The sequence below is a fragment of the Lepidochelys olivacea genome, assembly GCF_965140295.1.
Source record: "Lepidochelys olivacea isolate rLepOli2 genome assembly, chromosome: 13".
NCBI lineage: Eukaryota > Metazoa > Chordata > Testudines > Cheloniidae > Lepidochelys > Lepidochelys olivacea.
The window spans coordinates 38,133,715-38,404,076 of record NC_140423.1 but is presented as its reverse complement, the minus strand read 5'-3'; the positions used below and the strand labels follow the sequence as shown (position 1 = coordinate 38,404,076).

The window sequence follows — 270,362 nt, the reverse complement described above, 5'->3', positions numbered from 1 at the left end:
GGGGAGGGGCTGGGGAAGGGGATCGGGGGGAGCGGGGCTGGGGAAGGGGATCGTGGGGCGCACGGGGGGGCGGGGCTGGGGAAGGGGTCGGGGGGCGCACGGGGGGGCGGGGCTGGGGAAGGGGATCGGGGGGCGCACGGGGGGCGGGGCTGGGGAAGGGGATCGGGGGGCGCACGGGGGAGCGGGGATGGGGAAGGGGATCGGGGGGCGCACGGGGGGGCGGGGCTGGGGAAGGGGATCGGGGGGCGCACGGGGGGCGGGGCTGGGGAAGGGGATCGGGGGGCGCACGGGGGGGCGGGGCTGGGGAAGGGGATCGGGGGGCGCACGGGGGGGCGGGGCTGGGGAAGGGGATCGGGGGGCGCACGGGGGGCGGGGCTGGGGAAGGGGATCGGGGGGCGCACGGGGGGGCGGGGCTGGGGAAGGGGATCGGGGGGCGCACGGGGGGCGGGGCTGGGGAAGGGGATCGGGGGGAGCGGGGCTGGGGAAGGGGATCGGGGGGCGCACGGGGGGCGGGGCTGGGGAAGGGGATCGGGGGGCGCACGGGGGAGGGGCTGGGGAAGGGGATCGGGGGGGCGGGGCTGGGGAAGGGGTCGGGGGGCGCACGGGGGGGCGGGGCTGGGGAAGGGGATCCGGGGGAGCGGGGCTGGGGAAGGGGATCGGGGGGCGCACGGGGGGCGGGGCTGGGGAAGGGGATCGGGGGGCGCACGGGGGAGCGGGGATGGGGAAGGGGATCGGGGGGCGCACGGGGGGGCGGGGCTGGGGAAGGGGATCGGGGGGCGCACGGGGGGCGGGGCTGGGGAAGGGGATCGGGGGGTGCACGGGGGGCGGGGCTGGGGAAGGGGATCTGGGCCGGACGCTGGTGGGAGGGGGCCTGGCAGGAGGCATGGGGGGTGGCTCGGTTTAAAGTCTCCCCACCCTGCAGGAGCAGCTGGTGTCCGACCTGCCCCCCGCACTGGCCTTGCTGGGATCGCTCCAGGAGCAGGTGAGACCCCGACCCCCCAGATCGGGGCCGCCCCCCAGGGGAAAGGCCCTGGCTCACCCCCTTTCTTCCCCCCACAGGTTGTTGGGGTCACGGCCCATGTCCAGGGGCTGCTGCAGAGGGTCCGGGCCGGCACCTTCCCCACGGAGAAGGTAAGAACGGGTCCTCTTCCGCCCCCCGGTGTCCCCCCCCATCCTGCCCCTGTCCCCTGGGTCCACCCCCATCCTGCCCCTCTCCCGCTTCCCTGCCCCGGGCGTCTCCCCCATCCTGCTCCTGTCCCCTGGGTCCACCCCCATCCTGCCCCTCTCCTGCTTCCCTGGCCTGGGTGTCCCCCCGATCCTGTCCCTGTCCCCGTCCCCCCCTTGATGCCTCTGCCCCCTTCCGCAGGGGCTGAGTTTCCTGGAGCTGAAGGCCCAGCTGCTGCTGTTCTATCTCCAGGACCTGGCCCAGCTGCTGCTGGAGAAGAGCTCGGGCCGCTCCCTGGCCGCCCAGCCGGGTGTCCTGCGCCTGGCTGAGCTGCGCACGGTGCGTGGGGCCGATGGAGCCCATGGGGGCCATGCCGGGGCGGGGGCAGACCGCTGGAGGCAAGGTTCCGGCTCTGTAGGGTACCTCCGGGAGGGGAGTGGGGTCCAGTGGTTAGAGTGGGGGGAAGGGCTGGGAGCCGGACTCCTGGGTTCTATCCCCAGCTCTGGGAGGGGAGGTGGGCTAGTGGTTAGAGCGGGGGGGGGTACAGGGAGCCTGAACTCCTGGGTGTGGTGGGTGGTTCTTGGGGGGGCAGGGTCTCCCCACGTCTGACTCCCCCACACTCCTGACCCCCCCCCCAGGTGTTGGAGAAGATGCGCCCCATTGAGCAGAAGCTCCGGTACCAGGTTGACAAGCTGGTGAAGGCAGCTGTGACGGGTGCCGTGGGTGAGTTGGGGGCACCGAGGGGGGTGGGCGCGAGGTGACCAGGGCCCCCGCTGACCACGCCTCGCCCCCCCGGGGTGCTCTCATTGCAGGAGACGACAATCCGCTGAGATTCAAACCGGACCCTGGGAACATGATGAGCAAGGTGAAGGGGAAGGGCAGGACTCCTGGGTTCCATCCCCAGCTCTGGGAAGGGAGGGGGGGTCTAGTGGTTAGAGCAGGGGAGGGGTTGGGAGCCAGGCTGGGCTCTGTCTATGGGGAGGAATGGGGTTACTCATTGGCCCGCGCTGGGGGGAGGAGGGCAGGGCCAGCTCTTGATTGACAGGCTGTTTTCTCTCGGGCAGCTGAGTGATGAGGAAGAGGACGGGACAGGAGGCAAAGCTGCCGGGAAGAAGCCCCTGGCCAAAGGAGGAGTCCGGAAATACGTCCCACCCCGGCTGGTACCGGTGCATTATGGTGCGAGCTGGGAGCCCGCCCAGCTTCTAGCCCCCGCCTTAGAAAGAGCGGGGTTTGTATAACCACCCCGCGCCCCACCCCAGAGCCAGCTGCCTCTCAGCACCAGGGGAGGGGTCCCGTATGTTCAACTCCACGCCACATCCCAGAGGGGACCACCTCTCAGCTCTAGGGGAGGGGTCCCCGTATAGCCAGCCCCCGCCCCACCCCAGAGGGGGCCACCTCTCCGCGCCGGGGGAGGGGTCCCCGTACACTCAGCCCCCGCGCCCCAGCCCAGAGGTGACCACATCCCCATCCGTCCCCCCTCAGATGAGACGGAGGCCGAGCGGGAGAAGAAGGCCCTCGACCAGGCGAAGAAGCGGGCGCTGAGCAGCTCCGTCATCCGGGAGCTGAAAGAGCAGTTCTCAGACGCGCCGGAGGAGATCCGCGAAGGGCGCTACCTGCATGCGACCAGGCAGAGCCAGGAGGATGAGCACCGGTGAGTGCGGGCTAGTGGTTAGAGGCGGGGGGGCTGGGAGCTGGGACTCCTGGGTTCTGTCCCTGGCTCTGGGAGGGGAGGGGGGTCCCCGGGCGATGCTCCGGGACTGCTCCCGACGAAGCCAGGCAGGACTCTGGGGGAGCCTCCTCTCTGGGCGCAGCCCGTCTGCAGGACACACAGCTTACCCGGCTCCACCTTCCTGGGTCTGACCCCAGAGCATTCAGCCTCCCCTGCCCCTCCGGGTGCTTCCCACAGTGAGGTGGGGTCCTGGGGGAGCCAGGGGGTCCTGCCCCCCAACTCCGCAGTCAGCCGGGACTCTCAGCCAGCCGGTAACACAGGAGGTTTATTCGCCGACAGGAACACAGCGTAGGGCACAGCTCGTTAGCACAGAAATCCGTGACTTTCAGCCAAGTCCATCTTGGGGGTCGGGGAGCCCAGAGCCAGGGCTCTGGCCCTCCCCCTGCACCCCAAGCCAGCCCAGACCGACTCGCTGCCAGCAGCCTGGCCCCTACCCTGCCCGTTGCTCCTCCTCCGGCCTTCATCTTGCTTCCCAGGCCAACCATCCCCTTCCTGGGTCTCAGGTTACGAAGGGGCGGCCAGAGCATCCCTGCAGGCAGCTGGAGCAGCCCCCGCAAAAGTCACACACCCTTATTCCCACCACCTAGACATTGGTGCAATACACAGGGAAACTGAGGCACGCACCGCATCCATGCAAAACAGTAAGACTTACATAGGGTCACATACAACATAACAAGGGAAAATCCCCACGACATCACAGGGTCTAGTGGTTAAAGCGTGGGGCTGGGGGTTGGGAGCCAGGACTCCTGGGTTCTATCCTGGCTCGGGGAGGCAGAGGGGAATGGGGTCTAGTGATCAGAGCAGGACCCAGGCTCCCCGTTCTGGTCATTGCAGGAGGAGCTACGAGGAGGCCATGCTGGTGAGGCTGAACTTGAGCCGGCAGGACAAGGCCCGGCGTCGCCGGGTGGCTGCGCTGGGGGCCCAGCTCCACTCCCTGACCCACTTCGGCGACATCAGCGCCCTGACTGGGGCAGCGCCCCCCACTGGAGAGGTGAGGCAGCGCAGAGTGATGGGCAGGGGCAGGGGAGCAAGCTGGGGCTGAGCCTCACCCAGCTAATTGTCTCCATTCCTCTCCCAGGATCTGAGCCCCCAGAAGAAAAGGAGGAAGAAGACTAATGCAAAGAGGGGAAGGAAAAAGGGTGAGTGTGAAGGGCAGTCCCCTCTGGCCCAGCAGTCCCAACTTCAGTCCCCACCTCCACCTTTTAGAGCCCCTCAAAATCCAGTGGCAGGGGGTTCCACAGGTGAACAGCAGCCCGAGGAGGTTCTAGAACTAGCTGAGAGTCCGGTCACCGGGGTCCTGGCTCTGGAAGGAGAGTGGGCTGTAATGGGTTAGACCGGGTCGGAGGGGAGCCAGGACGCCTGGGTTTTCTCCCAGCTCTGGGAGGGGAGCCGGGGCTGTGATCTGTCACTTGTCCGCTCGCTCTCCTTCCACACTCCCCTATTCTCTTCCTTTTGTAGGTTTCCGGAGGCGATAACGGACCCACATTGTCCCCACTGCACCCGCTGGAGTGATGCCCCCCGCCCCCACCACGGAGTGACTCTCACACGGGGCAGAATGTTTAGACAATAAAATTGAGCCCCTGAACATGTGTCTTGGTGTAAACGTCCAGTAGGGGGAGCTGTGCTGCTGGGGCCCGTCGCCCAGCCCGTCACTAGGGGGCGCTGTGCGGCAGCGTTGCCTGCTCGGCTTAGGCCAAGGGTCCCCGGCAAGGGAGCTGATGCACGCTGGGGCCCTGTCCTATCCCCTTGCTCGGCCAGAGGGCAACCGGACCCCAGCATGCCCCCCAGCTCTTTGCCAGCCCCGCTCCATATCTTTGCCAGATCTCAGCTTCCCTCCCCCTAGGTCCTAGCGTAACTGAGCTAAATGTATTAGTGGGGGGGCGGGGACCAGCTGTCCCCATTCTCCCTCTCGGGGGATCAAACGGGGGCGGGTGCCCCTTGCAGCTTTCCTCGGTTTCCGCCCTCGGGACGGGGACCAAGCCAGGCGCCTGCTGGCGTGTGACCGCGGGTCATGCCGCAGTTAGTGACCGAGGCCAATTGCGCAGGGAGCCACCCTGCCTCGGTTGCTCGGCTGTGGGCTGGCCCCATAGGGCGGGGCCTCCAGAGCTCTGGGGTGAAAGCCATGTTCTGTGATCCTTCGATAGGCTGCAGCTGGGGGGGCGTTGGGCTGCGGAGGGGGCCGGTCCGTGCCCAGTCTCCCCCCAGCGCTAGGGGGCGCTGGGCTGCCTCTCCCCAGCACTAGGCCCCATTTCAACCTCCGCCGCCCCTGCCAGCCCCATCACTTTTGAGGGGCCACATGGCGCCGGCGTGTCAGGCCCGGAAGCGTTGTCGTCATGGGGGGGCGGTTGGGGGTCCCCGGCCAGCACCCCCGCCCGGAGCAGCTCCTGGTAGTGCCGGGGGCGATGCCGCTGGAGGTAGACGCTCAGCTTGCCGGGCACGTGGGTGGCACCGTCCCACCCTGGGAGGGGAGAGAAGACCCGGTCAGTGGGGGCGTCCCGGCGCCTCCCGCCCCCCCCCCCGGTGTCCCAGACGCCACTCACCCAGTGCCCGCTGAAGCTGCATCACCCCCTCCAGCGCTGCCGGCACCTCCTGCTGGGCCCCCACCACGGCCTCCACCTCGGCCACGGTGTAGCCGAAATCCGCCTGGTCCAGGTCCACCCGCAGGCCCCCCAGCCTGTAGCTGCGGCGCCAGGTCACAAAGCTGGCAAACTCTTGCAGGCCCAGCCCGGCCACGGCCCCGGGCACCTGGTCCCAGCCGGGCACGGGGGCCACGCCCAGCACCCCGCACAGCCGGCCCACAATGGCGCGGGGGCTCGTCAGCTCCTGGTAGGTGGTGGCCACGGTGGGCGGCTCCGGGGACGGGGCACCCGGGACGTGGCTGGAGCCTCCGGCGCCCTCTGCTGGCGGCTCTGGGGACGGGGCACCTGGGACGTGGCTGGAGCCTCCGGCTCCTCTGCGTGGCACCGGGGGGCACTTGAGCTCCCAGCCGGCCCCCTGGCGGAGCCGCAGCCAGTGGTCAGCCCGCGTGAGCCGCAGGTCGGGGGTGTCGTAATAGCGGTCGCGGAAGGACGAGCTCCCGGCCAGGGCCGCCCCCAGTGCCACCAACCTGGCCTCCGTGCCCGGCCCGGCAGTGAACTTCACCTCCACCTCGATGCTGCCCGACGGCATCACGGCCTCTCTGGGGGCAGGAGAGGGGGAGTGAGCCATGGAGCAACCCCCTGGTCGCAGCCCACTGACCCCCACCCCACGGCACCCCCTACCCCACTCCCCATAGCACAGTGCACTTCACACAGGCCTGCCCCATGGTGACCCCCACCCAGCCCAGCTCCCTGCCCCAGAGCAACCCCCACCCTGCCCCACAGTGCCCCAGCCCAGCTCCCTGCCCCACTCCCCAAGCACAGTGCACTTCACACAGGCCTGCCCCACGGCAACCCCCACCTAGCCCCATTCCTTACCCCACAGCAATCCCCACCCAGCCCAGCTCCCTGCCCCATGGCGCCCTTCGCCTGGCCCACTCCCGACAGCACGTGCACCCCGCTCAGCCCCACCCCACTCCCTGCTCAAGGGGTCTCCTGGCGGGGTCCCGGAGCCAGCACCGACCTCGCCCCGGTCCCAGCTCCCTGCTTGGTCCCAGCTGTCGGCGCCTCCTGGGCGGGGCTGCGAGGAAGGAGCTGGGAGGGGGCGGGGCTGTGAGTGGGCGGGGCCGTGGGGGTGGGGGCTGGAGTTTTCTTTTCGGAGAATTAATTTGCTTCCTCGTGCTAGAGTGGTGGGGAGAGGGGCATGCTGGGAGCTGTAGTTCCAGGGGGTGGGGCATGCTGGGAGCTGTAGTTCTGAGGGGAGCAGGGAATGCTGGGAGCTGTAGTGCCAAAGGGAGTGGGGCATTTTGGGCGAAGTAGTTCCAAGAGGGCAGGGCATTCTGGGAGCTGTAGTTCTGTAGGGAGCAGAGCATTCTGGGAGCTGTAGTTCCAGACGACTAAGGGATTGGGAAAACCGATGTCTTTGGCCTCTCTCTCTCTGTCTCACTCCCCGGCCCGCCAACTGCGTCTGTCTCGCTTCTTTGCTCCCAGTTGCTATGGTGACCGGAAAGCTGCAATTAGGAGCTGCAGGATGGGGGGTCCTTAATGAGGAGATGGGGTTAACCCCTTGTGGACCTGGAGGCAGGGACTTCTGAGTGCTATTCCGGGCTCTGAAAGTGGAGTAGGGTCCAGTGGTTAAGGGTGGGAGGGGGGCTGGGAGCCAGGACTCCTGGGTTCTCTCCCTGAGTCTGGGAGGAGAGTGGGGGCTAGTGGTTAGAGCGGGGGGTTGGGCACAGCTGATTATTGCTGTTCTCTCTCTGCCTGACAGAACCACCGGCCAGGGAAGGGAGCCCAGAGGCAGCCGGGGAGGAGACGCGGGCTGAAGAGCAGGGGCGGGGGGGTGATTATGAGGGAAAGACCATGGGGCAGAGGGGAGATGGGGAGGTTGTAGGGGGCGTGAGCGAAGGGCTCTGGGGTCAGGGGTGGATGGGGAGGGGGTCAGGGGATGAGGTGTGGGGGAGAATTAGGGGGAAGGGATGTGCGTCTAGGGGTGTGTGGAAGGTGGGGGGAGGGGCATTGGAGCAATGGGGGCTGGGGGAATGGGTGGGGGTGGGGGTTAGCAGGGGCTGGAGGACTGGGGTTGGGAAAGGGCTGGAGGGTCAGGGGTGGGGTGAGGTGGGGGAGAAGGGTTGGGGGTCGGGTGAACCCCCTGAACTGCTCCGTGCCTCAGTTTCCCCAGTGTAACATGCAGAGAATAGTCCTGCCCTCCCTCGCAAGGGGGTCGGGAGGGGAAAGCTTGTGGGGGGCTGTGATTCTGTAGGAATAGGTTGGAGGCCTGGCTGGCTCAGAGGGGCGAGGATCGGGATCTTTTGCCTCTAGGGGGCGCTGCTGAGGGGAGGCACGAGGCCTTTCCCCTCTAGGGTCACCAGCTCCAGCCCCAGGGGGGACTCAGGGACCTTCCCCTATAGGGGCCGCTGTGGGGCAGTGGGGGGGGGGCAGTGCACCTGCTCTGGAGGGGGGTCAGACACGCCCATCTCATCCCCCCCGGCTCCCCCTCACACACACTTTTGTCCATCCCAGGGTGCAGAGGCGAGGGGGGGCAGAGCCTGCGGGGGGGGCGAGAGACTACATTTCCCATCATGCTCAGCTGCACCTGCTCCCTGCCGCCCCCCCCCCCCCCCCGCCGGGGTGCTGGAGGGCGGGGGGGGGAGGGAAATTGATTATTCCATTGTGTGGCGCGGCTGCCGGCAGCTCCGGAGCGAGGGAGCGGAGCAGGGCGGGCGCGGACGAGTGTAAATCAATGGGGAAGCCCCGGCGGCGCCCCGATCGATCCGCGGGCCGGGCCTGAGCCAGGGGGAGGCGCTGGAGGAGGGGAGCGGCCGGAGCCGAGCTCCCCCCCCCATCCCCACCCCCGGCGGAGCCCCCTCTTCCAGCGAGCAGAGTAAGTGGGATCGATTTCCCATCGCTTCACTCCGGCTGGCAGCGTGTGAACGGGAGGGGGGAGGGAAGGAGACAGAGGAGAGAGGGAGGGGGATGGAGAGAGGGAAGGAGACAGAAAGGGATGGAGGGAGGAATGGAGAGGGGGAAGGAGACAGAGAGGGATGGAGGGGAGAATGGAGAGGGGGATGGGGACAGAGAGGGACGGAGGAGGGATGGACGGGGGAAGGAGAGAGAGGGGGATGGAGAGGGGGAAGGAGACAGAGGGAGGGAGGGAGGGCGATGGAGAGGGGAAGGAGACAGAGGGGGGATGGACATGGGGAAGGAGAGAGAGAGGGAGGGCGATGGAGAGGGAGAAGGAGACAAGGAGGAATGGAGGGGAATGGAGACAGGGAAGGAGACAGAGGGGGATGGATGGGGGGTGAAGAGGGGGAAGGGGAGATAGAATGATGGAGGGGAGAATGAAGAGGGAGAAGGAGAAAGAGAGGGAAGGAGAGGAGGGGAGGGGAGAGGAAGGAGCTAGGGAAGGGGATGGGGTGAGTGGAGGGGAAGGGAGGGGAAGGAGAGAGGGGAGGGGAGGGGATGGGGCGAGTGGAGGGGAAGGGAAGGAGCAAGGGGAGGAAATGGGGGAGGGGAGGGGACAGGGCGAGTGGAGGGGAGGGGATGGGGAGTGGAGGGGAAGGAGTGAGGGGAGGGGATGGGGCAAGTGGAGGGGAGGGGAAGGAGACAGATGAGAGGGGGAAAGGGAGAGGGTGCATGGCGGGGAGCCCGCAGAACAGGGGAGGGAGGCGAGAAGGAAGGAGGGAAGAGGGCAGGGGAAGGAGATGAGAGAGGAAGGGGGGATGGAGGAGGAGAGAGGACTGAGACAGGACAATGGAGGGGTGTGTGGGGATGAAGCGAAGGAAGGCTGGAGAGGAGAATGTAGGGATGGGAGGTTGGATAGAGGATGGGGCATGGAGGGACGGAAGGGAGGATGGAAGGAGGGGTGGAGGGGATGTGGAGATGGTGGATGGAAGGGTGGATGGAAGGAGGGGTGTGCGGGGATGGAAGGAGGGGTGGAGGGGATGGAAGGAGGGATGGAGGGGATGTGGAGATGGAGGGATGGATGGAAGGAGGGTTGGAGGGGATGTGGAGATGGAGGGATGGGTGGAAGGGTGGATGGAAGGAGGGGTGGAGGGGATGTGGAGATGGAGGGATGGAGGATGGATGGAAGGAGGGATGGAAGGAGGGGTGTGTGGGGATGGAAGGAGGGATGGAGGGGATGTGGAGATGGAGGAGTGTGGGGATGGAGGGATAGGGGACGGAGGAAGGTTTGGATGAGGGATGCATGGAGGGAAGGATGGATGGAAGGGAGGATGGAAGGAGGGGTGTGCGGGGATGGAAAGAGGGATGGATGGAAGGAAGGGTGGAGGGGATGTGGAGATGGAGGGATGGGGGATGGATGGAAGGAGGGGTGGAGGTGATGTGGAGATGGAGGGATGGATGGAAGGAGGGATGGAAGGGTGCATGGAAGGAGGGGTGTGCAGGGATGGAAGGAGGGGTGGAGGGGATGTGGAGATGGAGGGAGGGGTCGATGGGGCATGGAGGGATGGATGGAAGGAGGGATGGGACAAGGAGTGTGTGGGGGGGGGTGAGGGCCAGGCCCAGACGCGGGGGTTGTCTGCTGGGGGTCCCAGTATTGGGTTCCCCCCCTCCAGCTAGGCCCCCTTGTTTGGCTCCAGACACCCACTCCTGTCCCGGCTACAGCCAGAGGTGGGGGTTGGGGGAGTAGCAATGTCGGGAAGTGGGGGGGACAAAGGGGAGATGGGGTGGGGGATGTGGACAGTGGGGGAGGGGAAAGGAGCAATAGCGGTTTTGCGAGAGCCACCCTCCATGCCCCCCCGTGCCCTCCATGGGTGGGGGGAACAATGTGGGGGGAAGAGCGGCCCCCCCAAACACACTGCCCCAGAGACTGTCCCCCCTCCTTTCTCTCCTTCCCTCCATCTCGGCTGGAGAACAGGGGGTGGGGTGGGCGGAGGGATGGAGCGAAGGAGAGAACCAGGCCGGCGGACGTGTGGAGGGAAGCAGACAGGGATGGAGGGAAACTGGCTGGTGGAGGGATGGAGGGAAGCCACAGGGATGGAGGGAAAGAAGAAGCCGGGCCGGCGGAGGGCTGGAGGGAAGGAAGGAGTCAGGCTGGCACAGGGAAGGAGGGAACCGGGCCGGAGGAGGAATGGAGGGAGGGAAGGAACCAGGCCGGCAGAGGGATGGAGGGAAGGAAGAAGCCAGGCTGGCGGAGGGATGGAGGTAAGGAGGGAACCGGGCCAGCAGAGGGATGGAGGGAGGAAGGGAAGGAGGGAACCTGGCTGGCAGAGGGATGGAGGGAAGGATGGAGCCGGGTTGGTGGAGGGATGGAGGGAAGGAAGAAGCAGGCTGGCGGAGGGATGGAGGGAAGGAAGAAGCAGGCTGGCGGAGGGATGGAGGGAAGGAAGAAGCCAGGCTGGTGGAGGGAAGGAGGGAACCAGGCTGGCAGAGGGATGGAGGGAAGAAGGGAACCGGGCCAGCGGAGGGATGGAGGGAAGGAAGAAGCCAGGCTGGCGGAGGGATGGAGGTAAGGAGGGAACCGGGCCAGCAGAGGGATGGAGGGATGAAGGGAAGGAGGGAACCTGGCTGGCAGAGGGATGGAGGGAAGGATGGAGCCGGGTTGGTGGAGGGATGGAGGGAAGGAAGAAGCAGGCTGGCGGAGGGATGGAGGGAAGGAAGAAGCCAGGCTGGTGGAGGGAAGGAGGGAACCAGGCTGGCAGAGGGATGGAGGGAAGAAGGGAACCGGGCCAGCAGAGGGATGGAGGGAAGGAAGAAGCCAGGCTGGCGGAGGGATGGAGGGAAGGAAGAAGCCAGGCTGGCGGAGGGATGGAGGGAAGGAAGGAGCAGGCTGGTGGAGGAATGGAGGGAAGGAAGAAGCCAGGCCGGCGGAGGGATGGAGAGAAGGAGGGAACCGGGCTGATGGAGGTAAGGAGGGAACCAGGCCAGCAGAGGGATGGAAGGAAGGAAGGAGCCGGGCCGGCAGAGGGATGAAGGGAAGGAGGGAACCTGGCCGGCAGAGGGATGGAGGGAAGGAGGGAACCGGGCTGGCGGAGGGGTGGAGGGAAGGAAGAAGCAGGCTGGCGGAGGGAAGGAGGGAAAAGGGCCGGCAGAGGGATGGAGGGAAGGAAGAAGCCGGGCCGGCGGAGGGATGGAGGGAAGGAAGAAGCAGGCCGGCGGAGGGATGGAGGGAAGGAAGAAGCCGGGCCGGCGGAGGGGTGGAGGGAAGGAAGAAGCTAGGCCGGCGGAGGGATGGAGGGAAGGAAGAAGCAGGCCGGCAGAGGGATGGAGCGAAGGAAGAAGCCGGGCCGGCAGAGGGGTGGAGGGAAGGAAGAAGCCAGGTTGGCGGAGGGGTGGAGGGAAGGAAGAAGCCGGGCCGGCGGAGGGGTGGAGGGAAGGAAGAAGCCGGGCCGGCGGAGGGGTGGAGGGAAGGAAGAAGCTAGGCCGGCGGAGGGATGGAGGGAAGGAAGAAGCAGGCCGGCAGAGGGGTGGAGGGAAGGAAGAAGCCGGGCCGGCAGAGGGGTGGAGGGAAGGAAGAAGCCGGGCCGGCGGAGGGGTGGAGGGAAGGAAGAAGCCGGGCCGGCGGAGGGGTGGAGGGAAGGAAGAAGCTGGGCCGGCGGAGGGATGGAGGGAAGGAAGAAGCCGGGCCGGCAGAGGGGTGGAGGGAAGGAAGAAGCCAGGTTGGCGGAGGGGTGGAGGGAAGGAAGAAGCCGGGCCGGCGGAGGGGTGGAAGTCGGAGTGTATCAAGGAAGCTCATATATTCCAGTGGGCGACAGCTCCGTGCCCTGGCTGGCTCAGCCCATCGATTTTACAATCCTTCTTCCTCCGTCACCTGCTTCTTCGCTCCCTCGCTCCCCCCTCCCCCCGCACAGGATAGAACCCATAGCACGGGAGGGGGGTGGTTACAGCGGGGGCTGGGAGACAGGACTCCTGGGTTCTCTCCCTGTCTCTGGGAGGGGAGTGGGGTGTGGTGGTTAGAGCGGGGGGCTGGGAGCCAGGACTCCTGGGTTCTCTCTCTGATTTTATGGGACTCCCCCCATCTGGGCAGTATGGGGTGTTTGAATCACTTGTTCTCTCTGGCTGAGGCCTAAAGGAGGTTGTTGCCGTGTTGCCGTTCTGTGCGTATTGAGTTGTGTAGCAGCCCCAACGGGCTCGTGATGGGACACAGCAGAGGAGACAGCAAAACAAACACACCAAACACAACCCAGCAGCAGGACACAACACACACAGAACAGAACCAGGCAGGGGTACCCAGCGCACAACCGCACACGAGAGAATCACAATACAGACCCACAACACAACTGCTAGCCCCTCACCTCCGAAGTCCCACACAACAGAAAGATAAAACACAACCAACCAACACTCCACACAAAAACACACCCTCGCAAAACACAACCAGCCAGCAGGACGCTGCACACAACCACACAACCAGGCCACACAACAGGCAAATGAAGAAGCAAATGTAAACACCACAAAAGCCCAGCACAAACACATCTCCCAGAATGAGGCCAAACACAACATGACAAATGTAACACACAATCATACAAACCCCGCCAAGGTTTCACAAAGCACCCCCCGCAAATGGTGACACAACCCCCCAGAAATCAAACACCAAAAAGCACAACCAAGCAACAACACACAAAATACAAATCACATAACCGCAGAGAACCCACAATAAAACCAGAAACATACAATAAAACCAGAATCCACAATAAACCCCTCCCAACGCAAACCCACAAAACAACAACGCACAAAGCCCCAATCCCAACCCCACAAAAACTCCACCACCAAGACACAAAATACTAAATCCACAACACCCCCCACCAAAAACGCAACCAACTGACACAAAATCCAACCAATAACACACAATATACAAAACCCACAACAACCAGAAAGGACAACCAGCCAACAATATGCAAAATGCAAAACCCACAAGAAACACAGACCACAACCAACAACACACACAAAACCTAACCCTCACAAAAAGTACACAACAGACACCCAGAAAACCAGTCACAACAAACAAAGTAGAAACATCGTCTAATACAACCCAACAAACATATGACTCCAACACAAACCCTAAAGACACCCACACACCCTAACTGCACACTACACCACAACAGAAACCCACAACACACTACCAGAGAACAAATACAACAACACAAAACCCACCTGACATAATCTCCAAATGGAAAACAACATCACAGCACATACTTCAATAACACAACCCCCCCACAACAACACAACCACCACCACATCCCCCTCCCATTCCTTGCCACAGTAACACAACCCCCCCCACCAACACTCCACCATCTTTCTCTCTCACACACACACAATCCACTCCCACAGCCAGATACAACCACACAATCCCCAGTAACACAACACGTGCTGTCAGCCACACACACACCCCGCACCCTGACACTGAATAATGTACACACAACCACTCCCACCCAGACACACACAACTCACATGTAGACACCTCTATACCCCCCCCATCACACACGCCATATACATATAGGTGCTAACCAAAACCTCCACCCTCACCCCACTACACACCACCACACCATATACACAAGCATCTCACAGTCATACACAGCACCCCCAGAGAGAGACAGGAACACACACAACATCTCACACAAATACACAACATACCCGTCAACACACATGCAACCCCCTACCCTCAAAAAAGACGGGTCATTCAAGTGCGACTACACAAACACAACACACTGAGCCACACAAGCCAGCACACACAGAGACAGGGCTCCCTGGACTGCCGCATTCTGTAACACCCCCCAAACATCCCCCCAGAGTCGCACAATGACACACTCGGCACAGACAGGACAGGGGCACGCGTGTGCAGTCGACGCACACAGCAAGTGCACCAGTGCACAGCTGGCATACAATTGACACACCCACAATGGATACACACAACACACCCCCAGGCGACACGCCCAATCAATGTGGAGAACACGCGCGCGTGATCAGTATACATAACGCATCCAAGCCACACAGCTGGTCGATATACACCACCCCTCCAGTTCCCACACCCCATTGACACACACAAGACACACACAGAGTCGATGCACTGATGGATGCACGTAACACACACCCAGTCAATATACACCACACACATGCACAGTCGACACAGCCGATGGAGCTACACAACACACACCTGATGGATATACACCACACACACGTGCACAGCTGATACACCTGATAGATACACACGACACGCACACACACACACAGTCAACACACCCTATCGAGATACACGACACACACCCAATCGGTGCACACACACACAGTCGACACACCCGATCAGTGCACACACGTACACAGACACACACTGCCGACCCACCCAATCGGTACACACAGACACACACACACACACACAAGCACAGCGAACACACCCGATCAGTACACATACACGTGCGCACACACAACCAACACACCTGGTCGATACACACACACACAGCTGACACACCCGATTGATACACACACACATGCACACACAGAGCTGACACACCTGATCGGTACACACACCTGTGCACACACAGACACACACACACACTGCCTACACACCCAATCAGTGCGCGCACACACACACACACACACCGCCGACACACCCAATCGGTACACACACACACACACACAGACACACGCACACTGCCAACACATCCAATCGGTACACACACGCTCACACACACACATGCACACACAGAGCTGACACACCTGATCGGTACACACACCCGTGCACACACAGACACACACACACTGCCGACACACCCAATCGGTACACACACACACACAAGCACAGTGAACACACCCGATCGGTACACATACACGTGCGCACACACGACCAACACACCTGGTCGATACACACACACAGCTGACACACCCGATTGATACACACACACACACACATGCACACACAGAGCTGACACACCTGATCGGTACACACACCTGTGCACACACAGACACACACACACACCACCGACACACCCAATCGGTACACACACACTCTCACACACACACACACTGCCGACACACCTAATCAGTACACACACACTCACACACACACACACACAGAGTCGACACACCCAATCAGTGCACACACGTACACAGACACACACAGACACACACAGCTGACCCACGCAATCGATACACACGCACACACACACAAGCACAGCGAACACACCCGATCGGTACACATACACGTGCGCACACACAACCAACACACCTGGTTGATACACACACACACAGCTGACACACCCGATTGATACACACACACACACACACATGCACACACAGAGCTGACACACCTGATTGGTACACACACCTGTGCACACACACACACACACACACACACACTGCCGACACACCCAATCGGTACACACAGACACACACACACACAAGCACAGCGAACACACCCGATCGGTACACATACACGTGTGCACACACAACCAACACACCTGGTCGATGCACACACACACACAGCTGACACACCCGATTGATACATACACACACACACAGACACACACACAGAGCTGACACACCCAATTGGTACACACACCTGTGCACACACACACACACACTGCCGACACACCCAATCGGTGCACACACACACACACACACCCCGCCGACACACCCGATCGGCGCGCACACACACACACACACACCCCGCTGACACACCCGATCGGCGCACACACACACACACACACACACACCGCCGACACACCCAATCGGTACACACAGACGTGCACACACACAGACACACACACCCTGCCGACACACCCGATCGGTACACACAGACGTGCACACACACAGACACACACACACCCCGCTGACACACCCGATCGGCGCACACACAAGAGAGCCAGAGGATGTTGTGGCTTTTCCAGTCTCTCTGCCCTGCGCCCTCTGGTGGGGTTTGCATATTTGCATATGCAGATGAGTGGGTGGAGCCTCCAGTCCACACCTCCCCCACCCCTCAGCACACACAACAAGAGCAGAGAAGCCTCTGGGACACCCCGGGCTCAGGGTTGTATGCAAATTCGATGCAAACGAGTGCCCTAGTGCATTGTGGGATGTCAGGCCTAGGAGAAAGGCCAACCACCGCAGGCATCCCTCCCCCCCAACCCCCAGCCAGGCCCTGCCCTCCTGCCCCCCCAGCGCCCCCTGCTGGAACGGGGCTCGAGGAGCCGGGAGCTCCCCTCTCCGGGGCTCCCCGAGCTGGTACCGAGCGTTTCTCCTCTCCCACCAATTAGTGCCACAAGCCAGCCCTGCCCCCCAGGTGAGAGCGAAGGGAGCAGGGGGGCAGGGCTGGGCTATCAGGGCTGCGGGGTCCGGAGTGAGGGGCACCAGCGGGGCTTGGGGGGGGCAGGGCTGGGCTGGCAGGGGGCTGCGGGTCGGGAGTGAGGGGCACCAACGGGGCTCGGGGGGGGGCAGAGCATCTCCCCTTCCCCACAGGCTGGTTTCTCGACATCTCGCTCGTTTTATTGACAGTTGCTGCGGCCCCGTCGCCCCCCCAACATGAATCTCCCCAAATCGGCCTGCACCGACCCCGCCCCTCCCCCACCGCCTGCGGCATGGACCCCTGGGTCACCCCCCCATCACTGCCTTGCTCTGTCCCCTCCGCTGTCTCCTTCCCCCCTTCCTCCTCCTCTCCCTGCTTCATTCCCTCCATCCTCCTCCTCTGTCTCCTTCCCTCCTTCCTCCTCCTCTCCCTGCTTCGTTCCCTCCATCCTCCTCCTCTCCCTGCTTCGTTCCCTCCTTCCTCCTCCGTTCCCTCCTTCCTTCTCCTCTCCCTGCTTCCTTCCCTCCTTTCTCCTCCTGTCTCCTTCCCCCCTTCCTCCTCCTCTCCCTGCTTCGTTCCCTCCATCCTCCTCCTCTGTCTCCTTCCCTCCTTCCTCCTCCTCTCCCTGCTTCGTTCCCTCCATCCTCCTCCTCTCCCTGCTTCGTTCCCTCCATCCTCCTCCTCTGTCTCCTTCCACCCTTCCTCCTCCTCTCCCTGCTTCCTTCCCTCCTTCCTCCTCCTCTGTCTCCTTCCCTCCTTCCTCCTCCTCTCCCTGCTTCGTTCCCTCCATCCTCCTCCTCTCCCTGCTTCGTTCCCTCCTTCCTCCTCCGTTCCCTCCTTCCTTCTCCTCTCCCTGCTTCCTTCCCTCCTTTCTCCTCCTGTCTCCTTCCCCCCTTCCTCCTCCTCTCCCTGCTTCGTTCCCTCCATCCTCCTCCTCTGTCTCCTTCCCTCCTTCCTCCTCCTCTCCCTGCTTCGTTCCCTCCATCCTCCTCCTCTCCCTGCTTCGTTCCCTCCATCCTCCTCCTCTGTCTCCTTCCACCCTTCCTCCTCCTCTCCCTGCTTCCTTCCCTCCTTCCTCCTCCTCTGTCTCCTTCCCTCCTTCCTCCTCCTCTCCCTGCTTCGTTCCCTCCATCCTCCTCCTCTCCCTGCTTCGTTCCCTCCTTCCTCCTCCGTTCCCTCCTTCCTTCTCCTCTCCCTGCTTCCTTCCCTCCTTTCTCCTCCTGTCTCCTTCCCCCCTTCCTCCTCCTCTCCCTGCTTCGTTCCCTCCATCCTCCTCCTCTGTCTCCTTCCCTCCTTCCTCCTCCTCTCCCTGCTTCGTTCCCTCCATCCTCTTCCTCTCCCTGCTTCGTTCCCTCCATCCTCCTCCTCTGTCTCCTTCCACCCTTCCTCCTCCTTCCCTGCTTCGTTCCCTCCTTCCTCCTCCTCTCCCTGCTTCGTTCCCTCCATCCTCCTCCTCTGTCTCCTTCCCCCCTTCCTCCTCCTTCCCTGCTTCGTTCCCTCCATCCTCCTTCCCTGCTTCGTTCCCTCCTTCCTCCTCCTCTGTCTCCTTCCCTCCTTCCTCCTCCTCTCCCTGCTTCATTCCCTCCATCCTCCTCCTCTGTCTCCTTCCCTCCTTCCTCCTCCTCTCCCTGCTTCATTCCCTCCATCCTCCTCCTCTGTCTCCTTCCCTCCTTCCTCCTCCTCTCCCTGCTTCGTTCCCTCCTTCCTCCTCCGTTCCCTCCTTCCTTCTCCTCTCCCTGCTTCCTTCCCTCCTTTCTCCTCCTGTCTCCTTCCCCCCTTCCTCCTCCTTCCCTGCTTCGTTCCCTCCATCCTCCTCCTCTGTCTCCTTCCCTCCTTCCTCCTCCTCTCCCTGCTTCGTTCCCTCCATCCTCCTCCTCTCCCTGCTTCGTTCCCTCCATCCTCCTCCTCTGTCTCCTTCCACCCTTCCTCCTCCTCTCCCTGCTTCCTTCCCTCCTTCCTCCTCCTCTGTCTCCTTCCCTCCTTCCTCCTCCTCTCCCTGCTTCGTTCCCTCCATCCTCCTCCTCTCCCTGCTTCGTTCCCTCCTTCCTCCTCCGTTCCCTCCTTCCTTCTCCTCTCCCTGCTTCCTTCCCTCCTTTCTCCTCCTGTCTCCTTCCCCCCTTCCTCCTCCTCTCCCTGCTTCGTTCCCTCCATCCTCCTCCTCTGTCTCCTTCCCTCCTTCCTCCTCCTCTCCCTGCTTCGTTCCCTCCATCCTCCTCCTCTGTCTCCTTCCACCCTTCCTCCTCCTTCCCTGCTTCGTTCCCTCCTTCCTCCTCCTCTCCCTGCTTCGTTCCCTCCATCCTCCTCCTCTGTCTCCTTCCCCCCTTCCTCCTCCTTCCCTGCTTCGTTCCCTCCATCCTCCTTCCCTGCTTCGTTCCCTCCTTCCTCCTCCTCTGTCTCCTTCCCTCCTTCCTCCTCCTCTCCCTGCTTCGTTCCCTCCATCCTCCTCCTCTCCCTGCTTCGTTCCCTCCATCCTCCTCCTCTGTCTCCTTCCCTCCATCCTCCTCCTTCCCTGCTTCGTTCCCTCCATCCTCCTCCTCTGTCTCCTTCCCTCCTTCCTCCTCCTCTCCCTGCTTCGTTCCCTCCATCCTTCTCCTCTGTCTCCTTCCCTCCATCCTCCTCTTCCCTGCTTCGTTCCCTCCATCCTCCTCCTCTCCCTGCTTCGTTCCCTCCTTCCTCCTCCTCTGTCTCCTTCCCTCCTTCCTCCTCCTCTCCCTGCTTCGTTCCCTCCATCCTCCTCCTCTGTCTCCTTCCCCCCTTCCTCCTCCTTCCCTGCTTCGTTTCCTCCATCCTCCTTCCCTGCTTCGTTCCCTCCATCCTCCTCCTCTGTCTCCTTCCCCCCTTCCTCCTCCTCTCCCTGCTTCGTTCCCTCCATCCTCCTCCTTCCCTGCTTCGTTCCCTCCTTCCTCCTCCTCTCCCTGCTTCGTTCCCTCCTTCCTCCTCCTCTGTCTCCTTCCCTCCTTCCTCCTCCTCTCCCTGCTTCGTTCCCTCCATCCTCCTCCTCTGTCTCCTTCCCTCCATCCTCCTCCTCTCCCTGCTTCATTCCCTCCTTCCTCCTCCTCTGTCTCCTTCCCTCCTTCCTCCTCCATTTCCTCCGTTCTCTTCTTTCCTGTCTGTTGCATCGTCGTCCCCCCTTCTCCTCTGTCTGTTTCGTTCCCTCCCTCCATCCCTCCTTCTGTCTCATTCCTTGCGTCAGTCCCTCTGGCCTCTGCCTCCAACCCTCTTTTCCAGCCTTTCGCTCTCCCGAGCTCTCTCTCGTTTTCTTTCCCTGTCTCCCGCTGCCTCGCTCCCTCCATCCTTCCCTTTCCCTCCCTCCAGCCCCTGTTTTCTTCCCTCCATCTCTCTCCCCTCCCCCACCCCGCTGCCTTTGTGTCGCTGATAAGAAATACAAGGCCCAGGCTAATTACCCTGCCCGCCGCTGGTTCCTTAATGAGGTGATTTGCATCCACAAGACTCCCCTCGGAGGGGGGAGTCCGCCCCCCCCCGCCTGGAACTCCCCCTCCCCTCGCCCCAGCGGAGACATGGGAAACGGAGTGAGATGGGAACGGGGGGGGGGGTGAAAAGGGGGAGAGAGACCGGGGGATGGATGGGGAAAGGGGGGCCGAATGACGGCAAATGGAGGGGTCTACGGCAAGGGACGAGTAGGAAGGAATATCAGACTATGGCCTCCCCCCACCTGCATCCATCCACCCCCTGCACCCCCCCATCCACCCATCCATCCACCCCCTGCACCCCCCCATCCACCCTTCCATCCCCACCCACCCCCTGCACCCTCCACCCCCCTATCCATTCATCCATCCCCACCCACCCCCTGCACCCACTCCCCATCCATTCATCTCCTGCACCCACCCACCCCCCTATCCATCCATCCATCCATCCATCCACCTGTCCCCATCCACCCCCTGCACCCCCCGATCCATCCACCCACCTGCACCCCCTGCATCTAGCTATCCGGGAGGTGGAGGTGCATTTCGCCGCTCTTAGGCCTGGTTCCCCCGAGCAGGCTGGTCTCAGGGGTCCCATGCCCTGGCGATTCTGTCTCTCAGCCCAAGCTCCCCAAGTGCCCCCTGTGGTTCTCAGCCCCTCCCCTGTGTCCTCCCCCCCCACTCCCAGCCTGTGTCCAGCTGCATTTGCAATGGAAATTCCTCCTCCAGCCTGGATTTGCCAGTTAAATAAACTCCTCTTATTTGCAAGTTAAACAATCTCCCCCTCCCCCACCAGTTCCTCCCCAACCGGCACCCCAATCCTCCAGCCAGCGCCCCATGGAGGGGACAGGCCCTGCGCCCCACTCCCAGCCCCCCTGAGCCGGCCAGTCCCCGCCCAGGGGCCACAGGGGATGGGAGGAGTGGGGCCCTGGTCGCCGGTGTGGGGGGATGCAGTACTAGGCCCTGCCCCGTAGGGGGCTCTGCTCGCCCAGTCTCGATGGGTCCTGGCTGCGTGGAGGGGGCGGGGGGGTGCGGGGGGGTGTGCGGGGGCTCCCGTGCTCTCCTTTTTTCTCACCCTCCTTCTTTCACTCTGTTCTCCCCCCTGCCCCCCGTAGGGTCTCGGCTCCTGCGCTGAGATGACCCCTCCACGCTCCTCCTGCCTCCACCGCCATGGACGCTCCCTCTAACTTTGCCTCCTCCTCCTCCGCCCCCCTGGCCGACGGGCAGGATGCCAGGGCTGCGGGCTGGCCACCTCAGGACCCCTCCGCCCCTCCAGCCACCAAAGAACCCTCCCTGCCGGACCCCCCCTCCGCCTCCCCTTCCCCCGCTGAGACCATGAGGCCCAGCCCCATCCCGCGGCTGGAACCAGGCCCCGCCAGTCTCCCAGCGGCCATCTTGTCCACCCCACAACTCCAGGCAGGCTTCAGCCTAGTAGCACCAAGCCCATCCCTCCTCCAACCCTCGGCCCCCAGGGAAGATGGCCAGGAGGAGGAGGAAGAAGGAGGCAATGATGATGATGAAGAGGATGTGGAAGATGATGGCAGCACAGCCCATCTGCTCTTCTTCCCTGATGGCTCAGCCTATCTCCTCAGCGGCAGCCATGTTCTCTTACCAAAGGGCTACCCTGGCGCCACGGCAACCCTGCCGGTGTCCACCCTCCACGTCCAAGATGGCGGCCCCAACCAAGGCTTTATGTCTACTGACCAAATGTCCCAGAATACCTCAGCGCCGGGCGAGCAGCCCCCATCCGGCGCCTTCCGCAGCTACCGACTAGCCAGGGCCTCTGCTCCCACCACCTCTGCCAAAAACTCTCCCACCGAACCCAAAGATCCCGTCACCGACGGGGAGGGGGAAGCCAAAGTTGGCCAAGAGGAAGAACCATCATGGCCACCCTGGCTGTGCTTGGCCTGCCGTCTCTCCTTCCGACAGGGCCGCTCCTTGGCATCCCATGCCCTCTCGGCCCATGGGGTGCAGTTCAGCCCCGGGGAGCGCCGGGCCCTGTCCCGAGGGGTTCCCGCCGTTCTCCAGGGCACTGCCCTCAGCTTCCTAGAACCAAATAACCCCACCAGCAGGGTGGACCTCAGCGCCGGAATGTGTAGTGGATGGGTGAATGTAATGAAGGAGGAGGAGGAGGAGAGAAGCCCCCAAGAAGGACGCAAGCCACCCGATGCCAAAGATTCAAGGGCCGGCAGCGTGGACTGGGCCAACGGGGGACAGGAGGAGGAGCAAGAGGAGGAGAAGGCTGAAGGCAGGAAGGAAGAAGAGGATGGGCTGAGGCTTCCGCCAGACCAAAGCTCACACGGCCAAAGCCCACCAAGAGGCACCAACGTCCCAGATGACCCACCACCAGAGAAGGCCAACACCGAGGTCAACGTTGGGTTGGCCAACACCGAGCTCAACAATGAGGCCAATGATGGGTTGGCCAACAGCGGGGTCAACCCCAACACTGGAGGGGTCCCTATTGGCTTTGGGGACGATTACACGGCCATGGCCTATCCTGGGCTCAGTCTCTCTGGCCACATGTCCCTGCTGCATTCCCGCAACTCCTGCAAAACCCTCAAGTGCCCCAAATGCAACTGGCACTACAAGTACCAGCAGACCTTGGATGTCCACATGAAGGAGAAGCATCCTGAAAGCAACAGCCACTGCGCCTTCTGCAGTGCCGGAGGCCCCCACCCACGCCTCGCCCGCGGCGAGAGTTACAACTGTGGCTATAAGCCATACCGCTGTGAGGCCTGCAACTACTCCACCACCACCAAGGGGAACCTCAGCATCCACATGCAGTCGGACAAGCATCTAGCCAACCTTCAGGGTTTCCAAGCCAACACGAGCGGCGGGGCCCATCCGGTGCCACCAGCCACCCCCACAGCCCCGACCCCTGTGGCCCCTGAGGAGAAAGAGACCAAGAGCAAGACGTCCTGGCAGTGCAAAGTCTGCAGCTATGAGACCGGCATCTCCCGCAACCTACGCATCCACATGACATCAGAAAAGCACATGCAGAATGTGCTTCTCCTCCACCAAGGGCTGCCACTGGCCTTGCCTGGACTCCTGGGACAGCCGGGGGGCAGCAGTGGGGGGAAACAGCAGCCACAGACTGAGCTCTTCCAGTTCTATGGGGTGCAGGCTCTGGGTCACCACCATGGCCACCACCATGCAGGAGCCACCAGCGCCGTCCAGGGACTGCGGGTGGAGAAGCCCATGGAACCAGCCCAGCTGCTGCTCAATGGCTTCCACCCACTGGGTCCCGCTGGGAGGAAGGGGGCGGTTTCAGCACCAGGTAAGGGGCTGTGGCCCTTTGCCTCACTGTGACACTCACACCATGCCTTCACATCTCCCCCTGTCAACACCATCACCACCAGTGACCTTCTGCCCACACTGTGCCCCCCATTCCCCTCAGTAGTTAATTTTGGGTGGGTTGGCCAACAGTGGGGTCAATGTTGGGTTGGCCAACAATGGGGTCCAACTTTGGGATGGCCATCAATAGGGGGATCCCTGTTCACGTCCTCCCATGTCGCTCCTTCCTCACCATGTATCCCCGTGTCCACCCCACCAGTGAGCTTCTCGCCGCCTTCCCAACCCTACTGCCACCTCTGAAATTCCCATCCCTTCTCTCCTGCTCCATCCCATCATTCCTCTTCCTCCTTCCAGGGGGCAGGACACTGAGAATCTGGAGGGGGCTGGAAAGGCTGGGATCCCCCAAGAGAGTTTGTGGGGGCAGTAGGGAAAATATCTTTTCAGGTCAATATTAACAGATTTCATCCATTCTCTTCTGTCCATCTTCTCTCTACATTTCGCCCTATCTTTCTTTTCATTCGTTTCTTCCTTCCTTCTTTCTGACTCGCAATCATTCTTTCTCTCATTCCTTCCACTTCCATTTTTTATTCATTCCTTTTTTCTTTTGTTCTTTCCTTTTCTCTCTCTCATCCATCCATCCATTCATCCTTTCCTTCTTTACTTTCATTGTTTTTTCTTTACCCATTCTTTCTTATACATTAATTTGTTCTTTCATTCCTCTTTTTTCTTGTTCATGCGTTCCTCCTTTCTTGCTCACACACATTCATTCTTTCTCTCTTTCCTCTCATTCATTCTTTCAATTGTTTCCCCGTTCTGGCTGCCTTTCTTGCTCATTTATTCATTCCTCATTTCTTCCTGTTTCATTCGTTCATTCTTTTTGTCTTCTCTCTCCCTCATTTGTTCGTTCATTCATTCTTTCTTTCTCTCTTTTATTCGTTCTCTCTTGTTCATTTTCTTTCAATTTCCTGTTCATTCTTTATTCCTTTCTTTCCTATTCATTCTTCCCTTTTCTCTCATTCTTTCTTCCTTTTCCTCTTTCTCTTTCCCCTTCTCTCTCTCTCTCCCTGCCCCAGTCCCAGCGGCTCCGGTGTCACTTTCCCCCTCCCCATGTCCTCTGCCCCCGCCGGCCCCTGCCTCCCCCCCACTGGCTGTGCCAGTGGCATCGGAGCGGCTCTTCGGCTGCCTGGTGTGCCAGCGGTTCGGCACGGACAGTGTGGAGGAGCTGCTGCGGCACTCCACCGCTCCGCGCCGGCTGCCCGAGGCCGAGTGGAAGGAGGTGGCGGGGGATCTCCACCGCTGTCGGCTCTGCGCCTACGGCACCCAGCTCAAGGCCAACTTCCAGCTGCACCTCAAGACTGACAAGCACGCCCACAAGTACCAGCTGGCTGCCCACCTGCGCGAGGGGGGCGGGGCCTTGCCCACCGCCGCCCCCGGAGGGGCCGAGCTGCAGCCTGGCCCTGCCCCTGCCCCGGCCCCCCTCCACCTGCGCTGCAACCTCTGCGACTACGAGACCAACAGCAAGGAGAAGATGCGGCTGCACGTGCGGGGGGCGGGGCACGAGGAGGGCGAGCGAAGCTACAAGGTGAGGGGGCAGGGCTCTGGGGAAGGGGGGGGCTTCCAGGTAAGGATGAGGCAGGGCTGCGGGAGAGGGTGGAGTTGGGGGAGAGGGGACGGGAGGGGACCAGAGGAGGGCAAGCCAAGATACAAGGTGAGGAGGGGCTGGGCTAGCAGGGGAGGGTGGGGCTACAGCAGAAGGGGTGGGGCATGAGGAGTGTGCCCGGGCTATGAGAGGGCGGGTCTGCCATGCACTGGAGGCGGGGAATGAAAGGGGAGGGCGTGGCAACCGGGCATGGGGGTGAGGCAACCAACAGAGGGGGGGACGCATTGGTTCTGGGGGGGTGGGAAGCCAGGAGGGGAGTGTTGGGGGCAGGGTTGGGGGGGGCTCCCCCACCAACACCTCTGATCTCTCTCTCCCCACCCCAGTTCCTGCTGGAGTTGGAGGCGTCGGCGCCGGGTCCCGACCCCCCGCACTTCCACTGCCTGCTCTGCAACACCACCGCTCCTTCCTGCCTCGCCATTCTGTCCCACCTGCGGGCCCCCCGGCACCGCGATGCCCAGGGCCAGCACCGCCTCCACCTGCTGCAGGGCGGGCGACCCACAGACGAGGGCACCAAGGCCCTGGAGAGATGCATCCGCCTGGCCGAGCCCGTGCCCCGGAGCACCGGTACCCAGGGGCTATGGGTCGGGGGGGGCACCGGCAGAGCTGGGAAAGGGGGGGAGCCCAGGGTGGGCAGACCATGGGGCTGCGGATCGGGAGTGAGGGGCGCCGTCACGGCCGCTGCTCCCCACCCCCCGGGGTGTTTCAGGCTCATGCCGCCCTGGGACACATTCAAGCGCGAAGCGGCTGCGGGGAAACTCGCCCCCCCCGCATGGATTCTGACAGACACCGGGACTCGTTGCCTAGCAACCAGCGGGGCGAATGAAGGAACGGGGAAAATGAGCCAGAGAAAGAGAGAAATTATCTCTGTGCGACTGACAGCCGCACGGGGGACCCCAGGCCTGGAATCTGCCCCCCCTTCCCCACCCCCTGAACCTGGGGAGCTGTGGGTCGGGAGTGAGGGGCACTGGCCGAGCAGGGGGGCAGAGCTGGGCTAGCAGGGGGCTGCGGGTCGGGAGTGAGGGGCACCGGCAGGGTGGCAGGGGGGAGGGGCGCTGGGCTGGCAGGGGGCTGCGGGTCGGGAGTGAGGGGCACCGCAGGGCCTGGGGTGGGGGCTGGGCTGGCAGGGGGCTGCGGGTCAGGAGTGAGGGGCACCAGCAGGGCCCGGGGGGGGGCGGACAGGGCCGGCAGGGGCTGCGGGTCGGGAGTGAGGAGCACCAGCAAAGCTGAGTGGGGGGCAGGGTAGGGCCGGCAGGGGCTGCGGGTCAGGAGTGAGGGGCACTGGCAGGGTGGGGGGGCAGGGCCGGCAGGGGCTGCGGGTCGGGAGTGAGGAGCACCAGCAAAGCTGAGTGGGGGGCAGGGTAGGGCCGGCAGGGGCTGCGGGTCAGGAGTGAGGGGCACTGGCAGGGTGGGGGGGCAGGGCCGGCAGGGGCTGCAGGTTAGGAGTGAGGGGCACCGGCAGGGCCCGGGGTGGGGGCTGGGCTGGCAGGGAGCTGCGGGTCGGGAGTGAGGGGCACGGTCTGGTTCTGGGGCCAGTCGAACAAAACTGACACAGGGATGGGGGGAACGAAGCAGGGGCGGGGGAGCATTTCCCCACCCCCGGCCCCACCCGACTGCTCCCACTCCCATAACCCATCCCGTCTGCCCCCCACCAGGGAAGGAGTCGGCATCTGAGCCCACGACCCCCGAGAAAGAGACTCTGAACAAAGCCCCGCCCCCAGGTGAGTGGCCCCTCCGCCGCAGGACGCCTGGGTTCTGCCCTCTCCCCCCCCCTCGCAGGACACCTGGGTTCCTGCAACCCGCTGGGAGATTCCAGCTTTGCCCTCCCTGCTTGACCCTCCTGCAGCCGGGTGGCCTGGTGGCCCTGACCCCGCGCATGCATGCCCGCTCCCCAAGGCTGTGCCCAAGGGGGAGGCCAGCGGGCTGGTGCTGGGCATGGCTGGCGGCCCAGGGCAGTTTGGCGGGGGGCAGAGGGGGAGGGGCTCCCGCGGAGGGGGAGAGGGGCAGGGTCGAAGGCAGACGGGGTGGGCCGCGGGGCGAGCCGCTCCAAAGGGGGGCTCATGCCGCCCATTCATCATGCCCCCAGCCCCACCCGACTGCTCCCACTTCCATAGCCCATCCCGTCTGCCCCGGGGGGGCTCAAGGGGGTGCAGGTTGGGTGGGGGGGGAAGCAGAGCCAGTCACTAACACACACCCCCACACACACTGCAGGACTGGACGAGACAGAGACGAAGAGCCACGCATCGGGGGAAACCCAGACCGTGGTGAGCACCCCAACTGGGAGAGGGCGACTTCCCATCCCGGACACCTGGGTCCAATCCTGGTCCCTCCACCATGCCCCAAGGGCTGACAGCTGCAGGGCTGCTGTCCCAGATGCCTGGGTTCCTTTCCCCGGTCCCGGACTCCTGGGTCCCTTTTTGCCCAGCCCTGTCTCTCCCTGCCCCACCTCCTGGGACTGGGAGCTGCAGGACAGCTGTCCCAGATTCCTGGATCCCCTCTCTGGTCTTCGATGCCGGGGTCCCTTTCCCCCATCCCGGAGGCCTGGGTCCTTTTCACCTGTCCCAAATGCTTCGCCCCCCATATGATCTGACAACCCCTCTCTCGGCCCCCCTGCCCCCCCAGGTGTTCTGCTGCCCATACTGCAGCTACGTGAGCCGGGCGCTGGCGGGGGTGCGCAGCCATGCCGTCTCCCAGCATGCCCTGCAGCCGACCTACCGGTGCCCGCTGTGCCAGGAGGAGCAGCTGGTGGGCAGGGGCAGCCTGCGGGTCCATCTCAGTCACGTCCACAACGTGGTGCCCGAATGTGTGGAGAAACTGCTCCTTGTGGTGAGCGCCCCCCCGTGCCAGCCTGGGACCCCCAAAACACAGTGCCCCCCAGTGCCAGGCTGGGACTCCCCCGACACAGCGCCCCCCAGTGCCAGGCTGGGACCCCCCGAAACACAGCTCCCCCTGTGCCAGGCTGGGACCCCCCCGACACAGCGCCCCCCAGTGCCAGGCTGGGACCCCCCGAAACACAGCACCCCCTGTGCCAGGCTGCGACCCCCCCGACACAGCGCCCCCCAGTGCCAGGCTGGGACCCCCCGAAACACAGCACCCCCTGTGCCAGGCTGGGACCCCCCCGACACAGCGCCCCCCAGTGCCAGGCTGGGACCCCCCGAAACACAGTGCCCCCAGTGCCAGGCTCGGACCCCCCCGACACACAGCACCCCCCAGTGCCAGGTTGGGACCCCCCAGCAGTGCTCCCCCAGTGCCAGGTTGGGACCCCCAGCACAGCGCCCCCCAGTGCCAGGCTGGGACCCCCCCAGCACTGTGCCCCCTTGTGCCAGGCTGGGACCCCCCCGACACAGCACCCCCCAGTGCCAGGCTGGGACCCCCCCGACACAGCACCCCCCAGTGCCAGGCTGGGACTCCCCCGACACAGCGCCCCCCAGTGCCAGGCTGGGACCCCCCCGAAACACAGCGCCCCTTGTGCCAGGCTGGGACCCCCCCGACACAGCGCCCCCCAGTGCCAGGCTGGGCCCCCCTGAAACACAGCGCCCCCTGTGCCAGTCTGGGACCCCCCAACACAGCACCCCCCAGTGCCAGGCTGGGACCCCCCGACACAGCACCCCCCAGTGCCAGGCTGGGACCCCCCGACACACAGCACCCCCTGTGCCAGGCTGGGACCCCCCCAGCACAGCGCCCCCCAGTGCCAGGCTGGGACCCCCAGCACAGCGCCCCCCAGTGCCAGGCTGGGACCCCCCCAACACAGCGCCCCCCAGTGCCAGGCTGGGACCCCCCCAGCAGCGTGCCCCCGAGTGCCAGGCTGGGAGACGGGGTCCGGGCCTGGTATAACTCATTTAATTCTCCTGTTTCGTTCTCTGCCCAGGCCACCACAGTGGAGATGAACTTTGCCACCAAAGTCCTACCCAGCCCTGCCCCCGAACCTCCCGAGACAGGAGCAGCCCCCAACCCTGAGTGCAGGGGGGAGTGTGAATTCGCACCCACAGGTGAGCGCCCCCTGGGGCCGGGATGGGAGATGGGGAATGGCTGGGACCCCTGGCACAGCGCCCCCTGGGGCCGGTCTGGGAGATGGGGCAGGACCGGGACCACCGGCACAGCGCCCCTTGGGGCCGGTCTGGGAGATGGGGCAGGACCGGGACCACCGGCACAGCGCCCCCTGGGGCCGGCATGGGAGATGGGGAATGGCTGGGACCCCTGGCACAGCGCCCCCTGGGGCCGGGATGGGAGATGGGGCAGGACCGGGACCACCGGCACAGCGCCCCCTGGGGCTGGGATGGGAGCTGGAGGATGGCAAGGGATTCACGAAGGGTTCACCCCTGGGGAGACTGGAGTGGGGGGTATATGGGGGGACTCCTCCCCAGAACCACCGCCGCCTTTATTGATCCCCCCACAACTTTCTCTTGCTCCTCCCCCCTTGCTGCAGCGCCCCCTGCTGGAGACGCCACCACCTCAGCCCCACTCGCCCCTGCCCCCTCGCCTCCTCCTCCAGCAGCCGACCTGCCCCCCCAGCCCTGCCCGGCCTCCCCCCCGGCTCCGAAGGCCAACGACATGGAGGAGGAAGCCCCTGTCCAGCTTCCCGCCCCCTCTGAGGAGCAGCAGCGCCCCCCCGAGACCTTGCCGGCCCTCCAGGACCCACGGCACCCCCTGTCCTACCGGAAAGCCACCAACTTCGCCCTGGACAAGTTCTTGGATCCGTCGCGGCCCTACAAGTGCACGGTGTGCAAAGAGTCCTTCACCCAGAAGAACATCCTCCTGGTCCACTACAACTCCGTCTCCCACCTCCACAAGATGAAGAAGGCTTCGGCCGACCCCAGCGCCCCGTCCAGGGGTGACTCGGGGGCTCCCGGTGCCCCCCCGCCCTCCTCCGACAAGCCCTACAAATGCACCACGTGCCGGGTGTCGTACAACCAGAGCTCCACCCTGGAGATCCACATGCGCTCGGTGCTCCACCAGACCCGCTCCCGGGTGGCCAAGGCGGAGGCCGCCAGCAAAGGAGAGGCAGGGGAGGCAGGGGAGGCGGGGGAGGCAGCCCCGGTGCCCCCCACTGAAGCCGAGCCCCCCAAGATCCTGGAGGTGCCAGGGGCGCTGCCCTTCCCGGCACCGCTCTTCTCCCCCCCGCTGCTGCCGCCATTCCCGGTCGTGCCGGAATCTCTCCTCAAGCTGCAACAGCAGCAGCTCCTCCTGCCCTTCTACCTGCACGACCTCAAGGGGGCGCCCAAGCTCGCGCTGGCTGCGCCGGCCCTGGCCCTGCCGGCCCCGTCCGCCCCGCTGATCCTGGCTCCACCCAAAGAGCCGCCCCCGCCCCCGCCGCCCCCGCCGCCTGCCCCGGCCAAGACGGAGACGGAGGAGGACACTGGCGGAGAGGAAGCCAACGTGGCCTCCCACCCGGCGGCCAAGGCTCTGCTGGAGAACTTCGGCTTCGAGCTGGTGATTCAGTACAATGAGGGAAAGCAGGGGCCGGGGGGCACAGCCCCCCCTCCAGTGGCCCCGCTGCCCCGCCCGCCGGCCGAGAAGCTGCGGTGTGGCACCTGTGGGAAGGTCTTCTCCAACATGCTCATCCTGAAGACGCACGAGGAGCACGTTCACCGGCGCTTCCTGCCCTTCGAGGCCCTCAGCCGCTACGCCGCCCAGTTCCGGAAGACCTACGACAGCATGTACCCGCCGTCCGAGGGCCCTGCCCCCACGGAGATCCCCCCAGCGCCCCCCGGCATCCCCCCTCTCTGCCCACCCTTCCTGATGCAGCCGGTGCCGGTGGTGGTGCCCCCAGGGCTGGCCGAAGCCGAAGGGCGGTGGGTCCAGGGTGAGGAAGAGGAAGCAGGGATGGACCCATCCCGGGATGGTCAGTCGAGCCGGCGGTTCTCCCGCACCAAATTCACCGAGTTCCAGTCGCAGGCTCTCCAGTCCTTCTTTGAAGCCAGCGCCTACCCCAAGGACGGCGAGGTGGAGCGTCTCTCCATCCTCCTGGGCTTGGCCAACCGGGTCATCGTGGTGTGGTTCCAGAATGCCCGGCAGAAGGCCCGGAAGAACGGCGCTGAGGCAGGGGGTGCTGGAGGGGGCATTGTCACCAGCCAACCCAGCTGTAAGAAATGCCAAGCCGCCTTCCGGTGCATCTTTGACCTGGTACGGCATCTCAAGAAATGCTATGATGACCGTCCCTCAGTGGAAGGCAATGAGGAGGAGGAGGAAGAAGGAGAGGAAGAGCCAGAGGAAGAGGAACCGGAGGAAGAGCCTGAGCCACCAGCTGAGGAAGAGGAGGCGGAAGAGGAGGAAGAGGCACCAAGGGGCGATGGAGACCCCAAGGAAGATCAGCCAGTGAACGATGGAGCCATGGAGCCCCTGGAGAGCAACGCCCCCGCATTCTCTTCAGATGCACCAGGAGCCCATGGCTCAGCACTCCTGGCCCCTCATGACCCACTGCCGGAGCTGCCCCGCAGCCAGGGGGTGCCCATGAAGAGGAAGCATGAGGATGGGAGCCAGTCGCCGGGTGGCGGGAGCAGTGGCGAAGGGGAGCCTCCGCGAGACAAGCGTCTCCGAACCACCATCCTCCCAGAGCAGCTGGACGTCCTCTACCGCTGGTACGTGCAGGACTCGAACCCCACCCGCAAGATGCTGGACTGTATCTCAGAGGAGGTGGGGCTCAAGAAACGGGTGGTGCAGGTGTGGTTCCAAAACACCCGTGCCAGGGAACGCAAGGGACAGTTCCGGTGCGCTGCCAGCGCCGGGATCCCCCCCATCAAGACCTCCCCATCCTCTTCCTTGGCCAAGTTGAGTCCTGGGGGCGGGACAGCCAACGTCTCCGTTGCTGGGATCTCCAACATCTCCAGTGGCGGGATGGCCAACGTCACCATCGGCGGGACGGCCAACATCTCCGTTGGCGGGACCTCCAATGTCTCCGGTGGAGGGACGGCCAACATCTCCGTTGGCGGGACCTCCAATGTCTCCGGTGGGGGGACGGCCAACATCTCCGTTGGTGGGACCTCCAATGTCTCCGGTGGGGGGATGGCCAACACCTCTGATGGCGTCTCTGATAGTGGGACAGCCAAAGTCCCCTACAGCATCAACCAGGCCGAGCCAGAGCCATCAGAGTTTAACGAAGCCCGGAGCCCATCTGGTGGTGATCTGAGCGACTCTTCTTCCTCCTCTTCCTCTTCCTCCTCCTTGGCCGACCCAGAGTCGCCGGGCGGGCACGGGCGGGCGTCGGAGGGGGTGGCTGGGCTGGATCTGCTGGGCCAGCGCCGCTACCGGACCCAGATGTCCAGCCTGCAGCTGAAGATCATGAAGGCGTGTTATGAGGCCTACCGAACGCCCACCATGCAGGAGTGCGAGGTGCTGGGCGAGGAGATCGGCCTGCCCAAGAGGGTCATCCAGGTCTGGTTCCAGAACGCACGGGCCAAAGAGAAGAAGGCTAAGGTAGCCTTGGGTGAGGGGGGCCCTGGGGCTCCCTCTGAGGGCCCCCCTGAGCCTCGGGCTGAGTGCCCCGTCTGCCAGGTCAAGTACGACTTCTACGTCTCCTGCCGTGGCCACCTGTTCTCCCGTGGCCACCTGGCCCGGCTCAAGGAGGCCGTGCAGGCCCAGCTGCGCAGCGAGGGCCACGAAGGGGTGCCAGGGCCCCCGCTCCTGCCCGTCCCCCCTGGAGCCTCCCCGGCAGCCAGCGCCACAGGTGAGTGGAAGGGCATGGAGAGGTGAGTGGTGTCAGTGGGGGGAGGGGAAAGGGGGCTTCCCTGCCCCTGCTTCCAGCATCCTCCTACCGACCCCATGCCTCTACATTGCTCCTCCCTCTCCCGCCCCGGGCCCACCCACCTTCCCCCTGCCCTGTCCCCCTTCTGCATGCGCCCCACTCCCTCTCCTCTAGCGGTGCCCCCTGCTTCCCACCCTTCTTCCCCTCTCCTCCCGTATTTCCCTTCCCACTCCCAGCTTCCTACACCCCGGCTCCCCTCCCCCTTCCCAACTTCCTTCCCTCTCTGGGTTGGGGTGGAGTTCCCATGGTTATGCCGGGGAGGGGGGGGCACGGATAGAGTGGGACCAGGTGGGCAGGGAGGGGCAGGGACTCTCAGCCCACCATGCTGACCTCCCCGCAATGCTTTTCCCCTTCCCCTCCCCCTCCTCTGAGCAGGCCCCTCCGCCGCCCCCAGCACCGGACTCCTGGGTTCCACGCCGCCAGGACGTCCCTTACCTCAGAGCCAGCTCGGCTCAGCTCTGGAGCCCGCCGGGGAGACCCAGCCAGAGCCGGGAGCCGCCGGAGCGTCCGTCGCCGGAGCCACCAGACTTCCCAGCACCGTGGCCAACCCCACCTCGCCCACCCTAAAGACCCTGAAGAGTTTGAAGCCGACGGTGCCCGCCCTCCTGGGCACCCAGTTCCTGCCCTTCTCCGTGCCAGCGGGTGCCCCGGCCTCTCTGTTCAGTGCCCCGCTGCCCGGCGGCTACTTCCAGCAGCTGTACGGCATGAAGAAGGGGCTGTTCCCCATGAATCCCGTCATACCTCAGACCCTCATCAGCCTGCTGCCCGGCAGCCTGCTGCCCGCCCCCGAGGCCCCCGAGCCGGCCGGGGTCTCCACGGTGGACGTGGCCCACCACTACCTATGCTGCCAGTGCAAGGCGGCGTTCGAGGGGGAGGCGGCGGCCGCGGCCCACCAGACCGGCTTCTGCTACTACGGCCAGCCGGCGCCCGCTCCGCTGCGGGTGCCCGTCTGCACCTACCACTGCCTGGCGTGCGAGGTGCTGGTGAGCGGGCGGGAGGCGCTGGGGGCCCACCTCCGCTCCAGCGCCCACCGCCGCAAGGCCGGCCCCGCCCCCGGCCCCGCCCCCGGCCCCACCCCGGCCTTTGCCAAAGAGGAAGCAAAGTTACCTCACTCGGACCCCAGCCCAAAAAGCAACTCTACCTCGACCACGCTTCTAGCTTTATGAACCGCGCGGGGTGCAGCTGGAGACGGGGGGCACCTGGACCCTCCCCCCCCCGCCTCCCGGAACCCTCCCGCCCTGGGTGACCCCCAGCCTGGAACCCCCAATACCAGCCCCCAAGCCCCCTCACTCTGGGGAACCCCAACCCAGGACTGCCCCGGTCCTGAGGGACCCCCCACCCGGAACACCCACTGCCAGCTTCCAACATATCCACATACCCCCCAGTCTGCCTCCCCAGCTCCCAATGTGCCCCCTTGCCCCTCCCCCATACTCCCAACCCAGCTCTAGGGAGTTGGCACAGCTGGGTGCGTGGGGGGGGCGTGAATTGAACGCACACACCCGGCCTTCTTGGTTGGCGAGGTGGCCCCACGTGTGCTAGGCGTGTTCCCAACACAGCTGGCCCCACACACCCCCACCTCTCCACACACGTGTCAGGCATGTTCCCGCCACGCAGGCTCCCTAAATGCCCCCAGCCTTCAGCCCCACATATGCTCCCTGTGCACCCCAGAGACGTCTCAGACTCTGCCCCCCCACACACATGAGACAGGGCTTCCACATGACCCACCCCACCACCTCCCTCTCCTCCCCCAGCCTCCCTTCCCCTCATGCCAACTCCCAGGTGCCCCCCAGGCTGCCCCCCCCAGCACATGCCCCGTACTGTTACCGATCAAGACAGGCCAAAACCAAAACTCAACTCAAAGGACAGCACGAGAGACAAACTCAAGGAAATGAAAAACGGGGGGGGGCAACCCCTGGACCCCCCATCCGTCCCCCCCCGAAATCCCGCCTCTTCTCCTCCCCTCGAGCATGCTCCGCCCATTGTGTATAGAACTCGTCGGGACGGACGGACGGACAGACAGACACTGGCTCCAGCCCCAACCAAACAGGGGACCGGGGGCCCATCGCCCCGCCGGTCTCTCGGCCGAGGGCTTTGCAGGCTCAGCCCTCGCTCCCCAGTGTTTCCGGGGCGACCCGGGGCGGGGAGGAGGGCGTGGATCGATGGACGTGCCCCCCCGACCCCCAATCCTTGAAAGGCTTTAAAAGATCCCCACGTGCCCGGTTCCCCCGACCCAAAAACTTCCTCCCCATCCACCCAGGCCGCCGGACGAGGGAACGAATTCACCCCCCACCTGCCGCCCCGCGAAGCCAAAGCTTCTCCTACCGCAACCAAAAACCCACCAACCACGCAACCACCCGAGCGAGGACCTGACAGACGCCTCCGCCCCCCCAAAAGAGAACTCAGCCCGAGGCCGCACCTCAACGTCCGACGGCAAAGGGCTGGGTCTGCCCCCCTTCCCCGCCTCATCCCGTCGAAATGATTTTATTTCCATCACCCGGTCGGGTAGTTTTAAACTCCCCCCCCCGTGTCCCCTGCACCCCAGGATCGAGTCATTTCTACGACGGGAAGGGGCCGTTTTGTGAGCCCGCTCGTCGCTGTGAACCAAACGTACTACAAACCATGGGGGGGGGAAGGGGGGGAAATAAAACTTGGGCTTGTGCTCCCCCCCGCCTCCAACCCGCCCTCCCCACCGGAGCACCAAAAAACCCGGCATTTGTTGTGTATTTAAAGAAAAGGGGGGACAAGGGAAAAGATCCCCCCCAAAAGGAAATAAAAGGAATTGAAAATAAATGCTATGAAAGAAAAGAGCGGTCGCGGGGGCGCATCGGGTCACGGAGCGGATGGGCAAAGTGGGGGGAAGAATCAGAAGGAGAAAGTGGACGGAGATGGTGGAAATTCCCATTGCTTTAGGGGATTTGTCCTGTGTGTTCCCGTCCCTGGCTCCGCCTCCTGTGGAAGGAGCCCCGCCCCCTGCAAGGCTCCTCCCCCTCTGGGCTGACTCCACCCCTTCTTTCCTAGCTCTGCCCCTCCACCTCAGCCCCTTTCCCTGCTCTCCCCACTCCTGCAGAGATGCCCCTGTTCTCCCATTGACCTCACCTCTTTTGCCATAAGCCCCACCCCTCCTCAATTAGACCCGCCCCTTCTGCCATTGGTCCTTCCCACCTCCCTTGTCCTGTTCTTCCCACCCCTTTCCCCATGAGCTCCCCCAACCCCTCTCTTCACCCTGGTCCCACCCTTTTCCCCATCGGGCCCTACCTCTTCCTCCTTAGCCCCTCCCCTTCTTCCTTAATTGAACTCCTCCCCTTATTGGCCCCTCCCGCTTCCTAGGAGCTACTCCTTTCGCCCAACCTCTTCCTCCACCGATCCCCATTGGCCCCACCTCTTCCTCCATTAGCCCCACCCCTTCCTCCATTAGTCCCTCCCAGTTCCCTGGTTTCCCCTCCCCCCCTTAGTTCTGCTTTTTTTTTGTGACTAAAATTGACCCCGCCCCTTTCTCTTTGACCCGCCTCTCATGGGAGGAGGGGGAGCACAAGAAGACTCCACATCCTTCTCCAGACCCGCCTCCTCCCCTGCAGAGAAGAGGTGGGGCTAAGGAGGTGGGAGGGGTCAATGGAGGAAGGGGTGGGGTTAAGGAGGTGGGTGGGGCAAGTGGAGTTGGCGGTCATGGGTTATGAGGCAAAAATGAGGTGGGGTGAACAAGGAGGTGGGCCTGTGGGGATTGGCATATGGCGAGGAACCAGTTGGGTGCCATTTTGGTATGACCCACCAAAATGAGCCCTGGCTCTATTTTCCTCTCTCCCCCCCAAAATCTAGCCTCATCCACCCCGGGCAGTCAGGAAATAGTCTTGGGAATACCGGGGGGGGGAGGTCCCCCCAATTCCCCATCATGCAGCCCCCATATGGGCCCCAAGCTCCCCCTGCCCCTCCCATCCCTCCTGCCCTACAACTTCACCCTCCCACCACTGGCCCCCTCATCCCGCTTCATCCCAGCCTATCGCCCCACCCCCTCCCTTCCTCCCACCCATCATCTCAACCCCTTCCCCAAAGCGCTCACCTGGCATTTTCTAACCCGAGGGCAAGAGAAGACGAAAGAGACAGGAGGAGTACAGTGTGGGGGAGAGGTTCCCCCATCCACCCCACATTTCCCTCCCCACCAACACCAAAGAGCTGAAGAACCCGGATGTGCAGATCTCAAAGCACTTTCCCAAGGGGGCCGGGTCATCCTCTCCCACTTCACAGATGGGGAAACTGAGCTACGGCGCAAGGTCACCCAATGGTAGAGCTCGGAATTGAACCCAGGAGTCCTGGCCTCTAGTCCAGTGCTCTACCCCTTAGGACTCACCCCCACAACACAGCCTGGACCCAGCCACCTCGGCCCCCGTTGGCGCCTCTCGCCAGTTGTTCTGCTTTGATAAGTGAAAAACCATCCCCTGTCGACCGGGGTGATTCCGTTCAACCGGACTTTCCGATTCAGGCCCAGAAATAAATAGCCGATATCGGATTATACAGTATGACAGGTGATGGATGGAGCAGGGTGGTGAATTCCCCCCCCCCCCCCCAGAACTGGTGGTTGGCCAAAAATGCCGCGTTTGTTGAAATGAAAAGATTTCGACTGACCTGTCCATTTCGATAACACTTCATGGAGGGAAGAAACCACGACGCGGTTTTGAGACGGCGGGAAAACGTTCCAAAACAAAATCCATGGGGTGCCTTTAAACCCGCTCAAAAAGCTCGCCCGCCAAGCAGGGTATTTTGATTTTATCGGGGAAAAGCCCCCAACATTTCAATCCACCCAAAGTGATTTTTTTTCACAATTTCGTTCAGTGGGAAATTGTGAACATTGTGGTTTTCCTGCCGTTTTTTCACATTTGTTTTTTAATTAAGCAATTTCCCATAAACGGAAAATCCAATTCCCATCCATTGCTCTGTATGATTGAATATAGCATAGAATATTAAAAGGTTTAATCTATTTCTGTATGTATACATACACTAAGTACTAGATTATTTAAGATTATTGCTCTATCAGGTAATTTTTCCACCAGATCTAGCACCAGGCTGGCACTCAGGAAACTTGGGTTCAAACCCCTTATCCACCCCAGACTCCCTGTATGACCGTGGTCAACTCACTTAACCGCTCCGTGTCTCAGTTTCCCTTCTTGCTAATAATCACAGTTCACTACCTGATAGGGGTATTGCGAGAGTAAATGTGGGAAAGGTTGTGAGGTGCTCAGGTCTCACAGTAATAGCTGTTTCGGTATGTACCATTGGTCGACCCGGATACCCCACCGTTGATGGGAATTGTGATACCCAAGAATCTCCTGAGAGCTCAATCAATTTTACACCCCAGGTGAAATATCTTGAAGCCCAACTGGTGCCATGGCTGGGCAGAAAGGATTCACCTTTATGGGGCCTGGGGTTATTAACCACGAAACGACCCCAATGTGAGAAGAACATAAGATACTGGGTCAGAGCAAAGGTCCATCTAGCCCAGTGTCCTGTCTACCGGCAGCGGCCGGTGCCAGGTGCCCCAGAAACAGACAGATCATAGAATCATAGAATATCAGGGTTGGAAGGGACCCCAGAAGGTCATCTAGTCCAACCCCCTGCTCAAAGCAGGACCAATTCCCAGTTAAATCATCCCAGCCAGGGCTTTGTCAAGCCTGACCTTAAAAACCTCTAAGGAAGGAGATTCTACCACCTCCCTAGGTAACGCATTCCAGTGTTTCACCACCCTCTTAGTGAAAAAGTTTTTCCTAATATCCAATCTAAACCTCCCCCACTGCAACTTGAGACCATTACTCCTCGTTCTGTCATCTGCTACCATTGAGAACAGTCTAGAGCCATCCTCTTTGGAACCCCCTTTCAGGTAGTTGAAAGCAGCTATCAAATCCCCCCTCATTCTTCTCTTCTGCAGGCTAAACAATCCCAGCTCCCTCAGCCTCTCCTCATAACTCATGTGTTCCAGTCCCCTAATCATTTTTGTTGCCCTTCGCTGGACTCTCTCCAATTTATCCACATCCTTCTTGAAGTGTGGGGCCCAAAACTGGACACAGTACTCCAGATGAGGCCTCACCAATGATCATGATGCTCATTCTCTTGCCCTGCCTTTCTTGTTCTCCTCTTCGCTGGAATTCCCACCCGAAACAATTGGATCTTTTGCCAAAGGAGGGGAAGAAGGACCTGTCTTTGGGGAGGAGGAGAAAAGAGATGGGGAGAGGTTCAAAGAAGGGAAAATTATGGAAAAAATAGAGATGATGGAAGTGGAAACTCTCAGGGTGAAGGGAAGGGGCAGGATTTGGGGCACGAAGGGAAAGACGGGTGGAAAACACATCGTCCAGGTGGCAATTTGGAAAAATTGAAGAAAATCTTCATTTTGGGTGGACGTGAAAATGAATTGTTTCAAACCTTTCGATGAGTCGAAAAGTCAAAAGAAGTTGAGTTCGGGTGGCACAAGACGGTGCGGTTTTTGGACACAATTGAAAGGTTTGGCATCAGTTGTGACCATTTGCATCCAATCGGGCCTGTTCATTGGTGATTGGAATGGAACTAAGGGGACAGGGAGAGAAAAAGTCGTTCAAAACCGAAACGCCAAAATGCTGGGACCCGGTGGGAGAAAATGCCACGATTTCCCTTGGATTGTTTTTGAGGTGGGAGGTTGACAAAAGGTATCTGGAGACTTTGCCACAAATTCGCAGATTGGTTTTGTGTCCGTGGTTTTCATAGCGCACCAGCTCTGTGCAGACTGGACCAGTGGCTCTATCCCGGGTCAGGGGAAAGACGGGGGAAGGCGGGATGGGACAAGGACCTGGCTTGGGCTGGAAACCGGTCAATATCCATGCTGGGCGTGACGTGATACATGGGAGAATTATGGATGAATACCCGAGATTGTGAGGCAGCAGGGAGCGGGGCGGATTGACCTGGGGGTGTCGCAGGGCGTTCTACTGGGACTGTCAGCACTGGAGATGGGAGAGCAGGGGGTGACATGAGGGATGATACATGAGCCCGTAATCTGAGCCAGGAGGGGCTGGGGCCAGGTGACACCTTTGCCTGGGAAATTGGACAAAGGCTGGAGGAGGACCCGGGGGGAGACGGCTGGAAGGGGTTTCAGTTTGGAGCAGTCTGGGGAAATGGACGGAGCCCCAGGGCTGGGGTCTAAGCTCCCTGCCCCCCAGAGGGACCTGACTGAGGGGTCCTGGTTGTACCTACAAGCTCTGTTTGGGACTGTGTTCCTGTCGGCTAATAAACCCATTTTACTGGCTGGCTGAGAGTCACAGGGAATAGCAGGAAGAGGGGGGTGCAGGGCCCTGACTCCCCCCCACAACTGGTGGCAGTGGTGGGATCGACTGCACCCTGTGGGCAGCGCTTCCTGCAGTAAGTGACTGGGGAGCAGTAAAACGAAGGGGGATTGACGGGGACCAGGGGTGCTGAAGATTCAGAGAGGAGCAGTTTTGGGGGGCAGAGGAGCTGTGCTTAACCCCTGGGAGTATGAGACCAGCAAGAAGGACTGTCGCAGTAACGGGGTCCCCCTCGGGACTGCAGCGAGTGGTCCCAGGGGTGGAGGAGTCTGCGGCTCGATCCTGGGAGAGAGGTGGTGACCTGGAGAAGGGCTGGCACACTAGGGGTTCTCCCTGGAGACCGTGGGGAGCTGCGAGCGCACAGGCCTGTGAGTGACCAGATGGAAGATGTATAATAAGTGCCTTAAGAGTGACCTGGTGGAGCTGTGCAGGCAGAGGGGGCCGCGCATTGGGTGGCTCACCAAAGAACAGCTGATTGCCCAGCTGGAGGAGGAGGATCGCTCGGATGAACCGATCCCTGCCTCTGAGGGAAGCAGCCCGGCAGATGCAGCGCGGGCACCAGGATCTGTCCCAGCTGGGAGCGGTCAGAAGGCTGCAGAGGGCATCCTATGCCTAGGGGAGGGGCTGGGAGGAACCCCGTGAATATGGAGGGTACTGTGACCCCTGCAACCACCCCTGGAGCTGAGGCAGCTGGAATGGGAGAGAGAGCTATAACTGAAAGAGTTGGAAGATCAGGAGAAGGTGCGGGAGGATGGCGAGGAACAGGGTCAGCATGAGCTGGAGTTGGCCAGGCTGAGGAGCAGCGGGGCCCCGGCTGCGGTGAGTGAGGGGGGACCCAGGACTGCGTGGAGATTTGATAAGTGCTTCCTGGCCCAGCGTGAGGAAGGGGAGGACATAGATGACTTCCTGAATGCCTTTGAGAAGGTCTGCGATCTGCACAGGGTTGACCCGGCAGACAGACTCCGGTTTCTCACCCCCTTACTGGACCCCAAAGCCGTGGCGATGTACAGACGAATGGAAGGGGCGGAGGCAGAGGCCTACGAACTATTCAAAAAGGCCCTGCTCCACGAGTTTGGGCTGACTCCCAAGATGTACTGGGAAAGGTTCCAGAGTCAACGTAAAACCCCTGAGGTCACATATCTAGAACCGATCCTCCGAATGCAGGGATATGCCCACAAGTGGTCAGATGAGGCCCAGATGAAGAGGGACCTGCTTAACCTGATCGTACTGGAGCAACTGTATGAATAGTGCCCATCCGACCTGAGGCTATGGTTGGTGGACAAAAGCCAGAGAACCCGCAATGCGCAGGGCAGCTTGCCGACGAGTTTGTGAAGAGCTGGTCAGGGGGTGGCAGGGAGGAGTCCCAAAGGAACAGGCCCACCACTGCCACGATGCCAAGAGAGAGTCATCCTGGGACCTTCCAATGGGGAATATGGAAAACTCCCTCCCAAGGGGAACATCCGGCGTCAGGACCAACCGACCGGCTTGAGGGGACCAACGAGACATGAGCTGCTATTACTGTGGCCAGAGAGGCCACATACAGACCCAGTGCCCCAAGCTCAAGGACAGACTGAGCAGACCAAACCCACACAGGGTTAACTGGGCAGGGACCCAGCTGGAGGAGGGGCAGGCTTCCCAGGCAAGGGGGGCTGACAGCTTACCACCTGCTCAAGAGGGAGGAGTTTCCCAGACCAGCTCCTCTTGGGGGCTGGATGCTCCGGACTCAGGGTGCTCGGTTTAAGGGGGGGGCGGCGGCGCAGGGTTGTCCGTCCAGAGAGAGTGCCTTGTTCCCCTGGCAGTGGATGGGAGGAAGGTCAATGGATACTGGGATACAGGCACGGAGGTGACGCTGGCCCAGCCCGAGGTGGTGGCCCCAGATCGGGTGGTGCCCAACACCTACCTGACCCTGACAGGGGTGGGCGGGACCCCATTTAAGGTGCCCGTGGCAAGGGTACATCTGAAATGGGGGGCCAAGGAGGGCCCCAAGGATGTGGGGGTGCACGACCCTTTGCCCACTGAGGTTTTCATGGGGGGGACCTAGAGAACTGGCCAAGCAACCCCCAGACTGCCCTGGTTGTGATCAGTAGCCAGAGCCGGCGAGGGGCACTGCGCCCTGACCTTGCGGAGGGTACCACACCGGAGGCGCAGGACCCCCCTGGCGGGGAGGGAGGGCCGAGGGGCACGGCTCAGAGAGGCTGTGGCCTCAGACCCGGCCACTGAGGGGGAACCGGGCCCCATCCCTTCCCCAGCCGCTGAGTTCCAGGCCAAGTTGAGGAAAGATCCCTCCTTGCGGAAGCTCAGGGACCTGGCCGACCTCAGTGTGGTACGGACCATGAGGAGAGGCTGCCAGGAGAGGTTCCTGTGGGAGAAGGGGTTCCTGTACCGAGAATGGGCTCCCCCAGGGGAAGTAGAGTCCTGTGAGATCAGGAGGCAGCTGGTGGTCCCCCAGAAGTATCGCCGCAAGCTCCTGTCCCTGGCCCGTGACATCCCCCTCGCAGGGCACCAGGGAATCCGGCGCACCCGGCAGAGGTTGCTACAGGACTTTTACTGGCCCGGGGTCTTTGCCACGGTCCGGCAGTATTGCCGATCCTGTGACCCCTGTCAGAGGGTGGGGAAGGCCCCGGGACAAGGGGAAAGCAACTTTGAGACCTTTGCCCATGTAAGCAGTGTCAGGATGAGCTCCACCCTGACACCTGGTGATGAGGTGTGGCAAGTTGTGGAAAAGAACTTCAGGGGCTGATCTCATTTGCATAGGCACACCCACCCCGCCTAGAATGAGGCCATAGCTGCCCAAATGGTCACTTTGGCTGCTGTGGGATCCCCAGTGTCTCTGTTATTGGGGCAGGAAGAATAAATTGTCATTACCCTGATTACGGGAACTGTGCTGGGAACTGAACGTGGCCTTTTGTTATGATGGAGGGACTCACCATCAACTAAGGAGCACTCGCTAGGCAAGGGTCATGGGTTCCAAAACTCTGTGAATGGAGAGAGGCTGAGAACAAGCATTAATACTTGGTGGCATGGGCCTCTGGGTGAGGGCCTTACATGCTAATTGCACGTCCTCCTCGCTCCACTGTGGAATCTCAGAACTAATTTTGATTCCATTCGGAGTCTAGTTACAGGCTGCTGAGCTCACTTTGGACTAATGGGGTACCAGCACTGAGTCTCCCCTACTACAAGCTGAATTCACCAAAGAGCTGAACTGACTGAGAGCTGAAATCGCGGAGCGTTGTGTTGAGCAGTGGGGGAGCCTGAGGGTCTATTGTGGAGCAGTTTGCAGAGGGCTGGGGTGCCTTGTGGACAGGCCGGTAGAGCAGTTCATAGGACAGTGGGAGCTGCTGGTGGGCTGCGGAGCTGAGTGAAGGAGTTCGTGGGGCGGCTGGCGGAGCGAAGGTGATTTGGGGTTGCTGGACTCAAGAACCCAAGGGAAAGGACACGCCCCAATTTGCTTGGGGTGGGTCTTTTGCTCATGGGTTGTGTTATGAATCCTGTTGCGGGTGTTTCCCCAACATAATGTCACATTGTTTCTCTCTGTTATTAAAATGCTTTTTGCTACACTCAGACTCTGTGCTTGCGAGAGGGGAAGTATTGCCTCTTGGAGGCGCCCAGCGGGGGTGGTATATATTTGTCCCAGGTCACTCGGTGGAGGCTCGAGCCGGTTTGCATTGTGTTATTGGAATGGATCCCCTAGATATTGAACCTGGCCCTTGTTGCTGCCAACTCTTTTGAGGGGCAGAAGGGTTACACCCATCATAGAGGAGCCTTTCCAGAAGGTGGCCGTGGACACCGTGGGGCCTCTGAGCAAGACGACCCGGTCGGGGAAGAAATACATTCTGGTGGTGGTAGATTTTGCCACCCGCTACCCCGAGGCAGTGCCCTTAGCTTCCATTGAAGCAGACACCGTGGCCGATGCGCTCCTGACCATTTTCAGCCGAGTGGGGTTCCCCAAGGAAGTCTTGACAGACCAAGGCTCCAACTTCATGTCGGCCCTGCTCCGGTGCTTGTGGGAGAAATGTGGGGTCCGGCACGACTGGGCCTCAGCTTATCACCCCCAGTCCAATGGGCTGGTGGAGAGGTTCAACGGGACGCTAAAGATGATGCTGAAAACCTTTATGAACCAGCACCCGCAGGACTGGGACAAGTACTTACCGCACCTGCTGTTCGCATACAGGGAGGTGCCCCAGGAGTCTACCGGATTTTCGCCTTTCGAACTGTTATATGGAAGGAGGGTGAGGGGACCCCTGGACCTGATGAGAGACGAGTGGGAGGGGAAGGCCACTCCCGATGGAGAGTCAGTGGTGGAGTATGTCCTGATCTTCCGAGAGAGACTGGCTGAACTCATGGGCCTGGCCAGGGAGAATCTGGCCAGAGCCCAGAGGAAGCAGAAGGTCTGGTATGACCGCACGGCGCGGGCCCGCGCCTATGCCACCGGGAATCCGGTGATGGTTCTCATCCCAGTGAGAAAGAACAAACTACAGGCCACCTGGGAGGGCCCTTTCAAGGTCGTCAAGCAGCTCAATGAGGTAAACTATGTGGTGGAGCTGTCGAACCGGGCACACCACCGCCGGGTGTACCATGTGAATATGATGAAGCCATATTATGGCAGGGGGAATGTGGTGTTGGCTGTCTGTGGACAGTGGGAAGAGCAGGGAGATGACCCTTTAGTAGATCTATTCCCTGGGACCAGAGCTGGTTCCCCCCTGGAAACAATTCCCCTCTCGGATCAGCTAACCCCTGCCCAGCATGCTGAGGTCAGGGAGGTGCTGCATCCGTACCGACAGCTGTTTTCCAACCAGCCTGGACGCACTAATCTGACTGTCCACCGGGTGCAGACAGGGTCGCACCCGCCGATAAGATGCTCCCCCTTCCGAGTCACAGGGAAAACTGCTCAGGACCTGGAAAGAGAGGTCCGGGACATGCTGGCTTTGGGGGTGATCCAGCCATCTGCCAGCCCTTGGGCCTCGCCGGTGGTGCTGGTCCCCAAAAAGGATGGGTTGGTCCGGTTCTGTTTGGACTATCGGAAGCTCAATGCCATCACTGTATCTGATGCCTTCCCCATGCCCAGGCCGGACGAGCTCCTAGACAAGCTGGGAGGAGCTCGGTACCTTACCACCATGGACCTTACAAAGGGCTACTGGCAAGTGCCGCTGGATGCAGATGCCCGACTGAAATCAGCCTTTATCACCCCTCTGGGGCTCTATGAGTTCCTGACCCTGCCTTTTGGCCTCAAGGGAGCACCGGCCACCTTCCAGCGCCTGGTGGACCAGCTACTGAGGGGGATGGAGAGTTTTGCCGTGGTGTATATTGACGACATCTGTGTCTTTAGCCAGACCTGGGAGGACCACGTTTCCCAGGTTAGACAAGTGCTGGACCGACTCCAGGGGGCTGGGCTGACTGTAAAAGCAGAGAAGTGGAAGGTGGGGATGGCTGAAGTATCTTACCTGGGCCATCGGGTGGGGAGCGGCCGCCTAAAGCCGGAACCAGCCAAGGTGGAGGTGATCAGAGACTGGCCCGCTCCCCACACCAAAAAGCAGGTCCAAGCCTTTATTGGGTTGGCAGGATATTATCGAAGGTTCGTGCCCCACTTTAGCTTCATCGCCACCCCCATCGCTGAGCTATGCAAGAAGGGGAAGCCAGACAAGGTGGTCTGGACCGAGCAGTGCCAGGAGGCTTTCCAGGCGCTGAAGGAGGCTCTGGTCAGTGGCCCAGTTCTGGCAAACCCAGACTTTGACAAGCCCTTTGTGGTGTTCACCGACGCCTCAGACACGGGACTGGGGGCGGTGTTAATGCAGGAGGATGAAAAGGGGGAGAGACACCCCATCGTGTACCCGAGCAAGAAGTTGCTACCCCGGGAGCAACACTACGCGGCCATCGAGAAGGAGTGCCTGGCCATGGTGTGGGCCCTCAAGAAACTAGAGCCCTATCTCTTCGGGCGACACTTCACCATCTACACCGACCACTCTCCCCTGACCTGGCTGCACCAGATGAAAGGAGCCAACGCCAAACTCCTGAGATGGAGCCTGCTCCTGCAGGATTACGACATGGACGTGGTCCACGTGAAGGGAAGGGCCAACCTGATAGCGGACGCGCTGTCCCGGAGAGGGGGCCCCGAACTTCCCCAGGTCACGGGTCAGCGTGACCCCGCTCAGTTCAGTCTCGAAGGGGGGAGAGATGTGACGCAGCAGGGAGGGGGAGTGTTGACCTGGGGGTGTCACAGGGGAGTTTTACCGGGACTGTCGGCATTGGGGATGGGAGAGCAGGGGTGACTTGACTCGAGGGACGATACCTGAGCCAGGAGGGGCTGGGACCAGGTGACACCTTTGCCTGGGAAACTGGACAAAGGCTGGAGGAGGAATGAGGGGGAGGTGGGGGGGAGACGGCTGGAGGGGGGTTCAGTTTGGAGCAGTCTGGGGAAATGGAGGGAGCCCCAGGGCTGGGGTCTAAGCTCCCTGCCCCCCAGAGGGACCTGACTGAGGTTGTACCTACAAGCTCTGTTTGGGCCTGTGTTCCTGTCGGCCAATAAACCCATTTTACTGGCTGGCTGAGAGTCCCGGGGAATCCCAGGAAGAGGGGGGCAGGGCCCTGACTCCCCCACGCTCTGTGACAGAGAGGAACAGACACAAACGCAGACATGGCTACTTGTCCCAGGCTATATCCCAGCGCCTGGGACCCCCAGCATCAATACACAGCCCTGTTCCCTCCCCGCCATTATATCCCAGCCCCTGGGACCCCCAGCACCGAGATACGGCCCCGGCACCCTGCTATATCCCAGCGCCTGGGACCCCCAGCATCAATACACAGCCCTGTTCCCTCCCCGCCATTATATCCCAGCCCCTGGGACCCCCAGCACCGAGATACGGCCCCGGCACCCTGCTATATCCCAGCCCCTGGGACCCCCAGCACTGCGATACGGCCCCGGCACCCTGCTATATCCCAGCCCCTGGGACCCCCAGCACCGAGATACGGCCCCAGCCCCCCTCTATATCCCAGCCCCTGGGACCCCCAGCACCGAGATACGGCCCCGGCACCCTGCTATATCCCAGCCCCTGGGACCCCCAGCACCGAGATACGGCCCCAGCCCCCCTCTATATCCCAGCCCCTGGGACCCCCAGCCCCCCTCTATATCCCAGCCCCTGGGACCCCCAGCACCGAGATACGGCCCCGGCACCCTGCTATATCCCAGCCCCTGGGACCCCCAGCACCGAGATACGGCCCCGGCACCCTGCTATATCCCAGCGCCTGGGAACCCCAGCATCAATACACAGCCCTGTTCCCTCCCCGCCATTATATCCCAGCCCCTGGGACCCCCAGCACCGAGATACGGCCCCGGCACCCTGCTATATCCCAGCCCCTGGGACCCCCAGCACCGAGATACGGCCCCAGCCCCCCTCTATATCCCAGCCCCTGGGACCCCCAGCACCGAGATACGGCCCCGGCACCCTGCTATATCCCAGCGCCTGGGACCCCCAGCATCAATACACAGCCCTGTTCCCTCCCCGCCATTATATCCCAGCCCCTGGGACCCCCAGCACCGAGATACGGCCCCGGCACCCTGCTATATCCCAGCCCCTGGGACCCCCAGCACCGAGATACGGCCCCGGCACCCTGCTATATCCCAGCCCCTGGGACCCCCAGCACCGAGATACGGCCCCAGCACCCTGCTATATCCCAGCCCCTGGGACCCCCAGCACCGAGATACAGCCCCGGCACCCTGCTATATCCCAGCCCCTGGGACCCCCAGCACCGAGATACGGCCCCGGCACCCTGCTATATCCCAGCCCCTGGGACCCCCAGCACCGAGATACGGCCCCGGCACCCTGCTATATCCCAGCCCCTGGGACCCCCAGCACCGAGATACGGCCCCGGCACCCTGCTATATCCCAGCCCCTGGGACCCCCAGCACCGAGATACGGCCCCGGCACCCTGCTATATCCCAGCCCCTGGGACCCCCAGCACCGAGATATGGCCCCGGCACCCTGCTATATCCCAGCCCCTGGGACCCCCAGCACCGAGATACGGCCCCGGCACCCTGCTATATCCCAGCACCTGGGAACCCCAGCATCAATACACAGCCCTGTTCCCTCCCCGCCATTATATCCCAGCCCCTGGGACCCCCAGCACCGAGATACGGCCCCGGCACCCTGCTATATCCCAGCCCCTGGGACCCCCAGCACCGAGATACAGCCCCGGCACCCTGCTATATCCCAGCGCCTGGGACCCCCAGCATCAATACACAGCCCTGTTCCCTCCCCGCCATTATATCCCAGCCCCTGGGACCCCCAGCACCGAGATACGGCCCCGGCACCCTGCTATATCCCAGCCCCTGGGACCCCCAGCACTGCGATACGGCCCCAGCCCCCCTCTATATCCCAGCCCCTGGGACCCCCAGCACCGAGATACGGCCCCAGCCCCCCTCTATATCCCAGCCCCTGGGACCCCCAGCACCGAGATACGGCCCCGGCACCCTGCTATATCCCAGCCCCTGGGACCCCCAGCACCGAGATACGGCCCCAGCCCCCCTCTATATCCCAGCCCCTGGGACCCCCAGCACCGAGATACGGCCCCGGCACCCTGCTATATCCCAGCCCCTGGGACCCCCAGCACCGAGATACGGCCCCGGCACCCTGCTATATCCCAGCCCCTGGGACCCCCAGCACCGAGATACGGCCCCGGCACCCTGCTATATCCCAGCCCCTGGGACCCCCAGCACCGAGATATGGCCCCGGCACCCTGCTATATCCCAGCCCCTGGGACCCCCAGCACTGCGATACGGCCCCAGCCCCCCTCTATATCCCAGCCCCTGGGACCCCCAGCACCGCGATACGGCCCCGGCACCCTGCTATATCCCAGCCCCTGGGACCCCCAGCACCGAGATACGGCCCCGGCACCCTGCTATATCCCAGCCCCTGGGACCCCCAGCACCGAGATACGGCCCCGGCACCCTGCTATATCCCAGCCCCTGGGACCCCCAGCACCGAGATACGGCCCCGGCACCCTGCTATATCCCAGCGCCTGGGAACCCCAGCATCAATACACAGCCCTGTTCCCTCCCCGCCATTATATCCCAGCCCCTGGGACCCCCAGCACCGAGATACAGCCCCGGCACCCTGCTATATCCCAGCCCCTGGGACCCCCAGCACCGAGATACGGCCCCAGCCCCCCTCTATATCCCAGCCCCTGGGACCCACAGCACCGAGATACGGCCCCGGCACCCTGCTATATCCCAGCCCCTGGGACCCCCAGCACCGAGATACGGCCCCGGCACCCTGCTATATCCCAGCCCCTGGGACCCCCAGCACTGCGATACGGCCCCGGCACCCTGCTATATCCCAGCCCCTGGGACCCCCAGCACCGAGATATGGCCCCGGCACCCTGCTATATCCCAGCCCCTGGGACCCCCAGCACTGCGATACGGCCCCAGCCCCCCTCTATATCCCAGCCCCTGGGACCCCCAGCACCGAGATACGGCCCCAGCCCCCCTCTATATCCCAGCCCCTGGGAACCCCCAGCTCCGAGATACAACCCTGGGCCACAGTTATATCCTAGCCCCCGGGAACCCCCAGCACCAAGACATGGCCCCTCCACCCCCATTATATCCCAGCCCCTAGCAACCTCCAGCACCGAGACACAGCCCCTTCCCCCCGCCCACTATATCCCAGCCCCCGGGAACCCCTAACACAGAGCCATGCCCCCCATTATATCCCAGCCCCCGGGAACCCCCACCCCCGAGACACATCCCCATACCCACCCCCGCTATATCCCATCCCCCCAGAAACCCCCAGCACCAAGACACGACGCTCCCCCTGCTATATCCCATCCCCCGGGAACGCCTGGCACCAAGACATGACCCGTCCCGTCCCCCCCAGCTATATCCCAGCCCCTGGGAACCTCCAGCACTGAGACACATCCTTGCTCCCCCCAATCCCCTGCTATATCCCAGCCCCCAGGAATGCCCGGCACCAAGCCATGGCCCATCCCATAGTTTTCGCTTATTCTCTTTCAGAACCAATGTGCGCGAAGGGACATTTTCCACTCACCTCTGGCTGGGATCTTTTTGCTCTTTGGATCCTTCCACTGTCCTCAGCCTGCAGGAGATTCCCAGATTTCCATTGACTGCAAAGTGGCTTGCCTTTGTCCCATTGCATTTATAAATCATTTACATGCACTCGAAGGTCTCCCAAATCTGATACCCCGAAAGGAGCTGGTGGAATCTCATGTTTTCCCTTCCAAGGAGAATCCCGGCTTTTCCCAATTTCCTCTGGTCCCGGACCGGGATGCGAAGTGAAGGATGGAGTCTGCCCGAGAGAAGAAAATCCCTGAAAATTTGTGTGTCCAAAGCATTGAAAAAACCTCATGGAAACACTTCTCTGGAATAAATTTGTTTTGACTTTAATATATAAGGAATTACATTAGATATCTTTCTAAAAGATAGACTATATATATATATATATATAAAAATACACACTCATCTATTGATCTATCCATCCATTCCCATACATCTCCACCTAATCTAAACTCTCTATTTAGCCATCTCCATACCATCCATACATCTAATCTATCCATCCATTGAGCCCCATCCTCAGCTATCTATGTAATCCTTCCATCTACACCCATCTATCTACCCAGCCAGCCAGCCAACCATTCCCATACACACATCTATTTACACATCCATCCATCCTTCCAGACACATGTCTAGTTATCTATCCATCCGTCCATCCATCCCCATCTACACCCATCTCATCTAGCCATCCATCCCCTTACATATCTATCTAATCTATCTATCTATCTATCCCCATGCATCCCCTCTATCTAATCTATCCTTTCTATCTCAATATAATATAATATAATCCAAAGGATAATGTCTAATGGAAATGTTTCACCAAGACCCAATGGAAATATTTCTGCCTAATCCAAATGACAATCCAAATTTTTATCCCATCCTTTTGGTATTCCAGACAGAAAATCCTTGGGAAATTCTGCTTCCCAGGAAATCCCAGCTGCCCCATCCCATTCCAAGGCCACTGTGCCCCGCAGGAGGGGAATCCCATGGAGTGGCTGCCTGGAACTGGTGTTTGGGGGATGCCATGACTTTGTCCGGCTGGGAAACATCGGAAAGTTCTGAGCCCATTTGGCTTGTTCTAGTGGCCAAAGGTGGACGAAAGGATGGGAAGGGCCCTTCAAGAGTAGTACAGACAAGACACCCTTTGTCATCTCATCCCCTCAGCCAATCCAAACACGGTATTCACTTTTCACAGGTGTGGACATCACTCCCTTGGCCAATCAGGAAGCACGGCTGCGAAGATGCCCGACCTCCCCTTTTCTTGAACACCTCCATTGGTTTTCCCACCTCTGCTATTGCCGACGCGTCCCTTCCCTCCACCACACGCTCACCGTGAGAAACGAAGAGACTCTTTGTGTCCAGGTGGCAGGACCAATAGGGGGGTTGAGATCTTCGTCCGGTGACTTCTCCTCCTCTTCCTCAGCCAGTCTCTGTGGGAGATGAGAGAGAGAGAGAGAGGCGGATGGGGATAGAGAGAGAGAGAGAGAGGCGGATGGGGATAGAGAGAGAGAGGGGTGGGTGGGGATGGACAGATAGATAGACAGACAGACAGAGAGGGTGAATGGTGATAGATCGATCGCTCTTTCTCTTCTCTCTGGGCTGTCCCCATCTCTCTGTTCCAGCCCTGGTTCTCTATCCAGCTGTTGTCCATGGTGCCCCACTGTGGCTGGCTGGGCCTTGGTGGGCCTGGCCGGCCTTCTTTCTCTCTTCGCTGCCTCTGCGGCAGCACTGGGTCAGGCAGGTGGCTCACTCGCCGGGCAATGGCAGCTCCACTTGGAGGGTGCCAAGGGCAGTGGTACCCAGGGGTGGGCGACGCGGAGGAGAGAGAAAAGCGGAAATATTAAAAGTGCTGAAAATTCTCAATGGCTGGTTCTGAGCCTCTTTCTCCCTCCCGGCCTGGAGACGGAAAGACTCACTCCCCCGCCATTTCTCCATCCCTCCTTCCCCACCCCACTAACCCTGCACCTCTGCAGTTCTCTCTGTCCTGCCCTCCATAGGTATCCATCCATCCCTCCCTCCGTCCCTCCCCACTCCCTCTCCCCCAGCTACCTGCCTAACCTAGCCGTCCATCCCTGTACGCCCCTCTGTCTATCGCTCTACCCATCCCTGTACATCCCTTTTTCTGTCTAGCCAGCCAGCCCTGTGCACACCCATCTCTCCACCCCCATGCACTCCCTGTTTCTCTCCATCGCCCCCTCCATCCCCATGCTATTGATCCGGCCCTGTGCACACCCATCTCTCCACCCCCATGCACTCCCTGTTTCTCTCCATCGCCCCCTCCATCCCCATGCTATTGATCCGGCCCTGTACACACCCATCTCTTTCTCTGACAATGCCAGTGCTCCATGCCAGTCGCTTTCCGTGCCTGTGTTGGGGGCTGTGTGCCAGCCGCTCCCCGCCCCCCGCGCGCCCACCAGCCGGCACCTTTGACTCAATGCCAGCTGGCTGAGGGCTGGCACGTGGAGGGGGGGCTGTATCCCCATGGGCACAAGGCTGGCACCTCCCCCCGCGAGGGTGCCCGCCGGGCTGTCCCCCTCCCCCTCCCTGGGTGGCACCAAGCCATGCCGCAGCGTGGGGGGAGGGGGCATCTCCCTGGCAGCTGGTGCCCCTCCCCCCGCACAGCGTCACTCTGGGCATCAGGGCTGGCAGATGCTGAGCCCCTCCTCTCCGCCTGCCTTGTTCTTTCGCTCTGGCCAGCCCGCCCACTTCCTCTGCTCTCCCTCCCTCCCGTTTCCACTCTCATGCCATCTCACCACCCTCTCGCTCCCTCTTTCCCTGCCTGGCCTGGCGGGTGCCCATCTCTGGACCTGGAGGGGGCGGGGAGACAGCCACCCCATCACTCCTCCGCCCGCTGCCCTTCTTCATTCTGTCCATTCCCCTCCCCCACTCCAGCCCATTCTCCCAGACAGTGGTGGCATCATGCCAAGCCCGCTGGGCCCATCCGCCCCCCTCCCCCCCAATCTGGGCCCTCCACCCACCCCCGCCGCCTCGTTAATTAGCATCTGAATTAATTAAACCTGAGACACTAATTAAAATTCTTCTGGAGGGGGGGGGTGAGGGAGGGGATACAAGGGGAAGAAAGAAGGAGAAAACGGCACACAGGAAGACAAACAAAACTCCCAGGCTGGTGCTGGGGGCCAGGATACCTGGGTTCCATTCCCCAGATCTGGGAGGGGAGTGTGGTGGTTAGAGCGGGGAGGGAGCCAGTGGTTAGAGCGGGGAGGGAGGCGCTGGGAGCCCGGACTCCTGGGTTCTCTCACTGCCTGGCGGGGCCCATGTTAGTAAGCTGTGCAGTACAGGCAACCCTTTGCTGAGTCTCACTCAGCCTCCTGTTGCCAGGTGAAGACCCCCCCCATTTCCCCGAAGCCGCGGGCTTCTCCCTGAGCCCTTCTTCCTTCCTCGTTCCCGCTTGCCCCTCCCTGGCTCCTTTCCTTCCACCTTGGTCTGCAGCCCTCACCCCTCCTTCACGACTTCAGCCTTTTCTCTTGTTTTAAGGACCCCCGGCACGAGGCCCCCCAAATACCCTGCCCCCCACCCCCTAATCACCAGGAACAGAAATCCAATTAACTGAGGAGCGAATTCACGTGGGTGGTGAGGGCAAGGAGAGGACAGAGGGGGCTGGCACGGCCCCCCCATCACATGGGCACAGACAGACGGAAACAACAGAGAAAATCCAGTGCCAGGCGAACCACAGGAGGTTGAGGGAATGAGGGGCATCAGCAGGGCCAGGAGGGGCCCAGGGCTGGGCTAGGGGGGGCTGCAGGTCGGCAGTGAGGGGCACCAGCAGGGCGGGGGGGCGGGGGGGCTGCGGTTCGGGAGTGAGGGGCACCGGTGGGGCGGGGGGGGCAGGGGGCTGTGGGGTGGTAATGAGGGGCACCGGCGGGGCGGGGGGTTGGGGGGGGTGCAGGTCGGGACTGAGGGGCGGGTCGGGAGTGAGGGGCACTGGCTGGGCGGGGAGGGACAGGGGGCTGCGGGGTGGTAGTGAGGGGCACCGGGGAGGTGGGGGGGCTGCGGGTCAGGAGTGAGGGGCACCGGCGGGGCAGGGGGGTGGGGGGGCTGCGGGTCGGGAGTGAGGGGCACCGGCAAGGCAGGGGGGAGCAGGGGGCTGCGGGGTGGTAGTGAGGGGCACCGGCGGGGCGGGGGGCTGCAGGTCAGGAGTGAGGGGCGGGGCGGGAGTGAGGGGCACCAGCGGGGCGCGGGGGTGGGGGGGCTGCGGGGTGGTAGTGAGGGGCGCGGAGGGGGTGGGGGGCTGCGGGTCAGGAGTGAGGGGCACCGGCGGGGCGCGGGGGTGGGGGGGCTGCGGGTCGGGAGTGAGGGGCACCGGCAAGGCAGGGGGGAGAAGGGGGCTGCGGGGTGGTAGTGAGGGGCACCGGCGGGGCAGGGGGGCTGCGGGTTGGGAGTGAGGGGCACCGGCAAGGCAGGGGGGAGAAGGGGGCTGCGGGGTGGTAGTGAGGGGCACCGGCGGGGCGGGGGGCTGCGGGTCGGGAGTGAGGGGCGGGTCAGGAGTGAGGGGCACCGGCGGGGTAGGGGGTGGGGGGGCTGCGGGTCGGGAGTGAGGGGCACCAGCGGGGCGGGGGCTGCGGGGTGGTAGTGAGGGGCACCGGCGGGGCAGGGGGGGTGGGGGGGGGCTGCGGGTTGGGAGTGAGGGGCACCGGCAAGGCAGGGGGGAGAAGGGGGCTGCGGGGTGGTAGTGAGGGGCACCGGCGGGGCGGGGGAGTGAGGGGCGGGTCGGGAGTGAGGGGCACCAGCGGGGCGGGGGGGCGGGGGCTGCGGGGTGGTAGTGAGGGGCACTGGCGGGGGTGGGGGGCTGCGGGTCGGGAGTGAGGGGCAATCCCAGGCCCCCGGCCATTACGGCTCCTTCGCTCCGCCGCTTCCCCCCCGCCCGGCGCGGCGGGGGCGGGCGCGGGGGGGGGACGCTGCAGTGAGGCACCAAGTTAATTGGAGGCGGGGGGCGGCGCCCCGGCTGGAATATGAATGAAGCGGGGGAGGGGCAGCAGCGCCACCTGCTGGCGGGACCCGGCTCCGCCCCGCGCCGCCGCCGCCCGATGCGGATTCCAGCCGCCGGAGAAACCCGCTCGATGGCATCGATCCTGGGTGGGGGGAGGGAATCGCCCTGCCCTGGGCTTCCCCAGCGCTTCCGAGCCGCCCTCCCCCCAACCAGCCCCCCCAGGCCTGGGATCCCCCCTCCCTCTGTCTGCCCCCCCCGCATCCCTTCCCTCCAGGCCTAGGATCCACCTCCCCCCCACCAGGGATCCCCCCTCCCTCTGCTTCCCCCCCAGCCTCTCCTCCCCCCAACCCCTCCCCCAGGCCTGGGATCCCCCCTCCCTCTGCTTCCCCCCCAGCCTCTCCTCCCCCCAACCCCTCCCCCAGGCCTGGGATCCCCCCTCCCTGTGCCTGCCCCCCAACCAGCCCCTCCTGGCGTGGGATCCCCCCCCTGCTTCCTCCCCAACCTGCCCCCCCAGGCCTGGGATCCCCCTCCCCCCACCTGGGATGCCCCCTGGGTCTGCCTGCCCCCCAACCAGCCCCCCCCCGGCCTGGGATCCCCCCTCCCTCTCCCTGCCCCCACTCCTAGTCCCCACCCCATGCTTGACGTCCAGACCCCTCCCTTTCTCACCAGCCCCAAACCCCAACCCAGGCAGTGCCCCCCCGCCCCGCTCCCCCCCAATGTACACACACTGGACACAGACTCTGTCTCTCCGGGTGGGGGGGGCTGTTTTTATTTACGCAGCCCTCCCCCATCCCCCCCATCTCTGTCCAGATCAACAGCGCCCCCTGGTGGCGGCTGGCAGGAACCATGGCCCGGGGGCGGGGCCCTCTCGGATCTGGGGGGTCGGTCACTGCCAGGCAGCTGCAGGGAAGTCGTTGATCTCCAGGGTCTCCTGCACCGGGACCCCCGCGGGGGGCGTATAGGCCAGTCGCAGGCGCATCCGCAGGGGAGCCTGGGTGGAGAAGGGGGAGTCAGGGGGGGGCTGTGAGGAGAGAGATGGGGGAGGGGATCCCCGGGCTGATGCCCCCCCTCACCTGGCCGGGGTTCCGCACACGCAGCTGCTGGCTCAGGGGGGCCCCATCGGGGCCCGGCACCGACGTCCCGCTGGGGGCCTCCAACTGCACCTGCAGAGCCTGAGGGGTGGGGGGGTCAGTGGGGGGCAACCCAGCCCCGAAATGCCCCCTGTCCCCGTGCTCTGCCCCTTCCTCTCCCCTCCCCCACCCCGCCCTATGGCTCCAGTTCCCCCTCCCCCATGCCAGAGATCGTCCCTGTCCCTAAGGCGGGACTCCAGTCCCCCCAGAGGGGGGCGGGGCACCAGGAAGGGGGGCTCACCTTGGGCACGGCCGCCTGGAGCAGGAACCCCAAGGTGGTGCCGGGCTGGGTGCGGCTGGCGCTGGCCGTGATGAGGAGCAGGTGGGGGTCGGCTGGGGGGCGCTGGAAGGCAAAGTCCAGCCGCAGCCCGTCCCCCTCCCACACCCTCAGCGGGGGGATGGGGGGTGCTGGGGGGTGAGAGATTGACACCAAGGACTCACGGGTGCCCCCACTCCCCACTCCACAAAATGCCCCCACTGATTCCCAGCCCTCCCTTCATTCCTCACTGCCCCCACACTTGACCCCAGCCCCCCCATTCCTCAACCCAGCCCCTTTCCAGCCCCCCACTGCTCACCACCCCACCTGATCCCAGGCCCCCATTCCTCACTGCCCCCACACTTGACCCCAGCCCCCACATTCCTCAACCCAGCCTCTTTCCAGCCCCCCACTCCTCACCACCCCCACACCTGACCCCAGCCCCCCTCATTTCTAACCCCCCACCAGTTCCCAGCCCCCCATTCCTCACTGCCCCACCGCTTGACCCCAGCCTCCCCCCGATTTATCACCAGTTGTCACGTCTTCCAGCAAGTCCAGCAGAGATTCGGCCACAGGAGTGTCTGAGCCTGCGGGGACCAGGGGGTCAGCTGGGGGCCCCCCAAGGAGATCCAAGAGGTCAGCGACCTACAGGAGGAGAGAGAAGGTGGGATGGGGGTTGGGGGGGACAGGGAGTGTCTAGGAGCCCCCCAGACCAGCGCCCCCCCAGACCAGGCTGGGAGAAGGGGCACGGCCGGGACGCCCCCCTCCAGCCCAGCGCCCCACCAGACCAGGCTGGGAGAAGGGGCACGGAAAGGACGCCCCCCCCTCCAGCCCAGCGCCCCCCCAGACCAGGCTGGGAGAAGGGGCACGGCCAGGACGCCCCCCCCCAGCCCAGCGCCCCCCCAGACCAAGCTGGGAGAAGGGGCACGGCCGGGACGCCCCCCCCTCCAGCCCAGCGCCCCCCCAGACCAAGCTGGGAGAAGGGGCACGGCCGGGACGCCCCCCCCTCCAGCCCAGCACCCCCCCAGACCAGGCTGGGAGAAGGGGCACGGCCGGGACGCCCCCCCCAGACCAGCGCCCCCCCAGACCAGGCTGGGAGAAGGGGCACGGCCGGGACGCCCCCCCCTCCAGCCCAGCGCCCCCCCAGACCAGGCTGGGAGAAGGGGCACGGCCGGGACGCCCACCCCTCCAGCCCAGCACCCCCCCAGACCAGCGCCCCCCCAGCCCCGGGACACGTTCCACACCTGGCTGGGCTCCTCCTGAGCGGTGGAGAACGGCGCCCTCTTCTGGCCTCCTGGTGCAACAACCTCAGCTCCTTCCTCTTCCTCAGCCCTCACCAGCGGCATCTTCTCCAGCACAGACGCCCTGTGGGAATGAGCCTGAGAACCCAGGAGTCCTGGCTCCCAGCCCGCCCCCCACTACACCCCACTCCCCTCCCAGACCTGGGGAGAGAACCCAGGAGTCCTGGCTCCCAGCCCGCCCCCCACTACACCCCACTCCCCTCCCAGACCTGGGGAGAGAACCCAGGAGACCTGGCTCCCAGCCCGCCCCCCACTACACCCCACTCCCCTCCCAGACCCGGGGAGAGAACCCAGGAGACCTGGCTCCCAGCCCGCCCCCCACTACACCCCACTCCCCTCCCAGACCCGGGGAGAGAACCCAGGAGACCTGGCTCCCAGCCCGCCCCCCACTACACCCCTCTCCCCTCCCAGACCTGGGGAGAGAACCCAGGAGACCTGGCTCCCAGCCCGCCCCCCACTACACCCCTCTCCCCTCCCAGACCCAGAGAGAGAACCCAGGAGACCTGGCTCCCAGCCCGCCCCCCACTACACCCCACTCCCCTCCCAGACCTGGGGAGAGAACCCAGGAGACCTGGCTCCCAGCCCGCCCCCCACTACACCCCACTCCCCTCCCAGACCCAGAGAGAGAACCCAGGAGACCTGGCTCCCAGCCCGCCCCCCACTACACCCCTCTCCCCTCCCAGACCCAGGGAGAGAACCCAGGAGACCTGGCTCCCAGCCCGCCCCCCACTACACCCCTCTCCCCTCCCAGACCCAGGGAGAGAACCCAGGAGACCTGGCTCCCAGCCCGCCCCCCACTACACCCCTCTCCCCTCCCAGACCCAGGGAGAGAACCCAGGAGTCCTGGCTCCCAGCCCCCCTGGCTCCAATCACCAGCCCCCACTCTCCACCCAGAGCCAGGGATGGGACCCAGGAGTCCTGGCTCCCCGCCCTCCCGCTACCTGAGGTGGTCATATTTCCTGAAGAGGGCGTTGTACTCCACCGCCCTCTGCTGGAGCTCGATGTCATGGCAGCTGCCGAACACCGAGACAATCCGCCGGATGCGGCTGGGTGGAGACAAATTGGGGGCCCATCAACTTCCAGCGGTAAAGGGGGGCTAGGGGGTGAAGGGAAAGGCGGGGGGAAGAAAGGTGCCTGGAAATGGGGGGCAGGAAGGATTTCCGGGTGCATGGGGGAGCTGGTGGGGGTTCCAAGGAGATTTTGGGTGCATGCACAACATTGGGGTGCTGCTGGGTTTGGAGCCACAGTGGGGACATGGGGTGCAGGGAGAGTTCTGGGAGGATTCATAAAAATCAGGGAGGGAAGAGAGGATTTTGGGGGTGCAGGGAGCATGCACAGGGATTCTGGGGTGTAGAGGGGATCTGGGGTACAGGGAATGTGCATGGGGATGTTGAGGGTGCAGGGAGCATACACAGAGATATGGGGTGCAGGGAGCATGCATGTGACATTGGGGTGGAGAAGGCATTCTGGGGGTGCAAGGAGCATGCACAGGGATTATGGGGGTGCAGTGGGGATTTGGGGGTGCAGGGAGCATGCAAAGGGATTCTGGAGGTCAATGGAGATTTGGGGTGTAGGGAGCATGCATGGAGATTCTGGGGGTGCTGAGGGGGATTTGGGGTGCAGGGAGCATGCACGGGGATTCTGGGGTGCTGAGGGGGATTTGGGGTGCAGGGAGCATGCACGGGGATTCTGGGGTGCTGAGGGGGATTTGGGGTGCATGGAGCATGCACGGGGATTCTGGGGTGCTGAGGGGGATTGGGGGTGCAGGGAGCATGCACGGGGATTCTGGGGTGCTGAGGGGGATTTGGGGTGCAGGGAGCATGCACGGAGACTCTGGGGTGCTGAGGGGGATTTGGGGTGCAGGGAGCATGCACGGGGATTCTGGGGTGCTGAGGGGGATTTGGGGTGCAGGGAGCATGCACGGGGATTCTGGGGTGCTGAGGGGGATTTGGGGTGCAGGGAGCATGCACGGAGATTCTGGGGGTGCTGAGGGGGATTTGGGGTGCAGGGAGCATGCACGGGGATTCTGGGGTGCTGAGGGGGATTTGGGGTGCAGGGAGCATGCACGGGGATCCTGGGGGTGCCTCACTCGATGTCCCCCGGCAGGCGGGTGCTGAGTTTCATGAGGGCCGTCAGGGCGAGGGCTCGTGTGGGGGGCAGCGAGAGGTGAGACTGCAGCACCCGCTCCAGCAGCGCCGGCACCTGCCCCTCCTCCACCTGCGGGGGGCGACACGGGGCAAGGGGTGAGCCGTGCCATTCCCCTGCTGCGCCACAGCCAGGCACCCCAATGGCCCTGACCCCGCCGCTCCAGCTTGCAGCCCCGCCCCCTGACCTGCACAGGCTCCGCCTCCTCGCAGCTGTCGGCTAAGAGAAGGTCGCCGTACTCGCCGATGCACCAGGTGGCCACCTGCACCAGGGGTTGCTGGGGGAAAAGCAGGGTGGGGGACGACCCCCAAATGAGACAGTGGGGCTTAGCCACCCCCAAAACTGCCTGGCCCCGCCCCCCACCAGGACTCCACCGCCCCCCACCCATCTCCTCCGTCCTCCCTTCTCCCCCTCCCCCACCGAGACCCCCCCTCACCTGGGAGATGTCGCAGGCCAGTGCCCCATAGAGACGTCTCATGATGTAGGGGTGCAGCTCCCCAGCCCCCACAATCAGCTGGATCAGGCGGGAGACAGCATTGTCCGGCACCAAGGAGCCGGCCTGGGGCAGGGGAGACCTGGTTACCCGCTGCCCCCCACCCACCGGGGCCCCCCATCCCTCCTTCCCCCTCCCCCAGCTCCTTCACCCCCCACAGAACCCTATCCACCCCTCCCCCCGTCCCCCATCTGCCCCTCCTCCCTGCCACTTACCCCAGTGCCCCTCCCTCCCCTCTCCCATCTATTCCTAGCCAGCCACTAATGAGTTAAAGAGCCCAAAGGGTCTAAAAGGGACCCTCTGTCAGTTTCCAGGGTGGGGCGCAGAGCCTGGAAACAGACATGGGAGGATGGCAGTGCCTCATGGGAGCCCCTAGAAACAGACATTGTCACAACTCATGTTCTATATGACACCTGCACCGTGACGGGAGAATACAAGCTCTTTCCCCCATCTCCCCCCGCCAACTATCCCCTCCAGCCCAGTCTCACCCCCACCCACAACCACGCTGCCCCCCCCAGCTCTCTCCACATGCTCCCTGCACCCCGATCTCCCCGTGCCCCCAGGTCCCTCTGCATGCCTCCTGCACCCCGATCTCCCCGCTGCCCCCCCAGACCCCTCTGTGCTCCCTGCATCCCGAGATCCCCGCCTCTCACCATGGTCAGCACTTGCAGCATGGTATCTATGTGCCAGCGTTTGTTTGGGGCAAATCTGGGGGTGACAAGAGATAAAAGGGGTGAGGGGGGGCCACACTGTGACCCCCTGGCCCCACTCCCCATCATGCCCCCTGCCAGCCAGACTTACCTCTCGGCGGCGAAGAGCAGCCCAGAGGCACAGGGGGGCTTCATGGCCGGGGGGCAGGTCTCCAGGAACCCCAGCAGCTCCTGGGTCATGGTCCGGACATTGGCGCCCGTCATCAGGGCCAGGCTGAGATCCAGGGCACGTCTGGGGGCAGGGAGGGAGGGGTCAGTTACTGGGGGCAGGGGGAACTGACGCTGGGCGGGGAGAGGGGGTCAGTCACCGGGGGGGGATCGGTCACGGGGGGGGGGTCGGTCACAGGGGGGAAGAGGGGGAGGTCGCCCCCCCCGTGTCTCACCGGTGGATGGAGGGGTCCGGGTCGCGCAGACAGGCCAGCACGGTGGCCCGGTGCCTCTGGAGGGCGCTCTGGTCCACACGCACCAGCCGCAGCAGGGACATCAGGGCCACGGACCTGGGGGACAGCCCCCGCCCTGGGGTGAGTGCCCCACGTGGCCTCCCGGACGCTCTCCAGCCCCCCCAGCCCCTCCCTGCCCTGGCCCCCAAACTCAGATCCCCCGATCCAGCCACTGCCCCCCGCACCCCCAAACACAGATCCCCTGACCCAGCCCTTCCCCACCCTGTACTCCCAAACTCAGGTCTCCCAACCCAGCCCCTCCCTGCCCTGGCCCCCAAACTCAGATCCCCCGATCCAGCCACTGCCTCCCGCACCCCCAAACACAGATCCCCTGACCCAGCCCTTCCCCACCCTGTACTCCCAAACTCAGGTCTCCCAACCCAGCCCCTCCCTGCCCTGAACCCCAAACTCAGATCCCCCCACTCAGCCCCTCCTCACCCCCCCAAACTCAGGTCCCCCAACCCAGCCCCTCTCCCGATCCTCCCAACTGCTCAAAACAGCTTCTCTCCACCCTCTTGGACCCCCACCAATCTAGCCCCACCCCCTCTCCCTTTCTCACCCAAAACCCAGCCCTTGCCCCTCATCCTCCCTGACCGCCCCACCCCCAAACCGAGCCCCACCCCCTGCTCCCTCCGTTCCCCCCCAACCCACTCCATCTCCACAGGGGGCTAATATCCCGGACACCTGGGGACCTTTCCCAGTCCTGGTCTCTTCCTGCCCCCTTTCTTACTAGGGGCCACAGGGAGCATACCAGACGCCTGGGTCCTTTTACCTGATGTTTCGATCCCTGCTGAGGAGGAATCGTCCCAGAATATTGACAGCCAGAACCTGGTGGGGGGAGAGGGGAGAACAGGGGGAAGAGGCTGAAACTGGAGACAACTTACCCCATTGATACCAGTCCCAGACTGGGGGAGGGAAGCTGGGAAGGAGGGGATGGGGCAGAGCAGCCAGGGAATGAGCAGGGAATCAGATCCCAGGGTTAGAATACACCTAGGAGTGGGTTGGGTGGTGTTAACCTGCAGAACTACCCGCTACTGGATTTTAGCCCAAATGTTGAAGGGAGGGGGCTGGGAATGAGGGAAAGGGAGAGAGAATTGGAGGAGGAGTGGTGGGGCGTCGGGGAGGAATGGGGCAGAGAAGCCAAAGAATGAGTGGGGAAACGGGTCTCATGATTAGATTGCTTCTGGGGGCAGTTTGGGTGCATTGACCTGCGGAACTACCTGCTACTGGATTCAGGTCCGACTGGGGGAGGGAACGGGGAGCAGGGCAAAGAGAACGAATGAGTGGGGAGGAAGGAGGGGATGGGGCAGAGCAGGCAGAGAGGGAGTGGGGAATCAGGCCCCAGGGTTAAATGATGCCTGGGAGGCAGTTGGGGGGGCGTTAACCTGTGGAACTACCTGCTGCTGGATTCTCAACTGATTGGGGGAAGGGGGGAGCAAGCCAGAGTCACGGGTGGAGGAGTGCTTCCCCCAATGGGTGGGCTCAGCTTTGTGCCCCCCGTACCCGCAGGCCGGGTGCCGAGTGCACCGCCGTGATGGTCAGGACCGTCTCGTACAGCACCGCGCTGCCCACGTTGTGCGAGGTCTCCGTGTTCATGGCCACCTGGCAGGGGGGACATGGAGGGGATCAGTGCCGGCTCGGTGCTTGCTCCCCCCGCCCCCACCCCATGCCCCACCCACCTGGGCCAGGGTGTCGTTCATGGCCTCGCTGGCCTCCTCGCTGCCCTGTCCAAGGACTCTCAGCAGCCGCAGGGCGCGCACCTGGGGGAGGAAATTGGGGGGGTCAGAGAGGGAGGTGTCGGGGGAGGGTGGTGAGAGGGACCCCAAGGGGCAGGGGCGGTGGGGGGCCTTGGGGGATGGTAGAGGCCTGGGAAGGAGTTGGGGGGGAAGTGTGTTTGAGGGGATGGGGAAGGGCAAGGTGGGGAGCGCGAGGCTGGGGGGCAGGGAAGGGGGTACCTGCAGGAAGGGGTTGCTGACCCCCATGATGCTGTGCTCCAGCGAGTACCCTGACACCTCCAAGTTGTGCAGAATCTCCACCACTCGGGGCACGGCCTGCAGGGGAAAGGGGGGTGAATACATTGCCCCCCATATCACTCCCATCACCCCCTCCCTTCTCTCCCCACCCCCCCATATCCCCTACCACCCTCTGGGAACACCTATTCCCAGCTCTGGGAGGGGAGTGGGGTCTGGGTTCTCTCCCAGCTGCGTGAGGGGAGTGGGGCATAGTGGTTAGAGCAGGGGGTCCTGGGAGCCAGGACTCCTGGGTTCTCTCCCAGCTGTGTGAGGGGAGTGGGGTGTAGTGGTTAGAGCAGGGGGTGCTGGGAGCCAGGACTCCTGGGTTCTCTCCCAGCTGCGTGAGGGGAGTGGGGCATAGTGGTTAGAGCTGGGGGGTGCTGGGAGCCAGGACTCCTGGGTTCTCTCACCTTGCGGAAGTGATTCAAGACATCGGGCCTTCGCTCGCACATTTCCGTGATCAACAGCAGGGTGCCGTGAAGGAGGCCTGACATGAGGCCGACAGGTGTCAGTCAAGTCCCGGGGCTCAGGGCAAGGACTGTAACCCCCTGCCCCTTCTCTCTGGGCTGAAGTCCCTCACCAGGGCATCAGTTAACATTTGGGGCTGCAGGACAATCTTTGGCAGGGGCCAGCTCCTCTGCGGTTGGGGGTCATGGGCCTACGAGGGTTTTTTGCTGAGAGGGGTATGACCCCTAGGTGTGCCTCAGTTTCCCGACGGTCTCCCTAGCCGCTGGAGGAGGGGGTGTTTGAGTCCATCTGGGTTGGAGTCTAAGGGACCAGGGAGGCCTGGGCAGACTCACTGCAGGTGGCGAGACCCAACTGCTGGACCCCGGGGGGGCGACACCCCCCGTCTGCAGCACCCACAGACCGATTTCCATGGCTGCTGCCAGGCAGCAGAGGGTCAGAGGAGGGGCTGGAGGCAGAAGGTCCCTCTAGGGGTCCATCCCTCCATTCCCACGTCTGCTCCCCCCCCCCACCCTAGAAAGGTTGGGGTGGAAGGCCCTCCGGGGTCCCTCGCGCTGAGGCAGGATCACAGCGCAGGATGGGGGGGTTCTCCAGCGGGTTGCGGCGTTTCAGGGGGGCAGAAGTTCCCGGCGGCCGGGGGGGCACTCAGGATGGGGGGGCATTTCAGGGGGAAGAGGTTCCTGGCAGACAGGGGGGTGGGGCACTGAGGATTGGGGGGACTGGGCGTTCCAGGGGGCAGAGGTTCCCAGCGGCTGGGGGGGGCACTGAGGATGTGGAAGGGGCATCTCATGGGACAGAGGTTCCTGGCAGATGGGGGGGTGGGGCACTGAGGATTGGGGGGATGGGGTGTTTCAGGGGGCAGAGGTTCCCAGCTGCTGCGGGGGGGTAGGTCCCTGGGGCGGGGCTGCACTGAGGATGGGGGGGACAGTGCATTTTGGGGTCCCTCACCTTGGCTGCACTCCTTGAGGAGCCGGTTGGGGGGTGGGGCACAGAGGATCGGGGGGACGGGGCGTTTCAGGGGGCAGAGGTTCCCGGTGGCCACGGGGTGGGGCACTGAGGATTGGGGGGACTGGGCGTTCCAGGGGGCAAAGGTTTCCAGCAGTTGAGGGGGGGCACTGAGGATGTGGAAGGGGCATCTCATGGGACAGAGGTTCCTGGCAGATGGGGGGGTGGGGCACTGAGGATTGGGGGGATGGGGTGTTTCAGGGGGCAGAGGTTCCCAGCTGCCGGGGGGGGTAGGTCTCCGGGGGGGGCTGCACTGAGGATGGGGGGGACAGTGCATTTTGGGGTCCCTCACCTTGGCTGCACTCCTTGAGGAGCCGGTTGGGGGGTGGGGCACTGAGGATCGGGGGGATGGGGCTTTTCAGGGGGCAGAGGTTCCCGGTGGCCAGGGGGGTAGGTCCGGGGGGGGCACTGAGGATCGGGGGCACTGGGCGTTTCAGGGGGCAGAGGTTCCCGGCGGCTGGGAGGGGCACTGAGGATCGGGGGGATGGGGCTTTTCAGGGGGCAGAGGTTCCCGGTGGCCAGGGGGGTAGGTCCGGGGGGGGCACTGAGGATCGGGGGCACTGGGCGTTTCAGGGGGCAGAGGTTCCCGGCGGCCGGGGGGGCAGGTTCCTGGGGGGGCGGCACCGAGGATGGGGGGACGGTGTGTTTCGTGGTCCCTCACCTTGGCTGTGCTCCTTGAGGAGCCGGTCGCAGATGGGGACGAAGATGTCGGAGAGCTCCGGGACTTTGCGGACCATGTGGACAGCGCAGGCCACAGCCTGGGGGGCAGAGGCGGGGGTTAGGACTTGCAGGGGGGCAGGGATCTGGGTTATAGGGAGCAGAAGGGAGTGGGGGAAGGGGGAACAAGGGAGGCTCCGAGGGCAGAGGGATCGTAGGGGATGGGGGTCCCGGCGAGGAGGGGTTGGGGGGCAGGGAGGTTGGGGGGTCCCCACTCACCTTCCTGCGCATGGGGGCCAGGGCGTCTCCCGCCAGTCGCTGCACCTCCCCCACCAGGTCGCGGCACATCCCGGCCGAGCCCAGGCAGCCCAGACAGGCCAGCGCCAGGCCCTGCACGCAGGGCGAGGGGTGCGCTAGGTCACTGCGGGGAGACAGGGGGTGAACCCTGAGGGCTGGGCCAGGGACCTGGATCCCAAACCAGCATAGCCGAGCTCTCAGCCCCCCAAACCCCGGCCTGGACACCGCAACCCCTCCAACCTCATCCTCTGAACCCCAAATTCCTGTCTTCACTGCCCAGATTCAACCCTAGCCCCCCAAACCTCTAGTGCCCCATAGCCAGAAGCTCCCCTGACTTCCTGAACCCCCATATCTCAGCCAGAGACCCTCAGAATCATGAGCCCCCTTGGGGTCCCCCCAAATCTCCAATCCTCAGCCCCCCCAAACACCAGCCCTCTTGAGCTCCCCCCTCACTTCTTGATGCTATTGGTCAGGAGCAAGTGGGCATCCTGCCTCTCGTCCAATAGGAGCGCAGCACCCAGGTAGCCTATCCGCTTCTGGTGGAATTGGGGTGAGGCCAAGAGCTTCAGACACTCCATCTGGGGGGACAAGGGGGCACATGGGGTAGAGGGGATCAGTGGGGGGATGGGCAACAGGGAAGGGGAGAGGATGCTGGAGGAAAGGGACACAGAGGGGTGCAACTGGGAGATGGGGATACAGGGTGGGAGGATTGGGGGTGCAGGCAGTTCAGGAGCGACAGATGGAAGAGAAATTAACAATAATCTTAGTACCCATCTTGCCCTGCTGGGGTCCCTCCCGGGGGGAGCAGATGGGGGTTAGGGGTGCAGTGGGGTGATATTGGGGTCCCACCAGGCCTTGGGGCACAGCAGGGCAGGGTTTGGGGGTCCCTGGGGGCATGAAGGGAAGATATAGAGATCTTGGGGGGACTAGAGGTGCAAAGGGGGTTATTGTGGTGTGGGGGTGGCAATGAGGAGCCTTGGGGTGTGGAGGTGCAATGGGGGGCCTGGGTGTGCAGTTGGGGATATCAAGGTCTGAGGGTGAAGTGGGGGATATTGGGGCATGGAGGTCTGGGGGTGCAGTGGGGAATATCAGGGCCTGGGTGTGCAGTGAGGGTCTCAGGGTGCAGTGGGGGATATTGGGGTGTGGAGAGGCAGTAGGAGGTTGGGGTGCATTGGGGGATATCTGTGTGTGGGTGTCCAGTGGGGGGCCTGGGGGTACAGTGGGGGAATATCAGGGTCTGGGGGTACAGTGGGGGATATCGGGGTGCAGAGGGGCAGTAGGAGGTCAGGGGTGCAGTGGGAAATATAAGGGTCTGGGGTGCATTGGGGGAGCTGGGGGTGCAGTGGGGCAGTAGGAGCTCTGGGGGTGCAGTGGGGGATATTGAGGTGTGGGGGTGCAGTGGGGGCGTGGGGGATATCAGGGTGCGGTTCCCATACCTGGCCAAAGTGGGCAGGGTACCCCAGCAGGTGGATGTAGAGCAGTTTGGTGAGGTTGGTGGTGCCGGCCTGGGGGTCCCCGGTCCGAATGGCCCCCCGGATCCGGGCACACTCCCGCTGCACCAACTCCTGAGTCCGCGCCCCCCGCACTCCCCGGATCAGCTCCGGGAGCGTCATGAGGGGGTCCCCCATCCTGGGAGGAGGGGGAAGGGGTTACTGCCCAGACACAGCGGCCCCTAACTGAACCCCGTATCCCAGTCCCCCCGCTCCCCATCCCCTCTCCCTCCCCCCCACACCTGGGCCCTGCCTCCACCCCAGTGCCCTTCCCCCACTCCCCACGTCTCTCCCCCCACGGGTCCCCCGGGGCCCATTTCCCCCTCCATGACCCCACCCCCCCACTCCCCTCACCCCTCCCTTCCCGCCCGCCACGTGCACCTGGGCCCCCTCCCTCTTTGCCCCCCACATTTCCTTTCCCCCCGTACCCCACACCAGACCCCCTCCTGGCACATCCCTGGGCCGCCGCCTCCCCGTCACCTGCCTGCTCTCCTAAATCAGCCCCTCCCCCTCCATCTCTCCAGGACGGGGGGAGCTCCGCTCCCCGCCCCCCCTTACCTGCCTGTCTCCGGACTTCCGCAGAAGACCTCACCTGTGCGCTGCGCTCACCTGGCGGCCGGCGCCCCCTACTGGCCGCGGGACGGAACTTCACCCATTGAGGCCGCCGGGAGCCGGAGCGGGATTGGGGAAGCAAAAACAGGGGGGATAAGAGGCAACTGGGGAGTTGGGGGAGCAAAATTGGGGGTTGGGGGGCCTGGGGGTTCTGGGAAAACAGGGGGAACAGGGGACGCACTGTTTGGGGGTTCGGCTGGAAGCAGGGAGTGGGGCAATAACTGAGGGATTGGGGCTTCTGGGGGCAAAAACTGTGGGGGTTCTGGGGAAAATGGGGGAGTCTTTGGGGGGAACCGGGGGGTTCTGGGAGCTACTCGGTTTTCGGGGGGGGTTCTGAGGAAGCGGGAGGGGCTTTAGGGGGAACTGGGATGTGTCGTTCCATCGGGACCCCCCCCCCTTGGGGGCACTGAGCTCAGTGCGCGTGGGACCGGGGCAGAGCAGCAGCCGCGGACGCCTGGGTCCCACCCAGGGAGAAGGAGCCTGGCCCATCCCCCTTCGACCCCAGCCTCGGAGGGCGTGTGGGGCTAGGGGCAACCCCCAGGCTCTGCAGACACTACAATCAGGGACACTAGGTAATGAGGGGCTGGGAGCCTGCCCGGACTCCTGGGTTCTCTCCCTGGCTCTGGGAGGGGAGTGGGGCCCAGTGGGTTGGTGGGGGCTGTGGGCCCGGATTTCTGGGTTCTCTCCCAGACTCCTCTGTGTTGGTGCTGAGTGATGATGCCCTTGACAGGCTGGGGGTGCTATTGGTGGGGGCCATGGCCTCTCTCTGGTTGTGGGAAATAAGAGCCCCCCCAAAGAGCCCACAGTCCAGTCCCCCAGCCCTGAAGTCCCTCTCCTCACCCCTGGGCTGGAGTGGAGCGGGGGGGGGGGCTGGAGTTGAGGGGGGCAGAGCTTATAAAGTAGGGGGAACCCACGGTCTGTACAGAGTCAGGGTCCCTGGGTGATGCGGGGTCCCCTATGCCCAGGTCATTACAACATCTTCCTCCCCCCCCCGTAGTATCCAACCCCTCAGATTGAACCCCCTGAGCCCCCGTTACAGATGCAAGTCCCCAGCTCCAACCTTGATTAGTCCCCCAGCCCCTGGGGGAATCCAGACTGACCCCCACCCCTGCCGAATGCTTGAGCTGTCCGGTCCCCACTCCTCAGGGTCTCCCTCCTCAGACCTGCTCTCCCGGTTCTGTCAACAGGTGCCATGTACAGGACCCCCACCCCGTGGAGAGGCGCTGAGATGGAGGGTCCCCAGGGGGGCATCATCAGGGGGTGTTTCTCACACCCCTGCCAGGGCTGAGATGAGGACTCCCAAGTGCGTCGGTCAGAGGAGGGTCCAGGAGCACCCCCAGGACCCTGGAGGTGGGGCGAGGCCCAGGCTGGGCCATGGGAAGAGCAAGACAGATCATCTGCCAGAGACCTGCACCTGCAGAGACGCTGGAGGGGCATGGGGTGGCCTGGTGGGGGCACCAAGGGGCCCTTTCCCATAATCCTCCAGGGCTGGGAAGAACTTCACGGGGTATCCCTGAAGAGATGTCAAGGGGACCCTTCCCAAAATCCCCAGGGGCTGGGTAAGAACATGGGACAGCATTGTGGGGAGCAGACTGGGCCACATCTAGGGCCGCCAAAGTCATGGAGATGGTTGGAGACCCCAGCATGTTGCTGGAGAGATGCCGGGGAGGGGGGACCCTTCCCAGAATCCCTTAGGGCTGGAGACCCCAGACCCCCTGCCCAGAATCCTCAGTGTGGTAACAGCCAGGGCAGTTTGGGGACCCCGACAGGGGACCATCCTCTGGAGGGGGTGCCCCAAGCGGACATCCCCACCCAGGCAGCCCCAGACACGACAGGGGCCCTGATCTCGGCTGGAGTCTGTGCAGCGCCCGGCACAATGGGGCCCTGTTTTCAAGCTGGAAATAAAACCCATTGTTAACTAGGAGAGAATTCCTGACGGGAACTGCTTCATTCGCCAATGTCTAGATGCTTTATACCAGGGGTCTCAAACTCAAATCACCACGAGGGCCACATGAGGACGAGAACATTGGCCCGAGGGCTGCACCACTGACACCCCTCCCCCTGCTTGCCCCGGCCCCACCCTTTCCATAAGACCCCGCCCGTGTCCCATCTCTTCCCAAAGTCCCCACCCCAACTCCGCCCCCTCCCTGCCCCCATTCCAACCCCTTCCCCAAATCCCCACCCCGGCCCCGCCTCTTCCCCTGAGTGCATGCATCCCTGCTCCCTCCTGGAAAGTCCTGAGCGCCACCAAACAGCTGTTTGGTGGCAGGAAGTACTGGGAGGTAAGCGGAGGAGCGGGGACGCGGCGCGCTCGGGAGGAGGGAGGAGCAGGGGCTGGGGCTGAGGCTGAGCTTGGCTGCTGGTGGAGTCGGCGCCTACGTCCGCCTATGGCAGGCCACAGGAAATAACTCTGCCGGCCACATGTGGCTGCGTTTTTGAGACCCCTGATTTATACCTAGACCGGGCGGCTCTGTCCACGTTCCTCTCCAGCTCGCCCATCAGATATGGGCTGGATGAATCACGCCGGTCTGTATCAGATGGACTACGACCCCCCCTAGCCTCCGTACCCAACTGGCTAACAACCACGCTCCCAACTCTGCTAAGTTACCTCCAGCCCTTCCCCTTAAATTGCTAGCTTCAGGAATCCTGTCATTTCACCTTCCCTCTAGGCCATTCCCAGCCCCGGGAAAGGGAGCCCATGAACCACAGAGGGGGTGAAAAGCCCCAGAAATGGAACATTTTTTGCTTTCGTGGTTTGCTCGAGGTCCTGATGGCTGATTTCTCTGCCCTCGGGGGCCACGTGGTTGTAATTATAGTGGGTGGGTTAGAGTTGGAGGGTTGGGAGCCAGGACTCCTGGGTTCTCTCCCCGGCTCTGGGGGGGGCGGGGGGATGTTTCTTTAAGACGATAGAGACACTAAGGAGTCCTCCAGCCTCCTCCCAGAGCGTCCTTCTCCTGCGCCCGCTCTATCTTGCACTGGATGGTCGGAGCCTCTCTGGGAAGCGCCGTCTCTATGGTGAGCGGCGGCCGCTCTCGGATGCGACACCATAGAGCGCGCGGAGCCGGGGGCGGAGTCTTCCCCGCCCAGCGGCCGCGATCGGGGAGCCCGGACTCCTGGGTTCTCGGCCCGGCCCCGGCGGGGGTTAGAGCCCGGACTCCTGGGTTCTCGGCCTGGCCCTGGGCGGGGGGCGGGGGTTAGAGCCCGGACTCCTGGGTTTTCGGGCGGGTGGCGGGGGGTAGAGCCCGGACTCCTGGGTTCTCGGGCGGGGGGCGGGGGTTAGAGCCCGGACTCCTGGGTTCTCGGCCTGGCCGTGGGCGGGGGCCGGGGGTTAGAGCCCGGACTCCTGGGTTCTCGGGCGGGGGGTAGAGCCCGGACTCCTGGGTTCTCGGGCGGGGGTTAGAGCCCGGACTCCTGGGTTCTCGGCCTGGCCCTGGGCGGGGGCCGGGGGTTAGAGCCCGGACTCCTGGGTTCTCGGGCGGGGGGCGGGGGTTAGAGCCCGGACTCCTGGGTTCTCGGGCCGGCTCTGGGCAGCAGTTAGAGCCCCGGGGAGCCCGGACTCCTGGGTTCCCAACATGAAAGAAGACGATGTCAGTCCATTTCCCCTTTTTTTTATTAATATATTTTTATTAAATTTCTCATTTTTTAAATCTGCAAGACTGTTTGTGTTTTCAATCCCAAAGACACGCTATAAGAAATATCCCGTGGAAAAGGCAATCCGGGGAAGTGACATCGGATCAAGGCCGGAGCAAGGGAGGAGACAGCCAGCAGGGAGGGAGGTAGAAAACTGCAGGGCCATGGGGATTGGAGTTGATTATACACATTCCCAATACACTGAGCATCCTCATGCATTTTCTGGGGACCGAGAGGGAGATTCCTGCCAGGGGGTGCTCCCCAAAGGGCCTCCCAACTTCCTAGCCCTGCCCTGGGTGATTGGAAGGGATGTATCCTCCACAGCTATACTGCACCCCTCTAAGTCAACAAGTACCCTGGGGTATCGTTGCATTCCCCTCCCATGGTCAGGCAGGCTCATTGGCCCAAATCGTGTCTCCCTGCCTTCCAGAAGGTGGGACTTCTTGTTTTGCACCCACCAATCTCTGCAAAAAGGCAAGACTTCCTGCTTTGCCCCCTTTAGGAGTATTTTCCACCCTCCGGAAGGCAGAAATTCCTGTATTGCACATCACGTCCCTTTAAAAAGGTGGGACTTCCTGTTCCACCGCTCAGCTGAGTATTCTCTACCCTGCCGAGGGTGGAACTTCCTGTATTGCACTGTCACATCCCTACAAAAGGCAGGACTTCCCGTTTCTCCCCTTCGGGGGGTGTTCCCGACCCATTTCCTTTATTGCACCATCACATCCCTGCAAAAGGCAGGATTTTCTGTGTTGAACGCTTGGGGTGGCTCTCCTGTAGGAGGAACTTCCCCACCCTCCAGGAAATGGTGTTCTACACTACGAGTTCCCCACTAAGCCCACTAGGAGGCAGGATTTCCTGTCTGACCCCTTTAGAACCATCCTTCCAAAGGTGGGACTTCCTCTTTTGCCCCACTAGGTGTAGCAGCTGCCCTCGACAGTCTCGCACCAGGATAGAGCTCCCCAGTCACCCCCAATGGCAGAATCGCCCCCTTCACCCCCTTTTTAAATTTAACTAGTTATTTCATTCAGACGCAGCAAGAAAAGTCATTAAAAAAGCAGAAATAAAAGTTTGCCATTTTTGTTTGTTTTTGGAGGGGTGGGGAGAGCACGCCCCCTGCTGGGATTCCCCTCCACTCCCAGGCGTGGGGTCCCCCATCCCCAATTTACTGAACTCCAAAAGAAGGAGTGCATTAAGGGGAAAGGAACCTCAAATTTCAAACGGGGGGGGGTGTTTTTTTGTCATGGTCTCAGACAGAGAAAGAGAAATCTACTAGAAAGAGCCCTTCATATGTAAACAATCTAGAGAGAGACAGAGAGAGAGAGGGAGAGAGAGGGAAGGGGGCAGAGCAGGAACGGAGGAATGAAAGACACAGACCACAAAGAATGGGAGAGAGAAAGAGAGAATAAAATAGGAGAGAAGAACAAGTGAAAGAGAGAGAGAGAGGGAACAAGAGAGGAGAGAAGAGAGAGAGGGAATGAGACAGAGTGGCAGAGAACGAGCGACAGGTAGGGTGGGGGAAGGGGCAGAGGGAGGGGTCCGGTGGGGAGCTGCCCCCCACCCCCGTCTCAGGTGAGAAGCAGAGAGAACAGGTGAGCCAGGCAGATGTCAATCAACACGACAGCCAGAACCACCAATGGGTGAGCTCCCTGCAAGGGAAAAGGGAGGGGTGAGACACGCCCCTCTGACACCCCGACCTTACCCTCTCCTCAAACACCCCCTTCCCACATAACCCCACCCCAGCTGACACTGCAGCCCCCCATACACCTCCCAACTCCCCAGCCTCAACCCCCCCTCCCCAAGCACACCCACAACTTTCCACCCCACATCCCCCACCCTCCACGTGACTCCCAGCCTCTCACTCCGCTCTAACCCCCTATACCCCTGTCCCCTCCCAAAGCCAGGGATACAACCCAGGTGTCCTGGCTCCAAGCCCACTCTAACCCACCAGACCCGCAGCCCCCCTCCCCACGGCCAGTTCCTCCCAGCACCCCCCACTGCAGCTCTGCTGGGCGGGGCTGAGATGCTGCAGTGGGGCGGGAGGGATGCTGGACGGAGGATGCAGTTGCTATGAGACAGGAGCCAGGACATCAGCCAATCCGTGGAGCTTCACCAGCTGGGCCACGCCCACAACCCCCCCTCCCATCCTGACAGACTCCTGGGTTCTCTCCCAGCTTGGGGACGGGAGTGGGGGCTAGTGGCTGGGGGGGAGGGGCTGGGAGCCAGGACTCCTGGGTTCTCTCCCAGTTCTGGGAGAGGGGGAGATGGGGGTGTCCCTTTGCCCCTCTTACCTGTCTCACGGCTGCGCCTGTCTCCTTCACACCCTGAGCCGCAGCCCCCCTCCCTGAAGGCAGCTTGTCAGCCCCCAGTCCAGAGTGCCCCGGGGGTCCTGCCACCTCTGACCCCGCCTGGGGCTCCCCAATATCCAGCTGGTGGAGCTCTTCCTCGTAGTCCTCTTCCTCGTCTTCCTCCCGGAGGCTTCCAGAGCTGCCGCTGGGAGGGGTGCCCACCAGGGGGCGCCCCGGATCCCCCTCCTCCTCGTCCCCCTCCCACAGTTCCTCGGGTGGGAACCCCGGTGTCCGGGCAGGGAACCTCCGGCACCCCCACTCATCCTCAGGGTCTGATGCATCCGCAGGGGGCACTCGAGGGAGTCCCCCATTCTCCAGAGGGTGCCAAGTCCGATGGGGGTCTCCCCTCCAGGGCTGCAGTGGGGTGGGCGGGTAGCTGGGGTCTGGGGTCATGTCTGATGGGGTGACCCCATTTTCATAGACCTCCGGGCTGTCGTATTCTAAGAGGTCCGTGTCGGTGCCTTCGGAGTCCAGGCGGGTCCGTGGCTCTGGGTTTTTTTGGGGAGAGATAAAAGGGGAGTCAAGAGTGGGTTTCTGTTGATAGACTCCCACAGGGTTCAATGCCCCCCCAAATTCAGCCCTCCCTCCGACACTGTCAGGAGAATCCAGGTTTGGGGGTGCAGGGAGAAAAGGGATGTGGGGGTCAAGAATTGGGAGGCAGAGACTAAATGGGTGCCATGGGGTAAGAAAGGGTGTTCAGGTCAAAATCACCCCCATACAATCATGGGGAGGGGTGGATGCCCCTTCTGCAATATGGGGGAGCCCACAGGCACACTTGAACAGAGAGGGGGCTGGGGGGCTTCCCGGCAGACCCAGGATTAGAAATATGTATGTATACATATTTCTTCTTACTCTATGTTCCATTCTATGCCACCGATGAAGTGGGTTTAGCCCACGAAAGCTTAGGCTCAAATAAATTGGTTAGTCTCTAAGGTGCCACAAGTCCTCCTGTTCTTTCTGCGGATACAGACTAACACGGCTGCTACTCTGAAACCAGGATTAGGGGCTCCCTCTTCCCTGCCCTGCTCCCCAAACTCACCAGGGTCATCCAAGATGGGCTGAAGATCCTGGGCCAGGATCTTGGCCACTCGAGCCGCCTCCACGGCCTTCTCGGCGGAGGCCAGCGCGGCCGTGGCCTTCAGCCGGGCGTCGGCTGCCCTGGGGAGAGGGTCAGGGTGGGTCTCTGTGGGGTGGAGCCTCCCTGGGGTCAGCGCTGCCCCAACCCCGCCCACCCATCCTGCACCCATCCCCAGTGCAACCCAACCAAACCCTCACCCTAACCCTCAGCATCCACCACCCATCCCCATCCATCCTACCCCACAGCCACCATCCCTTGCCGTCACCCCACCCCCCCAACCCCCACCCTGAGCCCCAGCACCCATCCAGACCCACCCTGGGCCCCAGCACCTGTTCCCACCCATAGTTACTGATCACACACCCTGGCCCCAAGGATCACCCACCCACCCATCCCTATACAGCCCCCAGCCCCCAACTTGCCCCTTCACTTCACCCAGTCCCCAATGCCCTCCCTTTAATTCCCAGCCCCCTCCCCGCTCCATGCCAGGGGAAGTGCCCTTCCCCCACCAGCAGCCCCCCCTCCCCTGGTCCATGCCCAGTGGATGCTGCTGCTCCACTGTTTCCACAGCAACCACCAGCCAATCGCTGTTGCCATCACCCGGTTGTCTAGGAGACCAGGCAGCCTCTGCCAGGCCCTTGCATACACTCCATGTAACCTGTCTTCCGCACCCCCAGCCCCCAACCATGCCCTCGCTGGGGATGGCAACATGGCGGGGGGGGAGAGCAGGGAATGGGGGGGGGGGAAAGAAGAAAGAAAGAAAAGAAAGCAAGACAAAATGAGACAGAAAACGAGCCAGCCAGCAAAAGAAATAATTAACGAAAAGCAACAAGAGAGGAGAGTGCCAGAGGAAAGGAGAGAAAAGCAAACTCCAGCCAGACAGAGAGGAGCCATCGTCGCTGTTTGTTGGCAGAGCCAATGTCTCAATTTCAGTGCTGGGCAAGGACACAAGTTCTGACAGCCAAGTCCATCCACCCACCTGCCTTCCCCATGCCAGCAAGAAACCCAGTAGTCTCCAAGAAAGCACCTCAGTATGGTCAAATTTGGGCAGTAGGGCCTTCCCCTCCAACACCTCAGTCTCAGCAAGGCCTCCACACCATTCACACAACCCCCCAGCCTGTCCTCCATCCGGACCAACTGGACAACTTTCAAGATGGCTGCCCCAACTGGGATCATTAGAACCAACTTTCAAGATGGCTACTCTTGACCTCCCTCTTGACCTCACCCTAATGCAGGGTGAATTCCCCCTTCCTGGTAGGGATGAGACTTCTCCTGCAGCCCCTCAGCTGGCCACTGGGACCTCCCGGTTCATTTGCCTACTGGGACTCCATTGTTAATTAGTTCCCATCCAGCCCCCGTCCCACCCAGGCATGCCCGCAGGGCGGGCGGCTCACAGAATAACCCATGTGCCTCTGGGAGAATGGACACGCTGGCGTTCCATGGTCATTTCAACCAGCTTTCAAGATGGCTGCTCAGTTGGGGAGGTCACTTGAGTCAACTTTAAAATGGCTGCTCAGCTGAGGCGGGTTTGAACCTGATTTCAAGATGGCTACCCCAGTTGAGGACCACTTGATCCAACTTTCAAGATGGCTACTCAGTTGGGTTGGCTTGAGCCAACTTTCAGGATGGCTACCACTTGGCGGTGTCACTTAACCCAGGTTTCAAGATGTCTACCCGCTCGGGGGATCCCTTGAGCCAACTTTCAAGATGGCTGCCAGTGCCCCGCTCACGAGCTCTCCCCATCGTGGACTGAGGTCCCCCTTCCCAGGCAGGAAGGGAAGGTTCAGGCAGGAGGGAAAATGGCAGCTGGGGAGGTGGTTGTGGGACAAGATGGCGTGGATGGAGGAATTATGGCTTTGGGCCTACTGAGGCCTACAAGGCCTAGCTGAAGCCTGGGCCTTGTCTAGATTTGTGGCCAGGAGAAAAGGCAGAGTTCTGGGGTGTTTTTGAGGGGTGAATCCCAGGACCCCCAGAGGGCTCCCTGCCCAAACCCCTGAAGCCCCACTCAAACCCCAGTCCCACTGCAAGCCCCAGAGCGTAACAGGGTGTGTTATTGAGACACACACCCACTGCCCCCCACCCCCAGCCATTCCTCTACATCTCCCCTCCCCTCCCTCAGCCTCCTACATCCCCAATCCCCTACCCCCCTTACCCCCCAAAACTCACCCCATGCTCCGCCTCCACATCCCCCACTCGTCCATGTCCCCCATTCTCCTGCATCCCCTATGTCCCCCACCCCATGCTCCCCTCCATAGTCCCCCTCCCCCGATGCCCCCTGCACTCCCCCACCCACACCTGACCGCTCCCAATACTCCAGCTCTCCAGCACCCCACGGCCCGCCAGTGCCCCCCGTCTGCCAGCTGACCTGGTGGCCGCCATCTCCTGCTTCTGCCTGGCCAGGCTGACGGCCCTGCGGGCCATCTCCACCGCCCGGTCCACCTTCTCCTTCACCTTGCTGCGCCGGAGCGGGATGAGGTTCTTGACCTTGCCGCTCACCAGCCGGTTGAGCTTGTACTTGCCCTCTTCCTTGGTGCCGTCGGGGTAGGTGGTGCGCCCGTAGCCATGCCGCCGGTTCCCCAGCCACTCGCCTTCGTAGCGCAGCCCATTAGAGCGCCGGCTGACCCCGTAGCCGCTGCGCCGATCAGCGCGCCACTCCCCGGCATACACCTCGGTGGAGGAGCCCTCGATGGCCAACCGTGAAGGCATCTCGGGGGGTTCGGTCTCGGCGTAGCTCAGGGTGGTGGCTTCGCTCCCAGTCGAGCTCACCCCAGCTTCGCTCTTCAGCGAGCCCCGCTTGCTGCCCAGGGAGGCTTTGGACTCGGCTCGGCGCACCCGCAGGCCACTCAGCAGCAGGGAGCGCCGGAAGAAGAAGCTCCCCGTCTTCTTCTTGGCCCCCTTGGGGAAGCCCGGGTCGCCGGGGAAGGCCAGCACAAAGCCGCCGCGGGAGCCCGAGGCTGGGCTGTCCCCCGGGAGCAGCGGAGGTGGCAGGGGAGGGGGCGGGAGCGGAGGAGGGGGCACGCCGGGGTCGGGGTCGCTGCGGAGGGAGTCCAGCGAGGTGCGGCGCAGGGAGCACACCAAGGCAGCCTGACGGTAGGGGGCGCTCTGGCGAACACCGTAGCCGTGCCGCTTCCCGGCTTGCCACTGGCCCTGGTAGGTGCCTGCAAAGGAGGCACGGAGCGGGGCAGGGTTAGAGGAGGGGAGAACAAATCGGCAGGGGGATGGAAACCGGGCAGACAGAAGGAGGAAGTGAATGTGGAAGTGGAGGGCGGGAGGAAAGTTGGAACTGCAGGGATAGAGGGGTGGGTGATGGACCTGGCTGGATGGATGGAGAGAGAGAGAGAGGGAGGGAGGGTGGAACCGCAGGGATAGAGGGGTGGGTGATGGACCTGGGTGGATGGATGGAGGGAGGGAGGGTGGAGCCGTAGGGATAGAGGGGTAGGTGATGGACCTGGATGGATGGATGGAGGGAGGGAGGGTGAAGCCGCAAGTATAGAGGGGTGGGTGATGGACCTGGGTGGATGGACGGAGGGAGGGAGTGTGAAGTCGCAGGGATAGAGGGGTGGGTGATGGACCTGGCTGGATGGATGGATGGAGGGAGTGTGAAGCCGCAGGGATGGAGGGGTGAGTGATGGACCTGGCTGGATGGACGGAGGGAGGGAGTGTGAAGCCGCAGGGATGGAGGGGTGGGTGATGGACCTGGCTGGATGGATGGATGGATGGAGGGAGGGTGGAGCCGTAGGGATAGAGGGGTGGGTGATGGACCTGGCTGGATGGATGGAGGGAGGGTGGAGCCGTAGGGATAGAGGGGTGGGTGATGGACCTGGGTGGATGGACGGAGGGAGGGAGGGTGGAGCCGCAGGGATAGAGGGGTGGGTGATGGACCTGGGTGGATGGACGGATGGAGGGAGGGTGGAGCCGCAGGGATAGAGGGGTGGGTGATGGACCTGGCTGGCTGGATGGATGGAGGGAGTGTGAAGCCGCAGGGATGGAGGGGTGGGTGATGGACCTGGCTGAATGGACGGAGGGAGGGAGTGTGAAGCCGCAGGGATGGAGGGGTGGGTGATGGACCTGGCTGGATGGACGGAGGGAGGGAGTGTGAAGCCGCAGGGATGGAGGGGTGGGTGATGGACCTGAGTGGATGGACGGAGGGAGGGAGGGAGGGTGGAGCCACAGGGATGGAGGGGTGGGTGATGGACCTGGCTGGCTGGATGGATGGATGGATGGATGGAGGGAGGGAGGGAGGGTGGAGCCGTAGGGATAGAGGGGTGGGTGATGGACCTGGATGGATGGATGGACGGATGGAGGGAGGGTGGAGCCGTAGGGATAGAGGGGTGGGTGATGGACCTGGGTGGATGGACGGAGGGAGGGAGGGAGGGTGGAGCCGCAGGGATGGAGGGGTGGGTGATGGACCTGGCTGGATGGATGGATGGAGGGAGGGTGGAGCCGCAGGGATAGAGGGGTGGGTGATGGACCTGGGTGGATGGACGGATGGAGGGAGGGTGGAGCCGCAGGGATAGAGGGGTGGGTGATGGACCTGGGTGGATGGATGGATGGAGGGAGGGTGGAGCCGTAGGGATGGAGGGGTGGGTGATGGACCTGGCTGGATGGACGGAGGGAGGGAGTGTGAAGCCGCAGGGATGGAGGGGTGGGTGATGGACCTGAGTGGATGGACGGAGGGAGGGAGGGAGGGTGGAGCCACAGGGATGGAGGGGTGGGTGATGGACCTGGCTGGATGGATGGATGGATGGATGGAGGGAGGGAGGGAGGGTGGAGACGTAGGGATAGAGGGGTGGGTGATGGACCTGGATGGATGGATGGACGGATGGAGGGAGGGTGGAGCCGTAGGGATAGAGGGGTGGGTGATGGACCTGGGTGGATGGACGGAGGGAGGGAGGGAGGGTGGAGCCGCAGGGATGGAGGGGTGGGTGATGGACCTGGCTGGATGGATGGATGGAGGGAGGGTGGAGCCGCAGGGATAGAGGGGTGGGTGATGGACCTGGGTGGATGGACGGATGGAGGGAGGGTGGAGCCGCAGGGATAGAGGGGTGGGTGATGGACCTGGGTGGATGGATGGATGGAGGGAGGGTGGAGCCGTAGGGATAGAGGGGTGGGTGATGGACCTGGCTGGCTGGGCGGATGGAGGGAGGGAGGGTGGAGCCACAGGGATAGAGGGGTGGGTGATGGACCTGGGTGGATGGACGGAGGGAGGGAGGGTGGAGCTGCAGGGATAGAGGGGTGGGTGATGGACCTGGCTGGATGGACGGAGGGAGGGAGGGTGGAGCCGTAGGCATAGAGGGGTGGGTGATGGACCTGGGTGGATGGACGGAGGGAGGGAGGGTGGAGCCGCAGGGATAGAGGGGTGGGTGATGGACCTGGATGGATGGATGGAGAGAGAGAGGGAGGGAGGGAGGGTGGAACCGCAGGGATAGAGGGGTGGGTGATGGACCTGGGTGGATGGACGGAGGGAGGGAGGGTGGAGCCGCAGGGATGGAGGGATGGGTGATGGACCTTGCTGGCTGGCTGGATGGAGGGAGGGTGGAGCCGCAGGGATGGAGGGGTGGGTGATGGACCTGGCTGGCTGGATGGATGGATGGAGGGAGGGTGGAGCCGTAGGGAGAGAGGGGTGGGTGATGGACCTGGGTGGATGGACGGATGGAGGGAGGGTGGAGCTGTAGGGATAGAGGGGTGGGTGATGGACCTGGATGGATGGACGGAGGGAGGGAGGGTGGAGCCGCAGGGATGGAGGGGTGGGTGATGGACCTGGATGGATGGACGGAGGGAGGGAGGGTGGAGCCGCAGGGATAGAGGGGTGGGTGATGGACCTGGATGGATGGATGGAGAGAGAGAGGGAGGGAGGGAGGGTGGAACCGCAGGGATAGAGGGGTGGGTGATGGACCTGGGTGGATGGACGGAGGGAGGGAGGGTGGAGCCGCAGGGATGGAGGGATGGGTGATGGACCTTGCTGGCTGGATGGATGGATGGAGGGAGGGTGGAGCCGTAGGGAGAGAGGGGTGGGTGATGGACCTGGGTGGATGGACGGATGGAGGGAGGGTGGAGCTGTAGGGATAGAGGGGTGGGTGATGGACCTGGATGGATGGACGGAGGGAGGGAGGGTGGAGCCGCAGGGATGGAGGGGTGGGTGATGGACCTGGATGGATGGACGGAGGGAGGGAGGGTGGAGCCGTAGGGAGAGAGGGGCGGGTGATGGACCTGGGTGGATGGACGGAGGGAGGGAGGGTAGAGCCGTGGGGAGAGAGGGGTGGGTGATGGACCTGGGTGGATGGATGGATGGAGGGAGGGTGGAGCCGCAGGGATAGAGGGGTGGGTGATGGACCTGGGTGGATGGACGGAGGGAGGGAGGGTGGAGCCGCAGGGATAGAGGGGTGGGTGATGGACCTGGGTGGATGGACGGAGGGAGGGAGGGTGGAGCTGTAGGGATAGAGGGGTGGGTGATGGACCTGGGTGGATGGATGGAGGGAGGGAGGGTGGAGCCGTAGGGATAGAGGGGTGGGTGATGGACCTGGGTGGATGGACGGAGGGAGGGAGGGTGGAGCCGCAGGGATAGAGGGGTGGGTGATGGACCTGGGTGGATGGACGGAGGGAGGGAGGGTGGAGCCGTAGGGATAGAGGGGTGGGTGATGGACCTGGGTGGATGGAGGGAGGGAGGGAGGGTGGAGCCGTAGGGATAGAGGGGTGGGTGATGGACCTGGCTGGATGGACGGAGGGAGGGAGGGTGGAGCCACAGGGATGGAGGGGTGGCTGGCGGATGGATGGAGGGATGAATGTGAATGCAGCAATGGAGCGCAGAACGGAGCAGGAGAGCGGATGGAGCATGGGCCTGTGCATGGACGTGGTTGGATGGAGGGAGCGCGCAGCTGAATAGATAGATCCCCCCTTTCCCTCCCTCCCCCCCCCGAGCTGGCACCCGTCTGCCCTCACCTCCGTCAGCGTAGGTCTCGGTGCCGTAGCCATCCTGGAGCCCGTCCCTCCACATGCCCTCGTAGGTGACCCCGGAGTGGCTCTCCCAGACGCCAGCCCGGCCCTTCAGCCCATGGCTCCACTCCCCCTTGTAACACCACTTGCTCTTGCGCTCCACGCCCAGCCCTTCCCGCTTGCCCTGGCTCCAATGGCCCTGGTAGGTGTTGCCGCTGGGCCAGGTGTAGACACCCAGAGACTCGAACCCACGGCGCCACTGCCCGCTGTACTCGCCCTGTGCCCCAGGGCCGGTGCAGACCCCGTACCCATGTGCCCGGCCCTCCTGCCAGTCACCCACGTAGCAGCCGCCATCGTCAAAGTCGAACCTGCCCCCGTGGGACATGCATGTAACGAGGCCCCGCCTCTCCCGGCGCCGGCTACCCACAGGACCCTGCGCTCATAGCCAGGGCCAGCCCCACCATGCGGGGCTGGCTGTAGGTGGCAGGGTCAGGGTGGCATCTGTAGTGGGAACTTCCACTCCTCCGACAGGCAGGCAATGGGACTAACAGCCGTACGTCAGTCCTGGAGTTCTTCCCCTACAGGCGGGCTGACAGTCGCACGCCACTCCTGGCTTCCTGCCCCTTACAGTCGTAGGCAGATCCCCAGCTTCTCTGTCTATGGGCAAGTAGTGTAGCTACAGGTGAATGAAGAACCAGGAGTTCTCCTCCTACAGGTGGACAGTGGAGCTACAGCGCATGCCAGTCCTGGAGTTCTCCACCTACAGGCACATGGTGGTAGTGGTGGGGGGCGGGGGGAGGGGTTTACAGTCGGAGAGCGACCTCTGAGTTCTCTGGCTACAGGTGTGCACTTCAGCTGCAGTCATACACAAATGCCAGACATCTCCACCTACAACCATTCAATGGAGATACGGTCATACAGACATCCTGGAGTTGTCCCCTACAGGCGTACGGCAGTGTTACAGTGGTACAGAAGTCCCAGACTTCTCCGCCTACATGTGTATAGTGGGGGTCAGTCATACAGCAGTCCCAGACATCTTTGGCTACAGGCGTATGGTTGCTTCAACACCTACAGTAATCTGGCTTTGGCTATGGCTGTATGGTGCCCTACAGTAAGACTACAGCCCATAATTCTGCAGCTATGGGGGTATGGAGGCTGTCTGATTACACCTGTACGTGGCTGCTGGAGTTCTCTGGTCAGAGATGTAGTATGGTCCTGGAGTCCATGTGTTACAAGCAGACAGTGGCCTCCAAATCTGCAATGACTTGGTTCTGGCTCTGTGCTGCCATGCTGTGACCTGGGAGTCTCTGTATCTTACAGGCAGATGGGGGCTGGAAGTTCTCTGGCTACAGGTGTGCAACAGTCCTTGATTTCTCCAGCTATAGGCATACAATAAGTCCAGGGGTCTTCTGTGACAGGCAATCCCTATGTTCTGTAACTACAGGTGTAAAGTGCTCCTGGAAGTCTTGGCTACAGGTCTACAGCCATCCCAGAGTTCTCCGGCTACAGGCGTACAGCGGTCCTGGAGTTCTCCAGCTACAGGCGTACAGCGGTCCTGGAGTTCTCTGGTGACAGGTGTCTAGCAGGGAGTGTATTTCTCCAGCTACAGGCCGAGAGTGGTCGGTTCTCTGGCTACAGGCAGACAGAGCCCTCTAGACTTGCAGCCACTGGTTACGACGGTGCACTGCCAGGCTGTAACTTGGAATTCTTGGTGTTCTACAGCCCAGGAGTTCCCCAGCTACAGGTATAGTGTCCAACAGGCATAGAGCAGGCCTTGGGAATCTCTGCCTACAGGCGTCAGGATGTGCTCCCGGTCCCCTGACTCAGAGAGGCTCCGGGTGTTCCCAGGAAGCAAACGAGCTGCTGGGGGTGTGGAATGGAGCCGGGGGGCCAGGGAGGGCTCCCAACAGTGGCCTCATGATGTGGGGTACCTACAACGAAAGAAGGTGAGAGAGTGGCTGGCCGAGGGTGGGAGGGAGGAACAACCAGACCCCCAACTTAGAGAAACAGCCTGAAAAATACCCCCAACGCAAACACACACAAGGGGCAGGTCCCATCCCCTCCAGCAGAGGGCAGCAGGGAGATAGATAGATAGATGAGATAGATGGGGTGGATGGGGATAGATAGATTGACGGGGTGGATGGGGATAGATAGGTAGATGGGGTGGATGGATGGATGGATGGATGGATGGATGGGGTGGATGGATAGATAGAAGGGGTAAATGGGGATAGATAGATAGATAGATAGATAGATAGATAGATAGAAGGGGTGAATGGGGATAGATAGATAGATAGATAGATAGATAGATAGATAGATAGATAGATAGATAGATAGATAGATACTCACTCCGTATTTATTTCCTGAGAGGCAGAGGAGAAGCAGGAAGCGAATCCATGCGGCCAGGAAAGAGGGAGCGGAGAAAAGCCCAGAGGGCTAGAGGGCTAGACACACCCAAGGCGGCAGTGAGCGGGGACGAATCTCGCCCATGCTCTGGAGGGGAAAGAAGGGAGCGTGGAAATGCAGGAAAGGAAGGCGGGTTGGAGCGGGGCTGAGAGGGGGGCTGAAGGGGGGCCGGGGGCAGTGCCGGAGGAATGGGGAGAGGGAGCTGAACCAGCTCGGGGAGGGAGTGAGTTGGAGGAAATTTCCAAATGGAGAGAGAAGATCTCGGGGGTGGAAAGAGACAGAAGGGGGGAAATTCAGGAATGGAGAGATGGGGGGGGCTAGGGACTGTCAGGAACGGAGGGAGGGAAATCTCAGAGGGGGAAGGAGCCACTCCCCGGGGGGGCCGGGGATGGAGGGGAGGTAGAAACCCCCCGGCGGAGAGAGAAGCCGGCCGGAGCGGGGCAAGGAGCCAGGGCTGGGATGGAGGGAGACGCTCCCGGGAGGCTGAGCCGGGCGAGGGATGGAGGGAAGGTGGAAGGCAGCGGCGGCGGAGGAGGAGTGGGGGGGGCTGCCGACAACACAGCCCCCCCTTGCGGGAGCGGGGGGGACGTAACGTGGGGGGCGGGATTCTAGTTAGGCCCCGCCCCTTTTCAACCCGTTATAGAGCCCGGCCCCTCCCCTTTCACAGACCCCCTGCCCCTCCCCTCTTTACAGACCCCCTCCCACTCTGTCCCCTCCCCTGCCCCCCTTTACAGACCCCCTGTCCTCCTTCTTCCCCTCCCCCATTATAGACCACCTGCCCCTCCCCCCGCCCCCCCGCCCCCCTCTTATAGACCTCCCCCAAAAGAGGCAGACCAAGGACGCAGAAACAATCTACCAAGTCTTTGGCAGGTGGCTGGTCTCCGGAGAGATCGGGAAGGGGGGTGAAGGGCAGGGGTCCCCATTCCCCAACACTCAGCCCCCCTCCCCAAATGGCCATGTGTCCCCCAAATCCACCCTCCCAGACCCCCAGAATCTCCCCCTTCTCCTCCTTGCCCCACCACTGTGCCCCAAAACTTCCCCCACCTCTCCTCCCTGATGTGTACCCCAATAATACCCTCATGCCCACTTCCTGCCCCCATCTACCCCTTGTCCATCCCCCTTCCTGCCCGTAGCCTCAAAACTACCCTGCTTTTCTCTCCCCAAAGGAGACCCCCCATACAGGTCACCCCAGCTCCCTACCCCCCAAAAGCTGATCCACTGGCTCACTCCAGCCCCCCCCCCATGGACCTCAAATTCCAACCCCCACCCAAAATCTTGCTCCCCTACTTCCCTCTAGCCCTTCCCCACAATTCCTACCATCCAAACCTGCTTCTCTTCCAGACCCCCAAGAGGGGACCCAAAGACTCCCCTTCCCTGAGGAGTGTACCCCAAGAGCCATCAGACCCCGCAGGCTCCCCATTTGGGGTCAGGCCAACTAGGGCCAGCCCATCCATCTGTCAGGCCATCTGTGTTCTGGGGGCTCAGAGGCGGGAGGGGGCGCCCCCGCTCACCACCACCGTTGCCCCGCTGATTTAGCTGGTGTCGGAGAAGCACAGGAAAGAGAAGATCCCAACGCAGTCAGACGGGACCCCCAACCTGGGGAGAAGAGACAGGGTTAGCCCGGGGGGAACGGATGGATGGATAGGTGTGTAAGGCGGTCGGTGGATGGATGGATAGAGGGGTGTGTATAGGGGTGGATGGAAGGGTGGGTGGATGACTTATGAGGAGAGGCTGAGGGAACTGGGATTGTTTAGTCTGCGGAAGAGAAGAGTGAGGGGGGATTTGATAGCTGCTTTCAACTACCTGAGAGGTGGTTCCAGAGAGGATGGTTCTAGACTATTCTCAGTGGTAGAAGAGGACAGGACAAGGAGTAGTGGTCTCAAGTTGCAGTGGGGGAGGTCTAGGTGGGATATTAGGAAACCCTATTTCACTAGGAGGGTGGTGAAGCACTGGACTGGGTTCCCTAGGGAGGGGGTGGAATCTCCTTCCTTAGAGGTTTTTAAGGCCCAGCTTGACAGAGCCCTGGCTGGGATGATTTCGTTGGGGATCGGTCCTGCTTTGAGCAGGGATTGGACTAGAACTTCCTGAGGTCGCTTCCCACCCCGAGATTCTAGGATTCTGTGGGTGGCTGGATGGAGGGAGGGAGGGGTGTGTACAGGGATGGAGGGATGGATGGAGGCATGGATAGAGGGATGGATGGAGGGGGGAATGGAGGGAGGGGTGCGTGGGGGGAGGGAGGGAGGGGTGTGCAGGGAGAGGGAGGGATGGAGGGAAGGGTGTGCAGGGGGATGGATGGAGAGGAGGAAGGTGTGTGAGGGGATGGATGGACGGGGGAGGGATGGATGGAGGGGGGAGGGAGGGAGGAAGGGGTGTGTAGGGGGATGGATGGATGGGGGAAGGGGGGGGCTGGGGAACTCTCAGGTTCTTCAACATTTTCTCCTTTATGGCCTCGTCCTTCCACAACTGGAAGAAAAATCAGAGTTGGGGGTCACTGCCCTGCCCCCCAGGTGCGGCCCCGCCCCCAGGTGCGGCCCCGCCCCCAGCAGTGCCCCCCCAGCTTTGGCCCCGCCCTGCACTGACGGCCGAGCTGAACTTGGTCTGGACGATCCCCGGTGCCAGGCAGTTGGTGCGGATGTTGCGGGCGCCGAGCTCGGGCGCCAGGGCCTTGGGGAGCCTCAGCAGGGCCGTTTTACTGACGCTGTACGGGCCCAGAGCCTGGGGGGGGGGGTCAGCACAGCCAGCCCTACCCCCCGTGCCCGCCCTGGCCCACCCCTCCGCCCACCTACCCCCCGCCAGCCCCCCTTGCCACCTCTGACCACCCACTGCCACCTCTCCACTCCGCCTACCCACCCCACCAGCCCCCTCCATCTGCCCACCAGCCAACCATCCCCCCAGACACTCCCCTCCCTCCCTCCCTTGCTCCTTCCGTGGGCGGGCCGGGGCATCTCACCGGGAAGGGGGAGAACCCGGCGATGGAGGAGACGAGGATGATGGAGCCGCCCCTGAGCGGAGAGAGGGAATGAGCCAGAGACGAGAGACCTGCTGCCCCCTCATGTCGTCCCCCCCCACTCAAGCCTGTTTCTCTGCGTGGGGGGCAAGACCAGGCTGACTAGCAGTGCCAGTGATGTCCCATTCACCTGCAGGATCTGAAAGGGGAGTCGGGGTTCAGGAAGGGTCCTGCTTCTCCCCACACACCCCCAGACTCCCTCAAGCCCCACACTCTGCCCCCCAGTTGCATTTCCCCCTCTCCTCCCCGGGACTCCCTGTACCCCATGGTCACCACTTTTATAGGGCTATGATAAATCCTCTACGAAGTATGCCTTGGGAGGTTACCCTCTGAAAAATCATAATTTGCTGAGTATCAGTGTCCTGTTGAACGACGTGTAGCAAAATGGTGCAGGAAGTTCTACGAGTCTGCTGTCCCGTTGTTACTGCATCACGCTGCGGTTCTGGGGGGAACGGTCCTCACCTGGAAATTTCCCGAGTGCTGAAAGCATTTGGCTGAGAGAAACCGTTCCGCTTTCAGCCTGCTGGCGTTGCTCACGTCGAGGAACTAGCCTGCGAATTTAACTTTTATTTCAAGTCTAGCCAGCTCCAACCTTGGTGCTTAAAATTCGCTTAAAAATCTTCTGTTCTCTAGTGAATGGGCTGGTTTAACTGTTTGACTTTAAGCAGTTCGTGAAAACCCTGGGAGCAGGGGGGGGCGGGCATGGCTGTCCCATGGTCCAGATGGTCCCCCGGGGAATGGCACGCTCCCCCTCTGCCCCCCTCCCCCCACCCCTCTGACCCCCACGTCCTCTCCGCAAACCCCCATTTCTACTCCCACCTCCTCGTCCCTCCACCCACTCCCACAGAGCCCACCTCACCCCACCTCCTCCTCCGATCCCAGCCCCCCTCCGTCCCGCAACTCCCCCTTCCCCACCAACCCCTGCTCTCTGCTCTGCCCCTACCCCCACCTCCACCCCCACCTTGTTCCACACGTCCTCGCTGGCATCGAGCATGCTGCCGAAGAACGGCTTCACGGCCGCATTGGAGACCAGGGCCTGGAGAGACGAGACGTGAGGGGGCTGGTTACCGACCGCGATTGGCGCCCCACTGTGCTGGGCGCTGCCCTCCCAGGGCCGGGGAGAGAACCCAGGAGTCCTGGCTCCCAGCCCCCTGTTCTAACCACTAGCCCCCACTTCCCTCCCAGAGCCTGGCAGAGAACCCAGGAGTCCTGGCTCCCAGGCCCTACCCCCACTCTAACTACTACCCACTCCCCACCCAGGATAGAACCCAGGAGTCCTGGCTCCCAACCCCCCTGTGCTAAGCACTAGCCCCTACTCCCCTCCCAGCACTGGGGATGGGACCCAGGCATCTGGGCTCACTGTGGCGATCAGGGGGGTCGGGAGTGAGGGGCACCGGCAGAGCTGGAGGGGCAGGGCTGGTCTAGGAAGGGGCTGCTGGTCGCGAGTGAGGGGCACCAGTTGGCTTGGGGGGGTCACTCACCCCTCGGTAGGTGCCATCACAAAAACCACCTTGTCGGCCAGGAGCCCCCAGCGCGCTCCGGCCGTGCCCATCACCTGCAGCGACCCCCACACGGGACGGCAGATCCTGGCCCCCGCCCGCCTGCCCCACACGCCGCCTCCGGCCTCTGCCAGGGATACACGGGCCTCAGTAGTCAAGTGTCCCCCCCCCCCTTTTTGGGTTATGTCCCACCCCTGGGCTCATAGTTGGACCTGCTTTGGCCAGTGGGGAAAAACCTATTTTAAATGTTCATGGGGAACCTGAGGGCTGTTTGTGTGTCTGTGTGTGTCTCTGTGTGTGTGCGTGTCTGTGTCTTTGTGTCTGTGTGCGTCTGTGCGTCTTTGTGTGTCTGCGCGTCTCTGTGTGTGTGCGTGTCTGTGCGTTTGTGCGTCTGTCTTTGTGTCTTGTGTGTGTGTCTTTGTGCGTGTGCCTGTCTGTGTGTGTCTTTGTGCGTCTTTGTGTGTGTCTTTGTGTCTGTGTGTGTGTCTTTGTGCATGTGCATGTGTCTGTGCGTGCCTGTCTGTGTGTGTCTTTGTGTGCGTCTGTGTGTGTCTGTGCGTGCCTGTCTGTGCGTGTCTTTGTGTGCGTCTGTGTGTGTCTGTGCGTGCCTGTCTGTGCGTGTCTTTGTGTGTCTGTGTGTCCTGGTGTGTCTGTGCGTGTCTTTGTGAGTGTGTCTTTGTGTCTGTGAGTGTGTCCTGGTGTGTCTGTGCGTGCCTGTCTGTGTGTCCTGGTGTGTCTGTGAGTGTGTCCTGGTGTGTCTGTGTGTGTCCGTGCGTGTGTCGTCGTGTTCACACACGAAGGCTTAAAGAAAAGGGTTTCAGAGAAAAGAGGCTTGGGGGCATTTTTGGATCGTGCGGAGAATAAGGCAGATCAAGACTGGAACGTACCAGAAGAGAGGGTTTTAAAAGTGCTGTTGTGACAACAAATGTGCGCTTGCTTCTTTCTAAACCAAAGGATTAAACGTCCGGTGTTTTTAGGGAACTACGGGGGAAGCCCGTTTCGAAATAAGGGTGTTAAGATGAGAGTTTAGAATAACGCCAGCCCTGGGCATGTTTCGACATAAAAGGATTCAATATTAGGGTTCAGAAACAAGAAGCGTTCTGCTTTTCAGCGTTCGGTTTTAGAGAAAACGGGGGTCGTCCATTTCGGATATTTTGAAGCCTGAGGGCCAGACTCGCGTCTTTCTTTTCGAGAAAACCGAGATGCAGCGTGAGAGGGAGCAGCCGAGGCGAGAGAAACCCTGCTCTGGGAAGGGAGCGGACGTTTAAGCGAACAAACCAACTTTTAACCCACAAACCGAAAGGCCCATGGGTGTACGTGTATGTGCCACGTTTACGTAAATTTAGCAAACATCCGTATTTCTTTTTTGGTTTGGGCCAGAGTGAAATTACTCTGAGGCATGGCCGTGAACCATGGTAGCCGGGAAAGTCCCGTTTAATCTCTATACCCCTCTCCTTAAAGGAAAGTATTCTTAGAGCCGTGTACGGCTCCTGGAAACTCGCAACTCTTGACTTTTGCTGTAAGGAGACCTTTGAATTGAAACTCTGTGCCACCGGTGAACTGGACCCCCTTCGGACAGCACGGAGATTTGGGGAGGAATGCAGCCCTCCCAGCGCTTACCCGGGTTATCCGAAGCGGTGACCTGGTGCAGCGAAAACAATTGTTTGGTTAGAAATAACGCACACTCATACCGGAGCTAAATACGCCACAAGGAACCAGCGCTGGGCAACCGAGGTCTCTCTCTGCCCTGACGGGATCCTTTTCTAACCCCACGAAGCAGCAGATCCCCACCACTCCACACGGTCACCTGAAGAAATAGCCCCCAGACCGCCCGACCCCAACTCCTCCCTGTTAATTTCAAACCCTCGCGGGCCGTCGCTGCCAGGCGGTTTCTACTCATCCCAACGGTGCACGCAGAAGAGCAGCGCTGACCATTGGCGGCCGGCGGCGGGACGGCAAGGCCTGTCCTGGGGCGCGTGGCGGAGGTTGGGTGAAATAACCATGTCGAAGCGGCACCGCTGTGGCCTTTCCAAACGTCTGAAGGAACCAGACAAAAGCCGGCGACGCAGCAGGGAGCGGGGTGGGTTGGCCTGGGGATGTTGCAGGGGAGTTTTACTGGGACTGTCTGCGTTGGTGGTGGGATATCAGGGTGCGAGCACGTAACCCAAGTCCAGGAGGGGGTTGGGGAAACGGAGGGAGACCCGGGGCCAGGGTCCAAGCTTCCTGGCCCCCAAGATGGACCTGACTGAGGGCTCCTGTTTTCTGTACCTACAAGCTCCAGTTTGGACCGTGTTCCTGTCGGCTAATACACCTTCGTGTTGCTGGCTGGCTGAGAGTCCCGCTGGATCGCAGGAAGTGGGGGTGCGGGGCCCGGACTCCCCCACTCTCCGGGACGAAGCTGTTCCACGTGTGGCCTGCAAGGAATGCGGGGCGTAACATGAAACTCTTCCACTGAGGGGACTTGCAGGGGGGATGTCACTGGAGATACAAACAGGTTTCAACAAACAAATTCAAGTTCAAGCCGCCTGGAGGAGCCACTGCTTTGCCGAAACGAATTGCCCAGAACACAAAAGCAAAACACCCAAAACCCGGCTCCACTTGTCAATTGCAAAGAAAGCTGCGAAAGCCGGGGGACGGTATAAACCCCGCAACCGGGGCTGGTTTTACAGTGACAGGATTACAAGCTTGGCTTTGCCACCGCGTGAAGTTCAGAGATCAGGGCACAGCCGCAGACGCGGTTATCTGAAGAAACAGCCCCAAGCAGACGCCGAGTTTTTGTCACTGGTAAAACGGTCATCTTCTCCGTGGTCTTTTTGCTAAACACGCCGCCTTGGCTGGTAGCCAACCAAGCGGGTTTTTCATTTTGTAAGGCCAGAGGGGAAAGTGAGCTGGCGCGGAGATATTCTCGCCCAGTTTACGAGGCATCGTCTCCCCCCACCCGACAAGACAATCAGAAATCATCAGTAAACAACATTAACCAAAGCGTGGGGGATTGAACGCTTGGCGAGATTTGCTGGCAACACCTGGAAAGCAACAAGGGCGTTTGTGTGTTTGTTTATTCTTACATTGTCTGGACACACGAGAGAATTCTGTGCTGTTGTTTTTCTACCCTTTTATCCAACCGGGTTTTGAAGCGTTGGCCCTAAACTATTCGCTCAGAAAGTATTGTGCAACCGTGGAATAGAAGAGGACACGTGGTTGGAACAGGCCTGTTGATTAAAGACGGACGTGCCGAATGTCACCCCTCACTGAGACCAAGACGCCGTCAGTCTGCGAGCGCAGCGTTACAACGAGCCGAGAAAAACGTATCTGAGGAGAAACGGCGGCTGGCTGCACCGACTTCATTTGGCTGCATTTTCGACCCGACGCTGGCGTGGAGACCAGCGAGCTTGGTGGCTATCGACGAGCCTCTGGAAAACAATCACAAATCTCACAACATTTTTTAACGGGTAACCTCGCTCGGCGGTCGGCCAACTGGAAGAGTCTCCAAAGTCAACATTCGCACGCCTGGAAAGAAAACGCTGAGCCGGGCCGAGGCCAGCGGGTTTCTGAGGGAAGGCGGCATGTTCGCTGCCATATGGCTTCCACGTTTAGTTGGTTGACCAAAGCCAGGGAGCAGTAGTTGCCAGTGATTAAAAGGAGATCTCCTGATACAGATGAAACATATGGGGTCTTCCTTCCTATCGGCAGACGCTGGCCTATTTTGATTTTCCCAGGCCTCAGCTGTAGCTGGAGGAAGAATTTTGCTACGTGGGCCCAACCGAGGCGAAAGGAAACCCGTTGCATTTCCCATTTGGCCCGAGCGTTGGTGCTGAAATTCGGCGCCGAATGAATAACCACTAAGGCAATGAACCAGCCCGCCTTGGGTCAAACGGCCGCTCCCGTCCTCTGCCGGCTACGTGCGGCCCTCAGCCGTGCCCGGGAGCTGCTGGAGCGAGTCGGCGTCACGCCGGCACGTGCCCCAGGCTCTCCCGGAGCGCCCCAGCGGGACCCCCACAGAAGGGTCACGAAAACGCCCGCGGGAACGCCAGCGTCGTTCCTGGGCCCCGGAGGCGACATGGTGGCACCGTTGGCTTGAGTTGGCAACACGACAATTCAAGAGCTTTGTGCAGGCGGAGAGAGAAGGTGGAAGGAGGGGGAGGAGGAGTGTGTGTGGCAGGGGGGGCGCACTCTGCAAAACAGCCCCCCTTTGCGGGAACAGGGTGGGGACGTAACCTGGGAGGGCGGGACTCCAGTTAGCCCCCGCCCCTTCTATACACCTATTATAGCCCCCTGCCCCCTCCACCCCCTTAAAGGCCCCCCCCGCCTTTTCCCCTTCCATCCCTTCCCCCTGCAGCCCTGATAGAGACCCCCTGCGTTAGAGACCCCTGCCCCTCCCCACAAAAGAAGGATGCAGACAGAGGATGCACTGATAATTTATCAAGTCTTTGGCAGGTGGCTAGAAGCCAGAAAGATGGGGAAGGGGGGAAATGGCACGGGGTCCCCGTGCCCCCCAATACTCAGCCCCCCTCCCCAAATGGGGGGGCCAACCCCAAAATCCACCACCACAGCCTGCCTAAATCTCCCCTTCTCCTCCCTGCCCCACCCCTCCTCCCAGATGTGTACCTCAATAATTCCCTCATGCTCACTCCCTGCACCCCATTTACCCCTTGGGCCCCCCTTCCTGCCTCCATCCCCAAAACTGCCCTGCTTCTCTCTCCCCAAAGGAGACCCCCCCATACAGGTCACCCCAGCGCCCTGCCCCCCAAAAGCTGATCCACTGGCTGTCTCCAGCCCCCCCAAATCTTGCTCCCCCACTTCCCTATAGTGCCACCAACAATTCCTGCCACTCAAACCTGCTTCTCTCCCAGACCCCCCTCCCCTGAGGAGTGCACCTCAATAGCCATCAGCCCACACCAGTCTCCCAATTTGGGGTCAAGCCAATCAGGGCCCACCCGTCCATCCATCAGGTCATCTGGGTTCTGGGGGCTCAGAGGCGGGAGGGGGCGCCCCCGCCCACCACCACGGTCTCCCCGCTGATGTAGCTGGCGTCGGGGGAGCACAGGAAGGAGACGATCCCGGCGCAGTCAGACGGGACCCCCAACCTGGGGAGAAGAGACAGGGTTAGCCCGGGGCGGGGGTGGGGACTGAGGGGGGGGTGGATGGATGGATAGAGGCGTGTGTAAGGGGGTGGGGGGGATGGATGGGGGGGATGAGGGGAGGGGTGCGCAGGGGGCTGGAGGACATTGGTACCTTTGCACTCTCAGGTTCTCCATCATTTTCTCCTTTACGGACTCGTCCTTCCACAGCTGGAAGAAAAACCAGAGTTAGGGGTCACTGCCCTGCCCCCCAGCGGAGGCCCCGCCCCCAGCAGTGCCCCCCCCAGCGGAGGCCCCGCCCCGCACTCACGGCCGAGCTGAACTTGGTCTGGACGATCCCCGGTGCCAGGCAGTTGATGCGGATGTTGCGGGCGCCGAGCTCGGGGGCCAGGGCCTTGGTGAGCCCCAGCAGGGCCGTTTTACTGACGCTGTACGGGCCCAGAGCCTGGGGGCGGGGGGGGGGGGTTAGCATAGCCAGCCCTACCCCCCGTGCCCCCCCACCGGCCACCCCCTGCCTCTCTTACCCAATAGCCAGCCCCTCTCCCACCTGCCACCCGCCCCGGCCCCACCAGCTACCCCCTGCCCAGCCCCAGAGCAACCGCCCCTGCTCCCCGCCTTGCCCTCCCCCCGGCCAGCCACCCCCCCTCCACCCCCTTTCCCCCGCTCCAGGGCCGGGGGCATCTCACCGGGAAGGGGGAGAAGCCGGCGATGGAGGAGACGAGGACGATGGAGCCGCCCCTGCGCGGAGAGAGGGAATGAGCCAGAGACGAGAGACCTGCTGCCCCCTGGGCTCCCCACCTCCTCGTCCCCCCTCATCGCCCCTCCCCCATGTGTCCCCCTCTCCCTGGGCTCCCTTCTTCCTTGTCCCCCCTCCCCCTCTCATCCCCTCGCCCCTCATCCATTCCCCCTTCCCCCGGGCTCCCCCCTCCCCCATCTCCCCATGTGTCCCCCCAGGGTCCCCTCCCCTTCGTCTCCCCTCTCTCCATTTCCCCCCCTCCCCCCAGCCTTCCCCACTCACCCCCGTTTCTCCATGTGGGGCGCGACCAGGCCGACCAGCAGGGCTGTTGCCGTCACATTGATCTGCAAGATCTGAAGGGTGGGGTCAGGGGGGTCTGGGGTCTGTCCCCCACCATGCCCCAGATGCCCTCCCCCCCGCCCCCCAGCTACACCCAGGGCCCTTTCCCCTCTCCACCCCGTCTGCCCCCCAAGCTGCCCCCTCTCATCCAGTGCCACTCCCCCACCCCTCTGCCCCCCATCTTCTCTCCCCCTCCCCCCTCTGCCCCCCAGCTACACCCAGGGCCCCTTCCCCTCTCCACCCCATCTGCCCCCCAGCTGCCTCCTCTCATCCAGTGCCCCTCCCCTCTGACCCCCACCTTCCCTCCCACCCCTCTGACCCCCAGCTGTCCCCAGCTCCCACTACATCCCCTAGTCTCTCTGCCCCCCAACCCCTGCTCTCCCCCCACCCCCACCTTGTTCCACACGTCCTCGCTGGCATCGAGCGTGCTGCCGAAGAACGGGTTCACGGCTGCATTGGAGACCAGGATGTCGATACCCCCGTGACGCTCCAGGGCCTGGAGAGATGAGACGGGGAGGGCGGCGGGGCTGGTTACTGACCGCGATCGGCGCCCCACTGTGCCGGGCGCTGCCTTCCCAGGGCCCGGGAGAGAACCCAGGAGTCCTGGCTACCAGCCCTGCCCCCCCGCTCTAACCACTAGCCCCCACTCCCATTCCTAGAGCTGGGGACAGAACCCAGGCGTCCGGGCTCACCGTGGCTACCAGGCGGTCCCGATCCTCGGCGATGCCCACATGACACACGGTGCCGGACACGCTGAGGTTCTGGGCTTGGAGCTCGGCCACGGCTTGATCCACATTACTCTGCTTCCTGCTGCTTAGCACCACGTGGGCCCCATCCTGTGCCAGGCGCCGGGCGACAGCGAACCCGATCCTGGGGGGAGAGCGGGGTCGGGAGTGAGGGGCACTGATGGGGCTGGGGGGGATCCCAGGGGGCTGCGGGGCGGGAGTGAGGGACACCAGCAGGATGTGGGGGGATCCCAGGGGGTGCGGGATGGGAGTGAGGGGCGCGGGGGGGGATCCCAGGGGGCTGCGGGTTGGGAGTGAGGGGCACCGGTGGGGCTGGGGAGGATCCCAGGGGGCTGTGGGGCGTGAGTGAGGGACACCAGCAGGATGTGGGGGGATCCCAGGGGGTGCGGGACGGGAGTGAGGGGCGCTGGGGGGGATCCCAGGGGGCTGCGGGTCAGGAGTGAGGGGCACCGGTGGGGCTGGGGAGGATCCCAGGGGGCTGCGGGGCATGAGTGAGGGACACCAGCAGGATGTGGGGGGATCCCAGGGGGTGCGGGTCGGGAGTGAGGGGCTCCGGTGGGGCTGGGCAGGATCCCAGGGGGCTGCGGGTCGGGAGTGAGGGGCACCGGTGGGGCTGGGGGGGATCCCAGGGGGCTGCGGGGCGGGAGTGAGGGACACCAGCAGGATGTGGGGGGATCCCAGGGGGTGCGGGAGGGGAGTGAGGGGCGCTGGGCAGGATCCCAGGGGGCTGGGGGCGGGAGTGAGGGGCACCGGTGGGGCTGGGGGGGGTCACTCACCCCTCGGTAGAAGCCGTCACAAGAGCCACCTTGTCGCCCAGGAGCCCCCGGCGCGCCCCGGCGGTGCCCATCGCCCGCCGCGACTCCCACACGGGACGGCAGATCCTGGCCCCCGCCCGCCTCCCCCACATGCCGCCTCCGGCCTCTGCCCCACGGCCGGCCTCTGCCCCCTGGGAAAGGAGAGCGAGCGTCAGAGGGGGCCGGGGCGGGCGGGGCTGTGCTCACCCCACCCCACGGGGACTGTGTTCCGCTCCTCCCAGCTCCCGGCAGGCCCCCCCGCCTCTTCCCCCGCCCCATGGAGCCCCCCCTCGCCCCGCCCCCACAAAATGTCGCTTTCAGAAAACTTTTCCCCTTCGCTGCCAGGCGGGCCTGAGCCCCTGGGTCGCTTCCTGCAGCGCCCCCGCCCGGGGGCTGCCCCCCACTCCCCTCGCCCCCCAGCACCCTTCTCCCCCACATACCCCGAACAGCCCCTTCGCCCCCCGGGGGCTGCCCCCCACTCCCCTCGCCCCCCAGCACCCTTCCCCCCCACATACCCCGGACAGCCCCTTCGCCCCCCGGGGGCTCCCCACACTTCTCCGCCGCCCCAGCACCCTTCCCCCCCACATACCCCGAACAGCCCCTTCGCCCCCCGGGGGCTCCCCCCACTTCTCCGCCGCCCCAGCACCCTTCCCCCCCACATACCCCGAACAGCCCCTTCGCCCCCCGGGGGCTCCCCCCACTTCCCCCGCCCCCCGCGGGCTGCGCGCGGCCCCCCGGCCCGGCGGGGTCCCGGGGCGGACGGACAGACTGACTGACGGGCGCCGAAAGCGAAAGCGGATCGAGCAGAGCCCAGGGCGGGACCGGGGCGCCCCCTGGCGGGGAAACGGGCCCGGCCGAGGCCACATGGGGCGGCCTTGAACAGGGGAGCGGGGGGCGGACTGGGGTCACTGGTGGGGTCTGAGCGCCCAGGAGGGCTGAGGTGTCAGACAGACACTTAGATACCGGGGGGTGGGGGTAGATTCATAGACACTAAGGTCAGACGGGACCATCATGATGGTCTAGTCCGGCCTCCTGCAGGACACAGGCCACAGAACCTCACCCACCCGCTCCTGCGATAAACCTCTCACCTGTGTCTGAGCTACTGAAGTCCTCAAATCCTGGTTCAAAGAGTTCAAGGAGCAGAGACTCCTCCAGCAAGTGACCCGTGCCCCACGCTGCAGAGGAAGGCGAAAACCCCCAGGGCCTCTTCCAATCTGCCCTGGAGGAAAATTCCTTCCCGACCCCAAATATGATAGAGGGGGTGGGTGGGGATGGATAGATAGATAGTGTGTGTGGGAATAGATAGATAGAGGGGGTGGATGGGGGTAGATACATAGCTAGATAGAGAGGGTGGATGGGGATGGATAAATAGATAGATTAGATAGAGGGGGTGGGTGGGGAGAGATAGATGAGGATGGATAAATAGATAGAGGGGGTGGATGGGGATGGATAGACAGAGAAGGTGGATGGGGGTAGATACATAGATAGATAGAGGGGGTGGGTGGGGATGGATAAATAGAGGGGGTGGATGAGGATAGATAGACGGGGGTGGATGAGGATGGATAGATAGAGGGGGTGGGTGGGGATGGATAAATAGAGGGGGTGGATGAGGATAGATAGAGGGGGTGGATGAGGATGGATAGATGGGGTGGATGGGGATGGACAGATAGAGGGGGTGGGTGGGGATAGATAGATGGGGGTGGATGAGGATGGATAGACAGAGAAGGTGGATGGGGGTAGATACGTAGATAGATGGGTGTGGTTGAAATGTGTCATTTTAAATTGTTGGATGCTGAGGAATTGTATTTGATAAATGACGAACAATCTTTCTTTTCGGCCTGGGGAAGCCGACATGGTTTTCCGGCTGTGACTGTTTGTTTCTCTGCCTGCCAAGTCCAAGGCGTCTCTTCCTTCTCTTCGGGGGCACCCCTGCTCATGGCCCCATCAACTCCCCCCAGTTCGAAACCCCAGCTCTTTTATTACTAAAGGAAGAAGAAGAAACCAAAGACGAGTGGCCGGGCCCAAAGGGATGGGTTGGGTGAGCTCGGTCACGGTCTCTTCCGGTTGACTTGTGGTGGGGTGCATCGAGCAGAGCTTGTGCCTGGCTGGGCGGGTGACGCTTTTTCTCTTGGGACGCTGAGACCAAAGTCTGTTATTTCCACAAATTCTTGTGACTCCATTCGGAGCCTCTCGCCCGCCGGCCTGGCAGGATCAGATTTGATCGGTCGGTAAACGTCCATTTCGCCACACACCCCAAGCCCCGGACAAAGCTCTCCACCTGTGATCAGCCACACTCACGGGCGGGCAAGGTAAGACACAGCTGCTTGCGAACTGAGCCATGCTGGATTTCACGCCGTGCACTTGTGGGCCTGTGACGGGGAGACCGTTTGTGCTTTAATGGCTCTACAGGTTTCACTTTTTGAATCTCAGCATCAATAATTATCGTCTGGTCGCCCGTTCGTTTGCACAACTGTGAACGTTAACATTGATAAACATTGAAAACAAGGCTTAAAGCCCCATCGTTTCCTGCAACTGTGAAAATGTAACGTGAGAAAACTCAAATAAACAGCGATATTGTCTGTCAGCATGAACTGAATTCTGCCAAGACTGCTTCTTAGATACCTAAAAACTGTTTCCGATTGAGCAAATGAATGTTGTTTACCAAATTCTGGAGCCTGCAGGTTATTACTGAATAACCCAGACAGTTAATAATTGGGCACAGTGAGAAGCCATTTAAGGAGGTGTTTTGAGACAGGCCAATTACAAATATTAAGAATTGTAAATCCAATTAAACCCACTATTTCTCTGTGAACCAGTTTTTAGCCCCTGCCCTCTTTCCAGGTTCTAACCATCTGATGATTAACAGGTCAACGGCTTAGTCATTTCAGATACAACCGTGTTTTCATCTCCCAATATGCAGAAACAGAAAACAACACAATAAAAATTCACTGTACACAAAAAGCTAAACACACAGAAAATAACACAATACATGCACAAACACACAACATGCACACACAACAACTAAACAAAATGACACCAAACATCTACAATATGCACAAAACATTCACAGTACACAAAAAGCTAAACACACAGAAAATAACACAATACACGCACAAGGCATACACAGTACATGCACACACACACAGAACAACAGGCATGTGTCGCCCAAGCTAACAGAGCATGGCACAAAATCGGCTGCAACGGCAGTGAACTTCCTCTCTCCAATGCTAAAGTCTTGGGGGAGAAGGGTTGTTCCTTGTGTTGGCTTCTTCTTGACTCTTTTGTGTTCTTCTTACCTGTCGGTTGTAGTTTGCTTGTAAACAGGACCTGCCGATGAGCGCATACAGTTTGAGCAGACGACGGGCGTGCGTGGCTTGCACACTTCAGAGTTCTTAAGTGCTCTTTTCCTTCCTATTTCCATGAGATCAGGAGCACAAACTTGTAAATGTATGCTCCCATCTCGGGACAAAGCATGTCGGCCGCACTTACAGGATGGGGGCTCTATCCTGGGGGGCAGGGACTCTGAAAAAGGTTTGGGGATCATGGTGGAAAATCAGCTGAACACAAGCTCCCAGTGCGATGCTGTGGCCAAAAGGCCAATGAGATCTTGGGCTGTATCAACAGGGGAATCTGGAGTAGGGGTAGAGAGGTTATTTTACTTCTATATTGGGCACTGGTGTAACCACTGCAGGAATCCTGTGTCCAGTTCTGGTGCCCACCATTCAGGAAGGATGGTGATAAATTGGAGAGGGGTCAGAGAAGAGCCACGAGAATGATTCAAGGATTAGAAACCTGCCGTATAGTGAGATACTCAAGGAGCTCCGTCTATTCAGCTTAACAGAGAGAAGTTTCAGGGGTGACCTGATCCCAGTCTGTAAGTACCTAAATGGGGAACAAATATTTAACAATGGGTTCTTCAGTCTAGCAGAGAAAGGTGTAACCCCATCCAATGGTTGGACAAATTCAGGTTGGAAATACTGTGTAAATTTTTAATGGAGAGGGTAACTAACCATTGAACCACTGGCCAAGGGTCACGGTGGATTCTCCAACACTGATAATGTTTAACTCAAGATTGGATTTTCTTCTCAGAGATCCGCTGTAGGAATTATTGCGGGGCAGGTCTCTGGCCTGTCCTCTGCAGGAGGTCAGACTACGTGATTGCAGGGTTTTCTTCTGGCCTTAGAGTCTAGGGAGCTGGGAATTTCAGGCTTGTTGAGATTCAGAGTTGTTGGTTGTCACTTTTACCTCGTGCTAGCGAGGTTGACACCTTCAGCTCCTGAATAATACAGTTTGTTCACCAAGGGCACAGCACACATTCGTTGCTCTTTGTGCAGCAGAAAGATCCCAGATAACCTTTTCAAGCTGGAGTTCACCTTCTTTTTGTTTGGTTCCTTGCCTGAGTGGTTCCTTCTGTCTCAACGGGAAATGAAATCCAGCTTTCAGAGAGCCCAAGTGCCCTGTCCTTTTCAATTCTCACAACAGTCTTTTCACATTCAATCCCTCTCCCGAAGCCATGAGCTTAAACAACTAAAACATTCTTGATTTTTATACCAGGTTTTGGAGACAAGTTCGTATTCCGGGGTTTGCTTGCGCGCTGTCTGTAGTTAGTTAATTCCCAGTTAATATAGCTCTTTGGTACTTAAATGGCTTCTTACGAGGGAAATTTGGGTTACATAATAGCAACAACTTTCTGACTATCAGGGTAGTTGAGCTCCAGAGTTGGCTTCCAAGGGAGGTTTTTAAAAACAGGTTGGACAAACACCCATCTGGGATGGTCTCGGTTTACTTGGCTTGCTCGGTGACCTCTTGAAGGTTCCTTCTAGCCCCACATTTCTATGATTCTGTGGTTAGTAATTTGTTTTATAGCACTGAAAAAAACCTTCCTATATTTGTATCCAGAACATTATCCTTTTCATATAACAACAATAATGGACATTTATGATACAAGGGCTTGCATTTGGATACAACATATACCACTATACAAAATAAACAAATCTACATTTTAAGGTGCTGACTCTGTGGGTGCTCTGGGGCTGGAGCACCCATGGAGGAAAATTAGTACCCCGCCCCACCTCACCTCCTCCCCTGAGTATGCTGCATTCCCGCTTCTCCGCCTACCTCCCAGCACTTGTCGCCGCAAAACAGCTGTTTCGCAGCATAACAAGCTCCAGGAGGGAGGGGGGAGAAGTGGGAACGCGGCGCACTCAGGGGAGGAGGCGGGGGCAGGGTGGGGATTTGGGGAAGGGATTGGAATGGGGGCAGAGCAGGGGTGGTGTCAGGGTGGGGCCGGGGGGTAGAGGGGTTGAGTACCCCCCTGCGCCAGCAGAAGTCGGCGCCTATGATTTGGTGCCACCTTAAAGCATTTGAGAAAGACAACCAAAATGTGAGCTGAAAGTAACCAATGTGTTCTGAGAGACTTTTCCCACCATAAATGTTTGCTGCCTTTAAAGAATGAAGACTTGAGTGCGGTTGCAAAGGAAATCAGTTTCAATCGGGAGATTTCTAGAATTGAAATGGGTTTGAATAAGATTTTTCTTTGCAAAGAGGTGGGCCCACATTTATTACTTGTGTGACAAAGCTTTGTCCTTGCCTCCGTGGGTCCCGCGTTTCCTGGCGGATTTCACTAGCCTCAGAGGCTCACTGTGACCCTCCCCGTAACCCTTCTCTCTCTAGAGACAAGGGTCACAGTCTACTGAGCCATTTTCATCATAAGCCAGTGAGGGAGGTGAGGAGAAGTTATCCTTCCTTGCACAGTCCCTGTTGTCTCCCAGTCTCAGTGATTAATCAGGGGGCAAAGGTGCGGGGGGAGCCCGGGCCCACTGTCTTCTCCGGGCTCCAGCCCAGGGACCCTAATAGTAACAGCTATGGTAGCTGACCTTTTAGAAACATGACATGTACTGGGCTACTTCCCTGGGCTACTTCCCCCACAGCAGCCCTCACTTCCTCAAGCTCCACTTCACCCTTACCTCAGGGCCTCCTTCCTTGTGCCTGATATGGTGTGTACTACTCAGCCTCTCCAACAGCGCAGCTTCCTCCCACAGCTCCTGACATGCACCCCCACCTGACTAACCGGCAGGCTTTGAACTAGTTTCATCCAGCCCCTGATTGGCTTCAGGTGTCCCAATCAACCTAGCCTTCTCCCTGCCTTCTGGAAAGTTCTTAATTGGCCCCAGGTGTCTTAACTGACCTGGAGCAACTGCCATTTCACTTATCCTGGTACCAGGGATTTGTTTGGCCTGGAGCTAATATATCTATCTCCCACTACTTTTCCATAGCCATCTGGCCTTGCCCCGTCACACTTGGTTGATAGCTCTGAGAACTCAGCGCAAACATTCCTAGTTTTTGAAATGTTCTGAATCACATTCTTTTACAAAACCAGGACTGTTTAGCAAACATCAGTGTCTTAGAACATAAGAACGGCCAGACTGGGTCAGACCAAAGGTCCATCTAGCCCAGCCTCCCATCTTCTGACCATGGCCAGTGCCAGGTGCCCCAGAGGGAATGAACAGAACAGGTAGTCATCCAGTGATCCATCCCCTGTCAAGGTTCCTTCCCCACTCTGAACTCTGGGGTACAGATGTGGGGACCTGCATGAAAACCTCCTAAGCTTATTTTTACCAGCTGAGGTTAAAACTTCTCCAAGGTACAAACTATTTTACTTTTTGCCCCTGGACTTTATTGCTGCCACCACCAAGTGTCTAACAAAAATAACAGGGAAAGAGCCCACCTGGAAACGTCTTTCCCCCCAAAATCCCCCCAAGCCCTACACTCCCTTCTGCTTCTGGCAAAATCTGTCTTCTTAAAATAAAGCGAATATCCTTACCATCTTATACCTGTGGAATGTGTCCTATTATTTGATAAGACCCTCCGATTGAGTGGCTTGCTTTTTGACCCAGTGTGTTTTAGATTTGCAACTGACCCTTTGCAGGAGAGAAGAAGAACAAAGGAGAAAATGGGTGGAACGTTTTTTGGCTGTTTGAAATAGACCAAGACCAAGGAAACCAACAGAAACACAAAACGAAGACCTACCGTGAGAGGTTGATACTGATCTAGGAGATATTACAATAAATGGAAGAAGTTAGAAAAGCCATCAGTACGCTTGGCAATGGGAGAGCAGCGGGAAATGGTAACATCTCTGGAGAGAGGCATGTGACAAAACAGCCCTCCAGATTGTCCTTAGTGGTTAGTGGTTGGGTAGAAGATTCATAGATTCTCGGGCCAGAAAGTGCCATTACGAGAGGGCGGCTTCCCCACCCCCGAATGAAGAACCCAACCCAGCACAAGAGAGGCCTTCTTGTAAAATTGTCGAAGAACTTACCCAGAGCCATGGTTGGAGAGGGGCGACGTTATCATCAGCACCCGGGGAAACTGCGTACAACAGTATCCTGGGCCATGTCAGCAAACGGACAGACCTGCACCGCAGAGGACCACGCGGGTTTCAGACCTCTGAGGTCTGATTCAGGCTGTATTGCTGTTCTCAGAGATGGTGCAGAACGAAGTGGGGGAGGGAAGCCCCTCCTGATATGTTTTATAGCTTTCCAGAAGACTTTTGACAGCGTACACAGAGACAGTGTCTGGAAACTTATAGAGACACGCTGTGGGAGGTGAGTTCTTTTAGTGGGCCAACTTCTGTTGGTGAGAGAGACAAGCTTCCGAGCTTACACAGAGCTCTTCAGGTCAGCTAAATACAAGGTGGAACAGACTGCTTAGGGTAAGTAGTTAACACATATTTCAAGGGACCGTTTAAGGGAAGTGACCAGTTAACACCCCTCCAGTTGTAGCGGGAAGGGGGTGAAAGAAGAGGCATTTAGTGGGTTACAGATCATTGTAATAAGCCATAAAGCCAGTGTCTCTGGTCAGTCCATGATTTCCGTGTCCAGCAGAGTTCTGGATTTAAGCTCCCAGGCTCGTCTTTTGAAAGTTTTCTGCAAGTTTCCTTTGAGGCTGAGGACTGAGAGGTCAGGTATGGAGTGATCGCTTAGTGAAACGTGTTCACCCACTGGTGTTGGCGTGTTTTTGTCTTTTAGCATTTTCCCGTGTGAGTTCATTCAAGAGTGGAGTGATTGTCAGGATTCACCCACATAGTTGTTGTTGGGTGTCATGGACTCACAGGACGCTGGGATGATTTAACTGGGAATTGGTCCTGCTTCGAGCAGGGGGTTGGACTAGATGACCTTCTGGGGTCCCTTCCAACCCTGATATTCTATGATTCTATGATTCATGCTCTCTCGGCTCTGTACAGTCCCTGGGGGAAACCCCCTTCAGTGCCACAGCCCTTCTCGGGGGTCCACTCTCTTGGGGGTTAAGCTGTAGGCCCTTCACCTCCTGAAACCGCACCTCTCTGAGCCTTCAGCACACCTGTCGAGCACCGTGGGCCCCCTCAGGGAGTCCACTTGCTCTGGCCCCCCAGGGCCTCCATGCCCAGAGGGAACAATGCCTTTCCCCCCCACACCCGATCTCTAGACTGGAGCGACTCTCAGCCGGCATAAAACAAGAGGGTTTATTGAGCGTCTGAACCCAGCATAGGAAGCTCTCTGGGCCCTCGGGCCTAGTAACCCTCAGTACAGCACATCTAGGTCCCTCCTGCATCCAGGGGGGCTCTGGCTTCTCTCTCTCCCCAGCCCAGAGACCCTGATATCACTGGCCTCAACAGCTCCTCCCCTGTCCTTTGTCCTCCATCCCAGGTAAACAGGTCACTGGGGGCCCTCCCTTCCATCCTTTGTTCCCCTCTGGCTGGAACTGGCTGGTTGGGTCACCGGGGTCCTCCATCCTCAGCCCTTTGTCCTCCCACTGAACCAGCTGTGATGTCCGAGCTGAGCCTCCCAGTCTCCAGGTCATCGGTTGTTAGGGATCCCCATCTCCAGGCCGTTGTCTGGGGGCCCCAGCTGCCAGGCAAGGTCACACCTGGCCCTCTGCAACAACAAAGCCTCTCCCACCACCTTGTTAAACATGCGGCACGCAGGGAAACGGAGGCGTGCACGAGGTATTCATGTAAAATACGACAGAAATCCCCAACTTCGTCACATTGGGGCATTTAGTGCACTGGCTGAGAAACACCACATATTGTGATAGGCGTGTGTAGGACCCATGGACCTTGAAAGGGTGGATCTTTGTAGCAGTGGAGATCTGTCTGCAGATTTTGCATCTGCTGTTCTGGCAGGGTCTGGTGCCACTTTGACTTGGTGGGTCCTGGTCTGTGGGGAGCTTCTGATGATGGGCTTGGAGAGGTTGGGGCCAGAAGATAGGGTCTGGGAAAGATTTCTTTCAGGTTGGGGTCCCCACTGAATATGGGTTGTAATTGGGTGATGAAACCTTGGATGGGTTACAGTGTGGGGGGGTATGTTTTATTTCTGTATTGAAGCAGATTCTCTTGGGACATTTGGGTGACCTGTTCCATGATGTGATCTACTTCTCTGGTGGAGTGTCCTTTGGTTTGGTGAAGGTGGTTTTGAATCTGTTAGAGCAGGGATCAGCAACCTTTGTCACGTGGCCCATCAGGGATATCCGCTGGCAGGCCGGGACGGTTTGTTTACCTGCAGCATCTCCAGATTCAGCCGATCGTGGCTCCCACTGGCTGCGGTTTGCCGTCCCAGGCCAATGGGGGCTGTGGGAAGTGGCGGCCAGTACATCCCTTGGCCCACGCCGCTTCCCGCAGCCCCCATTGGCCTGGGATGGCGAACCGCAGCCAGTGGGAGCTGTGATCTGCCGAACCTGCAGACGCTGCAGGTAAACAAACCATCCTGGCCCGCCAGGGGCTTTCCCTGATGGGCTGCGTGCCAAAGGTTGCCGATTCCTGCATTAGAGTGTGCATCCGGTTCTCCTTGGAGTGCATTCTGTGGTATCTGAGTGCCTGCCTGTAGATAACAGATGTCTTGGTGTGTTTGTGGTGGTTACTAGATCTATGACAGTAGGTGTGGTGATCCATGGGTCTCTTGTGTATTGTTGTCCACGGGGTCCCATTGTTGAACCTGATTGTGGTGTCCATGAAGCCGATGCCAGTGCAGGAGTGTTTTAGAAAGAGTTTACTGGAGGGATGGTGGTTGTTGAAGTTGTGGTGGAAACCAATGAGGGAGTTTAGGTCATCTGCCCGGAGGATGAAAATATCGCCAAGGTATCTCAGGTATATCATTGGGTTTGTGGGGCATTTGGAAAATTATGGCATTCCCTGGAATACCAGGGATCTGTATGACCATGCTGAGCGTGCAGCCAGAGATGGTGGTGACATCAGGCAATGGTTTGCCTTGACAACAGGCATCAGACAAGTGTGTGTTGTTCACATTGGTCACTGATTCCATCATGAATGAAGGAACCGCGGGATGCAACAGAGGAATTTTACGGACAAATGAGAAAGCACAGTTGGACGACCGCATTTTTGCAGATGACATTGTGCTGCTTAGTTCAACACACCGACCACATAATGGAAGGAAAGAGCCAACTCTTGGCAGACCCAGCAAAACGAATTAGTTTGTTTATCAACAAATGGAAGACAAAATATACGGCCATCAATCTCCCACAACCATCAGAGTAGACGGAGAAACACTCACAGAAGAAAGAACTTTTAATGATGGTGAAACCGTGCTAGACGTTGGCAAGGAACTTTCATTCACTTGCAAAGATCTGAAAATGGAGCATGATTGGCCCTGGCACTGAAATATGATTTTTTTTAACACTGCCGTTACGTCTGTCCTCCTTTATGGAGCAGAGTCATGGAAATCTACACCAAATTAATAAGATTAACTCATTCCAAAGTAAAGGTCTGTGGGAGACCTTCAGAGTCCATGGGAAAGAGTTTCTTGCAACATCCAAAACTCTAAGTACAACAACCCAACCTGAAGCCTGGCCTGAAGACAATGGACATGTGTTAAGGACACCACCAAAATGACTTCTCCATCATGTGAAGATAATGTGATAATGTGGATACCACCTGGGAAAAGGAAAACGCAAACGATAAACAAGCCAAATCCATCAACACGACACTGAGAAGCCTGAACAGACCACCCCAAGGGTGCAGGAGGAGACAGAAAAGCATCAGTGGTAGATTATCCCAATAATTTGACCTGTCCAGACAGTTTTCAAAGCCCCGCATGAGGGAAAACAGGACAGAAAGTTACCATGGAATAGAAGTCGTAAAGCTGCATTGCAGGGTTTGTGTAAACACACCAGAAGGCAATAAACGTCTCCTTCAGCAGTCAGAGACTCAAAGGTCGACAGAAGCACTGAGATCATCTAGCTCAGTGCTTCTCAAGCTCTCTGATGTGGGGGACCGGCAAATTTGTTTTCCAATGTGCGCGCAGACCAGCAGCTGATGGCTCGTGGACCGACACCAGTTCATGGACCACCACTTTGAGTAGCACTGATCTAGATGATCTAGGCCAGGGATTTCAACCTTTCTTCATTTGCAGACCCCTAAAAAATTTCATATGGAGGTGCGGCCGCCTTTGGAAAACTCAGACATAGTCTGCAGAGCACAGGATGAAAACCACCAATCTAGTCTGACGTGCTGGAGAAGTTCCCCCCAATGATCCCTCAAGCAGATCTTGTAGGACTGGTCGACACTAGGAAAGGGTCACCAGCTGGGTCCCATGGTGGTGTGAACAATCCACACCTTTAAGCGACATTGTTCAGCCGACCTGAGCCCTTGTGTAGGCATCTACTGCCTCTCATGGAGGTGGATTAACTACAGTGACAGGAGAATTCCACCTGTCGATGTAGGCCGGGTGTACACAAGAACATTGCAAGGCTAAGCAAATATCATTTGACTAGATAGATAGAGGAGGTGGATGGGGATAGATAGATAGATAGATGGATGGATGGGGGAATAGGGGAATAGGAGGATGGGGATAGAACAGCCAGGCCTACCCAGAAGCTATTGATTGTTCTGGAGCTCTGTATGTTAGGGGTGACTTTGCTCTGAATCCCGGCTCCTTCGTGCTCTCCCTGCCCTGGAGTGGGACATGACCCCAACGCCTGCCCTGCAGGGTGACCCCAGTGTGTGTGGGGGGGGGCGAGCAGCCAGGATCCTGGACTGGAGGGAGGAGCCCTGGGATCCCACCCCAAGAAATGGGAAGGATGGGAGCTCAAGACCTATCTGTGCCTCTCCCTCCCACTACCACAGACTGGGGAGGGGACCCCAAAACTACCATAGAGGGGCCCAGGTTCCCCCAGCTCTGGGACAGGCCTCAGGGGCTGCCTGCCTGCTGGAGGGCTCCCCCCTTCTGAGAGAGACCCGCACCCCCCCGGCCTGGGACAGGAAGGGGCAAGGCAGGCTCTGAGGGTGAAATTCCCCAGCTCCGAGAGACATGGATGTTTTGCTGCCAACAGCCACTAGAGAGCAGCAAACCACAACAAACAGAAGCTACTCCCACATACCCCCCACCTACCCCTATGGACACCCCCCACCCACCCCTATGGACATCCCCTGTTCACCCCCTACCCACCGTGATAGACAACCCCATTTACCCTACAGACACTCCCATTTACTCCTATGGACTCCCCCGTCTACCCTTATAGACACCCCCTTCTACTCCCAGATACCCCCCACCTACCCCTATGGACACCCCCCACCCACCCCTATGGACATCCCCTGTTCACCCCCTACCCACTGCGATAGACAACCCCATCTACCCTACAGACACTCCCATTTACTCCTATGGACTCCCCTGTCTACCCTTATAGACACCCCCGTCTACTCCCAGATACCCCCCATCTTCCCCTATAAACACCACCTGTCTTCCCCTATAGACACCACATCTACTCTTATGGACACCCCCTTTCGACCCCTGTAGACACTCCCATTTACTCCTATGGACTCCCCCTATCCACCCCTATAGACACCCCGCTCTACTGCCATAGAAACCACAATGTATCCCTACAGACAGCCCTGTCTACCCCTCTAGGCACCCCCAACTCCCCCTAAAGACATCCCTATCAATGCCTATAGACACTCCCAATCTACCCCCATAGACACCCCCATCTACCCCTACAGCCACCCCCTATAAACTCCTATAGACATCCCCGTCTACGCTATAGACCCCGGGGAGCTCCCAAGGGGAGGGTGCCCAGGAAGGGGGGGACGCGAGGGGGGAGAAGGAAGGTGCCGGTGGGGGGAAGTTCAGAGCGGGAGGGGGACGCGCGGGGGGCGGGGAGGAAGATGCCGGAACGGGGGGAGGAGGAAGATGCGGGGGGGTGCTCGGGGCGGGGGAGGAGGAAGATGCTCGGGGCGGGGGGGGAAGCTCAGCGCCTGCCCAGCTGGTACCGGGGGGGGGTTGCGCAGACTCCGCTGCTGTCTGCGCCCGGCCCCGGCATGTGGCTCCGGCCCCGCAGCTGCCATGGCCCGGCCGGCGGGAGACCTCGCCCGGGACCTGCAAGGTACCGCGGGGGGGGCTCCCCCTGCCCCCTCCAGCCCCCGCCCCATCTCTCCCCATTCCCCAGCCCCCTCCAGCCCCCCACCCCCGCCCCATCTCCCCCATTCCCCAGCCCCCCACCCCTGTCCGTCCGCCACCCCAGCCCCCCCGTTCCCCAGCCCCCTGCCCCATCTCCCCCATTCCCCACCCCCCACTCCTCCGTCCTCCCAGCCCCCCCATTCCCCAGACCCATCTCCCCCATTCCCCAGACCCCCACCCCTGTCTGTCTGCCACCCCAGCCCCCCCCCATTCCCCAGCCCCCCAGCCACCTGCCCCCTGCCCCATCTCCCCCATTCCCCACCCCCCCACCCCTGTCAGTCTCCCACCCCCCACTCCTCCGTCCTCCCAGCCCCCCCATTCCCCAGCCCCATCTCCCCCATTCCCCAGACCCCCACCCCTGTCTGTCTGCCACCCCAGCCCCCCCATTCCCCAGCCCCCCAGCCACCTGCCCCATCTCCCCCATTCCCCACCCCCCCACCCCTGTCAGTTCCCCACCCCTCGGTCCTCCCAGCCCACCCATTCCCCAGCCCCCAGCCCCATCTCCCCCATTCCCCAGCCCCCCACCCCTGTCCGTCCGCCACCCCAGCCCCCCCATTCCCCAGCCCCCCAGCCACCTGCCCCCTGCCCCATCTCCCCCATTCCCCACCCCCCCACCCCTATCAGTCCCCCACCCCTCCGTCCTCCCAGCCCACCCATTCCCCAGCCCCCCAGCCCCATCTCCCCCATTCCCCAGCCCCCCACCCCTGTCCGTCCGCCACCCCAGCCCCCCCATTCCCCGGCCACCTGCCCCATCTCCCCCATTCCCCAGCTCCCCACCCCTGTCCATCCCCCACCCCCCCAACTCCTCCGTCCTCCCAGCCCCCCCATTCCCCCGCCCCCTGCCCCATCTCTCCCCATCCCCATCCCCCACCCACAACCGCTGTCCGACCCCATCCTCTGGCCATCCCAGCAACCCACCTGGCCCCTCCCATTCCCCCACCCCGTCCATCTTCTGGCCATTGCCACAGACCCCCCCCACGCCCGCATCCCTCCCTCCATCCTCCCCCCACCAATCCTCCAGTCCTCTGTGCATCCCCCCTTCCCAGGTGAATGATCCCCTGGACTCTGGGGAGTGGGGTCTAGTGGGTAGAGTGGGGGAAGGGGCTGGGAGCCAGGACTCCTGGGTTCTATCCTAGCTCGGAGAGGGGAGGGGAGTCTAGTGGTTAGAGCAGGGAGGGCTGGCAGCCAGGACTCCTGGGTCCTCTTGTGGGTGCGGATCTGGCAGCGCAGCATCCTGTGGCCTGGGTCCGTGCGACGGTTGGTTCCTCTCTGCCCCCTGCGGCCCCCGCTCCCCGCCCACCCTGCTGGATTCGGGCCTTCGCTGTGGGTTTGGCGGAAGGGTTGTGACATGTAAGGTTGTGACAGGCAGAGCGTGGGGGATGTCAAGCTGCCTGCCGGCAACCCGAAGACAGCTAGAAACACACGGACATGGGCATGGCACACAGACACACGGACACGCCTGCACCCAGAGGCCAGCTGGGCCGGCTCTGTGGCCATAATTCAGCCTAGCTCGAGTGCAAACGTACACCCGCATCCCAGCTCCGTCTCCCCCCCACGCTGACACCCACAGGCGGCAACACGACTGACAAACAAACCCCACACTGAGGGCCTGGCGGCAAAATAAACCAGACGCTCCCAGAGTTTGATCCATCTAACCCCATCCACCCATCTCGCTCTCTCTCTCCATCCACCCCCTTTCTCGATCTATCTCTCGATCTATCCCCACACCCCTCCTCTCTCTCTCCCCTCACATGCCCACACAGCCCCTGCCGTGCACACACCTGTCATAGACACTGTTACAAACTAGGGTGCCCAGACACCCCGATATCAGGGGCTTTGTCTCATCTCCCCCGCCCGTGATTCACACTTCCTGTCCGGTCCCCTGTTCCGAACACACCGAGACATTTCACCCCCCACCCCGGGGCCGTCTCTCGGCTCCAGCCGCAGTGGGATTGGAATGACCCCGGGAATCCCTCTTCCCACTCGGGGTCTCCATGTCCTCCGAAAGGGGGCCCCAAAACCTGTACCCGGAATCCTAACACGGGCTGGGCTCGCAGGGGCTGCGTGGCAGGAGTGAGGGACACCGGGGGGGGGTGCAGGGCTGTTCCATCCACCGCCTGGTGGGCCCCATCCTGTTTTCCGGTGTCTCTGGGCTTCCTTTTTCAACTGCTCTGGGTAGTGGCGCCCAGCAGAAGTGTCTGAGTCGTGGTTTCGCTTCCTCTCCCAGCCCCATGTTGGCTTCTCCCAGGCTGGGCGAGATGCCAGGGTCAGGGCATCTGAGGGCCCGGGGCCCCCTGCTGCCCCCGCTCCCTGCAGCCCAGGACCCCCTGCTGCCCCCGCTCCCTGCAGCCCAGGACCCCCTGCTGCCCCCCCTCCCCGCAGCCCAGGACCCCCTGCTGCCCCCCCTCCCCGCAGCCCAGGACCCCCTGCTGCCCCCGCTCCCCGCAGCCCAGGACCCCCTGCTGGCCCCCCTCCCCGCAGCCCAGGACCCCCTGCTGGCCCCGCTCCCCGCAGCCCAGTGCCCTCGGCTGCCCCCACTCCCTGCAGCCCAGGACCCCCTGCTGGCCCCCCCTCCCCGCAGCCTGGACCCCCTGCTGCCCCCGCTCCCCGCAGCCCAGTGCCCTCGGCTGCCCCCACTCCCCGCAGCCCAGGACCCCCTGCTGGCCCCCCCTCCCCGCAGCCTGGACCCCCTGCTGCCCCCGCTCCCCGCAGCCCAGTGCCCTTGGCTGCCCCCCCTCCCCGCAGCCTGGACCCCCTGCTGCCCCCGATCCCCATAGCCCAGTGCCCCCTGCTGCCCCCGATCCCCATAGCCCAGGACCCCCTGCTGCCCCCCCTCCCCGCAGCCCAGGACCCCCTGCTGCCCCCCCTCCCCGCAGCCTGGACCCCCTGCTGCCCCCGCTCCCCGCAGCCCAGTGCCCTCGGCTGCCCCCCCTCCCCGCAGCCTGGACCCCCTGCTGCCCCCGATCCCCATAGCCCAGTGCCCCCTGCTGCTCCCGATCCCCATAGCCCAGGACCCCCTGCTGCCCCCGCTCTCCACAGCCAGGACCCCCTGCTGCCCCCCCTCCCCGCAGCCTGGACCCCCTGCTGCCCCCGCTCCCCGCAGCCCAGTACCCTCGGCTGCCCCCCCTCCCCGCAGCCTGGACCCCCTGCTGCTCCCGATCCCCATAGCCCAGGACCCCCTGCTGCCCCCCCTCCCCGCAGCCAGGACCCCCTGCTGCCCCCCCTCCCCGCAGCCTGGACCCCCTGCTGCCCCCGCTCCCCGCAGCCCAGTACCCTCGGCTGCCCCCCCTCCCCGCAGCCTGGACCCCCTGCTGCCCCCGATCCCCATAGCCCAGTGCCCCCTGCTGCCCCCGATCCCCATAGCCCAGGACCCCCTGCTGCCCCCACTCCCCGCAGCCCAGGACCCCCTGCTGCCCCCGCTCTCCACAGCCAGGACCCCCTGCTGCCCCCCCTCCCCGCAGCCCAGGACCCCCTGCTGCCCCCGCTCCCCGCAGCCCAGTACCCTCGGCTGCCCCCCCTCCCCGCAGCCTGGACCCCCTGCTGCCCCCGATCCCCATAGCCCAGTGCCCCCTGCTGCCCCCGATCCCCATAGCCCAGGACCCCCTGCTGCCCCCACTCCCCGCAGCCCAGGACCCCCTGCTGCCCCCGCTCTCCACAGCCAGGACCCCATGCTGCCCCCCCTCCCCGCAGCCCAGGACCCCCTGCTGCCCCCGCTCCCCGCAGCCCAGTACCCTCGGCTGCCCCCCCTCCCCGCAGCCTGGACCCCCTGCTGCCCCCGATCCCCATAGCCCAGTGCCCCCTGCTGCCCCCGATCCCCATAGCCCAGGACCCCCTGCTGCCCCCACTCCCCGCAGCCCAGGACCCCCTGCTGCCCCCGCTCTCCACAGCCAGGACCCCGTGCTGCCCCCCTCCCCGCAGCCCAGGACCCCCTGCTGCCCCCCTCCCCGCAGCCCAGGGCCCCTGGCTGCAGACCTTGTTGGGGGGGCTGGGAGGTGACTCGTGGGGCGCTGACCCGGAGCTGACCCCGTCCCCCCTTTGCAGACAGCATTCGCAAGGTCCTGAGCCGCCCGCCCAACCCTCTGCTGCTGAAGGTGAAGCTTGAAACCAAGCCCAAGAAGTTTGAGGATCGTGTGTTGGTGAGTTTCCAGGGGGGGGGGGGTCTGTCCCTCCTTCCCCCTCCCTCAGCCCTGCTGGTGCCCCCCCCGGACCCTCCTTCCAGGAGTCACCCCAGAAGCTTTGACGTCGCCATCCCCAGGGCTGAGCCCAGCCCCCCGGGAATCGCGGCGTCTCCCCACACTCGTCTCACGGGGGCTGCTTGTCCCCCACAGGTGCTGACGGCCTGGCGGCTCCACCTCTTCGGGCTGAAAGTGCCGGCCAAGGTGAGTGTGAGACGCACCCGGGCTGGCCAGCAGGGGGCGCAGGGGGACACACACACGGGGACACACTCACACATAGACACACAGACACACACTCACACACGGGGACACACTCCCATGCGGACACCCACACGCTCACACACAGACACACTCACACTCGTATGGACAGACACAGACACACTCACGGAGACACACTCACACACGGACACACTCACACTGACACATAGACACAGTCACGCATGGATGGACGGACACACACTCACACACAGGGACACACACTCCCATGCGGACACACACATGCTCACACACAAACACACACTCACACATAGACACACTCACACGGACAGACACAGACACACTCACGGACACACGCTCACACACGGACACACTCACACATAGACACAGTCACGCACGGACGGACAGACACACACTCACACATGGGGACACACTCACACATAGACACACAGACAGACGCACACTCACACACAGGGACACACACTCCCATGCGGACACACACATGCTCACACACAAACACACACTCACACATAGACACACTCACACGGACAGACACAGACACACTCACGGACACACGCTCACACACGGACACACTCACACATAGACACAGTCACGCACGGACGGACAGACACACACTCACACATGGGGACACACTCACACATAGACACACAGACAGACGCACACTCACACACCGGGACACACACTCCCATGCGGACACACACACGCTCACACACAAACACACACTCACACATAGACACAGTCACGCATGGATGGACGGACACACACTCACACATGGGGACACACTCACACATAGACACACACACAGACACACACACTCACACACGGACACACTCACACTCACATACAAACACACACACTCACACACGGACACACTCACATGGACACACACACACACTCACGCGCGGGGACACACACTCATGGACACACACACACACCCATTTCTCCTATCTCTCCCCAGGTCGAAAGCTCCTTCAATGTCTTGGAAATTCGAACGTTAAACACAATAAACCACAGCCAGGTAAGTGTCCCCCGGCCCAGGGACAGCACCCCCTGCTGGCCCCCTGCCCTCGGTCCCCCCCATGCTGTCACTGCCCCCCCGGCCCAGGGACAACGCCCCCTGCTGGCCCCCTGCCCTCGGTCCCCCCCCCATGCTGTCACTGCCCCCCCGGCCCAGGGACAGCGCCCCCTGCTGGCCCCCTGCCCTCGGTCCCCCCCATGCTGTCACTGCCCCCCCGGCCCAGGGACAACGCCCCCTGCTGGCCCCCTGCCCTCGGTCCCCCCCCATGCTGTCACTGCCCCCCCGGCCCAGGGACAGCGCCCCCTGCTGGCCCCCTGCCCTCGGTCCCCCCCATGCTGTCACTGCCCCCCCGGCCCAGGGACAGCGCCCCCTGCTGGCCCCCTGCCCTCGGTCCCCCCCATGCTGTCACTGCGCCCCCGGCCCAGGGACAACGCCCCCTGCTGGCCCCCTGCCCTCGGTCCCCCCCATGCTGTCACTGCCCCCCCGGCCCAGGGACAGCGCCCCCTGCTGGCCCCCTGCCCTCGGTCCCCCCCATGCTGTCACTGCCCCCCCGGCCCAGGGACAGCGCCCCCTGCTGGCCCCCTGCCCTCGGTCCCCCCCATGCTGTCACTGCCCCCCCGGCCCAGGGACAACGCCCCCTGCTGGCCCCCTGTCACGGAGTGGGGGGGCATCAGGGCCCTGCACCCCACTTCCTGCAATTCCCCGTGACTCTCAGCCAGCCAGTAACACAGAGGGTTTATTAGCCGACAGGAACACAGGCCCAAAGCAAGCTTGTCGGTACAACCAGGACCCCTCAGCCAGGTCACTCGGGGGGCCAGGGGCGCAGGGAGCTTAGACCCCAGCCCTGGGGCTCCCTCCATTTCCCCAGCCCGCTCCAAACTGAACCCCCCTCCAGCCGTCTCCCCCCGGCTCCTCCTGCAGCCTTTGTCCAGTTTCCCGGGCAAAGGTGTCACCTGGCCCCAGCCCCTCCTGGCTCAGGTATTGCCCCCCCCGTGAAGCCCCCCCAAATCCCATCCCCCACGCAGACAGTCCCAGAAAACACCCCTGCGACATCCCCAGGTCGGTCCGCCCCACTCCCTGCTGTGTCACCCCCCCACCCGGGGTCCCCCCGTCCCTCCCCCCTACATACACACACACACACACACACACACACACACACTCTCTCAGGTGGTGGGGGACAGTTAATTAGTTAATTGGCTTAATCAGGGTCACAGCTCTTGGTAGTGGGAATAATTTGTGTTTGGTGAGGAATGTTCCCACTCTCTTCCCTCCCCCCCATGCCCCCCTGGCTCCCCGCCCCCCCTTCCCCCCTGATTGCCCCCACCCCTCCCCCCTGCCTCCCCCCTCCCCGTCTCTCAGATTCTGGTGGACACGGAGAAAGCCACCTACAGCTTCAAATTCCCCAGCGCGGCCAGCGCCGACCAGCTCACCCGGCACGTCAACGCAGCTCTCAGCAAGATCTTCCCCAGCCCCACGGCGGGGTGAGTGCGGCCCCGGGGCGCCGGGCTGCAGGGAGAGGGGGGTCACTAGCGGACTCTGGGCTGCAGGGAGTGGGGGGGTCACTAGCGGACTCTGGGCTGCAGGGAACAGGGGGGGTCACTAGGGGGCATTGGGCTGCAGGGAGCGGGGGGTCACTAGCGGACTCCGGGCTGCAGGGAGTGGGGGGTCACTAGGGGCACCGGGCTGCAGGGAGCGGGGGTCACTAGCGGACTCTGGGCTGCAGGGAGTGGGGGGGTCACTAGCGGACTCTGGGCTGCAGGGAGCAGGGGGGGTCACTAGGGGGCATTGGGCTGCAGGGAGCAGGGGGGGTCACTAGCGGACTCTGGGCTGCAGGGAGTGGGGGGTCACTAGGGGTGCCGGGCTGCAGGGAGCGGGGGTCACTAGGGGGCATTGGGCTGCAGGGAGAGGGGGGTCACTAGCGGACTCTGGGCTGCAGGGAGTGGGGGGTCACTAGGGGTGCCGGGCTGCAGGGAGCGGGGGTCACTAGGGGGCATTGGGCTGCAGGGAGAGGGGGGTCACTAGCGGACTCTGGGCTGCAGGGAGCAGGGGGGGTCACTAGCGGACTCTGGGCTGCAGGGAGTGGGGGGGTCACTAGGGGTGCCGGGCTGCAGGGAGCAGGGGAGGTCACTAGGGGGCGCCGGGCTGCAGGGAGTGGGGGGTTCACTAGGGGGCGCCGGGCTCCAGGGAGCGGGGTGGGGTCACTAGGAGGCGTTGGGCTGCAGGGAGCAGGGGGGGTCACTAGGGGGCTCTGGGCTGCAGGGAGCGGGGGGTTCACTGGGGGGGCTGGGCTGCAGAGAGCTGGGGTGGGGATAGAACCCAGGCATCCTAACACTGTGGCCCCCCCCAGCTGTCTGAGGACCCCTGAGACCCCCCGGGACACGTCCCCCAACTCCGAGAGTTCAACCTCCACCAGTCACAGCATCTGCGGTGAGTGGCGGGGGGGAGTGAATGGGAGGGAAGGGGACGGGGGGGGGACGGGGGAGCCCCCCCCCGCTGACCTCCGTGGCTCTGTCTGTCTCCCTGGCAGGGGGGTTCTCCGATACCTACGCCGCCCTCTGCGACTACAACGGGCTCTTCTGCCGGGAGGAGGTGCAGTGGGTAGGTGGGGGGTGGGGGGGCAGGGGAGGGGGAGGGGAAGGCAGAGGGGGTGCAGTGGGGGGTGGGGGGAGGGCAAGGCAGAGGGGGTGCAGTGGGGAGAGGAGGGGGAGGGGGCAGTTGGGGGTATGGGGCAGGGCTCTTTGGGGGGGACCCGTGGGGTTAGTGGGGGGGGTGGGGGGAGGGGAGAGGAAGGCGGAGGAGGTGCAGTGGGTAGGTGGGGACCCCTCACCATGGGGTCCCCCCATTTCTCTCACCCTCCCTCCCTCCCTTACCAGGATGTCGACACCATCTACCACTCAGCCGACAATCATGAATTCAACCTGCTGGACTTCAGCCACCTGGAAAGCAGGTGAGGGACCCCTGATACCGCCTGTACCCCCCAAACTGGTACCCAATCTGCCTGAACCTCCATACCCCCTTCTTTGAGACCCCTATTTCCCCTGTACCCCGATCCCCCAAAATGGTACCCCAACCCACCTTTACCTCAATACCCCCAGGCCTGCCTGCACCCCTTGCCATCACCCCAATACCCCTCTACCACCAGTATCTCCTGTGTGCCCAGTACCCCTGTACCCCCCAACCCCAGCCCAGCATCCCAAGACTCCCTGAACCTCTGAAACCCACCTATACCCCCAAACCCACCTGGCGGAATCCCGATACCCTGCATCCCCACAGACACCCCAGCCCCTCTTCTCCACATCGGACCCTCTTGGGGCACCCCTGCCCCCGTCAGCACAGTGGGGGTGCTGGCAGATGTGGGGGCGCTCACCCCCTTCTCCGTGACTCTCCCCGCAGGGACCTGGCTTTGATCGTCGCCGCCCTTGCCTACAACCCTTGGTTCACGCGACTGCACTGCAAGGACCTGAGGCTGGTAGGTACCCCCCAAAACCCACGCTGGGCCCCAAAAACTTCCCCTGGGCCCTAAAACCCACTCCTGGACCCCCCAAATCCACCCCTGTGCCCAAAACCCAGCCCTGGACCCCCAACCCATCCCATAGCCCCAAAACCCAGCCCTGGACCCCCAAACCCACCCCTGGATTCAAAGTTCCCTGGACATAATCTCCACTGAACCCTCAAATTTCTCTGAACCCCAAATTCTGCCCCTCTGCTCCCAAAATCCTCTCTATGCCCTGAAACATTCCCCTGCACCCCAAAACAACTCCTGGTCCCCAATCCCCTCCTCCTCTGTGCCCCACATCCCACCCTGGCACCCCAAAACCCTGCCCCAAAATCTCATGCCCCAAACCCCCTGCATCCCAAAACCCTTGTCTGTGCCCCAAAAGCCACACCATTCCCAGAAACTCCCCCAAACTCCATCTGTACCCCAAAATTCCCTTCAGCACCCCCAAATCCCATCCCTCTGTAGCCCAAACCCTCCTCTATACCCTGACACTTTCCTGTGTCATAGCTCTGTACCCCAAAATCCCCCGCACTCCCCAACACTTGTCTGGGCCCTGAAACATTCCCCTGCAGCCCACTACTCACCGTCAATCCCAAACCCCTCCTTTACCCATGCAAATGCTCTGTACCCCCATATCCCTCCTCCTCTATGCCCACAAACTGCCCTGTACCCCAAAGCTGTCCCAGCCCCCCAATTCATCCCCTGCAGCCCCCAAACCACCAGAACTCCCAAACCACCCTCTGTGCCCCCTAATCACCCTGCCACCCAAACCATCCCCTGCACTCCCAGAATGCCCCCAGGGGGATCTGCCTCCCCAGCACCCCCGTTCCTCGGCCGGGGGGGGCCCCGCATCTCTCCCCTGCGCTCTCTGTCTCCTTCCCTCTCCCCAGGGCTCTGAGGTATCTGAGCAAGTTCTGCACACACTCAGCAAGTCCCATCACCTGGAGGAGCTGGTGCTGGACAACACGGGGTTAAAAACGTGAGTGAGCCCCCCCCAGAACCCCCACTCCCCTCTCAGCGGCTCCGGCTCCCACCCGGCCCTAAGGCAGGGACCGGCTGGCTCGGGGGGCAGGGATGGGACACGGGGCCTGTCCCCCCTCGGGGGCACCGGCTCTGATCCGACCCCAGGGCAGGGACTGGCTGGGCTGGGGAGGAGGGGCCGGGGTTCGGGGTTCAGGGCGTCACCCCCCGTCTCTCTCTGGTGCAGAGACTTCGCGCTCAAACTGACCTGCGCTCTGGGAGACAACCCCGGCTCGGCCCTGCACAGCCTGGTGCTGTCACACAACCAGATCGAGGACAAAGGTGGGGACCCCCCAGCTGCCCCCCCAGCACCACCAGTGTCCCCCAGTAGCCTCCAGTCTCCCCCCGTGCCATCCAATGTCCCCGCAGTGTCCTGCCCGCCTGACGCCCCTCAGCGCCTCTCAACTGCCCCCCAGCACCCCCCAGTGTCCCCCAGCACCCAATGTCCCCCAGCTGCAGGGAGCGGGGGGTCACTAGGGGTCACTGGGCTGCAGGGAGCAGGGGGGTCACTGTCCAGCCCGCTGTCCAGCACCTGACACCCCCCCAGAACCCCCCAGTGTCCCCCAGCACCTCCAATGTCCCCATCACCTAAGACCCCCAGCAGCCCCCAGTGTCATCCCAACACTACCCAGTGTCCCCCCCAGTATCCCCGAGCCCTCCCCATGTCCCCCAGCTCTTCACAACTTTCAGCACCCCCAATATCCCCCCAGCACCTCCCATATCCTCCCCCCCTGCCCTGCCCCCATCTCTGCTCTCGCCCCCCCCCCCGGGTCCCCCTAATCTCTTCCCCCTCCCTCCCCCTCACAGGTCTCATCTCCCTGAGCCAGCAATTCCTTTACTTCCCCAAGGGGCTGCAGCAGCTCGGGCTCTGCAAGACGGGGGTCACCCCGAAAGGTACGGGGGGGCTGGGGGGAGGGGTGGGGAAGGTGAGCAGGGGAGGGGGAGGGAGCTGGGGAAGGGCAGGTGGTTGGGGCTGGGGGAGCTTTGTGGGCACAGTGGGGGAGGGAGAAGCTCTCGGGCCTGGGGGGCAGGGTGGGGGAAGGGCAGGGGGTCCCAGCCCCCCACCACTCACCCCTTCTCCCCTCCCAGGGCTGGCCGGGCTCTGTCAGACCCTGGGGGCCAACCCGGCCTTCAGCAGCTCCCTGCAACACCTGGACCTCAGCAAGAACCCCGGGCTGCTGGGCGGCGAGGAGGCCAACGTGAGTGACAGCCGGGGGCGCCGGGGGGCAGGGAGGTGGGGACTAGGTAGGGAGTGCCGGGGGCAGGGGGCGCCGTGGGGCAGAGAGGTGGGGGCTGGGCAGTGGGTGCCGTGGGGCAGGGAGCGGGGGTTCTGTGGGGCAGGAAGGCAGCGGCTGGGCAGCGGGTGCCATGGGGCAGGGAGCAGGTGCTGTGGGGCAGGGAGGCAGGAGCTGGGCAGTGGGTGCTGTGGGGCAGGGAGCGGGGGCTCTGTGGGGCAGGGAGGCTGGAGCTGGGCAGCGGGCGCCATGGGGCAGGGAGTTGGGGGCTCTGTGGGGCAGGGAGGCGGGAGCTGGGCAGTGGGTGCCGTGGGGCAGGGAGGTGGGGGCTGGGCAGTGGGTGCCATGGGGCAGGGAGGCGGGGGCTCTGTGGGGCAGGGAGGCAGGAGCTGGGCAGCGGGTGCCATGGGGCAGGGAGGTGGGAGCTCTGTGGGGCAGGGAGATGGGAGCTGGGCAGTGGGTGCTGTGGGGCAGGGAGCGGGGGCTCTGTGGGGCAGGGAGGCAGGAGCTGGGCAGCGGGCGCCATGGGGCAGGGAGGTGGGGGCTCTGTGGGGCAGGGAGATGGGAGCTGGGCAGTGGGTGCCATGGGGCAAGGAGCGGGGGCTCTGTGGGGCAGGGAGGCAGGAGCTGGGCAGCGGGTGCCATGGGGCAGGGAGTTGGGGGCTCTGTGGGGCAGGGAGGCGGGAGCTGGGCAGCGGGTGCCGTGGGGCAGGGAGGTGGGGGCTGGGCAGTGGGTGCCATGGGGCAGGGAGCGGGGGCTCTGTGGGGCAGGGAGGCGGGAGCTGGGCAGCGGGCGCCATGGGGCAGGGAGTTGGGGGCTCTGTGGGGCAGGGAGGCGGGAGCTGGGCAGTGGGTGCCGTGGGACAGGGAGGCGGGGGCTGGGCAGCGGGTGCCATGGGGCAGGGAGGCAGGGGCTCTGTGGGGCAGGGAGGCGGGAGCTGGGCAGCGGGTGCCGTGGGGCAGGGAGCAGGGGCTCTGTGGGGCACAGACAGCCCCCCAGCTCCGTCCATCGCTCGGTTTCGTCCCCTCTCCCCCCGCAGGGTTTTTATTCCTTCCTGGCCCAGCCCAACGCCCTCCTGCACCTCGAGCTGGCCGGCACGGACTGCGCCGTCGACGTGGTGAGGGGCGACCAGCCGGGGGCGCCGGGGGGAGCGGGGCAACAGCCCTGGCTGGGGGAGGGGCCTCCCGGAGGCCGCGGCCTCGCCCTGCAGAGGGCATCGTGGGGAGCCGGGGGTTCGATCCCTTTCTCTCTCTGCCCCCCCAGTTATTCGGGGCGCTGCTGCATGGATGTTGCACTCGGCTTCGCTACCTCAACCTCTCCCGGAACTCCTTCTCGCACAGGTAAGTGTCGGGGTCCCCCCGCCCCCCGATTGCCTCGCTCCGGCATCCCCGTCAGGTGAACTCCCCCCCTGCACCCCAGCTTCCCAGTGAGGGGGATCCCAATTAGACTGAGCCCCCTCCATGCCTCCTTGGGCACCCTTTCCGCGGGGATCAGGGTCCCTCTGGGGCAGGCCCCCCTTAATTTTGGGGGCTCCTGCCCTGTCTCTGTCTCTAGGAAAGCCAAGGACTCCCAGCCGGCCTTCAGGCAATTCTTCTCGAGTGCCTACGCGCTGAACTACGTGAGCCTGTCGGGCACGAAAATGCCCCTGGATGCCTTGAGGTGAGTGTGTGTGTGTGTGTGTGTGTGTGTGTGTCCCTGGGCCCCCTGCTGGAGGGGACGGGCCCTGCCGTGTGTGTGTGTGTGTCCCTGGGCCCCCTGCTGAAGGGGACGGGCCCTGCCGTGTGTGTGTGTGTGTCCCTGGGCCCCCTGCTGGAGGGGACGGGCCCTGCCGCGTGTGTGTCCCTGGGCCCCCTGCTGGAGAGGACGGGCCCTGCCGTGTGTGTGTGTGTGTGTGTGTCCCCCTGGGCCCCCTGCTGGAGGGGACAGGCCCTGCCGCGTGTGTGTGTGTGTGTGTCCCTGGGCCCCCTGCTGGAGGGGACGGGCCCTGCCGCGTGTGTGTGTGTGTGTGTCCCTGGGCCCCCTGCTGGAGGGGACGGGCCCTGCCGCGTGTGTGTGTGTGTCCCTGGGCCTCCTGCTGGAGGGGACGGGCCCTGCCGTGTGTGTGTGTGTGTGTCCCTGGGCCCCCTGCTGGAGGGGACGGGCCCTGCCGCGTGTGTGTGTGTGTCCCTGGGCCCCCTGCTGGAGAGGACGGGCCCTGCCGTGTGTGTGTCCCTGGGCCTCCTGCTGGAGGGGACGGGCCCTGCCGCGTGTGTGTGTGTGTGTGTCCCTGGGCCCCCTGCTGGAGGGGACGGGCCCTGCCGCGTGTGTGTGTGTGTGTCCCTGGGCCCCCTGCTGGAGAGGACGGGCCCTGCCGCATGTGTGTGTGTGTCCCTGGGCCCCCTGCTGGAGGGGACGGGCCCTGCCGCGTGTGTGTGTGTGTGTCCCTGGGCCCCCTGCTGGAGGGGACGGGCCCTGCCGCGTGTGTGTGTGTGTGTGTCCCTGGGCCCCCTGCTGGAGGGGACGGGCCCTGCCGCGTGTGTGTGTGTGTGTCCCTGGGCCCCCTGCTGGAGGGGACGGGCCCTGCCATGTGTGTGTGTGTGTGTCCCTGGGCCCCCTGCTGGAGGGGACGGGCCCTGCTGTGTGTGTGTGTGTGTCCCTGGGCCCCCTGCTGGAGGGGACGGGCCCTGCTGTGTGTGTGTGTGTGTCCCTGGGCCCCCTGCTGGAGGGGACGGGCCCTGCCGCGTGTGTGTGTGTGTGTGTCCCTGGGTCCCCTGCTGGAGAGTGCGGGCCCTGCCGTGTGTGTGTGTGTGTGTGTGTGTCCCTGGGCCCCCTGCTGGAGGGGACGGGCCCTGCCGTGTGTGTGTGTGTGTGTCCCTGGGCCCCCTGCTGGAGAGTGCGGGCCCTGCCGTGTGTGTGTGTGTGTGTGTGTCCCTGGGCCCCCTGCTGGAGGGGACGGGCCCTGCCGTGTGTGTGTCCCTGGGCCCCCTGCTGGAGAGGACGGGCCCTGCTCGCTGTGTGTTGGGGAGGCAAATGGGGGAGGTGGGCAGGGCTAGTGGGAGTCACCCCCTCTGCCCCCATTAACCCCACGGTCGCCAGGTCTCTGTTCCAGGGTCTCTCGGCCAACACCCACCTGAGTGATGTTCACCTGGACTTGAGCGGCTGCGAGGTGAGGGGGGGCTGGGAGGGGGCTGTGCATTGTGCGGGGGGAGGCTGGCGAGGGGCTTGTTATGGTTGGTCGGGGAGGGGACCATCTGTTAATTCTTTCTTTACTTCCCCTTCTCGTTGTCTCGTCATTTCTCGTTCCCTCGTTCTTTCCCCCATCTTGTTCTCATTCCCTCGTTCTTTTCCTCCCATCTCATTCCCTTGTTCCCTCTTTCTTTCCCTCCCCATCTTGTTCTCTTGTTCTTTCCCTCCCGTTTCATTCCTTCGTCCTTTCTCTCCCGTCTTGTTCTCTCATTCTGTCATTCCCCTGTTCTTTCCCTCCCATTTCGTTCTCTCATTCTCTCGTTGTTTCCTTTCCAATGTTGTTCTCTTGTTCTTTCAATTGTTCCTTCTTTCTCTCCTCCACTATCGCATTCACTCATTCTCTCTCTCCCAGCTGCGCTCACCGGGGGCTCAGGTCCTACAGGAGCAGCTCCCAGGGGTCACTGCCGTGGGGAGCCTAGACATCTCCGACAACGGTGAGTCTGTCTACCTGCCCTTGAGCCCCTACATCCCTGCCCTGGGGGCGGGGGCAGTATCTCAACTCCCCCTGACGCTCCTCTTCTCCCACCGCTCGCTCCAGGTTTCGACTCCGATTTGCTGACGCTGGTCCCTGCTTTGGGCAAGAACAAATCCCTCAAACACCTCTGGCTGGGCAAGAACTTCAGCATCAAGTCCCGGTGGGTGAACACTTTTGTCATCCACCTTCTGTCCCGTCTTATTGCCTCCCTCTTCCCCGGGAGAGAGAGGTCCTTGAGGAGCCTCTTCTAAACCTATTTTCCTCCAAGCTCACCTTCTCTAGTGAGGAGGTTGTGCTCCATGGGACCCAGTCTAGACTCATTAGATGGGTGCTGGGCTCCATGGGACCCTTTCTAGACCCACTGGATAGGCACTGGCTCCATGAGAACAGTTTGAGACCCATTGGATGGGCATTGGACCCATGGGACCCATTCTACACCCTTTAAATGGCATTGGGCTCCATGGGACCCATTCTAGACTCATTGGATGGGTGCTGGGCTCCGTTAGAAACTTCTAGACCCACTGGATGGGTATTGGTGCCTAGTGGGGACCATTCTAGACCAATTAGACTATGCTGCAAACATCCAGAAAGAAATGGAGAATAGTGGAAGTAGAAAAGCCATCTAGAACCTCCCCAGGTGGGTGACCTAGAAAGATGGCCAAGAGGTTTTGCATCTCTGATTAGGTTGACATTATGAAGTCCAGTTACACAGAACCCACCAAGCGTCGAGCATGGAAGGAAGTGATACAGCATGGATGACCTAGAAGACTAGCCAAGCAATGTGATGAGTCTACTGAGTTTGAATCTATAGAGCCCAATTATCCAGAACGTGTCCAGTCTAGAACATGGGGAAAGGGTCTAGAACGGGTCACCTAGAACACTAGCCAAGCAATGTTGCAAATCTGCTGAGGTGGATGCTGTTGAGTTCAGCAATCCAGAACCCACCCAACTTAGAACATGAAGGGAAGGGGTCTAGAATAAGTGTCCTAGAACAATTAGCATGTTCCTGTTTAGCTTACAGCCGGTCAGTGGCTGGGCTGGTGAATTTAGCTCTCAGCCTCGTCCCACCCCTCTGGGTGCTCATGCCCGGCCTCTGTGTTCTCTCTCCCCAGGACGCTGGAGGAGATACTTCACAAGATTGTACAGCTGATTCAGGAAGAAGATTGTGTGAGTCTGTCCCTCATGAAAAGTGAAAATTGCTCTGAGGCGGGAGGCTGTGGATCGGGATTGAGGGGAACCAGCAGAGTTGTGGGGGGCAGGGGATCCCAGGGCTGACTCCCCTCTCTCCTGCCAGTCCCTGCAATCTCTCTCTGTGGCCGACTCACGGCTGAAGTCCCGGACCAGCATCCTCATCAACGCCCTTGGCAGTAATACCTGCTTGAGCAAGGTGGACCTGAGCGGGAATGGCATGGAGGACCTGGGGGCCAAGATGCTGTCCAAGGCTCTGCAGATCAACAGCAGCCTTCGGTGGGGGCTCCTGGAGGAAGGGGACACCGGGGTGCAGAAGGAAGTCCCATCAGGGGGACTGGGTGCGGGAGGCGGTCTCATGGGGGGGATTGGGGTTGAGGGTAGGAAGTAAGGTCCGATTCAGGGCCATGGGTGCAGACTGAGGGGGTGGGGTAGCTGGGGTCTCAATGGCAGGAGAGTGGGGGGATTGGGGCTGGGGCGGGGGGGGGGGTCTCACTGGGTGGGCCAAGGGAGGGTGTCCCATTGGGGGATTTGCAGGGGGATTGAGACTTGTGGGGTCTTGTCAGGGGAAGTGGGGGGAATTTGGGGGTTGGGAGAGGGGCTACCATTGGGCAGGAGCAGGGATTGGGGTTGGGAGAGGAGAACCGAGGGGAAGGATCCCAGGGGACTAGGAAGCATGGGAGGGGATACAGAAGGGGGGCCTTGTTGGAGGGAGGAGGGGAGGAGAGAGCCATTGATGGGGACAGCAGAAGAGGGAGTCCCTATTGGAGAATGTGGGGAAGGGGGTTCCACTGGAGAGGAGGCGGGTGGACGCTTTGTATTAGCCAAGGCAGGGAACAGGGTCTCATCTGGGGTGTCATCACAGTGGAGGGGCAAGAAGGACCCCAGTGTTGGGTGACCCAGCCTGGATCTCCCCTTTGCAGGAGCATCGCCTGGGACCGGAACAACACAACAGCACTCGGCTTCCATGATGTTGCCCGAGCCCTGGAGAAGTGAGTCTGGAAGGGGACTTCCTGGGATGTCAGGGGCTGACACTCAACCAGGGGTGCCCCCCAACATGCACCTCACCCTCAGTCTGCATGCTTCGTGTTAGCATTGATAACAGATATCATTACTCAGGTTTTTAATGCCTGCTTGCTGCTTAATTGTTTGTAATTCATTTTTATTGGGGACGTGTGTGGACTGGCAGAGCGGTCTGGATAGTTTTGAGCTGAGTTGGGGGTTGGATTGGTTGTGTTGAGTTGAGGCAGTTAGGTTGTTGAGTAGGTGGTTGGGTTGTTGGAGTTGATTACTGGTGCATTTGTTGGGTTGGTTGGTATTATTGGATAAGGTGATTGGGTTACTGAATGGGGCTGGTTTGGGTTGGGTTATTGGTTTGGTTCAGTTAGCTTGGGTTATTGGTTGAATAGAGTCAGGTTAGCTTGAGTTGGATTGGATTATTACTAGCATAGAGTTGGGTTAGGTTGGGTTGAGTTGGTTTGGGTTCTTGGTTGGGTTACGTTGGTTGAGTTGGATTGAATAAGTGGTTAAGTAGAGTTGGGTTGGATTGGTTGGGTAGAGTTGGGCTGGGTTGAATTTGATTGGGTTGTTGGGTAGAGTTGGGATGGGTTCTTAGTTGGGTTGGGTTGAGTTGGGTTGAATTTGATTGGGTTGTTGGGTAGAGTTGGGATGGGTTCTTGGTTGGGTGGAGTTGGGTTGGGTTATTGGAAGGGTCATTGGGGTGATGAGTTGTTTGGGTTGGGTTGTTGCGATGGCTGGATGATAAGAGGGAGGTGGACAATGCCTGGGATTATGGGCAGACAAGAAGTTGGTTGGGGGTGACTGGAGGAGGAACAGGGGGTGATAATGGGGAGATGGGGGAGGTTAGATAACTGGGAGGAAGTGAGACCATAACTCTGACAGATCTGAGCGGAAGGTCCCTGAGTATCTGGGGGGCCCTTTCCCAACACCCTCTCCCGTTTAACCTCACACCCCTCTCTACAGCAACTACACCCTGAAGTACATGTCCTTCCCCATGAGCGACATCACAGCCGCTTACCGCAGTGCCCCGGAGAGGACGGACGAGGTGTGGCAGAAGGTGGGTAGAGCCTGGAGGCCCCGGGGCTCGGTTGGAGGGGGTGGGGGGAAACCAAGGGGTCTCTCATCTGCTTCTCTCCCTTCCCTCCCCCCCAGATCCAATGGTGCCTCCTCCGAAACGGCCATTCCCAGAAGTTCTCCCAGGAGCAGGCGTTCCGACTCCAGCAGGGGATCGGCACCAGCAGCGCCGAGCAAGTAAACGTTCCCATCTCCCCATACCACCCCCATGGGCAAGGGAGCTGGCTGGCTCAGGGGGGTGGAGAATGGGACACGGGGCCTTTCCCCTCTAGGGGGCGCCAGCTCCCATCAGGCTCCAGGATGGGACTGGCTGGCTCAAGGAGGCTGGGAATGGGACATGGAGCCTTTCTCCCTAGGGGGTGCTGGTTCTGATCTGGCCCCAGGGCGGGGGTCCCGGCTGGCTCCAGGGATTTTGCTAACAGCTCCGTCCCCCAGCAGATGATCAGACGGCTGTGCCTGCGGGTCCAGGAGGAGGTGAGGGCTCTGCACAGCTGCCCTGCTGATACTGTCCAGGAGGAGGTGCTCTATGCACGGGAGCTCATGAAGGAGGCCAAGAACTCGCGGGCGGTGAGACAGATCCCTCCGTCCGGGCCCTGCCCCATTCTTGCCATCCCCACCCCTCTCAGTTCCTGCCTGTTCCTCCCTCCCATTTGATCCCATCCCCTTCCCCTCGGTCTCACCTTTCGCCTGCCTTTCTTCTCTCTGTCTCCTCTCCCCAGATGTTCTCCACATCTGTACACAGCAGCCCTGGCTGAACACTGGGTCCACTAGCTGAGGTCACATCCAGTCTTGCTGGCCCAGACAGTAGCTCTCCAGATGTTACCATGGCTCTTCTATCACCAGATACAAACTGTCTCCCCAGATGTTGCTGCACCTCTGCACAGCTGGGTCCTCCATCTCTGGCCAAGTCACTAAGTCCCCATATGTTGCCACAGCTGTATTCCATATCCCTGGCTAAACACTGCTTCTGCAGATGTTGACACATCTGGACCTTCTATCCCCAGCCAGAAACTAGACCCCCCCAGATGTTGCCACAGCTGTAGCCTCTATCCCTGGCGGGACACCGTCTCCCCCAATGTAGCCTGTAGCCTCTATCCCACAGCGGTACACAGCTGGATCCTCCATCTCTGGCCCAGGAACAAACTCCCCAGATGTTACCACAGCTGCACACTGTAGCCCCGCCCCAGTTGCTGTTGCCCCTCCCCCCGCGCACATCTGTCCCTGTTCACCCTGTCCCTCTCTGCTCGTGCTTTCTCTCCCCAGCTGTTCCCCAGCCTCTATGAACTGGGACACATCTTGGCGAGCGACGGGCCCGTCCGGCAGCGACTGGAGTCCGTGGCCAATGAGGTCTCCAAGGCCGTTGACAAGGAGCTGCAGGTGATGAGCTGGGGACGTCTCCCTGGGGGGGTTTGGGGGACTCAGTGTAGGGGGACCCCAGGTCTTACTGGGGGCGTTGGGGGGTGTAGGGGGGCACCCCAGATGTCACTAGTGGGGTTGGGGGACCCCAGGTCTCACTGGGGAGGTCTGGGGGACCCTGAATTTCATTAGGGGGACCCCAGGTCTCACTGAGGGTTTGGGGACTCAGTTTGGGGAACCACAGGTCCCACCAAGGGGTGGGGGACACAGCTTAGGGGGACCCTGGGTCTCACTAGCTTGGTCAGGGGACCCCAGGTCTCACTGGGAGGTTTCAGGGGCTCAGTATGGGGGGACCCCAGGTCTTACTGGAGTCTTGGGGGACTCAGTTTGGGGGGACCCTGGGTCTGCTGTGTTACTAAGGGAGCTCAGTGTGGGGGGCCCAGTTCTGGGGCACTTGGGGGTGACTCAGTGTTTCGGGAGCCCCCCTCTCTGACTGGTGGGGTTGCTCCCAGGTGATCCTGGAGTCCATGGTGACACTGACCCAGGAGCTCTGCCCCAGGGCCATGCAGGCCGCCGAGGGCCACAACAAGATGCTGGGAGCCGTGTCAGAGCGGGTGACTGTCCCCCGCAACTTCATCCGGGGGGCGCTGCTGGAGCAGGCCGGGCAGGACATCCAGAACAAGCTGAAGTAAGACAGGAGCTGGGGAGGGGACAGGTGTGTGTATGGGGGGTCCCCAAGGAGGGCTGGGTGGGGCGTTTTAGGGGGATGGGGAGCACTGTGGGATGGCCAGGTTGGGGTGCTCGGGGGGCTTTAGGGGGGCTGTCCAGTCTCTGACCCCCCTCCCCCGTTTGACCCCAGCGAGGTGAAGTTGTCTGTGGTGACGTATCTCACCAACTCCATTGTGGAGGAGCTCCTGGAGGAGTTGTACAGCACCCACAAGAGCCTGGTGAGCCCCCCCCCAATGACCCCCAGCCCCCCACAGTCACCCCCAACCCCCCACAGTGACCCCGGCCCCCCACAGTGACCCTAGCCCCTCACAATAAGCCCAGCCCCCCACAGTCACCCCCAGCCCCCACAGAGAACTCTAAACTCCCCACCGTCGTCCCCAGCCCGCCACACTGACCCTCAGCCCCTCACCGTGACCCCAGCCCCCCACAGAGATCCCCACCCCCACAGAGACTCCCAGCCTCCCTCAATCACCCCCAGCCCCCCACACTGACCCTCAGCCCCTCACTGTGACCCCCACCTCCCACAGAGACTTTAAGCTCCCCACAGTGACCCCCAGCCCTCTGTACTGCCCCTCCCCACCCCCTGACACCCCACCACCACCCCTCATACACCCCACAGCCCCACCCCCTTTTCCCACTGCATTACCCCTAGACCTCTATCTCCCCAACCCCACATGTCCCCAGAACCCCCACTTCCCCCTTTCTCCCACCAAATGCAGCTGTACCCCACCCCTATCTTTTCCCTCAGTCCCCTGTACTTTGCCCCCCAAACCCTCCTCAGTCCCCTCTAACCCCTGGGTCGCCCCAATAATCTCTCTCATCTTCCCCCTCACATAGACCCAGCACATCGCCCACCTCCAGCAGCTCTCCGAGGGGCAGGGCGGTGCTGGGAGCTCCGGGGGGACCCCACTGGACCAGCCCCCCAGGAACCAGCTGAGAGATCATGAGGAGACCACAGACGATGAGCTGGGAACCAGCATTGTAAGCAGTGGGGATGGGGCACAGCCCTGCAGGCCCCTCTCCCAGCCACCCACGCCCCAGGGCAGGGAGGGGACCCCCCATACCTGGCTCTAGGGTCACCCTGCTCTCCTCTCTGCAGGACACCATCGCTATCAAGAGGCAGAAACATGGCAGGAAAATCCGACCTGTCTCAGCTTTTATCAGTGAGTAATGGTCACACATCAGATCTCCTCTTTCTCCATCCACCCCTTTTCCATCCATCCATCCATCCTCCTGTCCATCCATCCACCCCTTATCCATCCATCCATCCTCCTGCCCAGCCATCCACCCCTTATCCATCCATCCACCCTTTATCCACCGTTTAATCCATCCATCTCCATACACACCCCTCCATCCATCCACCCCTTATCCATCCATCCATCCATCCATCCATCCACCTCCTGTCCATCCATCCATCCATCCATCCACCTCCTGTCCATCCATCCATCCATCCATCCACCTCCTGTCCATCCATCCACCCTTTATCCATCGTTTAATCCATCCATCTCCATACACACCCCTCCATCCATCCACCGCTTACCCATCCATCCACCCCTTATCCATCCATCCATCCATCCACCCACCCATCCGTCCATCCACCCCTTATCCATAAATCCTCCTGCCCATCTATCCACCCCTTATCCACCTGTCCATCCATCCACCCATCAATCCATCCATCCATCCTCCTCTCCATCCGTCCACCCATCCGTCCGTCCATCCATCCATCCACCTGTCCATCCATCCACCCACCCTTTATCCACCATTTAATCCATCCATCTCCATACATACCCCTCTATCCATCCACCCATCCACCCACCCCTCCCTCTATCCATTCACTCCTTCATCCATCTCTCCATCCCTGTCCGCTCTCCCTCCATCCATCCACCCCTCAGTCCATCCACACAACCCTTCCTCTGTCACTCACCCTCTCCTCTGCCCCACTCTCTCTCTCTCTCTGCCTCCCCCCACAGGCGGGGCTGACCCAGACACTGATGCCACACACTCCTGGGGCACCAACTCGCCGTCAGGCTGGCTCTCCTCATCAGCCAGCAGCCAGTACTCGCATTCCCGCAGCCCCTCCTTCGAGGGACTGGCTGAGCTCCCCACTGAGGGGTCCCGGCTGGAGCACCGCACCCGCGGCCGGCCCCGGCCCCCCCGGTGTGTCCCCCCGGGGCCCCGCCAGAACGTGAGTCACGCTGATCCCATCTGCCCCCTCGCTCAGCCACACCTTCCATTTCTCCTTCACTCCTCCCTCCATTTTCTCATCTCTCTGTTCCTTTTCCTAGTCCTTCACTTTCTCATCCATTCCCTCGTTTTCTCCTTTCCACAGTCAGTTTTGCCTTAAGTCATTCATTTGCTCATTCCTTTGTTTTCTCGATCCTTTCTCGTTCTTTTGTTTTGTCCTTTGTTTTTCATTTGCTTATTTGCTTGTGTAGTAGGAAGAGAGACTGTGGGATACAAGTACCGTGCTTCATCGACAATAAACCTGGCTAGGTGCCTTCGTCCCTTAACGGATCTTGTGGTCATTGGGTGGTTTGCTCGAGTTCTGCCGTGCCAGCTGTCTGCGCAGAGCTGGGGTGGCACACAGAGGGAAAACACACACACAGCCAAACGTCTATCAACATCTAACCACAGCTTATTCATTTATTCTCTCCACTTTGTGTTCCTTCTTTCATTCATTGATTTTCTCATTCATTAATTCCTTCTCTCATTCGTTTTCTCATTCATTTGTTCCTTCTTCTGTTCTTTCACTCATTTATTTCTTCATTCCATTGTTCCTTCCCTCATTCATTTGTTTGTTCATCTTCCCCTCTGTTCTCTTATTAGTTCCTTTGTTCAGTCTGTCGTCCATCCTCTCCTTTGTTCATTCATTCTTTTCCCTTTTTCTCTCTCTGTCTTTCCTCAAGAAAGTATTTTTTCATGCAATGCACTGTCAACCTCTGGAACTCCTTGCCAGAAGGTGTTGTGAAAGCCAATACTATAACGGGGTTCAAAAGGGAGCTAGATAGATTCATGGAGGATAGGCCCATCAATGGCTATTAGCCAGGATGGGCAGAAATGGTGTCCACAGCCTCTGTTTGCCAGAAGCTGGGGTGGGGTGACAGGGGATGGATCACTTGATGATTCCCTGTTCTGTCCATTCCCTCTGGGGCACCATTGGCCACTGTCTGAGGACAGGATACTGGGCTTGATGGACCTTTGGTCTGACCCAGTCTGGCCGTTCTTATGTTCTTATGTAATTGCATCCTTTTGGACTGACCCTTACCCCAGCCCCAGAGCCTGATGGGTAATGAGCAGAAACAGACACATGCAGGTAGAAATTATCCCTTACCAAAACAGGAAGTCCTGGTTGCCAAGAGATGGGACTTACCACTTCAACTGTGAAAGGGGGATGAGCCAGTCTTAAAGTAAGAACGGCCAGCTGAACATTAATCTTTCTAATACTCCAAAATGGGAAGTCCTGCCCACTGGAGGCGGTACTTCCTGTTTCCCCATAGAAAGAAGGAAGAGCCATTCCTAAAGTGGGAGGAGTTAAAAGCTGTATCTCAAGACTCTGAAGCAGGAAGTCCAAGTCACTGGAGGCGAGACTTCCCATTTTGCCTGAGGGGGCAGGGGAAGGGGCAAGCCTTAAAGTGACAGCAGCTAATTCCTTGCTTCTTACACGTCTCCTCAGCAGGCTCGGACACCTAGGTCTATTGAGCCCCAGCGGCAGGAGAATGGGACAGTGCCGCGACTGGATGAGGGGCTGGAGGAATTTTTTAGCAGGCGGGTCCTCACAGATAACACCAGGTGGGACCATATACCCTAGGGGTGCGGGAAAGGGTGGGGATCACCCCAGTCTGATTCTCTGACCACCCCCACTTCTCTCCTCTGCCCCCCTACAGCTATCCACGGACCCCCAGAGGCTGTGGGGTGAGACCAGGCCCCTCAGACGCGCTGCCCCCTGTGCAGAAGAAGAGGCGAAAGGGGCTTTTCCATTTTCGGAGGCATCGGAGCCTCAAGGGGGAGAGGGAGGTTGAAGACACCCTGTGGGGGGCCCCCCACAGCTCCCCCAGCACCCCCCAGGGGACAGCAGATGAGCCCAAGGCTTCAATGTGGAGTTCAGCCAGCCTGGATGAGGGGGAGGGGCAGGAACCCCAGGGAATGGGGATTCCCCTCCCCGGGATGGGGGGCAGCGGAGGAAGTGGGGTGAAGGGGCTGCCCCCCAGAGGTAAGCAGGTAAGAAGGCGCCGGGCTGCAGGGAGCCGGGCAGGAAGGGCCAGCAGGGGTCGCTGCTTTCAACTGCCTCTGTTTTTGTAGGGTCACACCGCTGATCGTTCCCCCAACCCCATGAGGGAGGAGTCAGATTCTTCGGAGGCGGAGCTACTGCAGCCCTCCAGAGTCCACGGAATCGCCCTGCCCGGAATGGGGCGGAGCCTGGATGGGAAGAAAGAGGTACGTGGGCTGAGAGAGGAGGTGCACACCTGCAGGGGCGGGGCCTGAGGACAGGCCACGCCCACTCAATGCCTCAAGGTCTGCAGCTGTTAGCGGAAGGAGGGGGGATTCTCGGGGACGGGGCCAGAGGATGGAGGCCACAACCTCCGAACCCCTTATGGTCTGGACTGAGGCTGGGGAGGGAGAGGCTCTGGGGGCATGGGCTGAGGGTGGAGGCCACACCCACTTAACCCCTGATGGTCTGGTCCAAACTCCCCTGTTCCCTCATTCTTGTTTCAGGGGGCAGAGCTGCAAAGGGTGGGCAGCCTACAGGATCGAGAGAGGAGGAGGTCCTCGGACGGCTCAGGTAGGGGGGCACACCCCAAATTCTGCCCCTCCCCCTCGCCTAGCTCCCCCCAACCTGATACCCCCCTTTATCTCTTCCCCACAGAGAAAGGGGGCTGGAGACCCCAGCCTCCCCCTCAGAGCTCCAAGCCAGCGTTTGCCACCATTCGAAGGGCTGAGGCTAGCTGGGATATTGGTAAGGGCTGCGAGCTTCCCTGCAGCAGTGCCCCCAGGGCTGTGAGCTTCCCAAGAGCAGTGTCCCCACCTGGGGAGGAGCTCTGGGGTTGCGAGCTTCTCCACAACAGTGCTCCCATTGCTCATGTGGTTTCTCCCTCTCCCCCAACCCCATCAGCGGAGGAGAGCTCCCAGCTGGACCTGGAGGGGACGGACATCTTCAGTGCGGCCCCCAGAGTGGAGGCGGGGGAGAAGCCCCCAAACCCCAGCTTCCTGGCATCTGGAAAGGTGAGGGGGGCCCTGCAGGGGTGGGAGGCTGGGGTGGTGAAGCTGGGGGGCAGAGAGGGGGTATAAGCTGTGAGCTTCCCCACAGCAGTGCCCCCAGGAGCCCAGGATGGAGTTTGCGGTGCTCTGTGGTATTACCAGGGAGGGCTAATTGCTCTGATTATCTCTCCCCCCCAATCCCATTCCCTAACAGGCCAGGGAGCCGCCATCCGGCCCCCGCCCCCCCAAGCCAGTAGCCATCCCCCGTGGCCGAAAGCCCCCGACTCAGCCGGAGAGGAGTCAGAGTAGCGAGGAGCAGGCAGGTGGGGCCGGCCCCACCGAGACTCGGACCTCCCCCCCCGTCGCCCGCCCCCGACCGGACCACTTGGAAACAGAAGGTATCAGGAGCGGAGATTGGGGCACGGGGCCTTTCCCCTCCAGGACCAGCTGGACCCGTTCAAGGGGACGGGTAATGGGATGTGGGGCTTGTCCCCTCTAGGGGGCACCGGCTCCCATCCAGCCCCAGGGCAGGGGAGCTGGCTGGCTCAGGAGGGTGGGGGTTGAGACACGGGGCCTTTCACCCTCTCTCTCTTTCCAGGGGGGTCCGAGGTGGGGCGGAAGGCGGCCCCTCTGAAACCTCAGCGAACGCGCCGGGCGCAGTCCTGTGACAAACTGGAGTCAGATCAGGGTCGAGACCCCGGAGCCAGAGGTGAGACCCTGAACTGAGGCGGGCGGCGAGAGCCCGGGGCTGCGAGCTTCCCCCCTGCAGTGCCCCCAGCCGGGCTGTCTCTCTCTCAGGATCTAACCCCTTCCCCTCTCCCGGCCCCAATAGGTGCTGCTAACGCCCCCCTGCCAGACCCCCCTCCGCCCCCGCCCTCGGAGCAGCATCAGCCCCCTCGGAAACCTCGTCTCCCCATCTCCCGGCCTTTCCTCTCTGTGGACCAGGCTGTGGGTGAGTAAAACGGCCCCTCTGGGCCACAGAGGGTTAACAACCCCCCACCCGGCCGTCCCCCCTCCACCCTGACACCTTGTCTGTCTCTCCTCAGGAACCCAGGAGTCCGGGACAGACTGACAGACCTGCTATTGAGTATCAGCTGTGCCCCCAGCTGGGAGAAGAGGGGGAACGTGGAAGCCTGAGAACAGAGAGAAAGAAGGGACGACTGGGCCTTCCCCAAGATCCAGCCATGAACCCCCCAAAACAAGGATCAACACCCCCCACACATGGCCTTGGGGCTGCAGACCCTGCCCTGCCCCCCCACCCTTCCCTCCCGCCTCACTTCCACTCCTCCATTCAGGCCTGTTTTGTTCCCCCGCTTCTGCCCCCCCCAATCCCTTGAGGGACGGACCCCTGTTTTCACAGCGTGCCCCCCTGGCGGGAGGAGGTATTGCTGCCCCAGGAGGAAACAGCGGGGGGGACTCTGAATGCGGCTCATCCCCCCTGCACCTCCCACCGCCCCCCAGCTGCCCACCCCCCATTTTCCACCCCTCCAGGGTCCCTGTCTATTTTCGGCTTGTACAGAAGGAAGAGAGAAATAAATTCTATATGGCGACCGGAGCGGGCGCGAGGGCGTCTCCTTTGTTCCTCTGGGGCAGCGGGGGACAGGAGCACCCCCTCTCCTGGGGGCTCCCCCAGGCCGCAAGCACCAGGAGTCACCGTCCCAATCTCGGGGTACTGGGTTGTAGTTCTCAGATGTGGCCAGCAGGGGGCGCGGACACACACACACACGCGCGGCAGTTCTCAGCCCCTCCACCAGGGGGCAGCAAGGACGCCCCCCCCAACACATTGGGCTCCAGCTCAGCTTGTGGGGTTGTGTACCCCCTCAAAGCCCTTCGCTGTGTGGTGTGTCCCCGCCGTGTTGGGTCTCCCTGTGCACGTTGCGTTGTGCGGTGTGCCGCCTTGCTGGCGAGAAGTGTTGTGTCCCTGTTGTGTTGTGTCCCCGCTTTGTGTGCCTGGGGGGGTGTTTGCAGCAGCTCCTCGCGCTTGGGGGCTCCCTGGGCTGGTCCGGGTGTCTGTTGTTGTTTTGTGTGGTTCTGATGGGTCCTTCCTGGGCGTCGCAGGCTTGCGGGCCCCTGCTGTGCAAGATGTTGTCTCTTCTCAGGTGTGCAGCGGGTCGTGTGTCTCTGGCGCTGCCTGGCTGTGAGCGGTGTGTCCCTGTTGTGTGTTGTATCCCCCAGGAGTGGGTGTTGGGGGCATGGCGTGCATTTGTGGTGCCTCCTTCCTCAGGCCGTCTCCCTGTGGTGTTGTGTGTCTGTGTGCAACAGTTTACACACACACAGCCCAGCTGCAGCCTCCGGTCTCTGCCGGAGCGGGGGCGGGGCCAAGCCGCCAAGCCACGCCCCCAGACCCCCCCCCCCCTGTCTGGAGCGGAACGAGGGAGCGAGCAGAGAGACCGGAGGAGAAATGCGGGTCGGGGGAAGGGAGATCGATACCCTCAGGGAGCGAGGGAGTGAGACAGCCGGAAGGGACGAGAGCAGAGGAGGAGGAGGGTGGAAAAGGAGGGAGGGTAGAAGAGGGAGAGGAGGAGGGCGGAGAAGGTGTGAGGGTAGAAGGAGGAGAGGAGGAGGGCGGAGAAGGAGGGAGGGTAAAAGAGGGGAAGGAGGGAGGGTAGAAGGCAAAGAAGAAGGGCAGAGAAGGAGGGAGGGTAGAAGAGGGGAAGGAGAAGGGCAGAGAAAGAGGGAGGGTAGAAGGGGAAGAAGGAGGGTGGAGAAGGAGGGAGGGTAGAAGGGGGAGAGGAGGAAGGCAGAGAAGGAAGGACGGTAAAAGCAGAGAAGGAGGGAGGGTAGAAGGGGGAGAGGAGGAGGGCGGAGAAGGAAGGAAGATAAAAGAGGGGAAGGAGGAGGGCGGGGAAGGAGGGAGGGTAAAAGAGGGGAAGGAGGAGGGCGGAGAAGGAGGGAGGGTAAAAGAGGGGGAGGAGGAGAGCGGGGAAGGATGGAGGGTAAGAGGGAAGGAGAAGGGCAGAGAAGGAGGGAGGGTAGAAGCGGGAGAGGAGGAGGGTGGAGAAGGAAGGAAGATAAAAGAGGGGAAGGAGGAGGGCGGGAAAGGAGGGAGGGTAGAAGGGGGAAGGAGGAGGGCGGAGAAGGAGGGAGGGTAAAAGAGGGGGAGGAGGAGAGCAGGGAAGGATGGAGGGTAGAAGGGGAAGGAGAAGGGCAGAGAAGGAGGGAGGGTAGAAGAGGGAAGGAGGAGGGCGGAGAAGGAGGGAGTGTAAAAGAGGGGGAGGAGGAGAGCGGGGAAGGATGGAGGGTAGAAGGGAAAAGAGCAGGGCAGAGAAGGAGGGAGGGTAGAAGAGGGAGGGAGGAGAAGGAGGGAGCGTGACGGAGCCAGAGGAGGAGAGGGGAAGGAGGGAGCGTGACGGAGCCAGAGGAGGAGCGGGGAAGGAGGGAGCGTGACGGAGCCAGAGGAGGAGAGGGGAAGCCGGTGGCAGAGGCTGCAGGAGGAGACAGCCAGGCCGCTGTCCACACCTCCGCCCAGGTACGCGCCTTGTTCCCTTCTTCTGCCTCTGCCGGCACCCCCCAAACCTTAACCCCCCACCCCCCGTCTGCAGCTGCCTCTGTGTGTGTGTCTCCTTGTGCCGTGTCAGTCCCTAGGGTGTTGTGGGCATGTGTCTATGCTGTGCATGTCCATCCCTGCACTTGGTGTTGTGCGTGTGTCCCTGGTGTGAGTGTGTAGCCCTACACTGGGTGTTGTTTCTTTGTGTGTCCATCCATACAGGGGGTCGTAGAGTTGTGTGTCTGTCTAGTCCTACGCTGCGTGTTGTGTGTGTGTGTCCCGGCCCTGAGGGTTGTAGATTTCAAGGCACAAGGACACACCCACAGGACTCTGCTCAAGTCCAAGGCCTTCTTCCAGGCCCACAGCTGGGGGATGGAGGAGCCGGGGTTGGATGAGCCAGTGTGTCATTGTGTGTGTGTGTTGTGTGGCCCTGTTGTGTGTCACTGCTGTACTGTGTGTTGTGTATCAGCATTGTGCCGGTGTGTTGTGCATCATTGTTGTGCTGGTGTGTTGTGTTGTGTCTCGACACCATGTGTCCTGGTTGTATGTCAGTGTGAAGCTGATGTGATGTGTGTCCCTGTTGTGTCTCTACACACCCTGAGCATGCCCTGTTTGTTATGTTGTTTGTGGTTAGCCCCGGTTGTGTTACATCTCCCCAAAGCCTCTCCCCCAACCCCTCTCCCAACACACTGGGACCCCCCTCCCCCGCCCCCAGATTAACCTCCCACCCCCAAACCCAGGGAAAGGTTAAAAATAATCAAAGTGAGAATTATGCTTCTCCATTTCCACTGTGATCCCAGCCCAGATTTTCTGCCCATTGTGTTATTTTAACACAACTTGTGTGCCCTGGGGGAGGATTTGGGGGAGGGGCTCTGGGTTTTGGGTGGGCAGGAAAAGTGAGGCCGGTGGATCTGAACCCCAAATCACTGCTGGGTGAATTGAGAAGTTTGTTGTGTTGGGGTGACCCACAATGGGAGGTGGGGGACTTTACGCACACACACACGGGTGGGGCAGCCACACAACATTGAGTAACGGTGTGTGGAAGGGTCTGTGGAGCATAACGCACAAGCCTGGCACACAGGAGAGAGGAGGCAACACGACAACAATGTAGTTCAGATACACACACCCCCCCAATGCTCTCCACATACACACACACACAACACAACACTCCACACACACACAGATAGTGCCCCTCACTCCGGACCCCCAGCCCCTGCTGGCCCAGCCCCGGGCTCCCCCGGCCCCCGGATTGTCTGAGTCACATCCCAGCCCTGAGCCAGGGACCCGCAGGCCCCAGATCCTCCAGCTGGTGCTGATGGGGCAGAAACGTCTCTGGACAGGGGCTTCCCTCCCTCCCCCCCCCGCCCCGCAGCCCTGCCGGGGCCCCTCACTCCCGACTCACAGCCCCTGCCAGCCCAGCCCACACCACTCACCCCATCCCTGCCCCCTCACTCTCAATCACACTCTGTGTTGTGATTTAAATCTCTCTCGAGGGGGATGCTTGCTATCCTCCCAAAAACCCCCCTCCATTCATCTCCTCACCCATCCACCCACCCAAACCCCCCTCCGTCCACCCACCCACCCAGCTCTAACCCCCAGCCACCCACATCTTCATCCATCCACCCACCCAAACCCCCCTCCGTCCACCCACCCACCTAGCTCTAACCCCCAGCCACCCATATCTTCATCCATCCACCCACCCAAACCCCCCTCCACCCATCCACCCACCTCTCACCCTCATCCATCCACCCACCAAAACCCTCCTCCTTTCATCCATCCACCCACAATCCCATCCATCCACCGACCCAAACCCCACTCCACCCACCCACCTCTAAACCCCATCCATCCACCCATCCAAAACCCACCTCCTTTCATCCATCCATCCACCCACAACCCTGCCCACCCACCCACCTCTCACCCTCATCCATCCACCCACCCAAACCCCCCTCCTTTCATCCATCCACCCACAACCCCGTCCATCCATCTACCCATCCAAACACTCATCCACAGTCGCTGTCCATCCTTCCATCCACCCACAAGCTGCAGAATCTATCTAGCCCTGTGTGCGTCTCCCACCCATCTCACCTGCCACATGTCCCATCTCGCCCTTCCAGACCCACCATGTCGGAGGTGGACAAGTCCCAGCCAGTGGCCCTGGGGGCCTCACGGGTTGAGCTCCGGGTCTCATGCTGGAACCTCCTGGACCGGGACACCCTGACCAACCCGAACCCCTGCGTGGTGCTGAAGCAGCTCAGCGAGGGGGAGTGGAGCGAGGTATGAGGTTGGCAAGGGGTGGATGCAGATCCCCTCCACCAGTCTCCTGATCATTCCCTGCCCCAGGAAGCCTCCCCCTTCGGCTGCCCCACAGTCCCCCGTTCTCACCCAGGGGAAATTGGGGGACCCCCATGGTGCCCCTCAATTTCTCAGGTGTGTCCCTCTTCCCCTCTTTTCTCTGCTCTGGGCTTCCACCTCTTGGCCCCCCAAACTCTCTCCCCCAGATAGGGGACGTGGCCCCTTAAGCCACCGTCCCATCATCCTCCAAAGGGGGTGCTCCCCAAACCCTAGTGCCCCCTCTTCCTCAGAGCCCCTGCTCTCCGCTGAATCTCCTCTTGAACCCTGTCCCCCACCCCCAGGTGGGGCGCTCTGAGATCATGCACTGCAGCCTGAACCCCGTCTTCTCCCACATCTTCCCACTGGACTACTTCTTCGAGGAGATGCAGACGCTGTGCTTCAAAGTCTACGATGCCGACGCCAAGGGCACTGTGGATGCGGGGTTCCAGGATGATGCTTTCCTGGGGGAGGCCGAGTGCTCCCTGGGCCAGGTGGGGATACGGAGTAAACCCCCAGATAACCCTAGCCCTAAACCTAACCCTTGGGACATGGGGTAAACCCCCAGATAACCCTAACCCTAAACCTAACCCTGGGGGCATGGGGTAAACCCCCAGACAACCCTAACCCTAAACCTAACCCAGGGACATGGGGTAAACCCCCAGACAACCCTAACCCTAAACCTAACCCTGGGGGCATGGGGTAAACCCCCAGATAACCCGAACCCTAAACCTAACTCTGGGGACATGGGGTAAACCCCCAGATAACCCTAACCTAACCCTAGCCCTGGGACAGGAGGCAATGAAAGGTACATCCCCTGATAACAATAACCTCTAGCTCTACCCCTGGGCCTCGAGTTGAGGTGGGATATGCCCTTGCTCACCATAACCCAACACTAACCCCGAACCCGGGGATACATGGTGATGTCTGCCACACATCAAACCTTAGCCACTAACCCCTATGCACAGTGCCCCCAAAGTTAACTTCTCACCTAACCCTAACCCCCCCACAACTTCATCATAACCCCAAGCAACTGGTGCTGCAGCCCGAAGGCAAAGCCCGTGAGTGCCCCTTCTATGCCTCCCCTTTGTCCTGCTCTCCACCCTTCTCGCTCTGTACCCCCCGAGCTCCGCCTGACCTCTCTCCCCCATCGTGGCAGATCGTGTCCCAGACCAAGGTCACCAAGCCGCTGCTACTCAAGACAGGGAAGACTGCGGGAAACTCCACCATCACGGTAGGAGGGCTACTGGGCTGGGATGAGGGAGACACTTACCCCCAGAGAGAGCTGGAGAGAAGAGAACTAGTAGTTTAGAGTTGGGGGCGGGGGCTAGGAGCCAGGACTCCTGGGTCCTATCCACAGCTCCGGGAGGGGAGTGGAGTTTAGTGGCTAGGTAGAACAGAGTCGGTGTATGGTTAGCGAGAGGTGGGACTAGGCCAGCAGCGGCTTGTGTGTCAGCATAACAAAGTTATCCAGGCTCTGCCTGTGGGTCTCTTGTGTCTCTTGCTGGGTCCATCCATGTCTCTCCCACCCAGATTGAAGCAGAAGAGGTCACTAGTACCAACGACTTTGTGCAGCTTGAGTTCCGGGCTCAGAAGCTGGACAACAAGGTAAGAGAGAGAGTTTCCCTTCCCCTGCCCAGAGAACCCAGGAGTCCTGGCTCCCAGCCCCCTCTGCTCCAACCCACCACACCCCACTCCCCTCCCAGAGCTGGCCTGGAACCCAGGAGTCCTGGGGCAGATTCTCTCTCTCCCTCGCTGTAGGATCTCTTCAGCAAGTCTGACCCTTTCCTGGAAATCTACAAGGTGAACAGTAACAACACGGAGCAGCTGGTGATGAGGACGGAGGTGAGGGGCTGGGGCAAGGGAAGACTGGGGGTTTCGGGGGGAGAGGAAGCTGGGCGGTTGGCAGGGAGGTTGTCTGGAGGCAGTGGGGGGGTAGGGTGGGAGAGGGGGTGAAGGGAGAGGGGTGGGGTGGTGCCAGGTTGGGGATGGGGTGGCAAGGTGAAGTGGGTGGTAGAGACCCATATTCACCCAGCTAACCCCCCCCCAGGTGATAAATAACAACCTCAGCCCCAGCTGGGAACCCTTCCGCCTCTCCCTCCACTCGCTGTGCAGCTGTGACCCAGACAAGACCATACGGGTGAGTGCCCAGATGCCTGGGTTCTCTCTCCAGCTCTGGGAGGGAAGTGGGGTCCAGTGGTTAGAGCGGGGGGGGGGCTGGGAGCCAGGACTCCTGGGTTCTATCCTGGCTCTGGAAGGGGATGGGGTGCGGGGGGTCTCTCACACTATCACTCCATCTCTCTTTTCTCCCAGTGTGTCGTTTACGACTATAACTCCAGCGGGAAACACGATTACATCGGTGAATTCACGACAACCTTCCGTGAAATGCAGGAGGTTTCCTCAGGGAAAGAGGTATAGAGGGTGGGGTTGGGAGCCACGACTCCTGGGTTCTCTTCCTGGTTCTGAGAGGGGGGTGGGGTCTGGTGGGTTAGAGTAGGAGGGGACTGGGAGCCAGGACTCCTGGGTTCCATCCCCAGCTCTGGTAAGGGAGTGGGGTTGAGCGGGTTGAGGGGGGTGGGCCTGGGAGCCAGGACTCCTGGGTTCTCTCCCCAGCACTGGAGCAGGTGAGAATTGGAAGGTACAGATCTGACCCCCCCCCCTTTCCCTATCGCTGGACAGGTGGAGTTTGAGTGCATCAACCCAAAGTACCAGGAGAAGAAGAAACACTACACTAACTCTGGCATGGTGCTTCTGACCCAGTGCAAGGTGAGTGAGGGGGTGACAGGGGGCGGGGCTAAAGGATGGTTCTGTGGGCAGTGCCTGGGGAGCAGGACTCCTGGGTCCAATTCATTACTTTACCACAGACTCGCTGTGCAACCTTGTCAAGCCACTAAGTACTTCCATACCTTCGTCAATAAGTAATTCACTCTGTTTTATTAATAACTGTGGCCCTCCTCATTATTTTAACTAATTATTCTTCTGCATTAATGATTTGTCTGTATGATTAACCGGTTGCGAGTTTTTACCTTTCTACTTCAATTAATTAGCATTATTAATTATCACTGAGCACCGGGCGACAGTAGTTATCACTATCAGTGGCTTGCTGGACGTATCCCGCAAGGGTCGGTCCTGGGTCCGGTCCCAGTCAATATTGTCGTTAACGACTTGGCTAATGGAGTGGAGAGGAGGCTTATGAAATCTGTGGATGCCAGCAAGCTGGGTGGGGTTGCCAGCACTTTGGAGGGCAGGGTTAGCAATCAAAAATGACCTTGACTAAGTGGAGAATTGGTCTGAAACCAATGGGATGAAATTCAACGAAGGCAAGTGCAAAGTACTTCCCTTGGGAAGGAAAACTCAGACGGCAAAGCGGGGAAGGCGCTGGGGGTTCGAGCGGCTCCCAGACGGAAGATGAGCCAACCATGTGGCGCAGTTAGGAGAAAGGGGCGTATTAACAGGAGGGTGGTGCGTCAGACATGGGAGATAATTATCTCACTCTGCTTGGCACTGACGAGGCCTCAGCAGAATATTGCGTCCAGTTCTGGGTGTCACGTTTCAGTGGAGATATAGACAAATTGGAGAGAGTCCAGAGGAGAGCAACAAACAGTGATCAAAGGGTTAGAAAAATCTGATCTAGGAGGGAAGGTTAAAACCAACTGGGCATGTCTGGTCTACAGAAGGTTGAGGTGGGAACCCGCTGACAGGCTTTAATGGGTGAAGGGCCGTTCTGAAGAGGACGGGGATCCATTGTTCTCTGTGGACGGCAGGACCAGATGTCCTGGGGCTTATCTCACAGCAAGGGAGAGCGAGGTTGGACATTAGGAGAAACTCCCGAACCCTCGGGGGAGTTCAGCATCCAGGGGAGGTTGGGGAAGCCCCAGTGTTGGAGGTTTGGAAGACCCGGGTGGACAAAGACCCGTCAGGGCTGGGCTTGGGTTACGTGGTCCTGCCTCAGCGCCGGGGGGCTGGAGTCGGCGAGGTCCCTTCCACCCAATGTTGCCACGTCTCTGCGATGAACGGCTCACTATCGCTCACTGTTAATGCCTCGTTATGAATCCTCACTGATGCCGCTAATATTATTTCACCCTCTCCGGGCAGGTGGAGAAGGTTCACACGTTCCTGGATTACATCATGGGCGGACTGCAGATCTACTTCACGGTGAGGCAGCTGGGCCCACTGGCGGGGCGGGGGGAGGCTCAGACTGGGGCATGAACCCTGCCCTCTAACCCCAGGGAGCTGCCCGCCCGTTCCCCTGCAGGTGGCAATTGACTTCACGGCTTCCAACGGCGACCCGCGCAGCGAACACTCCCTGCATTTCATCAACCCCAAGGAACCCAACGAATACCTCAAAGCGCTGTCAGCCGTGGGTGAGATCTGCCAGGACTATGACAGGTAACAGTGCCCCCTAGGGCAGAGACCCTGCATGGCCATCCCGGATGCCTGGGTTCCATCCCAGGCTCTCCCCCGCCCCACCCCAACAGCAAATTACCCACCATGCATTGCCCCAGAATCCGGCTCTTGCAAACTACCCGCAGAAAGCTACTCCGTGTTTACCACAAGAGTCTCTGCTCTCAAAAACTACCCACAATCCTTTGCAGCAGCAAATTACCCACAGTCCTTTGCTCTGGAGTCCCGTGGTAGCAAGTTACCCACAGTCCTTTGCAATAGGGTCTTGCTATCTCAAGTTATACCCCTGGGGCTGGGAGCCTTGCACTGTCATCCTGGACTCCTGGGTCCCATTTGCTGTTCAGGGTTCATTGGCTTGACCCCTGTCTCTCTCTCTTCCAGCGACAAGAAGTTTCCAGCCTTTGGATTTGGGGCACGGATCCCCCCAAACTACGAGGTACATTTCAGGAAGCTGGGGGTGGGGGAGTAGATCGGGGGGCAGCGTTTGCCCTCTCTCTGAGCCAGCGTCTCCTCTTTTCTCAGGTCTCCCATGATTTTGCCATCAACTTCGACCCAGACAACCCGGAGTGTGAACGTAGGAGAATCTCTCTCTCTTTGTTAGCGAGTGTCATTTGTTAACCTAGGCAATGCTCAACAGACCCCTGACCGAGATGAGCCCAGGAGGACCCAGGAGTCCTGGCTCCCAGCCCCCCTCTGCTCTAACCACCAGACCCCACTCCCCTCCGGGAGCCAGGGTGTAACGATGCTGGTTCTGGTGGGACCCAACTGCGAGTGCCAATTCAGGACAAATGGCTCAAAGCAGGGCAGTTACAGCCCAGGGCTGGGGTTTCTGTGCACACCAAGGCAAACCCAACCAGCCGGCCAGAGAGGACTTTGGTTTTACCCCACTGGCTAACCACAAGTCACACAAGCAATTCCCTTTGACACTCCAGTTTCCCAGTATCCCACCAGTGCCCCTCGTTATAGGGACAGATGGTTATGAAAACCAATACCCCAGAAGAAGAACAAAGGTTCTCTCGATCCCAGAGGTCCAAGCCCCAGATTCAGGTCAATAGACAAATCAGATCTTACCCACAAATCATGCTGCTGCCGATCCCTTAGAAGCTAAAATCTAAAGGTTTATTCATAAAAGGAAAAGATAGAGACGAGAGCTAGAATCGGTTACATGGAATCAGCAACATCCAGTCATGGCCAAGTGCTTGGTTCAGGCTTGCGGCAGGGGTGGAATAAACGGCAGGTTCCAATCCAGTCTCTGGAGAACGTCCCCAGCTGGGGTGGGTCCTTCAGTCCTTGGGTCAGAGCTTCAGTGGAGCAAAGTCCCTCCAGAGGCAAGAAGCAGGACTGACGACCAGATAGAGACGAGGCGTCAGGCTTTTCTAGGCTTTTCCAGGTGGAAGGACCCCTCTTTGTTCTCCCTGTGGAAAATTACAGCAAAATGGAGTTTGGGGTCACATGGTCAGGTCCCTGCCCACCTGGCTGAGTCCCCAGGCGTCTGCCTTCTCGCAGTGGGTCCATTGTGTTGCTGATGGTCCTGAGTGGGCATCAAGCAGGCTAGGCAGAGCTGACACCAGCTTTTCTGGGGTGTCACGCAGAAGAATAGCACAAGTTTGAACTACAGACAGTAGAGAGCCAATATTCATAACTCCAACTACAGAAATGATACCCACATATAGCCAGGACAGTCAGCACCAGCAAACCATCACCTCGTCTGAGACCCCTCGTTTGACCCCCTTTACACAAGATTTGGTGCCACTACAGGACCTTGGTTGCAACAATGTTCTATACGGTCCCAGATTATGCCAGTAACGTCACAAGGGGACCGAACTCAGGAGTTCTGGCTCCCAGCCCCCCTCTGCTAGAACCACTAGACCCCCCTCCCCTCCCAGAGCCAGAACCCAGGAGTCCCGGCTCCCAGCCCTCCCCTGCTCCAACTACTAGACCCCACCCCCTCCCCGAGCCCGGGAGAGAACTCCAGACTCCTGAGCATTTCTCCCCCGCAGGGATCTCGGGGGTGATCGAGGCCTACAAGCGGTGCCTGCCCCAGATCCAGCTCTACGGCCCCACCAACCTGGCCCCCATCATCAACCGGGTGCTGGCCCCCGCCAGCGAGGAAGAGGGCAGCGGGCCTCCCATGGTGAGGGGGAAGGGCAGAAGGAGAGAGGGAGGGGGCTGGACACAGAGGGAGTTTGGGGTCCCCCCAGCACCGACCTCCCCCTTCTCCCCAGCGCTACCGGGTGCTCCTGGTGCTGACGGACGGGGTGCTGAGCGACATGCCGGCCACGCGGGAAGCTGTCATCCGAGCCTCGCACCTGCCCGTCTCCATCATCATTGTGGGGGTGGGGAACACCGACTTCTCTGACATGCGGGCGCTGGACGAGGAGGACGGGACCCAGGAGTCCGAGGGGAAGCGGGCCGCCCGCGACATCGTCCAGTTTGTGCCCTTCCGCGAGTTCAAGAAGGTGAGTGGGAGACGGGGGCCCCCTCCGTCCGGCTCCTCGACGCTCCCTCCCTCCGACCCCCCCTCCGTCCGGCTCCTCGACGCTCCCTCCCTCCGTCCCCCCCTCCGTCCGGCTCCTCGACGCTCCCTCCCTCCGACCCCCCCTCCGTCCGGCTCCTCGACGCTCCCTCCCTCCGACCCCCCCTCCGTCCGGCTCCTCGACGCTCCCTCCCTCCGTCCGGCTCCTCGACGCTCCCTCCCTCCGTCCCCCCCTCCGTCCGGCTCCTCGACGCTCCCTCCCTCCGACCCCCCCTCCGTCCGGCTCCTCGACGCTCCCTCCCTCCGACCCCCCCTCCGTCCGGCTCCTCGACGCTCCCTCCCTCCGACCCCCCCTCCGTCCGGCTCCTCGACGCTCCCTCCCTCCGACCCCCCCTCCGTCCGGCTCCTCGACGCTCCCTCCCTCCGTCCCCCCCTCCGTCCGGCTCCTCGACGCTCCCTCCCTCCGACCCCCCCTCCGTCCGGCTCCTCGACGCTCCCTCCCTCCGACCCCCCCTCCGTCCGGCTCCTCGACGCTCCCTCCCTCCGACCCCCCCTCCGTCCGGCTCCTCGACGCTCCCTCCCTCCGTCCCCCCCTCCGTCCGGCTCCTCGACGCTCCCTCCCTCCGACCCCCCCTCCGTCCGGCTCCTCGACGCTCCCTCCCTCCGTCCCCCCCTCCGTCCGGCTCCTCGACGCTCCCTCCCTCCGTCCGGCTCCTCGACGCTCCCTCCCTCCGTCCCCCCCTCCGTCCGGCTCCTCGACGCTCCCTCCCTCCGACCCCCCCTCCGTCCGGTTCCTCGACGCTCCCTCCCTCCGTCCCCCCCTCCGTCCGGCTCCTCGACGCTCCCTCCCTCCGTCCGGCTCCTGGACGCTCCCTCCCTCCGACCCCCCCTCCGTCCGGCTCCTCGACGCTCCCTCCCTCCGTCCCCCCCTCCGTCCGGCTCCTCGACGCTCCCTCCCTCCGTCCGGCTCCTCGACGCTCCCCCCCTCCGTCCGGCTCCTCGACGCTCCCTCCCTCCGTCCGGCTCCTCGACGCTCCCTCCCTCCGACCCCCCCTCCGTCCGGCTCCTCGACGCTCCCTCCCTCCGACCCCCCCTCCGTCCGGCTCCTCGACGCTCCCTCCCTCCGTCCCCCCCTCCGTCCGGCTCCTCGACGCTCCCTCCCTCCGACCCCCCCTCCGTCCGGCTCCTCGACGCTCCCTCCCTCCGACCCCCCCTCCGTCCGGCTCCTCGACGCTCCCTCCCTCCGACCCCCCCTCCGTCCGGCTCCTCGACGCTCCCTCCCTCCGACCCCCCCTCCGTCCGGCTCCTCGACGCTCCCTCCCTCCGACCCCCCCTCCGTCCGGCTCCTCGACGCTCCCTCCCTCCGTCCCCCCCTCCGTCCGGCTCCTCGACGCTCCCTCCCTCCGACCCCCCCTCCGTCCGGCTCCTCGACGCTCCCTCCCTCCGACCCCCCCTCCGTCCGGCTCCTCGACGCTCCCTCCCTCCGACCCCCCCTCCGTCCGGCTCCTCGACGCTCCCTCCCTCCGACCCCCCCTCCGTCCGGCTCCTCGACGCTCCCTCCCTCCGTCCGGCTCCTCGACGCTCCCTCCCTCCGTCCCCCCCTCCGTCCGGCTCCTCGACGCTCCCTCCCTCCGACCCCCCCTCCGTCCGGCTCCTCGACGCTCCCTCCCTCCGTCCCCCCCTCCGTCCGGCTCCTCGACGCTCCCTCCCTCCGTCCCCCCCTCCGTCCGGCTCCTCGACGCTCCCTCCCTCCGTCCCCCCCTCCGTCCGGCTCCTCGACGCTCCCTCCCTCCGTCCCCCCCTCCGTCCGGCTCCTCGACGCTCCCTCCCTCCGACCCCCCCTCCGTCCGGCTCCTCGACGCTCCCTCCCTCCGTCCCCCCCTCCGTCCGGCTCCTCGACGCTCCCTCCCTCCGACCCCCCCTCCGTCCGGCTCCTCGACGCTCCCTCCCTCCGTCCCCCCCTCCGTCCGGCTCCTCGACGCTCCCTCCCTCCGTCCCCCCCTCCGTCCGGCTCCTCGACGCTCCCTCCCTCCGTCCCCCCCTCCGTCCGGCTCCTCGACGCTCCCTCCCTCCGTCCCCCCCTCCGTCCGGCTCCTCGACGCTCCCTCCCTCCGACCCCCCCTCCGTCCGGCTCCTCGACGCTCCCTCCCTCCGACCCCCCCTCCGTCCGGCTCCTCGACGCTCCCTCCCTCCGACCCCCCCTCCGTCCGGCTCCTCGACGCTCCCTCCCTCCGACCCCCCATCGTTCCGGCTCCTCGACGCTCCCTCCCTCCGACCCCCCCTCCGTCCGGCTCCTCGACGCTCCCTCCCTCCGTCCCCCCCTCCGTCCGGCTCCTCGACGCTCCCTCCCTCCGACCCCCCCTCCGTCCGGCTCCTCGACGCTCCCTCCCTCCGACCCCCCCTCCGTCCGGCTCCTCGACGCTCCCTCCCTCCGACCCCCCCTCCGTCCGGCTCCTCGAGGCTCCCCCCCTCCGTCCGCTCTGCCTCACTCCCTCCATCTCTCTCCCCAGGCCCCCCCGGCAGCGCTGGCCAAGTGCGTGCTGGCCGAGGTCCCCAGCCAGGTGGTGGAGTTTTATGGCAGCCGCGGCATCGTCCCCGGCCCCCGAACTCCTCGGCCCCAGTGAGAGCACCGGGGCCCGACCCCCAGCCTGACCCAGGCCCCGACGGGTAAGTGCCCCCTTGTCCCCAAGGGGCGGGGCCGGGGCGGTGGCTCTTTTCCAATAACCTCTCTCTCCTCCTTCCTGCCTTTCTCCTTCCCTCCATCCTGCCCCCATCTCTCCCCCAGGTGCCTCTGTCCTTTACCTCTGCCGACCTTCGGCCTTTTCTCCTGGACCCCAGGGGCTCCGAGGACCGACGCAGGGTGAGGGGCTCCCAGCCCCATGGTGCCCTCCCCGACTGAGGGTGAAGGCTGGACCTGACCCCCCCACCACCACCACCGCCGCCGCCCCCATGGGCCCCATTGTTCTCAGGCCTCTAACTTCAGACCTGGGGTGACTCCCCACAAATCCTGTACCCAGATCCCAGCGTCCCACCCCGATTGCCCCTAATCCTCTGACCCTCCACCCCAGTCCCCCCACACCCTGGTCCTCCCACACCCCAAGCTGCCCCGCCCTCCCGAGTGGTGACTCCCACCCCACCCCCAGAGCAATGTCTCTCAGACCCCTCAATAAAGCCACCCCTATGGACACCCCATTCTCCGCCTGGGAGATTCATTGATCGGTGACCTCGCTCAGCAGGGCTGGGGGGGCAGGGACTGGACAGGAGACCACAGTGCTGTGGGGTGGTAGGTGCCACGTTGTGGGGTGTGGGGCTGGGGGGACAGCTTAGTTACATGAGGGGCTGGGTGGATAGAGGGCAGAGGGAGGGGTGGGGAAGGGGATGGAGAGAGGGACGGAGCCATCCCCTTGCCACGGCTCGTCCGCAAGATGCCCAGACCCGAGCCGCGCTGTCCATCCCCTGACCGCCCCCCTGGCCGCCCCTCGGCCCCCAACAAACGCCCCCGCGGCCCTCCCCCCAGCCCTGTGGGGCTCCCCTGGCACCCCCAGCGCTGGGGGCCCAGGGGAGCACTCTCTGGAGGCCACTGGGGCTGTCGTGCTAAACCCAGTGCCCTCCACGGGGAGGGGGAAGCTGCGTGGACAAAGATTTGGGGGCGCAGCGGCCAATCAGCTGAGCAGGGAGACGCTGGGCCCCACAGCTACGGCTGAACAAAGAGAAGGCGAAGGGGGATTTGATCCCCTTCTCTTGGGACCAACGTGGGCAACAAAAACAGGTTCATTCCCGTCTCAGGCAGGCACCAATTCAGCAGAAGCCAGGGCTGGCCGCAGAAGCTGGACGGCTTCACAGTGGACCCAAGGGGCAGATTTTGACCAGGGCGGGTATTGAACCAAGGGGACGATTGACGAGGGGCGCGGGGGGTTCGCCAGCCTTGAGACGGGCTGTTTTGGGGGCCAGCCAGGAATCCACGCAGGGAAGGGCCGGGGCTGGCGAGCTCCTCAGGGGGCTCCTGTCTGGGGCTCGCTGCCCCGTCTTCTCGCAGGCCAGGGGCTGCCTAGACCCACCGGCCGGGGGGACGGTTTCCGCTCGGCGGCCGCGCGGGCAACCGGAGCCAGGAGCCAGGAGCCAGCTCTGGCTTCCTCGGCGAACCCGGGCACGGAGCCAGCCATGAGCTAAGGCCACCCTTGGCACAGAGACGACTGCGTCAGCCCCATGCAGAGCTGGGGGTGGGGAGCCCGGGGCTGGGCTGGCAGGGGCTGGGGGTCGGGGGGGAGGGGCACCGGCAGGGCTGGGGGGGCAGGGCTGGGCTGGCTGCGGGTCGGGGGGGAGGGGCACCGGCAGGGCTGGGGGGGCAGGGGCTGTGGGTCGGGGGGCAGGGCTGGGCTGGCAGGAGCTGTGGGTCGGGGGAGGGGCACCGGCAGGGCTGGGCTGGCAGGAGCTGTGGGGGAGGGGCACCGGCAGTGCTGGGGGGGCAGGGCTGGGCTGGCAGGAGCTTTGGGTCGGGGGCAGGAGCATTGGCAGGGCTGGGGGGGCAGGGCTGGGCTGGCTGCGGGTCGGGGGGGAGGGGCACCGGCAGGGCTGGGGGGGCAGGGCTGGGCTGGCTGCGGGTCGGGGGGGAGGGGCACCGGCAGGACTGGGGGGGCAGGGCTGGGCTGGCAGGAGCTGTGGGTCGGGGGAGGGGCACCGGCAGTGCTGGGGGGGCAGGTCTGGGCTGGCAGGAGCTGTGGGTCGGGGGAGGGGCACCGGCAGGACTGGGGGGGCAGGGCTGGGCTGGCAGGAGCTGTGGGGGAGGGGCACCGGCAGTGCTGGGGGGGCAGGTCTGGGCTGGCAGGAGCTTTGGGTCGGGGGCAGGAGCATTGGCAGGGCTGGGGGGTCAGGGCTGGGCTGGCCGGGGGGCTGCAGGTCACCGGCAGGGCTGGGGGGTCAGGGCTGGGCTGGCTGGGGGGCTGCAGGTCACCGGCAGGGCGGGGGGGGGCTGCAGCCCTTCAAGGGTTAATCCCGTTTCATGCGGTAATTACAGGTTGTTGTGACTTCCCAGCAGCTGCTGGTTTTCTTGTGGGGGGGGGTGAATTTCCTGGTGTGGGGGCGTGGCCCAGTCCTGCCCCCCACCCCCTTACAACTGGCAGAGAACAAGAGCGCCCCCACACTGAACAGCGGGAATCCCTCCTCTAATCACCAGCACCCCCCCTCCCCGAGCCAGGGACAGAACCCAGGAGTCCTGGCTCCCTGCTCCCCCCCCCAACCAGCAGCCCCCCCTCCCCGAGCCAGGGCCAGAACCCAGGCGTCCTGGCTCCCTGCTCCCCCCCCTTAACCAGCAGCCCCCCCTCCCCGAGCCAGGGCCAGAACCCAGGCGTCCTGGCTCCCTGCTCCCCCCCTTAACCAGCAGCCCCCCCTCCCCGAGCCAGGGCCAGAACCCAGGCGTCCTGGCTCCCTGCTCCCCCCCCAACCACCAGCTCCCCCTCCCCGAGCCAGGGCCAGAACCCAGGCGTCCTGGCTCCCAGTCCCCCCCGGAATCCTCGGGCCACCTGCTGCCCAGAGCTGGGAGAGGATGTTGCATAGGAAGGGGATTGGGGGCGGGGCTGATACGCCCGAGGGGTGGGGCTTCCCTAGGCCTCTCCCCCTCTCTAGGCTCCACCCCCAGCCCACAAGAACTGCCAGCGCCGGGCTCGGTGGGGTCCGGTGATGTTTATTCTACAACGACATTGGAAAGCTGCGAGGGGAGCAACGGCTCTGGCCCCGCCCCTTGTGCCCCCACAAGCTCCGCCCCGTGGGCGGGGCTCCGCAGGTAGCCCGCCTCCTGGAGAGGGATGGTAAGGGGGCAGCAGCATTTGTGGGGCCGTGGGACTTTAAGACTAAAGCAGAATGTGGGGGGCTAAAATACTAACCCCCCCACACCCAGGGCAGGGCCGTGCGCCTCCAGCAGGGGGCGCAGGGACCCCCCACAAGCCCCGCCCCTAGACTTCGAGGGGGCTAGGGCCCGCCGAGTGGAAGTAGGGCGCACTGGGTGCTCTCAGGGGGTCCCTGGGGCTCCTAGAGGCTGCTATTGTGCTGAGGGGATCCCAGGGCACTTGGGGGTCCTGAGGGGTTGGTTGGTGGGAGCACCCCACTGTTGGGGGGCAGGGCATCAATAGAGAGTGGATTTGGGGGGGGAGGGGCTGGTGGTCCAGTAGGGAGAGGATGGGGGGTCTTTGGCTGACGTACTCCAATCCTGAGGAGCAGGGCGTCATAAGGGGGTGCAGCGCGGGTCTGAGCTCACTTCCAATATTGGGGAGCAGGGAGGCTTGAGGCTCAATATGGGGGGGCCCCAGGAGGTGGCTTGCTGATGCACTGCAGTAGGGGGGCACGTGTTGGTAGTGGGGTGTAGGGCTGGCTGGTGCACCCCCCTGGCCGGGTGCAGGGGGCTGATATTGGGGTACAGGAAGTGGCCAGCCATGGGTGCGGAGGGTCGCTCTGAGGGAGGTGGGGAGGCAATGGGGGGTACACAGGGTGCTTGGCTGCTGGTGCTGCTTTTTGGGGTGCAGCATCGGTGGGCATGACCGGCATGCAACAGGTGAGTCCAGCCCCCCCCCACACTCCCATTGTCAGAGGGAGGGTCCCCCACACCTACAGCCGCCCCCATCACAATCCACACAAACGTTGATCGGGCTCTCAAAAAAATTCCCTCCCCCTTCAACTTACTCCCCTCGGGAGGCAGGAAGGGGGAACCCTACAGTCACCCCCAAAATCCCCTGCTGCCCCCACAGGTCCCAGTCACACTCCCCCTGGTGGCAAAAGGGAGTAACACCGCTGGGACTGTGGAGAGCCTGGAGACGTCATTGAGCCAGTGGGTTCCCTCTGCTGGCCACAGGCGGAACGACACCCCCGAGGCCTCAGCAGAGCAGCGCCCCCTGCTGGCCACAGGCGGAACGACACCTCCCGAGGCCTCAGCAGAGCAGCGCCCCCTGCTGGCCACAGGCGGAACGACACCTCCCGAGGCCTCAGCAGAGCAGCGCCCCCTGCTGGCCACAGGCGGAACGACACCCCCGAGGCCTCAGCAGAGCAGCGCCCCCTGCTGGCCACAGGCGGAACGACACCCCCGAGGCCTCAGCAGAGCAGCGCCCCCTGCTGGCCACAGGCGGAACGACACCCCCGAGGCCTCAGCAGAGCAGCGCCCCCTGCTGGCCGCCCCCCCAGTGTCCGCGCCCCACGCCCCGGGGGCGGCTCAGAGGAAGCCCTGGGAGGGCGAGGGGGCCTGGGGCAGGAGCTTCTCGCAGCGGGCCTTGTAGAGGTCGCGCTCGCGGGCGAGCCGGGCCAGCTCCCCCCGCAGGGCCTCCAGCTCGCGGGCCAGCCGGGATTTCTCCGCCTCCAGCACGTGGCGCTGCTGGACCCGCTTGAAGCGGCAGGACTGGGCGTAGCCGCGGTTCTTCAGCGTGCGCCGCTTCTGCTTCAGCCGCAGCACCTCGTCCTTGCCGACGCCCCGCAGCCGCCGGTTCAGCTCCCGCACCGACATGCCCACGAGCTGCTCGTCCGAGAGCCGGTCGCGGAGCGGCGGGAGCTGCGGGGGAGGCAGGAATTAGCCCGGATCGACTGGACAGGGCGAGCGGGAGCCCCCCGCTCCGACCCGCAGCCCCCCGCTAGCCCAGCCCTGCACCCCCCAGCTCTGCCGGTGCCCCTCACTCCCGATCCGCAGCCCCCCGCCAGCCCAGCCCCCCACCCAGCTCTGCCGGTGCCCCTCACTCCCAACCCACAGCCCCCCGCCAGCCCAGCCTTGCCCCCCCACCCAGCTCTGCTGGTGCCCCTCACTCCTGACCCACTGGCCCCCGCCAGCCCAGCCCTGCCCCACTACTCTGCCATTGCCCCTCACTCCCGACCCCCAGCCCCCTGCCAGCCCAGCCCTGCCTCCCACCCAGTTCTGCCGGTGCCCCTCACTCCCAACCCCCAGCCCCCCGCCAGCCCAGCCCTGCCCCCCATCCAGCTCTGCTGGTGCCCCTCACTCCCAACCCACAGCCCCCCGCCAGCCCAGCCCTGCCCCCCTACTCTGCCATTGCCCCTCACTCCCGACCCCCAGCCCCCTGCCAGCCCAGCCCTGCCTCCCACCCAGTTCTGCCGGTGCCCCTCACTCCCAACCCCCAGCTAGCCCAGCCCTGCTCCCCCCTGTCCTGCCGGTGCCCCCCGCCCCGACCCGCAGCCCCCCGCCAGCCTAGCCCTGCCCCCCTGCTCTGCTGGTGCCCCTCACTCCCAACCCACAGCCCCCCGCCAGCCCAGCCCTGCCCCCCCCACCCAGCTCTGCTGGTGCCCCTCACTCCTGACCCACTGGCCCCCGCCAGCCCAGCCCTGCCCTCCTGCTCTGCCATTGGCCCTCACTCCTGACCCCCAGCCCCCTGCCAGCCCAGCCCTGACCCCCACCCAGCTCTGCCGGTGTCCCTCATTCCCAACCCCCAGCCCCCCGCCAGCCCAGCCCTGCCCCCCATCCAGCTCTGCCGGTGCCCCTCACTCCTGACCCGCTGGCCCCTGCCAGCCCAGCCTTGCCCCCCACCCAGCTCTGCCGGTGCCCCTCACTCTTGACCCCCAGCCCCCTGCCAGCCCAGCCTTGCCCCCCACCCAGCTCTGCCGGTGCCCCTCGCTCCCAACCTGCAGTCCCCCACTCCCAACCCGCAGCCCGTTGCTAGCCCAGCCCTGCCCCCCGCTGGCTCTGCCGGTGCCCCCTAAGTGTGTGTGTGTGTCTCTTTCTTTCCCCTCACATCCCCTTCTCCAGCCTTACCCCTCTCACCACCCACTCCCTGTCTACCTTCCCCACCCCTTTTCTCTCTGCCCCCACAACTCACCTGCTGTTGCGGCTGGAGCAGCCCCCCGGGGCAGAACCCCCCCTCGGCTGCCCCCCCCAGCAGGGCCTCCACCGCTTCCTCTGGGCTCAGCCCCAGCCCCTCCCCGCCCCCGGCCATCTGCTGGTGCAGCGCTGCTAGCCAGCAGAGCTCCTCCAGCCCTGCCTTGGGGTCCCCTCCATCCCCCAGCCCCACTTCGCTCAGCGTGGGGGAGGGTGGCACTGAGCTGCAGGGGGAGGGGCCCAGGGAGGCCCCGCCCATTGGGCCGGCCAGCTCACGCTTGACCTCAAACTTCAGCAGGTCAAAATCGTTGAGATATTCCAGGGCCAGGGGGCTGGTGGGGAACTCGGCTAGGGGCACTGACATCCTGGGTGGGGCAGCGTCGTGGGGCATGAGACCTGGGGGAGAGAAGAGAGACAGGTGAGGGGCCTGGGGCTGATTGGGCAGCAAACCCACTCCACTCTATATGGACCAGCAGTGTCTAAGGACCGGGATATATGGACCGGCTGTGTCCAAAGACTGGCTTTCTATGGACCGTTATATGGACCAGCTTTGTCAATGGGCCGGCTATACAGACCAACTTTCTAAACGGAAGAGCTATGTGGACCAGTTGTGTCTATGGACTGGCTTTCTACATAGACCAGCTTTGTCTATGGACCAGTTCTACAGACTCTGTCTATACAGAGTATGTTTCTGGTTTTATAAACCAGATATATGGACCAGCTGTGTATAGAGACTGGGATAAAGACCAGCTTTCTCTATAGGCCAGGTATAGGTAACAGCTAAGTCTTGGACTGGCCATATGGACCAATTTGGTATATTCACCAGCTATATAGACAGCCAAGGAACCACCCAGGTATCAGGGCAAAAGGATGTCTCCAATATAGGGTCCTTGCTCTATACAGACCTGTCTCCTATAGACCAATGGCTGTATATGGACTGGATTGATGTATGGTCCAATTTGGCTGGATTCACACAGGCTTTGCATTATGGGGTCCACTGTTCCCTCTGAGCTGTGCACGTGGGCACACAGATCCTAAACCCCATGGTTTAGACCACAAACATTTGCACGGAAGAAATTTTTTTGCACACACGGCCTGACAAAAATTAGAGGGAACATTGATGGGGTCCCTTGCTCGATATGGACTGCCTCTGGCTCACAGAGGAACAGGTCTACATGGGCCACCTGTGTGTATATGGACCAGTTCGGGGTAAGGATCGGGCTAGACAGACCGCAGAGGGAGCAGAGCAAGGCTAATGCTGCAAAGGCCCTCTCTGGTGGCAGATGGCCACGAATGGACCAGCCCAGGTACCATCCCCCAATTTCTCCCTCTCACAGGCGTCCCCTTCCCCTGTACAGCTCCTTGTCCCCCCACACACCCCCTCCATCCCCCCAACCCCTTTGTACCCCCAGTCCCACCCCCCATCCATCCCACACCCCCATGTCCCCACCCCCATCCACCCCTCAGTACACCCAGTCCCACCCCCCATCCCTCCCTCACCTCCTCCATACCCCCAGTCCCACCCCCACCCATCCCTCCCACACCCCCATGCCCCCACCCATCCCCCCTCCCCTCCATACTCCCATTCCCCCCACACCCCCTCCATACCCCCATCCTACCCCCCTATTCCCTCACACGTCCTCCATACCCCCACATCTCCCCACCTGCCCCTCTTCCACTGGGGGCCCCTGAACCTCGGACACCCAGATTCGCCCCTCCTCACCTGTCAACGCCACGCTTCGCCGCCAGGGGCCGCCCTGGGGAACCCCGGCGTCCGGGACCTGCCCTGAGCCGCAGCGGAGTCCCGGACGCCGAGGTCCCATTTAAAGAACCCCGGGCGCTGAGCTCACCCGCATCTCATTAGCCGCTGGCCAATGGGAAGCCGCCTCATTAGCATGTGGAGGCGGGGGGAGGGAATGAGGAAGTTCTGAGGGAGGACCGAGGGGGGATACGGCGGTGCCCCCCACAGCGCCCCTCCCCCCGGCTCCTGACCCCCCCAGCCGGGGTCACGGGGGGGGGAATCTGGTCTGATTAGCCAAGAATCCAATGACGACATAGGGGGGACACGAGGCCTCTCAGCGCCCAGCCCCCCCTTCCCCCAGATGTGCCCCTTCCCCCCAGCCCCACATATTGCCCCGGCCCCTCCTTTCCACCACCCTTCACAATCTCCCCCTACCGACGCCGAGCCCCAGACCCACAACCCTTCCTAGCCCCCCCTTCCCCCACCAGGTACCCCCAGCCCCATAACTTCTCCCCTCCCCACACATCCCCCCCTTTCTGTCCCCACCCCTCCCATCTTCCTCAGACACCGAGCCCCACATCCCCACCCCTCCCCCACCCCATGACTCAGCCTCTCCCCCACATGCCCCCTCCCACTTCTGGCCCTATCTGCTCACACTGACACCCCACAACCCCCCCCCACACAACCCCCCCAGCCTCTGCTTCCCCAGCCCCATAACTCCCTCAGAACAGTGGATCCAGCACTGAACCCCCTCCCCCTCCCCACACTGTCCTGCCTAACGGGGGGGGGCGGCAGGGTGGAGGAGCAGGGGGCTGTGGGGCGGGAGTGAGGGGCAGGGCGGGGGGGCAGGGGTCTGCGGGTCAGGAGTGAGGGGCACCAGGGGGCTGTGGGGCAGGAGTGAGGGGCACCGGGGGGCGGGGGCTGCGGGGCGGGAGTGAGGGGCACCGCAGGGGGATGGGAGCGGGTTCAGGTCGGGGGCAGGGGGCTGGGCCGGGTGTGTGGGGTGGTTCTGCCTAACAACAGGCCAGGATCAGGTGGGGGCCGCACGGGGGCTTGGGCCTGACAGGGTGAATTGGGTCTGAATGGCCCCGAGAATCCCCCGTCAGGGAGCATTAGAGACGCTGGCTGGAGCCATTGTCCCCCCGCCAGGGTATTAGAGCCCCCCCGCCCCCCTGCCCTGCGGTGCCCCTCACTCCCGCCCCGCAGTCCCCCGCCCCCCCTGCCCTGCGGTGCCCCTCTCTCCCGCCCCGCAGCCCCCTGCCCCCCACGCCCTGCCGGTGCCCCTCAGTCCGCCCCACAGCCCCCTGTCCCCCCGCCCTGCCGGTGCCCCTCACTCCTGACCCGCAGCCCCCAGCCAGCCCAGCCCTCCCCCCCACCCGCCCTGCCGGTGCCCCTCACTCCCGCCCCCTGCTCCCCCCACCTGGTGCCCCTCACTCCCGTCCCGCAGTCCCCTGCCCTCCCGCAGCCCTGCCGGTGCCCCTCACTCCCGAGCCGCAGCCCCCACAGCCCAGCGCTGGGACCCCCATGCCCTGCCAGTGCCCCTCACTCCCGATCCGCAGCCCCCCCTAGCCCAGCCCTGCAGCCCCCACCCTGCCGGTGCCCCTCACTCCTGACCCGCAGTCCCCGCCAGCCCAGCCCCCTGCTGGTGCCCCTCATTCCTGCCCCGCAGCCTCCTGCTCCCCCCACCCTGCCGGTGCCCCTCATTCCCGCCCCACAGCCCCCTGCCCCCCCGGCCCTGCCAGTGCCCCTCACCCCCGACCTGCAGTCCCCTGCTCCCCCCACCCTGCGGTTCCCCTCACTCCCGACCCGCAGCCCCCTGCCACCCCCGCCCTGCGGTGCCCCTCAGTCCGGACCCGCAGCCCCCACAGCCCAGCCCTGCCCCCACACTCTTCCGGGGCCCCTCACTCCTGAACCACAGCTCCTGCTAGCCCAGCCCTGTCCCACCCCCACTCTGCTGCTGCCCCTCACTCCTGACCCGTAGCCCCCCAGCTTATCCCACTTCAGAGACTTAGTCTCTGTTTAATTGGCCAGGCCTACAGCTGGCCCTGTGGGGGCCCCCTTCAGCCCTGGCTGACCCACATATGCCCCATGGCTAATCCTCGAGCCAGGGACACCTTTAATGGCCTCTGATCCCCCTCAAGCCGCTTTCCCCAGCCCCTGCCCCCTCCAGCCAGCAGACACCCAGGGGCTTAGGTGCTGGGGAGACATTTAATGAGATCAGTGTCTCTATCGGGGCGATTTCTCCTCTCGCAACAGCCAGGGGGCGAGGGGTTAAACTTTTACCCCCCCCCCAGGCCCTCCGCAGCTGAGGGGCTAGTGGTTAGATTGGGGGGGTGTCTCAGAGCTAGGACTGCTGGGTTCTCTCCCAGCACTGGGAGGGGAGCAGTGCCTAGTGGTTAGTCGGGAAGCGGGGGGGAGTGCTGGGAGGGGAGATGAACCCCCCAGCGTCTTTCCCCGTCTCAGAGCCCAGCCCAGCACTCACCCCGCTGCCAGTCAGCGCCCAGAGCTCCAGAAGCCCTGGGCAATTGGAACCAAAAGCAAAGGGTAGAGGGTTTGGGGAACTAGAAACCATTCTCCCCTCCCAGAGCTGGGGAAAGAACCCAGGAGTCCGGGCTCCCAGCCCCCTCTTCTCTAACCAGTAGCCCCATTCCCCTCCCAGAGCTGGGGCGAGAACCCAGGAGTCCGGTCTCCCAGCCCCTTCCACCCCACTCTAACCACTAGCCCCCAAGGTGGGGGGTCGGAGCGGAGAGGCGGTTAAAAGTTTAACCCCTCGCCCCCTGGCTGTTGTGAGAGGAGAAATGGCCCCGATAGAGACACTGATCTCATTAAATGTCTCCCCAGCACCTAATCCCCTGGTTGTCTGCTGGTCGTGGGCGGGGGGAACTGGGGGGGACCATGTGTCTCTTGGTGGGGGGTTAGACAGGAGACGTTTTGAGCTCTGGGAGCCTGGACTCCTGGGTTCTCTCCCTGGCTCTGGGAGGGGAGTGGGGTCTAGTGGTTAGAGTGGGGGGTGGGGAGCCTGGACTCCTGGGTTCTATCCCTGGCTCTGGGAGGGAAGTGGGGTCTAGTGGTTAGAGTGGGGGGGCTGAAACCCAGGACTCCTGGGTTCTCTTTCCTCTGGGTTTGTTATTAGCATTAATATCTGTCTCTGCTCCTGGGTGGGGTTGGGGGCGATTATAATTAATCGGCTCATAACGAGCTCAGTTCTATATTTTCTCTGATCGGCTCTCCCCGCCTCCAGGATCTGGCTGAGGGGGCCGGGGGGCCACGCATGTCACATGGGCCTGGCACACGCCTCGTTGGGCCTGGGCCATGTGTGGCCCCGGGGCAGGGGGGACGGGCCCATATTGCTAGCGTGTCCTTTCCATGGCCCTCATGTGTCATGGGGGCTGTCCTTTGCTCTCCTGTCCCTGGCGAGTCTAATGTGTGTCCGTTGGGCGTCTCTGCCTCTCCCGTGCCCTGGTGTGTCCATGAGTCTCCCGTTACCTTGGCATGTCTCTGGATCTAACATGTGCTTGGCATATCCGTGACTCGCCCGTGTCCCTGGTGTGTCCTTGGCATGTCCCTGGCATACCCGTGACTCTCCCGTGCCCTGGTGTGTCCATGAGTCTCCCGTGTCCTTGGCATGTCTCTGGATCTAACATTTGCTTGGCATGTCCGTGACTCACCCGTGTCCCTGGTGTGTCCTTGGTGTGTCCCTGGCATACCCATGAGTCTCCCATGCCCCTGGTGTGTCCATGAATCTCCCATGTCCTTGGCATGGCTCTGGATCTAACATGTGCTTGGCATGTCCGTGACTCGCCTGTGTCCCAGGTGTGTCCTTGGCATGTCCCTGGCATACCCGTGACTCTCCCGTGTCCCTGGTGCGCCTGTGAGTCTGCTGTGCCCATGACAACTCCATCCCAGGCTCTCCCCAGAGCCCTTCCCCACTGCCCTGGATTTCCCTCCCCTGCTGGATTTGAGGGGAAGGGCGGGCGCCAGGGTCCCCTCCTAGCTCCACCCCCCGCACCCCGCTGTTTATCCTTGGCAGATTTGGGGCGGTAAATAGGATCAGAGGGGAGAGCCGGGGGAGCAGATGGGGTGAGTGGCTGGAAGAGAAACCAGGGGGGCCCTGTCTGAGCTGCCAACTCCAAGCCAGAGGGAGAGAGCAGGACATGGGGCCTGCTCCCTCTAGGGGGAGCCGGCTTCCATCCAGCCCCAGGGCGGGGGGTGGGGGCTGGCTCGGAGGGGCAGTGAATGGGGCATGGGGACTTCCCCTCGAGGGGGCGCTGGCTTCCATCCAGCCCCATGGTGGGGACTGGCTGGCTCAGGGGGTTCAGGGATGCTGTGTCAGTAGCTGATTCACGGATCACCTGGATTCCCAGCCGGCCCTTTGCCCTGTTGCAATAACCCCCGCCCATCTGCCCAGACGCTGCGGTTCCCGGCTCATTATGCGCCCCCTTGGGGTGGCCGGGCAGGGCCCAGAATAGCCGGCACCAGCACCAGGGCGAGCAGAGAGTTCCTACAGAGCATCCCATCTCCCGCTGGCCCCATGGCACCCCCTAGAGGGGTTGGGCCTGGGCCCCATTCCCCGCCCTGGGGCCGGTGCCCCCTAGAGGGGACGTGCCCCGGGCCCCATTCTCCACCTTCGGGCCAGCGCCCCCTAGAGGGGACGTGCCCCATGCCCCATTCCCCGCCCTGGGGCCGGCGCCCCCTAGAGGGGATGTGCCCCGTTCCCCGCCCTGGGGCCAGCGCCCCCTAGAGGGGACGTGCCCCGTTCCCCGCCCTGGGGCCAGCGCCCCCTAGAGGGGACGTGCCCCATGCCCCGTTCCCCACCCTGGGGCCGGCGCCCCCTAGAGGGGACGTGCCCCATGCCCCGTTCCCCACCCTGGGGCCGGCGCCCCCTAGAGGGGACGGGCCCTGCGCCCCGTTCCCCACCCCCGCGAGCCAGCCAGTCCCTGCCCTGTATAAAAGGGGGGGCTGTTGCGCAGCCAGGTTGGGTGATTGGCGTGTGACACCGCCCCCAGTCACGCTGCCCTCTGGGAAGGGGGGGCTCGGGGGGGCTCTGGGGGCAGCGCCCTGGGAAAGGAGGAACTAGCTGTAAAAGCTGAAGGCGGGGGAGGGGCAGGGGAGCGGAGGGGGAAGGTAATACAGGGGTTTGGGGGCGCACGGGCGGGGGGAAGTGCAGGGAGGGGCCGCACATGGGGGAGGGGGAATGGGGGCACAGGGGGGAGGGGGTGGTCTGAGGGAAGAAGCGCAGGCAGGGGAGGAGCTAAGGGGAGAGGGAGGGACCAGGCGAGGGGGGCGAGGGTCACTCAGGTCTCCGCGCTGATGCTGCCACCTGCTGGCCAGAATCTGTAACTGCAGCCAGAACATGGACCTGGGACCCCCGGCCAGCCTCCCAAGCCCTCCGGAGACCCTGTAATAACCGGGACCCTGCAATAACACACCAGGCCCCCTCAGCCCCCAGGAGACCCTACAATAACTAACCCACACCCCCAATCACCTAGGAGACCCTACAATAACAAAACAGTCCCCTAACTCACAGGAGACCCTACAACAACAAATCCACTCTCCCAGCCCCCATGAAACCCTAAAATAACAAACCCCCTCCCCCAACCTCCAGGAGACCCTACAATAACAAACCGGCTGGCGGGGCACATTGGTACAGACACAGAGGGGCGGGGCCTGGAACACCTGGCCCCGCCCCTCTGTCTGTCTGTCCAGGCAATACCACCCCAGTCTTTCATCATACGCGGGGGAGGGCCTGGCCCCGAGCGGCCAATCAGAACCGGGGTAACGGCGGGAGAGACCGAGACAGAGAGAAGGACAGGGAGCTCCCCGCCTGTCCCCGCTCCGCCCCCCGCTTGGCGGGATCCCCCTTTAAAACGGGGCCACCGCCCCGCTACGAGAGGCACCCGGACGCCTGGTCCTTTCTGCACAGTACGCAGGATGACTGCGCCGTATACCCGACTCCTGGGGTAAGTGTCTCCACCCCTGTCGGTCTTTCCTCTGCACCCCCATCCCTCTGCACCCCCTATGTGCCCCCCGATCTCCCTGCACCCCCGATGTAGACCCCGAACCCGCATCCCCCATTCCCCGCACCCCCATGTGCCACCGCACCCCTATGTGCCCCCGCACCCCCATCCCCCTGCACCCCGATGTAGCCCCCGAATCCTATCCCTCTGCATCCCCCATTCAACCCCCGCACCCCCTATGTGCCCCCCGCACTCCCATCCCCCGCACCCCCTATGTGCCCCCCGCACTCCCATCCCCCGCACCCCCATGTGCCCCCCGCATGCCCCCGAATCCCCCATTCCTCTGCCCGGTCTTCATTCATTCCTTCTTCCTTTCCCTTCAGTGCCCGTACTATGGGGGCCCAGGGCTGGGTAGCAGGGGCTGCAGGTCGGGAGTGAGGGGCACCGGCAGAGCTGGGGGGGCTGGGCTGGCGGGGGCTGCGGGTCGGGAGTTGGGGGGCTGGGCTGGCAGGGGGCTGCAGGTCGGGAGTGGGGGGGTCTGGGCTGGCGGGGGCTGTGGGTCGGAAGTGGGGGGGTTTGGGCTGGCAGGGGGATGCAGGTCGGGAGTGAGGGGCATTGGCAGAGCTGGGGGTGCTGGGCTGGCGGGGCCTGCAGGTCGGGAGTGGGGGGGGGGGTCTGGGCTGGCAGGGGGATGCAGGTCAGGAGTGAGGGGCATTGGCAGAGCTGGGGGGGCTGGGCTGGCAGGGGGATGCAGGTCAGGAGTGAGGGGCATTGGCAGAGCTGGTGGGGGCTGGGCTGGCAGGGGGATGCAGGTCAGGAGTGAGGGGCATTGGCAGAGCTGGGGGTCTGGGCTGGCAGGGGGATGCAGGTCGGGAGTGGGGGGGCTGGGCTGGCAGGGGGCTGCGAGTCGGGAGTGGGGGGGGCTGGGCTGGCAGGGGGATGCAGGTCAGGAGTGAGGGGCATTGGCAGAGCTGGCGGGGGCTGGGCTGGCAGGGGGATGCAGGTCAGGAGTGAGGGGCATTGGCAGAGCTGGGGGGGGCTGGGCTGGCGGGGGGCTGCGGGTCGGGAGTGGGGGGGTCTGGGCTGGCAGGGGGATGCAGGTCAGGAGTGAGGGGCATTGGCAGAGCTGGCGGGGGCTGGGCTGGCAGGGGGATGCAGGTCAGGAGTGAGGGGCATTGGCAGAGCTGGGGGTCTGGGCTGGCAGGGGGCTGCGGGTCGGGAGTGGGGGGATCTGGGCTGGCAGGAGGCTGCAGGTCGGGAGTGGGGGGGTCTGGGCTGGCAGGAGGCTGCGAGTCGGGAGTGGGGTGGGGGGGCTGGGCTGGCGGGGGCTGTGGGTCGGGAGTGGGGGGCATTGGCAGCTGGGGGGGATCGTGTTGTGTTTCTCAGGGCTGGGGCCCTCACTTCCTTGTGTTCCTTCCACGTCACCCGCCCCTCCCCCGGCTCCGCCCCCCCCCCAAGCGGATCCATTGCGGTTTGTTTTTCTGCTCAGCAGGGTCAGGGCCGGGCAAGCGTTTGGATGGGAGACTGAAAGGTGCCCCTCACTCCCAACCCGCAGCCCCCTGCTGTCCTCCCCAGGGGGGCCGTGCTGCAGGGCACGGGGGGGGGGTGCTGTGTTATGTGTGGCCGTGCCCCACCCCAGAGGCAGCAGCTGTTCTCTGGCTGGGATCCACCCCTGACTGGGCAAGTGTCCCCAGGGTCAGCGCTGGGGACAGCACGTCCTGGCCGATCCCCCTCTGGGGGGCTGCCCCTCTGTCCCTCTCCCCCCCTCGAACTTTTCTACCCAGAATCCCCCGCGGCCACCAGGTGAAAGTCCAGGCAACGTGTCTTGCCTCTTGGTCTTTGCCCTGCCAGCTGTCCCCACCCCCGCTCCAGGCAGCCTGCCAATTCCAGGCTACTGTGGGGCACACGCCCTGCCCCCAAGGCCATGTGAGGGGCATGGTGGGGGGTGCTGGTTTGGTCTAATCTAGCAGAGCTCCCCCCCAGACTGATGGGGTGGGGGCTGGCTGCACATGCTCTGACATGCATGGCACATGCGTGTGGGACCTGCCACAGTGCTGATGCCCTCACAGAAACACGGCTGCTCTCCTCGCACACTCACAGGTCCTCGTGTCGGCACACCCGCCGCAGAGTCACTGCCATGTGTCCCGGCACCACAAGCGTTGGGCAAATCTGCACCTGGCTCGGAGTGCTCCCAGCATCCTCTTAGCTCTGTGACACGTTAGCACGATTATTTCACGTCCGGCACTGCCAGGAGTTCTTGTGCAAGCACATGTGAACATGCACTCTTGTGAAAATCTATGCACTCTTGTGCATGCTTTGACCCACTTGTGCAAATGTCAGGTTTCAGAGTAACAGCCGTGTTAGTCTGTATTCGCAAAAAGAACAGGAGGACTTGTGGCACCTTAGAGACTAACCAATTTATTTGAGCGTGAGCTTTCGTGAGCTACAGCTCACTTCATCGGATGCATACATCCCGTGGAAACTGCAGCAGACTTTATATACACAGAGACCATGAGACAATACCTCCTCCCACCCCACTCTCCTGCTGGTAATAGCTTATCTAAAGTGATCATCAAGTTGGGCCATTTCCAGCACAAATCCAGGTTTTCTCACCCTCCACCCCCCCACGCACAAATTCACTCTCCTGCTGGTAATAGCCCATTAGTCAGTGGTGTCTCAAAGGTTGCTGGGAGTGCAAATGTGTGCATTCTCATGCAGGCTCATGTGAGCACACAACCTTTTGTGCACACTCAGCAATGCTTGTGCAAGATCATGCAGTCTTCTGCATGCTCTGACACACTTGTGCAAACACATACATTCTTGTGCACACTCATGTGAGTTTATGCAAGTGCACAAGCCTTTGTGCACACTCACTCTTGTGCATGCTAAGCCACGCTGGCAGAAGCGTCTCCACCCCAGTGTGCACCCAGGCAGCCGTGTGCGTGTTTCTGTCCCCGCAGCGCCCACTCAGGAACCTGTGTGCAAGCTCACACACTCTCGTGTGGGCTGTGCCATGTGGGAGTGCATGCACACTTCACTGCAAGCCCACACGCCCTTGTGCACACCCAGAGAGGCCTGTGTGTGCTCGCAGGCTCTTGTGGAAGATCTGGTCCCAGCCTCTCCTCGCCCCTCTCCCCGTTGCAGGCAGGGTGCCCGCTCCCTGCGGTGCTGGTGGGGCGCGCCGGTCCGGTCGGCCCATGCCCTGCGGGTGCCGAGCGGGGACCTGAGCCGACTGCCGGGCCGGCTGCGGGCATTCGTGGAGCACGGGGTGCGGCTGTGCCAGCCTGAAAACATTCACGTCTGTGACGGCTCTGAGGCTGAGAACGGGGCCATCCTTGGGCTGCTGGAGGCTGAGGGCGTCATCAAACAGCTGGGCAAATATGAGAACTGGTAGGTGCCTCCCGGACGCCTGGGTCCCCTGACCCGTATCGGTCTGGTCCCCTCCCCACTGTTCAAAACAAACTACCCATAGTCCTTTGCATCACTGTCCTTCTCCTACAAACTACCCACAATCCGCTGCTCCTGCTCTTGCAAACTACCCACAATCCTCTGCAGCAGGTTCCCACTGTGCCAATTTACCTATAGTCCTTTGCACTGGTGGGGCCAAATTACCCCTGATCCCCTGTCCTGCTCTCACCAGTTACCCACAGTCCTTTGCAATAGGCTCTCGGCTCTCCTAAGATCCTCCCTCGTGGGGCTGCAGTGCTATCCCGGACACCTGGGTCCCGTTCCCCATCCTGTTCCCTGCCCACCCAGGGGCTGCAGCGCCATCCTGTATGCCTGGGTCCCGTTCCCCATTCTGATCTCCCTGCCACCCCGGACTCCTGGATCCCTGGAGGAGGAGGTGCTGAGGGTGGAATGACTCCCTGGCTCTTTCCCCGCCCAGCTGGCTGGCCCGCACGGACCCCAAGGACGTGGCACGGGTGGAGAGCAAGACTGTGATTGTGACGGAGAACCAGCGGGACACGGTGCCCATCCCTGCCGGGGGTGCCAAGGGGCAGCTGGGCAACTGGATGAGCCCCAAAGGCTTCCAGGAGGCCATGGATGGCCGGTTCCCTGGCTGCATGAAAGGTGACGGGCCCTTCCCCTCTAGGGGGCACCCAGGGGTGGGAAATGGGCCCCCATCCCCCTATGCCCATCGCTCTGTCTCCCCCTCCAGGCCGCACCATGTACATCATCCCCTACAGCATGGGCCCCATCGGCTCCCCACTCTCGAAGATTGGGGTGCAGCTGACGGACTCTCCCTATGTGGTGGCCAGCATGCGGATCATGACCCGGATGGGGGCCCCTGTCCTCCGTGCCCTGGGTGAGGGGGAGTTTGTCAAGTGCCTCCACTCAGTGGGGCGCCCCCTGCCCCTGGAAGGTAAGTCCTGGGCTGTTGGCAGATGCGGTGGGGTAACTCGCCTGGGCACACACAACCCAATCTGTCCCATGGGTGGATGCGGCGGGGGGGTAATGCCCCAGAGAGAGACACAGCCCCGAACACTGGTGGGTGCAGTGGGATAACACCCCCAAAGAGACACACAACCTGGCCTCCAACATTGGTAGGTGTTGTTGGATAACACCCCGCACAGAGAGAGAGACATATAGCCCAGCCCCCAATGTTGGTGGGTGCCCTAGGATAATGCCCCAAAGATGCATATACAGCCCCCAACACGGGTAACTCTCCCGTACCAACCCTGCCCAATTGCTGGTGCGAGCAGTGGGACGATACCCCAGACACCTTCACCCCCTATTCCCCCGTCTCTGCTCCCCACCCCTCAGAGGAGCTGGTGAACAACTGGCCCTGCAATCCCGAGAAGACCCTGATAGCCCACGTCCCCGACAGCCGGGAGATCGTCTCCTTCGGCAGCGGCTACGGCGGGAACTCGCTGCTGGGGAAGAAATGCTTCGCTCTGCGGATTGCATCCCGCATCGCCAAGGACGAGGGGTGGCTGGCCGAACACATGCTGGTGAGGGCAGGGCCCGGAGGCCTGGGCTCCATCCCCAGCTCAGGTGGAGTTGAGTGGGTAGAGTTGGAGGGGCTGAGAGACAGAACTCCTGGGTTCTGTACCCAGCTCCGGGAGGGGGGGGGGGTCTCGTGGTTAGAGCTGGGGGGGGAGGGGGGCTGGGAGCCAGGACTCCTGGGTTCTATCCTGGCTCTGGGAGGAAAGTGGGGTCTTGTGGTTAGAGTGGGCGGGGGGGAGGGAAGCGGCTGGGGCTCCTGGGTTCTGAGCCTGGCAGGCTGGGACCAAAGGCCACTCTGTGTTTACGTCCTCACTCCTGGATATTTAATGAGCAAATATTAGTTAATCAATGCCCGGACCCTGTTGACATCCCAGGTGAATGGGGCTGTTTCTGATGCCAATGGGGCAGGCAAGGGGCCACCCAGTTCGACCCCCCGGGGCCACTGGCCACGGCAGGGGGTCAGAGGGGAATTATGGGTAATTGGCTCAAAGGCTTGTGGTAGGCTGACAGGAGCCAGCCTCTGTTGCAAAGCACGGTGGGTAATCTGAGCGCCCAGCTGTGAACACAAAGGCCTGTGGGTCACCGGGGAGAATGGGAGTCTGGTGCAAAAGATGGTGGGATGATTCACACCCCAAAGATTGTGGGTAACTGACTGCAGTGGGGCCACGATGCCAAGGACTGTGGGTAATTGGATAGTGTGTTGCAAAGGATTATGGGTCATTGGCTAACCTGAGACCATGTTGCAAAGGATTGTGGGTAAATTTGGGGTGGCTGGGCTTTGTTACAAAGGATTGTGGGTAGTAGGGTAGCCTGAGACCATGTTGCAAAGCAGTGTGTGTAATTGAGAGCTGCTGGGCTTTGCTGCAAAGGATTGTGGGTTGCTGGGTAGCCCAAGACTGTGTTGCAAAGTATTGTGGGTGGTTTCCCGCTCTCTGCTGCCCCTGTGCTCTCCCTGGTGGGGTGCAGGGAGCCCACGTGAGCCCCTAATGTTCCCACTCCCCCTGGACCCCCCAGATCCTGGGCATAACCAACCCCGAGGGGCGGAAGAAGTATGTGGCAGCTGCATTCCCCAGCGCCTGCGGGAAAACCAACCTGGCCATGATGAACCCCACGCTGGCAGGCTGGCGGGTGGAGTGCGTCGGGGACGACATAGCCTGGATGAAGTTTGACAGCGAGGGTGAGGTGGGGGGTGTGTGGAAAAGGGAGGTGTTGTGGGGGACACGCTGAAGATGGGGGCGGCAGATCTGGGATGGGGCAGAGGGGATCTGCGGGGGGATGTGAGAAGAACCCCAAGGTGAAGGGCTGGGATATAAAGGGACGGGGTATGCAGGGGGCGGGATGGGGCATTAGGGGCCGGGTATAAAGGGGCAGGGGGCATTAGGGGAGCCCATCTGGAGAGGGTGTCTGAGGGAATCCAGCGTGGTGGTGGGGGGGACCCCCAGCAAGGAGCCCCCCCAGCTAACCCCTTCTCCCCTCCCCCAGGCCGGCTGCGGGCGATCAACCCTGAGAACGGGTTCTTTGGGGTGGCGCCGGGCACCTCCATGAAGACGAACCCCAACGCCATGCACACGGTGCAGCGTAACACCCTCTTCACCAACGTGGGAGAGACCAGTGAGGGGGGCGTCTACTGGGAGGGCATCGACCAGCTCCTGCCCCCCGGCACCTCCATCACCAACTGGCTGGGGCGGCCCTGGGCTCCGGGTAGGGCCATGGCCACTTCCCCCTCCTCCCCCACCAGCTCCTCCCCACGGCACCCCCTAACCTCTCTCTCTGTGCCAGGTGCCAAGGAGCCGTGTGCTCATCCCAACTCCCGGTTCTGCGCCCCGGCCCGCCAGTGCCCCATCATGGACCCGGCCTGGGAGTCCCCCGAGGGTGTCCCCATTGACGCCATCATCTTCGGCGGGAGGAGACCCCAAGGTAACCCCCACCCTCCTTTCCCGCCTCCTCCCGGACTCCTGGGTCCCTCAGCAGGCTCACGCTGCTCTCCCCCTCTCCCCAGGGGTGCCACTGGTCTACGAAGCCTTCAACTGGCGGCATGGCGTCTTTGTGGGCAGCGCCATGAGGTCCGAGTCCACCGCGGCTGCCGAACACAAAGGTAAAAGCCCCCGGATGCTGGGGTCCCGTTGCTTGGGCCCCGTGCTCCTTATCCCCCCCTCCCACCTGGGAAACATGAGCTCTGGGGCTCCCCTTATGCCATCCCAGTGTCTCCCCATTACCCACAATCCACTGCGCCACTGTCCATGATGGCAGGCTACCAACAGTCCTTTGTGCTAGAGTCCTGCAGTGCCAAATCCCCCATAATCCATTGCCCCAGAATCCCACTCTTGCTGAATACCCACAGTCCAATGTGGTAGATTCCCACCATTCCTGATTTACCCACAGTCCTTTGCACTGACCTCCCCCAATTTACCCACAGTTCTTTGTATTGCACTCCCACCATCCCCGGTTACCCATAGCCCCCTGGCTGACCTTCCCTTCTCTGCCCCCACTCCAGGCAAGGTGATCATGCACGACCCCTTCGCCATGCGCCCCTTCTTCGGGTACAATTTTGGGCGCTACCTGGAGCACTGGCTGGGCATGGAGGAGCAGCGCGGGGTCCGTCTGCCCAAGATCTTCCATGTCAACTGGTTCCGCAAGGACGCGGCCGGCAACTTCCTGTGGCCGGGCTTTGGAGAGAACTCCCGGGTGCTGGACTGGATCTTCCGGCGGGTGGAAGGGGAGGAGAGCGCGCGGGAGACGCCCATCGGCTACGTGCCCCGGGAAGGAGCCCTCGACCTCCAGGGCTTGGCCAAGGTGGACTTCCAAGAGCTCTTCTCTCTGCCCAAGGCCTTCTGGGAGCAGGAGGCACGGGAGGTACGGAAGTACCTGACCGAGCAGGTCAACGACGACTTGCCCCGGGAGGTGATGAGGGAACTCGAGGGGCTGGAGAATCGGGTGAAGAAGATGTGAGGGGGAGCAGGGAGGTGGCCCGCCAAAGACACGGCCCTCGTGGAGTTTGTTTACATAGCATTTCCCCGCCTCGCCCAATGCCGCCGCCATTTCAGTGCCTTGCTGCGAGTCAGCTGTCGTCTTCCCGTGACGTGGGTTGGCAGTCTTCTTCTCTTGACCATGGTTTCGCCACCTTGTTTGCTTGAGGACTCAGCCATTTTGTTCCCTCGATGTGGGTTGGCCATCTTCAATTGACATAGGTTGGCCATGTTCTTCGTTTGACCTTGGGAGGTTGGCTATTTTCTTGCCTTGACTGCGGTTCTGCCAGCTTCTTCAACTGACATGGGACGGCCTTCTTGTTTCTTTGACACGGATTGGCCATTTTATTTCCTTGACGATGTCCAACATCTTGGTTCCTGGATACGGGCTGCCCATTTTTCTCCTCTTAACCATGGTTCTGCCATCTTGTTTCCGTGCCCATGAGTCGGCCATCTTGTCCCCTTGAAAGATTGACCGTCCTTCCAGCCAGATTTTAATGTAGTCACTTGTGAGGTTGGAACGTCCTGGCTGGATGTCACCATTGGGTACAGTCCTTCACACAAATCGGGGCCTCGGCATCTACCGCCAACCCTGTCCTCCTAAACCCAACATCAGCACTTGAATGCAAACCTAGCAACCTCCAGGCTTTGCTCTGACAGTAAGGCTTATTTTAACTACGATCTGTGCCCCCGTTGCAACACTAAAAAGAAACCACCGTCCGTGGCCGGATTTCTCAACCACACTGACCGTTTGCCCCCCGTAACTCAGCCCAAGCCCAGTTCCTAAGCAGTATTAACCCTCAGTCGACTCAGGATATGCCAAGACCTCTCCGTCAGCCCGCATCCTCACCCCATGCTCAATGCCCCTCCCCAAGTGGGACGCTGGCCAAATTCCCAACTCTGACCCCAATCCTCCCCCTTCGACCCATCATCTCTAACCACGCCAGGACACCCTGGCCCTTTCTCTAGCCGTAGTCTCCGCACCTAACCATCATGTGAGCCCTGAGACCCACCTCAAACTGGACCCCCCCCACAGCCCCCCAAATCCTCGATCCGTTCTTCCAGCCCCACCGGCCCTCCCTCCCGGTGGCCTCTTGCCATCAAGCTGAGGTGAGCTCTTCAACCCTCCTGCTTCCTTCGCAGCGCGTGGGCCGGGCACACCTCTATCGGGGGACAGGACGGCTGCCAGTGCCCCCCGGCCCTGGGGCGGGAGCCAGGGCGGATGAGCTGGCTGGTAACCCGGGCACAGGCTGGGCCGAAGGGGGGGCAGGAGCGGCAGCGACGCGGGGTCCATGCGGGAGTCTCTGTCCTACATGAGGGCGTTTTGTTACGAATCGCTGTTAACGAGACCCGAGTGTCCACTAATAAAAGGGTTTGAAGGTCATGGCTGGTTACTGGAGCGGGGATGGGGGGCGGGGGAGGGCTCATCTGACCTGGGCCCAGGCCAAACACAGTTACCCATGAACAGGGGGGCAAACAGGTGAGGGCAGGGGGGGCCAGGTATAAAGGGCTGGGGGGTGGGGCGGGGCATTAAGGGGTGGGTATAAAGGGCGGGGGCTGGGGGCCTTAGGGGCCGCTATAAACAGGCAGGGGGTGGGGTATAAAGGGACAGGGGGTACAAAGCGGCCGGCGGTGTTAGGGGCCTGAGGCGGGCGGGGGGAGTTAGGGGTAGGGTATAAAGGGGCTGGGGGCCTTAGGGGCCGGTATAAACAGACGGGGTATAAAAGGGCCGGGGGCGTTAGGGGGAGGGTATAAAGGGGCCGGGGGTGTTAGAGGGGAGGGGAGCGGGGGGCGTTAGGGGCGGGGTATAAAGGGGCTGAGGGCCTTAGGGGCCAGTATAAACGGGAGGGGTATAAAAAGGCCAGGGGGATTAGGGGTGGGGTATAAAGGGGCCGGGGGCGTTAGAGGCGGGTGGGGGCATTGGGGGGGTATAAAGGGGCTGGGGGCCTTAGGGGCCGGTATAAACGGGAGGGGTATAAAAAGGCCGAGGGAGTTAGGGGCGGGAAGGGGGCATTAGGGGCGGGGTATAAAGGGGCTGGGGGGGGTTAGGGACGGGGTATAAAGGGGCCGGGGGCGATAGAGGTGGGCGGGGGCCGGTATAAACGGGCGGTATAGGTATATACCGGTATATTAGGTATATAGTATAGGTGGTATAGGTATATAGGCTGTATAGGTATATACCAGTATATTAGGGGCCGGTATAAACGGGCGGGGTATAAAAAGGCCGGGGGGGTTAGGGGCGGGGTATAAAGGGGCCGGGGGCATTAGAGAGGAGGGGGGCGGGGCATAAAAGGGGCCGGGGCCATTAGAGGGGAGGGGGGCGGGGCGGGGTATAAAGGGGCCGGGGGCATTAGAGGGGAGGGGGGCGGGGCAGGGTATAAAGGGACCAGGGGGGTTAGAGGTGGGCGGGGGGCGTTAGGGGCGGGATATAAAGGGGCTGGGGGCCTTAGGGGCCGGTATAAATGGGCGGGGTATAAAAGGACCTGGGGGGTTAGGGGCAGGGTATAAAGGGACAGGGGGTATAAAGGGGCTGGGGGAGTTAGGGGCCGGAGGCGGGTCGGGGGTGTTAGGGGCGGGGTATAAAGGGGCTGGAGGTCTTAGGGGCCAGTATAAATGGGCGGGGTATAAAAGGGCCGGGGGGGTTAGAGGCGGGTGGGGGGCGTTAGGGGCGGGGTATAAAGGGGCCGGGGGCGTTAGAGGCGGGCGGGGGGCGTTAGGGGCGGGGTATAAAGGGGCCGGTATAAACGGGCAGTATAGGTATATACCGGTATATTAGGTATATTGTATAGGCGGTATAGGTATATACCAGTATATTAGGGGCCGGTATAAACGGGCGGGGTATAAAAAGGCCGAGGGGGTTAGGGGCGGGGTATAAAGGGGCTGGGGGCGTTAGAGGCGGGCGGGGGCGTTAGGGGCGGGGTATAAAAGGGCCGGGGGGGTTAGAGGCGGGGTATAAAAGGGCTGGGGGCGTTAGGGGTGGGGTATAAAGGGGCCGGGGGCGTTAGGGGCGGTATATAAAGGGGCTGGGGGCGTTACAGGCGGGCGGGGGGCGTTAGGGGCGGGGTATAAAGGGGCCGGGGAGCATTAGGGGCGGGGTATAAAGGGGCTGGGGGCGTTACAGGCGGGCGGGGGGCGTTAGGGGCGGGGTATAAAGGGGCCGGGGGCGTTACAGGCGGGCGGGGGGCGTTAGGGGCGGGGTATAAAGGGGCTGGGGGCGATACAGGCGGCCGGGGGGGGTTAGGGGCGGGGTATAAAGGGGCCGGGGGCGTTACAGGCGGCCGGGGGGGGTTAGGGGCGGGGTATAAAGGGGCCGGGGGCGTTAGGGGCGGGGTATAAAGGGGCTGGGGGCGTTAGAGGCGGGCTGGGGGCGTTAGGGGCGGGGTATAAAGGGGCCGGGGGGCGTTAGAGGCGGGCGGGGGGCGTTAGGGGCGGGGTATAAAGGGGCCGGGGGCGTTAGAGGCGGGCGGGGGGCGTTAGGGGCGGGGTATAAAGGGGCCGGTATAAACGGGCAGTATAGGTATATACCGGTATATTAGGTATATTGTATAGGCGGTATAGGTATATACCAGTATATTAGGGGCCGGTATAAACGGGCGGGGTATAAAAAGGCCGAGGGGGTTAGGGGCGGGGTATAAAGGGGCTGGGGGCGTTAGAGGCGGGCGGGGGCGTTAGGGGCGGGGTATAAAGGGGCCGGGGGCGTTAGGGGCGGGGTATAAAGGGGCCGGGGGCGTTAGAGGCGGGAGGGGGGCGTTAGTGGCGGGGTATAAAGGGGTCGGGGGCGTTAGAGGCGGGAGGGGGGCGTTAGGGGCGGGGTATAAAGGGGCCGGGGGCGTTAGAGGCGGGAGGGGGGCGTTAGGGGCGGGGTATAAAGGGGCCGGGGGCGTTAGAGGCGGGCGGGGGGCGTTAGGGGCGGGGTATAAAGGGGCCGGGGGCGTTAGAGGCGGGAGGGGGCGTTAGGGGCGGGCGGGGTATAAAGGGGCCGGGGGGCGTTAGAGGCGGGAGGGGGGCGTTAGGGGCGGGGTATAAAGGGGCTGGGGGCGTTAGAAGCGGGCGGGGGGCGTTAGGGGCGGGGTATAAAGGGGCGGGGCGGGGAGCGTTAGGGGCGGGGTATAAAGGGGCTGGAGGCGTTACAGGCGGGCGGGGGGCGTTAGGGGCGGGGCATAAAGGGGCCGGGGGCGTTACAGGCGGGCGGGGGGCGTTAGGGGCGGGGTATAAAGGGGCCGGGGGCGTTAGAGGCGGGCGGGGGGCGTTAGGGGCGGGGTATAAAGGGGCTGGGGGCGTTACAGGCGGGCGGGGGGCGTTAGGGGCGGGGTATAAAGGGGCCGGGGGCGTTACAGGCGGGCGGGGGCGTTAGGGGCGGGGTATAAAGGGGCTGGAGGCGTTAGAGGCGGGCGGGGGGCGTTAGGGGCGGGGTATAAAGGGGCTGGAGGCGTTACAGGCGGGCGGGGGCGTTAGGGGCGGGGTATGAAGGGGCCGGGGGCGTTAGAGGCGGGCGGGGGGTGTTAGGGGCGGGGTATAAAGGGGCCGGGGGGCGTTAGGGGCGGGGTATAAAGGGGCCGGGGGGCGTTAGAGGCGGGCGGGGGGCGTTAGGGGCGGGGTATAAAGGGGCCGGGGGCATTAGAGGCGGGCGGGGGGCGTTAGGGGCGGGGTATAAAGGGGCTGGGGGCGTTACAGGCGGGCGGGGTATAAAGGGGCTGGGGGCGTTAGGGGCGGGGTATAAAGGGGCCGGGGGCGTTACAGGCGGGGGGGGGCGTTAGGGGCGGGGTATAAAGGGGCCGGGGGCGTTAGAGGCGGGCGGGGGGCGTTAGGGGCGGGGTATAAAGGGGCTGGAGGCGTTACAGGCGGGCGGGGGGCGTTAGGGGCGGGGTATAAAGGGGCCGGGGGCGTTAGAGGCGGGCGGGGGGTGTTAGGGGCGGGGTATAAAGGGGCCGGGGGCGTTAGAGGCGGGCGGGGGGTGTTAGGGGCGGGGTATAAAGGGGCGGGGCGGGGAGCGTTAGGGGCCGGGTATAAATTGCCGCGGGGCGGGGCCAGGCTCCCCATTTTGTGGGTTACACATCTTCCCCCAACCAAACAGGCGCCGTCGATCTAGTGGCCGTCAATCATCAAACTCCATCTATTCTGGGAGCCAGGATCCTCTCGGTCCCGCCTTCTATTCCCGTCAATCACCTATGCATTGTCCAATCAGGAACCTGGTTCGCTCTCAGGGCCCGCCTCCCAATCTCTGGTCTCAACCAAGTCCTTGCAAATCAGACAGGCAGTGTCCCTGGGGAGCCAGCCTCCCGTGTAGCCTGTCAATCACTTTTTTAAAGTCCAATCAGAAGAGTCGACGCCTTCTTTTTTCTGCTGTCCCGTCCCTTGTTTCCAGGGCGAGTCATACGGTAACTGTCCAATCAGAGAGGCCGCGCTGTTTGTCTCCAAGCTGCCACAAGTACAGCTTCTCGCAAGCTGTCACTCTCCACCCAATCCCCGAGTTGGCCTGTGCTTCAGATCCCCGCCTCTCCTGTCACGATGGAGGAGGGCCAATCAACGTGCCGAATTTTCTACAACGCCCTCTACCCCCCTTGGTGTTGAGACGAGGAGCCAATCAGAGGGCGCCGGGCTTGCCCTTCCTCTCTCTTCTTCCGTTAGAGGCGGCTGCAGCTCCAAAGATGTAAACAAGGCCTCGCGCTGCGACCGTTGGCGGGTGAGGAAGGTCTCGCGGTTAGGGAAAAGGAGGGGGAGGGAGTTTGGAGGCTTCTGATTGGCTACGGCCGGCCCGCAGGGGAGGGGGAGGAGGAGGAGGAGGAGGAGGAGAAGGAGGAGGTTGTGGGGGGGGAAGGGAGCTGGGTTGTGGACGGGGATAGCCAGAGTGCCCCCCTAAGTATAGGACGTTCTGATTGGTGGGTCTGGGGCAATATAGGGCGCTCTGATTGGTGGGAGGCTCTCTTGCCCTTAAGAAGCCCCCCGGTTGGTGCAGTGGTTTTCAGCCTTTTGTACCGGTGACCCCTTTCACACAGCACGCCTCTGAGCGCGACCCCCGCTTGCCCATGTTTAACACCAGCGGGGCTTGGGGTGGAGGCCGACCGCTCGCAACCCCCGTGTAATCACCGAGGGGGCCCGACCCCCAGTTTGAGAACCCCTGGGCTGGTGGGCTAGAGGCTGGCATATGAGAGGGGGCAAGAATCGAGGCGGGGTTGGCTGTGCAGTCAGGCCCCTGTGATTGGTGGGTGGCACACTGAGGGGAGCAAGAGTGCCCCCTGAGTATAAGGCGCTCTGATTGGTGGATGGCTGCTAACAAGTCATTGGTGGGTCCCTGTGCTATCTTGAGCGGAGCAAGTGTGTCCCCTGAGCATAGGGTCCTCTGATTGGTGGGGAAGGGAGCAGGGCACTGAATGTACAGGTCTGATTGGTGGGCACGGAAGCAGCCCTCATTGGTGGGTAGCTGCAGTATCTATCACAATGGCCCCCTGAGGATAAAGGGCTGTGATTGGTGGGTGGCTGTGGTAAACTGAGTGGAGGCAATAGGCCTCTGATTGGTGGCTAAAGGTTTTCTTTTCAGGGAGCTTCTTGTTCCTGACTGGCTGTGCGGGGAATGGGAGAGGAGCCAACACAGCAAACCCCTGGGCCTAGTTCTAGACAATGCTATAGGCATGGGCTCTCGTAGCAGCAGCGCCAGCTCTGGGGGCCAGGACCCCCAGGACGGCAGGCCCCAGAGGGGCTCCAGGCTCCTGGGGAGGGAGGAGGAGGAGGAGAACGACGATTTGGATCTGGCCCAGGTACTGGCAAATCTACTGCGCAGGTAACTTACTTCACTGCCTACTTCTCTACGTGCAGCACAGGGAGTCTTCCCACCTGCCTAGGGTTGCTAACTGTCTAATTGCCCAAACTCAAACATCCTTGCCCCGCCCCTTCCCTGAGGCCATGCCCCCCGCCCACTCCATCCCCTGCTCTCCCCCACCCTCACTCACTTTCACCGGGCTGAGGCACAGGGTTGGGGTGCGGGAGTAGGTTTGGGTTATGGGGTCTGGGAGGGAGCTTGGGTGCAGGAGGGGCTCAGGGCTGGGGCAGGGGCTTGGGTGTGGGTTCTGGGTTGGGGCAGAGGGGTTTGGCGTGTGGGAGGGGGGTCTGGACTCAGCCTGGGATGGGCAGGGGCTTGGGGTGCAGGACAGGATGCAGGGATCTGGCTCTGGGAGGGAGTTTGGGTGCGGGAGGGGGCTCAGGGCTAGGGCAAGGGTTTGGGGTGCAGGCTCCAGGAAGCACTTACTTTGGGTGGGGGCTCCCGGAAGCGATCGGAATGTCCAGCTCCTAGGCTCAGGGCCAGCTAGGTGGCTCTGCACTCTGCCCCTGCCTGCAGACACTGCTCCCGCAGTTCTGATTGGCTGGGAACCTCAGCCAATGGGAGCTGCGGACCCAGCGCTCAGGGTGGGGGCAGTGCGCAGAGGCCCCTCGGCCTCCCCTGCACATAGGAGCTGGAGGTGCCAGCCACTTCCAGGAGCCGCATGGAGCCAGGGCAGGCAGGAAACCTGCCTCTAGCCCCGCTGCACCACTTGATTTTTAGTGGCCTAAAATCTCCCGGATTGGGTTCAGTAGCATCTGGGAGTTTGAGGCTGATTCCAGGAGATGCCTGGCCAATCTGGGAGGGTTGGCAACCCTACATCTGGGGCCTTTGCCCTCTAGGGGGTGCCAGCTCCAGCCTGGCCTCCACTGGCATAGGGAGTGGGCGCTGGGGCTTCTCCCCTCCCCTCCCAAGTGGAATCACAAGACAGGATGCAGTGTGAATGCAATGACGACTCTGCTGCTGGATCGAATCAGTCGCTCCATGACTGGCCCTGGCAGACTTCTTCCCTGCGGGATTCATGAGACACAAGCAGAAAATCCAATTGGAACCATCAGCATGTCGGGGGCAGGTGGGAAGAGGGGAAACCTCAAATTTAACCTCTGTGGGACTGGAATTAAATAGTGGCTCATCAGGTGACTCCGAGCTCCCAGGGAGACTTCGCGCTCCGACCGCTAGGGGAATATCACACTGGAGCCGAGAGGGTTTGGTCCAGATGATCACGCGGCTCCCTTCTAGCCTAAGAATCGACAAATCCTTCACACCAGGGCACTGAATTCTGAGAACAGGAAACAAATGCAGGTTTCTAGATGGCGCACCCCAGACTCCTGGGTTCTATCCCTCCACGATGCCAGAGGCCTTCTGGTCTAGGGTTTGGGACGGGGGCTGAAGGGGAGGTCGGGCTGATGAATGAGCTCTGGTTTCTGCACCCCGCAGAGGTCAGATTCGGTTGGTGCCAGGCGGAGGCGCAGCCAGTGTCCAGGTGGTCCAGACACTGTCCGATTCAGACGATGACAACGACAACGCCTGGGAGGGGCGGTTGGGAGACAGTTACAACCCCCCAGGTACAGACCAGGATGCCTGGGCTCTGCCCCCAGCTCTGGGAGGGGAGTGAGGACTAGTCGTTAGAGTGGGGCGGGGGGGCTGGGAGCCAGGACTCCTGGGTTCTGTGCCCAGCTCTGGGATGGGAGTGTGGGCTAGTGATTATAACAGGGGAGCTGGGAGCCGGGACTCCTGGGTTCTGTTCTCTGCTGCTATTTATACCTGGTACATCTCTCTGCCCCCCCACAGTGGACTCTGCGCCTGACACCCGGGACGTGGAAAGTAATGAGATCAAAACCCAGATCCAGCTGGCAAATGGGATGCTGGGCTCCAGGCGAGCCAACCGCAGCATCCCCCACCTCCTCCGCCAGGTACGTGGCCCCTCTTGCAGGGGAGCCCTAGGGCCAAAGGGGAGTGGGGTCTGGTGGGTTAGAGCACAGAGCCTGGGCACCCGGACTCTGGGGTTCTCACACCCGCTTTGTTCCCTCTGCAGAGAGAGTGGGGCTTGTGCCACAACAGCAGCTTTTCCCCGGGCGAGTGCTCCCGTGTGATGTCCCAGTGAGTATCGGTGGAGTGGGGTGGGTGGGTGGGTGGGGGCCTTGGCAGGGGACTCCCCACTGACCCTGTGCTCTCTTCACCCCCCAGTTTCCTGCCCAACCAGCTGGCATTCACCGACTCCTACTCCCAGAAGGTCTTCTGCGGTGTCTACTCCAGGGATGGACAGCTCTTCATGTCCGCCAGTCAAGGTATTGTGGGGGGGGCCCTCAGGGTGGCTCACCAGCTTACCCACAATCCCCTCTGCTCTTGCCACAGGGCTCCCACTGAAGCCTGGCTGCTTGGCTTTGTGGGTAAGCGACATCCCAGAATATTCTCTCCTGCCTTTCAGAAGAGAGTAGTACCAGCTTGCAGTGCCACCCACCCGCTTGGCATTGTGGGTCAGGGTCATGCCCTTGTGCATTGTGGGTAACCATTCTACCAGAATTCTCTCCGGTCCCATCTGAGGGTCCTTCAGGGGAGCAATCTGGGAGGGCCCTTACCCACAATGCAAAGCAGCTGAGCTGTGCAGGGAGCTCTTGGGCGAGAGCAGAGAGGATTCTGGGAGGGCGCTGGGTGGTAGATGCTCAGTGCCGCCCCTTCCCTGTTTTGCAATGTGGGTACGGGCCATCCTAGCATCCTCCCTCCTAACCCCTCCCCTCTCTCCCTGCCCCCCTCCCAGACCAGATGATCCGCCTGTATGACTGCCGCCACAGATGCTTCCGGAAGTTCAAGAGCATCCAGGCACGGGATGTTGGCTGGAGCATCCTGGACGTCACCTTCACCCCCGACGGAAGCCACTTCCTCTACTCCAGCTGGTCCGACTACAGTGAGTAGGGACTGGGGGCAGAGCCTGCCTTAGCCCCCCTGCCCCCAGGCAGGAAGCACTGACCAATGTGTGTCTCCCTACCTCCCTCCACCAGTTCACATCTGTAACATCTATGGCGATGGAGATGTCCACACAGCACTGGATCTGAGGTAATGGGGGTGGGGACTGCCATGATAAGTGAGATTGGAGGGGTCAGCTATCATGATATGGAGGGATTAAAGGGGGTATTGGTCATTGGTCTGGGTGGGGGCAATTGCCCGGCAGGCAACATATGCCCCACTTTGCAGAGGGAGGAGACTCTTCTCCCCAGCCCTGACCCTGGATCCCTGCCAGTCTGCCCCAGGGGGAGAGCCCTCCCTGACCCCCAGATCAGAGGATCAGTTAGACCCAGAGCATGGAAGAAAGAGCCACCAGCCAGGCATTGAGGGAAAAGATTCCCTGAGCCCACTCCCTCTAGTGTTCCACCTTCTGCTGTGGCGGATCCCTGATGTCTCAGAGGAAGATGGAGGGGAGAGAATACCCAACATGCATCTGGCCAGACTTCCATCTCGGTTCCTTCCTGACCCCTCCAGGCTGCAAGCCCTGAAGCATGAGATTGGAGGTTGGGTGTCTGCTTCAAATGAACGCATGGGGCAGGGGGACAATGCGGGGACAATGCAGGCCCATCCTGTTCTCCCCAGAGACATGAAGGAAGGGGAAGAGCAGGGGGACCCATAGATTCATGGACTCTGAGGACCACGCCCTCCCCCGTTGCAGGATTTCAGTGTCTGTCTCTCCTCGTCGCAGGCCGAACGAGCGCCGGTTCGCCGTCTTCTCCCTCACGGTCTCCTCCGATGGGCGGGAGGTGATTGGCGGGTAAGTCACAAGGGGGGCCCCACCCCCCCAGAGCCAAGAGCAGCCGCAGGTGAGCTCCTGCATTTCCAATCTGGTCATGTGGTGAGAGCAGAGGATTCTGGGATGGCCCTTACCCATAAATGCACATCGGGGATGGCCACTGCCTACAACGGACTTCTGGGCGTCCCTCCCACCCCTTTCTAAAAGGCCCTTGGGCGAGAGCAGAGAGGATTCTGGGACAGCACTTGACCACCCAGCCATGCGCTGTGGCTCTTACCCACAATGCATAGCAAGGTGAGCCCCACTGAGCCAGGTTAGACCAGCTGGGCACCCCTCAAGCCCAAACCTCTCCACCAGAGGGGCAGGATCACTCTCTCTGCCCTTCAGACCCTGCCCTATCTCCAGCCTCACTGCCTGATGCCTCAGTTTCCCCTCCCCAGGGCTAACGACGGGTGCATCTACATATTCGACCGGGAGCAGAATAAACGGACACTCAAGGTACCTCCCCTGCTGGGGGGCAGGCGGACACACTGGGGCAGGGAGGGTTCTGGGAGGATGCTTACCCACAATGCTGTGCGGGTTGGTTCACTGGGAGCCCCTTGGTGACAGCAGAGCGAATTCTGGGCACAGGCGTTTGCGTGACACTCCCAGCCCCAGAATGCTTTTAAAAACCGGAGTTTTATTGAACTCAGTATCCAGAACTGAACAGCCCCAGCTTGCCAAGCACCTGCTGCTGAGCCCCCGAATTCTGCTCCTGCGCCCCGACCTGTCCCCTTTGACCTCTTCAGTCAACTTCCAATCCTTAAGGCACGTGGCGCAGGGAAACATTGCCGGGGCGCTGCCTTGCGAGTGCTACGTTCTCCCCTCGGAAACAGAAATAACGTGCTACTGTGGTCCAGCGCTCCCTGCAATGCATTAGCAGCCGCTGGGAGGCCCGCTAGCTTGTAAGCGCCATCTCAGCTGTGACAGGCCTTTGTGCGAGACTACAAAGCCGAGATACCATGGGCAGAAGGGACCAGCGTGCACATCTCCTCTGACCTAGATACCGCAGCTCATAGACCTCCCCCAATAATTCCTAGAGCAGCTCTCTTGATTTTTAAAATCACCGGTGATGGAGAATTCACCATGACCCTTGGTACGTTGTTCCAATGGTTAATTACTCTCACGGTTAAACATTTATGCCTCATGTCTAGTCCGGGAGGAAGCACAGGCAGGAATGTCTGTGAGGGGAGGGCTCCTGCCTCATATTGAGAATGAGGGGCGATCAGCAGGTTATCTCAAGTGCTTATATATGAATGCATAAAGCCTTGGAAACAAGCAGGGAGAACTGGAGGTCCTGGTGATGTCAAGGAATTATGATGTGATTGGAATAACAGAGACTTGGTGGGATAACTCACATGACTGGAGTACTGTCATGGATGGTTATAAGCTGTTGAGGAAGGACAGGCAGGGCAGAAAAGGTGGGGGAGTAGCACTGTATGTACGGGAGCAGTATGACTGCTCAGAGCTCCGGTACGAAACTGCGGAAAAACCTGAGTGTCTCTGGATTAAATTTAGAAGTGTGAGCAACAAGAGTGATGTAGTGGTGGGAGTCTGCTATAGACCACTGGACCAGGGGGATGAGGTGGATGAGGCTTTCTTCCGGCAGCTCACAGAAGCTACTAGATCGCACGCCCTGGTTCTCATGGGTGACTTTAATTTTCCGGACATCTGCTGGGAGAGCAATACAGCGGTGCACAGACAATCCAGGAAGTTTTTGGAAAGCGTAGGGGACAATTTCCTGGTGCAAGTGCTAGAGGAGCCAACTAGGGGGGGAGCTTTTCTTGACCTGCTGCTCACAAACCGGGAAGAATTAGTGGGGGAAGCAAAAGTGGATGGGAATCTGGGAGGCAGTGACCATGAGTTGGTTGAGTTCAGGATCCTGACACAGGGAAGAAAGGTAAGCAGCAGGATCCGGACCCTGGACTTCAGGAAAGCAGACTTCGACTCCCTCAGGGAACGGATGGGTAGGATCCCCTGGGGGACTAACATGAAGGGGAAAGGAGTCCAGGAGAGCTGGCTGTATTTCAAGGAATCCCTGTTGAGGTTACAGGGACAAACCATCCCGATGAGTCGAAAGAATAGTAAATATGGCAGGCGACCAGCTTGGCTTAACGGTGAAATCCTAGCGGATCTTAAACATAAAAAAGAAGCTTACAAGAAGTGGAAGGTTGGACATATGACCAGGGAAGAGTATAAAAATATTGCTCGGGCATGTAGGAATGAAATCAGGAGGGCCAAATCGCACCTGGAGCTGCAGCTAGCGAGAGATGTCAAGAGTAACAAGAAGGGTTTCTTCAGGTATGTTGGCAACAAGAAGAAAGCCAAGGAAAGTGTGGGCCCCTTAATGAATGAGGGAGGCAACCTAGTGACAGAGGATGTGGAAAAAGCTAATGTACTCAATGCTTTTTTTGCCTCTGTCTTCACTAACAAGGTCAGCTCCCAGACTGCTGCGTTGGGCATCACAACATGGGGAATAGATGGCCAGCCCTCTGGAGAAAGAGGTGGTTAGGGACTATTTAGAAAAGCTGGACGTGCACAAGTCCATGGGGCCGGACGAGTTGCATCCGAGAGTGCTGAAGGAATTGGCGGCTGTGATTGCAGAGCCATTGGCCATTATCTTTGAAAACTCGTGGCAAACGGGGGAAGTCCCGGATGACTGGAAAAAGGCTAATGTAGTGCCAATCTTTAAAAAAGGGAAGAAGGAGGATCCTGGGAACTACAGGCCAGTCAGCCTCACCTCAGTCCCCGGAAAAATCATGGAGCAGGTCCTCAAAGAATCAATCCTGAAGCACTTACATGAGAGGAAAGTGATCCGGAACAGTCAGCATGGATTCACCAAGGGAAGGTCATGCCTGACTAATCTAATTGCCTTCTATGATGAGATTACTGGTTCTGTGGATGAGGGGAAAGCAGTGGATGTATTGTTTCTTGACTTTAGCAAAGCTTTTGACACGGTCTCCCACAGTAGTCTTGTCAGCAAGTTAAAGAAGTATGGGCTGGATGAATGCACTATAAGGTGGATAGAAAGTTGGCTAGATTGTCGGGCCCAACGGGTAGTGATCAATGGCTCCATGTCTAGTTGGCAGCCGGTGTCAAGTGGAGTGCCCCAGGGGTCGGTCCTGGGGCCGGTTTTGTTCAATATCTTCATAAATGATCTGAAGGATGGTGTGGATTGCACTCTCAGCAAATTTGTGGATGATACTAAACTGGGAGGAGTGGTAGATACGCTGAAGGGCAGGGATAGGATACAGAGGGACCTAGACAAATTGGAGGATTGGGCCAAAAGAAATCTGATGAGGTTCAATAAGGATAAGTGCAGAGTCCCGCACTTCGCACGGAAGAACCCAATGCACAGCTACAGACTAGGGACCGAATGGCTAGGCAGCAGTTCTGCGGAAAAGGACCTAGGGGTGACAGTGGACGAGAAGCTGGATATGAGTCAGCAGTGTGCCCTTGTTGCCAAGAAGGCCAATGGCATTTTGGGATGTATAAGTAGGGGCATAGCGAGCAGATCGAGGGACGTGATCGTCCCCCTCTATTCGACATTGGTGAGGCCTCATCTGGAGTACTGTGTCCAGTTTTCGGCCCCACACTACAAGAAGGATGTGGATAAATTGGAGAGAGTCCAGCGAAGGGCAACAAAAATGATTAGGGGTCTGGAACACATGACTTCTGAGGAGAGGCTGAGGGAACTGGGATTGTTTAGTCTGCAGAAGAGAAGAATGAGGGGGATTTGATAGCTGCTTTCAACTACCTGAGAGGTGGTTCCAGAGAGGATGGTTCTAGACTATTCTCAGCGGTAGAAGAGGACAGGACAAGGAGTAATGGTCTCAAGTTGCAGTGGGGGAGGTTTAGGTTGGATATTAGGAAAAACTTTTTCACTAGGAGGGTGATGAAACACTGGAATGCGTTACCTAGGGAGGTGGTAGAATCTCCTTCCTTAGAAGTTTTTAAGGTCAGGTTTGACAAAGCCCTGGCTGGAATGATTTAATTGGGGATTGGTCCTGCTTTGAGCAGGAGGTTGGACTAGATGACCTCCTGAGGTCCCTTCCAACCCTGATATTCTGTGATTGTATGATTCTATGAATTTGTCTAGCTTCAACATCCAGCCACTGGGTCCCATCACAGCTTCGTCAGCTAGACTGCAGAGCCCATTATCAAATATTTGTTCCCCATGTAGGAACTTACATAGGCTGATCGAGTCAGCCCTTAACCTGCTCTGTGTCAGACTCCAGGAGCTTAAGTGGTTTGACTTCTCATTCGAAGGCAGGTTTTCCAAACCTTGAATCCTTCTCATAGCTCTTCCCTGAACCCTGTCCAACTGCGCTTGAACTGCGGACATCACAGCTGGGCATAGCATTCCAGTGGTCGCACCAGTGCCAAACTCCTAGGTAAAATAACCCCTGGATGAAGCAGTGCAAATAATGGATTTTGTGCTTCCCTGGTGATTCCAAAATAATTTTTTGCTTCGGATCAGCCTAAAAACCAAACCTTTTGACAGATCAACCTCAGAAAATAATTTGTTCCAGGTGGAGTGAAACATTTTGACACAACCACGAGGGGTGGTTTTACTGCTGACCATTTAAAAGCATTTGTTTTTTAATCAAATGAAAGAAGATTTTGAACAGAAAGTTGGGAAATGGAGACACACCACGTTTCGATTTTGGGGGAGGGGTTCCCTCGCCTGCTTTCTCTTCCCCCCCCCCCCCCCCAAACAATTTGAAACCAGCTCAAATTGGCATAAAGTTTCAGCGTCACAAGATTCTGCTTTTTTGTTAAAGCTTCAAAGAAACTTTTTTCTGGGCTATGTGGCATGTGACAGGCACAAGGCCGTCCCGGTGATGCGTCCCCCAGTCTGATAGTTGGGTTTAGACGTTACGTAGGTGTTCAAATGTCGTCACCGCTGGACGTCTTTTCTCTCTAGCTCTGAGCGTCCGCTGGTGATTTCGCCTCTTGTCTGCTACAGTTTTCAGACTCCACGGTCTCGTTGTGGCAGTCGCGCCTTCCAGCAGCCGGTGCGAAGGTGACTGAGTTCGGATTGGCAGATCCCAAACCATCCTGCTCCTTCCCCAGCCATGGATGGAAGGGTTCAGAGTTCAGCGTCTGTGGACGTCATGTAACGCAGTTGATCTTCAGTCTGCAAATCACTGGGGTCTGAATTTCTCTCCTCAATCTGAGCTCAGATTGGGCTAGTTTGCCTTGTTCCCTGCATCTTCTGTGGTGGCACTGAAGTTACAAAGCAGTAAAAACTCTTTGCCACCCGCTTTTATTCTGTCGTCTGGACAATCCGTTCAAGAGCTGGACATCTAGCTTGAAAACCTGGACCCCCTGAAAGATTCCTGCCAAATACTCTGTCCCCTGTTCAGGAGCCGCGCAAGGCGCTGGCTGATCCTAGCAATTTGTTCCACCTCTTTATGGCCTCTTTGGAGTAATCAGTAAACCCAACCCCAGCTGAGATACAGAAGAGGGGGGTTTGCCATGTCGTGGTAGACCAACGAGGCTTGTGTGTTTCACCTCAGACTCGGGAATCTGCTCTCCATAATTCCCGCTAAAGTTCAGCCGGATCTTTTTGTTTCCTGACAAGCTCCGCCTCCCGTTGGAGGCTAAGGCCGGAGTAAACCACCTGAGTCCCAGCTTCCGGGATTTTGGGCTTGGCAGAAATCCCACTTCCAAGCCCCACCCCAGCTGCCCTTTCCTCGGGAGTGGCTGGTTGTGCTATTTGATTTAAACGCGCCATCGAGGGTGGGGGTGACGCCGTTCCCATGGGTGTTTGGCTCTTTGTTCCCTTCGCTCTCCCCTGAGCCTCTGTGAAATCTTTCAGCCCGCTGCCCTTTGTTTGATCTTCCTTTGTTAACTCCAGCAATGGAGGCATCCCTGAGCTCCCGTCTCCTCCCTGTTTCCGCATAGTTCTGTAATGTGGGGTGACCCCAGAAATGCTCGCCCCCAGGCCAGGAGCAGCACCCCCAGCCCTGCTGACTTGTCCCCTTTCGCCGCTTTAGCTGAGCGCCAGCCCTTAAGAGGGAAGCAGAGCAGGGAAATGGCCTTCGAAGAGCTAATACCACAGGGCCAAGCGACTAGGTCCTTTGAGCAAGAGCAGAGAGGATTCTGGGAGAGGGTTTACCTACAATGCAAAGCAGCTGGGCTGCCCTTGGAGCCCTTGGGAGGACAGAGGATTATGGAAGGGGGCTTACCCACAATCATAGAATCATCGAACTGGAAGGGACCTTGAGAGGTCATCTAGTTCAGTCCCCTGTACTCAAGGCAGGATTAAGAATTATCTAGAGCAGGGATCTCAAACTCAAATCACCACGAGGGCCACATGAGGACAAGTACATTGGCCCAAGGGCCGCATCACTGACACCCCTCCTGCCGCTGCCCCCAGCCCCACCCCCACTCCACCCCTTCCCCAAAGTCCCCATCCCAACTGTGCGCCCTCCCTGTCCCTATTCTAACCCCTTCCCCCAAATCCGCACCTCTTCTCCACCGCCTCCCCTGAGCACGCTTGTCCCCACTCCTCTCCCCCTTCCCCCCCCGGAAAGCGCTAAGCGCCACCAAACAGCTGTTTGGTGGTGGGAAGTGCCTGGAGGTAGGCAGAGGAGTCGGCAGTGGGGGAGGGGAGGTTGGCGGCCGCAGCAAATCGGGCCGCATGTTTGAAACCCCTGATCGAGACCATCCCTGACAGGTGTTTGTCTAACCTGCTCTTCAAAATCTCCTGTGACGGAGATTCCACAACCTCCCTGGGCAATTTATTCCAGTGCCCAAACACCCTGACAGGAAGTTTTTCCTCATGTCCAACCTAAACTGCCCTTGCTGCAATTTAAGCCCATTGCTTCTTGTCCTGGCCTCCGAGGCTAAGAAGAACAATTCTTCTCCCTCTTCCTTGTAACAACCTTTTATGTACTTGAAAACTGTTAACCTGTCCTCCCTCGGTCTTTTCTTCTCCAGACGAAACAATCGCAGTTCTTTCAGTCTTCCCTCACTGGCCATGTTTTCTAGACCTTTCATCATTTCTGTTGCTCTTCTCTGGACTCTCTCCAATTTGTCCACATCCTCCCTGAAATGTGGCACCCAGAACTGGACACAATACTCCAGTTGAGGCCTAATCAGCGTGGAGTAGAGCAGAAGAATTACTTCTCATGTCTTGCTTCCAGCACTCCTGCTAATACAGCCCATAATGATGTTCCCTTTTTTTGCAACAGCGTTACACTGGTGACTCATATTTAGCTTGTGATCCACTATGACCCCCAGATCCCTTTCCACGGTACTTCCTAGTCATTTCCCGTGTGTGTGCACAAGCGCAACTGATTGTTCCTTCCTAAGGGGAGGACTTTGCATTTGTCCATATTGAATGTCATCCTATTTACTTCAGACCATTTCTCCAATTTGTCCAGATCATTTTGAATTTTAATCCTATTCTCCAAAGCACTTGCAACCCCTCCCAGTTGGGTATCGTCTTCAAACTTTATCAGTGTGCTCTCTAGGCCATTATCTATATCACTGATGAAGATATTGAACAGAACCGGACCCAGAACCGATCCCGGCGGGACCCCACTCGTTATGCCCTTCCAGCATGACTGTGAATCAGTGATAGTTACTCTCTGGGAATTATTTTCCAACCACTTATGCACTCACCTTACAGTAGTTCCATCTTAGTTGTATTTCCCTAGTTTGTTTTATGCAAAGCAGCTGGGCCCCACTGGGTCCCTGGAGTGAGAGCAGGAGAGGTAGGCAGCTTACCCACAATGCAAAGTAGCTGGACTGCCCTGGATGGGACAGAGAGGATTATGGGAGGGCACTTACCCACAGTGCAAAGTGACTGGGCTGCCCTGGGAGGGCAGGGAGCATTTGTGGAGGGTGCTTACCCACAATGCCTTATAACCCCTCACCCCTCCCAGATCGAGTCCCATGAGGACGACGTGAACGCCGTGGCTTTCGCCGACGGCAGCTCCCACATCCTCTTCTCGGGGGGCGACGATGCCATCTGCAAGGCGTGGGACCGGCGCACCATGCGGGAGGACGACCCCAAGCCGGTGGGGATGCTGGCTGGCCACCAGGACGGGATCACCTTCATCGACAGCAAGGTGAGGGCCCCTTAGGGGCAGAGTTCTGCCCTGTGGGATGGGGTGCTGGGTGCAGGATGCTGACCCATCTCTGCCTCCCCCTGCCCCAGGGAGATGCCCGCTATTTGATTTCCAACTCCAAGGACCAGACCATCAAGCTGTGGGACATCCGGAGGTTCTCGGGGCCTGAGGGGCTGGAGGCATCACGCCAGGCTGTCACCCAGCAGAACTGGGATTACCGCTGGCAGCAGGTGCCCAAGAAAGGTCAGGCCTAGGGCGTGTAGGCGGGAGAAGTGAGGTGGGGGGTGGGAAGGGAGGGGGCAGGGGCCCTGGGATGGGAAGCAGGACACGAGGTGGGGTGGCGGTGGGAAGTGGGACAGGATTGTGGGCATAGGGGATGGGGGCAGGGAAGGGAAGTGGAATGAGGTGGCGGAGGAGAAAAGGAGGGGATGGGGACAGGAAGTGGGGGCACCGTGTGGTGTTCTGGGGCAAGGGTGGGACAGGCAAGGCAAGGGCACTGTTCAGCTCGGGTGGGGCAGAAAGTGGTTGGCAAGAAGGAGGAAGTGGAGTGCAATGGTGGGGAAGGGGAGGCAGAGAGTAGAAGTCAAGGGGGATGCAGGAAGTGGCATAAAAGGTGACCTTGAGCCTGTCCCCTTGGAGTGGGGGAGCAAAGCAGGAAGTCCCACCCTGGGGAGGGATCTGGTGTGAGTGCGGGCGGGCTCTAACCCTGTCAATCTCCAGTCTGGCGCAAAACCAAGCTGCCGGGCGACAGCTCCCTGATGACGTACCGGGGCCATGGGGTGCTGCACACGCTGATCCGCTGCCGCTTCTCGCCCCCGCACCGCACCGGCCAGCAGTACATCTACAGCGGCTGCTCCACCGGCAAGGTGGTGGGTGAGTAAGGCGGGGTCAACACCTGCCCCCGGGGCAAGGACAGAGAGTGGGGGAGCAAAACAGGAAGTCCCACCCACCAGACAAGGGCCGAAACAGGAAGTCCTGCTTGCAGGAGGGTGGGGATGGGGCTATGACATGGGGCCACTGCCTGGACAGAGGTTGGGGGTGGGCCCCCCAGTGTACATACACATGGTGGCGCCACTGTGTGGGAGGGGCTAGTGTGGGTAGGGGGTGGGGCAAAGCCTATGGGACCCTCCTGCCTGGCACCTGGGCCTGGAGGCCAGCCCCCGGCCCCTCCCCTGCTGTTCCCCCTCCCCCGCAGCTGCAATGCTCGGGGTGGGGGTGGGGGCTGCAGATTTCCCAGCCTGACCCGGTGCTCCAGCCAGCATGGTAAGAGGGCAGGGGTGTGGGTAGGGGCAGGGCGGTCAGAGGGTGGGGAACGGGGGCTTGAATGGGGGCAGGGGTCCCCGGGAGGCAGTCAGGAAGGAGAGGAGGGGTTCGATGGGGTAGTTGGGGGTCTGGGGCTGGTCAGGGGACAGGGAGGGGTGGATGGGCAGAGGTCCCAGGGGGGGTCAGATGGGACAGGAGTCCTGGGGAGCCATCAGGAAGGAGAGGAGGGGTTGGATGGGGCAGCGGAGGGTTGGGGGACAGGGAGGGGTAGAGGGGGCAGGAGTCCAGGGAAGTAGGGGGCGTCGGCAGGGGGGGGCAGGCCCCGCCTGACTGTTTGGGGAGACGCACCCTCCCCTCCCTGGCCCTCCAGAGTTTCACCCCCCTGCTGTAGGGGGAGGGGTCCAGAGGAAGATCCGGTACCTTCCTTGTGAAATAGGGGGTGGGGTGGGGGCAGCTGACCTAGGGAAAGGTCAGGAGGGCTCATAGTGGGGGGGCAGGTGGCCTGACCTATTGGAGTGGGCTGGGGGGAGGGAAACCCCCTTCTTCGGGGAGTGACCCCCTCGCTGCTCTGCCCCCAGTGTATGACCTCCTCAGTGGGCAGATCGTCAAGAAACTGACCAATCACAAGGCCTGCGTGCGTGATGTCAGCTGGCACCCCTATGAGGAGAAGATTGTCAGCAGCTCGGTGAGTGGGGGGCCCAGCGGGGGGTGCTCTGCCTGGGACACTGCTACTGCAGGGGGGGGTGTCCCAGCAGGGGGTGCTCTGCCCAAGGGGGGGCCCCAGCAGGGAGAGTGGGTCTCAGCGGGGGTGCCCTGCCCTGGCAGGGTCATTGGGGTGCGCTGCCCAAATGGGGGACCCCGGCAGGGAGGAGGGGGATCCAGTGGGGGGCGCTCTGCCTGAGGGGGGGACCCTGGCAGGGAGGGTGGGTCTCAGTGCGGGGCGCTCTGCCCGAGGGGGGACCCTGGCAGGGCGGGGGGGGATCCAGTGCGGGGCGCTCTGCCTGAGGGCGCTTTCACCCCTTTCTCCCCCCCGGCAGTGGGACGGCTGTCTACGCCTATGGGAATACCGCCAGGCTGAATACTATGAAGATGATCTCAGGGACCCCAAAAACCTCCCTCCAGCTGGGGAGCCCCCCGCAAGCTCCCTTGGCTTCTTGGATAACTAGCCCTCAGTGCTTGGACTTGTGGAGACTGCATTTGGGTTGCTCTGGGCCCTGCTTTGTGTCATGAACACCCCAAAAATCCTCTGCTCTGGCAGGGGGAGGCTTTCTCTGGCTCAGTACCCCAGGGGCCAGTTGGGGGGAGGAACTCAAACGGAAGAGTCGGTGTTTCCCCCACAGTCACTGGGGTTCAGGGACTTGGGACTCCCCCAGGGGACGTTTGCTGTGTATTATGGACTGATGTGTAATTTACCGGGTGGGGAATGGGGCAGGGGCCTGTCCCCTCTAGGGGGTGCCGGCTCCCATCCGGCCCCAAGGCAGGGACTGGCTGGCTTGGGGGGGGGCGGGGGGGGTAGAGAATGGGGTACAGGCCGGATGGGGCCTGCACCCTCTAGAGGGGCTTTGGGGGACCTCCAGCAGGAATCTCTCTACCCCCCCTAAATCTGGGGGGGTGGCGGCGGCCTCCAGCCAAGCTCCATCTTCTTGATGTGCTCTCCTAGCCCCCCAACCCCCCTTGGCCCGCTTAGAGAGGGGGTGTGGGCCGCATGTGGGGTCCCCTGTTTGGCCTCCCCTGGGGTGATCTTGGGGGGCCTTTCCCCACCCTGCCGGGCCGGGGGGGTGAGCGGGGGGCGGGCCCAGCCCCAGGGCAGCGGGGGGGCTGTGGGTTCTGTCTGTGCCACCTGTTGTCTGTCAATAAACCTCTCGCCATTCCTCCCGTGTCCGCGGGGGCGGGGCCCGGGCTCAGCTGCCGCCGCACGTCACTGGCGGCCGAGGCCATGGCCGGGAGCGGGGGCCGCCTGCCCCTCGCCCTGCTGGCCCCTGTGGCCGCCGGGGCCCGGGCCCTGGCCCGGGGGCTGGTGTTCCTGTGCAGCGAGCGCTGCGCCTGGCTCCTGGGCGCCCCCTGCCTGCGGCGGGCCTATCACGCCTGGCTGGCGGGCGCCGTGCTGCTGGGGCCCCTGCTGCACCCCTTCGCCAACCCCCACGCCATCCTCGCCAACCAGCGCAACTTCTTCAGCCGGTGAGCGCGGGCGGGGCGGGCAGGGGAGGCCCGGGGAGGGGGGGGGGGCGAGGGAGGCCCGGGGCTGGGAGGACTGGGGGGGGGGGGGCCTGGGAGGCCCGGGACCCCCCCTAACGTGCCCCTTCTCCCCGCAGCACCTTCGTGGCCTCGGCCTGGGGCTGGACTTGCATCCTGGCGGGCGGCTTTGCCCTGCTGGTGAGCTACGGGGCGACGGGCCGGGCGCTGGCCCCCCTGCGCCCGCTGGCCCGGCTGGCCGTGGGCACAGGGCTGCAGCTGGCCGCCGCCGCCGCCTTCGGGCTCGTGGAGGAGCTGACGGGCTACTGCTACGCCCCGCTGCCGGCCGGCACCCTGCTGCCCCCCGTGCCCGACCGCCCGGGCTGCCTGGCCGCCGGGCACCGCTGGCGTGGCTACCTGCCCTCCCGGCCCACCTTCCTGCTCACCTTCTGCAGCCTGCTGCTGGCCGAGGAGCTGGCAGTCTTCCGGCGCTACCTGGCCCGCGGCCACCCGGCCGGCACCCCCCTGCGCCTCGTCTTCCTGCTCAACGTGCTGCTGCTCGCCCTGTGGAACCTCCTGCTGCTGGGCACGGCCGTGTATGGCCCAGCCTATGGGCCCCAGCTGGTGGGGGCCGCCGTGGCCACCCTGGCCTGGTACCTCACCTACCAGGGCTGGTACCGGGCCCGCTGGTCGCCGGGCCGCCCGGGGGCCGGCCTCTTCCTGAAGGGCGAGCTGCGCGCCTGAGGGCCCCAGGCGGCCAGGAGAAGCCCGGGCTTCCCCGGAGCCTTGAAAGGGACCGCGGTCAGGGTGTAGATTGGGGGGTGGGGGGAGTGATGGGGGGGTGGCCTGCTGAGGGAACCCAGGCATCCTGGGCAAGTGGAGGCAGACCTAGGAGGCCAGGTGCAGGAACCTAGGTGCCTGGGGAGGGCACCCCTGCCCGTCATCCTCGAAAGGAGCTGATGCTCTCTCCTGAGGGAAATGTGGGGGGGGTAACTTGTGGGGGGGAACCTAGGTGTCTGGGAGTTGGGGGTTGTGATGGGGGGGAACCCAAGTGCCTGGGGAGGAATGGAGGCCCCCCTTCCTTTGGGGGGGCAGGAAGAGTGGCAGGGGGCTTAATTCAGGAATGGGGCCCCAGCGATCTGGGGGGATCCCAGCATGGAGTGAATAACAGCAGCAGGACCCAGGCATCTGGGGCCCAAATAAAACATGGCTGCCTGCCCTCAGGGGGGAGAAGACTGTTGCTGTGGTTTATTGGGATTCCTGGGGCAGGGGGACCCAGGCATACGGGGAGGGGGAGGGGGGGATGCTTGCAGCGTGGGAGTGATGGGGGAAGGGACCCTGGCATCCGGGGGATTAGCCTGGGGGGGCACTGCTGGGGGAAAGCTCGCAGCCCTGGAGTCCAGTAGAGGGCACTGCTGGGGGAAGCTCACAGCTCAGCAACCCCACTCCCACAGCTGGGGGTGCTGCAGGCGGGGGGGGGGGGAAGCTTCCAGCCTGGAGCCATATGCCCCACTCCCTGCGGGCACTGCTGTGGGAAGCTTACAGCACAGACCCACACGCCTCACCCTCTGGGGGTACTGCTAAAAGAAGCTTGCAGTCTGGCTATACCTCCCCCCTGGAGGCACTGTTGGGGGAAGCTTGCAGCCTGGCCATCCTTTCCCCCACTGGGGTCACAGCTTGGGGAAGATTGCAGCCTGGACATCCCTCCCTCCTTGGGAACACTGCTGGGGGAAGTTTGCAACCTAGACCACCCTCGCTGGGGGCACTGCTGGGGGAAGCTTGCAGCCCGGCCATCCCTCCCCCACAGGGGGCACTGCTGGGGGAAGGTCGCAGCCTGGACATCTTTCCCCTACTGTGGACACTGCTGGGGGAAGTTTGCAACCCGGACCACCCCCGCTGGGGGCACTGCTGGGGTAAGGTCCCAGCCTGGAGCCGTACACCCCGCCCCCTGCGGGCACTGCTGGGGGAAGCTCACAGGCCGGCCATCCCTCCCCCACTGGGGACACTGCTGGGGGAAGCTCGCAGCCCGGCCATCCCTCCCCTGCCGGGGTCACGGCTGGGGGAAGGTCGCAGCCCGGCCATCCCTCCCCTGCTGGGGGCACTGCTGGGGGAAGCTCGCAGGCTGGCCATCCCTCCTCCTCTGGGGGCACTGCTGGGGGAAGCTCGCAGCCTGGCCATCCCTCCCCCACTGGGACACTGCTGGGGGAAGCTCGCAGCCCGGCCATCCCTCCCCCGCTGGGGGCACTGCTGGGGGAAGTTTGCAGCTCAGACCCGCCCCGCTCACTCCGCCGGGACTTCCACCCCCGCCCGCGGCTCCGTCACTTTCGTTTTCACTTGTCAACTCGCACCATCATCCCCCCGCGCCACGCGCCCCCCAGCGCCCCCCCCCCGCCATGGCTGCGCTGCGGCTCAGCCCCCAGGCCGAGGCCCAGGTAAGGGGAGGGTCCCTGGCTGGGGAAATGCGGGACGGGGGGGGCAGATTTGTATGGGGCCTGGTTGGGAGGACACGGAGGGGGAGTGGGGCGGGGGGGGCTGGGCTCGGAGGAGCAGGGAGCGGGGCTGCCTGGGGAATTTGGGGTGCAGCTGGGGGTAGATGGGGGGATCTCTGTCCTTCCCCAAGCCCGAGGGGGCAGTGCAGTGACTCTAGGGGAGAGGTTTCCATGGGGCAGGCGGGGGGGGGGGGCCCTCCACGCCCCATCACCAGCGCAGATGGGGCAAGGCCGGGCAGGTGGCCGGGGGGATCGGGTGTCGGGGCCTGGCGGCGTGCCCGGGCTGGGGGGGGATATGTGGGTTGGCGGCGTGCCCGGGCTGGGGGGGGATATGTGGGTTGGCGGGGTGCCTGGGGTGGGGACGACGCGGAGGGAGCGTGCTGCTGGGACATTTGACCTCCCCCGAAATTTCTTTCCCCCCCCCCAGGTGGATTCCTTCCGGACCCAGCTCTGCACCCAGGTGAGACGCTGCGAGCTTCCCCCCAGCCGTGCCCCCAGCCAGCGGGAGGGAGGGGGACAAGGGGCTGCAAGCTTCCCCCCAGCCGTGCCCCCAGCCAGCGGGAGGGAGGGGGACAAGGGGCTGCAAGCTTCCCCCCAGCCGTGCCCCCAGCCAGCAGGAGGGAGGGGGACAAGGGGCTGCGAGCTTCCCCCCAGCAGTGCCTCCCCCATACTGACCCTCTCCCCATCCGCCAGGCTGAAGCACTCGTTGGGACCCGGTTCCCCAGTAAGATGACTCAGCTGGATGCTTTCCTCAAGGTATTTGGGAGACAGGGAGGGAGGTTTAATGGGGGGGCAGAGAATGGGGTGGGAGCGGGGATGTGGGTTTGCCTGGGACATGGGTTGGGGGGATTTAAGGGGACTGTCAGGAGGCTGGAGGGGAAGGGAGCACGGAGGGACTTTAGAGGTTTTGGGGGCAGAGGGTGGGAGGCAAATTTGGGAGCAGGGGCAAAAAGGGGTTTGGGGGAATGTGGGGGCTGGAAGGGGATTGGGGGATGGGTGGGGAAAGTATGGGGGGCTGGAAACAGGATTGGTGACTCAGGAGACAAGGGTGGGGGGATCATGGGGAGCTGAGAAGGAGCATTGGGGGGGAAAGTGGGGGGCCAGGAGAGGGGGGTTGGGGCAGAGGGTGAAAGGTCACTCCAGGGGGTCCAGCTGCTCACCACCCCTCCCTGTCCCCCCAGGACCCAGCGCTGAACGTGGGGGACCTCGAGTCCCTGCGGGCCCCACTTGACATCCCCATCCCTGACCCTGCCAAGGAGAAGGCCAAAGCCGAGCGCCGCAAGGTGAGTTGGGGGGGACCCCAACACACCCCCTGGCGTGACAGCTGAGAATCGGGGCAGGGCTCGGGTCATGAGGGCCCCACAAACCCATGGAGCAGATCTGGGGCTGTCTCCCTCCCTGCACCACCATTTTCTCACTCGGTTCTTTTGGGGGTTCACCAGAGGGGGGAGAATTTGGGGGTGGGTCTGGGGGGTCTTTTTACCTCCATTTTCACATTTGGTTCTTCTGTGGCCAGGAGGAAATTGGGAGGGCTCTATAGCTTGGTCACCCCTCAAGGGAGGAGGGTGTTGGGGGGGGGGGGCGGGAGCCCCACCCAACCCCCATTTTTTCCCTGTCCTTCTTGTCCGGGGGCAGAAGGAAGAGAAGAAGGATGAGAAGAAAGACGAGAAGAAGTCGGAGGAGGAGGATAAAGGTGAGTGGAGGGCCCAGATCTTGGGGAGGCCCTCCATTGACAGGGGTTGGGCCCCTGCCCCCCATTGCTTCTGAGGGGATTGTGGGTCCAAACCCCCCCGTTTTTCTGTCTCTCCCCAGCGCCCCCCTGTGGCCCCGTGAGCAGCAACAAGACGGTTGTGGGGCTGGTGAGCCGGGTGAAAGCCGAGATCCAGGGCGCCAAGGAGGAGCTGGGGCTGGTGAGTACGAGACGGAGCCAGAGCACGACCCCAGCCAGGCCGCCGTGAAACACGCCCCCCGTGCACACAGCACGACCCCGGCCAGGCCGCCGTGAAACACGCCCCCCACACGACGCTCCCCCCCGTGCACGCAGCACGACCCCGGCCAGGCCGCCGTGAAACACGCCCCCCACACGACGCTCCCCCCCGTGCACGCAGCACGACCCCGGCCAGGCCGCCATGAAACACGCCCCCCACACGACGCTCCCCCCCGTGCACGCAGCACGACCCCGGCCAGGCCGCCGTGAAACACGCCCCCCGCACGACGCTCGCCCCCATGCACGCAGCACGACCCCGGCCAGGCCGCCGTGAAACACGCCCCCCACACGACGCTCCCCCCCGTGCACGCAGCACGACCCCGGCCAGGCCGCCGTGAAACACGCCCCCCACACGACGCTCCCCCCCGTGCACGCAGCACGACCCCGGCCAGGCCGCCGTGAAACACGCCCCCCACACGACGCTCCCCCCCGTGCGTGCAGCACGACCCCGGCCAGGCCGCCGTGAAACACGCCCCCCACACGACGCTCGCCCCCCGTGCGCACAGCGCGACCCCGGCCAGGCCGCCGTGAAACACGCCCCCCGCACGACGCTCGCCCCCATGCACGCAGCACGACCCCGGCCAGGCCGCCGTGAAACACGCCCCCCACACGACGCTCCCCCCCGTGCACGCAGCACGACCCCGGCCAGGCCGCCGTGAAACACGCCCCCCACACGACGCTCCCCCCCGTGCACGCAGCACGACCCCGGCCAGGCCGCCGTGAAACACGCCACCCGCACGACGCTCGCGCCCCGTGCGCACAGCGCGACCCCGGCCAGGCCGCCGTGAAACACGCCCCATGCACGCAGCACGACCCCGGCCAGGCCCCCGTGAAACACGCCCCCCGTGCGCACAGCGAGACCCCAGCCAGGCCCCCGTGAAACACGCCCCCCGCATCACGCTCTCCCCCCGTGCGCACAGCGCGACCCCGGCCAGGCCCCCGTGAAACACGCCCCCCGCACGACGCTCGCCCCCCCGTGTGCACAGCGCGACCCCAGCCAGGCCGCCGTGAAACACGCCCCCTGCACGACGCTCCCCCCCGTGCGCGCAGCACGACCCCGGCCAGGCCCCCGTGAAACACGCCCCCCGCACGACGCTCGCCCCCCGTGCGTGCAGCACGACTCCGGCCAGGCCCCCGTGAAACACGCCCCCCGCACGACGCTCCCCCCCGTGCGCGCAGCACAAGAGGATGCACGGCACCCCTGGGTAACACACCCAGCAGGTCCCATCCCCTCCAGCAGGGGGCAGCAGGGACAGACAGATACACACTCATGGTCTCTCTCCCCACCAGGTCACTGTCTGGGTTCAACTCCAGGTGCCCCGTATCGAAGACGGCAATAATTTTGGGGTTGCAGTCCAGGTGAGTGCCCCCCCTTCTCCAGCCTGCTCCCCTCTTTCCCCACCCATCCGGCTCATTGCCCCCCCTCTCCCCCTCCCCAGGAGAAGGTGTTTGAGCTGATGACGGCCTTGCGGACGAAGCTGGAAGGATTTCAGACCCAGATTTCTAAGTGAGTCCCAAGTTTGAGGGTCCCTTTTGCCCCCAAATCCAAGCCAGGGATGACCCCTCCTCCCCCCACACCATCCCAGGCAACTTGATTAAAAGCATGACAAAGAATCAACCAATCACCCACAAGAACCAAGAAAATTCAAGGGCAAAAGCCACTGTTAAATGCAGGGGGAATAAGAATTTGAAAAATCCAAGGGAGTTAATTGCCGAGAAACTGGATTTTTTCCCAACAACGCAAGGAATCGAAATGGCAACACACTTCATTCAGTGCCACGTTTTACGCTTGCAAAACCCCCAAGGAAATTAAATACCAAGCACGTTGTCCAACGCTGAGAAATTTATTCAAAAAAGCAGGGAAATTCAATGCCAAAAATCCTCATTAAAAGCAAACGTCATTTTCACACGAGAGGAATTAAAATGCCAAATGTTGTTGAAATGCAAGTTTTTAAGCTTGGCACTCAAGGAGGCGACTACAAACGACCCCAAGTTTCTTCCTGGTTTTAATCGGCTGCGGAAGAGAGGAAGGTTTCTGCAAAAGTGGGGGCTGGAAAGTTTTGTTCACAGCAAAAGTTTTAGGGCCATCAGAAACCAAAGACATTTCAATGCCCAAGTCACTTCCGTCAGTGAGAAACCAATAAGCAGCGACGGGAAAAAGAACATTTTAATGCAAAATCTTTGTGGCCTGGCAAGGTGACAAAAAGGCCGCTTTGCATTTCACAAGTTGCTGCTTTTTCTTTTTCATTAACAGTTCGAACATTTGCATTTGACACGTTCTCAACCTTTACAGTTCAGTGGCCGTTTGATTTGTTTTTTTGGGGAATGGAAAATTTTCCACTTAATTTTAATTGAAAAAAACCTGTTTAAAAATCAAATCTGAGTTTACCTGGCTTGTTTCTGCAGCCTTAAAGTTCTGCACTTCCAAGGGGTTTTCCATTCAATTTCTGTTTGTTTGCAAATTACAGTTGTCCATTTGAAATGTTTTCACATTGGTTTTCCCGCGTTAAATTGGCCTTTAGTTTCATCCAAAACAATTGTTTCCTCAATCCCTTCGCAGCCATTTTCTGAATTAAATGCAAGAATTTTAATTTGCAAAAGCCAAATTAAGGAAACTAAAATGCAAACAAACCAACCAGCGAAAAAGGTACGTTGACACCCACCGTACTTTCCCTTTTTTTAGGCACTAACATTCCCTCATTTGGCAGGTTTATTTTTTTACTTTGAACGTTTCCCTGCATTTAATTTTTGTTTCCGAACCAGAAAACTTGCATTTCATAACATTTATTTGCATTAAAAATTTCTCTCTGCCCCACACACATTCTGCTTCCTGCCCCCCAAGCTTAAAATGTGCATTTTACATTGCAGTTGATATTTTAAGAAGGTTTGCGTTACACTTTCCCCTCTCCTTTGCAGCCTTCGTATTTTGTAATTTACAAAGGGAGTTAAAATGCATCGTGTCGGTAGATGCAAAAACCATTAAATGGAAAATGTGAAGGATGCAAAGGAGAACGGTTACTGTAAAAAACATTTGTTGGATGCAAATGTAAAGATTGTAAAAACCTTTCAGCCACAATCCTACAAACATGTATTGTACATGGGCTTAACTTTACTACTGGGTGTTAGTATCATGAGTAAGAGGCCTAAAAGTAAGCACAGGGACATGTGTTTGTGGAATTAGCAACTGAATTTGCAATTAAGAAAGTTGTAAAGAGTAAATGCAAAATTGTCATGCCCCCCCCATGGAAATTAAATGCAATAAAACATAGTTTCCACATAACATTTAAGCTTGAAAACTAGCAAAAAAAAGTTAGTTTCCAGAATGCAAAAAGCTTCTGTCCAATGCAAACCATTTTAGTTTGCCAAAATAAAGAAATGAAAATATAAAAACACTGTGAAAAGCAGCGAAGGGGAAATTTTCCAGTGCAAACCAGCAACGGTTGCACGTCAGACTAGAATGCAAAACCAAATATAAAATGCAAAAAAACCCCAACGCTTGCCCCAAGAGAGGAACGTTTAACGCCAATGAATTGTGTCCAATGCAAAATACTACGGGTTGCAAAAACAATTGAAATGCAAAATCTATCACCCGTCAAACTTTTAATCTAAAAAAACCCCTCAAGGAGTCTTAAATGTGGAAAATAATTGATGCAAAATTAATGAAGGCTGTAAAAAGAGAGCAAATTAATAACAATTAATGGCATTGAGCGCAAAATATGAAAATTGCAAACATTTGAAAATGGCCTTTCATTGTCTTTTAAATTTGCTTTGTGACCTTTAATATTGTTTGAATTTTTAAAAAACTCCTTTCTGATTGCAACCCAAAGTGCCAGCTGGTTTGATTTAGTCCTTGCAAGCCTTACGGTTTTGCACGTACAGTTGTGTGTTACAAATCGAATTTGTGGTTAGTACAAGGAGCCATAATATTTTGCAGGGACCAGTATTTGTGCACACTAAAATTCGTTGGTCGTTGGTGTTTCCTCAAGATGAAAAATATGGCATTTCCGATTTTAGTTTCAGTCCTGCAAAACCAAAGCGCCCACCTCCAAAGGAAATGTAACAAGCCAAATGCTGCTCAGTGCAAAATAAATGAACACAGCAAAAAGAGGGTTTGAATGCAGCTTAACTTCCTTAAATGCAGATCGTGTACTGGTTCGGGGCGGGGGGGGGGGGGTTGCATTCCATTTGCTGCAATTTTGTTAAGTTGGGAGGGTGGAAAACAAGGAAATTCTCACTGCCCCAAAACATTGTCAGCGTTGCACTGTGGAGAGATTGGGCTACCCTTGGGGGAAGCCGCCTCCCAGGCCCCCCCTCCCAGCAATAAGACCGCCTCCCAGTTTGGGGCTTCAGCTCTGACTTCTGATCCCCCCCTCCCGCCTACAGGTATTTTTCCGAGAGAGGCGACGCGGTGGCTAAAGCGGCCAAAAATCCTCATGTGGTGAGTGTCTGAGACGGGTGCAGCTGCCCAGACGCCAGGGTTCTCCACTGCGTGGGAGGGGGGCTGCCCGGACTCCAGGGTTCCCCACTGCGGGCTGCCTGGATGCCAGGGTTCTCTACTGCGTGGGAGAGGGGGTGCCCGGATGCCAGGGTTCCTCAGCAGGGGCTCTGGGACCCCAGGGCTGGTGGGGAGGAGACACTGGCCTCTCATGTCTCCGGCTCTGCCCCCCGCAGGGCGATTACCGGCAGCTGGTGCACGAATTGGACGAGGCGCAATACGCTGAGATCCGGCTGATGGTGATGGAAATCCGGAACCTCTACGTGAGTGGGGGGCTGGGGAGAATCAGGGGGGTTGGGGCTAGGGGGATTGAGGGGAATAGCTGGGAGAGTGCACTCTCAGGCTGCCCCAGCCATCTGGGGAAGGAGAGACAGCCGAGTTGGGGGGCTTCTCTGGGAGGGAGTGGGTTTGGGGTGGGGGCTGAAGGCCAACATTAAATGGACCCCAGAAGACCTGGATCCTTCAGGGTAGGGACAGAGGTGAACCCCTAATTTAGCCTCACCCCTAGAAACCGGCAGCACCCCAATACTAGACCGACTCTCCCATCTCCTCCCACCCCCAGGCCATTCTTTATGACATCGTGGTCAAGAACTTTGAGAAGATCAAGAAGCCGCGGGGAGAAACCAAGGGCATGATCTACTGAACAACCTTTCACCTCTGGCCTCCACCAATCACAGGGCGGGTTGGAAAGAGAGGCAAAGGCGGGACTTCCTGTCTTGCCATCTGCTGCCGATCAGAAAATTAGAGCTTTAGGGGTTTCGTGGCTGGTTTTGATTTAAAAAAAAAGGCAACAAAATGCCAAAAACTTCACCAAAAAAGGAAACTGAACGGCCCAAAACAAAATTGTGAAATAACTTTAAGGATGCAAAAAAAATGAAGGAAATTAAGCGGCAAAAAAATTAATAAAAGGACGAGATCTGATGGCAACAAATTCTCTGCCTCCAAGTCTGCATGAAATGCCAAAAATTCACCTGGCCACAATGAAGAAAAGCTGTAAAACAGCCAAATGAGAGAAATTCAGTACAAGCGTCATGAAATGGAAACCATGAATGTAAAAACAAATCCCAGAAACAGAAATCCAAAACTCTGCGTTAAATGGAAGGTTTTGCCCCCAAAATTTAGGTTTTTGGCATTTTAATTCCTTATTTTGTCCTTTTGGCAACGATTTTTGCTTTATGTTCCTTAGCATTTTAAGGAGTTGCAATAAAATAAAATGAACGAATGGAAAGAAAACGGCCCCCAAATTCTGTTGGGTCAGACATCGGTGGTGAACGGGGTGTTCTAGACAATTCCTTGTGGGATTTTATGGTCATAGTTTTCATATCAGGAGGTTTGGGACATTGAATGGCCTTTGGTTTTTTGCTGTCCGACGCCCATCACTTGGGGGAGGAGGAGGATGCTGGGAAAACAATGGAACGATCAGGTGCCGAAAAGGAAAGAAATAAAAATAAAACAAAGGAAATTAAAGGCCAAAATAAAAAACTTTGTGAAATCTGCAAAAACATAGCCAAAAACAGGACCTAAATTTAACATTGGGGGTCTGATGTGAGGCCAAGGGGGAGGAGTCTGGGCTCGTTGGGGAAGGGCCAATCTGGGGGGAGGGGAATGGGGGGAATAAATATAAAGGAATCAGTGAAAGTCAGTTGAGTCTTTACTTGGGGGTGAATTGGCATCTAGGCCAGCCAATGGGGGCGTGCCATTGTTCCAAGCAGGCCAATCAGAATACAGCCCTGGCTTCCCCAGGCCAGCCAATAGGGTCCTTCAGGCGCTGCCGTTGGCGACAGACACCAGCCGGGTGATCTCGGTGTTGAGGTGCTGATTGGTCCAGTCCCGTCTGATATCATCGAGGTGGGCGTCAAAGTCAACCAATCGGGTGTGAGCTTTAGCCTCCAGCAGGGACTTGCAAATGTGACGGGAGGATTCCCAGTCGCGCCACATGACTCTGAAAAAGACAGTAGGGGGCGAGGTGAGTCCCGGATGCCTGGGTCCCATCCCCGGTCACCCTGAGGGCTGGGAGCGTGGGGGGTGCCTGCCTGGGTCCCATCCCCAGTCACCCTGAGGGCTGGAAGAGAGAAAGGCACCGTCCCGGACGCCTGGCTCCCATCCCCCGTCACCCTAAGGGCTGGGAGCCTGTGGGGCACCGTCCCAGACACTTAGGTCCCATTCCCAGAGGATGGGTAGTGTAGGGGGCCCATGGAGGGTTTGATGGGGAACCCCACTCACCGGTTCTTGTCCTTGGGGAGCCAGTGCCGATCCTGCTGCTCCAGCACAATGACGGGGGGCACGCGGGGGTTCATGGTCAGTTTCTGGTTATCCAGCTGGAGGGAGAGAGAAAGGGGGGCAGTTGGGGGCCACGCTGGGAAGATATCCCCACACCACCCCCCAAATGTCAATCACAACCCCCCACCACCACAGGCACCCCCAGGGGTCCCTGACCACAGGCCCCCCCCACACACACACCCCCTGCCCCCGGGGGCCCCCTCCAGCCTCCCAGACCCCCAAATCTCACCATGATCAACACAGCACCCTCAGAGAACTCAGCCAGGCGTCCAGCCATCTTCAGAGCCAGGGGGGTGGGGCTACATGGGGGGCAGGAGAGATGTCAGGGGGGAAGGGGGACCCCCTCCCTGCCCCCCTGGGGACCCCCAAAGTTACCTAATGTCGTCCAGCCCGGCATTGGCCTGGTAGTACCCAGCTACCAGCAGGTTAGAGCGGGACGCCCACAGATCAACCTGGGGAGAGGGACAGATCAAGAGGGGAGCGCGCCCCACACTGAGCTCCCCCCACCCAGCCCCAACACCCCCTGCGACCTGGTGCCCCCAGCCCCACTGCTCCACATGGAGGCCCCCTGCGCAGCCCCCTCTGCCCCACAGATCCCCCTCCACCCAGCCCCTCCTGCTCCACATGGAGGCCCCCAGCCCTGACCGCCCCCTGACCCACGGCGCCCCCTGCTGCCCACCTGGTTCAGAGCCACCTCCAGCATGACGCTGAGCGCCAAGTTGCTATGGAAAAGGGGGACGCAGTCGGTGAGAAACAGACACTTGGGGGGGGGCCCCCAGTGCCCCAGGAGCAGCCCATTGACGGCAGCGTGGGGGTGCCGCGCGGCGTGGAGGCACATCTTGGCATAGGCCCGGGCAGAGACCTCCACCTCAGCCATCCTGCCAGACAGCGAAGGGTTAACACGGTCAATGCCCCTCACTCCTGCCCCACAGCCCCCTGCCCCCCCAGCCTTGCCGGTGCCCCTCACTCCCGACCCGCAGCCCCCTGTCCCCCCCCGACCCGCCGGTGCCCCTCACTCCCGACCCGCAGCCCCGTCCCCCCCTGCCCCGCCGGTGCCCCTCGCTCCCACCCGCAGACCCCTGCCCCCCCCGCCCTGCCAGTGCCCCTCACTCCCACCCCGCAGCCCCCTGTCCCCCCCCGACCCGCCGGTGCCCCTCACTCCCGACCCGCAGCCCCGTCCCCCGCCGGTGCCCCTCGCTCCCGACCCGCAGCCCCCTGTCCCCCCCCGCCCCGCCGGTGCCCCTCGCTCCCACCCGCAGACCCCTGCCCCCCCCGCGACCCGCCGGTGCCCCTCGCTCCCGACCCGCAGCCCCCCCCCGCCCCGCCCCGCCCCGCCGGTGCCCCTCGCTCCCGACCCGCAGCCCCCTGTCCCCCCCCACCCCGCCGGTGCCCCTCGCTCCCGACCCGCAGCCCCCTGTCCCCCCCCGCCCCGCCGGTGCCCCTCACTCCCGACCCGCAGCCCCCCCGCCCCCCCCGCCCTGCCAGTGCCCCTCACTCCCGACCCGCAGCCCCCTGCCCCCCCCCGCCCCGCCGGTGCCCCTCACTCCCGACCCGCAGCCCCCTGTCCCCCCCCGCCCCGCCGGTGCCCCTCGCTCCCACCCGCAGCCCCCCGCCCCGCCGGTGCCCCTCACTCCCGACCCGCAGCCCCGTCCCCCGCCCCGCCCCGCCGGTGCCCCTCACTCCCACCCGCAGCCCCCTGTCCCCCCCCGCCCCGCCGGTGCCCCTCACTCCCGACCCGCAGCCCCCTGCCCCCCCCCCGCCGGTGCCCCTCACTCCCGACCCGCAGCCCCCTGTCCCCCCCCGCCCCGCCGGTGCCCCTCGCTCCCGACCCGCAGCCCCCCCCCGCCCCGCCCCGCCCCGCCGGTGCCCCTCGCTCCCGACCCGCAGCCCCGTCCCCCGCCCCGCCGGTGCCCCTCACTCCCACCCGCAGCCCCCTGTCCCCCACTGGGCTCCCACCTTCCCCCAGAACTGAGGCCCCGCCCCCAGAATATTGACTGTCAGGGTCCCCCCAGCTGACCCCCTCGCTCCCTGATTGGCTGGCTATCGACCAATCACGTCTCGAGTGTGCGCTTTGGTTCTGTGGGCCCTGATTGGTCGGTGCGCCCTCCCCAGAAGGGCACGGAGCCGCTGCTCTCTCCGCCGATTGGCTGACTGCCGCCCCCATCCCGAACCTGCCCCCCTCAGGTCCTCCAGAGCCATAGAGTCGGCGCCTAGAGCAGCCCCAGGAGCCGCAGAGCGCGGCAGAGACACAGCCCTGCCCCGTGGGGGAGGGGCTGCGGGGCGTTACCCACCGTGCGCCGGGCAGCCCGGGGAAAACGGGGAGGGGGGGGCAGTGCTCCCGGCGCAGCGGAGGGATGACGAGGCCCTACCCGTGATGCCCCGGGGCACAGATGCGACTCGAAGGAAGGGGCATGGTGCTTTACCCACAGTGCCCCGGGGGCCGAGAGCGGGGGGGGGGCCGTGCCCCACAGTGCCCCGGGGGGGGGGCCGTGCCCCACAGTGCCCCGGGGGCCGAGAGCCGGGGGGGGGCGTGCCCCACAGTGCCCCGGGGGCCGAGAGCGGGGGGGGGCGTGCCCCACAGTGGCCCGTGCCCCACAGTGCCCCAGGGGCCAAGAGCCAGGGGGCCCGTGTCCCACAGTGCCCCATGCCCACAGTACCCCGGGGGCCAAACACCAGCACAGGAGGCAGGTTCTGGGGGAGCTGTTTATTTGCAGTCTGGTTCCAGCCCCTCCCCCGCCAGGGGGCAGGACTTGGGGGGCAGGCACCCTGGGCCCCTCAGTACATGGACGGCTTCTCCTCGCCCTTGGGGTTTGTCAGCTTCTCCAGGTTCTGGGTGAGGATGTGATACAGCTCGGCCTGGTGGGTGGGTGGGGGGGGGGACAAAAGAGAGGAGCTGGAGGGGGGCAGAGAAACTCCCCACTGAACCAAACCCCTTCCCATCGGAGCCCCCCCAGCCCTCACTGAGAGCCCCACAGAACCACACACCCCCCCAGGACCCCTCTCCGTTCCCTGCCCCCCTGAGCCCTCACTGAGACCCGCCACAGAACCACACCCCTCCCAGGACCCCTCTCCATTCCCTGCCCCCCCCAGCCCTCACTGAGACCCCCACAGAACCACACCCCCCCAGGTCCCCTCCCCATTCCCAGCCCCCCATACTCACGTAGAAGCCCCGAATGTCCAGCACCATGGTCCGGATCTCCCCATACACTGCTTCGTCCCGCTCGTGGACCAGAGTCCGGTAATCCATCTGGGGGCAGGGGATGCTAGTTAGCCTGGCTGGGGGCACTGCTGTGGGGAAGCTCACAGCCCCTGATCACTTACCACATGGGTCTCCTTCGAAGCCTTTGCCACAGCATCTCCACGCTCAGAGAAATATCTGGGGGTGGAGAGAGAGAGAGAGAGAGAGAGTGGGCCCAGATCATTACCCATGGTGCCCTGGGGCACAGACGCCCATGGGAAGGGCATTACCCACAGTGACCTGGGGCACCTGTGTGGAGCATGTAGGCATGGAAGCCAATGTAAGCAATTACCTACCATGCCCTGAGGCAGAGACATGGTTGGGGGGGGGTGACCCACAATGCCCTGGGGCAGAGATGAGGGAGGGCAAAACTCACTTGGAAATGGCTGTCTGGAAGCCCTCGACCTTGGTCTTGATGGCTGTCACCCGCTCCAGCACCTTCTCCTGCGGGGGGGAAGATTGGGGTGAGATTGGGGTGCCTGCAGAGGGGGGACCAGCAGAGGGGGGACTGAGAGGGGGGACTGAGAGGGCCTTACCTGAATGGCCACCCCAAAATCGTTCCCGTCCTCAATTCTGGGGATCAGGTGATGGATCCAGGTGATGACCTGGGGACAGAGAGACAGTGAGAGGGGGCCAGGGCACTAGTAAGGGGAAGCTCGCAGCCCTGGCATCCCCCGCCCGTTGGGGGCATCATTGCAGGGAAGCTCCGAGCCCTGGGGGCACTGCTGAGGGGAAGCTCCCAGCCCTGGCATCCCCCACCCATTGTGGGCACTGCTGCGGGGGATGGGTTGGGGGGCTCACCAAAACACATTTCTCCTTCAGCTCCCGCACCTCCGGCTTGACCCGGCCCAGCAGCGTCACCATGGCCTCGTTGCCCTTCAGGTAGCCACACTTGGGAGCTGGGGGGGGGGAGAACAGGAGGTGAGTCCACACCCCAAATCCTTTCCCCCCAAATCCTGCCCCCCCAAAACCTCCCCAAAACTCACCCTCCTTCTTCTCCTCCTTATCCGTCTCCATGTTAGTCGAGTCCTGGGGGGGGCGAATGGGACAGGAAACGGGTCAGCCCCTCACCAGCGGGGTGTGGCGTGATGCGGGGGAGGGGGTTACCCCAAAACTCACCTCATCCTCATCCTTGGGGGGTGGGTCGGGGATGGGGATATCCAGGGGAGCCCGGAGCGTGGAGAGATCCTTGATGTTCAACGAATCCTCCTGCAGTGACAGCAAAGTTACCTGTGGGGGGCGCTCTCCCAGCAGAAGGGGGGCCCCAGTAGTGTGAGGGCCAACCTGGGGGGCACTGACAGTGTGAGGGGGGACCCCAGGGTGGGATGTGGAGGGATCCCACCAGGGGGCTCTGGGGGCTCAGAGGGCTGTTGGAGGGTCCCATCTCAGGGGGTACTAACAGAGCATGGGAGAGTCTGGGGGTGCACAGGGAGGGGGAGTTCTTACCTTCAGGAATTTGTCCAGTTGAAAGATTTTTTGGGGTAAAAATGTCGACAGGAATTGCTCAGCCTGGGTGGGGGGAAGAGAGAGGGGTCACAGGGGGTATTTGGGGGGCAGTTAGTCCCAGTGAGGGGCAGTTAATCATGAGGGGGGCAGATTTACCTCCTTGAAGAGAGATTCCCTGAAGAGCTCGACCTAAAAACACAGAGAGGACAGGAAAAGGCAGCTGAGTCTGGGGGGGGTCACGGCCCCGAACACTGGGCTCAAGTCCCCTGCCGACCCCCCTCCCCCTGGCACGGCGCCCCCCTCGCCCCACAGTACCCCTGTCGGCCCCCTCCCCCTGCCCCATGGCACAGTGCCCCTGCTGGCCCCGTGCCCCACAGCCAACTGGGCCCTTCTCCCTGCCCCTCGGCGCCCCCTGCTAACCCCCCTCCCCACAGCACAGAGCCCCCTGGGGATTCACCCTCCCCACGGCAAGTGCCCCTGCTGGCCCCATGCCCCACAGCCAGCTAGGCCCTTCTTGCCCCTTGGCGCCCCCTGCCGACCCCCCTTCCCATGGCACGGCGCCCCCTGGTGACTCCCCCTGCCCCATGGCACAGTGCCCCTGCTGGCCCCGTGCCCCACAGCCAGCTAGGCCCTTCTCCTTGCCCCTCGGCGCCCCCTGCCGACCCCCCTCCCCACAGCACCTGCGCCGGCCCCCTCCCGCAGCACGTGGCCGGCTCGGGGATTCCCCGGGGGAAGCGGAAGGGGGATCCCCGGGGGTGATGCACGAGTTATGGGGTCCTGGGGGACCGGTTTCCATCCCTCTCCTTTGCACCCCCGATCTCACCGCCCCCCCGTTGCACCCCCGATCTCACCGCACCCCCGATCTCGCTGCACCCCGATCTCACCGCCCCCCCGCTACACCCCACATCTAGGGGTCTCCACCTGCTGGCGGGACTCCCCGCTGACTTTCACAGCGCAGGCCTTGGCCATGGTCCGGGTCCGTCTGTCCCCGGAGCCCGGCTCTGACCCCTTTCGATTTCACTTCGCCCGGCCCGCCCCCCGGCCCGCCCCGGCCCGCCCCCTGCCGGCCCTGCCCCTCACTGCCAGCCTTGGGGTACCCTGAGACCCCCTGTCCCCCCCGACCGCCCTCTGCCGGCCCTGACCCGCACTGCCAGCCCTACTCCCTTATCCTCCACTCCCTGCCCCCTACCAGCCCTGCCGCCCTACCCCCACTCCCTGCCCCCTACCGTCCCCTGACAGCCTTGGGATCCCCCTGAGAGCCTGTTGTCACCCCACTGCGAGTCCTGCCCTCCCCTGCCGGCCCCCACCACCCTTGAGGTCCCCCTGACACCTCCCTGCCCCCACTCCGAGTCCCGGGGTCCCCACTGCCAGCCCTGTCCCCCACTCACAGACCTGCTCCCCTGCCGCGCCTGCCCCCCATTGCCAGCCCCGGGAATCCCCACAGCCAGCTTCAGAGTCCCCCTACTTCCCCCCCCGCCAACCTTGGGCCCCCCCCAAGACCCTCACTGCCCCCACTCCCAGATCTGCCCCCTTACCGTCCCCCCCCGCCAGCCTTCCGGCCCTGGGCCCCCCACTGCCCTCGCATCCTGTGCCCCCTACCGGCCTTGAGCCCCACTGCCCCCCTCTCCCAGCCCTGGGTCCCCCGGCTACCCTCACTGTCCCAACTGCAAGACCTGCCAACCTGCCCCCCTGCCGCCCCCCTACCGGCCCGCGGGCCTCCCTGCCGCCCCCCCATCAGCTGTTTCTCTTTCTCTTCAGTCCCCAGCGCGCTGCTTCCGCGAGTTCTCGGCCGGGCCCCGCCCGCTGAAGGGTGAGAACCCCCGCGCCGGCCCCCCTGCAGCCCCCGACTCGTCCTCCGGCCCCCCCCGACCCCACCCCAGGCTCCCCCTAGGCCGACCCCAGGCCCCTCCCGCCGGCCCCCTGCACCCCCCGCCGACCCCACTGCTTCCCCCGACCCCTTCCCCGGCCCCCCTTCACCCTCCCCACCCATCCCAGGCTTACCCTGCACCCGCCTTCCCCCCCCCGCGACTCGCCCCAGGGCCCACCCTGCACTCCCCGCCCCCTGCACCTCCAGCAGCCGCTCGGGCCCCCCCCCCGCGCCAGGTCCGCCCCCCGGCATCCCTGGGGCTTTGGGGGACTGGGGGACAGGGGGACAGGGCTGATGTCGTGGGGTGGGGGATCACGGTATGGGGCGGGGGGCTGGCCAGGGAAGACTGGGGGGTACGGGGGAGCTGGCCAATGGGATCTGGGTATGGGAGGCTGGCTCGGGATATCAGGGTACAGTGGGGGGCTGGCTGGGGGGTATTGGAGTATGGGGGAGTGCGGGTTGCGGAATCAAGGTACAGCGGTGGCTGGCTGGGGGATATCGGGGTACAGTAGGAGGCTGGCTGGGGGATATCGGGGTAAGGTGGGGGCGGGTTGGGGATATGGGTGTATGGGGGGCTGGTTGCAGGAATCAGGGTATGGGTGGGGGTGGGTTGGGGGAATCAGGGTACAGTGGAAGGCTGGCTGGGAATATGGGGGTACAGGGGATCGGTTGCAGGGATCATGATATGGCTGGGGGATATCGGGGTACGGGGGGTTGGTTGCAGGGATCGGGGTACAGGGGCCGGCTGGGGGATATCGGGGTATGGGGGGTTGGTTGCAGGGATCGGGGTATGGAAGGGCTGGCCGGGGGATATCGGGGTATGGGTGAAGGCTGGCTGGGGATATGGAGGTCCGGGGGGGCTGGTTGCAGGAAGTGGGGTACAGGGGCCGGCTGGGGGATATCGGGGTATGGGGGGTTGGTTGCAGGGATCGGGGTATGGAAGGGCTGGCCGGGGGATATCGGGGTATGGGTGAAGGCTGGCTGGGGATATGGAGGTCCGGGGGGGGGGCTGGTTGCAGGAAGTGGGGTACAGGGGCTGGCCGGGGGATATCGGGGTATGGGGGGTTGGTTGCAGGGATCGGGGTATGGAAGGGCCGGCTGGGGGATATCGGGGTATGGGGGGCTGGTTGCAGGGATCGGGGTATGGAAGGGCTGGTCGGGGGATATCGGGGTATGGGGGAAGGCTGGCTGGGGATATGGAGGTCCGGGGGGGGGGGCTGGTTGCAGGAAGCAGGGTACAGGGGCCGGCTGGGGGATATCGGGGTACGGGGGGTTGGTTGCAGGGATCGGGGTACAGGGGCTGGCTGGGGATATCAGGGTATGGGGGGCTGGTTGCAGGGATCGGGGTATGGAAGGGCTGGCCGGGGGATATCGGGGTATGGGGGGCTGGTTGCAGGGATCGGGGTATGGAAGGGCTGGCCGGGGGATATCGGGGTTTGGGGGGCTGGTTGCAGGGATCGGGGTATGGAAGGGCTGGCCGGGGGATATCGGGGTATGGGTGAAGGCTGGCTGGGGATATGGAGGTCCGGGGGGCGGGCTGGTTGCAGGAAGCGGGGTACAGGGGCCGGCTGGGGGATATCGGGGTATGGGGGGTTGGTTGCAGGGATCGGGGTACAGGGGCTGGCTGGGGATATCAGGGTGTGGGGGGCTGGTTGCAGGGATCGGGGTATGGAAGGGCTGGCCGGGGGATATCGGGGTATGGGTTAAGGCTGGCTGGGGATATGGAGGTCCGGTGGGGGGCTGGTTGCAGGAAGCGGGGTACAGGGGCCGGCTGGGGGATATCGGGGTACGGGGGGCTGGTTGCAGAGATCGGGGTATGGAAGGGCTGGCCGGGGGATATCGGGGTATGGGGAAGGCTGGCTGGGGATATGGAGGTCCGGGGGGCGCTGGTTGCAGGAAGCGGGGTATGGGGGTCAGCGAGTTAACCCTTCGCTCTCCCCCAGGCCAGGTCATGGCGCAGGCACCTCCTCCCCTCGGGGAGCCCCAGTTCCTGCAGCTGCGGGAGGAGCTGGTGCGGGCCCTGGCCCAGAGCCCGGGGGACCTGCACCCCGAGACTGTCCAGCAGCTGGTTGAGGCTCCCCTGCCCCTCCACGTCAAGTACCGGGAGATCGACGCCCAGGGCATCCTCCACGCCAACATGCAGGGGCAGGTAGCGCTGGGCTGCGGGGAGGGTGTTATGGGGGGCAGATGTGGGGGGAGTCAGTGGTGGGGCTGGGGAGTGGAGGGGGTGTTGGGGGGCAGATGGAGGGCATGGAGGAGTTGGGGGGCAGGCATGGGGTGCTGGGGAGGGGAGGAGCCACTGGGGACAGATGTGGGGAGTTAGGGGGCTGGGAAGGGGAGGGGGAAGTCCTGTTGGGGGCAGGAATGAGGGGCTGGGGAGCAGGCATTGGGGGCAGATGGCAGGTGGGGGGAGTTGGGGGTAGGGCTGGGGGGCTGGGAAGGGGAGGGGGCATTGAAGGCACTGAAGAGGGTCAGCGGCAGTGGGGCTGGGAGGGGGATTGGGGTTGAAAAAGGGGGACTGGGGGAGGGGCAGAGTGGGGGTGGGGGAGGGATTGGGGGCTCTGGGTGGGAGCAGAGGGGCAGAATTGGGGATCCTGGTGGGAGGGGAGTTGGGGGGGCTGTGGAGGAAATGGGGGGCAGGGTATCTGCTCTGGGGTGCCCCTCATGCGCCCCCGTCACCCCCTAGCCCCCGGCCTGCCTGCGAACCATCTCCACAGCCCTCAACATTCTGGAGAAATATGGGCGCAACCTGCTGAACCCCCTGAAACCCCGCTTTTGGCGCGGGGTCAAGTTCAACAACCCCGTCTTCCGCAGCACGGTCGACGCCATCCAGGTGAGACCCCGGCCCCGGAACCCACCCCTAGTGCCCTCTGAATCTCCCCAGCCCCTGAGCCCCCCGGGCCCCATATCGCCAAGTCCCTGAGCCCCCAGAACCACCCTGGCTCCTGAACCCCCCGCCCCCAGATCACCCAGCTACACTGAACCCCCCAGCCCCTGAAACCCCTCGGATCACCCAGCCCCCCCGAACTGCAATACCCAACAACCTTGTCGTCTTCAGCATAGATGAAGCCAGGTGAGACCCCCCAAATCCCACATTCTGGTCTGCTGAACTGCCCAACTCCTGAACCCCACTCACTCCCTGTACCCCAGTATCCAACAACCCCATCTTCTGCAGCACGGTCAACACCATACAAGTGAGACCCCAAGTCTCCCAGCCCCACGGGTACCGACACCCTCGCCCCCCACAAATCTCCCAGCCCCACGGGTACCGACACCCCCGGCCCCACAAATCTCCCAGCCCCCCAGGTACTGACACCCCAACACCCCCAATCTCCCAGCCCCCAGTTACCAACACCCTAGTTACGCCCCAGCCCCCAGGTACCCACCCGCCGGTCACCCCCGAACACCCCCATATCTCCCAGCCCCCCAGGTACCCACCCACCGGTCACCCCCCAGCCCCTCCATATCTCCCAGCCCCCCAGGTATCCCCCCACCTGTCCGCCCCCAGCCGCCCCATATCTCCCAGCTTCCAGGTACTCACCCACCGGTCCCCCCAGCCCCGGTGCTAACGCGGCTCCCCGCAGGGCGGGCGGGACGTGCTCCGGCTCTATGGCTACACGGAACAGCAGTCGGACGGGCTGAGCTTCGCCGAGGGGCTGGAGGAGCCGGACGCCCGGCGTGTGGCCTCTGTCACCGTGGACGTGGTCCTGCTGCGGGCCGAGCTCAACCTGCTGCTCTCGGTAGGGGGTGCTGGGGGGCAGGGAGCAGGGTGGGGGCTGAGCAGGGAGCCATGGGGCAGGGAGCGGGGTGGGTGCTGAGCAGGGGACGCTGTGGGGCAGGGAGTGGGGGGGCTGAGCAGGGGGTGCCATGGGGCAAGGAGTGGGGTGGGGGCTGAGTAGGGGGTGCCGTGGGGCAGGGAGTGGGGTGGGGGCTAAGTAGGGGGAGCAGGGGACACCGTGGGGCAGGGAGTGGGGGGGCTGAGCAGGGGGTGCCGTGGGGCAAGGAGTGGGGTGGGGGCTGAGTAGGGGGTGCCGTGGGGCAGGGAGTGGGGTGGGGGCTGAGTAGGGGGAGCAGGGGACACCGTGGGGCAGGGAGCGGGGTGGGGGCTGAGCAGGGGGTGCTGTGGGGTAGGGCGAGGGGGGGCAGGGCGGAGGCTGAGTCTCATTGTGGCTTTTCTATTTCAGAACAATCACCCGAACCCCGATATCCTGCAGGGAATGCTGCAGGGGGGGCAAGAGGTGAGGGGGGCAGGTGGAAGAGGGTCTGGGGGAGGCAGGGGTGGGATGGAAGGGGGTTGGGGGCTGGGGCAGGGCTGGGGGAGATGGGGTCGGGGGCTGGGGCAGGGCTGGGGGGTCGGGTGGATCGAGGGGGTCGGCTGGGCCTGTCACCCCTTCGTCTCTTCCAGGTGACCCTGATCCCGGACTCGGTGCCCATCCACGACACAGCGCCCCCCGGAGCCCTGCCCCAGACAGGTGCGTGCCACAGGGAGCTCTCGCTGTGGGGAGAGCGTGGGGGGAGCTGTGGGGCTGAGGACTGGGGGTACCGTGGGGCACGGGGGCACTGGCTGTGGAGACAGCGTGGGGGGTGGTGTGGGGAGTGGGGGGCTGGGGAGTGGGGGCGCTGTGGGACACGGGGCTCTGCTGTGGAGGGCGCTGTGGGGTCGGGAACGGAGGAGCTGGGGGGGCACTTGGGAGAGTGCAGGGGCACTGTGGGGCTGAGGAGTGGGGGTGCTGTGAGGCAGGGCGGTGGGGACTGGGAGCGAGGGAGCACTGGCTGGAGGGCATGGGGGGCCGTGCTATGGGGTGATCCCTCTCTCCTGCCCCACAGGGCCGGCCCCCCCGGCCACCTGCCTGCTGTGTGGGCTGGAGCTAGCATCCCTGCTCTGCCCCGAATGCAACCAGAGCCTCTGCCCTGAATGTGACCGTCTCTTCCACAAGCACCCAGCCCGGGCCCAGCACCGGCGCCTGTCCGTGGGGGAGCCAGGCTTGGGGGCCGGGCCCCCTGCACAGAGGTAACGCGGATCCCCTTGAACTACCCCACCCCCAGGTATTGGAGGCCCTCACCCTGAGCCCCCAGGATACGGGGACCCCCTGAACCCTGTTCTGCCCCATATAATGGGCCCCCTCTGTGACCCCCTGAGCCCCCCAGGACTTGGGTACCCCCTGAACCCTGTCCTACCCCCAGGCAATACATGAATTACCATTACAAATGAATTGAAAGATTTCTTTTCTCTTTAACACCCAAACTGCAAAATAAACAAATGACCGTTCAGACTGAAATCCCAGGAAATAAAACCTGAAATAAATTGAAACTAAAACTAAAAATCACATCTTTGCCCTACTACTAAGGAAAAGGCCCCCAAAGTGTTATTTCAATGAAAGCCGGACCTAAAAAAGGACATTTCAGACGCTTTCAATGTTACTAAACAAAGAAGAAAAAACAAAACCCCCACAAGATCAGGTGAATTACAATTCAAAAAGAAACCAAGAGAAATTAAATATTAAATTGAAAATCAAAATAAAAAATGTCCATGTTTGACGAATGTTTCATAACAGCTTTGCTGTAAAGCGCCGTGTGTCCGAAGCGAACCAGACCCTCGCCCCGCGGTTAATCAAAGGGAAGTTTTCCGTCCTTGGCTTCCCTTCTTTGCTCTCTCGTGAAGAAAGACAATGGTCAAATACTCGAATGGCTGAACAGTAACCTCGGGAGAAACAACAAACGAAACACAAATTCATTGGGAAATAAAACGCCGAGTGCACGAATTCGATTCAACATTCAATACCAGAAAAGAGTCAATTGAAAATAGAAATGAAAAGTGTCCAGTTTAAAACCCAGGGTTTAATATTCATGAATAAAAGGAAGGAAAACGCCCCCGACCCCCCGAATGGGTGACTCGAACACGGGTGCCAGTTTTCCAGGCTAGGTTTTCAATTAAACGTCCAAATCCCGGGAGGCCGACGGGCGTGGCACCGGGGGGACCCAGCACCGGGGGGACCTCCCAGCTGCCCGCACCCCAACATGTCAAGTCCATGACAGGGACCCTGCTCGCCCGCGGAGTCCAGCTCCATTCGGACAACAGGGCCCTCGGTTCGGGGGACCCCCTGCCTGACCCCAGTCCCCCCTTCCCCAGGTTTTAGGGACCCCCCAGACGGTTGTGACCCCCAACCCCCCAATCTCATTTCCAGGGCTCCCGGCCCTTTAAAACCCCAGAGGATTCTGGAATGTTCCATTCGGTTGCCAGGAGAGGGCGACAGTTGCCCCAGAGCATTATGGGTCCTTGTTTGGGCTGGGCCAGGGGAGAGCAGAGGTGGGGGAGGGGAGGGGGTGTCACAGGGGATGTTGGGGGCAGTGGGGATTGGGCTTGCAGGAATGGGGGTTCAGTGCCGATTTGGGGTGTAGGGTGAGGCTGTGGGGTGCGGTGGGGATTTGGGTGCAGGGTGGGGGCAGTGGGGATTTGGGGGTGCAGGGTGGAGACAGTGGGGGGCTGTAAGGATTGGGGTGCAGGAATGGGGGTTCAGTGCCGATTTGGGGTGCAGGGTGAGGCTGTGGGGTGCGGTGGGGATTCGGGGTGCAGGGTGGGGGCAGTGGGGGGCTGTGAGGATTGGGCTTGCAGGAATGGGGGTTCAGTGCAGATTTGGGGTGCAGGGTGAGGCTGTGGGGGCAGTGGGGATTTGGGGGTGCAGGGTGGAGACAGTGGGGGGCTGTAAGGATTGGGCTTGCAGGAATGGGGGTTCAGTGCAGATTTGGGGTGCAGGGTGAGGCTGTGGGGTGCGGTGGGGATTTGGGTGCAGGGTGGGGGCAGTGGGGATTTGGGGGTGCAGGGTGGAGACAGTGGGGGGCTGTAAGGATTGGGCTTGCAGGAATGGGGGTTCAGTGCAGATTTGGGGTGCAGGGTGAGGCTGTGGGGTGCGGTGGGGATTTGGGTGCAGGGTGGGGGCAGTGGGGATTTGGGGGTGCAGGGTGGAGACAGTGGGGGCTGTAAGGATTGGGCTTGCAGGAATGGGGGTTCAGTGCAGATTTGGGGTGCAGGGTGAGGCTGTGGGGTGCGGTGGGGATTTGGGTGCAGGGTGGGGGCAGTGGGGATTTGGGGGTGCAGGGTGGAGACAGTGGGGGGCTGTAAGGATTGGGCGTGCAGGAATGGGGGTTCAGTGCAGATTTGGGGTGCAGGGTGAGGCTGTGGGGTGCGGTGGGGATTTGGGTGCAGGGTGGAGACAGTGGGGGGCTGTAAGGATTGGGGTGCAGGAATGGGGGTTCAGTGCAGATTTGGGGTGCAGGGTGAGGCTGTGGGGTGCGGTGGGGATTTGGGTGCAGGGTGGGGGCAGTGGGGATTTGGGGGTGCAGGGTGGAGACAGTGGGGGGCTGTAAGGATTGGGGTGCAGGAATGGGGGTTCAGTGCCGATTTGGGGTGCAGGGTGAAGCTGTGGGGTGCGGTGGGGATTTGGGGTGCAGGGTGGGGGCAGTGGGGGGCTGTGAGGATTGGGGTACAGGAATGGAGGGCTGTGGGTTCAGGGTGGGGGCATGGGGAGATCTGTGGGGATTTGGGGGGCCCTACCCATCTCTTCCCCCCCTTCTCTCTCCCCAGCTTGTCTATGGTGCCATCGGAGCCCCCGGTCGCCCGCCCGGCCCTGCCCCCCAAGCCGCGCCTGCCCTGGCGCTGTGCCGCCTGCCGTGCCCCCAACGAGGCGCGGGCCGTGCTATGCATGGGATGTGACCGGCCCCGCGGCTGCCCCACACCCCCCAACCTCCCGCCCGAGGGGGACCCCCCCCGTGGGGCCTGGGCCTGCCAGACCTGCACCTTCCTCAACCCTGGCCCCACCGTGCTATGTGCCATGTGTGAGCGCCCCCGGCTGGCCGGCCGGCCCGGTGCCCCCGACCCCCAGCTTCCCCTGGATGGCCCTCCGGTGCCCACACAGGTAAGAGGGCGGTGCCCCTCGCTCCCGACCCGCAGCCCCCGCTGGGCCTGGCGTCCCCCCCAGGTGCCCCTCGCTCCCGACCCGCAGCCCCCCGCTGGTCCTGGCCTCCCCCCCCCCCCGGAACCCCTCTCTCCCGACACGCAGCCCCCCGCTGGGCCTCGCCTCCCCCCCCCAGTGCCCCTCGCTCCCGACACGCAGCCCCCCGCTGGGCCTCGCCTCCCCCCCCCAGTGCCCCTCGCTCCCGACACGCAGCCCCCCCGCTGGGCCTCGCCTCCCCCCCCCGGTGCCCCTCGCTCCCGACCCGCAGCCCCCCGCTGGGCCTGGCCTCCCCCCCCCCCGGAACCCCTCTCTCCCGACACGCAGCCCCCCGCTGGGCCTCGCCTCCCCCCCCCGGAGCCCCTCGCTCCCGACACGCAGCCCCCCCGCTGGGCCTCGCCTCCCCCCCCCCGGTGCCCCTCGCTCCCGACCCGCAGCCCCCCGCTGGGCCTGGCCTCCCCCCCCCCCCGGAACCCCTCTCTCCCGACACGCAGCCCCCCGCTGGGCCTCGCCTCCCCCCCCCGGTGCCCCTCGCTCCCGACACGCAGCCCCCCGCTGGGCCTGGCCTCCCCCCCCCCCCAGTGCCCCTCGCTCCCGACCCGCAGCCCCCGCCCTCCATTAACCACTTGCTCCCTGCAGGCCGAGGGGGCCCCGGGCTGGCAGTGTGAACACTGCACCTTCTGGAACCAGCTGCCTGGGCGGGTGTGTGAGGTTTGTAACCGGACCAGCCAGCTTGGGGGCCCCCCCCAAGAAGAGAAGGGACTACGGCGTCCGGGCAAGCCCCACTCCCTGTCACCAGAAGAAGTGGAGCGTCGGCGGCAGGAGAAGCTGCGAGAGGATGGGATGAAGCTGGTGGCCATGATCCGGGTGAGTGGCCCCACCCCCTTTCCATAGGCCCCTCCCCCTGCCCTTGAAAAAAATCTGTAGACCCTACCCTGTCCCTGAATTGCCTTGAAGCTCCTCCCCCTCTTGTGCCCGTCTCCTGTGCAGGCCCCTCCCCTTCTGTGCACAGACCAACCCAACTCTTCCCTTTCCATCATCGGGGACGGAGCCAGCCGGAAACCCCCTCTGACCCCGCCCTCTCCCCAGGAGGCGGGGCTCTCTCTGACCCCGCCCTCTCCCCAGGAGGCGGGGCTCTCTCTGACCCCGCCCTCTCCCAGCAGAGGAGGCGGGGCTCTCTCTGACCCCGCCCTCTCCCCAGGAGGCGGAGCTGGCGGGGGTGCCCCCGGAGGAAGTGGGGGCGGCGCTGCGGTACTCGGGGACGGAGCTACCCCTGCCCTGGCTGCGCTCGGAGCTGCCCGCAGTGCTGGACGCGGTGGTGGAACAGGCTACGGAGCGGGGGGCGGGTCCCGAGCTGGGCGCCATCACCCAGCAGGAGGCTCGAGCTGCCTGGACCCAGAGCCAGGGTGACCTGGACGAGGCCGTGAGCCGCTGCCTGAGCGCCCGGCGCAGCAAGGTGGGGGCGGAGCTTGGGTGGGAGGGGAGGAGCAGAACTTGTGGGGCAGGGAGGGGCTTGTAGGGGAGGAGCGGGACCTGGGGAGGTGAGGGGTGGGTCCTTGGAGGGGGAAAGGGTTCTGAGGCAGGGGAAGGGGAGGGCTTGAGGGGCGGGGCCTGGGAGCAGTGCGGCTTGTGGGGAGGGGTGGGGCCTGGGAGCAGTGGGGTGGGGTGGGGCCTGGGAGCAGTTCAGCTTGTGGGGAGGGGCGGGGCCTGGGAGCAGTGGGGAGGGGCGGGGCCTGGGAGCAGTGCGGCTTGTGGGGAGGGGCGGGGCCTGAGAGCAGTGGGGAGGGGCGGGGCCTGGGAGCAGTGCGGCTTGTGGGGAGGGGCGGGGCCTGGGAGCAGTGCGGCTTGTGGGGAGGGGCGGGGCCTGGGGGCAGTGGGGAGGGACAGGGCCTGGGAGCAATGCAGCTTGTGGGGAGGGGCGGGGCCTGGGAGCAGTGGGGAGGGGCGGGGCCTGGGAGCAGTGCGGCTTGTGGGGAGGGGCGGGGCCTGGGAGCAGTGGGGAGGGGCGGGGCCTGGGAGCAGTGGGGAGGGGCGGGGCCTGGGAGCAGTGCGGCTTGTGGGGAGGGGCGGGGCCTGGGAGCAGTGCGGCTTGTGGGGAGGGGCGGGGCCTGGGAGCAGTGCGACTTGTGGGGAGGGGCGGGGCCTGGGAGCAGTGGGGAGGGGCGGGGCCTGGGAGCAGTGCGGCTTGTGGGGAGGGGCGGGGCCTGGGAGCAGTGGGGAGGGGCGGGGCCTGGGAGCAGTGCGGCTTGTGGGGAGGGGCGGGGCCTGGGAGCAGTGAGGAGGGGCGGGGCCTGGGAGCAGTGGGGAGGGGCGGGGCCTGGGAGCAGTGCGGCTTGTGGGGAGGGGCGGGGCCTGGGAGCAGTGAGGAGGGGCGGGGCCTGGGAGCAGTGGGGTGGGGCGGGGCCTGGGAGCAGTGAGGAGGGGCGGGGCCTGGGAGCAGTGGGGTGGGGCGGGGCCTGGGAGCAGTGCGGCTTGTGGGGAGGGGCGGGGCCTGGGAGCAGTGGGGAGGGGCGGGGCCTGGGAGCAGTGGGGAGGGGCGGGGCCTGGGAGCAGTGGGGAGGGGCGGGGCCTGGGAGCAGTGCGGCTTGTGGGGAGGGGCGGGGCCTGGGAGCAGTGGGGAGGGGCGGGGCCTGGGAGCAGTGCGGCTTGTGGGGAGGGGCGGGGCCTGGGAGCAGTGGGGAGGGGCGGGGCCTGGGAGCAGTGCGGCTTGTGGGGAGGGGCGGGGCCTGGGAGCAGTGGGGAGGGGCGGGGCCTGGGAGCAGTGCGGCTTGTGGGGAGGGGCGGGGCCTGGGAGCAGTGGGGAGGGGCGGGGCCTGGGAGCAGTGGGGTGGGGCGGGGCCTGGGAGCAGTGCGGCTTGTGGGGAGGGCCGGGGCCCAGGGCCGTGTCCGGGGTCCCATCTCTCCCCCCTGCAGGTGCGGGAGCTGGCAGCGCTGGGGTTCGGAGAGCGGGGGCCGGTGCTGCAGGCGCTCTACCAGAACGGGGGCGACCTGGGGGGGGCCCTGATGGAGCTGCAGCGCCTCCAGCTGGAGCCGTTCCACCGGCGCATGTGGGAGCCGGCCGAGCCCGAGATCGACTTCCACGCGCCTGACCGGCAGGTCAGAGCCGGGGATGGGGGGATCTGGGGGAAGTCTGGGGGTGGGAGCGAGGGGGGAACCAAGGGCCGTGGGGGGCCATGGGGGCTGCGGGCGGGGGGAAGCAGGGGACACTGGGGGGCCATGGGGGCTGCAGGTGGGGGCGAAGCAGGAGGCATGGGGGGGCCATGGGGGATGCGGGCGGGGGGAAGCAGAGGACATGGGGTGCCATGCGGGCTGCGGGCGGGGGGGAAGCAGGGGGCACGGGTGGGCCATGGGGGCTGCGGGCAGGGGGGAAGCAGGGGCCGTGGGGGGGCTATGCAGGCTGCGGGCAGGGGGGAAGCAGGGGGCACGGGTGGGCCATGGGGGCCACGGGTGGGGGGAAGCGGGGGCCGTGGGGGGCCACGGGCGGGGGGAAGCGGGGGCCATGGGGGCCACGGGCGGGGGGAAGCGGGGGCCGTGGGGGGCCATGGGCGGGGGGAAGCGGGGGCCGTGGGGGGCCACGGGCGGGGGGAAGCGGGGGCCGTGGGGGGCCACGGGCGGGGGGAAGCGGGGGCCGTGGGGGCCACGGGCGGGGGGAAGCGGGGGCCGTGGGGGCCACGGGCGGGGGGAAGCGGGGGCTGTGGGGGCCACGGGCGGGGGGAAGCGGGGGCCGTGGGGGGCCATGGGCGGGGGGAAGCGGGGGCTGTGGGGGGCCGTGGGGGCTGCGGGCGGGGGGAAGCAGGGGACACTGGGGGGCCATGGGGGCTGCAGGTGGGGGCGAAGCAGGAGGCATGGGGGGGCCATGGGGGATGCGGGCGGGGGGAAGCAGAGGACATGGGGTGCCATGCGGGCTGCGGGCGGGGGGGAAGCAGGGGGCACGGGTGGGCCATGGGGGCTGCGGGCAGGGGGGAAGCAGGGGCCGTGGGGGGGCTATGCAGGCTGCGGGCAGGGGGGAAGCAGGGGGCACGGGTGGGCCATGGGGGCCACGGGTGGGGGGAAGCGGGGGCCGTGGGGGGCCACGGGCGGGGGGAAGCGGGGGCCATGGGGGCCACGGGCGGGGGGAAGCGGGGGCCGTGGGGGGCCACGGGCGGGGGGAAGCGGGGGCCGTGGGGGGCCACGGGCGGGGGGAAGCGGGGGCCGTGGGGGGCCACGGGCGGGGGGAAGCGGGGGCCGTGGGGGGCCACGGGCGGGGGGAAGCGGGGGCCGTGGGGGGCCATGGGCGGGGGGAAGCGGGGGCTGTGGGGGGCCGTGGGGGCTGCGGGCGGGGGGAAGCGGGGGCTGTGGGGGCCACGGGCGGGGGGAAGCGGGGGCCGTGGGGTGCTGACTCCCTCTCCCCCCAGGCCCTGCTGCGGCGGTTGCTGGCCTCGCTGGGGCTGCCCAGCTGGGGGCGGGCGGAGCTGGTGCTGTCGCTGGTGCGGGAGCAGGAGGCGGCGGGGGGCCGGGGGGGGCGGGCGGCCTTGGCCGACATCGTGGACGCCGTGCGGGCCTCCCCCGACCGCGACTTCATCAAACGCCTGCTCAACTGGGAGTGCGCCGTGTGCGGCTGGGCCCTGCCCCGCAACCAGGTACCCCCCCCGCCGGGCGCTGCACCCCCCCCACCGGGCACTGCACCCCCCCGCCGGCCAGGCCGAACCCCCCGCCGGGCGCTGCACCCCCCCGCCGGGCATCGATTCCCAGCCCCTGTCTGACCCGCAGCCCCCCCAGACGAGTCCCCAGATTTGTGTCCCCTGCCGGATGCATCCCCCCCAGACATGTGTCCCCCCCCACAACTCATCTCCCCTGAGGGGCTGATTCCCGGCCCCGTCTGACCCGCGGCCCCCCCAGACGAGTCCCCAGATGCCGCCCCCCCCACATCCCCCCCAGCCGGCCCCATCTGACCTGCGTCCCCCCCAGATGCAGTCGCTGACGTCCTGCGAATGCACCATCTGCCCCGACTGCTTCGCGCAGCATTTCACCATCGCCGTGAAGGAGAAACACATCACGGACCTGGTGTGTCCGGCCTGCGACGCGCCCGACCTGAGCGAGGAGACCGAGGTGCTGGGCTACTTCTCCACGCTGGACATCCAGGTACCGCCCCCGATCCTCCCCGGGGCCCCCCGATCCTCCCCGGGGCCCCCCGATCCTCCCCTGATCCTCCCTGAGCCCCCCACACCCCCGAATCCCTGACCCGAGCTGCTGGGCTGCTTCTCCACGCTGGACATCCAGGTACTGAGCCCCACAATCCTCCGGGGGCCCCCGAACCTCCCTGAGCCCCCCCGAATCCCTGACCCGAGCTGCTGGGCTGCTTCTCCAGGCTGGACGTCCAGGTACTGAGCCCCACAATCCTCCGGGGGCCCCCGAACCTCCCTGAGCCCCCCCGAATCCCTGACCCAAGCTGCTGGGCTGCTTCTCCAGGCTGGACGTCCAGGTACCAGCTCCCTGGAGCCCCCTAAACCCCCAGCCCCGCCAAATCCGATGGACATGCAGGTTCCAGGGGACTCCAAAACCCACTCCCACCCCCTAGTCCCCCTGAACCCCCACAGCTGTGGCCCTCATGCCCAGGTATTGGGGTGACCCTGCGCCCCAGCCACACACGCCCCCTGGCGTGAGCCCCATTCCATGCCTGGGAGCCCCCCTGCACCCAGCCTGGGGGTGGGGCACCCCCAAAAGACAGGGGAGCCCCAGAAAGCCTGGCTCACCCCTCCCCCACCCCCCAGCTCCGTGAGTGCCTGGACCCCGAGACCTACGAACTGTTCAGCAAGAAGCTGACGGAGCGCGAGCTCATGCGGGACCCCAAGTTCCAGTGGTGCACCCATGTGAGTGGGCGGGGCCCCAGGGCCGGGGGCGGGGCCAAGCCAGAACGCTGCTGGGGGGCTGAGTGCCAGGGCTGGGCTGGAACTCTGGGGGTGGGACCAGTGGACAAGGGTGGGGGCTGGGGGCACAGGGTAGGGTGGGCTTGGTGGTGGGGGGAAGAGGAGGACATATGTGGCAGGGGAGGGGCAGGATTCTGGGGGGTCTCTCGGGGGGGCTGTGGGGGTCTCTTGGTGCGCATCTGCGGGGGAGTCTCTGGGGGAGGCTGTGGGGGGGTTTCTCAGGGGATTGTGGGGGTCTCTCTGTCTCACCCCCCCCTTCCCCCCAGTGCTCGTTCGGGTTCATCTACGAGTCGGAGCAGGCGGCCGCCCAGTGTCCCCAGTGCAACCAGAGCTTCTGCGTCCACTGCAAGCGCGCGGTGAGGGGGCTGCGGGGGGGGCGGAGCCGGGCCCGGGGGGGGGGACGCTGACAAGGGGCAGAAGCTCCAGTGTCGGGTAGTTCCGCAGGCTCTGGGGGGCAGGGTAGGCAGAGTGGCGGGGCATGGGCATGGAGGAGCGGGGGGGACTGTGTGGGTGGTGGGGGGGCCCTCCAAGACCACGTTGACCCCCCCACGTCTCTTCCCCCCCCCCCAGTGGGAGCCACAGCACCAGGGTCTGTCGTGCCAGGAGTTCCAGGAGTGGAAGAGAACCAACGACCCCCAGTACCAGGCGCAGGGGCTGGCAGTATACCTGCAGGAGAACGGGATCGGTGAGCCCCCCTGTCTCCCCCACAGCCCCCCACCCGCCCCCTGCCCCCCAGTACCAGGCCCTCCGCATCCCCCCCACAGCCCCCCCACCCGCCCCCTGCCCCCCAGTACCAGGCGCAGGGGCTGGCGATGTACCTGCAGGAGAACGGGATCGGTGAGCCCCCCTGTCTCCCCCACAGCCCCCCACCCGCCCCCTGCCCCCCAGTACCAGGCCCTCCGCATCCCCCCCACAGCCCCCCAACCCGCCCCCTGCCCCCCAGTACCAGGCGCAGGGGCTGGCAGTATACCTGCAGGAGAACGGGATCGGTGAGCCCCCCTGTCTCCCCCACAGCCCCCCACCCGCCCCCTGCCCCACAGCCCCCCAACCCGCCCCCTGCCCCCCAGTACCAGGCGCAGGGGCTGGCGGTGTACCTGCAGGAGAACGGGATCGGTGAGCCCCCCTGTCTCCCCCACAGCCCCCCACCCGCCCCCTGCCCCCCAGTACCAGGCCCTCCGCATCCCCCCCACATCCCCCCAACCCGCCCCCTGCCCCCCAGTACCAGGCGCAGGGGCTGGCGGTGTACCTGCAGGAGAACGGGATCGGTGAGCCCCCCTGTCCCCCCCACAGCCCCCCACCCGCCCCCTGCCCCCCAGTACCAGGCCCTCCGCATCCCCCCCACAGCCCCCCACCCGCCCCCTGCCCCCCAGTACCAGGCCCTCCGCATCCCCCCCACAGCCCCCCACCCGCCCCCTGCCCCCCAGTACCAGGCGCAGGGGCTGGCAGTATACCTGCATGAGAACGGGATCGGTGAGCCCCCTGTCCCCCGCACACACTCCAAGCCTCCCTGCTCTTTGGCTCCCTCTCCCGGTCTCCCCCCCGGGGGCTGCTGGGTTGGGGGGCGGCTCCTGCCCCCCGCTTGACCTCCCCCACCTCTCTCTCTCTCTCTCTCTCTCTCGCCAGCATGCCCCAAGTGCAAGTTCCCGTACGCGCTGGCCCGGGGGGGCTGCATGCACTTCCAGTGCTCCCAGTGCCGGCACCACTTCTGCAGCGGCTGCTACGGGGCCTTTCACACCAAGAACGTGAGGGGGCGGGGGGCTGGGGGGTGGGGGGTGCTGTGGGGTTATCAGGTGGCGTGTTCTGTTGGGGGTTGTGATGGGGTGCGGGTGTTGGGTTGGTGGTTGGGTGTGGGGCTGTCAGGGGTTGTGAGGGGGACGGGGTTTGTGTTGTAGGGTTGTTGGGTGGGGTGCTGTGAGGGTGTAGGGTTTGTTGCTGGGTGTTGGCTTGGGATGGGGGGTGTGGTGCAGGGTTGTGGGGCACGGGTGTTGCGTTGGTTGTTGGGTGTGGGGCTGTCGGGGGTTGTGGGGGGAAAGGGTTGTGTTACATTGTGGGGATGCGGGGGGATGGGGTTGTGGTGTGGGGCTGTCGGGGGACATGGGGGTTGTGCTGTTTAGCAGTGCAGGGCTGTCAGGGAGGCGGGGCTGTCGGGGGGGCAGAGGGTTGTGTAGCAGTGTGGGGCTGTCAGGCAGGTGGGGGGTTGTGTAGCAGGGGGGACTGTCGGGGGGCTGTGTAGCGGTGTGGGGCTGTCGGGGAGGTGGGGGGCCGGGCTGTCGGGGGAGGCGGGGGGCTGGTGGGGGGCTGGCGGGGGGTGGGGAGCTGGCGGGGGGGCAGAGGGTTGTGTAGCAGTGTGGGGCTGTCAGGCAGGTGGGGGGTTGTGTAGCAGGGGGGACTGTCGGGGGGCTGTGTAGCGGTGTGGGGCTGTCGGGGAGGTGGGGGGCCGGGCTGTCGGGGGAGGCGGGGGGCTGGTGGGGGGCTGGCGGGGGTGGGGGGCTGTCAGGGGGGAGGGGGGTTGTGCTGTTGTGTAGCTGTGTCTCCCCCCCCAGAAATGCCCGGTGCCCTCGTGCCCGGTTCGCCAGTCCTTGCACGGGCACCACCCCCGCGACTGCCTCTTCTACCTGCGCGACTGGGACGTGGGGCGGCTGCAGCACCTCCTGCAGGTCGGGGGGCGCAGGGGGATCCGGGGCGGGGGGTGGGCCCTGAGGGGGGTTGGGGGGATCCAGGGGCAGGGGTGATGGGGGGGAGCTGGGGGTTGGGGGGGTGACCATTGGGGGGCAACTGTGGGACTCACTCTTGACCCCCCCCCCCAGGATAACAGCGTTGTCTTCAACACGGAGCCCCCCACTGGGACCCGCCCGGCGCCTGGAGGTGAGAGCAGGGGATTGTGGGTAACTGGGCAATTATGGGTAACTGGGCTATGGGCCCCTGGGTAGGGGCTTGTGGGTAACGAGATGAGATCGCCCCCCCCGGGCAGGGGCTTGTGGGTAACCAGGTGAGATCCCCCCCCCCCCGGGCAGGGAGTTGTGGGTAACCAGGTGAGATCGCTCCCCCCCCGGGCAGGGAGTTGTGGGTAACCAGGTGAGATTACCCCCCCGGGCAGGGAGTTGTGGGTAACCAGGTGAGATCCCCCCCCCCCCCGGGCAGGGAGTTGTGGGTAACCAGGTGAGATCCCCCCCCCCCGGGCAGGGAGTTGTGGGTAACCAGGTGAGATCGCCCCCGCCCTCGGGCAGGGGCTTGTGGGTACCTTGGCAGAGTTCGGCCCCTGGGCAGGTGGTTTTGGGTAACCAGGTGGGTTCGCCCCCTCCCCCCAGGCAGGGGATTGTGGGTAACCAGGTGAGATTACCCCCCCGGGCAGGGAGTTGTGGGTAACCAGGTGAGATCCCCCCCCGGGCAGGGAGTTGTGGGTAACCAGGTGAGATCGCCCCCCCCCCCCCCGGGCAGGGAGTTGTGGGTACCTTGACAGAGTTCGGCCCCTGGGCAGGTGGTTTTGGCTAACCAGGTGGGTTCGCCCCCTCCCCCCAGGCAGGGGATTGTGGGTAGCCGGGGCGCTGGTGTTACCCATCATGCCGTGCGTGCCAGGTGGGTGCCGCGTGATGGAGCAGAAGGAGACGCTGGCCGGGCTGCGGGACGAGGCCTGCGGGAAGGAGACACCCCCCGGCTATGCCGGCCTCTGCCAGTGAGTGGGGGGGGCTGTGGGGCATTCGGGTGGTCTGGAGGGCTGGAGTGGAGAGGGGTTATGTGGGAGACTGGGGGGCTTGGGAGATCGGGAGGACTAGGGATGTGGGGGCTGGTGGCTGGGGGGACACGTGGGGCAGTGGTAGGTGAGGGAGCTGGGGGTGCCAGCAGGGGTGCTGGGGGATCTTGGGGAACGCGGGGGGCTGACCCCCGTCCCCGCTAGGGCGCACTACAAGGAGTTCCTTGTGAGCCTGATCAATGCCCAGGCGCTGGGGGGACGTCTGGAACGCAGAGGGATCTGGGGAGGACGTGGGGGGATCTGGGGGGGACACGGGGGGTGAGCACCGGCTGACCCCTAGGGTGCACTACAAGGAGTCCCTGGTGAGCCTGATCAACGCCCGGGCGCTGGGGGGATGCGGGGGGCGGTGGGACGGCACTGGGGGATGTGGGGGGGGAGGCGGGGGGATCTGGGGGGGATACGGGGGGTGAGTGCCGGCTGACCTCCGTCCCCCCCTAGAGCGCACTACAAGGAGTCCCTGGTGAGCCTGATCAACGCCCGGGCGCTGGAGGGACGTGTGGGGCGCTGGGGGATCTGGGGGGGAGGCAGGGGGATCTGGGGGGGGACACGGGGGGCGAGCGCCGGCTGACCTCCGCTCCCCCTAGAGCGCACTACAAGGAGTACCTGGTGAGCCTGACCAACGCCCGGGCGCTGGAGGGACGTGTGGGGCGCTGGGGGATCTGGGGGGGAGGCGGGGGGATCTGGGGGGGGACACGGGGGGCGAACGCCGGCTGACCTCCACCCCCCCTAGAGCGCACTACAAGGAGTACCTGGTGAGCCTGATCAACGCCCGGGCGCTGGACCCTGCCCGGCTCTACTCCCTGCCTGAGCTGGAGACCGTCTATCGGCGCCACCAGGGGGCGCTGCCCCCCCGGCCCCCCGGGGAGCCCGAGGACACCTACCACGGGCGTCTGCTGCAGGTACCAGCCCCACGGGGTGGGGGGGCCTAGGGAGCTCAGCAGGGACCCCAGGGGAAATTATGGGGGGCTGAGGTCTGGGGGGCGGGGAGGCGATACCCCTGAAGGGAGGAGCCAGGGGCACAGGCTGGGTGGCTGGGAATCTTGGGGGGCTAATGGGGCGACCCCCTCACTCTCCTCTCTGCCCCCCACAGAAGCTGATGGACGAGGTGCCCCTGGGCCCCAAGATCTTGCGGCAGCGGCAGTGACCCCCCCGGACGGACGGGGGCGGGGGGCTGGGCTGGAAGATTCGAGAAGATGCTGCTGTGCAGGGAGGGGAGCACTGAGGGGTGATTGGGGGGATGATTAGATTTTTGGGGATCCCAGCACCCCAGAATCTGATTTTGGGGGTCATGTGAGAACACCTCTATCCTGAACCCCAACCAAGACCTAAGGGACCTCAAAATAGCTACCAGTGGGGTCCCTGACTGGGGGCCCTGATCCCCCAAATTCAGGGGTTATCTGACATTGGAGTGGGGGCACCGATTTGGGAACTCTGTGCAGCTCAGAATATTGGGGTTCAAGCCCTTTGGGGTAACATGATTCACGGGATTTGGGGGTTCAGGGGACAGAACATTGGAAGACCCAATAAAACAGCCTGATCAAAGCATGAATCTCAGCTTCTTCATGCAGCAACAGGTACCCCACAAGTGCCCTGACTCAGCCCCCCAAAAATGCCCAACCTGACCAATAGCCCCCCCAAACTAACCGTACCCCCAACCCTGACTTAGCCCCCTGGAACCAGTCCTGCCCCCACTGCCAGCCAACGGCCCCCCACACACTGTCTAGCATCCAAGTTTCACCAGCAGCACCCCAAAACTAGATCGGCCCCCAATTCTGACCCCCACCCATTTGCAAGCCCAGCACTGCCGGTGCCCCTCACGCCCGAGCCCCTCACTACCGACCTGCTGCCCCACTGCCCCCCCGATACCCCAGCCCTGCCCCCCCGCCCTGCCGGTGCCCCTCACTCCTGACCCGCCGCCCCCCCATCCCTGCCACCCCGATACCCCAGCCCTGCCCCCCCAGCCTTGCCGGTGCCCCTCACTCCTGACCCGCCGCCCCCCCATCCCTGCCACCCCGATACCCCAGCCCTGCCCCCCCGCCCTGCCGGTGCCCCTCACTCCCGAACCGCCGCCCCCCAGCGCTGCCCCCCCCCCCAGCCTGTGCCCGGGCGACCCCTGGCGGCTGCTGAGCCTTCGGGGCCACGTGATTTCTGGGAAAAGGAGCGAAGCGGCGGAGAAACGCGGAGGGGCGGGGCGGGGGGGGCGGAGACGGGTGGACGGACCGAGCGACCCCGGGACAGACGGCGCCGCGCAGGGCTGGGGAGGTGACCTCGGTCCGGGGGTGCGGGGCAGGTCAGACCCGGAGACTCCCCGGCGACAGCGTGGGGGTGAATGTGGGTGAATTGGGGTGGGAATCGGGGGGGAATTGGGGGAGAATGGGGTGAATTGGGGTGGGAATCGGGGGTGAATCAGGTTGGGAATTGGGGGGAGAATGGGGGTGAATCGGGGGTGGGAATTGGGAATCGGGGGGTGAATTGGGGGGAATCGGGGGGTGAATTTGGGGAGAATGGGTGTGAATTGGGGTGGGAATCGGGGGTGAATCAGGTTGGGAATTGGGGGGTGAATTGGGGGGAGAATGGGGGTGAATCGGGGTTGGGAATTAGGAATCGGGGGGTGAATTGGGGGGCGAATCGGGGGTGAATTGGGGTGGGAATCAGGGGAGAATGGGGGAGAATGGGGGTGAATCAGGGGGAGAATCGGGGTGAATCGGGGGGAGAATGGGGGTGAACTGGGAGATAATCAGGCTAAATTGGGGTGAACTGAAAACTGAATTGGGTGACCCTGGGGGGCCCTGGGAGCAAAGGGGGTTCAATTGCTCAGGTGCCCTGGGATGTGTCGTGTGGGGTGTGAGGGGGCGTACACTCTGGGGTAGGAGCTTTGGTGGTGACGGGGGTTGGAGTGAGCGGAAATTGGGGTCCCCTGAAAACTGGGGGAAGGTCTTGGGAGTTTTGGGGTTGTCCATGGGAGATGAAAGTGGAGGGGTGCATCAGGGGAGGGGAAGCCCTTGGGGGGAACAAGCCCCCAGTAGGGCTTAAAGTTGGGGGGCTGACGGGGAATGTTGGAGGAATTTACCCTGGGGGGGTGACTCAGGCAGGGGACTGATCCCTGGGGTGTTGGGGTCCCTGACCCATGGGGGGGCACCACTGCCTGGGGTGGGGGGCCCATCCGGTGCCCTGGCCCAGCCCTGATGGTGGGGAGGCTCCGTGGTGGGTATGGGGGTTACTCACCCCCCCCGCCCCCCAGGATGGCGTCGGGCCGGGCCCGCTCCACGCGGAAGCTGCGCCAGTGGACCGTGGAGCAGGTGGAGAGCGGGCGGTTCCCGGGGCTGGTCTGGGACGACCCCCCCGCCAAGACCATGTTCCGCATCCCCTGGAAACACGCCGGCAAGCAGGACTTCCGCCACGACGAGGACGCGGCCTTCTTCAAGGTACACGCCACGGACACGCTGAGCAGCCACTAGCAACATGCTAAGCACACGCTAAAGCTATCCTAGCAACATGACACCCCCCCCCAGGATACACTAGCAAAATGCTAAGGATACAATCGCGACACGCAATGCACATGCTAAAGACATAGCAAATACCAGCTAAGGTTTTGCTAAAACACAGCACGGCCACCTGAAGCACATGCTAACCACATGCAAAGAACATACTCAGCACATGCCAGCCATCGACTAAGGAGACCATGTGTGCCCGCTAAGGCCACAGACGGGATCGTGCTAAAGACACAGGATGGGGACACGGGGGATGGGACATGCTAAGGGCCCGGGGGAGGGGCACACGCCAAGGGGCCAAGCCCACGCTAACCCTCCCGCTCCTCCGCAGGCCTGGGCGGCGTACAAGGGCAAGTACCGGCCGGGCGAGCGGCTGGACCCGGCGGGCTGGAAGACCCGCCTGCGTTGTGCCCTCAACAAGAGCCCCGAGTTCGAGGAGGTGCCCACGCGCTCCCAGCTGGACGTCGCCGAGCCCTATAAGGTGTACCGCCTGGTGCCGCCCGCTGAGCAGCGCCCCGGTGAGCAGGGACCCCGGCGTCCGGGCGACCCCCTGGTGTCACAGCCCTCCCGGGCACCCCGGGCACAGGACCCTGGTGTCCGGGCAGCCCCCACAGGGTGTCACATCCCGGGCACCCCAGCCCCTGGCATGGGACCCCAGCGTCCGGGCGATGGGACTCCGGTGTCTGGGCGGCCCCCACACGGTGTCGCAGCCCTCCTGGGCACGCCAGTGTCCGGACAGCCCTCCTCCCCTGTCACGGCTCTCCAGGGACCCCGGCATCCCTGTTTCCCCGGTTTAAGGCCCCCTCTCGTCCCTCCCTAGCTAAGCTGCCAGCCCGGAGGGTCCCCCGGCAGGTGAAGAAGGAGCACCCCGAATCCCCCTCGGAGGGGGACGAGGTGGGGAGCACCGGGGGGGCTGCCCAGGCCCCCCTCAGCCTGGATATAGTCAGCATGGTGAGTGGGGGGGCCGGGAGGTGTCTCAGGGGGCTGGGGGGAAGCGGGAGGTGTCTCCAGGAGGCTGGCCCCCCATCTCATCCTCTGCCCCCCCAGGAGGTGATGTCGGGGTCAGAGCCCGTGGCCGGGGCCTCGCACAGTTCAGATGATTCTGGCATCGACACCAGCGAGCACAGCCCTGACGCCGGGGTCCCATGTAAGAGCTGCAGGGGTCAGGGCAGGGGGTCAGTCCGGGGTTGGGGGCAGAGCGGGGGGTCAGTGGAGGGTTGGGGGTCAGGGTGGACAGTCTGGCGTGTTGTGGTCAGGACAGGGGGGATCAGTGGGGGTGTTGGGGGAGGGACGGGGGTGAGCAGGGAGTCGGGGTTCAGGGCAGGGGGGTCAGTGGGGGTGTTTGGGGAGAGACGGGGGGTGAATGGGGAGCCGGGGTTCAGGGCAGGGGGGGTCAGTGGGGGTGTTGGGGGAGGGACGGGGTGAGCGGGGGGTGGGGGGATCAGTGGGGGTGTTGGGGGAGGGACGGGGGGTGAGCAGGGAGTCAGGGTTCAGGGCGGAGGGATCAGTGGGGGTGTTGGGGGAGGGACGGGGGGTGAGCGGGGAGCCGGGGTTCAGGGCAGGGGAGGTCAGTGGGGGTGTTCGGGGAGGGACGGGGGGTGAATGGGGAGCTGGGGTTCAGGGCGGGGGGGGTCAGTGGGGGTGTTGGGGGAGGGACGGGGTGAGCGGGGAGTCGGGGTTCAGGGTGGGGGGGTCAGTGGGGGTGTTGGGGGAGAGACGGGGGGTGAGCGGGGAGCTGGGGTTCAGGGCGGGGGGCATCTGTCCGGGTCTCAGGCCCTGTTTCTCCCACAGCCCCAGATCTGAACGAGATCGTAATTAACGTCACACTGGATTCGGGGGCCATCCTGCCCCCCATGGATGGTAAGACCAGCCCCCCCCGCCCCACACACCCCACAGCCCCCCACCCTGCCACCCCAGAACCCCGTCCCCCACCTCATACCCCATACCGCCCCCACAACCTCTCCTCCCCACCTCCTCCCTGCCCCACATACCTCACAGCCCCTCACCCTGCCACCCCATCACCCTTTCCCCCACCTCATATCTCCCCCACAACCCATCCTCCCCACCTCCTCCCTGCCCCACAGCCCCCCACCCTGCCACCCCAGAACCCCATCCCCCACCTCATACCCCATACCTCCCCCACAACCCCTCTTCCTCACCCCACATCTCCCCATCCTCCTTCCACCACCCCACAGCCCCCATAGTCTCTCTGCCCTGTATCTCCCATAACCCCCTTCTTCTGCCCCAAACCCGCATACCCTCTGCCCCATCCACCTCATAATTCCCTCCTCTGCCCCACACCTCCCATGCCCCTTGTGCCACTCATCCCATAACCCCCTTCCTCTGCCCCACGCCCCCCATAACCCCGATCTCTCTCTCTCTCTCTCCCTCCCCCAGACTACTCAGTGCTGCTGTCCCTGTGGTACAGCGGGGAGTTGGTGTGGCAGCAGCGGCTGCCCCAGGGCGATTTCCTGGTGACCCCCATGCCGGCGCCCACGCCCCATGCCCCCAGCTTTATGCAGCGGGTGCTGCTGCCCCCCGCCGAGGGGGTGCGGGACCCCCCCAAGCGCCAGGCCACGCAGGAGCTGCTGGGGGCACTGGCCAAGGGGGTGATGGTGGCCAGTTCCCCCCAGGGGCTCTTCATCGGGCGCCGCTGCCGGGGCCGGGTGTACTGGAGGGGCTCCGGGGCACCCCCCGCCGCGCCCAGCAAACTGGAGAGAGATGACGTCGTGCAGGTCTTCAGTGGGGCAGCCTTCCGCCAAGGTGAGTGGGCTGGCCCCGAACCCGCTGTATCCCCTGCTCAGAGCCCTGAACTCCATAGCCCCGCTGGGACCCCCAGTATCGCCCGCTCGGATCTCCCAACCCCCATATCCCTGCTCAGACCCCGAATTTTCCCGCTCGGATCTCCCAACCTCCATATCCCCGCTGGGACCCCGAATTTCCCAGCTTGGACCCCCAGTATGCCCAACTCAGACACCCCAACCCCCATTTCCCTGCTCAGACCCCGAATTTCCCCACTCGGACCCCTAAGCCCCATATACCCTCTCAGACCCTTGACCCCCATCTCCCTGCTTGGACTCCAAATTTCCCCACTTGGACCCCCATCCCCCCACTTGGACCCTGAATTCCCCCCGCCCCCCGACTCCCATATCCCCGCTCAGATCCCGAGACAAAGAGAAGGAGGAGGAGCAACGGGGGTGTCTGAGTCGGGTCGCTGGAAGCTGGGCAATCTGCTTGGGGGGGCTGGAAGAGGGGGAGTCCAGGCCGCCTGGCCCAGGACTCCCCAAGATGGACTTGGCTGAAAGTCACTGATTTCTGTGCTAACGAGGTCTGTTCTATGCATGCTCCTGTCGACTAATAAACCTTCTGTGTTACTGCCCCCGTCACTTACCGGATGCTCTGTCCACGGGGTGCAGTTTATCCCACCGCTGCCACCAGTTGTCACAGTCACTGGGGCAATGCTCTGGGGCAATGCTCCCTATGAAGCCAGGCAGGACTCTGGGGGAGCCTCCTCCCTGGGAGCAGCCTGTCTCCAGGGCAAGAGGCTCACCCAGCTTCCACCTTCGTGGGTCTGACTCGGAGCATTCAGCCTCCCCTGCCCCACCGTGCGCTTCTCACAGCAAGTCCGCCCAGGCGGGGTCCTGGGGAAGCCAGGAGGTCCTGCCCCCCAACTCCACAGTCAGACGGGACTCTCAACCAGCGTAAAACAGAAGGTTTATTAGTTGTCAGGAACACGCATAGAACAGACCTCGTTAGCACAGAAATCAGTGACTTTCAGCCAAGTCCATCTTGGGGAGTCCTGGGCCAGGCGGCCTGGACTCCCCCTCCAGCCCCCCCAAGCAGACTGCCCAGCTTCCAGCCACCCGACTCAGACACCCCTATTGTTCCTCCTCCTTCTCTTTGTCTCCCTGCCCGGGCCAAGAGTTGCACCTGGTCGTCACCTGGTTGCATCCTGCTCCTGGGTCTCAGGCTCCGAAGGGCACCAGTCATAGCATACGGGCAGGCAGCTGGAGCAGCCTCACGTGCCCCAGAGGTCTCAGCCAAATTCCCACCACCGAGGTATTGGTGCAGCATGCAGGGAAACTGAGGCACACATAGTATTCATGCAAAACAGTGAAACTCACATCGGCTCAACAGTAAGACTCACATACAACATAACAAGGGAAAGACCCCCATGGCCCACTCTGACCCTCCATCCCCCCATAATGACCCCCAAGCCCCCCTGCTGTGACCCCCTGCGTCCTGATCCACCTCCGGTCTGACCCCTGAATCTCCCCCACTGGGACCCCCAATTCCCCATCCCCTTATAGCGACCCCTAGTCCGCACACTGCAGCCCCACAGCAACCCCCACAACCCCCTGCTGTGACCTCTGAATCGCACCCTTGTGCTCCCCGAACCCCCAGAGTGCCCCCCTTCCCTTGCTGTGACCCCCAATAGCCCTCAGTGTCCCCAAATCTCCTCTGTGATGCCTCTGAGTCCCCCCCTGCCTCGCCCAGAGCCAGGCCCCCACTAACCCTGCCTCCCCGGCACTGTCCCCACAGCGCTGCAGCTGTACCGGCAGGGCCTGGGCCCCCAGCCAGAGCCCCACGTCACCCTATGCCTGGGCGAGGAGCTAGGGCAGCAGGACGGCCCCACGGACAAGCTCATCATCATCCAGGTGGGCAGCGGTGCATTGTAGGGTGGCAGTGAGGGGGCAAAGTCCATTGTGGGATGGGGGTGGTGAATTATGGGATGGTGAGGGTATGGGGTGGCAGTGGTGCATTGTGGGATGATGTGTGGGAGCAGTAGTCTATTGTGGGAGGGTGCAGGGGGAGCTGAGGTGCATTGTGGGATGGTGGGGGGCAGCCATGCCCTGACGCTCTCCCTGCCCCCTACAGATGGAGCAAGCCTTCGCCCGAAAGCTGCTGGACATGCCCGAGGTGGAGATGGCGTCCGTCTGCCTCCTCTCCCTGGAGTCCTCCTGTCTCTACAGCCCAATGTGAGGGGACCCAAGATGCTCCAGACCCTGCCACTGCCTCAACTTAGGGGGCCAGGGGTGGGACTTCCTGTCTTGTCCCATGTGGGACAGGTACTTTCTGGACTTAGAAGTCATGCCCCCCAACAGGCTTCCTATTTTGTCCGTTACATGGGGAGGGATTTCCTGGCTTGTGGTACATGATGGGGCAGGATATCGAGTCTCACCTGTTTTGTTGAGGTGGGACTTCCTCTTTTTGCTCACTGTCCGGGGGAGGGACTTCCTGGGGTTGGAGACCACACTCGAACACACTTCCTGACTTGGTGCATTCTCAGGGAAGCAATTCCTGGAGGTCTGGAACCTGTTGGAGGCTGGCCTTCCTGTCATGTGCATTGTGTAAGGATGGGACTTCCTGTCTTGCCTCTTGTGTAGAGCTGGGAGGGACCACCAGGGATTTGGATTGTGTAAGGGTGGGACTTTCTGGTTTGACCAGTGGGTAGTAGGTGGGACATCCTGTTTTGCAAGTTGATCAGGAGGGAGCTCCTGGCATTTTGAATGTGTAGCGGTAGGACTTCCTATTGTACAGAGGCGGGACATCCTGTCTTGGTAGTGCCGAATGCACAATGCGGTCGCGCCAAAATGTCCTGTGGTGAATGTTGTAGAGGCAGGACTTCCTAGTTTTACGTCCCTCTCTCCATGGAAGAAGGAAGCTTCTTCTCCAGTTTGTAGAAACTTTTACATGCCAAAGGCCCTCCTGACCTCCGGCAAGATTGTGTCTGCCCCCCGCCCCTTGCAGCCATAGCTAGGACCTTAAGCTCAGGTCCCTTTGCACTTTATCCCTAACTGCAAGAAACTTTATGAATCATGTCTGTGTTTTTAAATAAAGTTTTATTTGACTTATCTGCCAGAAACTGTCTGGTTTATATACTGTCACGAAGTCCCCGGGCCATGCTCTGGAATTACTCCCTACAAAGCCAGGCAGGACTCAGGCAGGACTGTCTCCAGGGCAAGAAGCTTCCCCAGCTTCCACCTTCCTTGGTCTGACCTCGGAGCATTCAGCATCCTCTGCCCCTCCGTGTGCTTCCCACAGCGAGTCTGCCCAGGCAAGGTCCTGGGGGAGCCAGAGGGTCCTGCCCCCCAACTCCGCAGTCAGATGGGACTCTCAGCCAGCCAGTAAAACAGAAGGTTTATTAGACGACAGGAACAGGGTCCAAAACAGAGCTTGTAGGTACAGGAAACAGGAGCCCAAAGTCAGGTCCATCTTGAGGCCAAGGAGGCGAGAGCCCCGTCTGGAACCCCCTCCATTTCCCCAGCCAGCTCCAAACTCCATTTCCCCAGCCCCTCCTCTGGCCTTTGTCTCTTTCCCAGGCCAGGAGGCCACCTTGCAGGGGGGGCCCAGGCCACCCCAATACCCCTGGGGTTCAAACTGGGATTGGGTCTTCTCCCAGCACTTCAGTCTGGAGGGCTGTGATTTGGGCTCTCTTGGTTAAGAGCCCCCATCTTGACCTTGGCCAGCTCTGGGCTTGGGCAGCCACTCTCCTCCTTACACTTTCCAGCTTTTACTGTCAGTCCTGCCTCCTTGATGCAGCCCAGCACGCTCTTCACCTGGGACATGTGTTCCTCCCAGGTCTGGCTAAAGACCCAGATGTCATCAAAGGACGCCAGGACCAAGTTCTCCATCCCCCTCAGTAGCTGATCCACCCAGTGCTGGGATATGGCCGATGCCCCCTTGTGGTTGAAAGGCAGGACCAGGAACTCAAGCCCCAAGGGGGTGGAGAAGGCAGATTTCAACCTGGTATCTGGGTCCAAAGGTACCTGCCACTCGCCCTTGGTGAGATCCCTAGTAGAGAGGTAATGAGCCCCCCCAAAGCTCGTCTAGAATCTCACCAGGCCTGGGCATGGGGTAGGCATTGGACACGGTGATGGCATTAAGCTTCTGATCGTCCACACAGAACCAGATCGACCCGTCTTCCTTGGGGACTAACCCCACTGGTGAGGCCCATGGGCTGTTGAACGGCTGGGTCACCTCTAAAGCCAGCATGTCCTCGACCTCTCTCTCCAGGTTCTGGGCTGTTTTCCCAGTGACTCTGAAGGAGACACACCTGATGGGAGGATTGGCTCCCACCTCAGGGAAGAGATGCACCAGGGGGTCTTCCCTCTTCTCCTCCCAATCCTCCCTTTCTGGGTCCAGGGGTCCCCTCACTCTCCTTCCATACAGCAGCTCAAAAGGGAAGAACCCTGTGGATTCCTGGGGCACCTCCCTGTACCACAGGTGGGGCAGGAACTTGTCCCCGTCCTGCGGATGCTGATTCATAGAAGTCCTCAGCATCATCCCCAGGCTCCCATAAACTCTCTCCACCAGCCCGTTGGATGGAGGGTGACCTGCAGAGGCCCAGGTGGGCCAGACACCCCATTTCTCCCACCAGCCCCGGAGCAGGGCTGGCATGACATTGGACCCCTGGTCTGTAAGGACCATCCGGGACCCCCTCTCTGCTGAAGATGGTCAGCAGCGCGTCTGCCCTGGTGTCTGCCTCGGTGGAGGACAGAGCCCCCGCCCTAGGTAGCGGGTGGCGAAATCCATCACCCCCAGGACGTATTTCTTCTCCAACCAGGTCGCCTTGCTGAGGGGCCCCACTATGTCCATGGCCACCTTCTGGAAAGGCTCCTCTATGATGGGCAGGGGTCTCAAGAGGGCTTCACCCTTATCCCGGCCTTCCCCCCCCTCTGGCCAGGGTGGCAGGACATGCCGTGCTGCCATGCTGCATCCCAGTCTCCAGGCCAGTCACAGTTCTGCAGCAGCCACTGCCAGGGGCCTGGATCCCCTGGTGTCCCGAGAGAGGGACCTCGTGGGCCAGGTACAACAGCCTGCAGGGGTACTTCTGGGGCACCCCCAGTTGCCTCCTGATTCCCCACAGTTCTACTTCCCCTGGGGGAGCCCCTTCCCAGTACAGGAATCCCTTCTCCCATGGGAATCTGTCCCTGCAGCCTTCCCCAAGGGGGTTTGCAGCCTGTGCCCAGCACGCTCCCTCAGCTCCCCCAAGGAGGGATCCTCCTGCGGCTCGGTCTGGAATTCAGCTGCTGGGGAAGGGAGCGGGACCTGTTCCCTCTCGCGGGCTGGGCCTGGGGTCACAGCCCCACAGAGCCCTGTCCCGGGTTGCTCCCTCCCAGCCGTGGGATCACTTCCCAGCCGCGCCTCTGGACAAAGCGAACCTGGTTGGCAGCAGACCTGCCCTGCCTGTGTCCCCCCACTCAGCTGGAGTCTCAGCTCCCCCCGTGCTCAGCGCTGCCCTTGCTGTCCTAGTGGGGGCAGGCAGCGAACTCTCTGCTCTCCTTATGGCATCAGAGCTAGCGGGAGCCCCCTCTGCGGTGTGCAGGGGGGCCCCAGGGGCCTGGTTACAGGCAGGCAGGTATCCTGAGCCTAGCAGCTCCTCTCCCTGGCCAGCCGGGGCATCTGCATTTTCACTGACCATTTCCCTCTCCGCCCATTGATTCCCTGGATTCAAATTCAAACCCTCGGCCGTTACAGGAACCGGGCCTGGATCCTGTCCCAAAGAGACACAGTCACCCCACAACAGGACCTCACAGCCGATATCCTGGAGAACCCCAACTACCAGCCAGCCCCACCCCTCCTGGATCTGCACAGGGATCCGGGCCATAGGCAGGGCGAGGGGCTTCCTACCTAGGACCTTCACCCAGGCCCTCAGCATCTGGGGGGCTGCACCACCCAGGGCCTGACATCAGTTCTCTCTGTCCCAGGGTCTGGCCACCCCAGGAATGTCTCCCCATTGACTATCACCTTCCGCTCCCACTAGGGTCTGAGGGGCCTGGTCCCAGGAGAGTCCACACAGACATATACGTTGGGACCAGGAGTGGGAGCCCGTCCACCTCCCCACCCATTGGGCGGATGGCGTCTATGGCCTTGGGACCCAGCAAGGGAGCCAGACACCGGGGCTTTTCCGCAGGGGCCCCCTGGTTCAAATCGCCAGCCTGCTCAAAGGCAGTGGGGTAGCATCCACATTCCCCCCCATCACCCCTTAACCAGGGGCAGCAATTTAGTCTCGAGGTTCCCTGCGGAACTGGCCCCCCGGGGTCTATCCCCACTCACCCCTGGGAGGTCCCCTAGGCCTCTCCACTCCCCCAACGCCAGTTCATGCTGCTGCGTCTCCTGCAGCTCTTTCTCGGGCTCTCGCTGTCTCTCACAGTCCTCTTGCTCCCTCGGACTCAGCTCCAATCCCGTCCGTCTCCGATCCCCCGATGGGGAACCCGATCGTGAAGACCCCCGTCTGGTCGGGGACAGGAGTCTTGGGGATGCCTGACTCCCACTCCAGCTGCTCCCAGATCCTGCTGTAGCCCCATTGGGGGTCAGGAATCTGTTCCTTAGAGCAGCCATCCTCCTCCAGCTGCACGATGAACTCTGCTTTGGTGAACTTTCCAAGGCTCAGCCCTCTCTTTCTGCACCGGGTTACAATGTCCTTCTCAAGGAGACAGTGACAGGCCATCACTCCGCTCTTCCCAAGTTGTTGTGGACTCACAGGCCTGTGCGCTCTCAGCTCCCCACGGTCTCCAGGTCTGCCAGCCCTTCTCCAGGTCACCACCTCTTTGCCAGGGTCGAGCTGCAGACTCCTCTGCCCCTGGGACCGCTCGCTGCAGTCTCGAGGGGGACCCTGTTACTGCAACAGTCCTTCTCGCTGGTCACACTCTCCCAGGGGATAAGAGTAGCTCCTTCGCCCCCTGAAACTGCCCCTCTCTGAGCCTTCAGCACACCTGGTCCTCGTTAATCCCCCTTCATTTTACTGCTCCCCAGTTGCTTACTGCCGGATGCTCGGTCCACGGGGTGTAGTAGACCCCACCACTGCCACCCGTTGTCACAGAGTCACCGGACGATGCTCTGCATTTACTCCATCCAAAGCCAGGCAGGACTCTGGGGGAGCCTCCTCTCTCGGAGCAGCCTGTCTCCAGGGCAAGAAGCTTCCCCAGCTTCCCCCTTCCTGGGTCTGACCTCAGGGTATTTAGCCTCCCCTGCCCCACCGTGCGCTTCCCCCAGCGAGTCCGCACAGGCGGCGTCCTGGGGGAGCCAGAGGGTCCTGCCCCCCCGACTCCGCAGTCAGACGGGACTCTCAGCCAGCCAGTAAAACAGAAGGTTTATTAGACGACAGGAACAGGAGCCAAAACAGAGCTTGTAGGTACAGGAAACAGGAGCCCGAAGTCAGGTCCATCTTGGTGCCAAAGAGGCCAGAGCCCCGTCTGGGCCCCACTCCATTTCCCCAGCCAGCTCCAAACTCCATTTCTCCAGCCCCTCCTCTGGCCTTTGTCTCTTTCCCGGGCCAGGAGGCCACCTGATCTCTGTGTTCTCCAACCCCTTCAGTTGGCTCCTTGCAGGGGGGGGCCCCAGGCCATCAGTGGCCAGGAGACGGGGTGTCGGCCATTCTCTGTGCAGACAGCATCACGCTGGCCCACTAGGGCTCTGCAGCAATCACACCCCCTTATCCCACCCCCGAGATACTTCAGAACTGCATAGGGGAAACTGAGGCACCTACACCGTATTCCGAGAAAACATTATGAACATTCCCATTTCGTCACATCTACTAACTACAAGCCTCATTATTGTGCTGTATTACTTCATTTCTTGTGAACATTACTCATTAATCTTTCTTACCTGTTATTATAAACAGTATGAGTGGTTAATACATATTGATTTATTGTATGTTTAGCCACTAGCTTCTATTAGCAATTATTAATCATCAACAATATTAGGTGTTAATATATATTAATTTAGTGTAGATTTAGTCATTCAATATTAAATATAAAAATATTAGCGGTTAATATATATATTAATCACATGTGTATTTTCCCATTAGCCAATATTAATTATCAGTGATATTATAGGCTAATATATTTTAATTTGTTGTATATTTAGTCATTAATCTTGATTAATTATTATCAATATTAGTGGTTAATATATTTTCTATCATCAGTCTCAGTGATCAATTTCTTTTATATCCATTATTAATGATTACTGTGGGGTAAATATCACTCACTAACCTTCACTCCTGTTTATTATCAGGATTAGCAATCAATGTGGTTTCTCGCCATGGTTATTTGTTATTAATGGATTGTAAAAGTCACTAACCTTCATTAATTACTGTCAGTGGTTTAAATAGCTATGCAGTTAGTCATCACACTTTTTATGTCAGATATAACTTTTAAATACTTTTTCATAATCCTCTTTGTAAAGGCTGGGAGACACTGGCGAGGGGTGCAGAAAAGGCCACCAAAAATTATCTCAGGGCCCGATGGGGGGCAGCTGTCAGGGCTCAGAGGCTTATGACCAGGAAAAGAAAGAGGGCCCATGGCGGGGGGGTTACAGCCAGAGACATTCATGGGGGGGGGCATTGGCAGCAAGTATCGGCACGCGGGGTATGTGTGGCTGTTGGCACCAGGGATTGACATGGGGGGGGCATTGGTACTGGGGAGTGACATGAGGGAGGGGGCGTTGGCACCGTGAATTGTCATGGGGGGGGGCCGTTGGCACTGGGGATTGACATGGGGGGCATTGGCATCGGGACTTGACATGGCGGGGGGCATTGGCACCGGGGATTGACACGGGGCGGGGGGCCGTTGGCAACGGGGATTGACACGGGAGGGCAGCTGACACTGGGGATTTACATGGAGGGGGCGGTTGGCAGCGGGGATGGACACGGGGGGGGCGGTTGGCAGCGGGGATGGACACGGGGGTGTTGGCAGCGGGGATTGACATGGGGTGGGGGTGTTGGCAGTGGGGATTGACACAGGGGGGCGGTTGGCAGCGGGGATGGACACGGGGGGGCGGTTGGCAGCGGGGATGGACACGGGGTGGGGGTGTTGGCAGCGGGGATTGACACGGGGGGGGCGGTTGGCAGCCGGGATTGGCACGGGGGGGCACTTGGGACCGGGGATGGACACTGGGGGGCGGTTGGCAGCGGGGATGGACACGGGGTGGGGGTGTTGGCAGCGGGGATTGACACGGGGGGGGATGGCTGGCACCGGGGATTGACACGGGGGGGGGCCGTTGGCAGCGGGGATGGACACGGGGGGGACGGCTGGAACCGGGGATTGACTCGGGGGGGCGTTGGCAGCCGGGATTGGCACGGGGGGCGGTTGGCACCGGCGATTGACACGGGGGGGGCCGTTGGCAGCGGGGATGGACACGGGGGGGCGGTTGGCACCGGGGATTGACACGGGGGGGCCGTTGGCAGCGGGGATGGACACGGGGGGGGGCCGTTGGCAGCGGGGATTGGCACGGGGGGGCGGTTGGGACCGGGGATTGACACGGGGGGGCGGCTGGCACCGGGGATTGACACGGGGGGGCGTTGGCAGCTGGGATTGGCACGGGGGGGCGGTTGGGACCGGGGATGGACATGGGGGGGCGGTTGGGACCGGGGATGGACACGGGGGGGGCCGTTGGCAGCCGGGATTGGCATGGGGGGGGCGGTTGGCACCGGGGATTGACACGGGGGGGCCGTTGGCAGCGGGGATGGACACGGGGGGGGCCGTTGGCAGCGGGGATTGGCACGGGGGGCGGTTGGCACCGGGGATTGACACAGGGGGCGGTTGGCACCGGGGATTGACACGGGGGGGGCCGTTGGCAGCCGGGATTGGCACGGGGGGGTGTTGGCAGCCGGGATGCACACGGGGTGGGGGTGTTGGCAGTGGGGATGGACACGGGGGGGCGGTTGGGACCGGGGATGGACACGGGGGGGGCCGTTGGCAGCAGGGATTGACTCGGGGGGGCGGTTGGCAGCGGGGATTGACACGGGGGGGCGGTTGGGACCGGGGATTGACACGGGGGGGCGGTTGGGACCGGGGATTGACACGGGGGGGGGCGTTGGCACCGGGGATTGACACGGGAGGGCAGCTGACACTGGGGATTTACATGGAGGGGGCGGTTGGCAGCGGGGATGGACACGGGGGGGGGCGGTTGGCAGCGGGGATGGACACGGGGGTGTTGGCAGCGGGGATTGACATGGGGTGGGGGTGTTGGCAGCGGGGATTGACACGGGGGGGCGGTTGGCAGCGGGGATGGACACGGGGGGGCGGTTGGCAGCGGGGATGTACACGGGGTGGGGGTGTTGGCAGCGGGGATTGACACGGGGGGGGCGGTTGGCAGCCGGGATTGGCACAGGGGGGCAGTTGGGACCGGGGATGGACACAGGGGGGCGGTTGGCAGCGGGGATGGACACGGGGGGGGGGGTGTTGGCAGCGGGGATTGACACGGGAGGGCAGCTGACACTGGGGATTTACATGGAGGGGGCGGTTGGCAGCGGGGATGGACACGGGGGGGGGGCGGTTGGCAGCGGGGATGGACACGGGGGTGTTGGCAGCGGGGATTGACATGGGGTGGGGGTGTTGGCAGCGGGGATGGACACGGGGGGGCGGTTGGCAGCGGGGATGGACACGGGGTGGGGGTGTTGGCAGCGGGGATGGACACGGGGGGGGATGGCTGGCACCGGGGATTGACACGGGGGGGGGCCGTTGGCAGCGGGGATGGACACGGGGGGGACGGCTGGAACCGGGGATTGACTCGGGGGGGCGTTGGCAGCCGGGATTGGCACGGGGGGCGGTTGGCACCGGCGATTGACACGGGGGGGGCCGTTGGCAGCGGGGATGGACACGGGGGGGCGGTTGGCACCGGGGATTGACACGGGGGGGGCCGTTGGCAGCGGGGAAGGACACGGGGTGGGCCGTTGGCAGCGGGGATTGGCACGGGGGGGCGGTTGGGACCGGGGATTGACACGGGGGGGCGGCTGGCACCGGGGATTGACACGGGGGGGTGTTGGCAGCTGGGATTGGCACGGGGGGGCGGTTGGGACCGGGGATTGCCACGGGGGGGCGGTTGGCACCGGGGATTGGCACGGGGGGGACGGCTGGCAGCCGGGATTGACATGGGGGGGGCCGTTGGCACCGGGGATGGACATGGGGGGGCGGTTGGGACCGGGGATGGACACGGGGGGGGCCGTTGGCAGCCGGGATTGGCATGGGGGGGGCGGTTGGCACCGGGGATTGACACGGGGGGGGCCGTTGGCAGCGGGGATGGACACGGGGGGGGCCGTTGGCAGCGGGGATTGGCACGGGGGGCGGTTGGCACCGGGGATTGACACGGGGGGGGCCGTTGGCAGCCGGGATTGGCACGGGGGGGTGTTGGCAGCCAGGATGGACACGGGGTGGGGGTGTTGGCAGTGGGGATGGACACGGGGGGGCGGTTGGGACCGGGGATGGACACGGGGGGGGCCGTTGGCAGCAGGGATTGACTCGGGGGGGCGGTTGGCAGCGGGGATTGACACGGGGGGGCGGTTGGGACCGGGGATTGACACGGGGGGGCGTTGGCAGCCGGGATTGGCACGGGGGGGCGGTTGGGACCGGGGATGGACACGGGGGGGTGGCTGGCACCGGGGATTGACACGGGGGGCGTTGGCAGCCGGGATTGACACGGGGGGGGCCGTTGGCACCGGGGATTGACACGGGGGGGGCCGTTGGCACCGGGGATGGACACGGGGGGGGCCGTTGGCAGCGGGGATTGGCACGGGGGGCAGTTGGCACCGGGGATTGACACGGGGGGGCCGTTGTCAGCCGGGATTGGCACGGGGGGCGGTTGGCACCGGGGATGGACACGGGGGGGTTGGCAGCCGGGATTGACACGGGGGGGACGGCTGGCACCGGGGATTGAAACGGGGGGGGCGGTTGGCACCGGGGATTGACACGGGGGGGGCGGTTGGGACCGGGGATGGACACGGGGGGGCGTTGGCAGCCGGGATTGGCACGGGTGGGCGGTTGGCAGCGGGGATTGACACGGGGGGGACGGCTGGCACCGGGGATTGACACGGGGGGGCGGTTGGCACCGGGGATGGACACGGGGGGGTTGGCAGCCGGGATTGACACGGGGTGGACGGCTGGCACCGGGGATTGAAACGGGGGGGGCGGTTGGCACCGGGGATTGACACGGGGGGGGCGGTTGGGACCGGGGATGGACACGGGGGGGCGTTGGCAGCCGGGATTGGCACGGGGGGGCGGTTGGGACCGGGGATTGACACGGGGGGGGGGCGGTTGGCAGCGGGGATTGACACGTGGGGGACGGCTGGCACCGGGGATTGACACGGGGGGGAGGTTGGCACCGGGGTTGGACACGGGGGGGCCGTTGGCAGTGGGGATGGACACGGGGGGGCCGTTGGCAGCCGGGATTGACACGGGGGGGGAGGCTGGCACCTGGGATTGACACGGGGGGGGCGGATGGCACCGGGGATTGGCACGGGGGGGGCGGTTGGGACCGGGGATTGACACAGGGGGGCGTTAGCAGCCGGGATTGGCACGGGGGGGCGGTTGGGACCGGGGATGGACACGGGGGGGTGGCTGGCACCGGGGATTGACACGGGGGGCGTTGGCAGCCGGGATTGACACGGGGGGGGCCGTTGGCACCGGGGATTGACACGGGGGGGGGCCGTTGGCACCGGGGATGTACACGGGGGGGCCGTTGGCACCGGGGATTGGCACGGGGGGGCGGTTGGCACCGGGGATTGACACGGGGGGGCCGTTGGCAGCCGGGATTGGCACGGGGGGGCGGTTGGCACCGGGGATTGACACGGGTGGGGCCGTTGTCAGCCGGGATTGGCATGGGGGGGCCGTTGGCAGCCGGGATTGACACGGGGAAGGCCGTTGGCACCCGGGATTGACACGGGGGGGCCGTTGGCACCGGGGATGGACACGGGGGGGGCCGTTGGCACCGGGGATGGAAACGGGGGGGCGGTTGGCACCGGGGATGGACACGGGGGGGCCGTTGGCAGCGGGGATTGGCACGGGGGGCAGTTGGCACCGGGGATTGACACGGGGGGGCCGTTGTCAGCCGGGATTGGCAAGGGGGGGCGGTTGGCACCGGGGATGGACACGGGGGGGTTGGCAGCCGGGATTGACACGGGGGGGACGGCTGGCACCGGGGATTGAAACGGGGGGGGGCGGTTGGCACCGGGGATTGACACGGGGGGGGCGGTTGGGACCGGGGATGGACACGGGGGGGCGTTGGCAGTCGGGATTGGCACGGGGGGGCGGTTGGGCCCGGGGCTTGACACGGGGGGGCGTTGGCAGCCGGGATTGGCACGGCGGGGCGGTTGGGACCGGGGATTGACACGGGGGGGGTGGTTGGCAGCGGGGATTGACACGGGGGGGACAGCTGGCACCGGGGATTGACACGGGGGGGACGGCTGGCACCGGGGATGGACACGGGGGGGCCGTTGGCAGCGGGAATGGACACGGGGGGGCCGTTGGCAGCCGGGATTGACACGGGGGGGCGGCTGGCACCGGGGATTGACACGGGGGGTTGGTTGGCACCGGGGATTGGCACGGGGGGGCGGTTGGGACCGGGGATTGACACGGGGGGGCGTTGGCAGCCGGGATTGGCACGGGGGGGCGGTTGGGACCGGGGATTGACACGGGGAGGCGGTTGGGACCGGGGATTGACATGGGGTGGGGGTGTTGGCAGCGGGGATTGACACGGGGGGGGCGGTTGGCACTGGGGATGGACACGGGGGGGCGGTTGGCACCAGGGATGGACACGGGGGGGAGTTGGCAGCCGGGATTGGCACGGGGGGGCGGTTGGGACCGGGGATGGACACGGGGGGGCGGTTGGCAGCGGGGATTGACACGGGGGGGCGGTTGGCACCGGGGATGGACACGGGGGGGACGGCTGGCACCGGGGATGGACACGGGGGGGCGTTGGCAGCCGGGATTGGCACGGGGGGGCGGTTGGGACTGGGGATTGACACGGGGGGGGCGGTTGGCAGCGGGGATTGACACGGGGGGGACGGCTGGAACCGGGGATTGACACGGGGGGGGCGGTTGGCACCGGGGATTAACACGGGGGGGGCGGCTGGCACCGGGGATTGACACGGGGGGGGGGCGGTTGGCACCGGGGATTGGCACGGGGGGGCGGTTGGGACCGGGGATTGACACGGGGAGGCGTTGGCAGCCGGGATTGGCACGGGGGGGCGGTTGGGACCGGGGATTGACACGGGGGGGCGTTGGCAGCCGGGATTGGCACGGGGGGGCGGTTGGGACCGGGGATTGACACGGGGGGGCGTTGGCAGCCGGGATTGGCACGGCGGGGCGGTTGGGACCGGGGATTGACACGGGGGGGGTGGTTGGCAGCGGGGATTGACACGGGGGGGACAGCTGGCACCGGGGATTGACACGGGGGGGACGGCTGGCACCGGGGATGGACACGGGGGGGCCGTTGGCAGCGGGAATGGACACGGGGGGGCCGTTGGCAGCCGGGATTGACACGGGGGGGCGGCTGGCACCGGGGATTGACACGGGGGGGTGGTTGGCACCGGGGATTGGCACGGGGGGGCGGTTGGGACCGGGGATTGACACGGGGGGGCGTTGGCAGCCGGGATTGGCACGGGGGGGCGGTTGGGACCGGGGATTGACACGGGGGGGCGGTTAGGACCGGGGATTGACATGGGGTGGGGGTGTTGGCAGCGGGGATTGACACGGGGGGGGCGGTTGGCACTGGGGATGGACACGGGGGGGGCGGTTGGCACCAGGGATGGACACGGGGGGGGCGGTTGGCAGCCGGGATGGACACGGGGGGGGCGGTTGGGACCGGGGATGGACACGGGGGGGCGGTTGGCAGCGGGGACTGACACGGGGGGGCGGTTGGCACCGGGGATGGACACGGGGGGGACGGCTGGCACCGGGGATGGACACGGGGGGGCGTTGGCAGCCGGGATTGGCACGGGGGGGCGGTTGGGACTGGGGATTGACACGGGGGGGGCGGTTGGCAGCGGGGATTGACACGGGGGGGACGGCTGGCACCGGGGATAGACACGGGGGGGCGGTTGGCACCGGGGATGGACACGGGGGGGCCATTGGCAGCCGGGATTAACACGGGGGGGGCGGCTGGCACCGGGGATTGACACGGGCGGGGGCGGTTGGCACCGGGGATTGGCACGGGGGGGCGGTTGGGACCAGGGATTGACACGGGGGGGCGTTGGCAGCCGGGATTGGCACGGGGGGGCGGTTGGGACCGGGGATTGACACGGGGGGGCGGTTGGGACCGGGGATTGACACGGGGGGGGCGCTTGGCACCAGGGATTGACACGGGGGGGGCGTTGGCAGCGGGGATTGATTCGGGGGGGCGGTTGGGACCGGGGATTGGCACGGGGGGGGCCGTTGGCAGCGGGGATTGACTCGGGGGGGCGGTTGGGACCGGGGATTGGCACGGGGGGGCCGTTGGCAGCGGGGATGGACACGGGGGGGCCGTTGGCAGCCGGGATTGACACGGGGGGGGCGGCTGGCACCGGGGATGGACACGGGGGGGGCGGCTGGCACCAGGGATGGACACGGGGGGGCGTTGGCAGCCGGGATTGACACGGGGGGGCGGCTGGCACCGGGGATTGGCACGGGGGGGCGGTTGGGACCGGGGATGGACACGGGGAGGACAGCTGGCACTGGGGATGGACACGGGGGGGGGCGGCTGGCACTGGGGATTCATACCGGGGGGGGCGGTTGGCACCAGGGATTGACACGGGGGGGCGGTTGGCACCGGAGATGGACACGGGGGGGCCGTTGGCAGCCGGGATTGGAACGGGGGGGGCCGTTGGGAGCGGGGATGGACACGGGGGGGCGGTTGGCAGCGGGGATGGACACGGGGGGCCGTTGGCAGCCGGGATTGGCACGGGTAGGGCCATTGGCAGCGGGGATGGACACGGGGGGGGCGGTTGGCAGCGGGGATGGACACGGGGGGCCGTTGGCAGCCGGGATTGGCACGGGGAGGCCGTTGGCAGCCGGGATGGACACGGGGGGGCGGTTGGCAGCCGGGATTGACACGGGGGCGGCGGCTGGCACCGGGGCTTGACACGGGGGGGGGCGGTTGGGACCGGGGACGGACACGGCGGGGACGGCTGGCACTGGGGATGGACACGGGGGGGGCGGTTGGCACCGGGGATTGACTCGGGGGGGCGGTTGGCAGCCGGGATTGACACGGGGGGGGCGGTTGGGACCGGGGATTGACACGGGGGGGCGGTTGGCAGCGGGGATTAACACGGGGGGGACGGCTGGCACCGGGGATTGACACGGGGGGGGCGGTTGGCACCGGGGATGGACACGGGGGGGCCGTTGGCAGCCGGGATTGACACGGGTGGGGCGGCTGGCACCGGGGATTGACACGGGGGCGGCGGTTGGCACCGGGGATTGGCACGCGGGGGGGGGCGGTTGGGACCGGGGATTGACACGGGGGGGCGTTGGAAGCCGGGATTGGCACGGGGGGGCGGTTGGGACCGGGGATTGACACGGGGGGGCGTTGGCAGCCGGGATTGGCACGGGGGGGCGGTTGGGACCGGGGATCGACACGGGGGGGGCGGTTGGCACCAGGGATTGACACGGGGGTGGCGTTGGCAGCGGGGATTGACTCGGGGGGGCGGTTGGGACCGGGGATTGGCACGGGGGGGCCGTTGGCAACGGGGATGGACACGGGGGGGCCGTTGGCAGCCGGGATTGACACGTGGGGGGCGGCTGGCACCGGGGATGGACACGGGGGGGGCGTTGGCAGCCGGGATTGACACGGGGGGGGCGGTTGGCACCGGGGATTGACACGGGGGGGCGGTTGGCACCGGGGATGGACACGGGGGGCGGTTGGCAGCCGGGATTGGCACGGGGGGGGCCGTTGGGAGCGGGGATGGACACGGGGGGGTGGTTGGCAGCGGGGATGGACACGGGGGGCCGTTGGCAGCCGGGATTGGCACGGGGGGGCCATTGGCAGCGGGGATGGACAGGGGGGGGTGGTTGGCAGCGGGGATGGACACGGGGGGCCGTTGGCAGCCGGGATTGGCACGGGGGGGCCGTTGGCAGCCGGGATGGACACGGGGGGGGCGGTTGGCAGCCGGGATTGACACGGGGGCGGCGGCTGGCACCGGGGATTGACACGGGGGGGGGCGGTTGGGACCAGGGATGGACACGGGGGGGACGGCTGGCACCGGGGATGGACACGGGGGGGGGCGGTTGGCACCGGGGATGGACCCGGGGGGGCCGTTGGCAGCCGGAATTGACACGGGGGGGGCAGCTGGCACCGGGGATTGACACGGGGGGGGCGGTTGGCACCGGGGATTGGCAAGGGGGGGGCCGTTGGGACCGGGTATGGACACGGGTGGGCGGTTGGCACCGGGGATGGACACGGGGGGGACGGCTGGCACTGGGGATGGACACGGGGGGGGCGGTTGGCACCGGGGATTGACTCGGGGGGGCGGTTGGCAGCCGGGATTGACACGGGGGGGCGGTTGGGACCGGGGATTGACTCGGGGGGGCGGTTGGCACCGGGGATGGAAACGTGGGGGGCGTTGGCAGCCGGGATTGGCACGGGGGGCCGGTTGGCAGCGGGGATTGGCAAGGGGGGGGCCGTTGGGACCGGGTATGGACACGGGTGGGCGGTTGGCACCGGGGATGGACACGGGGGGGACGGCTGGCACTGGGGATGGACACGGGGGGGGCGGTTGGCACCGGGGATTGACTCGGTGGGGCGGTTGGCAGCCGGGATTGACACGGGGGCGGCGGCTGGCACCGGGGATTGACACGGGGGGGGGCGGTTGGGACCAGGGATGGACACGGGGGGGACGGCTGGCACCGGGGATGGACACGGGGGGGGGCGGTTGGCACCGGGGATGGACACGGGGGGGCCGTTGGCAGCCGGGATTGACACGGGGGGGGCAGCTGGCACCGGGGATTGACACGGGGGGGGCGGTTGGCACCGGGGATTGGCACGGGGGGGCCGTTGGGACCGGGTATGGACACGGGTGGGCGGTTGGCACCGGGGATGGACACGGGGGGGACGGCTGGCACTGGGGATGGACACGGGGGGGGCGGTTGGCACCGGGGATTGACTCGGGGGGGCGGTTGGCAGCCGGGATTGACACGGGGGGGCGGTTGGGACCGGGGATTGACTCGGGGGGGCGGTTGGCACCGGGGATGGAAACGTGGGGGGCGTTGGCAGCCGGGATTGGCACGGGGGGCCGGTTGGCAGCGGGGATTGACACGGAGGGGGCGGTTGGCACCGGGGATGGACACGGGGGGGCGGTTGGCACCGGGGATGGACACGGGGGGGCGTTGGCACCGGGGATGGACACGGGGGGGCGGTTGGCACCGGGGATGGACACGGGGGCACGTTGGCACCGGGGATGGACACGGGGGGGCGTTGGCACCGGGGATGGAAACGGGGAGGCGGTTGGCACCGGGGATGGACACGGGGGGGCGTTGGCACCGGGGATGGACACGGGGGGCGGTTGGCACCGGGGACGGACACGGGGGGGGCGGTTGGCTGCCGGGATTGACACGGGGGGGCGGTTGGCACCGGGGATGGACACGGGGGGGGCGTTGGCAGCCAGGATTGGCACGGGGGGGCGGTTGGCAGTGGGGATTGACACGGGGGGCGGTTGGCACCGGGGATGGACACGGGGGGGCGGTTGGCACCGGGGATGGACACGGGGGGGAGTTGGCAGCCGGGATTGGCACGGGGGGGCGGCTGGCACCGGGGATGGACACGGGGGGGCCGTTGGCAGCCGGGATTGACACGGGGGGGCGGCTGGCACCGGGGATTGGCACTGGGGGGCGGTTGGGACCGGGGTATGGACACGGGGGGGACGGCTGGCACTGGGGATGGACACGGGGGGGGGCGGCTGGCACTGGGGATTGATACGGGGGGGCCGTTGGCAGCCGGGATGGACACGGGGGGGCGGTTGGCAGCCGGGATTGACACGGGGGCGGCGGCTGGCACCGGGGCTTGACACGGGGGGGGGCGGTTGGGACCGGGGATGGACACGGGGGGGACGGCTGGCACTGGGGAGGGACACGGGGGGGGCGGTTGGCACCGGGGATTGACTCGGGGGGGCGGTTGGCAGCCGGGATTGACACGGGGGGGGCGGTTGGGACCGGGGATTGACACGGGGGGGCGGTTGGCAGCGGGGATTGACACGGGGGGGACGGCTGGCACCGGGGATTGACACGGGGGGGGCGGTTGGCACCGGGGATGGACACGGGGGGGCCGTTGGCAGCCGGGATTGACACGGGGGGGGCGGCTGGCACCGGGGATTGACACGGGGGCGGCGGTTGGCACCGGGGATTGGCACGCGGGGGGGGGCGGTTGGGACCGGGGCTTGACACGGGGGGGGCGTTGGCAGCCGGGATTGGCACGGGGGGGCGGTTGGGACCGGGGATTGACACGGGGGGGCGTTGGCAGCCGGGATTGGCACGGGGGGGCGGTTGGGACCGGGGATCGACACGGGGGGGGCGGTTGGCACCAGGGATTGACACGGGGGGGGCGTTGGCAGCGGGGATTGATTTGGGGGGGCGGTTGGGACCGGGGATTGGCACGGGGGGGCCGTTGGCAACGGGGATGGACACGGGGGGGCCGTTGGCAGCCGGGATAGACACGTGGGGGGCGGCTGGCACCGGGGATGGACACGGGGGGGGCGGCTGGCACCGGGGATGGACACGGGGGGGGCGTTGGCAGCCGGGATTGACACGGGGGGGGCGGTTGGCACCGGGGATTGACACGGGGGGGCGGTTGGCACCGGGGATGGACACGGGGGGCGGTTGGCAGCCGGGATTGGCACGGGGGGGGCCGTTGGGAGCGGGGATGGAAACGGGGGGGTGGTTGGCAGCGGGGATGGACACGGGGGGCCGTTGGCAGCCGGGATTGGCACGGGGGGGCCATTGGCAGCGGGGATGGACACGGGGGGGGTGGTTGGCAGCGGGGATGGACACAGGGGGGGCCGTTGGCAGCCGGGATTGGCACGGGGGGGCCGTTGGCAGCCGGGATGGACACGGGGGGGGCGGTTGGCAGCCGGGATTGACACGGGGGCGGCGGCTGGCACCGGGGATTGACACGGGGGGGGGCGGTTGGGACCGGGGATGGACACGGGGGGGGGGCGGTTGGCACCGGGGATGGACACGGGGGGGCCGTTGGCAGCCGGGATTGACACGGGGGGGGCGGCTGGCACCGGGGATTGACACGGGGGGCGGTTGGCACCGGGGATTGGCAAGGGGGGGCGTTGGCAGCCGGGATTGACACGGGGGGGGCGGTTGGGACCGGGGATTGACTCGGGCGGGGGGCGGTTGGGACCGGGGATGGACACGGGCGGGCGGTTGGCACCGGGGATGGACACGGGGGGGACGGCTGGCACTGGGGATGGACACGGGGGGGGCGGTTGGCACCGGGGATTGACTCGGGGGGGCGGTTGGCAGCCGGGATTGACACGGGGGGGGCGGTTGGGACCGGGGATTGACTCGGGGGGGCGGTTGGCACCGGGGATGGAAACGTGGGGGGCGTTGGCAGCCGGGATTGGCACGGGGGGCCGGTTGGCAGCGGGGATTGACACGGAGGGGGCGGTTGGCACCGGGGATGGACACGGGGGGGGCGGTTGGCACCGGGGATGGACACGGGGGGGCGTTGGCACCGGGGATGCGCACGGGGGGCGGTTGGCACCGGGGATGGAAACGGGGAGGCGGTTGGCACCGGGGATGGACACGGGCGGGCGTTGGCACCGGGGATGGACACGGGGGGCGGTTGGCACCGGGGACGGACACGGGGGGGGCGGTTGGCAGCCGGGATTGACACGGGGGGGCGGTTGGCACCGGGCATGGACACGGGGGGGGCGTTGGCAGCCAGGATTGGCACGGGGGGGCGGTTGGCAGTGGGGATTGACACGGGGGGCGGTTGGCACCGGGGATGGACACGGGGGGGGCGGTTGGCACCGGGGATGGACACGGGGGGGAGTTGGCAGCCGGGATTGGCACGGGGGGCTGGTTGGGACCGGGGATGGACACGGGGGGGCGGTTGGCAGCGGGGATTGACACGGGAGGGGGCGGTTGGCACCGGGGATGGACACGGGGGGGACGGCTGGCACCGGGGATGGACACGGGGGGGCGTTGGCAGCCGGGATTGGCACGGGGGGGGCGGTTGGGACCGGGGATTGACACGGGGGGGGCGGTTGGCAGCGGGGATTGACACGGGGGGGACGGCTGGCACCGGGGATTCACACGGGGGGGGGCGGTTGGCACCGGGGATTCACACGGGGGGGCCGTTGGCAGCGGGGATGGACACGGGGGGGCCGTTGGCAGCCGGGATTGACACGGGGGGGGAGCGGTTGGCACCGGGGATTGGCACGGGGGGCGGTTGAGACCGGGGATTGACACGGGGGGGCGTTGGCAGCCGGGATTGGCACGGGGGGGCGTTGGCAGCCGGGATTGGCACGGGGGGGCGGTTGGGACCGGGGATTGACACGGGGGGCGCGGCTGGCACCGGGGATGGACACGGGGGGGGCGGCTGGCACCGGGGATGGACACGGGGGGGGCCGTTGGCAGCCGGGATTGACAAGGGGGGGGCGGCTGGCACCGGGGATTGACACGGGGGGGCGGTTGGGACCGGGGATGGACACGGGGGGGACGGCTGGCACTGGGGATGGACACGGGGGGGGCGGCTGGCACCGCGGATAGACACGGGGGGGGCGGTTGGCACCGGGGATGGACACGGGGGGGCCGTTGGCAGCCGGGATTGGCACGGGGGGGCCGTTGGCACCGGGGATGGACACGGGGGGGGCGGTTCGCAGCGGGAATGGAGACGGGGGGCCGTTGGCAGCCGGGATTAGCACGGGGGGGCCATTGGCAGCGGGGATGGACACGGGGGGGCGGTTGGCAGCGGGGATTGACACGGGGGGGGCGGCTGGCTGGCACCAGGGATTGACACGGGGGGGGCGGTTGGGACCGGGGATGGACACGGGGGGGACGGCTGGCACTGGGGATGGACACGGGGGGGGCGGTTGGCACCGGGGATTGACTCGGGGGGGCGGTTGGCAGCCGGGATTGGCACGGGGGGGCGGTTCGGACCGGGGATTGACTCGGGGGGGCGGTTCGGACCGGGGATTGACTCGGGGGGGCGGTTCGGACCGGGGATGGACACGGGGGGGACGGCTGGCACCGGGGATGGACACGGGGGGGCGTTGGCAGCCGGGATTGGCACGGGGGGGCGGTTGAGACCGGGGATTGACACGGGGGGGCGTTTGGCACCGGGGATGGACATGGGGTGGAGCGGTTGGCACCGGGGCTTGGCACGGGGGGGCGGTTGGGACCGGGGATTGACACGGGGGGGCGTTGGCAACCGGGATTGGCACGGGGGGGCGGTTGGGACCGGGGATTGACACGGGGGGGCGTTGGCAGCGGGGATTGGCACGGGGGGGCGGTTGGGACCGGGGATTGGCACGGGGGGGCCGTTGGCAACGGGGATGGACACGGGGGGGCCGTTGGCAGCCGGGATTGACACGGGGGGGGCGGCTGGCACCGGGGATGGACACGGGGGGGGCGGCTGGCACCGGGGATGGACACGGGGGGGGCGTTGGCAGCCGGGATTGACACGGGGGGGGCGGTTGGCACCGGGGATTGACACGGGGGGGCGGTTGGCACCGGGGATGGACACGGGGGGGCCGTTGGCAGCCGGGAATGGCACGGGGGGGGCCGTTGGGAGCGGGGATGGACATGGGGGGGCGGTTGGCAGCGGGGATGGACACGGGGGGCCGTTGGCAGCCGAGATTGGCACGGGGGGGCCATTGGCAGCGGGGATGGACACGGGGGGGGCGGTTGGCAGCGGGGATGGACACGGGAGGCCGTTGGCAGCCGGGATTGGCACGGGGGGGCCGTTGGCAGCCGGGATGGACACGGGGGGGGCGGTTGGCAGCCGGGATTGACACGGGGGCGGCGGCTGGCACCGGGGATTGACACGGGGGGGGGCGGTTGGGACCGGGGATGGACACGGGGGGGACGGCTGGCACCGGGGATGGACACGGGGGGGGCGGTTGGCACCGGGGATGGACACGGGGGGGCCGTTGGCAGCCGGGATTGACACGGGGGGGCGGCTGGCACCGGGGATTGACACAGGGGAGCGGTTGGCACCGGGGATTGGCACGGGGGGGCGTTGGCAGCCGGGATTGACACGGGGGGGGGTGGTTGGGACCGGGGATTGACTCGGGGGGGGGCGGTTGGGACCGGGGATGGACACGGGGGGGCGGTTGGCACCGGGGATGGACACGGGGGGGACGGCTGGCACTGGGGATGGACACGGGGGGGGCGGTTGGCACCGGGGTTTGACTCGGGGGGGGCGGTTGGCAGCCGGGATTGACACGGGGGGGGCGGTTGGGACCGGGGATTGACTCGGGGGGGCGGTTGGCACCGGGGATGGAAACGGGGGGGGCATTGGCAGCCGGGATTGGCACGGGGGGGCGGTTGGCAGCGGGGATTAACACGGAGGGGGCGGTTGGCACTGGGGATGGACACGGGGGGGCGGTTGGCACCGGGGATGGACACGGGGGGGCGTTGGCACCGGGGATGGACACGGGGGGCGGTTGGCACCGGGGATGGACACGGGGGCGCGTTGGCACCGGGGATGGACACGGGGGGGCGTTGGCACCGGGGTGGAAACGGGGAGGCGGTTGGCACCGGGGAAGGACACGGGGGGGCGTTGGCACCGGGGATGGACACGGGGGGCGGTTGGCACAGGGGACGGACACGGGGGGGGCGGTTGGCAGCCGGGATTGACACGGGGGGGCGGCTGGCAGCGGGGATTGACACGGGGGGGGGGGGCGGTTGGGACCGGGGATGGACACGGGAGGGACGGCTGGCACTGGGGATGGACACGGGGGGGGCGGTTGGCACCGGGGATTGACTCGGGGGGGCGCTTGGCAGCCGGGATTGACACGGGGGGGGCGGTTGGGACCGGGGATTGACTCGGGGGGGCGGTTGGCACCGGGGATGGACACGGGGGGGGCGTTGGCAGCCAGGATTGGCACGGGGGGGCGGTTGGCAGTGGGGATTGACACGGGGGGCGGTTGGCACCGGGGATGGACACGGGGGGGGCGGTTGGCACCGGGGATGGACACGGGGGGGAGTTGGCAGCCGGGATTGGCACGGGGGGCCGGTTGGGACCGGGGATGGACACGGGGGGGCGGTTGGCAGCGGGGATTGACACGGGAGGGGGCAGTTGGCACCGGGGATGGACACGGGGGGGACGGCTGGCACCGGGGATGGACACGGGGGGGACGGCTGACACCGGGGATGGACACGGGGGGGCGTTGGCAGCCCGGATTGGCACGGGGGGGCGGTTGGGACCGGGGATTGACACGGGGGGGGCGGTTGGCAGCGGGGATTGACACGGGGGGGACGGCTGGCACCGGGGATTGACACGGGGGGGGGCGGTTGGCACCGCGGATGGACACGGGGGGGGCCGTTGGCAGCGGGGATGGACACGGGGGGGCCGTTGGCAGCCGGGATTGACACGGGGGGGGCGGCTGGCACCGGGGATTGACACGGGGGGGCGCGGTTGGCACCGGGGATTGGCACGGGGGGGCGGTTGAGACCGGGGATTGACACGGGGGGGCGTTGGCAGCCGGGATTGGCACGGGGGGGCGTTGGCAGCCGGGATTGGCACGGGTGGGCGGTTGGGACCGGGGACTGACACGGGGGGGGCGTTGGCAGCGGGGATTAACTCGGGGGGGCGGTTGGGACCGGGGATTGGCACGGGGCGGGCCGTTGGCAGCGGGGATTGACTCGGGGGGGCGGTTGGGACCGGGGATTGGCACGGGGGGGGCCGTTGGCAGCGGGGATGGACACGGGGGGGCCGTTGGCAGCCGGGATTGACACGGGGGGGGCGGCTGGCACCGGGGATGGACACGGGGGGGGCCGTTGGCAGCCGGGATTGACACGGGGGGGGCGGCTGGCACCGGGGATTGACACGGGGGGGCGGTTGGGACCGGGGATGGACACGGGGGGGACGGCTGGCACTGGGGATGGACACGGGGGGGGCGGCTGGCACTGGGGATTGATACGGGGGGGGGCGGTTGGCACCGGGGATTGACACGGGGGGGCGGTTGGCACCGGGGATGGACACGGGGGGACCGTTGGCAGCCGGGATTGGCACGGGGGGGCCTTTGGCAGCGGGGATGGACACGGGGGGGGCGGTTGGCAGCGGGGATGGAGACGGGGGGCCGTTGGCAGCCGGGATTAGCACGGGGGGGCCATTGGCAGCGGAGATGGACACGGGGGGGGCGGTTGGCAGCGGGGATTGACACGGGGGGGGGCGGCTGGCACCGGGGATTGACACGGGGGGGAGCGGTTGGGACCGGGATGGACACGGGGGGGACGGCTGGCACTGGGGATGGACACGGGGGGGGCGGTTGGCACCGGGGATTGACTCGGGGGGGCGGTTGGCAGCCGGGATTGGCACGGGGGGGCGGTTGGGACCGGGGATTGACTCGGGGGGGCGGTTCGGACCGGGGATTGACACGGGGGGGCGGTTGGGACCGGGGATGGACACGGGGGGCCGTTGGCAGCCGGGATTGGCACGGGGGGGGCCGCTGGCAGCGGGGATGGACACGGGGGGGCGGTTGGCAGCCGGGATTGGCACGGGGGGGGCGGTTGGCATCCGGCATTGACACGGGGGGGGCGGCTGGCAGCGGGCATTGACACGGGGGGGGTGGTTGGGACCGGGGATGGACACGGGGGGGCGGTTGGGACCGGGGATGGACACGGGGGGGACGGCTGGCACTGGGGATGGACACGGGGGGGGCGGCTGGCACTGGGGATTGATACGGGGGGGGGCGGTTGGCACCGGGGATTGACACGGGGGGGCGGTTGGCACCGGGGATGGACACGGGGGGACCGTTGGCAGCCGGGATTGGCACGGGGGGGCCTTTGGCAGCGGGGATGGACACGGGGGGGGCGGTTGGCAGCGGGGATGGAGACGGGGGGCCGTTGGCAGCCGGGATTAGCACGGGGGGGCCATTGGCAGCGGAGATGGACACGGGGGGGCGGTTGGCAGCGGGGATTGACACGGGGGGGGGCGGCTGGCACCGGGGATTGACACGGGGGGGAGCGGTTGGGACCGGGATGGACACGGGGGGGACGGCTGGCACTGGGGATGGACACGGGGGGGGCGGTTGGCACCGGGGATTGACTCGGGGGGGCGGTTGGCAGCCGGGATTGGCACGGGGGGGCGGTTGGGACCGGGGATTGACTCGGGGGGCCGTTGGCAGCCGGGATTGGCACGGGGGGGGCCGCTGGCAGCGGGGATGGACACGGGGGGGCGGTTGGCAGCCGGGATTGGCACGGGGGGGGCGGTTGGCATCCGGCATTGACACGGGGGGGGCGGCTGGCAGCGGGCATTGACACGGGGGGGGTGGTTGGGACCGGGGATGGACACGGGGGGGCGGTTGGGACCGGGGATGGACACGGGGGGGACGGCTGGCACTGGGGATTGATACGGGGGGGGGCGGTTGGCACCGGGGATTGACACGGGGGGGCGGTTGGCACCGGGGATGGACACGGGGGGACCGTTGGCAGCCGGGATTGGCACGGGGGGGCCTTTGGCAGCGGGGATGGACACGGGGGGGGCGGTTGGCAGCGGGGATGGAGACGGGGGGCCGTTGGCAGCCGGGATTAGCACGGGGGGGCCATTGGCAGCGGAGATGGACACGGGGGGGGCGGTTGGGACCGGGGATGGACACGGGGGGCCGTTGGCAGCCGGGATTGGCACGGGGGGGGCCGCTGGCAGCGGGGATGGACACGGGGGGGCGGTTGGCAGCCGGGATTGGCACGGGGGGGGCGGTTGGCATCCGGCATTGACACGGGGGGGGCGGCTGGCAGCGGGCATTGACACGGGGGGGGTGGTTGGGACCGGGGATGGACACGGGGGGGCGGTTGGCACCGGGGATGGGCACAGGGGGGACGGCTGGCACTGGGGATGGACAGGGGGGGCGGTTGGCACCGGGGATTGACTCGGGGGGGCGGTTGGGAGCCGGGATTGACACGGGGGGGGGCGGTTGGGACCGGGGATTGGCACGGGGGGGCGGTTGGCACCGGGGATGGACACGGGGGGGCGTTGGCAGCCGGGATTGGCACGGGGGGGCGGTTGGCACCGGGGATGGACACGGGGGGGGGCGGTTGGACCGGGGATGGACACGGGGGGGGCGTTGGCACCGGGGATTGACTCGGGGGGGCGGTTGGGACCGGGGATTGGCACGGGGGGGGCCGTTGGCAGCGGGGATTGACTCGGGGGGGCGGTTGGCACTGGGGATGGACACGGGGGGGCGGTTGGCACCGGGGATGGACACGGGGGGGCGTTGGCACCGGGGATGGACACGGGGGGCGGTTGGCACCGGGGATGGACACGGGGGCGCGTTGGCACCGGGGATGGACACGGGGGGGCGTTGGCACCGGGGTGGAAACGGGGAGGCGGTTGGCACCGGGGAAGGACACGGGGGGGCGTTGGCACCGGGGATGGACACGGGGGGCGGTTGGCACAGGGGACGGACACGGGGGGGGCGGTTGGCAGCCGGGATTGACACGGGGGGGCGGCTGGCAGAGGGGATTGACACGGGGGGGGGGCGGTTGGGACCGGGGATGGACACGGGAGGGACGGCTGGCACTGGGGATGGACACGGGGGGGGCGGTTGGCACCGGGGATTGACTCGGGGGGGCGCTTGGCAGCCGGGATTGACACGGGGGGGGCGGTTGGGACCGGGGATTGACTCGGGGGGGCGGTTGGCACCGGGGATGGACACGGGGGGGGCGTTGGCAGCCAGGATTGGCACGGGGGGGCGGTTGGCAGTGGGGATTGACACGGGGGGCGGTTGGCACCGGGGATGGACACGGGGGGGGCGGTTGGCACCGGGGATGGACACGGGGGGGAGTTGGCAGCCGGGATTGGCACGGGGGGCCGGTTGGGACCGGGGATGGACACGGAGGGGCGGTTGGCAGCGGGGATTGACACGGGAGGGGGCAGTTGGCACCGGGGATGGACACGGGGGGGACGGCTGGCACCGGGGATGGACACGGGGGGGCGTTGGCAGCCCGGATTGGCACGGGGGGGCGGTTGGGACCGGGGATTGACACGGGGGGGGCGGTTGGCAGCGGGGATTGACACGGGGGGGACGGCTGGCACCGGGGATTGACACGGGGGGGGCGGTTGGCACCGGGGATGGACACGGGGGGGGCCGTTGGCAGCGGGGATGGACACGGGGGGGCCGTTGGCAGCCGGGATTGACACGGGGGGGGGCGGCTGGCACCGGGGATTGACACGGGGGGGCGCGGTTGGCACCGGGGATTGGCACGGGGGGGCGGTTGAGACCGGGGATTGACACGGGGGGGCGTTGGCAGCCGGGATTGGCACGGGGGGGCGTTGGCAGCCGGGATTGGCACGGGTGGGCGGTTGGGACCGGGGACTGACACGGGGGGGGCGTTGGCAGCGGGGATTAACTCGGGGGGGCGGTTGGGACCGGGGATTGGCACGGGGCGGGCCGTTGGCAGCGGGGATTGACTCGGGGGGGCGGTTGGGACCGGGGATTGGCACGGGGGGGGCCGTTGGCAGCGGGGATGGACACGGGGGGGCCGTTGGCAGCCGGGATTGACACGGGGGGGGCGGCTGGCACCGGGGATGGACACGGGGGGGGCCGTTGGCAGCCGGGATTGACACGGGGGGGGCGGCTGGCACCGGGGATTGACACGGGGGGGCGGTTGGGACCGGGGATGGACACGGGGGGGACGGCTGGCACTGGGGATGGACACGGGGGGGGCGGCTGGCACTGGGGATTGATACGGGGGGGGGCGGTTGGCACCGGGGATTGACACGGGGGGGCGGTTGGCACCGGGGATGGACACGGGGGGACCGTTGGCAGCCGGGATTGGCACGGGGGGGCCTTTGGCAGCGGGGATGGACACGGGGGGGGCGGTTGGCAGCGGGGATGGAGACGGGGGGCCGTTGGCAGCCGGGATTAGCACTGGGGGGCCATTGGCAGCGGAGATGGACACGGGGGGGGCGGTTGGCAGCGGGGATTGACACGGGGGGGGGCGGCTGGCACCGGGGATTGACACGGGGGGGGGCGGTTGGGACCGGGATGGACACGGGGGGGACGGCTGGCACTGGGGATGGACACGGGGGGGGCGGTTGGCACCGGGGATTGACTCGGGGGGGCGGTTGGCAGCCGGGATTGGCACGGGGGGGCGGTTGGGACCGGGGATTGACTCGGGGGGGCGGTTCGGACCGGGGATTGACACGGGGGGGCGGTTGGGACCGGGGATGGACACGGGGGGCCGTTGGCAGCCGGGATTGGCACGGGGGGGGCCGCTGGCAGCGGGGATGGACACGGGGGGGCGGTTGGCAGCCGGGATTGGCACGGGGGGGGCGGTTGGCATCCGGCATTGACACGGGGGGGGCGGCTGGCAGCGGGCATTGACACGGGGGGGGTGGTTGGGACCGGGGATGGACACGGGGGGGCGGTTGGCACCGGGGATGGGCACAGGGGGGACGGCTGGCACTGGGGATGGACAGGGGGGGCGGTTGGCACCGGGGATTGACTCGGGGGGGCGGTTGGGAGCCGGGATTGACACGGGGGGGGGCGGTTGGGACCGGGGATTGGCACGGGGGGGCGGTTGGCACCGGGGATGGACACGGGGGGGCGTTGGCAGCCGGGATTGGCACGGGGGGGCGGTTGGCACCGGGGATGGACACGGGGGGGGGCGGTTGGACCGGGGATGGACACGGGGGGGGCGTTGGCACCGGGGATTGACTCGGGGGGGCGGTTGGGACCGGGGATTGGCACGGGGGGGGGCCGTTGGCAGCGGGGATTGACTCGGGGGGGCGGTTGGGACTGGGGATTGGCACGGGGGGGGCCGTTGGCAGCGGGGATGGACACGGGGGGGCCGTTGGCAGCCGGGATTGACACGGGGGGGCGGCTGGCACCGGGGATGGACACGGGGGGGCCGTTGGCAGCCGGGATTGACACGGGGGGGCGGCTGGCACCGGGGATTGGCACTGGGGGGCGGTTGGGACCGGGGTATGGACACGGGGGGGACGGCTGGCACTGGGGATGGACACGGGGGGGGGCGGCTGGCACTGGGGATTGATACGGGGGGGGCGGTTGGCACCGGAGATTGACACGGGGGGGGCGGCTGGCAGCGGGGATTGACACGGGGGGGCGGTTGGCACCGGGGATGGACACGGGGGGGCCGTTGGCAGCCGGGATTGGCACGGGGGGGCCGCTGGCAGCGGGGATGGACACGGGGGGGCGGTTGGCAGCGGGGATGGACACGGGGGGGCGGTTGGCAGCCGGGATTGGCACGGGGGGGGCGGTTGGCAGCCGGGATTCACACGGGGGGGGCGGCTGGCAGCGGGGATTGACACGGGGGGGGGCGGTTGGGACCGGGGATGGACACGGGGGGGCGGTTGGCACCGGGGATGGACACGGGGGGGACGGCTGGCGCTGGGGATGGACACGGGGGGGGCGGTTGGCACCGGGGATTGACTCGGGGGGGCGGTTGGGAGCCGGGATTGACACGGGGGGGGCGGTTGGGACCGGGGATTAGCACGGGGGGGCGGTTAGCACCGGGGATGGACACGGGGGGGCGTTGGCAGCCAGGATTGGCACGGGGGGGCGGTTGGCACCGGGGATGGACACGGGGGGGGCGGTTGGCACCGGGGATGGACACGGGGGGGGCGTTGGCAGCCGGGATTGGCACGGGGGAGCCGCTGGCAGCGGGGATGGACACGGGGGGGCGGTTGGCAGCGGGGATGGACACGGGGGGGCGGTTGGCAGCCGGGATTGGCACGGGGGGGGCGGTTGGCAGCCGGGATTCACACGGGGGGGGCGGCTGGCAGCGGGGATTGACACGGGGGGGGGCGGTTGGGACCGGGGATGGACACGGGGGGGCGGTTGGCACCGGGGATGGACACGGGGGGGACGGCTGGCACTGGGGATGGACACGGGGGGGGCGGTTGGCACCGGGGATGGACACGGGGGGGAGTTGGCAGCCGGGATTGGCACGGGGGACCGGTTGGGACCGGGGATGGACACGGGGGGGCGGTTGGCAGCGGGGATTGACACGGGAGGGGGCGGTTGGCACCGGGGATGGACACGGGGGGGACGGCTGGCACCGGGGATGGACACGGGGGGAGTTGGCAGCCGGGATTGGCACGGGGGGGCGGTTGGGACCAGGGATTGACACGGGGGGGGCGGTTGGCAGCGGGGATTGACATGGGGGGGACGGCTGGCACCGGGAATTCACACGGGGGGGGCCGTTGGCAGCGGGGATGGACACGGGGGGGCCGTTGGCAGCGGGGATGGACACGGGGGGGGCGGCTGGCACCGGGGATTGACACGGGGGGGAGCGGTTGGCACCGGGGATTGGCACGGGGGGGCGGTTGAGACCGGGGATTGACACGGGGGGGCGTTGGCAGCCGGGATTGGCACGGGGGGGCGGTTGGGACCGGGGATTGACACGGGGGGGGCGGTTGGCACCGGGGATTGACACGGGGGGAGCGGTTGGCAGCGGGGATTGACTCGGGGGGGCGGTTGGCAGCCGGGATTGACACGGGGGGGGCGGCTGGCACCGGGGATGGACACGGGGGGGCCGTTGGCAGCCGGGATTGACACGGGGGGGCCGTTGGCAGCGGGGATGGACACGGGGGGGGCGGTTGGCAGCGGGGATGGAGACGGGGGGCCGTTGGCAGCCGGGATTAGCACGGGGGGGCCATTGGCAGCGGGGATGGACACGGGGGGGCGGTTGGCAGCGGGGATTGACACGGGGGGGGGCGGCTGGCACCGGGGATTGACACGGGGGGGGGCGGTTGGGACCGGGGATGGACACGGGGGGGACGGCTGGCACTGGGGATGGACACGGGGGGGCGGTTGGCACCGGGGATTGACTCGGGGGGGCGGTTGGCAGCCGGGATTGGCACGGGGGGGCGGTTCGGACCGGGGATTGACACGGGGGGGCGGTTGGGACCGGGGATGGACACGGGGGGGACGGCTGGCACCGGGGATGGACACGGGGGGGCGTTGGCAGCCGGGATTGGCACGGGGGGGCGGTTGAGACCGGGGATTGACACGGGGGGACGGCTGGCACCGGGGATGGACACGGGGGGGCCGTTGGCAGCGGGGATGGACACGGGGGGGCCGTTGGCAGCCGGGATTGACACGGGGGGGGGCGGCTGACACCGGGGATTGACATGGGGGGGAGCGGTTGGCACCGGGGCTTGGCACGGGGGGGCGGTTGGGACCGGGGATTGACACGGGGGGGCGTTGGCAACCGGGATTGGCACGGGGGGGCGGTTGGGACCGGGGATTGACACGGGGGGGCGTTGGCAGCCGGGATTGGCACGGGGGGGGGCGGCTGACACCGGGGATTGACATGGGGGGGAGCGGTTGGCACCGGGGCTTGGCACGGGGGGGCGGTTGGGACCGGGGATTGACACGGGGCGGCGTTGGCAACCGGGATTGGCACGGGGGGGCGGTTGGGACCGGGGATTGACACGGGGGGGCGTTGGCAGCCGGGATTGGCACGGGGGGGCGGTTGGCACCGGGGATGGACACGGGGGGGCCGTTGGCAGCCGGGATTGACACGGGGTGGCGGCTGGCACCGGGGATTGGCACGGGGGGGCGGTTGGGACCGGGGATGGACACGGGGGGGACGGCTGGCACTGGGGATGGACTCGGGGGGGACGGCTGGCACTGGGGATTGATACGGGGGGGGCGGTTGGCACCGGAGATTGACACGGGGGGGCGGTTGGCACCGGGGATTGACACGGGGGGGCGGTTGGCACCGGGGATGGACACGGGGGGGCCGTTGGCAGCCGGGATTGGCACGGGGGGGCCGTTGGCACCGGGGATGGACACGGGGGGGGCGGTTGGCAGCGGGGATGGACGCGGGGGGCCGTTGGCAGCCGGGATTGACACGGGGGTGGCGGCTGGCAGCGGGGATTGACACGTGGGGGGCGGTTGGCACCGGGGATGGACACGGGGGGGACGGCTGGCACTGGGGATGGACACGGGGGGCGGTTGGCACCGGGGATGGACACGGGGGGGACGGCTGGCACTGGGGATGGACACGGGGGGGCGGTTGGCACTGGGGATTGACTCGGGGGGGCGGTTGGCAGCCGCGATTGACACGGGGAGGGCGGTTGGGACCGGGGATTGACTCGGGGGGGGGGCGGTTGGGACCGGGGATGGACACGGGGGGGACGGCTGGCACTGGGGATGGTCACGGGGGGGGCGGTTGGCACCGGGGATTGACTCGGGGGGGCGGTTGGCAGCCGCGATTGACACGGGGGGGGCGGTTGGGACCGGGGATTGGCACGGGGGGGGCGGTTGGGACCGGGGATGGTCACGGGGTGGCGTTGGCAGCCGGGATTGGCACGGGGGGGCGGTTGGCAGCGGGGATTGACACGGGTGGGGGCGGTTGGCACCGGGGATTGACTCGGGGGGTCGTTGGCACCGGGGATGGACATGGGGGGGCGTTGGCACCGGGGATGGACACGGGGGGGCGGTTGGCACCGGGGATGGACACGGGGGGGCGGTTGGGACCGGGGATTGACACGGGAGGGGCGGCTGGCACGGGGGATGGACACGGGGGGGGCGGTTGGCACCGGGGATGGACACGGGAGGGCGGTTGGCAGACGGGATTGACACGGGGGGGCGGTTGGCACCGGGGATGGACACGGGGGGGGCGGCTGGCACCGGGGATGGACACGGGGGGGCGGTTGGCACCGGGGATGGACACGGGGGGGCGGTTGGCACCGGGGATGGACACGGGGGGCGGTTGGCACCGGGGATGGACACGGGGGGGTGGTTGGCA

At 63.6% G+C, this 270,362-nt stretch overlaps 17 protein-coding genes across 30 annotated transcripts in view; 10 read left to right on the top strand and 7 right to left on the bottom strand.

Annotated features, from left to right (window-relative positions):
- NGDN (neuroguidin) overlaps nt 1-4,479 on the top strand; it is a gene marked incomplete at its 5' end in the record, with an annotated part of 6,452 nt that extends 1,973 nt beyond the window's left edge. Inside the window, 10 exons of the mRNA XM_084646228.1 lie at nt 923-982; nt 1,060-1,131; nt 1,367-1,504; nt 1,804-1,888; nt 1,978-2,030; nt 2,230-2,341; nt 2,648-2,816; nt 3,729-3,885; nt 3,973-4,033; nt 4,353-4,479. Of these exons, the coding sequence (XP_084502354.1) occupies nt 923-982; nt 1,060-1,131; nt 1,367-1,504; nt 1,804-1,888; nt 1,978-2,030; nt 2,230-2,341; nt 2,648-2,816; nt 3,729-3,885; nt 3,973-4,033; nt 4,353-4,369 (924 nt within the window). The 3' untranslated portion in view covers nt 4,370-4,479. The remainder of the gene's footprint in view (nt 1-922; nt 983-1,059; nt 1,132-1,366; nt 1,505-1,803; nt 1,889-1,977; nt 2,031-2,229; nt 2,342-2,647; nt 2,817-3,728; nt 3,886-3,972; nt 4,034-4,352) is intronic.
- A 150-nt stretch (nt 4,480-4,629) lies between these two features.
- THTPA (thiamine triphosphatase) lies at nt 4,630-52,974 on the bottom strand. Of its 4 annotated transcripts, none has more exons than XM_084645569.1 (5): nt 52,926-52,974; nt 51,504-51,944; nt 50,150-50,407; nt 5,435-6,072; nt 4,630-5,352 (listed from the first exon to the last, which is right to left on the bottom strand). In XM_084645569.1, the coding sequence occupies exons 3-5, from the start codon at nt 50,266-50,268 to the stop codon at nt 5,102-5,104; spliced, it is 1,008 nt and encodes a 335-aa protein (XP_084501695.1). In that variant the 5' UTR covers nt 50,269-50,407; nt 51,504-51,944; nt 52,926-52,974; the 3' UTR covers nt 4,630-5,101. The 4 variants fall into 4 exon arrangements, with proteins under 4 accessions (XP_084501695.1, XP_084501694.1, XP_084501696.1 ...); XM_084645568.1 differs by lacking the exon at nt 52,926-52,974 and adding an exon at nt 52,487-52,752; XM_084645570.1 differs by lacking the exon at nt 52,926-52,974 and adding an exon at nt 52,487-52,752 and having other exon boundaries at nt 51,504-51,602.
- Nucleotides 8,153-35,611, top strand: ZFHX2 (zinc finger homeobox 2). The gene is made up of 10 exons (XM_084645561.1): nt 8,153-8,351; nt 21,241-23,402; nt 24,493-25,001; nt 25,403-25,643; nt 26,732-26,797; nt 27,288-27,340; nt 27,699-27,902; nt 28,945-29,065; nt 29,503-32,739; nt 33,193-35,611. The coding sequence occupies exons 2-10, from the start codon at nt 21,296-21,298 to the stop codon at nt 33,981-33,983; spliced, it is 7,329 nt and encodes a 2,442-aa protein (XP_084501687.1). The 5' UTR covers nt 8,153-8,351; nt 21,241-21,295; the 3' UTR covers nt 33,984-35,611.
- A 2,893-nt stretch (nt 52,975-55,867) lies between the features above and the next one.
- Nucleotides 55,868-68,103, bottom strand: AP1G2 (adaptor related protein complex 1 subunit gamma 2). Its single transcript, XM_084645655.1, has 22 exons — nt 68,080-68,103; nt 67,468-67,660; nt 66,485-66,609; nt 66,014-66,155; nt 65,739-65,835; nt 64,018-64,094; nt 63,551-63,646; nt 63,275-63,355; nt 63,099-63,197; nt 62,368-62,423; nt 61,539-61,652; nt 61,247-61,387; nt 61,099-61,153; nt 60,389-60,511; nt 60,140-60,229; nt 59,897-60,024; nt 58,749-58,853; nt 57,751-57,871; nt 57,037-57,151; nt 56,492-56,658; nt 56,194-56,292; nt 55,868-56,111 (listed from the first exon to the last, which is right to left on the bottom strand). Exons 2-22 carry the CDS (start codon nt 67,657-67,659, stop codon nt 56,007-56,009), a joined length of 2,328 nt encoding a protein of 775 aa, XP_084501781.1. The 5' UTR covers nt 67,660; nt 68,080-68,103; the 3' UTR covers nt 55,868-56,006.
- Nucleotides 68,104-71,771: 3,668 nt separating this feature from the next.
- JPH4 (junctophilin 4) lies at nt 71,772-88,651 on the bottom strand. 2 transcript variants are annotated; one of them, XM_084645376.1, is made up of 9 exons: nt 88,488-88,651; nt 87,853-88,077; nt 87,470-87,665; nt 85,846-86,115; nt 82,123-84,047; nt 77,549-78,341; nt 75,148-75,266; nt 74,052-74,596; nt 71,772-73,409 (listed from the first exon to the last, which is right to left on the bottom strand). In XM_084645376.1, the coding sequence occupies exons 5-9, from the start codon at nt 82,499-82,501 to the stop codon at nt 73,329-73,331; spliced, it is 1,917 nt and encodes a 638-aa protein (XP_084501502.1). In that variant the 5' UTR covers nt 82,502-84,047; nt 85,846-86,115; nt 87,470-87,665; nt 87,853-88,077; nt 88,488-88,651; the 3' UTR covers nt 71,772-73,328. The 2 variants fall into 2 exon arrangements, with proteins under 2 accessions (XP_084501502.1, XP_084501501.1); XM_084645375.1 differs by lacking the exons at nt 85,846-86,115; nt 87,470-87,665; nt 87,853-88,077; nt 88,488-88,651 and adding an exon at nt 84,463-85,093.
- Nucleotides 88,652-93,424: 4,773 nt separating this feature from the next.
- Nucleotides 93,425-96,868, bottom strand: LOC311529391 (dehydrogenase/reductase SDR family member 4-like). The gene is made up of 8 exons (XM_084645377.1): nt 96,701-96,868; nt 95,871-96,048; nt 95,573-95,674; nt 95,122-95,192; nt 94,790-94,841; nt 94,414-94,548; nt 94,258-94,313; nt 93,425-94,109 (listed from the first exon to the last, which is right to left on the bottom strand). Exons 1-8 carry the CDS (start codon nt 96,829-96,831, stop codon nt 93,995-93,997), a joined length of 840 nt encoding a protein of 279 aa, XP_084501503.1. The 5' UTR covers nt 96,832-96,868; the 3' UTR covers nt 93,425-93,994.
- A 13,137-nt stretch (nt 96,869-110,005) lies between these two features.
- CARMIL3 (capping protein regulator and myosin 1 linker 3) lies at nt 110,006-137,095 on the top strand. 3 transcript variants are annotated; one of them, XM_084645191.1, is made up of 41 exons: nt 110,006-110,086; nt 114,202-114,296; nt 114,489-114,539; nt 115,531-115,590; nt 116,950-117,071; nt 117,938-118,017; nt 118,118-118,188; nt 118,464-118,537; nt 118,984-119,059; nt 119,980-120,068; nt 120,297-120,391; nt 120,917-121,003; nt 121,199-121,308; nt 122,385-122,462; nt 122,609-122,685; nt 122,900-123,004; nt 124,421-124,490; nt 124,923-125,004; nt 125,109-125,205; nt 126,158-126,212; nt 126,340-126,512; nt 127,157-127,225; nt 128,217-128,310; nt 128,406-128,504; nt 128,766-128,894; nt 129,591-129,704; nt 130,196-130,371; nt 130,543-130,630; nt 131,250-131,393; nt 131,512-131,575; nt 132,383-132,597; nt 134,086-134,201; nt 134,297-134,630; nt 134,712-134,846; nt 135,126-135,192; nt 135,277-135,366; nt 135,523-135,632; nt 135,823-136,006; nt 136,207-136,317; nt 136,441-136,560; nt 136,655-137,095. In XM_084645191.1, exons 1-41 carry the CDS (start codon nt 110,047-110,049, stop codon nt 136,678-136,680), a joined length of 4,272 nt encoding a protein of 1,423 aa, XP_084501317.1. In that variant the 5' UTR covers nt 110,006-110,046; the 3' UTR covers nt 136,681-137,095. The 3 variants fall into 3 exon arrangements, with proteins under 3 accessions (XP_084501317.1, XP_084501318.1, XP_084501316.1); XM_084645192.1 differs by having other exon boundaries at nt 128,763-128,894; nt 134,089-134,201; XM_084645190.1 differs by having other exon boundaries at nt 128,763-128,894.
- Nucleotides 137,096-138,901: 1,806 nt separating this feature from the next.
- Nucleotides 138,902-151,489, top strand: CPNE6 (copine 6). Its single transcript, XM_084645781.1, has 17 exons — nt 138,902-139,077; nt 141,210-141,369; nt 141,729-141,917; nt 142,583-142,657; nt 142,957-143,031; nt 143,185-143,268; nt 143,474-143,563; nt 143,737-143,835; nt 144,103-144,189; nt 145,519-145,578; nt 145,679-145,812; nt 146,209-146,263; nt 146,350-146,401; nt 147,828-147,961; nt 148,053-148,286; nt 150,814-150,970; nt 151,089-151,489. Exons 2-16 carry the CDS (start codon nt 141,217-141,219, stop codon nt 150,925-150,927), a joined length of 1,635 nt encoding a protein of 544 aa, XP_084501907.1. The 5' UTR covers nt 138,902-139,077; nt 141,210-141,216; the 3' UTR covers nt 150,928-150,970; nt 151,089-151,489.
- Nucleotides 151,490-153,963: 2,474 nt separating this feature from the next.
- NRL (neural retina leucine zipper) lies at nt 153,964-158,923 on the bottom strand (the record flags this gene model as incomplete). The annotated part of the gene is made up of 3 exons (XM_084646344.1): nt 153,964-155,831; nt 157,102-157,496; nt 158,824-158,923. 3 exons carry the CDS (start codon nt 158,921-158,923, stop codon nt 155,499-155,501), a joined length of 828 nt encoding a protein of 275 aa, XP_084502470.1. The 3' UTR covers nt 153,964-155,498.
- Nucleotides 158,924-164,604: 5,681 nt separating this feature from the next.
- On the top strand, nt 164,605-174,095 carry PCK2 (phosphoenolpyruvate carboxykinase 2, mitochondrial). Its single transcript, XM_084646122.1, has 10 exons — nt 164,605-164,801; nt 167,943-168,188; nt 168,685-168,869; nt 168,958-169,161; nt 169,563-169,750; nt 170,760-170,922; nt 171,228-171,446; nt 171,525-171,662; nt 171,745-171,840; nt 172,240-174,095. Exons 1-10 carry the CDS (start codon nt 164,773-164,775, stop codon nt 172,692-172,694), a joined length of 1,923 nt encoding a protein of 640 aa, XP_084502248.1. The 5' UTR covers nt 164,605-164,772; the 3' UTR covers nt 172,695-174,095.
- Nucleotides 174,096-178,189: 4,094 nt separating this feature from the next.
- Nucleotides 178,190-194,096, top strand: DCAF11 (DDB1 and CUL4 associated factor 11). The gene is made up of 15 exons (XM_084645188.1): nt 178,190-178,394; nt 179,250-179,489; nt 180,963-181,090; nt 181,317-181,438; nt 181,561-181,625; nt 181,713-181,813; nt 182,284-182,430; nt 182,525-182,579; nt 183,217-183,285; nt 183,705-183,762; nt 191,202-191,387; nt 191,477-191,630; nt 192,108-192,260; nt 193,229-193,335; nt 193,688-194,096. The coding sequence occupies exons 2-15, from the start codon at nt 179,341-179,343 to the stop codon at nt 193,814-193,816; spliced, it is 1,623 nt and encodes a 540-aa protein (XP_084501314.1). The 5' UTR covers nt 178,190-178,394; nt 179,250-179,340; the 3' UTR covers nt 193,817-194,096.
- A 75-nt stretch (nt 194,097-194,171) lies between these two features.
- On the top strand, nt 194,172-195,651 carry FITM1 (fat storage inducing transmembrane protein 1). The gene is made up of 2 exons (XM_084645189.1): nt 194,172-194,828; nt 194,963-195,651. Exons 1-2 carry the CDS (start codon nt 194,356-194,358, stop codon nt 195,564-195,566), a joined length of 1,077 nt encoding a protein of 358 aa, XP_084501315.1. The 5' UTR covers nt 194,172-194,355; the 3' UTR covers nt 195,567-195,651.
- A 560-nt stretch (nt 195,652-196,211) lies between these two features.
- On the top strand, nt 196,212-205,029 carry PSME1 (proteasome activator subunit 1). Of its 3 annotated transcripts, none has more exons than XM_084645873.1 (11): nt 196,314-197,254; nt 197,739-197,771; nt 198,005-198,067; nt 198,493-198,594; nt 198,950-199,004; nt 199,124-199,221; nt 200,589-200,657; nt 200,738-200,805; nt 203,682-203,736; nt 203,970-204,056; nt 204,356-205,029. In XM_084645873.1, exons 1-11 carry the CDS (start codon nt 197,216-197,218, stop codon nt 204,434-204,436), a joined length of 750 nt encoding a protein of 249 aa, XP_084501999.1. In that variant the 5' UTR covers nt 196,314-197,215; the 3' UTR covers nt 204,437-205,029. The 3 variants fall into 3 exon arrangements, with proteins under 3 accessions (XP_084502000.1, XP_084501999.1, XP_084501998.1); XM_084645872.1 differs by having other exon boundaries at nt 196,318-197,254; nt 198,947-199,004; XM_084645874.1 differs by lacking the exons at nt 198,493-198,594; nt 198,950-199,004; nt 199,124-199,221; ... (3 more) ...; nt 203,970-204,056; nt 204,356-205,029 and having other exon boundaries at nt 196,212-197,254; nt 198,005-198,068.
- Nucleotides 205,030-205,426: 397 nt separating this feature from the next.
- On the bottom strand, nt 205,427-208,068 carry EMC9 (ER membrane protein complex subunit 9). 2 transcript variants are annotated; one of them, XM_084645876.1, is made up of 6 exons: nt 208,030-208,068; nt 206,753-206,951; nt 206,449-206,525; nt 206,303-206,372; nt 206,017-206,111; nt 205,427-205,735 (listed from the first exon to the last, which is right to left on the bottom strand). In XM_084645876.1, exons 2-6 carry the CDS (start codon nt 206,948-206,950, stop codon nt 205,555-205,557), a joined length of 621 nt encoding a protein of 206 aa, XP_084502002.1. In that variant the 5' UTR covers nt 206,951; nt 208,030-208,068; the 3' UTR covers nt 205,427-205,554. The 2 variants fall into 2 exon arrangements, with proteins under 2 accessions (XP_084502002.1, XP_084502003.1); XM_084645877.1 differs by lacking the exon at nt 208,030-208,068 and adding an exon at nt 207,048-207,060.
- A 694-nt stretch (nt 208,069-208,762) lies between these two features.
- Nucleotides 208,763-211,796, bottom strand: PSME2 (proteasome activator subunit 2). The gene is made up of 11 exons (XM_084645875.1): nt 211,679-211,796; nt 210,914-210,946; nt 210,758-210,820; nt 210,431-210,520; nt 210,298-210,340; nt 210,113-210,210; nt 209,848-209,916; nt 209,688-209,755; nt 209,395-209,449; nt 209,234-209,320; nt 208,763-208,929 (listed from the first exon to the last, which is right to left on the bottom strand). The coding sequence occupies exons 1-11, from the start codon at nt 211,724-211,726 to the stop codon at nt 208,849-208,851; spliced, it is 735 nt and encodes a 244-aa protein (XP_084502001.1). The 5' UTR covers nt 211,727-211,796; the 3' UTR covers nt 208,763-208,848.
- Nucleotides 211,797-211,809: 13 nt separating this feature from the next.
- On the top strand, nt 211,810-231,772 carry RNF31 (ring finger protein 31). 2 transcript variants are annotated; one of them, XM_084645870.1, is made up of 23 exons: nt 211,810-211,850; nt 212,516-212,567; nt 214,568-214,773; nt 215,311-215,457; nt 216,209-216,364; nt 216,809-216,862; nt 217,030-217,096; nt 217,452-217,635; nt 220,207-220,537; nt 221,213-221,440; nt 221,775-222,029; nt 223,487-223,669; nt 224,968-225,192; nt 225,521-225,694; nt 226,324-226,422; nt 226,746-226,835; nt 227,050-227,164; nt 228,103-228,221; nt 229,023-229,136; nt 229,287-229,344; nt 229,999-230,152; nt 230,961-231,129; nt 231,321-231,772. In XM_084645870.1, the coding sequence occupies exons 3-23, from the start codon at nt 214,576-214,578 to the stop codon at nt 231,372-231,374; spliced, it is 3,174 nt and encodes a 1,057-aa protein (XP_084501996.1). In that variant the 5' UTR covers nt 211,810-211,850; nt 212,516-212,567; nt 214,568-214,575; the 3' UTR covers nt 231,375-231,772. The 2 variants fall into 2 exon arrangements, with proteins under 2 accessions (XP_084501996.1, XP_084501997.1); XM_084645871.1 differs by lacking the exon at nt 211,810-211,850 and having other exon boundaries at nt 230,056-230,152.
- A 675-nt stretch (nt 231,773-232,447) lies between these two features.
- IRF9 (interferon regulatory factor 9) lies at nt 232,448-239,576 on the top strand. Of its 4 annotated transcripts, XM_084645652.1 has the most exons (9): nt 232,451-232,561; nt 233,472-233,655; nt 234,053-234,239; nt 234,542-234,672; nt 234,769-234,868; nt 235,513-235,581; nt 236,119-236,484; nt 238,264-238,379; nt 238,600-239,576. In XM_084645652.1, coding segments are annotated over exons 1-9 (1,260 nt in total). In that variant the 5' UTR covers nt 232,451-232,559; the 3' UTR covers nt 238,705-239,576. The 4 variants fall into 4 exon arrangements, with proteins under 4 accessions (XP_084501777.1, XP_084501778.1, XP_084501776.1 ...); XM_084645651.1 differs by having other exon boundaries at nt 232,448-232,520; nt 234,542-234,868; XM_084645650.1 differs by having other exon boundaries at nt 232,451-232,555; nt 234,542-234,868.
- Nucleotides 239,577-270,362: the final 30,786 nt, after the last annotated feature.

Bases quoted from the DNA above. Each gene is read 5' to 3' on its own strand.
- CPNE6 (XM_084645781.1), top strand. From the start codon at position 141,217: ATGTCGGAGGTGGACAAGTCCCAGCCAGTGGCCCTGGGGGCCTCACGG. The intron at 143,564-143,736 runs GTGAGTGCCCAG...CTTTTCTCCCAG, and splicing joins ACCCAGACAAGACCATACGG to TGTGTCGTTTACGACTATAA. The intron at 146,402-147,827 runs GTAGGAGAATCT...TCTCCCCCGCAG, and splicing joins AGACAACCCGGAGTGTGAAC to GGATCTCGGGGGTGATCGAG.
- FITM1 (XM_084645189.1), top strand. From the start codon at position 194,356: ATGTGGGGTCCCCTGTTTGGCCTCCCCTGGGGTGATCTTGGGGGGCCT. The intron at 194,829-194,962 runs GTGAGCGCGGGC...TTCTCCCCGCAG, and splicing joins CAGCGCAACTTCTTCAGCCG to CACCTTCGTGGCCTCGGCCT.
- EMC9 (XM_084645876.1), bottom strand. From the start codon at position 206,950: ATGGCTGAGGTGGAGGTCTCTGCCCGGGCCTATGCCAAGATGTGCCTC. The intron at 206,373-206,448 runs GTAACTTTGGGG...CCCCCCATGTAG, and splicing joins GCCGGGCTGGACGACATTAG to CCCCACCCCCCTGGCTCTGA. The intron at 206,112-206,302 runs GTGAGATTTGGG...CTCTCCCTCCAG, and splicing joins AGGGTGCTGTGTTGATCATG to CTGGATAACCAGAAACTGAC.
- AP1G2 (XM_084645655.1), bottom strand. From the start codon at position 67,659: ATGGGGGACCCCCTCATGACGCTCCCGGAGCTGATCCGGGGAGTGCGG. The intron at 63,356-63,550 runs GTACCCCCTTCC...TTCCTCCCCCAG, and splicing joins TCAGCAACCCCTTCCTGCAG to GTGCGCGCCCTGCGGCTGCT. The intron at 61,154-61,246 runs GTAAGTCTGGCT...TGTCACCCCCAG, and splicing joins CTGCTCTTCGCCGCCGAGAG to ATTTGCCCCAAACAAACGCT.
- LOC311529391 (XM_084645377.1), bottom strand. From the start codon at position 96,831: ATGTGGGGGAGGCGGGCGGGGGCCAGGATCTGCCGTCCCGTGTGGGAG. The intron at 95,675-95,870 runs GTGAGCCCGGAC...TCATCTCTCCAG, and splicing joins GGGACCGCCTGGTAGCCACG to GCCCTGGAGCGTCACGGGGG. The intron at 94,549-94,789 runs GTGAGATGCCCC...CCCCGCCCCCAG, and splicing joins CCGGCTTCTCCCCCTTCCCG to GCTCTGGGCCCGTACAGCGT.
- PSME1 (XM_084645874.1), top strand. From the start codon at position 196,327: ATGCCCCACTCCCTGCGGGCACTGCTGTGGGAAGCTTACAGCACAGAC. The intron at 197,255-197,738 runs GTAAGGGGAGGG...CCCCCCCCCCAG, and splicing joins GCCCCCAGGCCGAGGCCCAG to GTGGATTCCTTCCGGACCCA.
- PCK2 (XM_084646122.1), top strand. From the start codon at position 164,773: ATGACTGCGCCGTATACCCGACTCCTGGG. The intron at 168,189-168,684 runs GTAGGTGCCTCC...TTCCCCGCCCAG, and splicing joins CTGGGCAAATATGAGAACTG to CTGGCTGGCCCGCACGGACC. The intron at 171,841-172,239 runs GTAAAAGCCCCC...CCCCCACTCCAG, and splicing joins CGCGGCTGCCGAACACAAAG to GCAAGGTGATCATGCACGAC.
- ZFHX2 (XM_084645561.1), top strand. From the start codon at position 21,296: ATGGACGCTCCCTCTAACTTTGCCTCCTCCTCCTCCGCCCCCCTGGCC. The intron at 27,341-27,698 runs GTGAGCACCCCA...CTGCCCCCCCAG, and splicing joins CGGGGGAAACCCAGACCGTG to GTGTTCTGCTGCCCATACTG. The intron at 32,740-33,192 runs GTGAGTGGAAGG...TCCTCTGAGCAG, and splicing joins CCCGGCAGCCAGCGCCACAG to GCCCCTCCGCCGCCCCCAGC.
- IRF9 (XM_084645649.1), top strand. The intron at 235,582-236,118 runs GTAAGACCAGCC...TCCCTCCCCCAG, and splicing joins CATCCTGCCCCCCATGGATG to ACTACTCAGTGCTGCTGTCC. The intron at 236,485-238,263 runs GTGAGTGGGCTG...CTGTCCCCACAG, and splicing joins TGGGGCAGCCTTCCGCCAAG to CGCTGCAGCTGTACCGGCAG.
- THTPA (XM_084645569.1), bottom strand. From the start codon at position 50,268: ATGATTTATAAATGCAATGGGACAAAGGCAAGCCACTTTGCAGTCAAT. The intron at 6,073-50,149 runs GTGAGTGGAAAA...TCCTGCCCCCAG, and splicing joins CAAAAAGATCCCAGCCAGAG to AGAGGCCGTGATGCCGTCGG. The intron at 5,353-5,434 runs GTGAGTGGCGTC...CTCCCCTCCCAG, and splicing joins GCAGCTTCAGCGGGCACTGG to GGTGGGACGGTGCCACCCAC.
- PSME2 (XM_084645875.1), bottom strand. From the start codon at position 211,726: ATGGCCAAGGCCTGCGCTGTGAAAGTCAGCGGGGAGTCCCGCCAGCAG. The intron at 209,450-209,687 runs GTGAGTTTTGCC...CTCCACCCCCAG, and splicing joins TTCCAGACAGCCATTTCCAA to ATATTTCTCTGAGCGTGGAG. The intron at 208,930-209,233 runs GTGAGTATGGGG...CCCACCCACCAG, and splicing joins TGGACATTCGGGGCTTCTAC to GCCGAGCTGTATCACATCCT.
- DCAF11 (XM_084645188.1), top strand. From the start codon at position 179,341: ATGGGCTCTCGTAGCAGCAGCGCCAGCTCTGGGGGCCAGGACCCCCAG. The intron at 182,431-182,524 runs GTGAGTAGGGAC...TCCCTCCACCAG, and splicing joins CTCCAGCTGGTCCGACTACA to TTCACATCTGTAACATCTAT. The intron at 192,261-193,228 runs GTGAGTAAGGCG...CTCTGCCCCCAG, and splicing joins CTCCACCGGCAAGGTGGTGG to TGTATGACCTCCTCAGTGGG.
- JPH4 (XM_084645376.1), bottom strand. From the start codon at position 82,501: ATGTCCCACGGGGGCAGGTTCGACTTTGACGATGGCGGCTGCTACGTG. The intron at 75,267-77,548 runs GTCAGCTGGCAG...CCCTCTCCCCAG, and splicing joins CAGGAGATGGCGGCCACCAG to GGCAGCCGACGCCCGGCTGA. The intron at 74,597-75,147 runs GTGAGTTTGGGG...AAAAAAACCCAG, and splicing joins GCCCATCTTGGATGACCCTG to AGCCACGGACCCGCCTGGAC.
- RNF31 (XM_084645870.1), top strand. From the start codon at position 214,576: ATGGCGCAGGCACCTCCTCCCCTCGGGGAGCCCCAGTTCCTGCAGCTG. The intron at 214,774-215,310 runs GTAGCGCTGGGC...GTCACCCCCTAG, and splicing joins ACGCCAACATGCAGGGGCAG to CCCCCGGCCTGCCTGCGAAC. The intron at 221,441-221,774 runs GTGAGTGGCCCC...CCCTCTCCCCAG, and splicing joins AGCTGGTGGCCATGATCCGG to GAGGCGGAGCTGGCGGGGGT.
- CARMIL3 (XM_084645190.1), top strand. From the start codon at position 110,047: ATGGCCCGGCCGGCGGGAGACCTCGCCCGGGACCTGCAAG. The intron at 114,540-115,530 runs GTGAGTGTGAGA...ATCTCTCCCCAG, and splicing joins GGCTGAAAGTGCCGGCCAAG to GTCGAAAGCTCCTTCAATGT. The intron at 136,318-136,440 runs GTGAGACCCTGA...CGGCCCCAATAG, and splicing joins TCGAGACCCCGGAGCCAGAG to GTGCTGCTAACGCCCCCCTG.